The sequence below is a fragment of the Typopeltis vanoorti genome, chromosome 6, assembly GCF_054136105.1.
Source record: "Typopeltis vanoorti isolate ZY-2024b chromosome 6, IOZ_Tvanoo_1.0, whole genome shotgun sequence".
NCBI classification, from domain to species: domain Eukaryota; kingdom Metazoa; phylum Arthropoda; class Arachnida; order Uropygi; family Thelyphonidae; genus Typopeltis; species Typopeltis vanoorti.
In genome coordinates this window covers 116,045,691-116,295,802 of record NC_143554.1, presented here as the reverse complement: position 1 = coordinate 116,295,802, position 250,112 = coordinate 116,045,691, and the positions used below count along the sequence as shown (strand labels likewise).

Genomic DNA, 250,112 nt, shown 5'->3' with positions numbered 1-250,112 from the left:
CCATTAAAGTTACTTTTGTGAAATTTCCAAGCAAGGATTGCATGTACATATAGTTTACGCTCTTTAAGTATAAAGAGCACCTTAATCACCGCCTATTGGGATAACCTTCCCATCTGGTCGTACACTATTTTTTTTTCTTTTTTTAACCTGCATCTGTAGAAATTTAGAAATTCAGTCTACAGAACAACTTGTGTCCTCCATCAACCCCGACATGCATGACGATCGACTTGACATTGTGCGTGCTACTAAAGGAGCACATGTGGAACTGTACTGATTTTTTTTACAAAAACTTGGTCAGCATTCCTTCTCGTTTCTACAAAAGTAGTAGTAACACATTGAAACTAGGGAAGTCCAATGTGGACACACTGTACTTTTGAGCGCTGAAAACTTCTTCGAATAGATTCTTTTGAATGAAACGAATCTCATAGAACTACTATCAGAATTGAAGAGGAGATGTTTCAGGAGTTACCAATCTATCCGTTTATAAATTGATTAACAGATAATGCTATATAGCTTCAATGATTGTTACACAAACGGAGTCTCCAATAAATGTCTCAGTTTGCAATGCGTTTTAGATCGCTAACGATGTTGAAAGAATGAGCAATGGTATTATATATATTAGCTATTGTTTACCAAAGAAGAATGTCCTCATACTCATGAGAAATGACCAGCAGAGTTTTCATTTTGTGGTTCTCCTGACCAGCCTGCTTGTCAGCATACCCCAGACCAATAAGTTGCTATATCAACCATCTAAATGCTGCAATGGTTTGGTAACAATCATCATCATCTTCTTCTTCTTCCTAACATGGAGTTTAGGCCATGTGGCCTGTTCCGGTCTCGTGCCATCTCTTTCTTGGTCTTTCAATTCTTCTTTTTCCACTTATTTTGTATCTGTATAATATTTTTGGTAGTCTGCTGTTGTCCATTCGATTTAAATGTTCTAGCCATTTTTGTTTATACTGTCTTATATAGTAATTAATTGGTTTTAACAATCATAAATGTGCATATATAGAATGTACTGATGCAGACCATACCGCTGCTGCAATCTACACATAGACAGTTTCAGATTGTCATCACTGGCAGTTTATAGTGGTTCTGGTGTTCCGTTTTTTTCGACCTTTGTATCGTAATGAAAATAATTACTCTGTCAATCAACAAGTTTATTCTTTCCTTTGGCATTAGTAACATACGCTAACCATTACCAAATATCTGATAACCCATAGAGTACATGAAAATGAATGTGGATGTGCAATACCTAAATTTTATGGCCTAAAACAATCACCTGCTCGTTCAGAAATATTTCAGTCGAACAAATGAATATACAAACAGAGTTAACAGTTTCATGAAGAAATTATATTTGGATTACATTTTAAAGAAATATTTCTACAGGGTATTGCATAATAATTAAGCGTTCTCAAGTCCACAGTCGGCAATGCACTAAAGAAATGGGCATCCGCAGCAGACACTGGTTTTTCCCTTTCAGTCGTTTCTGACGGTAGGTGACTTTGTAGGCAATGCCCAGAGGGTATTCCTGTTTAGATTTTTACAGAGTGGTTCACCATTGCTTTCTCCACCCCAACGCTCAATTTGTATCTGGGCTCGGGACCGGCATATGGCTGGGACGTATTCATGCCTGTAATCCATGTGTGTTCACGGGGCCGGTTTGCCTGTTCTGGGGACGAAATATCCGAGTTTCCAGATGAAAAAACCCCTACCAGCTAACTCACCTTTAGTCGAAAGAGAACAGATAAATTTCCTCACGTCACTGACGGGAATCGATCCCAGGTCTTTCCTACCAGAGGGCTTCGTCTATACTGACTGAGCTACAGAGGCTCTCAGCAAACACTGAGCTTATGATATGACTAGACAGGCCAGAGATACTGACTGCCCGAATGAAACTAATAACCCTCCACTGAGCTAATTACCTATTTTGCCATTATATCTCAGAGAGAATTTGTGCTTAGAGATGCAAACAAAGAAAGTTTTCTTAACAATAACAAATACACCGATATAAATACAAATATGTTATATATATATATATATATATATATATATATATATAGTTCACAAGGTTATCCACACCCACAATCTAAATAAGTGGAAATTAAACAGGTGAGCAAAATCAATAAAATAAGGAATGGATAGGGTAAAAAAATTATAAAATGAATTTCGAGAGAAGCATTTGAGCATAGCCATACATGGTGCCGGAATTATAGAATTGTAATTCTCCGGTTTTTATTATATTAGTTGAATACGAAAATTTTCCCAGTTGAGTCTTTAAAAGTTTTCACAGGAAACTTTAAAACAACCAGTATAAAGAGGTCAGTAATATATAAATTATACTTTCGTTATGAGGCCTGTGTAGCTCAGTGGAAGTGGCACTTGCGTCCTCTGGGCTTAGTCGCTCGAAGTCAGACTTAAGTTCAAGTCTAGTCGTCGACTGGAGGAACTTTTTCCAAACCTTTCTTCTACCGATTCCGAGTTAGTCGATCTATAGCACGGGACAGCGGGGTTTTTCCTCCAAGAAACTCGGGTTTTTCGTCACGTAAACTCAAGAAATCGACCGTGGTACCAACATTATTTCACACAGTAACATATCTTGTTAGTGTTAGGTACCAAGAGATGGAAGTACTTGTTTGCCAGCCTCTTCATCGGTGGCTGCTATAATTAGTGATAGACATGGGCCAGCTATCTCTGATTGGCTACTGGTGGAGATTGAACTGCCCACTCAGTCTCCAAAAGCTAGATAGGGTATAAAGGTCTCGCCTACTCCCTATATGGGAATAAAAGGCATTAGCTGATTTATTTTTAATTTCGTTATAATTACAAGCTATAGTTTGTATAAATTCTAAGTTGGTTGTTTTGGTGCTTTGGCACTCCAACATTTTCTGTTTTATAAACGTTTCTGTAACATATGCGTCCGTTTTTACTAATTGCACACTTTGCATTTTAGCGTAGGTATCACATTGAAATTGGTTTAAAACTTCTACAAAATTGAAAATATTCAGAGGAGATGAATAAAATGAGTTGTTAAGCCTGGCATGGAAAGGCTCGCAGATATTTGTACCATATCAGAGCATATCAGTGCTTTACACTAAAAATGCAGCCCATATTTCTGGGGGGGAAGAGTTGCTGCACTTTCTATGTAAGTTTTGACAATGCAGTCTTTATATTTTTGTGCGACTTTGCATATCCTCATTAGATTAAAGCAAAAACATTCTTCTATTTCTTGAGGACTCAGCAACGGAACACCAAACAAAGTCTCAAACGTTTCTCCCACTTCACTGTCTTTATTTTTATAATATTAGAATAAACTAAGTTGTTTAGTGTTTTGCCATCAACTTTGCCTTAAATGAAATCAGCATCATTTTATAAAAATAGAAGGCGAAGCAATATATACAGCTGAATGCATGGCAATCTTGAAAGCTGAATACACATTTCAGGGAGATAACTGAAGGTTGTTTATTTGACAAACGACAGTTAGTTCCAGAAATGCATTTGTGTATGTGTCACTTTCCTTGAATGGTAATAATAAATAAATAAATAAATCGTGTAACACATTTAATGCCAGTATAGGAAATTGGTGAGACCTTTACCATAGCTAGCTTTTCGAAGACTAAGTGGGCAGTTGAATTGTAACTGGCAGCCAATCAGAGATAGCTTGCCCAAGACTATCACTTATAAGCGGCTGCCGATGAAGAGACAGGCAAATAAGTATTGCCATCTCTTGGTACCTAACACTAAAAGGATATGTTTTTGTCTGAAATATTGTGGATTATAGTGACCAGTGGTGGCGAACCTTTTCATATGAGCATGCCAAAAATTTACAAATTGAGTTGCTGATGTGCCGGGCAGTTTTTAATAGGGGAAAAATTAATTAATAGAATAAAACTGGTCTGGGTAGTGACCTCCCACCATAATGTATAACATCATACATCTCCTAGGAGATGGGTTTTACATTGTGGAAAATACTAAGAATAGCGATCTGAACTTTCCCCATCTTTGCTACGAGTTGCCCTTTGTACTACATACTTGGGCTACGTGCTTTACTTACGCTAGTAGTCGCCGATACTTTTATAGTTACTATATTCGGCATGAAACTCTGATTCCGATCTTTAGCGTCTTATTCGGTTTTGAAACAATGTGGGATTTAATATCCCCTTAATTTAAATAATGTTTACATTGCCGAAATGAAGACTATTGGCTCTTTACTTTAAATAATTTATGGGTGCACGTTTTTGACAACTCATATAGCAGAGTATATAAGTTCTATTCGCTATATCTTTAGTATTAGAGTTTCGAGTTTACAAACTATTTTAAAGGAAGCATGAGAGTTTTGCGGTAAACAACATGATGGTCGTTGCTGCAAAGAATGTTTTTGATTTCAGTGGTGATTAGTGAGTTTTAGATTCTGTGAATCTTCTTTGAAATCGGAGTACAAGGTAAGACTTTGATTTTTGATGCAATTTTCCGGCCCTTGCCCTTTCTTTTTGCCATTATATAAATTTCTCAGGTAAGCATATTTGAATACTTTTAAATATGAATATTTGGCGCTCGACCTCCTCAAAAAACTGTTGAAGAAATTTGAGGTAGAGTGGCCAGGGTTTCCAAACCTATATTCAGCGACACATGACTCCACAGAAGGGGACAACTCAACACCAGGGGAAGAAGGGAAGATGAACCTGATAATCTCTGCTCCCACACCAAAAGACCATACAGAAACCCATGCTTGAAAAAAGCGTAAAACAGTGGAGACTCAGGTAAACGAGGGGGATGGAAGAAGATGCCTCAACACTGACCTCTCCACGCCTAACAATCCCGCCATTTGTGCGACGGGAAAAAGAACGATGGACGGCCCTCAGACCTATTATGCAAAACCACCAAATTGCCTATTCATGGGCAAAAAAAAGTACATTGACGGAGTTAAAATCCAGCCTGCCACAGTAGGTGACTACAGACACCTCACAAAAACCATGGATGAGTTAGATATTAAATAGCATACTTATTCACTGAAGTCAGAGAAAAACCTAAACGTTGTACTCAGGAGAGTAACAGAAAACATCTGCACAGATGAAATAACTGAAGACCTCCGCCTCCACGATCTCCCACCTGTCAAGGTCAGCAGAATGTTACAGGCCGACAAGAGTCCAATACCCATAGTACTCGTAGTGATACCTAACAAACACACAAGAACATATACAACATACAAACGATCTGTGGTCTGAAAATCACAACTGAACCACTAAGGAAAAGAGCCTCGTCTGGCCAGTGCCACAGATGTCAGAAATACGGACACGCACAGAAACTCTGCAGAGCAAACTACAAATGCCTCAAATGTGGACAAAACCACCCCACAGCAACCTGCTCAAAACCCAGGACCTCACCAGCCAAATGCGAGAACTGCGGGAGCCCTCACCCGGCAAACTACAGAGGCTGTAGTCACTACCCTAAGAACAAAACAGATAACAAAAGGAAAGAGATCTCTCAGCCCTCCCAACAGGCACCAGAGTCGACGGCTCCCCAGTTGCCTGAAACCCAACAAAAGACAACAAAACACCAGCTCTCACAAATGGAAAATACCAACAGTCTGCGAAAGCCACCGTCGAAGCAGAACATACGCCGAAGTAGCCTGCCCATCCAAAGATATCCAGCAGGACCAAATTCTTTCAAACATGACAACAGTCATCACAGCCTCATTGGCAAACGTGCTTCAAGACGTCAGTAAGTCAAACACTTCACCAAACTCCACAAAAAGATTTATAAAAGAATCTCAAACCATCTTATCAATGCTTGTTAATGAACAAAATTAGATTACTCCCAGACTCACTACAGATCGTCGCTTGGAACGCTAATGGCCTAAAAAACAAGACACTGGAGCTTCAAGAATTCTCTCACAGATACAACCCCAACATCATCCTAATTAATGAAACTCATCTAAGACCTGTACAATCCAAAACTGAGAGGCTACACACTGTATAGAAATGACCGACTGGACTACAGAGGTGGTGGTGGTACAGCCATATTTATCGGGAACTGCATCAGGCACAATGGAATACTCAACCCCCACAAACCTCCAACCTAGAACTCACCGATGTTGAAGTCTACACAAACTCAACTGGAAGACTTAAAATCTACGCCGCTACAAGTCCCCCACTAAGACCCTGCTATTTTCTGACTTGGATGCTGTACTGGGCATAAATGAATCTATCATCGTCGCTGGGGACTTAAACTCCAAACATACCTCCTGGAACAGCAGAACAACAAATAAAAATGGCCGTATCCTCTTCAGCTACACAGATATCCAGGGTTTCTAAAACTAGCACAACTAGCACAGCTGACATCCTAGACATCACCATCCTACACAACATCAAATACCAGTACAGCATTCAAGCAATGAACGAATTATCATCAGATAACAACCCAATCCTAATTCACTTAGGGAACAATGACCAGTCACCCCCCCCTAAAACCTCCATTGTCTGGGAGAAACTTAGAAAAGTGCTACCAGAACACATTGGTCCAGTTCCCCATATAAAAGCCAAGGAAGAAATAGAGACGACAATAAAGAACCTCACCAATCAAATCAATAAAGCCATAAAGGCAGCCACAGTATCCACGATTACCCACAAAAAACCGTTTCCCAGAAGAAATCATGGACCTAATAAGGGAAAAAACTGACAAAGAAAAAGATACCACAACACAAAAGTCCAGGTATCTTTTGGACAAAAGATACCTGGACAAAACAGCCCTCAACAGACTAAACAAATCTGTCTGAGCTCTTCAGAACCACAGGAATCAACAATGGGATAACGAGCTCACCTCCATCTCCACAGCAGATCATTCCATATGGAAATTCCTAAACAACCTCAGGAACAAGCGCAAATCCCTCCCCCCTCTGCAAGCAGAACAGCACCTTGTATACACAGATGCTGACAAAGCTGAAACCATAGCAAGAAACCTAGAGAAACAATGCAGTCATGCATATGAGAACCTAAACATCAGCCATGTATACAAGATCCATCTTAAAGTCAGGTTCACAGTAAATCGTCCCGATGTCAATCCAAGCCCTATAATGCCTACCTCACCTACCGAAATAATCGGCATCATCAACCATCTCAAGATCAAAAAAAGCCCCAAGTCCTGATGGCATCACTAACAAAATCATCAAGGTACTACCACGCAAAGCCATAGCACATCTGGCAAACATCATAAACTTCATCCTCAAATGGCAGCACTTCCCCCAGTCATGGAAAATAGCGACATCATCCCAATTCACAAACCAGGCAAAGACCCACACCTCCCATCAGCCTGCTATCCAACTTAGGGAAATTAGCAGAGAAAATCATCTTCATCAGACTCCAAAATAATGTCAACCAACTAAATATCATTCCACAAGAACAATTTGGCTTCCGTCAAAATCATGGCACCACCCAACAGATCCATAGACTGGTAGAATACATCACCACAGGATTTAATTGGAATCAGCACACTGGAGCTGTCTTCCTAGACATCTCAAAGGCCTTCAATAAGATCTAGCACCAAGGCCTCCTCTACAAACTTATCATAGCAAACCTTCCAGTAAACATGATACACCTCATTAAATCATACCTCTCAAACAGGAGGATGCAAATCAAAATCAATGAAACAGTATCAACCCAACGGAAAATCCTTGCTGGAATTCCTCAAGGATCACTGCTAGCCCCAATCCTGTTCAACATCTATATGGCAGACATCCCTCAAAATCATCCACTATTGCCCTTTATGCAGATAACATGGCTGTACTAGCCAGATCCCATCAAACACATCTCGTAACCAAAAAACTACAAGACACCATCCTGAATCCAGAAAAATTGTTTACAGACTGGCGACTACAATTAAATCCCCAGAAAAGCACAACGATGCTCTTCACAAGAAGACGAGCATCCCCCAAAGGAGACATCACCCTGTTCAACTCTAAAATTCCCTGGAAAACTGAAGCAAAGTACCTCGGAATACTTCTCGATAAGCGATTATGCTTCAACAGCCACATCAAGAGCACATGCACCAAAGCTTCAAAAGTTATCGCCCAGCTATACCCCTTGATCAACAGACACAGCAAACCAAGCTCAAGAAATAAAATACTACTGCACAAGACAGTGATCCGTCCCACAATTATATACGCCTCCCCAGCCTGGAGTCATACCTCCAAGACAAACATCCTCAAGCTACAAAGACTACAGAACAAATGCCTGCGAATGATACTGGACGCCCCGTGGTTCATCAGGAAAGCCCAGATCCACCAGAACATAACTATCCCTTACATCTCTCCACTACTACGCTCCCTAGCAGAAAAATTCTTTATGAAGACATCTACGCATCCAAACCAACTAATACAGCAAGCCGGAAACTATGACGGTAATGACACCATATGTCCTGCGTCTCTTAGTATTATTTTTGGTCTAGCTACTCACTGATGAGACGGCTTCCCTTTCCCCCGGAAGTGTAGGAGCAGGATATCGTTTCTACTAGTGTTTTTTTATTTTTGCTGTTATACTGATAATATTGTTATATACTAACTTGTTGAATTTTGATTCTAACTTTACTAACCTGCTGGTAGCACTTTTTAAGCGCTACGGGATTTTTCCAGAGTAGTAAGACTCTTAATTTTTTTTTTCAGACGCAGAGACCAATAATGAGCCGAGTTATCCCCCCCCCCCAAAACCCGGACATTAAGAGTGGAGATTCCAGGGCTGGAGGATCCCAGGGTCTTAGCGAAAGTCCTTAAGGAGCAAATATGAGTTCAAAACATCTACTCCTTCACCCCTTAAGGTGGAGGACAATTCCTAATTGTAGCAAAAAATCTAGTTTCAAGAGATAAACATCTAGAGGGGGTTTCCCTGTTCAGGGCAAGCAGGTGACCCATGCCATGGTGGGGTCGCAAGTGCGTCAACATAAGATCGACCGCTTCCCTATGGGGTATTTAGAAGCCGGAGACGACGTGCTCGTCTAAACCTTCAGCAAATGGGGTAAGGTGAGCAACATAAAGTAGAGCGTCTCCAACGAGGACCCCGCGTGGTACTCCGGCGAAGTCACGTTCACCATGGACATGAAAACACCTGTGTCAAATCTTGAACATCGGTACATCACGCGTCATGATGAACTATCCCAGGGTACAAAGACAGTGTCTGCGATGTGGCTCGGTAGAACGTCTGGGAAGTGACTGCTCCCGAGCCAAGTGTTTCAACTGCGTCGGCGTCGGGCACATCTCCAGCCAGTGCCCACACCCGAAAGTGCTCCAATACAGAGCACAAAATAACATCATGTCCTCTGCGCACATTCGCAGAACGGCCAGGGGCGCCGATGACCTTTGAACTCGCAGCTTGCTGGAGACGCTGGTGAATTTCCGGTGCTCCCCAACACCAGCGGGGAGAAAACATTCGCACAGACGGTCTTGGGAAAAATCAAGAAGCGTCCTACAACAACAACAGCATAAGAAACTGTCCCCCTCCTAGCAACGACATCCACTGAGGAAACAGTCTTCTCCTCGGTTGCTTCCACCGTACCACTACCAGCGACGGAAGAACAACGAACAACCGAGGGTACAGATGAAGCTAAGGAGGATAGCGTTCCACCAGCTACCACCCCCCCTCAAAAACATCTGAGGAGGCTTCATCTGTAGACGCTTTCAAGACCTTCCCTGCAGTAGTCATCATCCCCCCCCAAAAAAAAAACACCTGAGAAGAGGAAGGAGCAGGCTTCCCCTAAAATGGAGAAAAAACATCAGCCACTCCAGAAGAAGTACGGACTCAACAACATCTGAGTCCGAAATGAAGGTGGAAACCCCTTCTTATCGTCAGGAGAGTATAAACTCCAAAATAAGTAAATACACCGGCTCCCAGTTCGACAGCTACGACTACAAAATAATTGACAACAAACTTACCAGCTTTAAAATCAAAAATAGTCGTCACGAGTTCGAGGTACTCTCGAGCTCGTGTTCAAAACTAGAAGCCGGTCTGCAGGTTGCTAGATATTCTGCCTCTCCCCCACGAATTGAGTCCTTGATTAATTATGTCAAGCAACTGCGAATCAAGTACCTAGGCCCGGAATAACTTCGTAAAACATCATAATGCCGCCACCCCCTTCTGTGTTGCCTCACTCAAAATTAGATGGCTCCGTTCACCATCTAAACAGGAGGAGGTGTGGAAGCCAATGCTAGGGTTCAACATGCGGCTTTTGTTCCTGCAGGAAACACACTTTTTCTATTACAAAGACATGCAGGAACTAAGCCATAAGTACCCCATAACATCGTTCTTGAACTTCGGCAACAGAAACAGCGCCGGGATGAGTCGGAAGTAATAGCGTATGCGGACGACGAGGTAGGCACCCTCAGGGACAACGACTTCATACGGAATTTCTTCAACATCTTAGAGAAGTTCAAAGTGTCAGGGTTAACATCCAACACCGACAAAACTAAGATCACGATGTATGGAGTCTGAGACCTAAACAATATCCTTATGGGTCTCGTCCCTACAGTAGACACGCTCACCATCTTAGGGGGTCCCATTTGCAGCAGAGGCCGTCCTCGACGTTCAACAACTTATCAACACCACAATCGAGAGTCTCAAGTACTGGACAAATGGACAACTGTCACTCTCCTCCAGGGCTACTGTCATCAAGACTATCTTGTGCCCTATGTACCAGCACATCGTAAATATAACAAACATCAGCGAGGATCAAGAAATCCGGCTTTACAGGAAACCCTTGAAGTTCTTCTGGTGCAGTCTATGCCAGGAAGTTGACATCAATATTCTTCAACTTCCAGAGAAGATGGGAGCTTCTGCCTCCCCATCCTTAACATCAAATACCTAAGCAATACCGCTTTTCATCTTAGCAGGATATTGCAGACCAACCATCCCTGCAGCTATCCTGGGCGGTATATCTTAGGTTTTAAGCTTCCCCTTTTTGGGATCCCAGCCTACCAGGGTCCCAAGGTAGATATTGTTCCAGAGGATTACAACAGTCTTTGCAGCTAGTACAACAACTCTGCTTGTCAGGTGTCAACACTGCCGGGATCCGGAACAGCAAGATGTGGTACAACCATCTCTTTAACATCCTTTGTACCAACGTTCCAGATCTAGGAATCAACAACAACGACATCCTCTTCGGCCACCTCTCTAAACATAGAGGTTACCCATCGAGAAAGGACCTGGCATAGAGGACAGCCTACGGACACCTTCTAGTCAACTTGAATAGGTGGTGGTTCAATAACAACTGGAACCCCCTATGTGACTTCTGCCAGAGACCGGACACCATAGGACACGCTTTCTACGCATGTCATATTTCCATTTTCATCTGGAGGAGGCTAAGCGAGGTGTTCCGCATCCCGCTCCTGCTGCAGGAACAAATCATCTTCCTGCAGTTCACTCCACCAACCAACAACTGGCAGAAGTTACTAATATTCATCATCAATGAACTTAAGCTTCACATCCGGAAGATAAGAAAAAATTTTTCAGCTTTGCTAATCCTCCGCGTCTGTTGGATCTCTCTCGAATCGTCCTCTATATGTTCTACGGTTCCTTGAAGAGGTTTCTACATCTCGAGAGAGAGCCTTTGGGTGACACCAGATTTAAGAACAAGTGATGTTCACCTTCAATCCTATGTAATGTCAGAAATAGCACGATCAAATTCTGTCTGCTGCTGCTTTGAGATCTACATCTGCAGCAGCATCTCCACTTCTAGCCATTTCCTTGGTCTCTGCGTCCCCTATGAGGTCTGTTTTGTTCCTTGGTATCCCACGGAGGTAGTCTAGATGAAGAACCCAGACAGAACAGGCCTTCTCGAGGTGGGCTGCCCTGAAGGGGTGGGTCACCTGAGCACTGGTTACCTCCGTGGTCCTTTCGATCTTTTGAAGCAGACCTTCGAGACAGGTGAAAAGATATCATCTGATAGCTTTAAGCTAGCAAGATGCGAATAATGAGCTGAGGCCTTCTCTTCGGGAGCACTCTGACCCCTTTTTTTCCCAATAGGCCGATGATGGGCTTTTTCTTTACTCTCACCAGTCTCAATAAAGATCGAAACCGGTCTGGGTAGTGACCTCCCACCATAATGTATAACATCATACATCTCATAGGAGATGGGTTTTACATTGTGGAAGATACTAAAAATAGCGATCAGAACTTTCCCCACATTTGCTACGAGTTGCCCTAGTTTGGACTACATGCTTTAGCTTACGCTAGTAGTCGCCGATACGTTTATAGTTACTATATTCGGCATGAAACTCTTTGATTCCGATCTTTGAGTTTCTTATTCGATTTTGAAACAATGTGGGATTTAATATCCCCTTAATTTAAATAATTATTTTTAATATTTATTTATAGTATTTTATAAAAAATATTTATAATTTTATAAAGTATATATCTTATTTTATTTATTTATGTATAAATTTATAATATTATTCAGTGTAAAATTGATTATTATATTATTAAATTGATTTTAATGATGTTGGTTTGAAAAAAAAAAACGGTAGTGAGAAATATATTTATGTAACTCATCTTCTTCTGCTTCCACTGCTCAGCTGTGGAAGCAGCAGAAGATGTCAACTTGTCGGCGAAACGCTTGCCGTATTTACTCGAATATAACTTGCCCTCGCGTATTACTCGCACCCCTGATTTTACTTTACGAAAGAAGACATTAAAAAGTTTTGCATATACCTCACACACGAAAAATGTTTAAACATGTTCACATCCAGGCGATAGTAACTCGCTCCCTGCTGTTAACAACATGCCCTCCCAAACAACCATTATACTGTAGATGCAAGAAAAGCAAGTAGTTTTATTATATCCCTGAATATTTACAGAGCCTTTTGCAGTCTGTGTAATATGTTTCTCAATAAATAGTGCAATTACGGACAGCTGGAATAAAAATGGCACTAACTATTGAATCACATGTCCCTCTCCACAGAAACTATGCTGTATAGTTTCTGTGGCTCAATCAAAACCATATGTTGCACTTGAAACACAGTATCTAACTAAAAACTATTATCCAATTTTTCAATTACATGAAATAAGTGTTTGTTTTATTACATTTGAAATTCTCGATGTCATTATGACAGATCACAAAGCGTAACTTCAAATAAATTTCTACAACGAATTGAAACATGCCGAATAATGCGTGTGCAAGTTCGTCTGCTAGCTTAACGCAAACAAGCATCGATGTGAGTTGCACCCGCCGGTAATGAGAAGTTCCATCGAAACAATAAACGACATCCTGTCGTGAATGTGTTTAAACTAAGAAATATATAGCGAATGTTGTTATGACAGTTTCAGATGTTATGGAATTCGGTTGAAGAGAATTAGCATTTCAACTCAACAAATGTCGGTTGAGTTTGTCTTTGGGTCGCGCGATCTTTTGTTAATACTGCACCAATCATATGAGCGTCTTCATAGCTGCTTTCTCGTGTAAAACAAAATTTAAGTTGTACATATTGTAACAATTAAAAAAAAAAAGGTTGAATAATTTATAAGCGTATAAAAGGATAGCACCTGTAAATCGTTCATATGCCAGCAAAATTCTCGGACATGTCGCCTCTGGCACGCTCGCCACAGATTCGCCATCTACGAAGATATACGGTTGATTTTCTTGAGTTTAATTAATAGTTGATTAATAGTCTTGGGCTATTCTGTGATCAGCTAAAGATCGAGATTGAGTCTGCATAGCAGTCTTCAAAAATTCAGGAGACATGACCTCGCCTACACCCTTTGGAGAATAAAAGGCGTTGGCAGATATTTATTTATGCTGGGAGTATTAAAATATTACAAAGCTTGATGACAATACAGCAATGGGGTTAGATGAAATATTTAACCCCAATCAACAAAGGTAGTGCATGATATGATATGATACAGCTGATTAGATGTTCTCTAGTATATCTGAAACAGGCCGTGGTCAAGGTCATGGAGAAGCTCGGGACTTGTACAGAAATGGAAATGGGAATATAATCCTATAGAGAATTATACAGAAGAAGAAGGCTTGTTGCTGATTAGAAGATGACAGCCAATAATGTCTGGAGCAAGAAGTTTAAGAATATGAAGGTAGATGATAGCATACATATCTCAGCTCTCTCTCTCTCTCTTTCTCTCTGCATGTCTTTCTCTCTCACTGTGAACTCGTAATGGACAGAAGAGATATGTATCCAAATCTTTGCAAGTAAAGTGGATCTTAGAAGGTCGATAAGAAATGTTTCTAGTATACACATTCCCTACAGAATGGCTTGAGTAATATGGAGTAATAATAATGAGGGTCGGTCAATGTTTCAAAAATCGAAAACCTTCCAGTTCAATGTTTTAGGGTTAGGACACTTGAAAATACATGCTGAGCAATAACCACTAAATCGTTTGTTTGTTTGTTTGTTTGTTTTTACTCCTAAGGGAGCAGGCAAGGTAGTTTAATCTTAGGTGACTTCTGGAAAGTGTAACAACCAAATTCCACCCTTAGACAATCATAGGTAGCTATCATAAGACTAGCAATGATTTTATTTAACATCTAAAGAAGAGAGTATGGCAAAAAACAGTAGCCATCCCATGCTTCCTATCCTTAACACTATATATTACCGTCTAAAATAGTATACATTCTACAGTTGATTTTCTTGAGTTGCGAGATTCAAAACCTGAGTTTCTGAGATAACTCTACTTGTCTATTTCAGAGATCGACTAACTTGGGAATCCGTGGAAGAAAGGCTTAGAAAAAGTTTCCCCAGTCGGTGACTTGAATTAAACTTAGAGCTTGAGAGATCTCCCTTCAGGCGCCTAGGGCTCTTGATGCAAACACGATGTTTGCAAACATAATGAAAGGATAGCAAAGGTCAATACTGCACTATATTAAAGGTTATAGTAGCAGAACACAAGATAAGACAATCACAAACATCCATCTCCCCAGCGGGATTCGAACCGGAGACCTGTTGGTTGGAAAGCAGGTTCGCTCACCACTCTGCCAACCAGGTTGGCTGATATAAAGGATGGAGGATCACTTTACTATGCTGGTAAATTCATCACAGTAGATAAACGCCGTGTTAATTAGAACAATCACTCGCAAGGACTTCGAAGTAATTCTTTTTATTTATATGAATGATCCATGTGCCTACGAGTTATTATTATTGATTAGACCACATATGGTCGCCCATTTTTCAGATTGGTGGGGAGCAAGAGCAAAGGTGGATCACCAAGCTAATAGCACATCTGTGTTATGCCAATTAGAGAAATAGATTGAAGAGATTCTGGTCTCCAAAAATCGTTAGTCTGATAAATCAGGGGTTTAATAGAAACAGAAAAAGCACATCGGTCAAGGAGCTCTGTAGCAGAGATACAAAGGAAAAGTTTTCAATATATATATATATATATATATATATATATATATATATGGCAAGGTATTAGGGAGAGAAGAGGGACTTGCTGCTGGTTGAAATTATGACCAAAGTAATTATGTCCATAAGGCCAGTGTATTGTGTATGCTAAAAGACGCGAAGAAAAAGAAAATCATCCCTAGATAAAGTACTGTCAGTATATGAGATCGAGAGTTTTTTCATGGTCTCTCTCTCTCTCTCTCTCTCTCTCTCTCTCTCTGTGTGTGTGTGTGTGTGTGTGTGTGTGTGTGTGTGTGTGCGTGCGCGCGTGGGTGCAGTGGTGTAGCTAGAGCTTTTGCCGCCAGGGGTGGTCCCTGAGTTTGCCGTCCCACATAATACACATCAAAATTACTACAAAGAGTTAAAACGACGTTTAGGGAAATAAATTAAAACACTATGTTCATTTTCGAAGTAAAACTCTAATTTCAACATTCTAAAATGTTAGTTTTCGTGCTTTTCTGTTAACATAATCGTCGATGACATTGGCGAAGTTTATTTCATAGTAATGTAGGTAATTCTTAATCATTTTTTTTTAGAAATCCTCTCACAACTAGCAACACTCACAGCAATTGTAAGGAAAATTCGCAGTAGCATTCGAATATTTGGTACTGAGTTCTCGAGACTGTATTTTAGAATTAACTGCAAAATTTCAAAGAGGTTCAAAGTGCGCGGGCCGCCCCCGCCATCTAGCTACGCCTCTGTGTGGGGGAGGAGGAGAATGCATTTTACATTGAGAGTCGTAACTGCATCCTATTTTAGAATTACTGCAAAATTTTAAAGAGGTTCAAAGTGCTCGGGTGGGGCAGTTCACCCGGGGAGGTCCGCCCCCTCCCCCTAGCTACGCCTCCGTGTGGGGGGAGGAGAATGGGTTTATATTCAGAGTCGTAACTGCATCTTCAATGAATGAGTTCAAGAAATACTATAATATCTAGTACGTAAACAGATTACTCCCTGAATGAGTATCCAACTGCTGCACGCATCTTTTTTTTTTCAGATTTTTTTAATTAATAAACTCTGCAAAATGATGGACAACCTTTTTGACATTTCTAAATTTATATAATATAATTCTCACTGTTAACTGTTCCTCTGTTCAATAATGCTCAGAAGTTATTTTTACTGGGAGATCTTCCCAAGCATAAATAAATAGCATAATGATACGTAGGCAGTAGTTACGCAGGCACATACACTATGAGGGGATGTATGTGCCTGCGTGTATGTGCCTGTGTATGTGTACCGCATTGTGAAACTTCACAACATTACAGTGTATCGTGCAGTCGCAGTCTGAATCCATTTAAATTAAAAAATCAAAACGATCTGCTACCCGCTTTTATTTACTATAGAGTTAAGCGAGACCGTTTTGTAGACTGAGGGGGGGGGTAGTTCTACCTCAACCAGAAGCCAATCAGGGATAGCTGGCCTAAGAGTATCGCTAATTATAAATGGCATCCTGAGAAGAGAGGCAGATAAGTGCCGCCATCTCGTATACCCTAATTACAGCAATTGTGAGGAAAATTCCTATCAAGACTGTATATATTGTACTGTTGATTTTCTGAGCTTACGGTTCGAAAGCCTTCAGTTTTAGGGAGGAAAAAAAATTGTTTTTTCCTCCCTAAAATTTTTTCCTCGATTTCCTCCCACGTTTGTCGTGGCAGATATCGAGTAACACTAGAACCGGTCGAAGAAAGGCTTAAAAAACTAAAAACATGGAACATAATTAGAAAGGATCTTCTTGGGAAAGTCTAGTGATCAAACCTCAGTGGATGCAAACCTCAATTTCACAGGGTTCCACAGGCTGTAGATAAACTATTTTTGCAATCAAAATAAAAAATAAATTCAAATGATATAACTCAAATTATTATCAAATGCATCATTAAACATCCTCATAGAGCTGCAAAAGTCATTGTGAATATCCCTTCTGGGATATTTTTCCGATCACCGCATAACTCAAACTCTTGACCACGAACAATCATCGAAACTTTGGCGAAATATCAGGAGTGCATTTCGGATTCGAAATGCACTCCGTATATATCGTGTGTCAAAACAAATTCTACAAGCAAACAGAAGGGACTGCCATGGGAAGTCCACTTTCCCCTGCTCTAGCCAACTTTTATTTGAAGCATTTAGAAGACATCCTTTTTTTCATCTATATACCCACAACCTTCATTTTGGGTTAGACATATAGACGACTTTTTTGCAGTGTGGCCTCACAACAGAGATTCCTTACCTTCCGTTTTAGCCAAAATCAATACTTTACACCCTAGTACCAAGTTCGCCATGGAAACTGAAAAAGATAACAAATTATCCTTTTTAGATATCCTGCTCACCATCAGGTAATTTAACATCTGTTTAAAGAAAACCCACTTTTACTGGACGTTACATTCTCAAACAATCTGCTCATCATCTTTCACAAAAGACAGGAATCATTAAATGTTTAATTCGACGAGCTAGAACTAATTGTCCAATTCCCCATCAGTTACAGAATGTCTACTATCAAATATTACATGAAATTAAATGGTTTCTCTGAAAATACCACATAACATCTGTTCGAATCCTACAAACCAAATCAAAACAACAAAGAATCTATAAGTCGAGTTCCAATCCCATACATCTCCGGGATTTCGGAACCAATTTCAAGAATTCTGAAGAAATATGATCTAACAGCTTTATATTCCTATCAGTAAAATATCCACCTATTTCCCATCGTATCAAGATAAACACTCAACTATGTCTCTTCCTGGTGTACACTAAGTTCCATGTGACTGCCATCTTTCTTACTTTGGATAAACCGGCCGCTCTATTGAAAAAAGAATAAAAGAACATCAATCTTATATTCTCCACAACAAATTCGATAAGTCTGGATTGGGAAACACGGAATAGAGACAAACCACAACGTTCTCTGGTCTAAAACTCGCCTTCTACATAGATGTCGATATAAATTCGAACGCCTATTCAAAGAGAGTGAAGAGGCCTTACTTCAACGCCCTAACTTGAACCGAAATGACTGCATATCCTTGTCGAAAATATGGGAAAGTTTGATTCGAATTACACATTAATTTTTTTAATACCTTCTAGATACCACATCTGTCTAATGATATTTTTTATATAATTTTATAAATTGTTTTTTCTATGACATTGTGAACTTATACATGTAATTTAATTCTGCACACTTATGTTTACATATCTTCAGTGAAATGATATCGTGATTAGCGATTTAACATCACGCAGCTCGTTCTAATTTTGAATGATCAATTGTTTGTATTCTACCTTGTAAAAAACTGTTTCCTATCAAGCCACTGATGATACTTAGTTATTTTCAAACTGAAATATCTGGCAATACATTAAGTATAATCTTCTTTTGCTAACGTTTTGGTAATTCTTAATTTCATGTCACATGTTTCTCTCAAAAGTTGATTTCTAGCACTCTAACTTTCCCAATAGTGAAGTCATTTTCTATTGAGATTTTAAAGTTTAACTGGATTTCCTTTTCAAAACTGCACAGATTCAAGCAGGTAGTAATGCTGAGATATTGCTATCACTAGTAGCCATAGAGAAAGTATTCACATGTCTACCAAAATAAAAGATAATTACATAAACATCATAACAACAGTAGATGTTGTTATGATGTTTGGTAATTATGTTTGGCTCTAGGAAATGCGGACTACAAGTTGTTGATTTATTCTTCCATTGAGCAATCTACACAGTCACTCTCATTCATGCGTTGTTTACCATTATATGAGTGCCAAATGAAATGATTTTCCTGGTAGTGATGATGATCTCATATTCTCAAAAAAAAATCAGCTAATGCCTTTTATTCTCGTATAGGGAATAGAAGAGGCCGGTTTAGCCCTAACTAACTTTTGGAGACTGAGTGGGTTCAATCTCCACTGGTAGCCAATCAAAGAGAACTAGTCCAAGGTTATCACTAATTTAAGCAGCCCGCAGTGAAGAGACAGCACAAGTGCCGCCTTGTGATCCCTGACCCGAACACAATATTTTTAATGTCTGAAATAGTGTGGGCTCTACGGTCGATTTTCTCGAGTTTACGGGACGAAAAACCCGAGTTTTCCACAGAAAAAACCGGCTTACCCGTGCCACAGATGGACTAACTCGGGAACCGGTCGAAAAACGGCTTAGAAAAAGTTCCTCTAGTGGGTGACTATACTTGAACTTAATCTCACCAAGAAAATGAGATTGTAGCTTGTGCAGCTCAGTGGAAGTGATTTTTGCATTCCTCAGCGTTAAACTTCCCAAAGATAGATGAGATTACTTTTTTATTATTCTGATCAAAACATTCGTTTTGAAAGCATCATTGAAAGAATTTTCATTAACACGGAAGCATTAATCCCACTTTACAACTCTCAGTCCTTATCTAAGCCTTGGCTTTCAGAGAAGTGTGCCCAGGCTGTGTCAAAAATATCGCAATTGACCCTCATTGATATCTCTATCTTCCTTTTCTTTTTATAACAACGCTCGAAATATTTGCATGGAAACTACAAGCTCATCCAAAACTGATTTTAAAAGGGCCGAACGTAAGACTCTTGCATCATATCTCCAAACGCAGTCATACTTTCCAGTCTCTTGCCAAAGCTACTAGCAGTAACTCTTTTGTCGTATTATTTCTTTTTTTTTTTTTTTTTTACATACTTGGAATGGTTCCATTACACTGTTATCCACAGAAAAGGTCAATATCTTGGTTTCTCATTTTCCCCTCTAACACTTGCATTGAGGAACTTGATACTTATCAAGAGGAACTTGATAATTATCAAGTTCCTCAATGCAAGTGTTAGAGAACCTTTTTTTTTTTTTTAAGCTATGTGAATAGAATGATGAATCCACCGATATTCGAATATGTTGAGGAAGCATATCTCGGTTTACGATTAGCAGGTTGTGAGTTCGAATTCAACCGTTGGCATGGATGTTTGCGACTTCAAAAATATTCTTGTAAATTGATAAAAAAGAAAAAAAAACGGGGGGGGGGGGGTAAGCAGCGTTCGTTCAGAGCTATTAATATTTAGTGATTCATAATACCGACTCATTTTATTATATTATTATATTTATTATTATATTCGTTTGGCGCTTATCTATAGTGCTGCCATCTAGGAGATATTAAAAAGCACCCACAATATCATGCAAACTAATGAAACACAATATATTCGTTCAGGCTTCCAGTTCAGCGACGCATCAATACATTCCAAGTTATTGTGTGTGTGTGTGTGTGTGTGTGTGTGTGTGTGTGTGTGTGTGTGTGTGTGTGTGTGTGTGTGTGTGTGTGTGTGTGTGTGTGTGTGTGTGTGTGTGTGTGTGTGTGTGTGTGTGTGTGTGTTTTAAAGGTAAACTGATGCGACGCATCAATACATTCCAAGTTATTGTGTGTGTGTGTGTGTGTGTGTGTGTGTGTGTGTGTGTGTGTGTGTGTGTGTGTGTGTGTGTGTGTGTGTGTGTGTGTGTGTGTGTGTGTGTGTGTGTGTGTGTGTGTGTGTGTGTGTGTGTGTGTGTGTGTGTGTTTTAAAGGTAAACTACAAAATATCGAACAAGAAATAGAAGAAATAAACCTCAACATCCTTCAATGAGTGATTAGGTGGACCGGAACGGAAGAATTTAAGACCGTTGTCTACACTTTAGTTTACTAAGGTGGAAACAACATGAAAACTAAACAAGAATTTTAATAGACAGTTACGTTTCAAAATCATTAAATGTCTTTTTGGCCCATCTACAAAAATGTTATGATTAAGCTGAGTGCACACCATTCCATGTATGCATGTTATAGATTATGTTCCTATCTTACAGCATCCAGATGAAGAGATTGAAATGTTGCATGAAAAGATACAGGAAGGACTGTGAGAACGAAATAACTGAGGTGAAAAATTGACTTTTGTAAGGAAAACTTATTAACAATTAGTAATAATTTGTTCCAAAATCATCCAAGACTACTCTATACAGTCATCCCTCGATTTACGTCCATTCGAGTTACGTCCTTTCGAAGATTCGTCCGTGATCCCATATGAAAATAAATAACATTTTCAACGATACTTTCGAACAAGACGCAAGCGAGCGTAAGGTAAAGCATGCACAATGGCAACAGCGCTTTCAGCGACGACCTCCCTCGGCAGTCGGCACGTGTCTTCAGCAGTTCCTCTGTTGATTTTGTGTTTGAAAAATTTTAATTTGTGTATGAATCGTCAAACATTTCGCGGTGTTTTGCGCAACATGGCCTCTACACGCACAATCAAAAAACCTAGTGAAGAATCACAGAAAAAGACGTGAGCAATTGATCTTGAAACGAAGTTGCAAGTTATAAAGTAACATGAAGCTGGTAAGTCCGTCAATGTGATCGCACATGACTTCGGATGGTCTCATTCTACAGTGACGACCATTTTGAAAAATAAGGATTAAATCGTAGAGGCTGTGAAAGGATCTGCTTCCATTAAATCGACGACAAGGTCCTGTTGGTGATATGGAAAAGCTACTTGCATCATGGATAGGGGACCTGAACCAAAAACGCATACCCCCTTAGCACTATGACCATAACCGCTAAGGCACTAAGTCTCTTCAACATGTTGATGGAGAAGAAAGTAGGACCCGATTACAACTACAAATTCAACGCTTCTTCCGGTTGGTTCATATGATTCAAGCAACGTTTTGCCCTGCATAATGTGAAAATGAATGGAATCTGCAAGTGCTGAGAAGGCTGCCAAGGAGTTTGTGGAAAAATTGGATAAAATTATTACGCAGGAAAATTATTTGCCACAGCAAATATTTAATATGGATGAGACGTCCTTCTTTCGGGAAAAAATGTCCGTACGGACATTCATCTACAAAAAGCTAAAATCTATACCTAGTTTCAAACTTTTAATGGATGTATTACGATTCTGTTACGGATAATGTGGCTGGATATAAACTGAAACGATTTTTGATATGGCACAGTGAGAATCCACGAATCTTCAAAAATATTAGGAACTTAGGAAGCATAATTCCAGTTCATTATCGGAGCAATAAGAAGTCGTGGATAACTTAAAAATTGTTTGAGGATGCCTTAATCAATTGTTATGCGAGTGAAATAAAAAGCAATTGTGTGAAAAAAATGTAGAATTTAAAATTGTATTAATTCTAGTTACTGCTCCAGGTCATCCGTCTTATACTTCTTATTGCGGTGATCTTCATCAAGTTCAAGGTCACGTGTCTCCTTCCAAACACTATTTCATTGATCCAACCGATGAATCAGGGAGTTCTTTCAGTGTGTAAGGTTTATTGTCTACGGAGAGGTTTTTTACAAGCTATTTCTGCTACTTAAGGAAATGACCAGGCTCTCATGCAATTCTGGAAAACATTCAATATTTATCATGCTATTAAAAATATTGCTATGGCTTGGGACGAAGTGACTTCTCAATGTATGAGTGGCATATGGAAAAAAGACATTAAAAAGATTTGTGCACGATTTTGGAAGTTTGCAATAGTAGGCCCAGCAAACAATCTGAATCTTGAAATGAATGATGACGACATAATTCAACTCATAGAAGGTTCCCCTGAAGAGTTGACCAACGAAGAATTGGTCGAACTGGAGAGAACTTTGTTGCAGAAGAGGAAAAACTAGAAAAGGAAGAGGGAAGAGAGAAAACTGGAAGAGGTAGTTAAACAATTTACAGTGAAGGTTCTTTGCAGTTAGCGATGTTCTCAAAATGACTGAAGACATGGACCCCAATGTTGAACGCTACTTAATAATAAACACGAAAGTACATGATGCGTTTGCTTGCTATGAACAAATCTATGATGAAGAAAAGGAATAAACAAAGCACATTGGACATTTTCATTAAAAAAAAAAGAAAAAAGGTTATACCACAAGAATCACAGCCTGATCGTTCACAAAGGTAAGATAATGAAGATGTGATTGTAGAGGAAGATTTGGGTGATTATTCTTCTGTTTTAGAGTGGCAGTAACACACAGTACAGTGGTTTAAAAATTAAAATGACAGTATAATTATTACGGTTAAGTCCCTAACCTCTGTTGATTTAATGTACCCCCGTATTTAATGTACCCACGTACCCCCTAACGACCTTTCGCGTACCCCTCCAGGGGGGTACGCGAAAGGTCGTTAGGGGGTACGTGGCAATTTTCGGCTATACATAATTAAAGGAGTTATTATATTTTTCAACAAACAGTGCAGTTAGCGACAATCGAGATAAAACGCACTAACTAATAAATCACATTCCTTCTCCAACAGAAACTGCTGTATAGACCAAGCAAAACCACATATTGCCGGTGGAACGCATGGTTTTGCTTGACACCACCCCCGTCGTTAACGTGTTAAAACTAAGAAATATATAGTGAATGTGTTTCAGATATTATGGAATTCGGTTGAAGGGAATTAGCATTTCAACTCAACTGTTGAAATGCTAATTTGTCTTTGGTTTGCGCGATCTTTTGTTAATACCGCACCAAGCATATGCAGTTCTTCGCTGCTCTAGTATCTCAAGTCTTGTAAATTACTGATAATTTTTGCTTGAAATAATGGGAAAGAAGATGACGCTATTTCGGTAGATGACTTTGACGTTGCACACAAAGAAGCTGTTCTCGATGCCAAAAGTAGTGATAGCAAGTAGGAGCTTCTTGGTAAGTTGCAGCATTTTCAGTTTTTTTCTGAAAACTTTAGTTTCCGAAAATTCCCGCACGTATCTCGCCACACGATTTTTTAGCTTTAATTTTGGGAAAAAAGTTAGAGTTATATTCGAGTAAATATAGCATTTTTTTTTTTTTAGCTTTCAAATTCTTACGTATGGATCATTAGTTAAAGATTGGATTTATAAAACCCCAAAAGAGAGCAATATAGCAAATACAAGTAGCTGTAAGCAACAAGAAAACATTGATATTGCATCTGGATCAAATGAAATTGATGAGTGTGTCGTCTGACATCTCTAGAGAACCAAAATTTAAAAATAAATCAAATTTTTTGTTTACATGAACATATAAATTCAAATAAAATAGCTATTTAATTTTAATTAATATTTTGAATTAATTTGTTAATTTTAATTAATAAATGGATTTATTTTTTAATTAATTAATTAGGGGGTACTTGGTAATAATGAAAATTTAAGAAGGGGTACGCGGATATCTGAAGTTTGAGAAACACTGATTTAATGTATCGACTTACGTCCGGTTCGACTTACGTCCTGCCGGATGGAACGGAACCCGGATGTAAGTCGACGGATGACTGTACATGGAAGGACTGGAGATTTGATAAGGAGTCTTGGATGGTGTTGGAACCAAGTATTACTAATTATTAATAGTTAGTAATACTTGGTTCCAATTTCTTACAAGTTTAGAAACATGTAAGATAAGTTGAAACTTGTAAAATAATGCAATAATGAAACAGGTAATCATGAAGATTTGAAATGATTTCAAGGAAATAATGTTCGAGCTTCCTTGTTAATACCTCTAACGAACAAGGAAGAAAAAGGAAAAAAATGGAAGGCTGATGAAATTATGGATTTCATTTTTTTTTTTTTTAAAAAAGAGGAAGGAAAAAATCTAATTAAATGTAGAAAATTAAATAAAGAAATAAAACCACTTATGATGTCGCATATTCCACATCATGCCGGTCCCAAGTCCTGATAAATGGCTGAGGATTAAGCGAAGGGCTAGCAACTCATCATCGTAAGAAAGTGTTTTGTAATGGAAACTACATCACAGAAAAATCTGAACAAAAAGTACGACCGGTACGTTACGCCCTTCGATTTGAAAAGGCCTAAGTTCGATTCTCGTCATGACGGGAGGAATTTTTATATGGACTCTTTCAATCGAAGGTGAGTTAGCCGATCTCATACGGAGGTAGCAGAGTTTTTTCTCCCGGAAACTCGGGTTTTTCATCCCGCATACAGACAAATCGGCCCTTCAGAACACACACGAAATTTACAGACAAAATATACTAGCTGTGGTGGTGGTTGTGGACAGTAGATGGCGGTGATGTAGGTGATTGGTAGTAGTAGAGGTTCTGTGTAGTAGTGGATGGCGGAGAGTTGTACAGTAGGTGTCCTCCCGTGATGAGTCTTCGGACTCCTTGGAGGTGTCACGAATAATGATAATAATAATAATAATAATAATAATAAGTAATCCTAAATGAAGATAAATTATTGAAAATGACATCCTCTAGCGAAAGCTATTATGGAGAAACTAGGCAATTAAGGAATACGACAGAAAACTCAGACACGACTCAAAAAAATTAAAAGAGACCGCATACAAATTATTTGAAGCTAAAAAAAAAAGAAAGAAAAGAATTGCCTATTGAAATGTGAGGACGATGTATGAAAGCAGCTGATATAGCCAAAGAAATGAAAGACTACAAAACTGAAATATTGGGAATAAATGAGACAATATGGAATGGACAGAGATTGATTCACTTGAGTTCAGAAGGAAACAATAGTGTACTCTGGAAACAAAGATGAAGACAGTGAACACGCCAAAGGAGTAGCAATAATGATGTCCAGTAAAACAAGAACAGTTATGACAGAATGGGAACCAATTACAGAAACGATCCACAAAAGCAAGATTTGATTCCAGGTTCTATAAAGTGACAGTTATAAATGTATATGCCCTAACTAATAATGCAAATGAAAATATAACCGTTATGATATATTACAAAAAAATAACGTGGAGAGAACCAGATGGGAAAACGTATAACCAAATTGATCACATAATGTTTAAAGAAAATCGAGAGGATCTCTTTTAATGTGAGATCAATGAGAGGAGCAGATGCTTCTGCAGATGAGTTTTTAGCAATAGGGAGAAATTAAAATAAGATTAATGACCACAAAGAAAGTAACGGATGAAAACAGAATGTATAACATAAACGAACTAAAATGGAAACTAAAAGAAAATCGTCAATAGAGATTTAAAATAGAATCTGAAGTTCTTCCTCAGATCAGACAGGAGGAGCATCGAGAATCCAGAAGCAATAAAAAATATGGACAGATATTACAAACGTATACCATGAAGAGGCAGGGGGGGGGATATTAGGGACGCATAGAAAAAAGACAAAGAATGGAAGAATGGCCAAATGAATGGAATATTGGATTACTAATAAAAAAAAAGGAGATTTAACTGATTGCAGCAATTGGAGAAGAGATATCGTTGTTAAATACATGAAAAATACTAGAACTAATAATAGAACAATCAATAGAATGACAGTCAAATCTTTATATATCAATTTTGTTCACTTTTGAGAACATTGATAAAGAAGATCTATCGAAATTAATGTCGTAATATGGCAGTAAAATTATCAATATAGTTAAGAAACTTTATGAAAAACATAAAAATACAAATTATACATAGAGAACTTTTAGAAAAGTTTGAAATTAAAACAGAAGTTAGACAGGGCTGCATTCTTTTCCCAAATATTTCTTATTGTTGTAGACTGGGTTATGAGAAATGCAATGAAAAGCCGTACAGTGAAATTTAACAGAACAGCTACATGACCTGGATTTTGAAGATGATATATGTTTACTGGCACATACACAACAACGACATATGGAGGAAAAAACAGTAAAACGAAATGAAGAAGCCTTTAGCGTTCGGATTCAGAATAAGCAAAATGAAAACGAAAATCATGAAAATGATACTTCTTTTTGTTTATGGCAATTTTAGAAACAGTGGAGAACTTTGGTTACCCTAAGATCAATAATAATAAAGAGGGAGAAGCAGAGGAAGATATAAAAGCTAAGATACAAGAGAGCACGGAGAATTTTTAGCATGTTAGAGAAAATGTAAAGATCAAAAGCAATAGGTTTAAAAATATCAGATTATTTAATACAAATATTAAGTCATTGCTACTGTATGCATCAGAAACATGGACAACAACAAAAGCCATTAGGAAAAAAAAAAAAATCTGCAAAGCTTTGTAAATAAATGTTTCAGAAGAATTCTACAAATAAAATGGTTCACAAAATATATCCAATAAAGAGTTGTGGTATAAAACTAAACAAAAACCAATAATGTATGACATCAATGAAAGAAAATCTGGAAAACACAAAACCAAAGCAGTAGAATGGAGTCTGTAAGAGAGGTAGACCAAAGATGAGCTGGCGGAGATGAATAGAGTAAGTGCTTGAAAGGATTGGGAAGAACTGGACACAGATGAAGAGAGAGGCACAAATAGAGTCGGATGGAGATCCGTGGTCGAGGCCTTATGCTCCCCATGGAGTGAAGAGGAATAAGTAAGTAAGCAAATAAAGAAATAACTGGGAAATATAAGGAGTCAGAGGAAATATAGTGAAAGGCAGGTGTCAAGAAACTAAACACTAGACAGTAGCCATGCTTTCACAAAATACAAGAAGATAAAAGAATTTACAGGAGAGAAAAGGAAGAAACAGATTATAAAAAATGAAAAGGGGGATGTACTGTTTGAAGAGCCAGCTATCCTAGAATATTTATTCAGATAATGGGAAAGCACTAAGAACTGTGGAATAAAATAAAATATTTGCTAATGCCTTTAATTCCCTTACAGGGAGTAGGCGAGGCCTTTTAACCCTATCTAGCTTTGGGAGACTGAGTGGGCAGTTCAATCTCCACCGTGAACTGTAAAGAAGAATGAAGTAGATGACCCTTCAATTTTAACTGGAATGTTAAGAAAAGCACTTAATATAAAAGAAAAACTAAATCAGCAAGTACAAATTAAATTACTAATGAAATGCTAAAAGCTTTAGATGAAGGAATCATCCAGTTAACAAAAAAAAAAAAAAAAAATAATATATAATTATGGTATCTTGCCTAAAACTGTGGAAACTCAATAATGAAATAAATAAGAAAACTGATTTTTTAAATCAATTTTAATAATCGAATTACCATTTACACTTCTAGTAGTAACATTTATGTTTAATGACATTCTTGACTGAGGAAATGACTCATTGCACTGTGTGTGTGTGTGTGTGTGTGTGTGTGTGTGTGTGTGTGTGTGTGTGTGTGTGTGTGTGTGTGTGTGTGTGTGTGTGTGTGTGTGTGTGCGTGCGTGCGTGCGTGCGTGTGTGTGTGTGTGTGTGTGTGTGTGTGTGTGTGTGTGTGTGTGCGTGCGTGCGTGCGTGCGTGCGTGCGTGTGTGTGTGTGTGTGTGTGTGTGTGTGTGTGTGTGTGTGTGTGTGTGTGTGTGTGTGTGTGTGTGTGTGTGTGTGTGTGTGTGTGTGTGTGTGATAACACCATCTGGTTACCTGGAGATGAGGAAGTTATGGAGAAGATCCAGAGACAAGTGACCAAGATGGTGAGTGATGTCATTCAGGTACGATAAATATGGGATGGTTTATGAGAGTGACTTCTATACATGGTCTGGTTAGCTAAGAGGGATCTTAAGTTCTACCGAACATCATTGGGATGTAATAGAACGAAATATTTGAAAAGCGACTTTGTGGATCGATGCCCCAACGTATCGAAGTTATTCTCTATCAGTGTTGTTATTTGGAATTACAGCCGAAGTAGCAAAAGCTACGAAACCAATGTCTCGTTTATGTGTGTTTTTCTGGAGAGTCTGTCCGTTGTGTGGGATAAAAGAGTTGAGCTTCTAGGAGGAAAAACTTTTATCCTCGTATAAGGATTTCACATTTTCAAGTTGAAAATTCTGAATTCCTTAAATCTCCCTTTAACTTCAGTTGTTCCAATGAATACAAGAAAACATAAAGATTTTAAAGGGACTATGACGTCACATCTCCTACCAATACTAAATGGCAAGACTTTTTTTTTATATTACATTTTTTTTTCTGTGTGAGCCATGTTTGGATCATGCTTTATTATTGCTTTACTTCACTTTTTGTTTGCATTTCATGAACCATTATCAGCGATTGTTTGCACATTAAAAATATATATATATATATATATCAACGAAATATTTATACACGAATACTGATTTTTTAAATCAATTTTTATCAATCGAATTACCATTTATACTTCAAGGAACAAGTAATAACTATGATCATTGCATTTCACCGAAATCTTTGTAGCCAAGATCTTAAAGTTACTTACTGCGCACGCGCAACAGTTCTGTTCATTGACAGACTAGGAAGTGGAGATAGAGAATAGATACGAATATATATATCAACGAAATATTTATACACGAATACTGATTTTTTAAATCAATTTTTATCAATCGAATTACCATTTATACTTCAAGGAACAAGTAATAACTATGATCATTGCATTTCACCGAAATCTTTGTAGCCAAGATCTTAAAGTTACTTACTGCGCACGCGCAACAGTTCTGTTCATTGACAGACTAGGAAGTGGAGATAGAGAAAGATACGAACGTCAAGAGTTCGTGTTCGCCTTCCCCCCCCCCCCCCGACTGTTTGTATAGTGCTGAAACACTTTTGTCTGGATAAGGAAACAACTCTTCACGCATGCATTCCCTCGACAGGCATTAGAAGTTGAGTCTTTCGAACCAAGTGTATTCTTCTGGAGGCATCCTATTAGATGAATTAGCGCCAGTGGTTGCTTAGTAAATAGATGAGTCGATATATCCAAATATTCGTAGGAACCTCTTTTTTTCCGATTCTCCCATACTCAAAGGTTTATAACCTTCTCCAATTTGTCTGTTAAATACATCCTTAACAGATCGCAAATAATATAAATAAATCTTTTCATGATCTTTCCTTTACCCCAAAGGGGGGATCATTCTGATAAGCTGAGTGCATTTAGGCGGAGGGAATAGAGACGAAAGTAACTAGAGAATAAACTCTCCATATTGTGTTCCTAATTCGAATTGGTAGTATCATGTGTTCTGTGTCGATATCTTTTTTTTAGACCCAAAAGATCAGTTAAATTAACTGGAAAATAAAAAAAAGACCCATAAAAAATTATCTACTTAATAAGTCAATTTGAACTAGTAAAATCTTTTTCCTTCCGATCATGGAAGTTACCACGAGCTACGCAGGCACCTTTAGATTAGGATGAAACATTTGCAAATGTAAAGGCTTTTATTAATGGGAAAGAAAATCTTTAATTTTTTTTTAAAAAAATTTTTATTTATTACAACGGTTCTACAAAAAAAAAAAAAAAAAAAAAGCAGAAAATCTTTAACAAATTGTATCATGGATGAGCCAACTATATAAGCTAGAAACTCCATTCTTTAATCGAAACATATCTTTTTGGAGGCGTAAAAAATAAGAGTAAAAAAAAAAGAAATGTTTCATCCATACACGCACTCCTGACTTCCAATAACCAAAGTAATGGTGTTACATCGCGAATTGAAAATCATCTAGCATATTTATTGCTATTACTCATTGTAGAGGTGAAGGATTACCATGCATGAGTTTTGCAAATATCAATACCAAGAAAAAATTCGAACCGTTACCATGTCGATAATAAAGCAAATGCTTTTATTAACCTTTTTAACCTTTTATTAAACTTTTAATGACCACCGAGGTCCAGCTAATAAAAAAAAAAAAAATGACGCAACATCTGATAACTGCTATACCCTACGTAGTCGTGCAAGTTTTGGCAAATCTAAAAATACGAAATACATATAAAGCATGCTGTCTTAACGATTGTAAAAAAAAAAAAAAAATAATAATTAAATAAATAAATAAAATAAAATAATAATAAAATAAATTATTAATTAAAAATACTTGAAATTGAAAAAAAAAAACATTTTAAATAAAAGGATCCCATTCGCCTCTTTTGTACGCTATATTGTCATAAAATTACACGTTACTTTGATATGTCATGTTAATAATAAGTGCTTGACTTCTTATAACGTTTGGGTTGGCCAACTTCCTCGCACTGACAGATGTACTGAAGCTTCTTAGTTATTATCAAATTATTACATGCGAAAAATACAACTTCATGTTATACATGACATCGTAATTTCTGTTAAATATAAATCTATACTCTCCCCTTCTGTAATTCATTATAAGTAAATAACATCATAATAGTATGTTATAATGAAGAAGAGCTTGTAAAATAACTTACCTTCATTCTTCATCATGATCGATATCTGATTCACTTAAGCTCTTGCTATCCAAAGGACAAAATAAGGTCAATGGTGCAGATCATTTCTTGATACATAAATGCATGTAACCTTTTTCCTTTAGAACATCTAGGTTAAATGTCCGAGTTCACATGGTAACTGATTTTATACATTCGAGATACCAAATAGGTTTGAAATTATTATGATAGTTATATCCACTATTAATAAATGTAAGACGTATGTTATATGAACATATGAAGAAAATATTGCAAATATGAAAGCATATAATATTCAAAAAATTTAAAGAATATTCCGAAGATTACCTGCAAATTTATTTCTGATATATTTATTTAGAATAATTAGATTATTCACATTAGGATTTTGCTTCCAAGTGCTTCGTCTGCTATTAATTGTCGATTATTATTATTGCTGTTTGCAAGACACAAAATGTTAAAACATTTTGAAATTATATATTGCAATGTTTATTCTCCGGCTGGACAGAAATTGATAAAAATTTCTGATTGACGTAGACACAGGAGATGTTCGTTTGATTGCTTTAATTATAACCAGTGCATTTTGATAGGCAAATGATCCGAACTAATAATAATAAAGACTTCATACCTGTTATACGGAATTGAATAAAATTTGGTATTTAAGATCTTTATTAAAATATGTCAAATTGTTTCAGTTTGGGTTTCAAAACGGAATCATGTTTAGTAGTAAAATTAAACAAAATGAAATATATGCCTTGAGTGTATAAACTCAAAAGGGATCGAATTTAATAAAGTTCGAAGAATTTTTAATAGAGTTCAATGATTGTTTTTCTCAATACTTGTCATTTTATCTTTCTTTCTTTTTTTTTTTTCTGTTGTTGTTGTTGCAAAATACGAAGGTAGTATAAAATTCATAAATGGAATACCAATAACAAAAATCAAAAATATTTAATACAATATTAAGATAAGTGTCAAAGTGGTTTATCACTCCCAGCATGCATTAGTCCCCAAATGGATGCCTATCTGGTTTGGCATAATAAAATCAGAGATTTTCTTCGCCAAGAGACAAATCTCGCCTTGAAAAGGGGTTTTAGAACATTACAAGAAAAAAGAAGAATGTATAAGAATAAACACATTGCTAAGTATATATATATATATATATATATATATCAGAGCTTATTCTACTTTTACCATGAGTTGCTTGGTCTTGCACTACGTGCAGGGTCAGCTAGACTTGCAACACTTGCAGGCGCAAACTTGACTTGCTTGTCTGTTTGCTTACTTGGGAAATGGAGTAAAACCAGGTTTAAAATAGCTTGGTATCTTTAACATATATATATATATATATATATATATATATATATATATATATATATATATATATATATATATATATATGTGTGTGTGTGTGTGCGTGTGTGTATGACGATTCATTGACTCGGTTGAAATACGTATTGTAAAATAGAGTTGAATGACTTAAACCGAGAGTTAGATAAAAAGGGGGTTTAATAGTAAAATATAATATATTTAATATAAGCCGAAACTAGTGGTGTTTTACTATAAACCCCCCCCTTTTTTTTTTACCTAACTCTAGGTTTAAGTCATTCAACTCTATTTTACAATATATATATATATATATATATATATATATATATATATATATATATGTTAAAGATACCAAGCAATTTTATAACCTAGGTTTTAATCCTTTTTCCCCAAGTAAGCAAACAGACAAGGAAGTCAAGTTTGTGTGCCTGCACGTAGTGCAAGTCTGAGGCAACTCGTGGTAAAGGTGGAGTAAGTTCCCATTACTTTCCTTAGTATTTTCCCCTAATGCAAATACCATCCCCTTGCGGATATGTTTGATGCTATACATTAAAGGCAAGGGCCACTCACTACCCAGACCGGTTTCGACCTTTTTGAGATCTCATCAGTGGGAGCCAGCTTAGCTTATAAAATTGCTTGGTATCTTTAACATAGTATCCTATCCCAATGGCTTTAACAGGCCTTTAAAGCCCACAACCTTCCAAGCATGCTTGGATATCGTAACCGAAGTACGAGGATAGGATGGTCACCCCCCCCCCCTCCATGCCTGTAAGTATTCTTGGCTGTATCTCTGTGTGTTCACGGGGCCGGTTTTTGCTTGCTTGCGGGATGAAAAACCCTGCTGTCCACGCCCAAGACCGGCTAACTTGGCTATGGCTGAGGAAGATCCTTAAGCTCCTCACGTCGGCGACGGGAATCGAACCTAGGACATTCCTTCCCCAGGCATATGGTTGCGAAGCGCAAAGCCACTAGGCTAACCGCGCGGACTTTAACATAGTATGCCCAAGTTAAAAAACTTTCTGCATCTCACTCTCATCCAGAGATTTTTATTTAATAAGGTCAAAGCACCTTGTGGTAACTTGTTTAGGTTGCCACTAGGTTGCCACAAGGTCCACCTTTACCACGAGTTATCTCATACTTGCACTACATGCAGACGCAAACTTGACTTACTTGTCTGTTTTGCTTACTTGAGAAAAAGGATTAAAACCTAGCTTATAAAATTGCTTGGTATCTTTAACATAGTATACCCAAGTTAAAAAACTTTCTACATATATATACTTAGCAACATATATTCTCGCCTACTCCCGTATACGGGAGTAGGCGAGGCCATTTAGCCCTATCTAACTTTTGGAGACTGAGTGGGCAGTTCAATCTCCACTGGTACCCAATCAGAGACAGATGGCCCAAAGCTATCACTAATTAAGCGGTACGCAGTGAAGAGAGACGGCTCAAATATGCCGCCATCTCGTGGTCCCTAACCCTAACACAATATATTTAATGTCTGAAATAATGTGGGTTCTACGGTCGATTTTCTTGAGTTTACAGGACGAAAAACCCGAGTTTCCGGAGGAAAAACCTGCTTGCCCGTGCCAGAGATCGACTAACTCGGGAACCGGTCGAAAAAAGGCTTAGAAAAATTTCCTCTAGTCGCCGACTAGACTCGAAATGAAGTCTTCCTTCGTGCGGCCAAGCGGGGTGGTGTGCAAACGCCACATCCACTGAGCTACACAGGCTCCTCATATATTATTTAAATTCCAAATAATAATAATAATAATAATAATATATATATAAAATATAAAATCATATATATATATATATATATATATATATATATATATATATATAATTGACCAGAAGATTTATAGCAGTAGTAATTTTCATCATGACTAAAACACGTCGGAAACAGTTCCGGTGGCTGGGTCACATAACTAGATCAGATAACTTATCTAAATTAGCATTAGAGGGCTTGACTTCTGGTAAAAGACACCTGGGGCGACCTAGAATCACCTGGATAAATAATATTAGAAAATGAATCAATTCTTCGTTCTCCACTTTTGTTAAGGAAATCCCAAGACAGAAACATCTGGAGAGAGTATGTTAGGACTATCACCTTTGTAGTGTTCCAATGGTCTACAAAGACACTATGGGTGAAAAAGAAGTAATTTTCATACCGGAAATATTGAGTTTCTCCTTGTTTTATTGTTCGTTTTTTTATTTCTTATTTTTAAAATTTTTGTTTTGTTTCATTTATTATTTTATATATTCGTCTTCTCTCTCTCTCTCTCTCTTCTATATATACACACTGCTTGGAAAAAATTTAACGGACACTCCCATGGGCAAAGTGCACCGCACCATAAAACGAGTCAGGTGTTTGTAGCCCTTATAAATTGAAGGAATACGATGCTCCCAAGTCAATGCCACTGTGTCTGGGTGAAATGGCTGCCAGAAGGGAACTGACAGAGTTTGAAATAGGCGTTATGATGGAATGCTACATTGCAGGTCTATAAATTCGGCAAACTGTTGACAAAATGAACCATTCCAGGTCATCAATCGGTGATATCATACTGAGAAGGAAATGCAGGAAGCCCACTGCAAATGCTGCCGGCAGTGGTGAGATGGTCCTGGTTTTCCTGGTCTAGTTTCATACCTCTGTTTGCAGCGCCACAAAAATTGAACTCAGAGAGGTATCTGAACATTCTGGGATATGCAATATCCCAGAATGTTCAGATACCTCTCAGAGTTCAATGTTCTTCGTATTTTGTTGCGAAAAAGACACTCAGAACTAACCATTGCCTTTCAACAAGATAATGCACTGTGTCATAAAACTGCTCCTGTAACTGCGAGGTTTGTGGACATGAACGTCACCACAACTGACTGGCCTGCACAGATCCCTGATCTCAGCCCTATTGAACATCTGTAAGATCAACCGCAGCGTCAGGTCAGGTGAGGTCAAGGAACTTCTGCCTCACAATAGCCCAGGACCTCATTACATACCTACAGGAAGAATAGTCCAAAATTCCCATTGATCACTATCATACACTTTGTGGAAAGCATGCTCCATAGGATTGCTGCAGTCATTGCAGTGAAAGGAGGTCCTACATCTTATTAAGGTGAGCGCCATGGATGTTTGTTCCTCACACTATGGTGTCTGTTGACTTCTTCCAAACAGTGTGTGTGTGTGTGTGTGTGTGTGACGAATATATATATATATATATATATATATATATATATATGTTAAAGATACCAAGTTATTTTAAATATAAACCTGGTTTTACTCCATTTCCCAAGTAAGCAAACAGACAAACAAGTCAAGTTTGCGCCTGAAAGTGTTGTTAGTCTAGTTGACCCTGAACGTAGTGCAAGACCAAGGCAACTCATGGTAAAGGTAGAATAAGCTCTGATCACTATTCTTAATATTTACCCTTAATGCAAAGGTCTTGCACTACGTGCAGGGTCAGCTAGACTTGCAACACTTGCAGGCGCAAACTTGACTGACTTGTCTGCTTGCTTACTTGGGAAATGGAGTAAAAAAACCAGGTTTATATCTTTAACATATATTATACCCAAGGTAAAAAACGTTCTACATATATATATATACAGGGTGTTCGGGATAAATTTGACATATTTATAATTAATTATATTTTTCCGTAAGTTACATGTATTAACACACACTTCTCTTCATTTAAAAGTTTGGACCCTTCTTCATTCATATACAAGATGTCAGAAAGGATGGATAGCTGGAACCCACCTGAATCATGGAAGAGAATAACTTGTATCATGATGATTCGTGCCCGCCATCAAAATAAGGATATTACGACTGCTGCCCAATGCTCCCTGAATACAGTAAAAACAATCAGGCATGAACTAGAGACTTGCAATGGTGACTACGAGGATGTAGCAAGAAGAAAGATCCCTAGCAGACGATCTGATTGCGTTCGTACAGCAGAATTCCTCGCAAATCTGCAGGAACAGGTGTTGAAGAACCCTGGCATTGGAATTCGGGCTTTGTTCGTGGAGTTGCTAACTGTAGTCAAGCCCTGGATAACAAGGGTAGCCAATGGTAGGCCGTATGTATGGCAGCAGGATTCGGCCCCTTGCCACACCTCTGGGAAAAGTCAAAAATGGTTGTCTGAAAATTTCTACGACTTCACCAGTCCAAATGTTTGGCCTCCAAACTCCCCAGACCTTAACCCCATGGATTATTTTGTATGGGGCGCAGTTGAAAAAGACACCAATCGCACTTCCAGTAATACAAAAGCCCAGTTAATGGATAAAATTAAAACAGTTTTTGCGGCCCTTCCCAGGGAGACTGTAGCATCAGCTTGTTCGAGGTTCCGAGAAGCAGAATTGAAGCTGTGATCGATGCTAATGGTGGTTATTTTGAGTAAATCTTGTTGATAGTATTGTAATTAACTCTGCCTGTAATGTTTTTTTGTCAATTCATTAAATTTAATAGATACAAAGAAGATTTTCTTTTTCCTTACGAAACTGTCAAATTTATCCCGAACACCCTGTATATATATATACACACACACACACACACACACACACAGAGAGAGAGAGAAAGAGAAAGAGAGAGAGAGAAAGAGAGAGAGAGAGAGAGAGAAATAAGCTAGATAATAATAAAATAACGGGTAGCTGGACCAAGAAATTAAATACTCCGCAGCACGCTAATTTCATTTATTTATTTATTTTTCTCTATAAGTATTAAATTCGTTTCCAATAAAGTTATGGTTAAATTTAAATCCAAAATACAGATATTAGTGATAATTAGGTCATGGGTATCTAATCTACGCCAGCTAACGACTTTACTGCAGCTGTTGAAAATACGTCTTAAATTTCGTTTCAAAATATACGCATAAAGCTAAACCATGAAAGCGATAAGCGAGAATGCCTTCAAGTTTTACATTATCGTTATTATTACGTGACACCTCCAAGGAGTCCAAGGATTCACCGCCACACACACACACACAATGGCACTATTTACCACCACTATACACAACGCCATCTACCGTCCACCGATGATGTTATTGTCCGTAAACGACATGTGTTCTTTGACCGATTTGCCCGTATATCACTGCTGGCTGCTGAGCTGTTTCTTCACTTTATCTCACACCCCACTCTCTCTCAAATTTTGAATGTGATATGGGTTTAACCCCCCCCCCCCCTCGTAATCTCTTATCACGTTTCAGTGGTAGTCCAGTCAAGACAGAAAAAGCTCCCCGCTCTGACTTAAATAAAGACATTATGTCATCATCCTCATAAAAGCCTTAAAGGTATTATGGAGTTAACTGATATTGAACCTAAACTTAATATCATAAAGTGTCGAATATATACATACTCAGGACAGGAGCAGTTTGCTTGTCTTCTAGAATTAAAATCAAGTAGACAGAAAATCTCATCCTTATCAGCATAATAAAAGTCCAATACTCAGAGATGGGATTTCAACTCCGATATTTTTTTTATTTTTTTTTTTTTATTTTTTTTTAAGCACGCGACACATGATGCAGCTATCCAGAAACTTTAACGCCAAAATGACAATCACTCACATAAAATGTATTTTTGTTACAGATACGAGCTATATACTGAGTAAAAATTACAGATACGCGCCATATACTCAGTAGAAATTATAGTGCGCCCGGCTTATGGAAAAGCTATGCACAGGTCAGCAGTTTAATAGTTAAGATAATAGATAAATATACTAAAATAAAATAAAATAAAATACTAAAATTATTAGAAAAAATACTGAACTTGTAATCAAGATTCTCTGCACAGCTACGTGCATGTCAGCGAATCCAGATTAAAAGAGGGGGAGTAAATAACAAAAATGCAATATATATATATATATATATATATAATCCAAAAAAATTGTCACTTTATTAAAGCATTGCATTCATTCTGGTTACTTCAGATATCAGGACTCCATTTACCAACAAAAACAAGGCCTGGCAATGGGCAATCCTTTGTCCCCAGTGCTAGCTAACATCTTCCTTGAAGATTTTGAAAAGAAAGCCATATCTTCCTTCTCATTTAAACCAAAAGTTTGGAAAAGATATGTTGATGATATATTCATTATTTGGAATCACGGGCACACATCTCTCACAGATTTTTTTCGTCATCTAAACATCCAACATCCTAATATAAAATTTACTGCTGATCGAAAATAATAACTCCTTACCTTTCTTGGATGTTATGCTTACACGATGCTCTGAAAGATTAAAAATCTCTATGTACAGAAAACCTACGCATATCAATAGATATCTGCATAATCTTTCTCCTCATTTTCCACCACAAAAACTTGGAACTATATCTACCTTAGGACACAGAGCACGTTCTCTCTTAAATGAACAAGATGAACTACAAAACGAAATGAATCACCTCACTCTTATTTTTAAACAAAATGGATACTCTGAAAAAACAATTAAGAAATTTCTTCTGGATCCTCCTAGGCAGTGCACAACAGAGACTATTAATTTTAAAGGTAGCATCTCCATTCCATGCATTAGCACAGTCTCCAAAAAAATAGCTAAAGTCCTTAAAAAATATAATATCAGGACCTTCTTCACCACACTTCCTAAAATCCGTTCTCTAATCAGCCATCCAAAACCTACTCATCACAACCTTAAGTACCCTGGAGTATATAAATTGTGGTGCGATTGCGATATCCCATACTTTGGACAAACAAACAAATCTATTGAACAGCGGATAGAAGAGCATAAGAGTAACATCTCTTACAAAAGATCTCATGCAACTGCGTTATCCAGTCATGTTCTTTTTTCAAATAATCCTAATGATGACCAACAAAGCCACTCCGTTTGCTGGGATAGATCAGAAAATATCTTTCGCTGTGATGATGAGTTTGAGAGGAAAATTGTAGAATCAAGGGAAATCCTGCTGAACCCGGTCCACTTAAACAACAGTTTAAGCTATAACATCCCAGATGTTATAACTTAAATACAACGTTTTTATATATCGATTATGTGAGGCAATTTGTACCTGTAATTTGTACCTGTAATTGTACCTGTAATTTTCCAGTTTATTTAGATAATTCAGTGTTTATTAGTATTCCTTTATAAATACCTGAAGAAGGCTGCTATATGCCGAAACTAGTAGTATTTATCATTAAAATCTTTATATGTTATCTCGGTTTTATAGTCATTAAATCTGTATTTTTTTTCACATATATATATATATATATTATAATTTGGATTAGGAGTTAAAATAACTAAGTTTATAAAATAACTTGGTTATCCTAATATACAATCTCCCCAAGTTTAAAAATTTATTACATCTATATCTCCTCCAGAGATTTTTATTAAAAATAAAAACACCTTATTGCAACTTCTATAGATAAAGTTGATAATGCTCTGTATTACTAAAACCTATTATATTATATTATATATATATTATATTTTTTCTGGACAATAGATAGATAGTAAACGGAGATCTTTTGATCTCCTACACGCCTTTGGTTTTAATTCTGCAATGGGACACTTGAAAAATCAAGTGTACAGTCGCAAACCTTTGAACAGTGGATAAAATGGAGGGCAATACAGCAAGAAGCAGATTACATTTCACTTGACTTGTGCTTAACAATTTGACACGGTTGAAGAAAGATGTTGCTCATGTATCTGTTGACGGTGACAGTTTTAGTATTATTATCATTACTGTATTACCCAAGACTTCATGAAGTCAAAGACTCATCTTGTATCTGCACTAAGGTTGATTTATTATTAAAATGATTGACGGGGTTCAAGAAATACAAATTTTTCAAGTCTGTATACATGATTTTGAAAACTTCCTTTATACGTATCTGTGTGTGTGTGTGTGTGTGTGTGTGTGTGTGTGTGTGTGTGTGTGTGTGTGTGTGTGTGTGTGTGTGTGTGTGTGTGTGTGTGTGTGTGTGTGTGTGTGTGTGTGTGTGTGTGTGTGTGTTTCGGCAGCTGTTTGGCTAAACGGATAACGCTTCTGGTTTCCAAATAATAAATGAATATTTTAAAATAATTAATAAAGTTTATTAAATTAATAGCGTAAATTAAATATTGCCAAGAAATTATATTCTTGTTTAATCCTTTATCCAAGTGTAAATTGGTCGATTGGTAGAGCCTCGGCTACTAATGGCTCAGCAAAGAGTTAAGCAAGTTTGAGCGCGGTTAGTAGTTGGAAGGGTTCAATCGGTCGATGCTGTTGGCACATTCTTCCTCGATGAGTCGTTGGACTCCCTGGAGGTGTCACATAATAATAATAATAATAATAATAATAATAATAATAATAATAAACAAACTTTGCGTGTGAAGTATATTCACGACTAGGCTACTAGCACACACGTAGAGACTGATGACGTCACATCAATTGGCTCAGTATCCCATAATGTAACCCCCTCCATGTGGGGCACCTGTTCGTGGTGGAGGCGACCTCCCAGTGATGGTACTGGCCCTTTTCATTCTTCCTCTTTTTCTTTGCTTTTCTTTCCGTATTCTTTGCCCTACTTCTCCTGAGTCTTTTTCACTATCCTTTTTCCAGACCACTATCATCGGGATCCAACACCCTGCTTCCGTGTTTGCCGTGCTGTGGGACCCGTGGACATCCGGAAAGGGAGATCCTGGTAGTCTTGCACTACTTTGGCCCCTGCTTCGGCAAGACGGGCGGTCCTAGATGGCCCAGCCAGGATCAATCGGCTAGCGGGCTTCCTTCAAGGGTCAACGGTATTGCAGCAAGTCTCTCACCCCATGGTCCGGGGGTGGTCGGGATCCTAGATCTGCTGTAGTGCCGATATAGCGTCCAGGGTAGCCCTGGCGTTCCACTCTTGAGCGCAGTCTTTGCTTGCCGGGTAGTGGGCCGCCATATGTGGCTCCGTGGTGGGTGGGGAGCTCTGACGCCGAACTAAAAACTCCTTAAATATGAATCCTTCATCCTCAGATGTTTCAGGGACCCTAATAAAGCCAACCAAGTACTGATATCGTAGATACAGCATATGGAAACAGAAGCAAGAAACAAAAGATATCGGATACTAACATAACCTTTTTAATCATTCATGCAACAGGTGAAAAACTAATTCGGAAAATGCCACCCTTCTTTATCCAAAAAGGTTTAGAAGGACTAGCAGGACCTTCCAAAAGTTTCAAGACATTGCATTCTGGTGATATCATCGTGAAAACAATGTGTAAACAACATTCCGAGAAACTATTGAGAGCAACGACAATGGGTGGAATACAAATTGCAGTAACACCTCACAGAACACTCAATTCCAGTAGAGGAGTGATATCAGAATGGGATCTCCTTGATGTTCCTGATGAGGAGATATGTTCAGAGCTTAAAGACGAAGGAGTGACGGGTGTGAGGCGCATCCTGATGCGTAGGGATGGTCGCCTTGTCTCAACCAAGAACACCATCCTTACTTTTGATACACCTAGGCCTCCGACTTCTGTAAAAGCAGGGTATCTCAGCTGTCCTGTTAGAATGTACATCTCTAACCCGCTGAGATGCTTTAAATGTCAAAGATATGGAAATATCCAAACTGCCTGTCGTGGTTCTACTACCTGTGACCGATGTGGTAGTAAAGAACATGATAATAAATCTTGCTGTGAAAAAAAAGCTAAGTATGTCAACTGTCAGGGAGATCATCCAGCTTACGCTCTTGCATGTCAGAAATGGAAAGATGAAAAAGAGATACAAAAAATTAAAACAGAACAAAACATAACATATCAGGATGCAAAAAGAAAGCTGGCTACCATTACATCTGTTCTACGATCCTCTTATGCTGAAAAAGTAACAATTAAAAAAGTGCCAACAGCGACTCAAACGTGTATGTCTATTCCACCATCTGATAATTTCACCATACTTGAACTTTACGATCCCAAGTGCTTCTCTGTTGAGTGCATTAATTACAAGACCTATGGCCTTACCCCAGAGACAACTTACAAAATGGTCCCATTCGATGAAAGCTCCCCTGTAAAAAAAATTATGGTGGAGACATCACTGAAAGATAAACCACCAGACACTCGCACAGAAAAAATGGATACCTCGGCACCCACTGAAAGCAACCAAAACATACCAACTGACCCTAACACATTTGATGTTTTGAACACTCTACCAGAGGAAGAGATGGACGCTGGCCGTCCATACTTCCCTAAAATAGTGGATAAATATAAATCTGACAAAGGTAAGCCCTCAACCTCTCGAAAACCAGACAAGTCAATAAAATCAAGACAATAGGAAAATTTTTACGATGGAACTGTCATGGGATTTGCCAGAATATTGATGATATCAAGATGTTGTTGCAAAAACACAAACCTTTCTGTTTCTGCCTACAGGAAACATACTAAGATACAACGAGGACCGTACCTTTAGGAATTTCACTGTTGTACGTAAGGACAGAACTGGAGGTGGTCCTGCTCATGGAAGAGTAGCTATCCTAGTGAGCAGTCATATTCCTTTCCATCAGGTCCAACTTAATACTTCTCTGGAAGCAGTAGCGATTCGCTTCTCTGTGGGATTTCTTATTACAGTATGTTCAATTTATTTACCACCAAATATCGAGTTAAATGAAATTGACCTTGAATACCTTATCTCGCAACTGCCTGAACCGATACATTTGATGAGTGACTTTAATGGTCATAATACTCTATGGGATAGTGCCAACACTAATAGACGAGGTCGAATCATTGAAAGAATTCTTGATAATAATAACCTCTCCCTTTTAAATAATAAACTCAATACTTTCTGCCATATGCCTACCCGTTCATATTCTGCAATTGATCTTACAATCTGCTCCCCTTCCATTCTTCCACTACTCGCATGGGACGTTGAAGATAACATATATGGAGTGATCACTTTCCTGTTCTCTGCACAATGTCTTCACAGGAACCATGTTCACCCACACGGATACCTATATGGAAAATTGACCAGGCTGAATGGAACACTTTCTCTCATCTTGCAAAATTTAATGCTGGTGCAATCAGCCAAACACCTATCAATGAAGCGGTAAAATATATAACAGAATGCATTGTCCAGGCAGCAACAGCCTCCATCCCAAAAACATCATCTCGGTTCCAAACTGTCAAAAACAATCATGGATCCAATTTACTATATCAATTAATCAAATGACCAGTCCAAAAATTGTAAGGGATAAAATCCGGAAAATGAAAGGCAGATATAGAACACTGTTTGTCTACCTTAGACCATAATGGAAGTGCTATTGCTGATCCCAAAGCTATTGCAGATACTTTGGGAGAAACTTTTGCATATTCTCCTGAATTTTTAATATTGAAAGAGCAGTAAGTGAAACCAAGGCTTAAATTTTCTACCAACATTCTTCAGCTATATAATTAGCCATTTGTTAAGGAAGAACTAAAAAGAGCACTCCTACAATCTCACCCTAGTGCAGTAGGACCTGATGACATCCATTATGAAATGATAAAACATCTACCATCATCATCTATGGATCTTCTTCTCTTATTATACATGCAGAGGAAGGGTTTCCAAATTCTTGGCATAAGTCAATTGTCATTGCTATCCCAAAACCAGGAAAAGAACCAACACAAGCAAATAATTACCGACCCATTGCTCTCACCAGCTGTCTTTGTAAGATACTAGAGAAAATGGTTAATGCCAGACTTCTCTGGTATTTAGAAAGCAACAATCTTCTCTCCAGTACACAATGTGGTTTCCGTAGAATTGATCAACTTTAGACCATTTGGTTCGTTTAGAAACTTGTATAAGAGATGCAGTTCCGAAGCAAGAACATCTTGTCTAAGTTTTTTTTTTTTGACATGGAAAAAGCTTATGACACAGCCTGGAGATATGGCATATTAAAAGACCTCTATAACCTAGATCTCAAAGGACACCTCCCTATATTTATTAAAAACTTTCTGTCTAGGCGAACTTTCCAAGTCAGAGTGGGAAATACGCTATCTCATCCATATCATCAAGAACAGGGTGTTCCCCAAGGCTCTGTTTTAAGTGTGACCCTTTTTGCTATTAAAATTAACTCGATCGTTGAACAGCTTCCTCCAACTGTAAACAATGCACTATATGTTGATGACTTCACAATTTACTGTCCCTCACGTAACATGAGGGTAATTGAAAGGTAACTTCAGCAAGCAATCGATCATGTCTCTCTGTGGGCTCTTAATAATGGATTTAGGTTTTCAACAGAAAAAAGTGTCTGTGTATGTACACTTCTGTCGAAAACGCACTCATAGGCCTTAATCTTGTATATTTGTATCACCCTGCTGTAATTTCGTTAATATGTAAATACCATAATGTTAAATTTAAATTCTATGCATATATGCTGTATAATAATTCCTTTCTGACCCTTTAAGTATTAATATAATAATGTTTGTTGTAATCTTAGTATATGTAGATACTGCTTTCCTTGACTTGTTTTGTATATACAAATGTTAAACTTATAGTTATCTATTTATGTACTGCTGAAACCTCTGCAGTAATTTTGTTTATATGCAGATACTGCATCACTGAACATACATTTTGTGTATGCATCTTATTTACTACTTTATTTTTAGAATAATCATGTAGTGCTGTAGGACAGCTTACCTACCTATGTACTTTCTAGTAATTCTGTTTATATGTATTGCTAAATTCTGTTTATACTGCATTGCTAAATTTTATTTTCATCCATGAATATTATATAATAATCCCTTTTTGCTTATTTTTGTACTGCTATAAAGCGTTTATTATAATTTTACATATATATAGATACTGCATTCCTTGGCTTAGTGTTTCGTATTTTGTGTATTAACTTATTATTAACTATTTTTGCACTACTGTAATAACCTCTGACCTCGTGTGTTGCTGTGCCCTCTGCAGCAGTTCTGTTTATCTATAGATGCTGCTTTATGGAACTAGATTCTTGTACAGACGTATTGTTTACAATTTTCTGTAAATGCTAATGTTGTAACCTTTAGCATGGCACAGTATGACCTTTGTAGTTTTTGTGCCAAATAAACTATAAACCAACCAACCATAATGTAATCGGACCCAATATTATAAATGAATAATATTTATTTCTGAACTGTAACGTTACACTTCAGAAATAAACACTTTTCCTCATCCCATTCTGTATTCTTACTTAGAATATTAGTTAGGGAAACCAAACTAGCGAACACATGATTTAAAAATAAAAAAAACACAGAACTTTCACTTTGCTTCTTCCAAACAAACAAAAACTTAATACTATATTAAACCATGACATAACTCTCGCTTCTGTCATACGTACTCGCCTTTATTTTTTCGAACCTCGTTATGTGCTCATATACATAAAAATAATTTAATCAGCCTTGGTGAATGACGTTAGCCATTTTTGTAGTACACTTATCGTCTTTCAGTGGGAGAGACCGTTGACTTTCATACACTAACAACGGTTGGATGACTAACCAGATTTCGCAATTATTCTTTTACTTCGTGTATATACCCTCCTCCAAGCTCTTTGGATGTTGAATCACGTTTTAAAATTGCGTATGGGAAGGAGAGGAGGGGGGAGGTATAATAAAACGGTAAGTGGCTAACAACTTAAAGGTATTAATTACCGTAAATCTACAAAATCAAAATTAATTGTCTACTAATTTGTAGTAAGTGTGGCTGAGAATAATAAAAGATGTTGGCGACAAGACTAAAATGCATTTTTACGATAAATTAATAAAATGTACACTTAATTGAAGACGGAAAAAATATAAAAAGTAAAAAACTATAAATACTGTTATCGGTATCTTTTTATTTAGTCATAAAACAAATTCAATTTATGTGAAATTTTCAAGTAAACATTAAATAACAAGATTAAAGCAGTATAAATTCACGTCTAGTCCATTTCCACTCAGAATGTATTAACTGCATTCTAAAAAAAAAAAAAAAAAAACTTATAAAAAAATATTTTTAACAATTCTGTAGTTTCAACGTGTGGGAGGTACCCTTGTTCAAAGGGTTATTAAACTGTAGAAGCTGCAAAACTAAAACTATTACATAATAGGCAATAATTGATGATTAATTTCCCAATCTTGTTTTGGATAAGCGCCACAATCAAAATCATTACGGAGGTAACATTGTAGCAAATTCTTTGAACATGACGTAGTGATATATGGTATTCGGAGCATCGAGAGAACAAAGATCAATCTCCAGCGTAATCTAAACTTCAATCATCGGCCAAGCTAATTCAGTTTTCCTTTATTGCCTTGTAACCACAAACAGGGCTCTAGTGAATGGCTGTATAAAATCCTCGTCCACTGAGTTATCAATGCATCGTTATCGGGAAGCCTGAATTAATGTTATTATATTTGAATTACAGAGTAGAAGCTCAGGTTTTCCTCGACACTTTCAAGAGCATGTTAAACATGTAATCCTATTCGAAGCACGGCAGTACGAGTTCCTCAAGCTGGTAATACGACAATGGTAGATATCACACGAGACATCGTGTGATATCTACCATTATCGATCAGCAAGCGAATAATCTTGCTGTCACTCACTCTAAAAAAAATCATAATAAGGCGAATCTTCTACATTATCAACGAGCATCGGTAGCTGATTCGATAACGACGATGCCCTCTGGCTGAAAAGACTTGGGTTCGAACCCCATCTAGGACAGAAAGAACCTTTCTAAGGGTTTTTCAACTGAAGGTGAATTAGTTTCATTGGAGATGGACAGGGTTTCTCATTCCTAAACTCGGGTTTTTCAGACTGCAAGACTTGTTAGCACGTTGTTTAAAAAACACTTACTGTGTGTGTGTGTGTGTGTGTGTGTGTAAGAAACACACACAGAAGTAAGACATGATACAGTGGCCTCATAGCTGTAGTTTCTTTAGCAGCAACCCATTAATTAAGTTATTTTAAAGTTGGATTCAATTGTTTCTAATTGCTGAAGGAGACCACAAGGCGTCAGTATTTTATGTTGTATTGGTTGTACGGGAGAGGGTGGAGGCGGGGGGGGGGGGGATCGTGAATAGGCTCTGCAGAACTGCAGCACCTCAATTCTCTTATTTTGTATAAAAAATAATAAAAATCCATCTTGTAGCACTTCGGAGAGCGAAGGACGCTAGCAGCACTGTGTTTACCACAGTGCCATATTGCTACGCGTGCAATCCTATGCACGTCATAGTGAGATGCATGTTATTAGCGTAATGCGGCACTGTCCGTCGCTCAGTTCCACTGTTGTTTACAGTATATGTAGTGTGCGCCAGTAGTAGAGTGTTTCGTAGTGCTTATCGTGTTTACTCCGTCTCTATAAATATTTGGACATTACAATTAAAGACATAACATTTGTTATAATTTTTATTTTTGAACATTATTGGGGTTATGATAATGGTTTTATTTTTAAGTAATTCTGAATTATACCAAACTGTATAACTTTATCGATAATAAACAATATTTTTTTCACGTTTAATTTTTTTTATTTTAAATTTTTACCATAATTTTGATATTTTATCCTTACAGTGTGTATGTATATTTCGAAAGTTGCAGCACCCTCACGATTTCAAGCCACGAGCTGCCTCTGGGTTGTACAAAATTCTGTTATACTAGAATTTTGGTAACAGATTTTTTTTTTTTTTTTCCTCGTTCCCCAAACTGTTTTTCTATATTTGGATAGAGTAAATGGTTCCGGTTATACAGACATCTGTTATAACGGCTCTCGGATAAAACGAATATTTGCGCCATTTCCCAACAAAAAAAAAAAAATGAAATAAAATAATAATAATAAAATTAAAACAGAAACAGATTAAACCAGATTGAAACATTCAAATGAAAATAGATTAAAAACAGGAAAAAAAATACTTCTGTTGTATGAGAGAATTTATAACTGGTAATTTATAATAATTAAGAAATGTCTGCATCCATATGTCATCCTAATATTAGGATGACATATGGAGCATATGATAACAAATCGAACCCAGTGGAAAGAATCTAGATTGGGATGATTTCCCTTTCTCTAAGAAATAAGTCAAAATAATATTGTGAATTTTTGTTAAATAAAACAAAAAAGAGAATATCTATATGGTTTTTCATTATTATTCATTTATTAAATTTGAAATAAAATTTTGAGTGCAAAAATCGAAATAAATAACATTAAAAACAAAACAAAATAAAATAAAATAAAATAAACACAATAAGTATTTTTAATCTCTCTCTCTCACTGATTAGTCGTCATCCGTCAATATCCATAAGAATACAGCAATCCCTCGATTAATGCGTTCTTTAAAACAGGCGTATTAATCGAAAACGCACTAATCGAATATAATAACCTATGGAAAGAAGTATAATTCGTTATTATTCTACTTCTTAACAATGAAATGAGCTAACGTAGTTTGACTAGCATTATGTTTCTTTTTTTCATGCAACTGCCTCTTCTGCAAATGTTCCTGCTTCTCTCTACACCAGGGTCAGCCTCTAAGTATTGCTGCTTAAAAACTTCGGTTGCACGAAAAATATTTTCAAATTGTTTCTGTGAAACCTTTTTGGGCTTGTCATTGATTAAATTTTCTTCATATTCTTCAAGATCTTCCCGCTGTGTATCTAAATTTAGCAGGTCGGAATCACTCAACTTCTCAGAATGAGATTTAATTGAAACGCTCTTTTTGAAATCTTTTTGAAACGCTCAAACCATCCTGCACTAGCGTGGAATTCATATTTTCCACAGTTGATAACCCTTTCTTTCAAGGTTGCAAAGAGACTTAATGCTTTTGATTTAATAAGGCCAGTAGCGGGATCCAATTTTGGTTACAATCTTCGATCCGTGTAGAGAGAAGTCTCTCTAATTCAGTGATTATAATACTTTGATTTCGAGCGCATGCATGATGAACTTGAAGCAGTCTTACCTTTCTCTTTGTATTCAGCAGCTTTGCTTAAAATTGCTCTTATAGTTGGTTCACCCGTTTTTGTGTTCTTGTCTTATCTTTGCTCTGGACTTGTTCATTTTTCTTTATTATTTCAAGTTTTTCTTCCAATGAGATTACTTTTCGAATCATTTTCACGCTTTTTTTGCTCACTAATTCTTTTACAATTGAAGGAGGCACGTGATATGATCAGCAAAGTGTTATGTAATTAGCAGACGACATAAATTTTGGCTGTCAATTTGGATCATAGTGTACATGGAAATAGTGTAGTATGCCATTAAAAAATACCTTTGTAAAATATTTTAAACCGGTAACTAAATTATTTCATCCTAGCGAGTGATTTTTTAAAATAGCCATAAAAATGTTACAGATAGAAAATTTTTAAAATCTGTAACATTTATTTTTAAGATGTATATAGGCGCACTGATCGAATTTTAGAGGCCCACTAATCGAATATGGGTATAGAAAAAAATGACGCACTAATCGGGGGCGCATTAATCGAGGGATTCCTGTATTAATCAAGTTGGATTGAATTGTTGGGAATTGGCGAACAGTGGAGGAGAAGGTAACAGCTTCAAATTCTGAAAGCAATTCCAATCATACTAGGACTTTGGGTATAGAAATCATTCCAAATTTTTCTACTAAACTATTATTAATAATTGTTGTGGGTCTTGTTATACGATATGTGTTTCTGTTGTTTCGATAGGTGATGATGAAGTAATTCCTTAGGTATTATGTAGTGTTTTCAGATTTTTAATGCTCAGGATGCTATCTGCTGGTCGGATATTAGCTATAAGGTGTCCAAGTCACTGTTGACACAATTTTTCTATGTGATATTTCTAATTTTGTTAGGTGGCTGTTTGATGTGTTTGCATTGACTGTTATACCGTATCTGAGCAGGGATTCGTAGATACCATGATATAGGAGTTTTTTATGATAGACAGAATAATGTCTTTTACTTGGATGAGTTTCGCTGCGATGATACGGAGTTTGGTATGTAGGTATTCTATATGTTTTGTCCATTTAAGGTGGCAATCTATTTAAAGACCAAGGTATTTTGTATGTGTAACAGGTTTTATTTCAGGACATTGGCAGTTTTTTTTGTTGTTAATGCAGCGGTATGTGTGACAGTGTATCGATAGTGGTGCTGGGCGCATGATTCTCGGGTCGTGTATTATTAACATCTGTGTTTTGGTGCCGTTGATTACAATTGCTTTTTGGTAGAAGTATGTTGTGATTTCATTTAGATTCTTGTTGTGCTTTAGAGAGCGGTGTTTGTACTGCGTACTGAACTATTTGACTTCTTATGGCATCGTTATGAACATCGTTAATGTGTATGTTGAACAAAGTGGGTGATAATATGGCACCTTGAGGGACTTCGTGTTTTATTTGTATACCCTGGCTGTGACATGTACCTATTTTTGTTACTTGTGTTCTGTTTGAGAGATAGTTCCTGAACCAGGAACTGCATACCTGGTTCAGGAATCGAAGGTTCCTCTTATATATACCCATTGAGTATAGTTTGTTGAGTAGTATGTTATGTTCAAGTGTATCAAATGCTTTAGTTAAGTCAAGCAGTATAAGGACTGCGTACTTGTTTTTGTGGAGGGCTTTGTTTATTGCGTCGTCGATGTCTTCAAATAAAGTAATGGTGCTTTTTGTTTACTGAAAGCCGTATTGGTTTTGTGAGATGATGTTGTACTTCTGTAAATAGATCTGTAGTCTGGTGTGTGTTAATTTTTCTAGAATTTTTGAAATGACTGGTATGGTAGCTATTGGTCTATAGTTCTAAGTATCGTTTCATGTTTGTAAATTGGCGTAATTATTGCAATTTTAAGTTGTTGTGGAATAATGCCAGCGTCGAATTTTGTGTTCACGAGTTTCAAAAGTATTGGATTAATTTGTTCAAAATAATAAAAGGTTTGTGAGTATTATTTTGTCTATTCCTAGAGTGATCTTTGGTTTTAACTGTAAGAGTGCTTCTTTCAGTTCCTGTTTTGTTACAGGTGGAAAATACATAGTTTGGTGTTGACTTTGTGTCGGTAGTTTTTTGTTGATCGTTGGTAGTTTGTCTTTTTTGAGTTGTGTGATGTTGTTTGTGAAGGCATGGTTGAATGAGTCTGCTAGTTCCTCTTGCTTTGTATTCTGACCGAAACGTTTTGCAATAAACTCTTGTGCTGAAGTTTTCTTTTTTCGAGTTACTAATTTGTTGAGTGTAGCCCCTGTTTGCTTCATGTTGTCGTTATATTCCCTGAATTTTTGGAAGTAGTAGTGTCTTTTTGCTATACGAATTTTTGCTGTTAGTTGATTTCTTGTGTTTTTGTATAATGTTTGTAAATGTGTGTTACTGGGTGACTTTTTTTTTTAGTTTTTTCCATAGATTTTCTTTTACAGTAATACTATTTAGTATATTGCCATTTATCCATGGATTATTGTTGCCTTTTGTATATTTCTGTGAAATTTAGTTGAAAATTCTCATATAATGTTACAGGATCATTTATTTTAAGTAGGCAATTCCAGTGTATATTTTTTACAAGGTTGTCGACAATACTCTTTAATATGATCGAATTTTGCTGACTTTTGTGGTCGTGAGAGGGGGAGGGGGCAGGTAACGTAATAAAACGAAGTTGAGACAAACTTCGCAATTTTGACGTTAATTACTGATGATGTATATATGGGAGCCCGTATGTTGATATGATCAATGCATGATTGATTGTGAATTATTGAATATTTCTTCTCTTGTTGGTGAGATAATGGTAGGGTTTATGTTGTACTGACTTAGTATATCAAGGTATTTGTCAGTGGTTGAAGAAGCATGGTCAAGAGTATTTATATTAATGTCTCCTCTTAGGATGAGCCTATGTATTGTACGGGGTTCGATGCTGCCCGCTTAGCCGTGCTTATAACTCATGCAGAAATCTGAGTGGATTATTATCTGGGGTTCTGTATATTATGTTTATTATGTATTTGGTACTATGTTTTTCACTATTTGTGATTTCCAAAATGAGTCCTTCCGCATGTTCGAAATGAGTTTGTTTTTCAGTCACATTGTATTTTCTTTGATAAATGTCATGATGCCACCTCCTCTTTTGTTTGGTCTACATAAGTTGTAGGTTTGCTAATTATTAATGGTGTATGCGTAAATTTCTGTGTCGTTTATTGCAACTTCGGTCAGTATTAGCTCATCTATGTTTGTCAAAGTGTAGTTGAGCAGTGTTATCAGTGTAAGCCAGTGTTTTTTTTATACTTCTTATGTTTGTGCGTATGATAGTGAAGTTAGTGTTGGTGGAAATGTTGATCTGACCATTTCTTCAAAGAGTCAAAGACCTTGAAGTTTATCTTGTCTGACTGGATATGTTCGCCTACATTTGAGGTCTCCATTATGTAGTTTTTAAGTGATTGCTAATCTTGTTCTTAAGGATGTGAAGAGTTAGTGTTTTATATTGGTAGGCTGTGTAGGTCGAATTCTTTTGCAATTATATAAATTCGATTGTTTTCATTCTTTCTCGTAAACATTTGTGAATCCTTAGTCCACAGGAACTTGTAGTTTTTCTCCGTTTTTGTCTTCCTTGCTTGGTATAAAAGATTTTTAAAGTATAAAGTATGGAGTCCAGTGTTGAGATATATAGATTAGTGTTGGGTGTTTTTTATCAGATAGGATCGATGTTGTCGGCCTTGTTTTCTTGCTTGCAGCAAGAATGGAGTCTCTCAGACTCCTGCTAGTAAAACGAGCGATGATTTGTAGCGGTCTCTCTCTTTTTTTTTTTTTTTTTTTTTGTGGGCCTCGGCTAATAGAGGCAATGTCTGTTATTGCGACTTGAATGCCAATTTTGCTGTGTTGCACTATATTGCTTAAATCTTCTGTCTTTTCTTTGGAGATTCCCTCCGTTTGACACTTGAGTGTGTTTGCCTCTTTCCGCAATTCTTCGTTTTCACGCTTGAGTGTTTCTTGTGTTTCTATCGTTACCGTTAATTTTGTCTTTATTTTTCGCACGGTTATTAACATGTCTTCAACAGTCATGTTATTGTATTGTATGTACTTTTCATACCCCTCGAATTTTTTGTTAATTTGTTCTATGTGTGTATTTAGCAAATCTTTAACCATAAATTTGAAAGATTCTAAGTTGTCTGTAATTTTAGAATCAGGAAGGGACTTATTTTGATGTGAGTCGTTGCTTTTCTTTGGTGTCTGTTCTTTGTTCTTCATTTTCTCACGCCATTGTAGACAGCGCCATTCGGTCCTTTTGGCGGTTCCTTTTGCTTTCCACGTGCTTTCTGAGATCCCAGAACATTGGAAGTGTTGTCTTCGGCCACATCCAGAACAATGCAGGTCCCCTTCGTCGCTTAATGGCTTATTTCAGTTGTTACAGCTCATTCTGTTTGACCTTCGCTGTCTCAGTGACCTTTGGACTTTCGTTCCTTTAGCGACTGTAGTGCGACTTTTAAAATGGCGACGTCCTTTAATCTTTCTTGGTTGGTGACAACAGTTCACTCTGTGACTTTCAGCACAGAAAATTTGGATATTACTTAGCCGATTTTGATTATTTAAATGTCACTGTCTTCAGCGTGACTAGTGGAATTAAATAGCAGCACTTTCAAATTAAAAATATGAATTAAAACCACTTCAAACCTACATAAACAGGAGTAGCGATAACATCGTGCATGCTCCGTCTGCCTACATAGCGCCCTCACCAATAATAATAATAATAATAAGTAATAATTTAATATAAATATATATATATATATATATTTATTTATCTCAGATAAACTACATACATAGGTACAGTAATAATTATATATATATACGATTAGCAATTATATAACAGATACTTGTAAGTTAATAATATTCTTAAATAATTTTTTTATGTCTCAGATAAATTGCATACATAGATACTGTAATAATTATATATATATATAATATTTATAACACATTACAATTGTGAATAACAGATACTTTGCAAGTTAATAATTTTCTTCCTCGAAGCTTAGCAGAGCTTATCTGAGGAAGATAATAGATGATAGATGGTGGTGGTTTCATGGTTATGTTTCTATACTGGTCGCGAGCCAGGTGTTGATTTTACTGTTTGTTGGTACGTGCTTGGAAGACTTCAGCTGCTATTACAGTTTAACTTTTTTTTTTTTTTTTGCAATTGGGGTTAGATTTAGACATGGTGTGTTTGTTTCTTTGTGTTCTTGTAGTGATGGTTTTTGAGAAGGGGTTTGTCATAGGTTTGTGTGTGGGGGGGGGGCGCCACTGATCTCTAATCATATTGCAATTGATGACGAAATCAGAAAGTATGAAAAGCAATCCCCTTCAAAATATATTAAATGTAATTCGTTTTAAAAGAAGAGTCCTTTTAAAACAACGCAGGAAGCCGTGAAATATTTCTAAATGTAATGAAGTCTTATGACTTCAGATACACCTTGATTAGAATTATGCAAGGGAAGACTACAGCCATAACTTCAATTGCATGTTAAGTGCGTTCTTCAGATACTTTGTTGATTTTACAGGGAGATGAAGAACCAAGACAGTCCCGAAGAAAAATTGGCCCACCTCGGTATGAGATGGTTCATTCACCCATTTTTCAGCTAAAAAAACTCTCATGAATGATTAGAATAAATAAATAAATCGAATAAAATGAATAAAAGTAAGTAAAAATTAATTTTAAAAAAAAAGGCTTTGCATTACTGCATAATATAATGTTTGATAAATGTGAAATTTCATTTGCTGTTTACGTTACTTTTATTCTATAATTTATTTGCTCCATATCGTCGTTTATAAACGATTTATTGATATCTCAATCAATTCAGTGTAACAGACGTAACGTGAGCAAAAGTTGGTTTTTTTAATTTTTTTATTACAAATTTAAAATTTCTATTCCTTGACTAGCAGGCATTTTTAAGCATTTCAATCACAGAATTACATCCATAACTCAGCAGCCCATAAAATTCCAGACCTATATCATCAAATAAAATATAAAACATTGTATGTATGAATTTTCCAAACAGGATACTGTATAAATACCACCAGCAATTAATCAACTCCATATTTTAGTCTTTTTTTTATTTATTTTTTATGGCATACATATATTTAGTTCTCTACCGAATAGATAACAGTAATAATAATAATCCATTTATAAAAGTAACACAGAGAAACATGTTTTTCCAATATCAGACACGCTGTTTACAGTGATTTAGTGAAAATACTTCAGACTGGGATTGATAACATATGACCGATAAGGACCTAAATTAAAAATAAACAACAATATCCACATTATATTATGCGTTCGGTGAATGCCTGTCAAATCCAAACCTAGGCGATAAGCTCTATCTCAGTCTTCTGACAGAGATAGAGGTTATTGCCTATAACAACATCCAAATCACTTTATCTCTTGCTAACAAAACAATGTAAATGGTATGTAAAGAGACCAAAGTGATTTGGATGTTGTTAAATATACTGGGAATTTATAAACTGGGAGAGAAAGAATTGAATGCTTCAGGATCTCGGAAAGTATGTATTATACAGTGGAGGTTCTTGATTTACGACGGTTTGATATATATAGATTTGAATATCTGCCGAGTTAGGAATTTTTCAGAATTTCTTTAGTTTTCCTCAAAGAGTCTGGAAAATTCTATTCCCTCACTGAGGGAAAAAAAAAAAAAGTCACTGCACTAAATGATTCTGTGACTCAGATTACTATGTTGCTTTCGGTAGTAATTCTTTACTTACCCGATAAAAAATAAAATAAAAAAATAAAATCGTCTGCTAACGTCGTTTATTTTTCAAAGCGAGTAGTCAAGATCGGTTAGCCCTCACAGACTCTTTTGAAAAAAACTGCAGGATAGCCAGATCAATGATTTTGATTAGATCAAAAAACTGCCGCCATTTCATGGATGGATCCTAATACTGTATTTTATTGTCTGAAATAGTGTGAAATAGGTTTTCTTAAAGAGTCTACTGACTGCCTAGAGATTACTGTACTTATTATATAGTTATTATTATTATTATACTGTTACTGTTATTATTATATAGGCCTCTGTAGCTCAGTGGAAGTGGCGCTTGGATCCTCCGCACCAGGTCACCCGAAGATAGACTTAAGTTCAAGTCTAGTCACCCACTGGAGGAACTTTTTCTGAGCCTTTCTTCGACCGGTTCCCGAGTTGGTCGATATCTGGCACAGGCAAGAGGATTTTTCTCAGAGAAACTCGAATTTTCTAGAAGAAAGTCGACCATAGAACCGACATTATTTCAGACATATCCTGTTAGGTTAGATACCTATATAACTCGAGTATTTTCATCGGTTGCGCTTATAATTAGTGATAATCTTGAACCAGCTATCTCTGATTGCTACTGGTGGAGATTGAACTTCGCACTCAGTCTCCAACAAAAGCTACATAGGTTAAAAGGCCTTGCCTACTCCCTATAAGAGAATAAAAGGCGTTAGCTTATTATTATTATTAAACTTCCATGGGGGATCAAAAGACTCATCGCAGGAGTCCCACTGTCGCATACACAGTTTACCATACCGAGCATAAATATTCACTGTCTCCACACTCTGTGGTAATGCATTCAAATTACTCACCACTCTCCATGCAAAAAATCTACTCCTCACTGCTTGCTCTCCTAATACAGCTTCCAGGGATGATCTCTAGTTCTCTCCCTGTATTCATCCATTCTATACAAAAACCTCCTCTACGTTAATATGGTAATGACTTCTTAACAAATCTGTGCATAGTAATCCATATATGCTCTGATTAATGCCTTATACAATAGAACTTCTATAAATCAGTACCCTCTATCGTCCGTATCATTCTCGTCATCCTGTGTGCTGTCCTTACAATTTTAGTAATATATGCCTGAAATTTAAATTTTAGATCCTTGTTAACAATCACTTCCAGATGTCCCATTTCCTCTACCTCCTCCAAGATATTTTCGCCAATTTTGTACTATACATTCCATCTTTGCTTCCCAAATTTTAAAACCTTACACTGCTCAACATTGAACTGAATACATCATTCACTTTGCCCATTATAGTGCATTCGCATCCTCTTGCACAGCCACAGCAACCGCTCTACTCCTCACAGTTCTCCCCAACTTTACGTCATCTGCAAACAACTGCATACGACCATTCAGACCTCCCCATATAATTAACATACAAGTTGAACAGCAACAGTTCCAAAACATACTTAGGGTACACTACTAGTAACTTTCCTCTTTTAAAATATTTCTCCTCCATAGACAACTCTATGACGCCTAACAGACAGCCAATCTCCAAAGCGCACTAATCTACCATCTAACACCATCCGTTACAGTTTAATTAACAGATTATCATGTGGTAATTTATCAAAGACCTTTACAAAATCTAAATATGGCAGTGTAGGCATCACACTTATCCAATGCATGTGTCACTTTATTATAATAAGTAAGCAGATTGCGAAAACACGATCTTGGAGGAGGTAGAATTCTGAATGTTGTCCTAACTAACCTCTCTAGCACTTTAACTACAACTACAGACACACACAGACTGCCAATTTCTCATATACCTTCTGCTCAATTTTTTTTATTGACAGTTTCTCCTCCCTTCCCACAGCATTCAAGTTCTGAATGATGTCACATTCACAAGAATAAAATATCTTTGTTGAATTACTCATTAAATACCTCAACTATATCCTCTGCAGCGGCTATCATTCCACTATTTTCACCAATCAATGTCATCCTTCCAGAATCACTTTTTTGTCTTCTACTGGCGACATATTCGAAAAACACTATGTAAGACTATTTCTTACACTTTGCACTTTTCCTACCCTTATCAAGCGAGTCACCCTCCTCGCCTGCTCTTTGTACTTGTACAAATGGTTGTTACCATTCACCTTGTGCTTCTTCAAATTGCGTACCTTACCTCTCGATTCATCCATTTCACACATACTCTATTTAACCTCTTGACCTTTGGAATACATTCTGATTGCCTCCACTAGTTTTCTCTAAGTTTATTTCTAGTACTATCTCTTTACTTTTCTATATTAGTTTCCGAATTCTGTTCCAGCTTTCGACATATATTTCAATGAAATATTTTTTGAAAAAAATTCCACTCCATTTTCTTTATATTGTGACATTTATATATTAATTTCATTTCAATAATATGAAATTATAATCTAAACAACCTTTTGGTCAAAACTATAATACTAATAAGAAATTATATTCGACTATTTTTAGCAGCGACAACCTTCTTTGTTTGGCAAGAGTTGAATTCGAAGGAGGACCACAAGATTTTTCTCTTGCACAGTTGGGTTTGTTCTGTAGTCAGCTTATGTGAAAAATAAGCAAACCATCCCGTCAAAAAATACGCTCAGACAGAAATGAAATAAAGAGATAGGATTTACCACCTTCATTACGAAAATTAGGTTTACTTACTGCTCGTAACACTAGACTAATACGTAAATAAAAATGGGATAAATGAATGGCACCTCGAGAAAATTTATGCAAAGACTTTTATCTTAAGATCTTCTAATTTAACACACTACTGTTTAAGATTGTCTAAGTTAAGAATACTTTAATCATAGAAACAATTATCAAATTATCTAACGCTTGGAAAAATAATCAGTTAAAAAAATACATAATATTCGATGGACCTGGTCGTGAACTGAATGTTTACTAAAAATCGTGTATTATGTTACATAATACACGATTTTTGTACTAGAAACTGACGTGGAGTACTGTGAATGAGTTTCAGTATTAAGAATTGAAATCTGCATTTTAATGGAAGTCAACATCTCGCCCAGTAACGTACTTCATAAGAAACTACGAGACTTATCATCATAAATAATTATGCTTTGCGATTCTCACATAGAACGTAAGAAAAAAAAAAAAAGTAGAACATCACATATCGACTGAAAGAGACTGCTACGTACTTAATTCTGAATTCTGTCACTAAAATATTACTTCCGATGTGAGTAGCATGGAACAGAATTCCAGTCAAGGCCTTATGGTGCTAACTGTATCAGGACAAACTATTTTTATACTTGACTGGAAGGCGGTCAGATTATCACGAAGCCAGTCTGAACACAAAAGTTTCTAATCATATGAATAATCAATAATTATAAATAATATCACTCAAGCACTAAGGACAGAGAAACTAGTAAAAGAAACCAACCTGCAAAACATTTTTAAGCGCTATTGTAAGACGGATTATTTTAATAAAATGCATAAAAATGATTAAATTAAAATAATTTTGAGAAAGTGATTAATTTAGAACGTCTATTATTTTGATAAAAGTATAATATGAGAATTTTTTGTGGGTGAATTATCCTAGAGTCATTTCGAAACCGCTTTCTCAGATAGACGAAGACAGCATCTGACGTTTAAATACACAGCAGATATGCGAAACCATCAGTATTCAGTATAACAAAATACACGATATATTATTATTATTATTATTATTATTATTATTATTATTATTATTATTATTATTATTATTATTATTATTATTATTTAAATGTCATGAAAATAATAAACTTTGTCATTGTCAAAAATTATTATTAATATTACATTAACTTTCTGGAGTCAAAGACTCATTGAGAGAGAGAGAGAGAGAGAGAGAGAGAGAGGTTTATACCATTAACAATTATATACATCATAAAAAAGAAGTTTACATTATGTTACATTGCATTGTGTGGAATAGATGTATACTATAAAAGTCCACAGACTTATCATAGAAAATCTCTCCTGCCCACTATATAACCATTATACTGAAGCATAAACTCATTCATAACAATCAGACAATGCATTCCACTCTCCATATAATAATAATAATAATAATAAAAATACTAGCTGTGGTGGTAGTGGCCAGTAGATGGCGCTGATGTTGATGATTGGTAGTAGAGGTCCGATTGTGGTGAAGATGAAGAGTTGTAGAGCGGGTGTCCTCCCGCGATGAGTCTTCGGACTCCTTGGAGGTGTCACGAATAATAATAATAATAATAATAAAAAATCAGCTAACGCCTTTTTATTCCCGTATACGGGAGTAGGCGAGGCCATTTAGCCCTATCTAACTTTTGGAGACTGAGCGGGCAGTTCAATCTCCACTGGTACCCAATCAGAGACAGATGGCCCAAGGCTATCACTAATTAAGCGGTATACAGTGAAGAGAGACGACTCAAATGTGCCGCCATCTCGTGGTCCCTAACCCTAACACAAATATATTTAATGTCTGAAATAATGTGGGTTCTACGGTCGATTTTCTTGAGTTTACAGGACGAAAAACCTGCTTGCCCGTGCCAGAGATCGACTAACTCGGGAACCGGTCGAAAAAAGGCTTAGAAAAATTTCCTCTAGTCGCCGACTAGACTCGAAACCAAGACTTCCTTCGTGCGGCCAAGCACGGTGGTGTGCAAACGCCACATCCACTGAGCTACACAGGCTCTACTACTACTACTACTACTAATAAAAAAAATAATAATAATAATACTTTGTTTTATTATTATTATTATTATTATTATTATTATTATTATTATTATTATTATTATTATTATTATTATTATTATTATTATTATTATTATTATTATTATATTTTTAGTTTTTTTTTAAATCAGTTTTTTTTAAACCACCACAGCTAGTCATAATCATAAACTATGATTATGACTAGCTGTGGTGGTGGTGGTAGTGGCCAGTAGATGGCACTGATGTTGATGATTGGTAGTAGAGGTCCGATTGTGGTGAAGATGAAGAGTTGTAGAGCGGGTGTCCTCCCGTGATGAGTCTTCGGACTCCTTGGAGGTGTCACGAATAATAATAATAATAATAATAATACTTTGTTTAAATCAGTTTTTTTAAACCAGTTTATTATCTTTTAAAGAAATTACATGAGTGTAGGGTACATATTGTTACATGTTATTAAACTATTATGATTAGGACAATGTAATACTATAATTACTGTTAAATTTAATAGTAATCCTAACAAAAACAATTTTACAGTTACAGTTTTACATTAACACAGTTAAACAGCTATTTTTGCGTTTTGTTATTTACATTTTAATTTTACAATTTATTTTTTTATTCACAACTCACATTTGTAATTACTTTTTTTTTGTTAATATGCAACAGATAATGCTAAATGCATCCATTTCACTTTTCATGATAATAATAATTTTTTTTTCACTTTATTATGTCTTGCATACATATAATAATTACATTATAAAATTATAGAAATTGCAAAATTTAAAAATTACATACATATAATAATAATAATTGTATTTTTTTTAATTCAATGATTTTTTATTACAGTTATGATTACATTGTGCATTTACAAAACAGGTTGTTCTACTTTTTTTTTTTAACAGTGAGTTTCATACAATTTTTTCCGTTTTTTGTATAATGCGTTAATAATAGTTACTGTACATGGTAATTTATAGTTGCAATTGGATAAAATAAATTTTTGGCATTTATAGGATAACAATAAGTTATATATATTTTACAATTTTTGCTTTTAATGTGTTTAAGCACTGTAACTACAGCACTTCAATGTAATAATTTTTTTTTTCTTTCTCTCTCTCTCTCTGTGTTGATCTTGGTTGACATGTAATGATCTGCTTGCATCCTCGAAGCTTTTTAATAAGCTTATCTGAGGATGACACCGGTTATATATATATATATATATATATATATATATATATATATATATATATATATATATATATATATATATATATATATATATATATATATAGGCTGATGTTTGGGCGGACAAATGAATGATCTCAAAAGTCTGATCAAAGTGAAATTGCCGATATATTCTGGTGTTATTTCATCTGTCTTGATGGTTCACATTCATTTTTATTGTGGTCTTCTTTTTGAACTAATTAGGAGACTTTTTTTCACTGTGGCAGCCTTTCTATCCTCTGTGCTTTATCGGCTTTGAAGTTTGTGACTTCGTCAAGAATATCTTGGCATCTCTGATCCACAAAAATTGGTAATTTTTTTCTGTTTTTGCTTTTCTTGCTTGGTACAACAGATTCTGGTTGAATAGTGTTAAATATTTGGATAGGAAGATTGGTGTATTGTCTTGCAATGCATTCAAGTCCTTGGCAACTGTTTTTTTCTGTCTAGTGGCTTTTATGAGATTGCCTCTTGTGGACTTGCTTGTAAGACGAACTATGACTGGTGCAGGTCGTGTCAAGCCTTGTTTTTTGCTCTTCCTAGGAATCCGATTAACTGAATATCATTAAGCTGTAGGGGATATCAATTGCATGGCCTAATCTTAAAACTACATCTCTGAGGTTTTCTGTAGGTGCAGTTTCATGAAGATCATTTATGACAAGATCTCTATGTTGTTGCTGATTTAAACGCTCGTATTGTAGTTTTAGAGAATCAAGTTCTTGATGGAGTTCGGATGTCTCTTTCATCAAATTGTGTTGCCTGTCAGTTAGTGCGTTAATGCTGATTTTAATGTATTTTACCATTTGCAACACTTCTATCACTGCTAATAATAATAATAATAATAATAATAATAATAATAATAATAATAATAATAATAATGGGTGCTTAAGGATCAAAGTAGCATGAGTGCATGACTGGGAGGAGGCCTCCACGTAGACTTTTAAGGAATGCAAAGAACTGACTGGGGCTTCCGACCTAATGTCCAATCCTCACTTTCTCGCAGTGCACCTTGTTAGATCCCTGGACAGTCTATTTCGACCCTGATCATCAATGGCGTGTGGTTGGCACCACTTGGTCTGTGGGTGCTACTACGTCCGTTGATGGTATGCTCGTGGTAGACTCTTGATATGGTTGCCCTCGAGAATCCTAGGGTTCTTACCAGTTGGACGATAGAATGACCATCTTTCTTTCGCCGATAACACATCCATGATCAAAGTAGCTAAGATCACCATTTAACATGTTCGTCAATTGCGATACATTGTTGGGAAGCCCCTGATGTCTGCATATTTACCGTCTGTGGTTTGGGTACATTTCACTCTGTGCGGGGGGGGGGGGGGAAGTGTGCCACTGTCAACTTTCCATCACCTCCTATTTCTAATGTTTTGTCCATTGAGTGTATATCGCGTTCAGTAAATATATTTTCCATACATCCCTGTTTTCATTTTCAAAGATAATAATAATTAAATTAAAAAGAAAATCAGCTAACGCTTTTTTATTCCCGTATAGGGAGTAGGTGAGGCCGTTTTAGCCATATGTAACTTTTGGAGACTGAGAGAAGTTTAATCTCCACTGGTAGCCAATCAGAGATTACTGGCCCAAGACTATCACTTTGTTGGTATATTTTCCAGAGTTCGTGTTTTAATGTTCTGTAGTTGTCCATGCGTTTTAAATTTCTTGGTAGGTTGTAGAGTTGTGTCGGTATCTGATGTGATCTCACAAAAGAACCATATGAGTTGTTGAAGGGTGTAGGGATGTACAGTGAAGAGACAGCTGATCACTTCTCAAAAATTGGGTATTGTCATACACTCTGATCGGTTCAGGTTTGCACGATTTCTTAGCTAACAAGTGCGCCATCAAATGGTACCTAACCTTAACTCAATATTTTTAATGTCTGAAAATAGTATGGGGTCTACAGTCGATTTTCGAGAATGATGTAATGATTACACGATGCTCTGAAAGATTAAAAATCTCTATGCACAGGAAATCTACTCATACTAATAGATATCTGCATAGTCATTCTCATCATTTCCCACCACAGAAACTTGGAACTATATCTACCTTAGGACACAAAGCACGCTCTCTTTTGAATGAACTCCAAAAAGAAATAAATCACCTATCTCTTATCTTTAAACAAAATGGATACTCCGAAAAAACGATTAAGAAATTTCTTCTGGATCCTCCTAGACAGTGCACTACAGAAACTAATAATAATTTTAAAGGTAGCATCTCCATCCCATACATTAGCACAGTCTTTAACCAATTGGCTAAGGTCCTTAAAAAATACAACATCAGGACGTTCTTCACCACCCTTCCAAAAATCCGTTCTCTTATCAGCCATCCAAAACCCCTATTCATCACAACCTAAAATATCCAGGTGTATATAAATTATGGTGTGATTGCAATATCCCTTATTTTGGACAAACCAACAAATCTATTGAACAACGTATCGAGGAGCATAAGAGAGACATCTCCTATAAAAGATCACGTGCAACTGCGTTGTCAAGTCATGTTCTTTTCTCAAACAATCCTAATGATAATCTCCAAAGTCACTCCGTTTGCTGGGATAAATCAGAAAATATTTTTCGCTGTGGTGATGAGTTCGAAAGAAAAATCGTGGAATCCAGGGAAATCATCTTGAATTCTGAACACTTAAACAGCAATTTGAGTTATAACATCTCAGATAGCCATATTGCAGTTATTCAATATTGGCGTTCACGAGAACCTGCACGCACACACGCAATAAACAATAGCGCGCCAGTTAGAACAACTTAAAAAATACAACGTTTTTCGTTTCAATTATGTGTTGCAATTTTTACCTGTAATTTTCAGTTTTTTAGATGCTTCGATGTTTATTACTATTCTCTTCCTTTAATGAATACCTGATGAAGACTGTTATAAGCTGAAACTAGTTGTATTATTCTCATAAAAAACTTTATAAGTTACCTCGGTTTATAAGTCATTAAATATATTTTTTAAAATAAAAATAAAAAATATATATATATGTTAAAGATACCAAGCAATTTTATAAACTTGGTTTTAATCCTTTTTCCCAAGTAATCAAACAGACAAGTAAGTCAAGTTTGCACCTGAACTATGTTCAGGGCTGAGGCAACTCGTTTTAAAGGTGGAGTTAGCTCTGATCACTTTCCCTTAGTATCTCCCCTAATGCAAAGCACATCCCCTTTGGGAGATGTATGATGTTATGCATTAAAGGAAAGTGCCACTACCCAGACCAGTTTCGATCTTTATTGAGGTCTCGTCAGTGGGAGCCAGACCCAGAGATGCCAAGGTTGAAGTAATGCAGAGCCTATGAATTTAACTATACAAGTTGCCACAAGATGTTTTGACCAAAGTTCGAAACAACACTAATAAAGGTTGCCGCTTTTGACAACTAAAAGATACAACAGGTGGCTCCACTAGTTTCTTCTCTTTTCATAAAGTTCGGTTTCTTTTTGGACAGAAGGTGTATATAATTGTTGTTATATATGTGAGCCGTGAGAGTTATTTAAATATGTCCATTAGAGGTATTATTCGGCAATATCACTTATGAAAATGTAGTAATGGAAATATAATAAATAAAATAATAAAATATAATAATTCAGAATTGTTATTCGATTTCAGAGAATATGTCTTAGTGGTTTGTGATAAAAGTAAAGGGTTTGTGAAAAAAAAAAAAAGTTGGGTATATGTGCCCTTTTATTCCAGAAAGAGTAGCTGGCAGAACTGATTCACTTAACTTTTGCAAAACGTTTTGTGAAATCATGTCCAACGGTATGAGTTAATTTTTCGCTCTGTAGGTGAAAATCATCTGACAAACATAAATAAATAAAAATAATATACCTAATCCAGAATTTAATGATATTATGAAACAGCAACAACAACAACAACAACAAAAAGGACTTGAAATTCTTTAACGAATAAATGGAATCAAACTTCTATGAAGTTTCCTAGAACTATGTAAGCAATTGTATTTTTTAAAAAATTAATCATAATAAATTATTAACGACAATTACCAACTGTATTATTATAATTTATAATAATATTTAATAACAATATTTTAATAATCAAAATTTTGTTTAGATGTTTATTTTAAAATAGTTAGTTTAAGAAAATTAATAATACGTTTTATAATTTCAATAAAATTAATTATTAAAAGTAATCTGCGTTGTCATGTGGAAATGACGTTTGCCTCCATAGTACTTGGCCACCCAAGGAATGACAGTTTTATGTTCGATTGTAGTGACCAACTTTTTTCTATGCTTTTCTTCGACCTGTTCTCTCGCACGTAACGGGCAAAGTAACATATTGCCCCAATAACTCGATTTTAATCTCACAACGCAAGAAAATCGAGAGAAGATACAGTGTTTCAGAAAGTAAACTATTTCAGACAAGAATGATGAGTCCATGACTTCCTGGAGGACTTACTTAATAGTAATAAATTATTGTGTTAGAGTTACGTACCACAAGATTGTTTCAATTGTCTGCCTTACTCTCTTCACCAAATACTGTTCAAAATGATTGATGGTTTGGGCCAGCCACCTCTGACTGACTATGGGTAGAGATTGACTGCAGCTCTGTCTCGAAAAGTTAGGATTAAACGGCCTCGCCCCCATGATTTAGGGAATAAATGGCACTAGCCGATTTTTTTCTAATAATTAAAATAAGACTTTAGGTGCCCTAGCTACTTCATTTCTTGTACCAAGATGCTAGACCACCAAAAAAAAAAAAAACTTACAAGTTTGATTCTGGTTGATGACTGGAGGAACTTTTCCTGTTTTTCCTTCTACCTGTTCCCGAGTTTCCCCTCCAGAAAACTTTGGCTTTTAACCTATGCCTTTCAGAAAAATAGATTAGGATCACGTGAATGCAGCAGTTGTCCTCTATATTAGATGCTGTCTAAAATCACTGATAGCCTTGAACTGGTGACACTTTGCTGGTGCAGGAGGCCATTTCTAGATTATTCGGTGAATGTAGTAGGAAGAATGGGAAAACAATTAAATTAAAACATCAGGTATAGATTTTTATTCCTGTCTTGGTAATCATCAGGTATTCATGTGTCAAATCTCTTTCCTGATCCCCACTAGTGAAGCCCTAATAAACACAGAATGTCTTCTTTGTTTATTTGCTTGCTCTCTTCTTATGCCAATCCTACATATGAACACTTTGATATTATGGTTTATGGTTATCTGGAAATCCTGCTCTAGAAAAAGAAAGAAAACAGTAATTTTTTCATTGTTTGGGATTTTTCCAGGTAATGCGAAATATATTGTAATTACTTATTAAGTTAAAACGGCCTCGCCTACTCCCCATACGGGAACAAAAAAGGCATTAGCTGATTTTTTTTCTGATTAATAAGGTATGGCGCAAAAAAAAGAGCAGTATTGAATAACTACAGCGATATAATATTATAGAGTAAACAGGTTTATTAACAAAGAAATATATGTTTACACATGATGATATTTACATCCACAACTGTCGGTGGAATCTTGATCGAATAAAGCATTAACGATAGATTACATGCTCGAAATGGACCTTGTCTTTCAAGACTAGGGTTGCCAGATATTGGAAAACCAAATACGGGACATGAGTGACCGAAAGAATTATGATACTTTATGCTGTGAAATGCTATAGTCATTTCGGCAGCAATAACTTTTCTTTCATTGCTGGTATTTGGTTTTACAAAATAAGTATCAATACTCTTCGAACTGGAACTCGAAATGCTCAATTTGTGTTTTTGAGTGTTAATGTATTGTGTAATATTCCATCGTCCTCCATGAACCCAAAACGAAACGTTCGCCTACAGATTTTGAATTGAACTTCGTCGTTATGTTTTCCTTTTGCAATAAAATTCCATTCTTTTGAATAATCATCGTTAATAACGTCCTTTCGTTTTGGCATTGTTAAGGGCTTAAGACAAGAAACAAAATTTAATTTAATTTACCTTTGTATATAAAAAAAAATTCAGCTAACGCTTTTTTGTTTCTGTATAGGGAGTAGGCGAGGTCGTTTAGCCTATCTAACTTTTGGAGACTAAGTGGGCGGTTCAATCTCCACTGGTACCCAATCAGAGATAGCTGGCCCAAGGCTATCACTAATTAAACGGCACTCAGTGAAGAGGCAGCTCAACAAGTGCCGCCATCTCGTGGTCCCGAACCCTAACAAAATATCTTTAATGTCTGAAAATAGTGTGGGTTCTACGGTTTTTCTTGAGTTTCCAGAACGAAAAATCCGCTTACCCGTGGCAGAGATCGACTAACTCGGGAACCGGTCGACAAAAGGCTTATGACTAAATTCGAAAGCAAGTCTTCCTTCATGCAGTCAAGCGCCGTGGAGTGAAACGACACATCCACTGATATGGAGAAAATGTATAATTAATAAAGAAAATTTATTTTCTTTGTTAATGCCAAGGCCTTTGACAGGATACCACATGGAACCCTAATCAGTAAACTGGAGCAGATGGGGATAGATATAGGGTTGGTGAGATGGATAGGAGGGTGGTTGAAGGAGAGATACCAGAGAGTGGTTTATTCGGGAGTGGAGTCAAAAAGACGTCTTGTGACTAGTGGAGTGCCGCAGGGTTCTGTTCTTGGACCACTGCTTTTCAATTTGTTCATCAATGATATTGGAAAGGATTTGAGAGGAAGTGTTCACTTGTTTGCTGATGATGCAAAGTTGGGTAGAGCAATTGTGAGTGCACAGGATGTCAAAATTTTACAGGATGATTTGGATAGTTTGGAGGACTGGGCTAGGAAAAATGGATGTCAGTTTAATGTGGCAAAGTGTAAGGTTATGCACTTTGGGGTAAAAAGAATAGCAGCAGTATATCACATTGGTGGAACCGTGTTGGTGGATAGGGAATTGAAGTTTAGGGGACACATTGCAAAAGTAACTAAATCAGCTCATCAAATCACTTGGCTTCTGAAAAATACTTTAACATGCAGAGACAAACAAGTTGTTGTTCCTCTGTATCAAGCCTTGATAAGACCCCATCTGGACTACTGTGCCCAGTTATCGGCACCAGGGTTTCTTCGTGATGGGGAGGAAGTGGAGAGGATCCAGAGACGAGTGACCAAGATGATAGCAGGTCTGTGGAATGAACCTTATGAGAATAGGTTGAAGATTTGTGGGTTGCAGAGATTGGACGATAGGCGAAGGAGGGGTGATATGATTGAGACATTCAAATTACTGAAGGGTTTCTATAAGATTGATCCAGAAGATATTTTTGAAAATATGACTGGTGGTGGGAGGACTAGGGGCCAGAATGGAAACTGGGCAAGAGCATGGTTGACAAGGGTGTTAGAATTAGGTTATTTTACTTGGAGAGTGGTGAATGAGTGTAATAAGCTTCCAGAGTCTGTTGTGGGTGCTACGACCGTGAATGAGTTCAAGGCAAAGTGTGATAGATACCGTGTCAATGTCGAATATTTGTTCTTGACAAGATGTTAGGGCCTCCCTCGATGAGCCTGTCTACTCCTTGGAGTTGCCCGGAACAACAATAATAATAATAATAATAATAAATAATAATAAAATTAATTTACCTTTAATGATATATTTTATGTATTAACCAAATATGGCACATTCGAAAAAGCGAGATATTATTTTTTAATAATTATTGATATAACATCCCAGCTGCACTGCACAATGTCCAAATAGGAACTGTTTGAAAATAAACAAATGCAATATATCTGTAGAGAATTATAAATAAAATGCTTATTCTAAATAAAAAGCGACTAATGAAAGGGACCTTCGCCGCCATGCCGCCGCCGTAAACTGTAAACACAATTAATTTCCTCGAATTGGCAGAGCTCATTAAAAATTCTCTGTAGTTACCACTTCGGTATCCTAAGGTTTAAGGCTGTTCAGCATTGACTGCGGTTCGAAGATTGTGTCACTTGCTTCAGCATAAGCCCGTGATTCTAATTTCTGTTAACAGTTCATAGTTTCCCCGAACACCTTCTGCATTGCGGCAGAACACTCCCGGTACGTCGAAACCTTTCGATTAAGGCAATGATGACAATGTTGCTTGGGTGGGCATAATTACAGAAACGACGAACAAACTGCTCACAAACATGTTGTAGGCTTGGACCATTTGCTCTACCAACTCCATATGAACGAAAATAATGGTAATCAATAAATGTCTTTTCTTCCAACGTCAACACCATTGATACAGCTAAATGTAATGGGATAGACTCTACGCGTGCTCTTCTATTAATGTGCATGCAGTCGAACGGCATATCTCATAGCGCGTGCACTGAAGCAGTATCGAAGTCAGTACTGTTTTTTTTTTTTTTTTTTTTTGCGCCATACCGTAGATGGGAGGTGAATTTTATTACCCGGTGTCAGACAATCTACCCTGGCTTACTGGAGACCTGAAGTGGTTTAAAAAGTTCCATGTTTAGCTGAGAGAGAGAGAGAGAGAGAGAGAGAGAGAGAGAGAGCAGTGTTTCCTGCCTATTTAAAAATAAATTAAAAACACAAAAAATATAATATTGATAAAAATAGCAAAAAAAAACATCCTTAGTTCTCCCGGACAAAATTGTACTATAGGTTTGCAAATAACCTTTGTTGAAGAAACAAAAGAAAAAATATAAAAAAATACATGCCACAAAATATATAACAGAATACTTAATGAAAAACTAAAAATATACAGTGAAAAATTATTATTAGAATGTCAAAATGGATTTAGAAAAGGACACTTTACAATGGATGCAACTTTCTGTTTAAAACTACTTATAGAAAAAAAAAAAGAGCATTTAATTTGGAAACTCATCTTTTGTTTATAGATTACGAAAAAGCATTTGACAAAGTAAAAAGATATATATACTGTTTGATATATTACAAAAAATAAATATACGTAATATTTTACTACAGGCAATATTGAATATATACGAAGATAATGAAATAAAAATAAAAATAAATGAAAAGTTGTCTGAAAAACAATCTATAAACCAAGGAGTAAGACAGGGATGCCCTCTGTCTCCAACAATTTTCAATATTTACGTCAATGAAATATTAATACAGTGGAACACCTTAAACAATCACGGTATAGAAATTTCCAAGAAGAACAAAATAATACACTATTATTTGTAGATGATCAGGTAATATTATCAGATATGGAAGACAATTTACAAAGAGCAATATATAATTTAAACATTACAGTAGAACAGTTTGGAATGAAAATTTCCATAGATAAAACTAAAGCAATGGCATTTTGTGGACAAACTCCAGTTAGAAGCAAAATAGTTATTAATAATAAAATAATAGAATAGATAAATACTTTCAGTTATCTTGGATGTGAAATATCATATGATGGAGAAAAAGACATAAAATTAAAAACTTCAAAATTTTTACAGATTATAGGCCTGATAAATAGAACACTTAGCCCAAAAATAATACAAAAAGAAACACGCTTGAAAATATACAATACTTTGGCAGTGCCCATATTATTATATGGCAGTGAAATTTGGGCAATAAACAAACAAGATAAACAAAGAATAAAAACAAGTGAAATGAGATTTATGAGAAGAACTGCAAAACACACATTATTAGATCAAAAAGGGAACGAAGACATTTTAAAAGAACTAAAAACAAAATCAATAGATAATGCTAGACAGGCTAGTGAAACTGGGTGGCAATTTGTATTTTATCATTAGAATATCATTAGAATATATTAGACCAAATATGAACAAATTAACTTCACAGGTGAAACATAAAGTACGGTGCTTTGAAAAGGACAAATGCAAAAAAGCTAAGTTACTAAATCACCTTACATTTCTGAAGAGATGCAGAGATTTTTCTATCATCTCGAATTTCTTAGTTATTTAAGGACATATCAAATCTGCAACTGCCAAAAGAATTTACTACAAGACTTCGTTAGCACTTATCAGAGAAAGGATATAACACAACAGGTATGAACTTAAAAATCAATAGAATTAAAACTAAACAATTATGAACAAAAATGGATTGAACATGTAAACCGAATGGCCAACATCCAGCATCCTAAACAAATACTAAAATATAAGCCAATTGGAATGAGAAGGCAGGGTAGACCTCAAAAAAGGATATTGGAGGATAATGAGACTGGAACAGACCAATATGGTCTATACTCCTAATTAGTGTTATGATGATGATGTTGTTTCATTGTGAGAAAGGATTAATGCTTTGTTTCAAATATGAACTTCAGCCAATATAATAATAATAATCTGTGGTATTCACATGCCTTATGGAACACAACCTGAGAAGTACTCTTGGTATTCATAATCATATAATTATGATTAGGAGAAGGTATATCATTAGGATAAGGGAAAAGTCTTATGTCTAAACACAAATTTTATATGTTAACTGGGTGAGATCTCTCTCGGCCGGTTGCCGGTGGAAATAAAACCACAGTCTGAAAGAGAAAAATCCCTCCGTCTTTGTATGAGATCGGATAACTTACCTTCCCAACCAAAGGGCATCGTCAAATCAACTAGGCTACGAAGGTTCACTGCGAAGATCTGACACCTGACCGAGATTATTATTCCTGCGAAAAATATGTTCAGGAAAACAGCATATTTTAATCTCGACTAGGTAACGAACACGAAATAAAGGCGTGCCTAAGTACTGGTAATCATAACAGTATACAATGCCAATAGCTGATTATTAGTTTACATATCATTCACATATGTAAACAAAGCATATAATTCTAACATTCGTATGCATTACCAAGATCTCCAGTAATTTAACGAGTAATGTGACTTTATTTTATGGACAGAAACCAAACTTAAAAATCATTTCCTGTTAGTTAGAACTAGAAAATTCTCATTCTTCATTTTAGTTAGCTTTGGCTGGAAGAACGTGTATATTCCTCTGTATATATGTTATTTTCCATCGCAATCGGTGGTTACATCGTACACACTTTTTGCCAATTATAGCACGTGTGAATCTGTCAGGCTGAATTTCTAGTGTTCGGCTGTTTTTCTAGCCATGTGTTCACCAGTGGCCTGAAGTTTTCAGTTATCACATCATTCTCCGTATATTCTAGACGCTGTGCACGCAGCCATCCTACCAGAGCAGGTATCAATTGCTGATACACTGTTATTGAACCGTGTGGTCCCGTTGTCATCCACACGCTCAGCCTTAAGCTAGATGTCAATAGCGGCTAAGAATGAAGATTGTTTGCAAGCATCCTTCATAAAATTAGTTTTGGCTAAATGATCTCACTTACTTCCCTTGGGGAATAAAAGACGTTAGCGGATTTGTTTATTCAGAAGTGACCTAATCTTTATCTCGCTGTTCAGCAAAATCGACTGTAGGACACCCACAGTATATAAGGTATATAATTCAGTGGTGTTCAACCTTTTTTACTACGCGAGCTACTTTTCTATAAAAAGTTATTCGGGGATCTACTCTCTTATATATAAGTTATTTTGCGATCTACTCTCTTATATAGATCACGTTCCCCCAACCTGATATCTGATTACTCACAAATAAACAACTAAAAAATACACAACTAAAAACTTTATTTGTGTATTTAAAAATTTATTTATCACTTTTAATTATTTTAATACAACAAACAATATATATATATATATATATATATATATATATATATATATATATATATATATATATATATATATATATATTAGAATAAAATATTTATTTCTCTATTTTGGAAAACTAAAGTTAGAAAAAAACAACAGATTGATTACAAACTCACAAGTTACAGGAAATGCTGGTGATTATAAAAAAAAAAAAAAAAGTTAATGTGAAATTTGGCATTGTTTGGACCTCGCAATATTTTCATAGGCAAGTTGATAAGAAGAATTGGCCAATCAGCCAAATGATCATTTGTAATTTGGCTTCTTAATTGATTTTTTATGACGGTCATATTTGAAAAAGCGGATTCTGACAAGTATGTCGATCGAAACACAACAGAATTTTTCGCGCAATATCATTATTTATTATTGGGAATTTTTCATGTGCATACTTCCAAATGACTTCACTGTTTATTGATTTTAAATGTAAACTATTCTGAATGTTTATTATCACAAGTTCTACTTCAGCTTGGTTTATATCAAACAGCCCACTAATTTTATTTGACATTTCTGTAATGTTCAAGTTTTCTTGAAATGGATTATTGATAAAAGATACAATCATTTCAGTTTTATTAAAATCTTTAAATCTTGAATTTATTTCTTCCTCAACTAATTCTATTTCACGAATAAATTCTTTTAAATCATAGAGAAGCATTTTTTTGATTTTGTTAAAAATATTTTAATAAATATGGGAGATGTCTAAATTTGCGGTCATTTATATTTTTCTTTAATAAAAGTAAGTATTGTTGGAAAGTTTTTATTGAACTTAAATGTCAATTAAATTTTTATCTCTACCTTGCAACTCTAAATTTAAATTGCTTAATTTCGTACAGAAATCTACTAAAAAGGATAAGTGTGACAATCATCTTTTATCACTGAATTGTGGATAAATATCTTCTTTTTCATCAAGAAAAAATTTTATATCGTTAATTAATACAAGAAATCTTTCTAAAAATTGATTTCTGCTGAGCCAGCAAACATTATTGTACAACAGAAGTTCCCTATCATCATCTGCCTGTAATTTAAATAACCGCCGTTGCAGGGCTTTTCCTCGAACAGAATTGACAATTTTAAATGTAATATGCAAAACATCTTTTGTGTTTAATCTTTTACTACATAGTACTTGTTGGTGAATAATACAGTGGTACGTTAAAAAATCTGGATATTTGTCATCGTTTTTACATAATGAAATGAAGCCTGATTTATTACCTATCATGGCAGGAGCACCATCAGTAGTAATAGACAAACGTTTAAAAAGCGGAAGTTTGTGTTGTTTCGCAAATTCATCAAATGCCGAAAAAATGTCTTCTCCCATAGTCCTTCCCAATAATGGTATAATTTTCAAAAGTTCTTCTTTACTCGAATAATCTTGAAATACCATGCGAATAAATACCATTAACTGAGCAATATCAGTGAAGTCGTTTGATTCATCAAATTGTAATGAAAACGCAACACACTGGTGAATGTTTGACATTAACCTGGCTTGGAAACTTTTCTCCGGCAATTGGAACTCTTCCTTTCGGCAATTTGAAACATTGTCTGCGGTCTAGAAGTAGTCTCTCTCTAGCGACGTCTCGAACCGTGAAGCTCCTTTCTGGAAGCGGGAAACTCCTCTTTCAAGCAACGTGGATCCGGGAAGTCTCTCTGATGGCTACTCTGGACCGGGAAGTCTCCTCTCTTACAGCAATTCTGAAACCAGGACCCCTTCTGCTTGCTTCAGTCCCTTTTTGTTAGGCCTCCTCCGAGACCTCGCATAAAGTTTGGCAACCCCCAAAGAATCGGTATGAGTCTTTCATCTTAAGTTTCAAGTTCGGCACACATCTTGTTCTCCTCCGCTGTCAGTAGTATGGGAGGCGGTTTGAACCAAATGCTTCCGGTGGGCGTGGCTTTTCCCTGAGGGTATATGTGTCAATGGCTTCAGCTTGGAGTTTCTGACCAAATGCTTCCGGTGGGCGTGGCTTCCTGACGTCATTGTGAGTGACGTCATGAGTTTGGAATGTTAGGAATTTCCATGTGGGCAAGTGTGTGAATGGCTTCAGTTCTTGTGTTTTGGTTCGCGTATGGGATTATGGGGTATTTTTTTGGTTCGCCTATGGAATTATGGGTGATGATAGAGATAAGGATTCGTGTTGTGATTGGTGGGACACTTTAAACCAAATGCTTCCGGTGTGCGTGGCTTCCTGAGTCAGGAATTTCCCTGGGAGCATATGTGGTCACTGGCTTCAGTTCTTGTGTTTTGGTTCGCGTATGGAATTATGGGTGATGGTAGAGATAAGGATTCGTGTTGTGGGTGTGTGTTGTTTTCAGGTGTAGATAAGTGACGTCATTTGTTATTTGTAAATAAATAAATGTCGTCATTTGTTATTTGTAAATAAATGTCGTCATTTGTTATTTGTAAATAAGTGACGTTGTTGTTTTGAATGGAAAGGATGATATTAGTGGATAAGAAATCGTGTCGTGATTGGTGCTCACTTCTGACCAGATCAAGATCAAGATAAGATAAGGAATCGTGACGCGAATGTTTGTTGTTATTGAGTTTGGAATTTCGCTGGGCCCCTTCTGTCAGAAATATCACGTGGTGTGATGGGTGATATTTAGAGATAAGAATCGTGACGTTATGTCTTTGTGCGGTATTTTGGTTTGGGTATGGAATTGTGGGCTATGTTTTGAGATAAGATATCTTTGAATTTTCCCAGGGTGGCACACATCTGTCATTGTCGTCTATGGGAATTCTCAGAGTATGTCGTGATGGCGGGTGTGATTAGATTTTTCTGAATAATTAATTATATACTAGTGTCACTCAAACATACGGTTTTTTTTTTTATTATTATTTTATTTTATATAGATGTTTGTACTAATTTTCCAATACATTTGGGGTATTTGTTTCCTGTTAAAGGGTGGGAATTCTTAGAGTAAGTCGTGATGGCGGCAGCCTTTCGAGCTTTTCAGAATAATTAATTGTATACTGATGTCACTCAACACACATACTTTTTTTTTTTTTTCCATACCTCATCTGTATTTTCTTCTATATACATATTCTAATCAAGTTCATATTTGTCTAAAAGTAAGATAAGGAATCGTGACGCGAATGTTTGTTATGAGATGTAGATAAGTGACGTCATTTGTTAGTTGTAAATAAGTGACGTTATTGTTTTGAATGGAAAGGGAAATATATTAGTGTATAAGAAATCGTGACAAACATACAGTTTTTTTTTTCTTCTCTAGATGGTTGTACTAATTTTCCAATACATTTTGGGTATTTCTTTCCTGTTAAAGTGTGGGAATTCTTAGAGAAAGTCGTGATGGCTCTCGTGTTTCGATCTTTTCTGAATAATTAATTATATACTTAAAGTACCTGTCCTTAAACACACACACACACACACACACACACACACACACACACACACACACACACACACACACACACACATACACATTAGACATAAAAAAATCGCTAATGTGTCCATGTTGATACTCTAATATATAACCTATGATTATTCTTATGGAAAAAAAAAACTATTCAGTATTAGAATTACGCTTACCAAACAACATGCGATCAGTTATGTTTAAGTTAAAAAAGTACTTACAGCTTTCCAGATGACTCTTCGAAATTCGATTATTCCAAAATAGTTCAATTTTATATCCACAACACAACACAAACACAAAAACCACAAAGAATGAAATTTCTGTAAATACTGTAACCTGAACTAGTTACTTCGTCCTTTAGATTACGGAGCGTAGATGGTGAGGTTTCGTCATTGCAATATCCCCCAGCGAGCGCTTTTCTTCAAAGGGGATGACATGAGTCACATCCGTAAATTGGGAATTTATTTTCCAACACTGAATATTTCTCATTAAGTCTTTTACACTAGGTTTTCTGAATATTCCAATTGTTGATTAACATGTATTCACAGAACACAAACACAAATCTGAAAAGAACATTTCACTTTTTCATTATAGCTTACTGTGGCTAACTTATATTCACACCACAAAACACACAAAACATAGGAGTTGATAGATATTTCTGTAAATAACCAGAAAAGCTAGTGGACTACTTAATTTACTTTAGTATCCGTTTGGTTCTCTGTATTAATCTTTCCCACGGGTGTCCATCCTCGGTAGGAAGCTCTATGCGCTGTTTTGTTTAGGGTAAGTGTTATTTCCGGTTTCGAATTCCGATTGCTGTTAGAGTATGGAATTCAGACAAGTGAAATTTTTATTTATTTATTTTTTTTTCAAATTGATTGGTTATTTTCTGTATTTTACTTTTACATGTCATATTCTAACAGAATAACTGAGCAGAATTAACAAATATATAAAGTATATGAGAATTTATTTTCCAACACTGTATATTTCTCATTAAGCCTTATCCGGTCGCCTTTTGTTGTACGTAGGTGAGAAAGCGTGTGTTTTGTTTCGAACTTTTGGTTTCCGCTGGGAAATTACAAATATAACTATTAATTTACCTTCGATTCCTTGTGCTCTTAACCTATTTCTGTAAGTAGAATTTATTTATGAATTATTTTCCCACACTGTTAGTTTTCATTCATTAATCTTGTTTGTAGATAACGAACAAATAAGACTTTTAATTCAATGAATCAAAAAAAAAAAATTCTCTGGTTACTTTGTGGTAGGAAATTTCACAAGGAAAAAAAAAAATGTTATCTTCCTTCTTAAATTTGTATAACACATCTACGACACCCAATTTGTTCATTTAATTTACACATTTTATTGAACAAAATATTATTTACAAATTGTATTTACTGAATCTAACAATACAGAAAATAAATAAATTGAAAAATACATCAAAGGTTCTTCCATGGTTGTAGAATTGCCATCGTATGGTTTTGACAATGTGATTCTCATCTGAAAGTTAATTTTCATTTGGTGTTTGTTTGTTGGGAATTTATTACTGTAGTAGTAAAATTAAGGGTTGCATATTTATATTTTCGAATCCAATACGTATACTTCAGAGAATTATTAAAAGCACAGAATCTTTCGTTATGTTTCCAAAAGCATTTAAAAGTACACATTATGTTTTCACGTTTTGGGCATCCAATTTCATTTAAATCAAGAACTTCGTTAATGTTTTTGATTTTTCTCTTCCTTTGGCAAGTAATATATGATATTTGCATGTTGATTCTATCATCCAATCTCTTAGTTTGTCCAAAGCTAGTGAACCAATTTCCCACTTCAGCTGATGGTTATATTTTATTAACCAAGAATTCTGTTTTTTAACTCTTTCAGGTAATTCTTTCCAACTACAAGGTGATTTTGTCACTGCATATCTTACACGAAATCCATCAGAAATACAAATTTCTTTAGGAAATAAATTTTAACTCTTATTCAACAAAAATTGTACATCAATTATCCCAATGATAAGTGAAAATTCGTATTTTTCACCCACTGTCGATTTTTCATAATCGTTTTCCTTCATTCTTCTTCTTCGATTACTTCATATGGCACCACAAATAAATAGTTATTTATTATTATTTCACTGATTATTACCTCTGATCGTATACTTTATGGTAACTTTCGTTTACAAAATTCTAAACAATTAGAACTTTTCACAAAGAAACTTTCAATGAATTTGTGGCTCACCCGTTATTTTTGCATTACCAAACACAAATCACAAAACAGCAGCTGCAGTGAATGAACGATTACTTTAACTCCAAACTCACTCAACTCTCTGGTATTTTCTTTCTTATAGTACTGTTTACACTTACCATCCCCTACCCTGACTGTTCCTTCAAAAATGAACCTTTGCGCAGATGACTCAACGACATGTTTTCACATGCTGTTGGATATACTGTTGGTGTGTTTTTATCTTACTTTGTGTAGGGAAAGGTAAAATTTGTATATGTGTTATCTGTAGAGTACAAACATTTTCTCTATGCCAAACTTTAAAGAAGTGTTAAAGTCACGTTTTGTTGGTTTAATTAGATGCTTCTCTCTCTCTCTCTGTAAAATAACCAAATTCTAACAGTTCGGATTTTCGATTATGTGAACGATTTGTTTTCAGATAACTCAAATAATGTCAATAGATAGCATTAGACAATTTCTAAAATAATCAATACATGGATTTTCGTTTTCAACACTTTTTTTTCCTGTCCTGGCATTAATTTCACAGTTGTGATTTTTTTAAAAATAATTAAGCAGAATTGCATTAAGATATAAAGTTGTGGATTTAAATATCAAGATCTAATCAGAATAACTGAGTAAAAATTCACAGTGGAAAAACACAACAACAAAAACACACATCTTTGTTCATTTAAGTTTACAAATGCACATTTTATTTTGCTGAAATACTATTTACAAGTATATTCACTGAGAAAAATTCGAAACATGTAATTACCTAAAAATATTTCACAATATTTAGTTTAGACTCTTAACATTTTCAAAAGAGTTCAATGAATAAAATTTTTGTTACTCACTGTTTCTTGGTTACATTACATCAAAATAGCTGGTCACGCAAAAGAATTTTTAAATCAGATACCATGGTAACCACACTTCCATACGCTTGATATTGTGTCAGTCTGGAAATGACACCATGCCTCGCTAAACATTCTGTGTATTCTTTTGTCAGCAAATATACACAAACAGTTTTTGTAAAATGTTCGTAAATGTCCCAAAATAAAGAATCTTTATCGAATTGGATAAAATCTTGAAAGTCTAATTTTACCATTGATGAATTTAAATGTTGAGCGATGATTTTTCCCATTAATCGGACAGATGGTAATTCAGTTTCCAAAAATAGTAAATGATTATCAATGTCGTACATTTTTGTTGAAAATCTCTCAGCTTCTTCACAACTAATAGAAAAAACCTTACTTCCATCAGCTCCTGTATCATCAAGTATTAGTTCCCCATCTTGGCATTTCAGAATATAACAATCACCGAGGTCCATTTCGTAGTCAACTCTTCTTTGCAAGTAGCTGAGGATATCAGACCACTTCCTGCGTAATTTTTCCCAAGTGGTCCGTGATAAATACATCACAATGTACGTGTCTTGTAAAATAATAATCGGTTTCCATCCTTTTAGAGCTAGGTGAAGAGTTTTGTCTCGTGCTATTTTCCTGAAGAAAGAAAATTTCAATGACTTTTGTGGCTCACCCATTATTTTACTTTACTTTACTTTCCTGGATACCAATCACCACAACACAATACGATAACTTCACAGGATGAACGAATTGTCGTAACTGCAAAGACACTTGACTCGTTTATTTTTCCTTATAGTACTGTTTACCTGACCCTTAACCCTGACCGTTCCTTCCAAAATGAAACTTTTGCGCAGATGATTCACAGACATGTTTCTACATGGTGTTGGATAAACCATGACGACAATGACGGATGTGTGTCACCCTGGGAAAATTCCAAGATATCTTATCTCAAAAACATCACCCACAATTCCATAGCCAAACAAAACATGACAACAATGTCGTTATGTGTTTGGATATTTCTGGGGAACATATGTCTCTCATACTGTGATATCACAGAGGGTGACAAATTCCAAGATATCTTATCTCAAAAACATCACCCACAATTCCATAGCCAAACAACACATGACAACAATGTCGTTATGTGTTTGGATATTTCTGGGGATAAGAATCTCTCGAAAATGTTAAGAGTCTAAACTAAATATTGTGAAATATTTTTAGGTAATTACATGTTTCGAATTTTTCTCAGTGAATATACTTGTAAATAGTATTTCAGCAAAATAAAATGTGCATTTGTAAACTTAAATGAACAAAGATGTGTGTTTTTGTTGTTGTGTTTTTCCACTTGAATTTTTACTCAGTTATTCTGATTAGATCTTGATATTTAAATCCACAACTTTATATCTTAATGCAATTCTGCTTAATTATTTTTAAAAAAATCACAACTGTGAAATTAATGCCAGGACAGAAAAAAAAAAGTGTTGAAAACGAAAATCCATGTATTGATTATTTTAGAAATTGTCTAATGCTATCTATTGACATTATTTGAGTTATCTGAAAACAAATCGTTCACATAATCGAAAATCCGAACTGTTAGAATTTGGTTATTTTACAGAGAGAGAGAGAGAGAAGCATCTAATTAAACCAACAAAACGTGACTTTAATACTTCTTTAAAGTTTGGCATAGAGAAAATGTTTGTACTCTACAGATAACACATATACAAATTTTACCTTTCCCTACACAAAGTAAGATAAAAACACACCAACAGTATATCCAACAGCATGTGAAAACATGTCGTTGAGTCATCTGCGCAAAGGTTCATTTTTGAAGGAACAGTCAGGGTAGGGGATGGTAAGTGTAAACAGTACTATAAGAAAGAAAATACCAGAGAGTTGAGTGAGTTTGGAGTTAAAGTAATCGTTCATTCACTGCAGCTGCTGTTTTGTGATTTGTGTTTGGTAATGCAAAAATAACGGGTGAGCCACAAATTCATTGAAAGTTTCTTTGTGAAAAGTTCTAATTGTTTAGAATTTTGTAAACGAAAGTTACCATAAAGTATACGATCAGAGGTAATAATCAGTGAAATAATAATAAATAACTATTTATTTGTGGTGCCATATGAAGTAATCGAAGAAGAAGAATGAAGGAAAACGATTATGAAAAATCGACAGTGGGTGAAAAATACGAATTTTCACTTATCATTGGGATAATTGATGTACAATTTTTGTTGAATAAGAGTTAAAATTTATTTCCTAAAGAAATTTGTATTTCTGATGGATTTCGTGTAAGATATGCAGTGACAAAATCACCTTGTAGTTGGAAAGAATTACCTGAAAGAGTTAAAAAACAGAATTCTTGGTTAATAAAATATAACCATCAGCTGAAGTGGGAAATTGGTTCACTAGCTTTGGACAAACTAAGAGATTGGATGATAGAATCAACATGCAAATATCATATATTACTTGCCAAAGGAAGAGAAAAATCAAAAACATTAACGAAGTTCTTGATTTAAATGAAATTGGATGCCCAAAACGTGAAAACATAATGTGTACTTTTAAATGCTTTTGGAAACATAACGAAAGATTCTGTGCTTTTAATAATTCTCTGAAGTATACGTATTGGATTCGAAAATATAAATATGCAACCCTTAATTTTACTACTACAGTAATAAATTCCCAACAAACAAACACCAAATGAAAATTAACTTTCAGATGAGAATCACATTGTCAAAACCATACGATGGCAATTCTACAACCATGGAAGAACCTTTGATGTATTTTTCAATTTATTTATTTTCTGTATTGTTAGATTCAGTAAATACAATTTGTAAATAATATTTTGTTCAATAAAATGTGTAAATTAAATGAACAAATTGGGTGTCGTAGATGTGTTATACAAATTTAAGAAGGAAGATAACATTTTTTTTTTTTCCTTGTGAAATTTCCTACCACAAAGTAACCAGAGAATTTTTTTTTTTTGATTCATTGAATTAAAAGTCTTATTTGTTCGTTATCTACAAACAAGATTAATGAATGAAAACTAACAGTGTGGGAAAATAATTCATAAATAAATTCTACTTACAGAAATAGGTTAAGAGCACAAGGAATCGAAGGTAAATTAATAGTTATATTTGTAATTTCCCAGCGGAAACCAAAAGTTCGAAACAAAACACACGCTTTCTCACCTACGTACAACAAAAGGCGACCGGATAAGGCTTAATGAGAAATATACAGTGTTGGAAAATAAATTCTCATATACTTTATATATTTATTAATTCTGCTCAGTTATTCTGTTAGAATATGACATGTAAAAGTAAAATACAGAAAATAACCAATCAATTTGAAAAAAAAATAAATAAATAAAAATTTCACTTGTCTGAATTCCATACTCTAACAGCAATCGGAATTCGAAACCGGAAATAACACTTACCCTAAACAAAACAGCGCATAGAGCTTCCTACCGAGGATGGACACCCGTGGGAAAGATTAATACAGAGAACCAAACGGATACTAAAGTAAATTAAGTAGTCCACTAGCTTTTCTGGTTATTTACAGAAATATCTATCAACTCCTATGTTTTGTGTGTTTTGTGGTGTGAATATAAGTTAGCCACAGTAAGCTATAATGAAAAAGTGAAATGTTCTTTTCAGATTTGTGTTTGTGTTCTGTGAATACATGTTAATCAACAATTGGAATATTCAGAAAACCTAGTGTAAAAGACTTAATGAGAAATATTCAGTGTTGGAAAATAAATTCCCAATTTACGGATGTGACTCATGTCATCCCCTTTGAAGAAAAGCGCTCGCTGGGGGATATTGCAATGACGAAACCTCACCATCTACGCTCCGTAATCTAAAGGACGAAGTAACTAGTTCAGGTTACAGTATTTACAGAAATTTCATTCTTTGTGGTTTTTGTGTTTGTGTTGTGTTGTGGATATAAAATTGAACTATTTTGGAATAATCGAATTTCGAAGAGTCATCTGGAAAGCTGTAAGTACTTTTTTAACTTAAACATAACTGATCGCATGTTGTTTGGTAAGCGTAATTCTAATACTGAATAGTTTTTTTTTTTTTCCATAAGAATAATCATAGGTTATATATTAGAGTATCAACATGGACACATTAGCGATTTTTTTATGTCTAATGTGTATGTGTGTGTGTGTGTGTGTGTGTGTGTGTGTGTGTTTAAGGACAGGTACTTTAAGTATATAATTAATTATTCAGAAAAGATCGAAACACGAGAGCCATCACGACTTTCTCTAAGAATTCCCACACTTTAACAGGAAAGAAATACCCAAAATGTATTGGAAAATTAGTACAACCATCTAGAGAAGAAAAAAAAAACTGTATGTTTGTCACGATTTCTTATACACTAATATATTTCCCTTTCCATTCAAAACAATAACGTCACTTATTTACAACTAACAAATGACGTCACTTATCTACATCTCATAACAAACATTCGCGTCACGATTCCTTATCTTACTTTTAGACAAATATGAACTTGATTAGAATATGTATATAGAAGAAAATACAGATGAGGTATGGAAAAAAAAAAAAAAGTATGTGTGTTGAGTGACATCAGTATACAATTAATTATTCTGAAAAGCTCGAAAGGCTGCCGCCATCACGACTTACTCTAAGAATTCCCACCCTTTAACAGGAAACAAATACCCCAAATGTATTGGAAAATTAGTACAAACATCTATATAAAATAAAATAATAATAAAAAAAAAAACCGTATGTTTGAGTGACACTAGTATATAATTAATTATTCAGAAAAATCTAATCACACCCGCCATCACGACATACTCTGAGAATTCCCATAGACGACAATGACAGATGTGTGCCACCCTGGGAAAATTCAAAGATATCTTATCTCAAAACATAGCCCACAATTCCATACCCAAACCAAAATACCGCACAAAGACATAACGTCACGATTCTTATCTCTAAATATCACCCATCACACCACGTGATATTTCTGACAGAAGGGGCCCAGCGAAATTCCAAACTCAATAACAACAAACATTCGCGTCACGATTCGTTATCTTATCTTGATCTTGATCTGGTCAGAAGTGAGCACCAATCACGACACGATTTCTTATCCACTAATATCATCCTTTCCATTCAAAACAACAACGTCACTTATTTACAAATAACAAATGACGACATTTATTTACAAATAACAAATGACGACATTTATTTATTTACAAATAACAAATGACGTCACTTATCTACACCTGAAAACAACACACACCCACAACACGAATCCTTATCTCTACCATCACCCATAATTCCATACGCGAACCAAAACACAAGAACTGAAGCCAGTGACCACATATGCTCCCAGGGAAATTCCTGACTCAGGAAGCCACGCACACCGGAAGCATTTGGTTTAAAGTGTCCCACCAATCACAACACGAATCCTTATCTCTATCATCACCCATAATTCCATAGGCGAACCAAAAAAATACCCCATAATCCCATACGCGAACCAAAACACAAGAACTGAAGCCATTCACACACTTGCCCACATGGAAATTCCTAACATTCCAAACTCATGACGTCACTCACAATGACGTCAGGAAGCCACGCCCACCGGAAGCATTTGGTCAGAAACTCCAAGCTGAAGCCATTGACACATATACCCTCAGGGAAAAGCCACGCCCACCGGAAGCATTTGGTTCAAACCGCCTCCCATACTACTGCTGTCTTTTGATTGTAAGTTGCCGGCCATCAGAAAGTTGTTTGATCTCTTTCTGACTGACTTCGGAGATGTTTACACTTTGAGCCTGCAAGCCTTTCTCATACATATAAGTTTCAATAACAATCTTTCTAATGCCGCCATGTACAGCTTCTGCGACAAAAACATTGCGTTTGTTTTTAACACTCTAACATATTCTTATTAAAAGCAGTATATACAGTTATCTTCAAAAGAATTATTTACAAAAACATCTAATACAAACTATACCGAGACAAACAAAGTTTATTTTTTTACAGTATTCACATGGAACTCAACCTAAGTAAAAAATCGATGTAATGTGCTTTGGAATATTTAATATTTAAGCTACAATCGTGTTTTTACACTTTGCTTATAATCGTATTCAGTTGGCTCCATGTTTGACTTCTATTGATCCAAATTAATTCATTTACCAGGACTTATACGAAAATTACTGATTTGACAATTTTAATGAAAAATAAATAAACAGTAGCAATACACATAAAGCGAATTAAAAATAATGCAAAATAATGATAAATAAAATATTATTGAAAGCCAAACGGCTATTTTTCTGGCATCCTTAATAATAATTAAGGGGATACAAATCCCTTGTTGTTTAACTGCTTGTTGTATCCCCTTAATTATTATTTTAAGGATGCCAGAAAAATAGCCTTTTGGCTTTCAATTTATGTTATAATATACAAGCACACCTTTATGGCATTCGTATACTAAAGATACTAAAGGTATGTAAGTTCTTTTCACTTAAACCTTGTTATCTTCCAGGTCTACCTATTCACTGATGAGATCTCAAAAAAGGTTGAAACCGGTCTTTGTAGTGACCTCTCCTCATAATGTAATTACAGTATTACAACCCCTAGGGGCTGTGTTTTTACATTATGAGAAAATATCAAGGATAGTGAGGGGAGCTTTCTCCACCTTTGCTTCGAGTTGCCTTGGTGTTGTACTACCAAGTGGTCATTTACACTTGGATTCGCCGATAGTTTTTTGTATATATATATATGAAACTCGTAGATTCGTAGTTCTCAATCTTAGAGTTTTGCTTACTTGCAGTTGAACAACAAGGGATTTGTATCCCCTTAATTATTAAATAAAATATTATGTTTTCAGTTTTAATTAAATTTGTAAGGAGGAATACACAAGAGATCGACCAAAATCGCTCCGCGATCGACGGGTTGAATATCAATTAATACTTGGTATATATCAATTAATACTTGGAAAGATTAAAAACATATCAATAAATTAATTTATAATTTATAAATTTTTATTAATATTAAAATATTTATTAATTTATAATTTATAAATTAATAAATATATTAAATAAAAAAAATATGAAAATGAAACGTTTTGAACAAATAAAATTAGCAAGTAAGAGTGGTTGATTCTTATTGGTGATTTTTAATTATAATAATATAGATTGGTAACAGTCTATGCCACTTAGAACTAAAAAAAACTAGTCTCTTCAATTACTTGGAGAGTGTTATTTAACGCACCATGAGGTCAGGAGAACGTAGGGATCCCGTGTGATAGTTATGGTTATACATCACAGAATGTGATGGTGAATTAAGTTTCTTTGCAGCTTCCAGTTGTTGAAAGTGATCACATGGTATTACCATGGGAGGTAATTAGGCATATGCCCGTTTCATTTAAAGCAGGGGATATGGAAGACTCAAAAAATAGCTCATGAGGAACTTGTTAGGAAAGAAATAAATGCTTGGAAAGCAGACTGTATTCCGAGTGAAGAAGGAGAAAAACTAGAATGGATGTAAAGTGGATGAATAATGAAATTCGAAGAGAAATGCATAACACGAAAATGCTTTGAAGAAGGTATAAACAGAAAAGTGGTGAACAATTGTATGAGAAATATAAAACACAGGCTAGGAAATGACAAGTGTGATAAGGAGGAAACTTGAATATGAAGGATGACTACCACAACAAGCTAAGAAAAATCTTGAAGACTTCTTTAGTTATGTAGTTAGTAAAAAGAAAAGTCAACTATGAAAGAATTATAATTGTTGCCAAGGGTGGTAGCATGGTATCATATATCATTATAATGGATATATGCTGGGATTGGCTGCAGTGGCAGAAAACAGCATCAAAGTAGAATAATGTGAGGTGTTTGCTATACTGAACAAACTTTATGTCAATAAGGGAATAGAATTGGATGCAGTATCACTACACATTTTAAGAGAATGTGCAAATGAATTAACTGTACTTCTGATTTGGTTGCTTAAAACCACGCTACCGGCCAAGACGTCTATAGATCAAGGTTTTCATGGATGCGAAGTGCATATTAAAATTGTAATATCATTGATATTACATTTAAATATTTGATGGATACGAAGCGTATGAGGATGCATATTTGATCCATAATAGCCGGTAAAGTGGTTAATGAAAGACTTGCAACAGGAAAGGTCCTGATGAAGTGAAAATAGAATAAAGCACGGCTATATAAATAAATTAAGGCAACTCCAAAAACAGAGGTATCAAATTACCTACTACTGTGATTCTTAGTGAAGGTCTTAGAGAAGTTGCTGAAGTATGGAATACAACATTGGATTGACGAGAGAAAGAATGTCTTAGTGAAGATGAATTTGTTAAAGTAAAATCCTGCTTGATTTTATTATTATTATTATTATTATTATTACGTGACACCTCCAGGGAGTCCAAAGACTCATCGAGGGAGGAAACCTTCTCTACATCTCTCTGTCTCCACCACTCAATCCACCAACTACAACTAACCGCGATTACACCAACGCCATCCACTGTCCGCCACCACCACTAGTATTTCCACAGACAATCACAAACATCCATGCCCATGGCGGGATTCGAACCCACAGCCTTTTGGCTGGAGAGTGGATAAGCTAACCACTCTACCAACCAGGCCTGTTGAAGCAGGATTGAAGCACTGCAAGAGATTAAGAAAGCAAAGGATTTGAGAGTGTTGTGTGCAGAAATTCAGACTTCAGTGGACACTTAGGGAAAATATTCGAGACGACACAGAGGATTCTGGAATAATAAAAAGGATAGCAAGTCGTGACAAAGAAGTAGTTGTGTCATTATATAAGACATTGATTCGATCTTTTGGAGTATTGTGAATTGATTTGATTCACTGGCTTTAAGGGGAATTAAGAAACATTAGAAAGTGTTCAGAAGAGAATAACTAAGATAATTTCTTGGAATGTTGACTATGAGAGAGGATCGCGTAACTGTGGGTTACATCAGTTGTCAGATAGGAGGAGGGGGTGATATGATAGAGACACATGTCAATTGGTGAAGGGATTTTATAAGATAGATACAGGAAAAAATTTTCAAAATAAAGTAGGAAGGAGGGGAAGAAAAATAGATCATTCATGGAAACTAAACAAAGGTTTCGGTAAAAAGGGGAGTGAGTAGCAGTTTTCTCATGGCGATCAATGAGCGAGTGGATATGTTGCCAGAGAAAATTGTGTGTGTCATCAGTGAATGACTTTAAGGAATTTATGACCAATATTATGTGATTGTAACTGATTATTCCTGAGATTTTTTTTGATTTAGGTTTAAGCTTAAATATGTTATTATTATTGTTAGTATGTGACACCTCCAAGGACTCATCGTGGGAGGGCACTCTACTCTACTTTGCTACGGACATCCGACCGTCTCCCTTACTACTAATTCTTCAACATTAACGACGCTAACACCATCAACGCCATTTCTGTCTGTAAATTTCGTGTGTTCTCATGAATGATATGCTATATGTGGAATGAAGAACCTGAATTTCCTGGAGGGAAAAACCTTGCTATCTTTCTGTATGAGATCAGCTAACTCACATTCAGTTAAAAAGCCCATGTAAAGATTCCTCTCATCACAACGAGAAGAACCGAACGTAGGTCTTTTCCAATCGAAGAGCGCAATGTTTCGTTGTTCTTCCCATTGCATTACGGAGGTGTTATTATTATTATTATTATTATGCAAGCACCTCCTAGACTCACGACTCATCAAGGGAGGCTATAGTAAGATGCATTCTAACAGAGATAATGTTTATCATACCGCATCTTAAATTGGTTCAATGTTTCCGCGCTCACCGTCTCATTTGGCAATAATAAATTCCACTCACGTACCACTCTTCATGCAAAAAAGTCATGCCCCACTCTCTTACGCACCACATCTTTATACAATTTCCAACAATGACGTCTTGTGTCTATCCCCTTCCCTCCTTCAACCTTTCGAAAAATATCCTCGGTATCTATTTGATAAGTACCCCTTAGCCATTTATACAGCAGTATAAGTGATAACAGCAGTTACTGTTCTACGTTAACTGCTGCTATCTTGAGGGGGCATTGAACGATGTCTTGGACTCCATGGTGCTAGTGTAGTAATAATACTAACTCTTCTTGAAATAGCTTTCGATTATCTCTTCGAAAATGATTAAGAGCATCTAATATATGTTTATGACTGTATATTATCAAGTGATAAATAAGTGCAAGTGATTTTATGTAATCTCTTTTTTTTTTCATATCAAATAAAAGCGAAAATTTTTCCGTTTCCACAAAGTGGAAATAAAGTTTCACGTTTTGAACACTTTGAAAGGCTTACGAAAGTTGCAGTAATGTAAAATTTGATTGGTCATTATTCAGTAATTCTTGTGTATGACCAATTACGCGATTGGATCTTGTCTGCAGCCCGCCATTTCTCCTCGTGGTAAGGAACGCATTCTTTGCTGTACAGCACAGGAGCAGGCAACAGAAGTTGTGGAAACAAAGGTCTTCGGGTTTTGCCAAAATTTCGTATTTCGTTTAGTTTTGGTGAGTTTAGATGTATAGCTGACAAACGTCGTATTTGCTAATCACGTTAACAAAAATTTTAAGCTCTTGCCGGTTTTTTCTTTATTGATTTTATTGTTATTACATAAGTTAAAGTGTATTTGCTTATGAATTAAAAGGAACATTTCCCTCCAGTTTTTCTTAGTGCCTTTGTTTCGAAAAAAATTCTTCAGTTACGTAATGAATGGCGTATTATCATGATGTCTTTATTTGTATTTTAACATGTTGACTAATTCACATCATTCAACTCCATGAGGTTAACACGCGGTGTTTCTGAGTACTGATGTATTTTCGAAGTCCATTCTTGTGATCGAGTATATTGATTGGTTATTCAGTAATTCACATGCATATATACCAAGAATTATCCGGCGTCCACAGAAATTTTGGATGTTATATTCTCCGTAAAAATTCCCCTTCACACTCATTTATGAATGTTGTCATGCATTAATATTCCCTCATGATCTGAACTATTGTGCCTGTGCATGTAACTAATTTATATTTTGAACCATAACATAATACTAATTCCATATATTTCGCATGAGTGTGTAATAATAGCATGCATGCCATAGATTCACGCAGACAAGCAAGCTTGACCTTGATACCTATTTTACTTCATAATGGTACCACAGACCGCAGTCACTAGAAGACCACTGGTAGTGTTTCGTTTAAAACAAACGAAAGATTTTCCTGGGTTGTTTCGTCGTGGATGAAGGTTTTCAATGGATATATATAATTTAAAGCAAACGTGAAAAACTGACACTCAGAGTTTTTCAGGGACGTTTTATTAAAAATTCGCCTCTCTCCACCCATTGAAAAATATTTTTGACTGAATAAATAATCATCCCTGAAATCATATTTGGATGAACATTTTAAAAGTTCAGAACAATCCTGATTTAGGATTGAATTTAATAGTTGTATTAAATTTCAATCATACCTTTTTATTTTTAAAAAAGTTAAACTGATGAAAATAAACAGTAAATGAATGTTCATTTCATCATTTCAGTTTTTACTAATTGAAATCAAATTAGATTACCATCTGATATTTTGATGTATCAATATGATGCACTTTAAAATTTTTATGAAAATATTGATTGATTTTTTTTTTTGTTGTATTTGGAAAGATGCAAGAAGTTAAAGTATTTTGGCACTGCTGTAGATGGAGGTTGAACTGTAATACTTCAACCTCCATCTACAGCAGTGCCAATATCTAAACACTGCTAATTTAGAATGCTATTAATGCACCTTAATGCAAAAGAGCTCATGCTCAGAAAATTATCAAAATTTTGATATGTAATTCCTTACCTTCTGAATATTTCAGAATAATAATAAAAAAAAAAACTTGTTTTTCAGTGGTTTTTGAAATATTGGACTATGAAAATGCATTTAATTCTTTATACAACTCCAACCCAAGAAATCTTGTAAGCTTTATAGTATATTGCTACAACTGGCAGGCTAATGATTTTTTTTTCTTCTGTTTGTTAATTTTATGTATTTTTTATTCATTCCATAATAAGTAGGAGTCACTTTGATTTCAATTCATCTTGCATTATGCCTTACGTTACTTTCACTCCCCCCCCCCATTTCTACATTTTATAATATTAATCTTTACTGACTTGGCTTTGGTATTATACAGGCGATGGCATAAAGAAAGTTAAATCTTTATAATGTATATACTTCAAGAAAATCCATTTGCCCATTCATCATACCTAATATTTTTTAATATTAGGTATGTTTTTTTAATATTTTTTGTGTTGGTTGGATTCACAAAACAGATTATGAACCTGTCTGCTGTAGATTGAAAGTTAGAATCCCGAAACTATTTTAGAGATCAATTATAATGCTGAATATAGTACTAGGATCTTGTCTGATCATCAAAGTTTAGCAGGATTTGGCCAGTCTACTTGGAATGGTGGTCCTGGAAACTCTTGGTGTAGATTGCTTTGTTTACATGAAGCATGAATTTGCCATATATAGTGAAACCTCTTCTGTGCAAGTGATATTAAGAAAATGAACTGTGAACCTTTCAGCATCCAGTTATAGGATGATGGTGATTTCACATAGGGCAATAAAATGCATCTATTATCTGAAAGGTAGTTGTGGGAAGTTTTCTCACTTGGTTATAAAGTATATTATAATGACAAGAAATTATATTGTTTTAATCCTTACCCAAGTCTAAGCAAACAAAGTTTGTATATGAAGTATCACAACTAGTATACTTATATATGAAGGCTTACTTCACATTGATTTTCTTAGCATCCTCTAATGTAAATCATACTTCCTTTTGGGCATGTATGTTGCTATGGGAGGGATTGCTATCCAGATTAGTTTGATCCTTATGCCGTCTCAAAACAAGGATGAAATCAGTCTTTCCCAATAATAATGCTTACCAACATACACATCTGAAAGGAAGTGTGACATTATGGGATGATAAGGAATTGATAAGTCACCATATACAATTAAACTGGTAGTGAAGATATTTAATGTGCAAACTTTGATTATCCTTGGATAAGGATATAAAATAAGAATATAATTTCTTGTTATATATAATATATTTAAAGTTAAAAAAAAAAAAAAAAAAAAAAGCCTCCTCTGATCCAAAGTAATTTAATATGGTTATGTACCATTTTACTACTTGCATACGGATATGACTCCTGCATTCAAACTTAATGTCCTTCCTGGATTGTTCCCACTGATGAAACCTCAGTAAACGTTGAAACTGGTTGAGGTGGTGAGTACTCCTGCAATGCACAGGTGCTTACGTTTCTGAAAGGAAGTATGTTTTACGTTAAGGAGTGCTAAGGCAATTGATGTGAAGTCAACAGCCTCTTTATTTCAAGTGCAGACTTTGTTGATTACACTGGTAAGAATTGAAACTAGAATATTTCTTGGTTCAATCCTTAAGTTGTCAAGAAATTGTATTCATGTTTAATCTTCTATCCAGGTTTAAGCAATGCAAAGTTTGTATGTAAAGTGATCTGACATTAATTGCCTTAGTATCCCATAATGCAAAGCAGCTTGAAGTCAGCTTCTATATATATGTGTGTGTGTGTGTATACACAGACACACACATAGTTTTTTCACTTTGTTATAAATTAAACTTGCCAAGAAATTATAATATAATAATATAAACATATGTATTTAAAACATACAGAATATTTATATATATGAATGTAAGTCGAAGTTGAACGAATTTGGCAAAAGAAAACAAAAGTTCTTCCCATAATTTTAGGCACCAACCCCAAAACGCTGAAAAAACATCTAGAAGCACTCGAGTTAGATGGATTAAAAATCAGGCAGTTGCAAAAGGCCTCTTTGTATGGCACAGCATATTCAGAAGATATTTCCACAATTCATAGGCCCTGGGTAGGGCTTGAATTAGTGGAATATAACCAACCTTTTATTTAAGGTTGGTTATATTCCACTATAACCTTTGATGGAATATAATCAACCTTTTAAGGTTGAGGAAGCAAATCATGCTTGGATGAATATTTTATGTGTGTGTGTGTATGTATATGTGTGTGTATATATATATATATATATATATATATATATATATAGTTTTTCCTTTTTTGCTTTGCAGAATTCAGATTTAATTTTTGTTTAATAAAATATTTTTAGATGTATAATATTCAGTAATCTTTATAAATGGAAAAGGTTGATAACTAAATGCGAAATTTTGTAATGCCTTCTATCGGGATATTTTACTTTAACTCCTGAGCTGACTACAGACAACTTTTAGCCATACTAAACAAATTTCTGTTAAAAACATTGATTACTTTAAGGTATCTAAAATGCATTGAGATAAGCATCAACCATTATTCCTTTGTTCATGATGATTTGTTTACTTCATATGTGGCAGTTTCTATGACAGCAGGCTCTGATTTAAATGTCTAACTGGTAAACATGCATGTGTAATTTACTTCTATACATTGTGTTTTGAGTGTAGTTTGACTTCTTGAATTTGAGGGAAACAAAAATGAAGGAGGCAGTATTTAATATATGTTCCAATGACAATGGTTAATATCTTATTTTAAATAGCCAACTCAGTTGACTCGATAGAAAGACCTGGTTTTTAACCTATGGATTTGAATCTCACCATGATATGAATGGTTTTTAGAATATCTAAGTCAATTGCGGATTTTCATGGTAGGATTGACATAAAAATAATCTAAAGCAAGACATGTTCATTGAATGTTTCTGATAAAGCCATCGATCTGCTATCCATACTTTCTTTTTGGAAGCTGTTTTGTCAGTTATGGTTTTTGGTATCTGATACAGTTTGCGTGCATAGAAAGTTCACTTATTGAAGTTTTCTTGCTCTTTTCCCCCTTTCCCAAACTTGATGCTTGCTTTTGCTTTTCAGTACAATATTGTCACTAGAAAAATGTTTGCATCATAGAAAGGATTGAGTGAAAATGATTTTTTTTTTGTCAGTATCCTGTGTGTGTGTGTGTGTGTGTGTGTGTGTGTTCAATCTTATAATATAATGTGAATGTGCATAAAAATTGCAGAAAGAATCATGTTAACATTGGATTTGAAAGGCTTACAAATATTTTTTAGGATCAGGGGGAAGACTTTCAAATGACAGCATCAAAGGAATTAAAATGTTCTGTTTCTTTGCAAGCAGCAGATACTATATTAATCCCACATACAAAAGCAGTAGGATCGATAAGTACAACAGTGTTGTGTGGGTTACAGGTGAGAGGGATGGGAAAGTTTGTTTTTCTTGAAAGAGTTCGTTGTAATTTTGGAATATTTTATAAAAAAAAAGGCTGTTTTAGAGGATAAATGTGGATGGAATAAAAGAAGTAGGTTTGGTGTTTGCAATTGCACTGAGAAAGCGTGCTAGGCATCAATTGCTGTTTTAACAGACCGAAGAAAGTAGAGGAATGATGGTTGCCCATTTGCTGGAGCAGTGACCATAGAAAGTACCTGTAGAATGGACACCGAGCAAAATCTATCTATAAGATAGAGGTTGAAATTGTGCAAGGGAGGAAACATTTGAGTTAAATTTCTCTTCACTTTTAGGGAGGATTTGGGTTGCACCATCATGTGAGCAGTATTCTAAGGATTAGATATTTCTGATTTGTATCAGAAATGGACCGGTTAGTGGGAGCCTCTGTAGCTTAGTTGGTGTAGATGAGCCCTTTTAGTTGGAAGGACCTTGGTTCTAATTCCTGTATGATGTGAGGAACCATTCCCGATGGTGAGGTATCCAGTCTCATGGTGGTGCAGGATTTTTTCCTCTCTCAAAACAGGTAAACTGGCCTTAATGCGTATTCCCAAATGTCACATGCAACACATGACATTTGGGAATAAGGATTAACCAACCTATTCCATTAAATATGGTTTTGAACAATTATGCATTGAAGTGTGGGGTATGTGTAAGCATAAATCAGGCAGGCTAAGAATAGCATTAGGAAGAGATTGATGCGATGTATTTATGCTAGGACATAAATGTTGCTCTAAGCAGCGATCTCATCCTGTCTTCTGATTTGGGCATATTACTGGGGTGTGTGTGGGGGGGGAGAGTTAAGAATAAGTGAGATCCCTTTTGCAAGAAAAATGGTGAGACTGTTTTGGTGGTATTGAAGGTGACTAGATTCTATTTATAAACAGTTTTCAGAAATTAACACCTAGAATAAAAGTGGTGGCTTCTGACAATTTAAATTTAATTTATGATTGAGTGAAATAAGAGATGATTGAAGTTGTGATTTACTGGAATTTAGAACAAGAAGTGATAGTCACTGTGAAAGAATTAAAAAGGAGAGCAGCTATGGAGAAAAGCTGTTAAATTTTACAAATTATGGAGCTGCAAAATTTAGAAATGTTAAAAAATGATATTTTCAGTAAAGATGTATGGATGCGAAAACTGAATCATTTAAGACAAGTGGTTCATTATTAAGACATCTGATTCTAAACAGAAGTTAATGTTTTGAACACGTGAGCAAATCAATCTGGAAAAGGAAATTGTCAGAAGATTGAGGGATTAAGGAGAGGAAGATGGTGAAAGAGTTGGATGACATGCAGCTACAAAATGAATTTAACTGCTGAAAGAAGTGAGAGCCTTTTGTTCATAAGGTTACCAAGAGTCAAAAACAGCTAGATGGTAAACAACTCAGTTAAAACAGTTGAGAGATGAAGTAATACTTTGAGTGGATGTTAAGGTGGTAATATTTGTAATGTTTATGCCAAGAAAGATTGGGGATTACTTCTTAAAAAGGAGATTCTACTTTGTCCATAGATTTGAGTGTTGTCTTAATTTCCATTTTAAATTTCAAGATGGAGATTCTGTTTTGAAAGAAATACAAGTGAGTTTTGCTAAGATTGAAATTGATAAGGTTGTCAGTACCCCCATTGAAAAATGGTTTGGAGTTAAGAATTTACATTTGCAAAAGTTTGATATTCTGGAAGGTTTTTTTGTAGTGTACATTTTTTTTTTCTTAATGAACAGTATACTGTCATCAGTAAAGTATGAATTGGATATGCAGTCCGTTGGAAAAGGCTGTTGATATATACATCTGTAAAAGTACATGAAAGAACAATCCTGTGGAATCCTTGCATTAGTTAAGTAAGAGAGCTGACAACCAAGTTGAAGTCTGTCTGCATGCTGACTGTATGATGAGAGCTTCCTTCATAAGACTGCATGAAACATGACCAAAATGCTTTGGAGATTATTATTATATAGGTCCCTCCATGGAGTCCGAAGGCTGATTGCAGGAGACACAATCTATCATAACTCAAACCCATTAACAGAAAAAGTCACTCATAACTGACTCTGGCAACCCATTCCACTCATTTGCCATCTCCAAGCAAAAAGTCTTAATCCTCACACCCTTACTGACCACATCTTTATTCAACTTCCAGGGATGATCCCTTGTTCTTGTCCCTCTAGCCAAATGCTAAAATGTTTCTCCTGCATCTATCCTATAAAAAATCCTCTCTTTTTCTCCTATCCTACTTCTACAATCCACACACCTTCAATCTATCCTCATAGGGCACATTCCACAGGTCATTCTCCTGTGAATCCTCTCCACTTCTACATCCCCAAGAAATCTAGGGGACCAGACTTGAGCACAGTAATCCAGATGTGGGTGTATCAATGTCTTATAAAGAGGAATTACAACTTCCTTAACTCTTCTTCTTAATGTGTTCATTAGCCAATTATGTGCTACCTTAGCAGTCTATCCTCTAAACTTTAATTCTGTCTACCACCACCCTTAAATCTCTAGCTTCATCTGTTTCCTGGAGTACAGTGCCATCAGTGTGATAAACAGCTTGTAATTATTTATCCCAAAGTACATAACTTTACATTTCTCAACATTAAACTGACATCCATTAACTTTTGTCCATACTGACAGCCTATTTAAATTGTCCTGCAAGCAATCCATGTCATGTCAAAAAATTGCTGTGAATTAATCCTCACTTTCTCTAATTCAGCTAATAAATGCTTTGCTGATCGTATTCTATATTTGTAGCCAGTGAAATTTCATTGCACTCTGGAGAAAAGTTAAGGAAAATAATTCTTCCTTTCATGAAGAGACTGATTTGGTCAGTGCACTAAATATCAAAATGTCTTTAAGACAGAAACATTGCTTCCCTTCATGCATTAGAAAGAGGTTGAGACCAATAACCTCAAGATATCAAGAATAATCACTTATCATTTAACACATTTTTTTCATGCCATTTTGTTCTTAATAACTTCTGTTAATCAACAGTGGCTGAATCTACTGGCAGTTATTTATTAGGGATTATTTTGGTAAAGATATTTTGCCTTTCTTATAGGATAAATATCGATTGCAGTAGCACAGTTTTTTTTTCCTTATCATTTAGGGTATTTTTCCTAAATATGCTAGATTTATTTGGTAATTTAATTCATTGATTTTAATGAAAATAATTATTAGAGATATTTTGTCTCCAAGACCCTGAATGTAATTTAATTTTTTTTTTGAAATTTTATCTTTTTTCAGCACTGAATCTCTGCCAATTATACAATAAACACTAGTCGAATTACTACAGGTAATTTAAGACTACATAAATCAGATTTAACCCAAGCTGCCCATAATCACAACATATTGCTTACATGTATATATACAGGTAGTACATTAATGTGTTTTGCAGGTTATGTCTATTAGTTTCACTTCAGAGTGTACGCACAAATTGGATTTAAATATGTAATTAATGAAAAATAATATTACAGTATGAATACAGAAGAAAAAATGTTTAATTTGGATGTTTGACCTTTGGTTGAAGAGTGGATCAACTATTACTTGTCCCGAAGGAGCAGGAACATTGGGATATTTTGATTTTTCTTCCAAATGACTTGCCATATTATTTTTTTTCATCTGTAGTCCAGTTTTAGTGCAATTTTCACAGGTTCACTTTTTGAAATTTTCAGAGGTTCACTTTTTTCCATCACGATTGTACTCTCTCTCTCTCTCTCACACATGCACACTAAAAATTATTAGTGTATAAATACACACTAAGTCAGTGTTCAACAGAAAATGAAATGTTTAGTTGTGGGAAAGATGCATGCATGAACCATGTGGGCTATCTTTTCTGCCTTGCAGATGATCATTGTTAGGTAGCATGTAAGTAATATAGATGTGTTAAGCATAATCATTTCAGGTCAATGTTATTGATATGCCTATATTTAAAAAAAAAATTAATTTCATTTGAAATACATCTTTAGAAGATATAACAGTATCAGAATCCTAATTGAAGACAATAGTTGGATGGAAACTACTAATGTAAAAAAAAACTCACTGGACTATCATAGCAAGGATTACTGTTTATCCCTTTAGGATATATCAATGTTTTAAAATGGGATTGTTACAATTTTTTTTTTTTTAGTGTGTGTAAACAAGTTGTTACATCAGATCTGATTAAAACAACTAGAAAATGTAGTTTGTATACAAAAATGCATACTAGGTTTAATAAGATGGTGCCTTAACTTTTGCCTGTATGGGCATAAGGACTGTTATATCATGATACAGTAGTTGAGTTTTTATTTATTTAAAATTTTTTTTTATACTGAATTAAGTGATTGTTCAGCATAGCTCATTTTAGGGGACATATTGAAGTGTAGATATAGTGAGCCAACTTACTTTTATTTTGAGCTTTTTAAATATGGGTAGAAAGATTGAAAGAATTCAGGGTAGTTGTTTTGAAGAAACACTGAGGTTTTGACATAAATGTTGAAATTGACATCAATTTCAGTATTTCTTTTATGTGGAGAAGAATTTCAAACTGGTTGTCTGATAAACATGATGTGCTTTGAAATTAAGGGTGAGGATGTTTATTGAAGCAGAATCAGTTTCAATTGGGAAGATATGAAATTTTCCTGGAAGGTTTCAATCTCAGTAATACTGAATTAGTAAATGAAATAACAGTAAATAAATTAAAAAAAAAAAAATTTTGTAAATTCTTTTTGTTGTTGTTGTTAGTTGTTTGACTGCTGCTATTCAACATAGTGATCTGTCAAATATCCATCCTTCAAGTAAATGAAGCCTACAATCATAATGTTTCATAATATGAAATGTCACATTTTAATATACATTATCAGAACCGGCGCTAGGATCTTTGGCACCCGCATGCAATTTTTTTCTAAGTGCCCCTGTAACGATCCGGGCGTGTGTGGTTCTTTTACGATAATAAAAATTTAAATTATTTGAAATTTCTTAAATAAATTTTGATAGAACAGCCACACGTTGGTTCGCTAAATGTAACGAACCGGGGGTGTTGACTAGGAAGATTTTACTAATGATACAGGGATTATAGCCTTCTCACCGACCTGAATCGCTAACAAAATTAAAATGAATTTTAATTAAAGTTAAAATTTATTTGAACTAAAGTTTAAAAATTCTTTCATTTTACAAGTTAGTAAATTCTTAGTAACTTGTAAAAAAATTTTTAATAATTTTTATAAGTGGAACTATCTTTTAGGAAAATAAAAGAAATTCAAGATAGATGAGAAAATGAGAAAAGAATTCAGAAATAATTAGAACATTTAATATAAGTATTCAAAAATTTACATTTTTACAGAATAACAGAAAATAAATTAAATTACATAAATATACTTGAAATTTTTTAAATTAAAATTTTAGGGTTTTTGATTTAATATTCACAAAATTAGAAATAATGTTCTTAAAGTCTAATTCCGCACATATATCATTTTCAGTAGCTATTAACACCAAACTAACAAGCCTTTTTTGTGACATACTTGTTCTTAAGTAGGTTCTAATCAATTTCAACTTGGAAAAGGAACGTTCACTGCTCGCTACACTAACAGGTAAGGTTAATAGTATTCTTAAAGCAATTGAAAAGTTAGGGAAAGATAAATTATTGGACACAATAAAATTAAGAATATCGGAAAGGGATTTGAATATTTAAATTATCCTTCCGAAAAATATCCCAGAAAGCACATAACTCGTCATATAGTTCTATTGCATTTACGTCTTTATTGTCGCCATCCTTCAAGAGAATCTCTAAATCATCACAATCTTTTCGTAAATCTTCGTTATTAATTTGTAGTAATCTAGTAATATATAAAATATAATATATCTCTTGGATATATTATATTTTTCTTTTGAACAGGCCCCATTTCAATTAAAACAACTTGTAATTTTTCATCAGTATTTCCCCATTCACCTGGATCTTCTAAATTTACAGAGACTAACAATGTGTTATTTCGTGGTCAACCAACTAAATCTTCTCCTAACTGTTTTTCACTTAAATCATGTGTCTTGTTATCTTGTTCAATAGTTGCAATAGTACTTTCATCCAAACTGGATGATATACACGGTTTTACAACTCTGATTTCTGATGTATCGAGTTGGTTACAATCTGCATCAGAATATTTTAACAAATTTATTAAGAGCCTCAGTTTGTTTCTTCATAACTGCTTCTTTCGCAGCATGACACTTACGATTTTGTGCACCGGATAACTTTTTTTTTTTTTTTTTTTAATTTTTGATTCCATTTCTATTTTATACCCACAAGAAATTATTACACTACACGATACAGAGACGAAATAATAGTCTGCACTGCACTGCTGTCAGTAGCTTACTGAGATGCGTACCATATGACTGGCTAACTAGGAACAAATATTTTGTTCGAAAATTCGTTTCTGTTCATAAAAACGTTGACTGTTTCACATTAGATAGACTGTAGTAGACTCACTATTCTGCAGGCAAGTTTAGTCTGCACTCGCTGGAAAATTGTAAACAGCCGGCTAATCAAAGAGCCGGAAATATACAATTGTTTTAAAATTTTTATTTAGTGTATCCAGTCTTATTTATCTTAATATTGATCATTCTAAGAATTTTTTGTTTCTTAAAAATGAACTTATGAACCTTTCCTCGGTGGCGGTGCCCCCTTCGTAGCGATGCCCGCATGGTCTGCATGCCCACTTCTGCTGGCCCTGTACATTATTTCCTGAAAAATAATAGTTATTCATAATCAATATAAGTCTGTCTACCTCAATCTTAAATTCAACCAGCAAACTGATTTCCTGCAGAAGTTGGATAATTGAGAATTGCTGTAATTATCAGAAAGACAAATTTTCTCCTTATTGACGTTAATTTTGGTACAGCAGTTAGTTGTCCAGATGACTTCTAGTCTAAGTGTAGAAAGGAAAGTGGGAGAATTAAAATTCATTGTGGAGAAATGTTAAATATATTTGATTTGGTGATTAAGTAGAATTGAATGAGAAGCATTTGGAAACAGTTACTGAATGGTACGATTTTGGCTATTGTTGGTGGTTAAGAAATTTAAGTTAAGGAATTAGATTGGTTGGCTGAATTAGAAACAAACTGACTCAAAATCTAGAAGAATAGCTCCAACATCAAAACTGAAGATAGGAACCGTCAATATAAGAAGTATTAACTGAAAGGAAATGGAACTTGTAGAAGAATTAGAAAAGTACCATATAGACATAATTGACATTACTGAGAGAAAGAAGACAAACATCTTACTAAATAAGTATAGGATGTTATTTTCAGGCAATGATCAAGGAAAGAGTAGTGTTAGCATGCAACAACAATACACGTAAAGTTATGCAGGCAAACTTCAAAATGGACAATGAAATTTATTTGTGGTTGTGGTTCTACAGAAGATTCTTCTAATCAAGAAGTGGAGGAATTTTTAAATAATTAGAACAGATAGCTGACATAAAGCAAATTGGTGGTGGTGGGGGGGGGATGCTCCTTGTTGGAGATCTGAACAGCCGAGTAGGAAATGAATCCCACCAAGCCTAGGAACATTTTGAGAAAATGTGGAGAAAAGGGCAAAGCTAATAATGTAATTCATTACTAACCATCTTTCAATATAAAGATCTGCGGTAGTTCACATGTAGAGAAGACCCAAAAATAAGAAAAACCTCATGTTGACTATCAACAATAACTGTCATTGTTGATAGTGATATCATCATGCTGATTCAGGATGCAAGAGTGTACAGAGGATTTGAAATTGAAGTTACCATTACTTAGCGCCAGCAGGATATAAATGGATATAACATTGAAAAGAACAATATATAAGAATGTTTTAAAGAGAATTAAAGTTGAGCAGCTTTTATAGATAAATTGTATACTCATCATCAAATTCCTGACATGTACCCTGAAGGGGTGTACAGGATATGATAGTACTGCATGAAAAATTTACATCATTACTAACTTCCTATCTACAATTTTCCTCCAAATCAGTCTGTTACTTGTCAAGACTCTCTCACTGTGCTGCCAACCCCAAAACTGCTGATTTTCTGTGTTGCGAAACGTCTGAGGTACTTCGTACTGTATCAGTCCACCTATATCTTGGTCTTCCTGTGGGTTGTTTTCCTGCCAACCTGACAGAGAACACTTGTTTTGCTAATCTTTCCTCGCCCATTCTGTTTAAGTGACCATACCACCTGAGATTAGCTCTGCTAATGCATTCCTGGATGCTGACAACATCAAGTTCTTTCCTAATATCCTCGTTTTTAATATGATATTGCCATTGATGCCATATGTTCACGCCTCTAATCTTTCTCAGGACTCTCATATCTGCGGTCTCTAGTCTTTGGTCAAGTGTTTTACTTCTGACCCAGCTCTCAGATCCATAAGTTAAAACTGGCTTGAACACCACTGTCTTGTATAGCTAATTTAGTGTTCCGACTAATTTCTCTCTTATTCCATATGAATATATTCAGTTGAATTCCTACCATACCAGCTTTGTTGATTCTGTTGTCTATTTCCATATTTAATTTACCATCTTCAGTAAAAATCATGCCTAAGTAGCTGAAATGTTTTACTTGTTCCACAGGTTCCCTGATCACAACACAATTGACATTTTTCAACAATTCTACTTATTTTCATTGTCTTTGTCTTTTTAATGCTGACCTTCATACCATATCTATTACAACAGTTATTCAATTTAGTCAGGGACTCTTGCAAACTTGTAGTGGATTTATTTAGAAGTAACATCGTCCACATAAAGCAGAGAGCTGACATTAACATCTCCAATTCTATCATGTTTAATACCACTTCATAATGTGATCCATATAGATAATGAATAACAGAGGGGATAATGTACATCCTTGTCTCACACCAGATTTAACGTTAAAGCATCTTCCTGTACTTCCTTCAATTCTAACTGCCGACTTATAACTCAAATACAGACTAAGTATTGCTTGATATAATGCCCCATTGACACCATATAACTGTAGTGTATTGAATAGCTTCTTTCTTGGCACCTTATCATATGCCTTTTCCAGATTGACAAAAGTTAAATACAGATCTTTGTTATATTCCCATGCTTTCTCGAATATATATCCATACTTAAAGTAGAAAAAGCCATCAAAGGCTTGAAATGTGGAAAGGAAGCAGGAGTAGATGATATTCAACCAGAAATGCTGAAATATGGTGGTATAAAAGTCTTACAGTGGCTGCACTGCATAGTTCAGAAAGCCTGGACACAGAGGAACGAATTTCCGATGATTGGAGTAGAGCTCTAATAGTACCCATCTATAAAAAGGGAAATAAAACTGAATGTGAGAATTACAGAGGTATTTCCCTACTGAGTGTTCCTGGCAAGATCTATGCAAGCATACTTCAGAAATGGTTGAGAAGAATTGTGGAAGAAAAGCTTGGTTAAGAACAAGCTGGATTCAGACCAAATAGAAGCTGTCAGGATCAGATCTTCTTATAGATAATGAATAACAGAGGGGATAATGTACATCCTTGTCTCACACCAGATTTAACGTTAAAGCATCTTCCTGTACTTCCTTCAATTCTAACTGCCGACTTATAACTCAAATACAGACTAAGTATTGCTTGATATAATGCCCCATTGACACCATATAACTGTAGTGTATTGAATAGCTTCTTTCTTGGCACCTTATCATATGCCTTTTCCAGATTGACAAAAGTTAAATACAGATCTTTGTTATATTCCCATGCTTTCTCGACTATTTGTCGTAAAGTGAAGATCTGATCCTGACAGCTTCTATTTGGTCTGAATCCAGCTTGTTCTTAACCAAGCTTTTCTTCCACAATTCTTCTCAACCATTTCTGAAGTATGCTTGCATAGATCTTGCCAGGAACACTCAGTAGGGAAATACCTCTGTAATTCTCACATTCAGTTTTATTTCCCTTTTTATAGATGGGTACTATTAGAGCTCTACTCCAATCATCGGAAATTCGTTCCTCTGTGTCCAGGCTTTCTGAACTATGCAGTGCAGCCACTGTAAGACTTTTATACCACCATATTTCAGCATTTCTGGTTGAATATCATCTACTCCTGCTTCCTTTCCACATTTCAAGCCTTTGATGGCTTTTTCTACTTTAAGTATGGATATATATTCCTGACTGTATGCCTGTTGAATGTTTTTTACCACTGTGCTATCACTGCTTGTTTCATTTAGCAGTTTTTCGAAGTAATTACTCCATACTTCAAGGATATCTTTTCATGTCACCTTTATCATCTCTAACTCCTTTTACAGCACTCTTTCCTCCATTTCTAAGCTTCTTCAACAACCACCAGAATATCTTACCAGCTTCTTGATATTTATTTTTTATGTTCTTCCCAAAGTCTTCCCATGACTTTTGTTTAGCTAGTTTTACAGTGTTTAGCATTCTTGCATTTGTCTCTATATTCTCTAAGAGTACAAACTGACTTATTTGCCAGGAACTTTTGATATGCTTTCTTCTTTTCCTTCACTGCCTCTTTAACTTCCTGTGTCCACCATGGAGTTCTAATTTTTCTATCCTTGCAGACAACCTCACCACATACCTCTCTGGCTGAATCAATCACAGTTTTCTTCACAATCAAGGCTTGCCACTGAATTTCCAAGGTTTGGTTCCTGTTCTCAAACTCTTTCATTTTTTCTTCAATAATCTTTGTGTATTTTATTCTTTTCAGTATGAAATTCAATTTTATCCTGCTCAAGACTAAATAGTGATCACTTCCAATTTCAAATCCTCTGTACACTCTGGTGTCCTGCACCAGGGAGAAAACATCACTATCAACAATAACATAGTCAATGAGACTTTTTTTATTCCTTGTCTCTTCTCTCCATGTGAATTTGTACACATTTTTATGTTGGAACATGATGTTAGTAATAACCAGTCCATGTCATGAGCAGAAATCCAACAGGTATTTGCCATTATTATTGGCTTTGCTCTTTTCTCCAAATTTTCCCAAAATATTTTTATATGTCTGACAATTAAACAAATTGAGAACAAGAACCAAATCAGTCCCAGTGGCAAACTCTAAAGACGTGGATTTAGCTAGGGAGTTATGTGGTAGAGTTGTCTGCAAGGATAGAAAAATAACACCATGGTAGACACAAGAAGTTAAAGAAGCAGCCTAGGAAAAGAAGAAAGATACCAAAAGTTCTTAGCAAGTAAGTTGGCAGATTCCCTAAAAGAATACAGAGAAAAATGTCAGAGAACTAAGCTATGTGCAAAAGTAAGTCAACAAAATTCTTGGTAAGAGCATGAAAAATATCAGGAACGTGGCAGAATGTTCTGGAGGTATTCAAGTTTTGCATTGGCTACACTGCATAATTCAAAGGGCCTGGTCAGAAGATTGAATTCCCAATGATTGGAGTAGAGCTCTCATAGTACCCATCTATAGAAAGAGAATAAAGCTGAATGTGAGAATTACAGATGTTGTCAAGATCAGATTTTCACTTATTAGGACAAAGTTGAGAAATCGTGGCCTGTACTTAAGTTTTGTAGATCTGGAAAAGGCATATAACAAATGCCCAGAGAAAAGCTTTTTAAATCACTTCAATTGTATGGGGTGAATGTAACATTATGCAGAGCAATACATAGTCCATATTTAAGTTGTTAGTCAGCAGTTAGAATTGAAGGAAATACAGGAAGATGGTTTGATGTAAAATTAGGGGTAAGATAAGGATGCACATCATCTCCACTCTTCATCATCTATATGGATCACAGAAATTGACATTAGGCCTGATATTAGAATTGGAGGTGTCAAACTTTGCTTTTTGTTTTATGCAGATGATGTACTCCTAAACATTTAGTAGAAGTTTTCAGGATTTTCTAACTGAATTGAATAACAGCTGTAACAAATTTGGCATGAAAAGCAGTAATAAAATGACCAAAACTATGAAAATAGGCAGCAGCATAGAAAACTTCAGCTGCATTCTGAACGGAGAACCTTAGAACAAGTAAGATATTTCAGCTATTTTGGTAGTTTTTAGTGAAGATTTCAGACTTAATTTGGAAATAAACAGAATAAGCAAAGCTGTTAATTTTAGCTGGTAGCCAGCTGAATAAATTTATATGGAGTAAGAGAGAAATTAGCCAAAACACCAAACTAGCAGTGGTGTTCAAACCAGTTTTAAGTTATTGATCTGAATGCTGGGGTAGAATTAAAGCACTTGACCACAGATATGAGAGTTGTGAGAAAAATTATGAGTGAACCGATGGTATCAATGGCAGAATCATATTAAAATGAAGATATTAAGAAAGGAACTTTAACGTTATTAACATTCAAGAATGTGTCAGCAGTAGTGTTGCCAAATGAAAATTACTAAAAACAGCTAAATCTTAAAAAAAAAAAAAAAAAAAAAAAAAAAAAAAAAAGCTAGAAAGGAGTTAAAAAATAAAAATTTGAAGCTAAAATTTTAAAAGTAGTAGCTGATACTTTGAAGTTACTTTATTCAAGTTGAAGTGATACTTGCATATAAGTGGCTAAATACATCTTCCATGTGGTCTTCTGTGCTTAATTCACCCACGTTTTCACTTAGATTTTCAGCTTTATTATATGTGGCAATTGTTCCAATATTACTCAGTGTAGATGCTGGTAAATGATAGTCTACACAGCACTTGTTGTTATGCCTGAGGCTATACTTGACTGACAAAATAGCTGTCAGCATTAACAATTCCATCTTGTTTCTTAATTTAGTTTTAAGTACATTCATGGAACTAAAAATTCGTTCAATTTCCGCATTAGAATTTGGCAGCATTAATAAATTTATTGCACACTGAGCAATTTCTTTAAATGGATTAATTCCAGATGCATCTTTATATTCTCGTACTTCAGTCCAGAATAGCTTAGTGTTTTCTGTATTTGTCCATTTATTTAAGTGGATAGTATTGTACTGGTATTCAGCAGCAGCAACATATTTTTCTATTTTCAGCATTATTCTAAGATGGGAATAATAGGTTCTTTTATATGTTTTAGGGTATTGTCAACAGAAAAAGAAGAGATCATTCTTAAAATATTCAAGTTTTCAGGCAACCTTTGCTTAAGCTGTTTGAAGAGACCAAAAAGAAACTCTTGCTCTACTTCTAAGATTTCGCTCATCATTTTGCATTATTTTATTTTGTATCATCAACTCTGAAATTTTTCTTTCAAATCTGTAACCAAGATTTGGATTGGGATTCAAATAGTCATCAATCTCTGACTAGAGGGTCGACTGTGGATGATGGTAGCACTAACATATTAGCAATAGAACGAATCAAACGAGAAAGGTCTTCAAATAATCTCATCTTATCTGCACTGTTAGATTTGAAAATTTTGTTAACTTGCTAAACTTGAACTAGAACAGGATGTAAAAATAAAAGGTACAACAGATTCCTTTCATCTTTGTACATCTCCCACAAAATTTGAGCTTTATAACATTTCTCAGTCATACTCAGGACTTTGAAGTGAGTTTTTAATTCCAACCACTGGGTGAGAATTCTGTCTACTGCAGGTTCAATGGAGAGCCACCTTGTTGCACAATTGCTTATAATTTTCAGAGGAGCATCATTTTCATTAATAGTTTGATACAGCTCTTTGTATGCTGCTTTTCTTGAAGAAAAATGTGAAAACCACTTATACGTTTCAGCAACTTAAAATTCTAATTTTCTTGGGAGAGATTCTGCACAAGTGAGAGACATTGGCAGGTTGTAATGAATGGCATACACATCTAATTAAAATGAAGGAGGGAATATATGCCTTCAGTATTCATTATTGACACCAACCATAACACTGGCATTATCTGTACCAATTGCAATGAGATTTTTAATGTCCAGTTTCTTGGTCAAGAGCTCTTTTTTCAGTGCAGCCACATTACCACACTTTTCTAGAACCACCTTGCTCAGAAATGTATGCATAATTTTGTTGAATTTCTTACTGTAATAAATGGCCATTTCTAAAATCTTATTCACTGTGATATCATTTGATTCGTCTATTAGCAAGCTCAAATTTTCATCTCCAATGTCCACAATTAGATCTTCTTCAAAATGCTCACTTAGAATATTCTTTACAATTGCAGAGCACTTAGTTCAGTGCATTTTTACCTTTGGCATAATTTGACTGTCTGGGATAATATTTTGCAAAGATCTACTAGATGATTGCAACTGTTGAATGATGAGTGACAACAAAGAAATAATGCTAACCTACCTTCAAAGTTTGCGGTCTCATCAGACTTTTTCACAAGCATATTTGTAATAGGAACAGCCTCATATGGAACTGCAGCAGGATGTTTCTTAGTTTAATGTTACAAAAGGCCACTTGGAAGTTTTGCAGCTGTTTCATATCTGCAAAACTTACAGCAGCCTTTAGTAGCATCACCAGGAACTTCACACAACCACTTACTAAATATTCCTATTTGCAGCCACTCCCTAAATTTTTGCTTGTAAGCTTTATTTTTCTCTTTGTCATTTTTGAAGAAGGGTATACAACTTTACTGCAACGAATTACGATCAGTCTTTAAAAATTTCCCACTCGCTATCATAACTACCAACCAGAACACTGTGCAAAGACTAACTTTTAGCGGTGCTATCAATTTTAAGGTGACAAAATGGTAGGCTGTTTGGGCCACGTGACTGACTGACATCATCATGCATTTGAAACGTGTACGATGCTCGCACCAAATGGACAATACAATTCCTTATCAAATGTGAACATCTGGAAAACTTTCAAAACAATTTATAATAAATTTAGTTTAATCCTTTATCCAAGTGTGAGCAAACAAAGTTTGCACCTGAAAGTATCTTCAAGACTGGGGTAAGGTGGTACAACACCAGGGCACTCCTTGCAAAGGTGGAGCAAGCTACCAACACTCCTATCTCAGTATCTCCCATAATGCAAAACACATCTCCTTGCGGATGTGTCTAATGTTATGCATTAAGGGAAGGGCCACAATTTATTATACTCTAACCAAGTGAAAAATAAACTTTCAACATCTTTCTCTAAATCCAGAGTAATTTATTAAAAAAAGGTGGCACACCATTTGGCAACTCCTATAGGTAGAGATGACCTGCTAATGCTTCTGCCTGGTATCTCCACTTGGGCCTGGCTCCCACTGAAGAGACCTCAATAAAGGTTGAAACTAGTCTGGGTTTTGGCCCTTTCCTTAATGCATAACATTAGACACATCCGCAAGGAGATGTGTTTTGCATTATGGGAGATACTGAGATAGGAGTGTTGGTAGCTTGCTCCACCTTTGCAAGGAGTGCCCTGGTGTTGTACCACCTTACCCCAGTCCTGAAGATACTTTCAGATGCAAACTTTGTTTGCTCACACTTGGATAAAGGATTAAACTAAATTTATTATACTCTAACCAAGTGAAAAATAAACTTTCAACTTCAAAACAATTTCTTTAACAGTAAGTTATAAAAACAACTAAAAAGAGCTGAAACTAGTTCTGAAAGAGCTAGATTTGGAGCTAGGTGCTAGATTAAACTTTTTGGAGCTAGGGAAGGAAAAAAAGAGCTAAATTGGCAACACTAGTCAGCAGAGCACTTAAATAGAATGGGTAAAGAAAGGTTAGCAAAACAGGTGCGTGATGACAAGATGGCAGGAAAGATACCAAGAGGAAGACCAAAGTCTAGGTGGATTGATTTTGTTCAGAAGTGCCTTAAAAGCACAAAATATTATAGGAGAATGTTGGAGTGCTCACAAGTAATAGACTGATTTGGAGGAAAATTGTTGATAGATTAATAATAATGTAAACTTAATCAGGTAGTGCTGTCATAGTAGTCTAAACATCCCTTGGGGATACATATCAGGAAATTGATGATGAATTAGATTGGTAAGACAGTTAGTGAAGCACAAGCCTAAAAGATTGCTTGTCTAATTAAAAAGAAGCTTCACTCTCAGGAGGAAGTTATAAATACCCTTATGGCTCATAGCTTTTTTCATCTAGATTTCATAATAGGTGTATGGAGAAGATTCAATAAGAGATATATATCATGAAGGTTAACTTGCTTGCTTCATTGCCATTTGTTGATCTTAACAGAAGAAAGACAATCGATGTTTATAAATTATCATTTATAATGGTTATGTTACACAGGATTTCTTTTTGTTGTTGCACTGTTTCATAGGTTATAGGCAGACTGATTTTCATTTTGTTGCATTTCTCATGTTGAACCAAATTTTAAATGTGATTTAAATCTAATAATTGAATGCCTGATATGCATCCTCAGGGGGTGTACAAAATATATGATAGTACTAGATGAAAAGCATCCTTACTTTCTGTTGACAATTTCTCCAAATTAGGAGAAATGAAATGTACAGAACCTCAGGTACTCCTAGATTGGTGGAGAAATTTGAGGAGAGGAAACTATCCATCATGACATAATGAGCAATCAGTAAGAAAGTTGGCAATCCAGTTACAGAATGTGGGTAATGAGTTTTCAGTATTTGGCCCTTTCAAAATCTGATTGGATTTTTTTTGATTCTTTTACAGGAGGTGTGAGTTTCAGTATAGGCTGAATGAAGAGCTTGAATTTTGGTTTTGAACTACTCGTGTGTAGTTTTTTTCTCTTTTACTGCATTGGCACACTTTTGAGAACAGAGGTGTGGATTTGGGGTGGAATAAGGGATGGAAGCTTTCATTCCTATAAAGATCTGTTATTTGTTCTGAGCAGGTGTTTGGATCAAATAACTGAAGATGTAATCAGACCATAGAAAAGAGGAATGGAAGTTATGGAGGTCATCTTGTTTGGTACTCTTATAGTGCCAAAGGACACAAGATAACTGGTGGGGGGAAGGATCTTCTTTGTCGAAGGAGATGTATGAAGTTGTGATCTGAGTTAACATGACATCCATAGTATATCTGGAAGGAGAGCATGTTAGTAGAACAAGTGTTGTCAGATTGGAAAGGTTATTCTCTGGGAGGGAGGTTGATAATCTGTTAGGTTGTTGCTTATGGTACACCTTAGCATCCATACCGGTTTGATCATTGAAACTGGAGAAGGGAATCCAATTTGAGAAAAGTAAGCATTTAAGAGCCAACTACATCAATAGCTAAGTTTTCAGTAGCAGTTTTGCAGCTATTTTATTCTCATCCACTGTCATTTGTTTTAACCACATTCGTAGCTCTAGTTATAGATACTTCTTCACTCATGGGTTCTGCAGCATTTCCCTCTAAAAGGTTTTACTGTAAGTATCAGGTCTTGATCTCTAAATATTGTTAAGCATATTCTTGCCAGTTGTGCCCATGCATCTTGTTACATAAGACACAGTCAGCATGAATGTGTTAAATTCCTAAACAATTGCTTTCTCAGTTAATTGTCTCTTTGGTTTTGTGGTTTATATACTCTTAAATGTCTCATTACATTTGAAATACTTTTGTATTTTCTTCACTTTTGACAGCTTTTCTCACCTGATAATATTTTACTAGTTAAATTTCTGAGGATCTCAGTTCTCTGAAAGGTCCTATAGAATTTTTATCCCTTGTTCCATTGTTTTCCTTTTAGCCTCTTTACATATATCATAATTTTTTTTCCTTTGTGAATGATCTCTTCTTTACAATGGTAAATATTTTCAATGTTTTTTTGCGCTTCTCACTTACAAGAAGTAAATATTGTATCTCCTGCTCCTTTTTGCATGGTCATATGCTTACCTCATACTTTACGGTGTTATATCGTTATATTTTGATTTTATAGTAAATTTCTCCATTTAAAAAAGATAATGTCATCAGATAATAGGTCAGTATTTGCATCAGCTCTTTTAGTATGGATATTTGCTATAGATGCCTCGTCAGTTTATTGTTATAGTCTGTTTGGTTACTGACTGATCTGGAGCAGTTTATGGATATTTTTTCTTTTGGGAAAATATGTGCTACATATATTAAGTCCTCCAGAAGATAGCTTATCAGCTCCATTCCCATTGTTGGTATTGATCCCATGCAGATTCTAGTCAATCATTGGTCTTATCCCTTTACTAATTTCAGCATTAGTCATTCATAATTTTATGCACTTCACAGGTAAAGAATTGTATATCCATTCCAATTTTTCAAAACTTATATTTGACACCTTCCGTATCTCTGTTAATGCATGACTGTTCAGTTATGTTAAACAACCAGTAATATGGATATAAAATCTTTCATACCAGTATAAGCATACATGGCAAGATTTTATTATCTACCATTAAAGCCTTGCTATTTTCATGCCTTATTTTTCATGTTAAATGCTTCTTGCATAAGTATATTCTGCTAAATATAGCATGAACTTTTCTAACTAAATATTTATTTGCATTTTGAAGCATTTTTCAGGGTTTGAAAATTTTGCCTGGTTCTGCCAAGTATCACTAGTCAGATATCAACATACATCATAGATTTGGTAATTTTTATAAGCTTTTGTTAATGCTATGGTTAGTGTTTACCTTCTATAACTACCAGTTTGAAGCATATATGTTAACTATTTATTTGCTAGTGTATTTCAGTTGAGACAATGTGAAGATACTCATTTTATCAGTGACAGCCATTTATTTATGAATGATACATGATTTTCACCCATTTCCACTTCTGAAGAGTTTTGAGTGTCTTGAATCACTTCTATTTAAAGTATTTTTGTGCCATTATAAACAAATGTTAAAAGTAAAAAAAAAACGCATTTAATGATGCTGGGAAGTTTTTGGAATTTTGTTTTTCCCAAAACATTGGTGGAGACAGATGTTAATGTCATGATGTAACTGAAAAAAAAAACATTTGAAAAACATTTAGGTTGCATTTTTAGAATCAGCATAAAGAAATTATATTTTCTTGGGAGGGATATAATACTATATCATCTTCCCAGGTTTCAATGTTCACTGTTAATGGTTCGTATTTTGCATATTCCATCACTTGATATGAAATAAGCCAATTACTGTAAGTAACAAGCTTGTTTTTGTTTATGACTCCCACCCACGAAAAGTTTTTATAGACCTATAATATTTGTAATGTGGGTGGAGTGATTTTATTTTTGTATTTTTGATTATTTTTTACATGGTTTAGAACAGCTCCAGAGACCAAATGTGGAACTTTCTTAAGCCACTTCAGGTACTCTAATAAGTGGGATACAGGGATCTCGCATTGGGTAATGAAATGCATTTCATACCTAAGGACTTGCAACCAGTAGCAGGATTTGAACCTGCTACCTGCTGTTGATTGGAAGCAGATATGCTTACCATTACTAACTATTATAATAACGGAATTAACTCACGTACATTATTCTTTATTCACAGAATTTTCACCTGAGTATCACAGGCACCATCAGTACAGGTACAAGACTAATTAAACAATAACTGTTATTATTTAAATTAAGGGGATATTAAATCCCACATTGTGTTAAAGCCAAATAAACTCAAAGATTGGAATCAGAGAGTTACATGCCGAATATAGTATAATAAACTATATAAGTATCGGCGATTACTAGCGTGAGCTAATGCAAGTAGTCCTAGCAAAAGTTCTGATCACTATTCTTGGTATTTTTCATAATGTAAAAGCATAATGCAAGTAGTCCTAGTACTACATACTAGGACTACTTGCATTAGCTCACGCTAGTAATTGCCGATACTTTTATAGTTTATTCTACTATATTCGGCACGAAACTCTGATTCCAATCTTTGAGTTTCTTATTCGGGTTTTAAAACAATGTGTGATATAACATCCCCTTAATTTAAATAATGTTTATATCGCCGAAATGAAGCCTGTTAACTCTTTATATTTAAATAACTTATATTCACAAAGTGCTATCTAAGTAGCTAAGGTTAAATTTCCTAAATTTATTTAATTATTATTTATTTATTTTATTTAATTATTATTTATTTATTTTATTCAATTATAATAATTTTTTAATTTTTTTTTATAAATATATATGTGTATACAATTATATGTTAGGAAAGATTTGCTGCTTTATAAAGTACTATCTCCCACAAGGCATAAAGACTTAGACCATCGGATCTGTTTAGGTTAGGGGAGTGAAGTAATGTTTCACATGTTTCTTTGTATAGCTGTTCCATTAGGAACCGACTTTTGTGAATGACTTTTGTCTTGTTCCACTTAACTATGTCTGGTGTTGATGGCATGTTCTGCAATTCCAGACTGTTCGGGTTCAAGGTACTGGATGTATGACTGGTGTTCTTCTAACTGGACCAATCATACATCCAGTACCTTGAATCCTAACAGTCAGGAATTGCAGAACATGCCATCAACACCAGAGTTAAGTAGAACAAGACAAAAGTCATTCACAAAAGTCTGTTCCTAATGGAACGGCTATACAAAGAAACATGTGAAACATTACTTCAGATCTGATGGTCTACGTCTTTCCCCCTTGTGGGAGATAGTATTTTATAAAGCAGCAAATCTTTCCTAACGTATAATTGTATACACATATATATTTATAAAAAAAAAAATTATTATTATAATTGAATAATTAAATAGATTTAGGAAATTTAACCTTAGCTACTTAGGTGGCGCTTTGTGAATATAACAGTTATTGTTTAATTAGCCTTGTGCCTGTGCTGATGATGCCTGTGATACTCGGGTGAAAATTCTACAAATAAAGAATAATTTACGTGAGTTAATTCTGTTATTAGAATAGTTAGTAATGTCTACTCACGGTATTTCCATACTGAAACTTGTATGCTTACCACTTGGCCAACCAGGTCAGCAAATTTGTTTCATTTACTGTAAAAAAAAAAAAAATTCAGGATGGATTTGATTCAGTAATACTGGCCTAGTTCAATGAGAGACCACATTTGCTCACTAACCAGGTTGCAGGTTCGAATCTTGCCCTGAGCTTGGATGTTTGTGATTGTCTTTAGCTGGAAGATGAATTTTTATTGCCCAGTGTGAGACCACTACCCTGCTTTATTTGGAGACGTGAGGTGGCTTGGAAAATTCCATGTTTGGTTTCTAGGCTGTAAAAAAAAAAAATAAATAAAAATAATACCGTATTTTTCTATAGATAATGCACAAGTTAACTATACAAAAAAGTCTAAATTCGTTAAAAATGAACATGTGTGGTATACGTTTTGAAAGGTTTGAGAGGAAAATCAAATGTCATCATCATCAAATTCCTCATGTACCCTCAAGGGGGGGGGGTGTACAGGATATGATAGTACTACGTGAAAAATTTACATCATTACTAACTTCCTATCTACAATTTTCCTCCAAATCAGTCTGTTACTTGTCAAGACTCCAACATTATCAGATCTTATATTTCTATCGTCTGAGGTACTTTGTACTGTATCAGTCCACCTATATCTTCGTCTTCCTGTGGGTTGTTTTCCTGCCAACCCTGGCAGAGAACACTTGTTTTGCTAATCTTTCCTCGCCCATTCTGTTTAAGTGACCATACCACCTGAGATTAGCTCTGCTAATGCATTCCTGGATGCTGACAACATCAAGTTCTTTCCTAATATCCTCGTTTTTAATATGATATTGCCATTGATGCCATATGTTCACGCCTCTAATCTTTCTCAGGACTCTCATATCTGCGGTCTCTAGTCTTTGGTCAAGTGTTTTACTTCTGACCCAGCTCTCAGATCCATAACTTAAAACTGGTTTGGACACTGTCTTGTATACAGTTAGCTAATTTAGTGTTCCGACTAATTTCTCTCTTATTCCATATGAATATATTCAGTTGAATTCCTACCATACCAGCTTTATTGATTCTGTTGCCTATTTCCATATTTAATTTACCATCTTCACTAAAAATTTGTCATGTTATACCATCATTTTTTATTTTGGTTTGTTTTTTTATCAAGAAGGTGGCAAAATATTCTGGGGATTGTTGAAGAAGCTTAGGAATGGAGGAAAGAGTGCTGTAAAAGGAGTTAGAGATGATAAAGGTGACATGAAAACGGGAGAAAAAGATATCCTTGAAGTATGGAGTAATTACTTTGAAAAACTGCTAAATGAAACAAGCAGTGATGACAGCACAGTGGTAAAAAAACACTGACCAGGCATGCAGTCAGGAATACATATCCATACTTGAAGTAGAAAAGACCATTAAAGGCTTGAAATGTGGAAAGGCAGCAGGAGTAGATGATATTCGACCAGAAATGCTGAAGTATGATGGTATAAGAGTCTTACAGTGGCTGCACTGCATAGTTCAGAAAGCCTGGACAGAGGGACGAATTCTCGATGATTGGAGTAGAGCTCTAATAGTACCCATATATAAAAAGGGAAATAAAACTGGATGCGAGAATTACAGAGGTATTTCCCTACTGAGTGTTCCTGGCAAGATCTATGCAAGTATACTTGAGAAACTGTTGAGAAGAATTATGGAAGAAAAGCTTGGTGAAGAACAAGCTAGATTCAGGCCAAATAGAGGCTGTCAGGATCAGATCTTCACTTTACGACAAATAGTGGAGAAATCATAGGAATATAACGGAGATCTGTATTTAAGTTTTGTCGATTTGGAAAAGGCATATGACAAGGTGCCAAGAAAGAAGCTATTCAGTATGCTGCAGTTATATGGTGTCAATGGGGCATTATATCAAGCAATACTTAGTCTTTATTTGAGTTGTAAGTCAGCAGTTAGAATTGAAGGAAGTACAGGAAGATGGTTTAATGTTAAATCTCGTGTGAAACAAGGATGTACATTCTCCCCTCTGTTATTCATTATATATGTGGATCACATTATGAAGGAAAGTGGTATTAAACATGATATCAAAATTGGAGATGTTAATGTCAGCTCTTTGCTTTATGTGGATGATGTTATACTTCTAAATAAATCTGCTACAAGTCTGCAAGATTCTCTGACTAAATTGAATAGCTGTTGTAATAGATATGGTATGAAGGTCAGCAATAAAAAGACAAAGACAATGAAAATAGGTAGAATACTTGAAAATTTCAACTATGTTGTGAATGGAGAACCTGTGGAACAAGTCAAACATTTCAGCTACTTAGGCACGATTTTTACTGAAGATGGTAAATTAAATATAGAAATAGACAACAGAATCAGCAAAGCTGGTATGGTGGGAAGTCAATTGAATAAATTCGTATGGAATAAGAGAGATTTTAGTCTGAACATTAAATTAGCTGTATACAAGACAGTGTTCAAACCAGTTTTAACTTATGGATCTGAGAGTTGGGTTAGAAGTAAAACACTTGACCAAAGAATAGATACCACAGATATGAGAGTCCTGAGAAACATTATAGACATGAACAGATGGCATCAATTGCAATATCATATTAAAAACGACGATATTAGGAAAGAACTTGACATTGTCAGCATCCAGGAATGTGTTAGCAGAGCTAATCTCAGGTGGTATGGTCACTTAAACAGAATGGGTGAGGAAAGATTAGCAAAATAAGTGTTCTCTGCCAGGAAGTTAGTAATGTTGTAAATTTTTCATGTATTACAATCATATTCTGTACACTCCCCCCCCCTTGAGGGTACATGAGGAATTTGATGATGATGACATTTGATTTTCCTCTCATACCTTTCAACGGTATACCACACAAATACAGTACAAAGAGCATTTCTGGTCAAATATCATATTCTCCTAATGCCTTTCCACATTTCAAGCCTTTTATAGCTTTTCCATACATGAAGTATGGATATATATTCCTGTTGAGTGTTTTTTACCACTGTGCTATCACTGCTTGTTTCATTTAGCAATTTTTTGAAGTATTTACTCCATACTTCAAGGATATCTTTTTCTCCCGTTTTCATGTCACCTTTATCATCTCTAACTCCTTTTACAGCACTCTTTCCTCCATTTCTAAGCTTCTTAACAACCTCCAGAATATCGTAACACCTTCTTGATATTTATTTTCTATATTCTTGCCAAAGTCCTCCAATGACTTTTGTTTAGCTAGTTTTACCCAGTGTTTAGCATTCTTACATTTGTCTTTGTATTCTCTAAGAGCAGAAGCTGACCTATTTGCCAGGAACTTTTGATATGCTTTCTTCTTTTCCTTCACTGCCTGTTTAACTTCCTGTGTCCCTCATGGAGTTCTGATTTTTCTATCCTTGCAGACAACTTCACCACATTCCTCTCTGGCTTGAATCAATCAGGGTTTTCTTCAAGGTTTGCCACTGAATCTCCAAAGTTTGGTCCTTATTCTGAAACTCTTTCATTTTTTCTTCAATAATCTTTGTGTATTTTAATCTACAGTTCACATCTGAGAGCTGCTCAACTTTTATTCGCTTTAAAACTTTCTTACATGTTATTCTTTTGAATACGAAATTCAATTTTATCCTGCTCAATACTAAATAGTGATCGCTTCCAATTTCAAATCCTCCATGCATTCTGGTGTCCTGCACCAGGGAGAAAACATCACTATCAACAATAACATTATTATTATTATTTGTGGCACCTCCAAGGAGTCCGTAGAATCCTTGCGGGAGGACACCTACTATTATACAACTGTCTCAACCACTACATGGAACGTCTACTCTCAATCAATGCCATCTACTGCCCACCTCCACCACCATTAGTATATTTTTGTCTGCAAATTGCGTGTGTTCTGAAGTGCCGATTTGTCTGTATGTGGGATGAAAAACCAGACTTTCCGGGAGAAAAAATCCTGCTACCTCCATATGAGATCAGCTAACTCACCTTCGATTGCAAATCGTACACATAAAGATTCCTCCCGTTGTGACGAGAATCGTACTTAGGCCTGTTGCAATGAAAGGGTGCAATGTACTGCCATTCTTCCAATTGCGCTATGGAGGCGCTCATAACATAGTCAATGAGACCTCTCTTTTTCCTTGCCTCTTCTCTCTATGTGAATTTGTGCACATTTTTATCTTGGAACATGGTGTTAGTAATAACCAGCCCATGTCCTGAGCAGAAATCCAACAGGTATTTGCCATTATTATTAACTTTGCTCTTTTCTCCAAATTTTTCCAAAATATTTTTGTATGTCTGACAATCATTTCCTATTCTGCTATTTAGATCCCCAACAAGGATCAACTTTTCCTTTTTCATTGTGTCAGTGGCTTTCTCTAGAGCCTCAAAAAATTCCTCCACTTCAACCTTAGTAGAGCCTTCTGTGGGACTGGGACCATAGACACAAATAAGTCTGATTGTCCAGTTCCCCATTCTCATATTTGCGCACATCACTCTACTTGACACTGCCTACCATTCAAGAAGATTAGCCTCATATTTTGTGTTGAATACTATGGCTACTCCTTCTTTTCCTTGATTGTCATTGCCTGAATATAACATTTTGTATTTATTGCTCAGAAAGATCTCACCAGTTTTGGTCTTTTTTGTTTCAGTCACCCCTATTATGTCTTTCTGGTACTTATCTAATTCCTCAGCTAGCTCCATTTCTTTGCCATTCAGGATTCTTATGCTGATAGCACTGATCGTTAACTCTGGTGATCTTGAGTTTGGGTTTGTTTTCAGATCTGTTCCAGTAGCTGACTTTTTGCTGTTTGCCCTGGTTCTCTGGTGAAAACAACGGGGCCTTGTTTAACCAGGCGACGCCCCAGCCAGCATTAAATTTTTTCATGTTGTACCATCATTTTGTATTTTGTTTTAACCAATAAGAATACAATTTGGTCGGCTAAATCCAAAATTGCCAGCCCATCCTCGTTCGTTCAGTATCCAGGTAGATACCCAACATTGTGCACCACGAGAAGGCAAGGATTGGACATTAGGTTAGAAGCCCTGCTCTTCCTTTAAAGGCTATGTGGAGGTCTCCTCTCAGTTATACAGCTTTGAACCTTAAGCACTCCTAAATCAAATGTAATAACAAAAACTAAGGTAGAAGTATTTCTTAATATTTATCGAACATTACACTATTCAAATCCAAAAAAATTCATCAGATGCAATATTGAAAGAATCACTTGTGTTAAAAATTTTGTTTTTAATGTATTTCTTCAGCTTCATAATGATTGCTACCGGACACCACTGCATTCCCTTGTGCTTTAATGAAGCCTTTTCTAACAGTTTTCACTTAGAGCAGACCAACTTTCTACAATCCACTTAACTATATCTTTATATGACGTTCTTTTCATCTGCCCTGTTTTGTTATATTCATGCATAGCATTCATCATCTAGTCTTTCCACTTAGCCTGCAAATTGTCTTTGAATGGTTTATTTACTGCAAGATCAAGAGGTTGGAGTTTTGTACACCTACCTTTCAATTGTTGATGCAACTAGTTACAAGAGAACTATGAGGCCCACACACGCATTTTTCAGGCCCAATGGTCACAAAAAGTCGTAGTGATGTCGCAGTGCTCCCCAATAATGCGAAAATTGTAAAATTTGGAATTAAAAAAATCGACCACTTCTAGCAATGCACATCCTTTTAAAGGATTCCTCCATCCTCTGTACTTCCTACTCTACTACTAGTTAGTGCATGCACGTTATCTGTACATTAAAAGGAGTGATGAAAACATTGGTGTGTGCATGTTATCTATCGAAAAATATGGTAAAATAGAAAACATTCTTAGCCTACTCGTGGTATAATGTACTAAAGTTTGCAAAACCTTTTCATGGGTGAAAAGGTTTTGAGCCCTATGTCTAAAAGCGATAGGGAGCCATATATCTAAAAATGCCCTTATGCAATTGTATTCCATTACAACAATCAGTAATCAACAAACCAATTGCATAGAACAAAGTAGTTCGTAATGACCGGCATGCTGTAATAGATAAACATTGAGTTAAATATCCCACATGAATAGAGAATACATGATACATCATAGAATTGACGTAAATAAAACCAACATTCTTGATTTTTTTTTAACTCTTCAACTAAAAATTTTCACTAATTACAGACAAGTGCATTTTTCAAGCTTGTTTTTGTGATGTGTATACACTACCTGCCAACAGTCATTTGGATATCCCTGTTATTTGAATTATGGAACATTCCAGGTTTGTTAATAATAAAAAACTGGAGTACAAATAGTAGGAAGCAGTATTTCATCGTAGCATTTGAATTCAAGTGTTATGGCAACACAACGTGAACTCACAGACTTCGAGAGAGGTGTTATCATGGGCTGTCACTTTGGTGGCATGTCTGTACGTGCCATGGCTGCTCAAATGGAGACATTCTGGCATCACTTGTGCAGGAAAACACCAGGCTGGCTGACATATATGACTGGCAGGGACAGGAAAGTGTTAAAATGAGTGGCACACAAAAAACTGGCTGCATTCGGCACAGATCATCCATGATGAGTTCTAGAACACCAGTAACACCATGGTGAGCACTAATACTTTACGAAAAGAACTCCATTTACTGGGTTTCCCACAGAAGAGCAGCGGCACACAAGCTGAATATCACAGCAATGAACAAGGCAGCTCATCTGGCATGGTGCAGAGAGCATGTGAACTGTATGGTTGACCAGTGGAAAACAGTACTCTGTAGCAATGAATCAAGGACCTGTTTCCAGTCTAATGACAAGGTGTGGAGGCAGCCTGGTTGAAAGCTTGTTACTACAGTGTGTATTCAGCTGGTTTGGAGTGGGACCACTGGTTGTTGTCATTGGTTCCATCAGGGCAGCTCAGCCTTGATATTTGGGATAATTGGGTGCTGCCTACACTGGGGTTTTTATGTAACGGACCCATCTTACTATCAAGAGGACAATGCCCTATGCCACAAAGCTGCACCTGTTATGGAATGATATGAACAGATGGCCGTTAAACGACTGCCCTGACCTGTGCAGAGTCCTGACTTCAGCCCCCATCGAACATCTATGGGACTAATTGGAGCAGCCATTGAAGTTCGGAGCAGTACATCCTTGATCTGTTGCTGAATTCAGTGCTGCTTTGATGGAGGAATGGAGACATATTCCACATGATGTCTACTGCACATTAGTGGAAAGCCTCCCTCAAAGTGTGCAGGATTTGATCAAAGCCAAAGGTGCAGGCATATACAATTTTAGGGTTTGCCTGCTGGTATCAATTGTAAATTGCTGAAGTGTCTGGACAATCATTGGTGTGTGTGTGTGTGTGTGTTTTGAATTATTTTATTTATTTCTATACATATAGATAAGCTTAGGTTTTGGTTATTCAAAACATTGCTCTGACATAGCTGCCAGTATCATCAGTAACTGTACCCAAGAATCATTCTTTTATTTCTAGTCCTAGCCACTTTGTTTTATTTATTTCTGTTTTAAACTTCGTGATTACTTCACTCAGCTGCATATTATTATGCAACTCATTCAAGGATATTGTAATGTTGTATTCCAGGCTTCTTTAAAAAAAAAAAAAAAAAAAAAAAAAAAAAAAAAGCCCCCCCCCCCCCTAAGTCCTTTTTTTTTTTTTTTTTAAGCTCTTTGGTATAAAGATGATTCAGGAATTTTTCGATGTATTCAGTATGGCTTGCTCTTTTGCTGTCATGGCCCTTGCCTGTAACCCAAGTTTTAGAGCTGTCTGCTAGAGGATCTTGTGGACAGCTCTAAAAACTTGGTCTTGAATAAAAAATTGTGATGTTCTCTACTTTGTTAGCCATCCCAATGTACCCTGTGTCATATCTGCAGTTTTTGCTTGAACTGCTTTAGCTTTTTTTTTTTTTTAATAGTATCTGGTGAAATTCAATAATATTTTAATAGGGCAGTGATCAATTTGCTCAATGTATTGAGAACCTTTAATTGCTTTCAATTTATGTGCTACACAATCTGGTTTTTGTTCCCATACCATTAACACTCCAGTCAAAAGGTACGCCATCTGTTTCTGGTTGGATATTTTGCATTTCTCCTTTCCAAATCTGTCTTTAATTTCTTTGTCGTACTGTTTTCTAAGGTAGTAGTAGTAGTCCTGAATGAAGTTAATACTGCATCCAAATTCTTATGTTCTGACCTTGTTCAGCCATCTAACAAAATGGAAATAAATCCTGATGCTTTATGAGTGAAAGTACTTTCCTTTGTCATATGTATGAATTTTTTTATGCTGTGAAGCATTCGTGAGTAATTCTTAGCATAAAATGTATTCACTACATGTAATCAAATATCAATATATGTGTGTGTGTGTGAGAGGTGCTTTGCATGTGGGTGAATATGATATCAATTACTGCAGTAAAATTGCATATTTGTATGCATAAATATAAAACTATACAACATCCCTTGATTAACACAATTAATCAAGGGATTAACATTAACACTCCAGTCAAGAAGGTACGCCATTTCAGATAATCATAGTAATATTTACTATGATTATTTTATTTTATATTTTATTTTATTATAATTAAAATATAGTATTGTTTACCATTGATTATTTGATATAATTTTTGCCATTGATTATAATGTAATAATAATCAATAGTAGAAATTACAATTCGTCCATGATCAATTACTGTATTAATTTGTTTTATACAGTACTCATTTAGGAAAGGTAAAAAATGAATGCAAAGTAAATGTGTAAATAAATGCTTGTACCCACATTAGTCGCTGCAATTTTTTATCAAAAAAAAATTGTCGAGAGTCATTTGAACAGTTAGTTTTTGTTCTTATCAGTATAAATGCTACGATAACAATTACTGCTTAAGCAATTGTAAACTGTGAAATATTCCATCCAGTTATTTGTTATCTTCTTTGGAATCTCATCTTCACATTCCATTTGTTCGTTGTCTTCATATGCAATTTTAAGAAGATAGTTGTCACTGAAATCTTTTGAATTTGAATCCAATAATTCTTCAACATCTTCTGCATTAACACCATCAAAACCAAGGTCTTCACCAATTGCAACAATTTTTTCAACACATTGTTCACAGAATTTTGAAAACTACCTAAATCACTAGTGCATTCTGGCAAAAAAGTTTCCAAACAGCATGTAGCTAGAAGACACTTGCTCCCAAGAATGATGAATGTTTTCAATTGCGTGCTTAATATTAACATTTTTCCAAAATTCTTGGAACGTAATCGCATTTTCTCCCATTGTTGTTGTTTCTACTGCATTTGAGAATGTCTCTTTAAGAAAATAGGCTTTGAAAGTTGCAATGACTCCCATGGGTTGTAGCAATGATGTATTTGGTGGAAAAAATAAAACTTTCACATTCTCCCAAAGATCATTAAGAGAATTTGGATGATCATGTGTGTTAGCTAAAAGCAAAATAGCTTTGAAAGCCAAGTTATTTTTCTTGAAATAAGCTTCAACTGCCAGACAAAGATAAGACAAACCAGTCTTCAAATAGGCTTTGGGTAACCCAAGCTTTCAGATTCACCTACCAAATTAGAGGTAAAGAGTTCTTTTTACATTTTCTTAAAGCCCTTGGGTTCTGAGTTCAATTTAAAATCTCCATTAGCATTCCCTCCAAGCATAACAGTTAAGCGATCTTCTGATACTTTATAGCCAGATTGTGCTGCTTCTTTTTTTTTTTTATATATTAAAGTTCTAGGTGGCATTTTTTTTTCTGTTACGAAGAATGTAATTTGTAAATACAGCAGAACATTTGGAGCTTATAATACACCCACTATTAATGCTTAATGGGAGGAATGAGTCATGCTCACAGCTTTCTTTCTCTCGTCCAGGAAACACTCCTTGAGGCTTGCATATTTTTTACATGGTAAATTTCAAAGTGCGTTAATTTGAAACTCTTGCCACGTATTACGGATTGTCGCAGTTAATTTTGCTGCGTTAAGCAAAATCACATTAAGCAAGGGATAACCGTATTTTAATTCACGTGTTTTCTCTTTTTAACAAAGAATAATGCATATTTATTGTCGGTAATGTGATAATTGGCATTTTTTTTTTCTTCATCAGGAGATTGAAATTCAGCATGGAATTAGATAGCATGCATCATAGGTTACCTCCATATTTTATGTGAGGTACAGAAATTTAATTTTTTAAGCACAATTTAAATGTTTTATATGTATTTATAGAAGTAAATGCAAATTAGAAGTACTAATTCACAACACAAACTCTTGGCTTGTTTTAACATGTAGCTAGTGGTGATGGGATTCAGCACTACAGCTGAAAAAAAAAGTCATGTTGTATATTTATTTAATAGCTCAGCCTTGAGCTGCATGCTAATTCAGCAAGTCTTTTCATGTCAGTGAAAGGCTGGTTTTGGTATAGTAAAAAGCAGTTAACGCCTTTTATTCCCTTATAGGGAATAGGTCATCATCATGCGTATCAAGGATTTAGGCCTAGCATGGCCTGTTCCGGTCTTAGAAGTCATTGTTGAATCGTTTAAGAGGACGTCCTGGTTTTCTTTTTCCTAATGGCTTGTACTTTAAGGCTTGTTTTTGTAATCTTCATTGCTTGAACGTGTTCCATCCATTTATATTTATATTTTTTAATTTTTTCTATTACTGGTTCTTGGTTTAATTCTTTCATAATTTCTTCATTTCTTTTGTGAACAAACAGGGTATACTTCGCAGTTTTTCTCATAAACTTCATTTCTGCTGTTTGGCTTTTTGTTTTATTGTCCAGATTTCACTTCCATACATTAAGACTGGTAGGGCTAATGTATTGTATACTTTTAGTCTGGTTTGTTTTTGAACTAGGTTTGATTTAAATATAGAGTTAATTACACTTGTTATTTTTAAATATTTTGCAGTTTTTACGTTTATCTTTTTTATTTTCATATGTAATCATGCATCCTAGGTAGTTGATGAATTCACCTATTCTAACTTCTTGTTATCTATTACTATTTTAGTTTTTGTTGGATCTTGTCCTTTAAAGGCCATAGTTTTTGATTTTTCTGTTGATATTATCATACCATAATCTTTGGCTATCTTATTTAAATCTAAAAGAGCTTTCTGTAAGTTATCTTCAGAATTTGTAATTATTTGGTTATCGGCAAAGAGGAGAGTGTTTAAGTTTACTGTAGGAAAAAGTTTAATTCCTTGATGTAAATTTTTATTCCATTTTATTGTTATTTCATTTAAGTAGATATTAAAAAGAGTTGCTGAGAGGGGACATCCCTGTCGGACCCCTTGGCTTACCTCTCTCATATATGATAGCTCATGATTTAATCTTATTTGTATTTGATATATATACTTGTGATGGCTTTTAGGATATTATTTGGTATTTGTCTTTCTTTTAATATATTAAATAATGTTTCTTTTAACTTTGTCAAATGCTTTTTCAAAGTCAATAAATGCAATATGTGTTTCTAAATTGTATTTTCTTCTTTTCTCTATTATTAATTTTAGGCAAAAGGCCGGGTCTATACATGATCGTCCTTTTCTAAATCCATTCTGTACTTCTAAAATAAAGTTTTCGGAATATTTCACTAGTTTGCTATTTAAGATTCTGCTATATATTTTGTAACAGGAATTTAGTATACTGATACCTCTATGGTTTTTAGGGTCATCTCTATTACCTTTTTTAAAGATAGGAATCACAATTGCTTTTTTTCCATTCTATTGGGGGGGATACCAGTTGAATAAATTTTATTTAAAAATAATAAGTCTTTCTTTGAATCTTGTTCCTGTGTATTTATATAGTTTTAAACCTAGCTTATCTTCTCCAATTGATTTTCAGTTTCTTATTTCTTTTCGGCTGATTTCTCCATGGAGAAATCAGCCTGAAAATTCTCCATAATGAATACATCATAGAGTATGTTCTCCATGTATTCCTATATTATTATTAATTTTTGTGTTTCAAATTCTTCCATTTAAGTCTCCTGCTAAAATTGTAATTTTTATTTATTTTATTATATATGTTTTGTAGCTGATTATAAAAATCAATATTATCCTGTTCTCTTCCTCCTTCTGGGGCATATAAACCAATTATTGTTTCAGTTCTTTATTTTCTTTATTTAAAACAATTTTTAATTATTGTTTTATTCCAGCTTCTATTCTTTCATTCCATAATTTATAATGTTTTGAAAGGGGGTTATGAATCCAAATCATGACTCCTGCTTGTGCTCTTTGATCTCTGTCGACTCCACTGTATATCACAGGTAAGGCCTTTTAACCTGATCTAGCTTTTGGAGTCTGGGTGGACAGTTCAGTCTCTACTGGTAGTCAATCAGAGATAGCTGGCCCATGACTGTCACTAATTATAAGCAGTCACTGATGAAGAGATGGGCAAACAATGCTGCCCTAATAGGATGTGTTACTTTCTAAAATAATCTGGATTCTATAGACTTGAACTTGGAGGATGCAAATGCCATTTCCACAGCTACATAGGCCTGGTGGTAAAACATTTTCTCATCCATCTTTTTACAATATCACACTTTTTCGAATGTTCTTGAGTATGCAAATCTTCTATGAATGTAATATGTGGATCCTGACATTGTGAAAAATAAGTTTTTAAGGTCTTTGAAGCAGTGGTGTAGCTAGAGCTTTTGCTGCCTGGGGCAATCCCTGAGTTTTCCACCCCTCTCAATACATGCCAAAAATACTACAAAAAGTCAAAATGACCTATAGGGAAATAAATTAAAACACTTTTGAGGTAAAACTGTATAATTTCAACATTCTAAAATAATATTTTTCTTGCTTTTCTGTTAGCAAAATCGTCGATGGCATTGGCGAAGTCTATTTCATAGTAATTTAGGTAATTCTTAATCAATTTTATTTAGAAAAACTCCTCTCACAACTAGCAACACTTACAAGAATTGAGGAAAATTCGCAGTAGTATTACAATATTTGGAACTGAGTTCTCGAGACTGTATTTTAGAATTAACTGCAAAAGTTTCAGTGCCCCCTGGGGTTGACCACCCCCCCTCTGCTCCACCCTAGCTATGCCTCTGCTTTGAAGCCAACAGCTACATGCATAAACTGTCACTCAAGCCTTGAATTGTGGAACAGAATACTGCCTGACCTTTCATACTGAAGCCATTGGAATTTTTCTTTGACTTTAGTGGAATTAAGATGACCATGACGTAGCTGCATTGCATTCCACCATATTTGCATGTTTTCAGTATTAACACAGTATGTCTCATATCACTCAAGAAAAATGTAGATAGTCATCATGAAAACTGAGTGAAATAAAATCCTACTTGAGGTTTTATTTCTTTGATTTGGCAGGAACTCTTGAATATCTTGTCCTTCAGCGTTGAGCAGGTGCATGTTTTAGATATTTATGAATCTTTATGGAATGGTCTATTGTTTTTACTAGAATTTTGTATAAAACTTATTTGTCAACTGCTCAGTGAAATGGAAAATTTCAAAAAGTGATTATCTCATTTCAAATCATAAACATTTTTTGGATTTAATTTCTTTAAAATATCTTATAGAAATTGATTGGATTTTAATCTTGGTACATAGGTATGCATAGTGAAATTTCATTTCAGACAAATTATGGCGACTACAACCGTGTTAAAAATAATTATTTTAATTTCTCATTTCTAACAAGGTTGTAGTCTCCATAATTAGTCTGAAATGAATGCTGATCATCATGTAACACAAACGGAAAGGATAGTGAAATTTCATTTTTCATGATTATAGAAGTTTTAGTCTCTTCACAGTACTGATGTACTGTGGGCAGGTAAAGAATTTTTTTTATTGCGTAGTCTGGAAACCCTGTTCTAGAGACCAGACATTGAACTTTTGCTAGTCACTTCAGGCTTCCAGTAAGCAGGACAGTGGTATTTCTGGCTAGTGTAATTCATCTCCCACAATTGCAGCATCCATACCGAAGGTGGGATTTGAGCCCTCTGCCTGTTGGGTTTTGAACAGGTATCTTAACCACTTGACAAACTGCAGAAGTAACAAAGAGAAAAAAGGCAATTGTTACAATTGTGATCAGTATTATTTATTGTTATTTATTTTTAATTAAGTTTAGCAGTTTGAATTTGTACTCCTAATCATTTTAAGTGTTTTTTTCCATCCTCAACATCAAATGAAAGTGCAACAATAGTTCTCTTGAAAGCAGGAAAGTTCTCTTGCCTGCTTTCAAGAGAACTATTGTTGCACTTTCATTTGATGTTGAGGATGGAAAGCAGTTTCCTTCATATGTCAATCAGTTTGATTGCCATATTATTACTACTACTACGGGCTACTCCAGGAGTCCTTAGACTCATCGAGGGAGGCCCTAAACATCATGTTCATGCAACTGTTCAACATTCTCACAGTATCTATCATACTTTGCCTTGAACTTGCTCACTGTCATAGCAGCCACAACAGACTCTGGCAGCTTATTCCACTCATTTACCACTCTAAAAGTAAAGAACCCAGTTCTAACACCCCTGCTAACCACGCTCTTGCCCAGCTTCCGTGGGTGTCCCCTAGTTCTCCCACCACCAGTCCTGATCTCAAAAATATCATCTGAATTAATCCTATAGAATCCTTTTAGCAATTTGAATGTCTCAATCATATCTCCCCTTTTCTGCCTATCAACTAGTTTCTGCAACCCACAAATCTTCAACCTGTTCTCATATGGTTCATTCCATAGACCTGCTGTCATCTTAGTCACTTGCCTCTGGATCCTCTCCACCTCCTCCCCATCAAGAAGAAACTGAGGTGACCAAATCTGGGCACAGTAGTCGAGATGAGGTCTTATCAAGGCTCGGTACAGAGGTACAATAACTTGTTTTTCTCTGCTCGTCAAGGTATTTTTCAACAACCAAGTGAGTTGATGAGCTGATTTAGCTACTTTCGTAATGTGCCCCCTAAACTTCATCTCCCTATCCACCAACACTCCCAAGTCCCTGGCCTCATCAATCTCTTGGAGTACAGTTCCACCAATGTGGTATACTGCTGCTAATCTTTTTACTCCGAAATGCATAACCTTACATTTTGTCACATTAAATTGACATCCATTCTCCTTAGTCCAGAACTCCAATCTATCTAAGTCATCTTGCAAGACTTTGACATCTTCTGCATTCACTATCGCCCTACCCAACTTTGCATCATCAGCGAACAAATGAACTGTCCCACTTAGACCCTTCCTTATATCGTTAATGAACAGATTAAACAGCAGTGGTCCAAGAACAGAACCCTGTGGCACACCACTAATCACAGGCCGTCTTTTGGACTCTACTCCTGAATAAACTACTCTTTGATATCTCTCCATCAACCACCCAGCTATCCATCTCACCAACCCTATATCCATTCCCATATGTTGTAGTTTACAGATTAGAATTCCATGTGGTATCCTGTCAAACGCCTTTGCCAGGTCCAGCAGTATCACTGTAAACCCATTTGCCTTATCCAGTTCAGCCGTCACCTTGTTATAAAACTTGAGCAAGTTACTGAGGCATGATCTACCCTTCACAAAGCCATGCTGTCCTCTGTACAGTATCTCATTTTCATCAATCCATTCCTGTATTTTTCCCTTGACTACTTTCTCCAAGACCTTGACAACGACTCCTGATATGCTGATCGGTCGGTAATTTGCAACCATAGTCTTGGATCCTCCTTTATGCAGTGAAACTATTTTCCCCTCTTTTCACGCCTTCGGGACTAAGCCAGACCCGAGACTCAGATTAAACAACATGGTCAAGGGCACTGATAATTCATTAGCTGCTTCATGCAAGACCCGTGCCGGTATACCATCCAATCCCACAGATGTATTCACATTAATGTTCTGTAATAGACTATTCACCTCCACTTCATTCATCACAATTCCCATATAAACTAATGGTTCCTTCATTTTTTCAACGTCACCACCTGGATGATATACTTTTGCAAATTGCGCGCTCAGTAACTCCACTATATCGACTGGTTCAGTGAACTCTTTACCATCGTCATTCCTTAAAATCATTTTCCCATGTACAGTTTTTTTCTTGCTTGCAGCATATTGAAAGAACTGTTTGGGATTCTCTTTTGCTTGCATAGCTATATGAAATGCTATTGTTTCAGACACAACTATCTCTGATGTATTGTGTGTGATTTCTGCCAGTGAATGCATGCCATCTCTCCATGACAGACAAAATATTGGAAGAATTGGTGTTTAACCTTTCCCAGTGCTGTTTTGCTCCATTAAGCCTCCAACACGAGGTAAGGTGGCAGTAATTGGGTAGTTGTTTGCTAGCTGGTTGGTTGGAGATGCATGTACTCCAACCAGCAGGCTGCTGATCCAAATCCTGGCATGGTCATATATGTTTTGAGGAGAGACATTAATTTCATCACCTAGTGTGATGGAATTTGGTTTTATGAACTATTTTAAAATATAAAATTAATAAAAAAATAAATAAAATAAAAAAAAGGTGGAGGGGAAATCTTTAATCCACCCATAGTACTTATGTGCTATATATTATTAAAAAAAAAGTATGGATTGGGAGTCATAAAAAGTATGATTACACTTTTCTAAAATGCTTAATCATATCACTTACATTTTTCTGATTTATGTATTAATTTTTATGTAGTATTTCATTTATTTTATTCTTATTCAGTGTTCATTTTTTTAAAATCAGTATTTTATCTTCAGAAAAATTCATATAAAATTATCATGGTTAGCCAAAAGCCAGGCCACACCTTGAATTAAGCATGGCTTGATTATTGGCACTCAGAGTTTTTTTTCAGCGTATATTTTGATATCTATAAAAGTAGTTTTGGTTATTGTTTTGATATTCTTAGTTCAGATCTTAATATATTACAGAAACTTTTGAAATTCATATAATATTTGATATATGAACATATTTTGCTTCTAGGTTTTAAACTGAAATGGCAGATCCAGAAAAGTAAGTTTTACATGTTGAAACTACTGTATCTCATATTCTTTACTTTACTGAAAAAGTAGCAATCATGCATGTATGCAAATATTCTAAGGCACAATTTAGTATCATTACCTGGAGTTGGAAAAGCCTATTTCTTAATCATGTGTAAAATTAAAAAGGAGATTCAATTTGCCCTATCCAAATATGACTTGGAAATGTACTTACTGAGTTGGATTATTAATACATCACTCATATTTTTTTTTGTCATGTTGTACCATTTTATTTTTTTTAATGATGTTTTTCATTGTAGTACTATCATCAACTATGATTTCCTCCAAATCCTATACATCCCTTGCAGGTACATGCCAGTAGTTTGATGTGATCATTTCTTTTTAATGGAATGAAAATGCCTGGTGTAATTAAATCCATTTATTTAAGCTAATGGTTACCTTGGTTGTTTCAATTTAGTAACACGGAACCATTTTTTCATTTTAATTAAACATGCTTTGTACCCTTACGATAAATAAAAATTTTTGTTGAAAGTTTTTTTTTACTTGGTTATACTATAAATTAGATGCCAAGATATTTCATTTTGTCCTTGATTTCATACTTTATCCAAGTGTAAGCAAACAAGGTTTGTGTGTAAAGTCACTTCACTACTGGGCTACTTGTACATAGAGGCTAATGACAAGACTCATCGAGGAAGGACACCCATTCCACATCTATCTCTGTCTCCACCATTCAATCCACCAACCACAACTACACCAACACTATCTACTGCCTGCTACCACCATTGGTATTTCCACAGACAATTGCAAATTTCCATTCCCATGGTGGGATTCGAACCCGTAGCCATTTGGCTGGAGAGTGAATACACTAACCACTTGGTCAACCAGGCTGGCGATATAGCCCAGTCACGGAGTGACTTCATGTCCAAACACTGCTTACACTTGGATAAAGGATGAAACCAAGAATATGATTTTTCATCATCAAATTCCTGATATATATATCCTCAAGGGGGTGTATAGGATATGATAGTACTACATGAAACTTTCTATCTACAATTTTCCTCCAAATCAGTGTTAAATGTCAAGACTCCAGTATTATCAGATCTTATATTTCTGTCTTTCTCTGGGTCTTTTTTCTTGCCAAAATGGCAGAGAACACTTGTTTTGCTAAGCTTTCCTCTCCCATTCTGCTTAAGTGATCATCCACCTGAGATTAGCACTGCTAATGCATTCCTGGATGCTGACAATGTCAATTTTTTTTCTAATATCCTCATTTTTAATATGATATTGCAATTGACGTCATTTGTTCACACCTATAATCTTTCTCAGGACTCTCATATCTGCGGTCTCTAGTCTTTGGTCAAGTATTTTACTTCTGATCCAGATCTCAGATCTATAAGTTAAAACAGGTTTGAACACTGTCTTGTATACAGCTAATTTAGTGTTCCGACTAATTTCTCTCTTATTCCATATGAATTTATTCAATTGACTTCCTACCATACCAGCTTTGCTGATTCTGTTGTCTATTTCTATATTTAATTTACCATCTGTAGTAAAAATCGTGCCTAAGTAGCTGAAATGTTTTACTTGTTCCACAGGTTCTCCATTCACAACACAGTTGATATTTTTCAATGATTCTGCCTATTTTCATTGTCTTGTCTTTTTATTGCTGACCTTCATACCACATCTATTATAACAGTTATTCAATTTAGTCAGAGAATCTTGCAAACTTGTAGCAGATTTATTTAGAAGTATAACATTGTCTGCATAAAGCAAAGAGCTGACATTAACATCTCCAATTCTGATATTATGTTTAATACCACTTTCCACCATAACGTGATCCATATAGATAATGAATAACAGAGGGGATAATGTACGTCCTTGTGTCACACCAGATTTAACATTAAACCATCTTCCTGTACTTCCTTCAATTCTAACTGCTGACTTACAACTCAAATAAAGACTAAGTATTGCTTGGTATAATGTCCCATTAGCACCATATAACTAGTGTATTGAATAGCTTCTCTCTTGACACCTTGTCATATGCCTTTTCCAAATGGACAACTTAAATACAGATCTTTGTTATATTCCTATGATTTCTCCGTTATTTGTTGTAAAGTAAAGATCTGATCCTCAATTTAAATAAAAATTAGTTTATGCCAGCCTTGCATTTGAAATTTCTCAACTCAGACTTTTTTTGCTGAACATGAAAAAAAAAAATGAAATTCTTTTCTGGGTTGCCTTGGATAAATTATAATTTCTTAAAATATCCAGACTTGCAAGCATTGCCAAAAATGTGTGATTATCAACATTCCGAAAGAACACTCCATGTGGTATCTACAGAATCTTTACTTGCAAATTAGCCTCATTTTTAAACTAGGGGGGAAAAAAAGTGCCATCTATCTAGAACATGAAACATGCATCCAGTATGTATTCTGCTTCATTCTGTCATTCTGGAAAGTTTGTCATTGGCTCAGATCATATTCATGAAGAGGGATGAGGAATTTCTTTATATAGATGCAGGTATAAATTTCATACAACTAAGCAATACTTTCTCAACCTAAATAAATGCAGTTGTTTTATTTGACTAAAAATTGGATTATTGGATAGTTAACCAAACAATGAATATCATCTTGTGCTAGTAGATAGCACCAGTTAAGACTAGTGTAAAATCGTGTATTCAAGGAGCTTTATTCAAAAACCTGTTGTATACAGATTTTACTGGTAAGCAAAATTCACTAAAAATACTTGTGGGTAAATAGAGAAATTTTCATATTTTTAATTTGGAAACAATATTTTTTGTATATTACTGAATATTGTCACCTCAAAGGGTTTTGTAAAAGAACAGAAAAATAAGTGTAAGATTAATTGTCTGAAGAAACCTCTTAGTCACCAGTAATTCCAGATGGATTGAGGTATTAACAAATGACCTGGGGCAACTGCAACCTGGAGGGGTCAACAGTGTGCCAGGGGTTTCGCGTCTGAACGCAACAACCCGAGAAGGGTGGTGGGTGCAGACCACTGAAGTACCAAGGGGCGATGACGTAAGCGAACCCCAAGGTCATTGGAGCCAGATAAATAGCGGGTTGCAATGGTGAGAAAGAGAGTTCAGTGCGGCTATTCGGTTTGGTTCCTCGCAGGGCAGTTTGAGTTCGTCCGGTCTCGTTCCTGGGTCAACGAGAAGTTTCGAGGTCACATGGGGTTCTGAGCTGAAGTTACAATGCATGCTATGGCAGCAGAGTTTTGCTAACATTGTGGGAGATAATTTGTAATTACCATCTGAGACCTACGTTCCAGATAGAAAATTGCTGAGGGATAGACATGACTAAGATAAGCTGTTTTAGAAGAAATTAGATGCCGAGTTTTCATGCCGCCAAGATCCAAATGTTCGCCGATATTAAGAGGAGATCTCACGTCCAGAGATGATATCCAAGTGCAGTACTAAAGTCAGATGGTAATAGAAGGAAGTGATTTCAGGGATCATTCAGAAAAGACCAGACATCTGTAAAGTAAGATCTTTCCTTTGTTTAACTACAAATAAGAAGATTGTGATGGTGATTTAATTAAGGGACTTGTTTTATAGTGACACTTGAGGACTTTAGGCCTTATGCTGATATTTGAAGTATTTTGTTATATGTGAGAGAAGGTCTGGCTAAAATTTAAGGTGAAACATTGTATATTTAATGTTATAGCTATTGCCTAAACCTCCAGAATGTTATGTAAAAATTGATCTGAGTATTACCAAGTTTAACAAGAGAAAATTATAGACATGTGGTCTTGCTAGAATTGATTATGATAAGGGACTAAATTGTAAAGTAGTCATTAGTTGTGATTTGAAGCATAGAAGCTAATTTACTTAGTATTTAAAATTGACCCATTGTGCATTTCATTGATGTTAAATAAATTGTTTTCTTGTTTAAATAACTTGCCTGATTTCTATTTCCAATGCATTGCTCATTAATTTGAATCTGTGAGCCTTAAGGTAGATATTGTCGTGACTGCATAACAGAAAATTAAGTTGCTAGATTTACTTAGAATTAAGAGAGAAAAGTTCCGTGTGGTGTACTGTGGTATTTTTGGAGGGAGATTCAGCTCCCACCCACAAATTTGGTAGCGCAGCTGGAAACTAAATAAATTTTCCAAATTCAGTTGAGAATAAACACCAGTAGGTCAGACAATGAGATTGGCTCCAGCCAGAGGCGATTTCTTTGTTCTGTAAGTTTTGCACATGTGAGATTTATTATTTGTGGCCATAAGTCAGATCTATAACAAGGTAAAGAAGGAAAGTTTAAGTGAGATAAAGTAGGATTTAAAGGGAGATTTTAATAAGAGAAAATAAGATATAATAAAAGATTTTAATAAGAGAAAATAAGATATAATAAAAGATTTTAATAAGTTTTAATTAAAATAATGATATTTTGACACTAGCATTATGCTATTCTTTGCACACCTTCTGTATCATGCACTTACATATTCTCTTTCTTTTATGCCTATGAGGATGATTTCGGATTAAGACAAAATTTTGGTTCATTGAAAAATTTTTATCCCCTAGTGTCACTTTTCATGCCAAGCAAAGACTATATTTTTTGCTTAGGGGTTGCAAATGCAAGAAAATCTTACTTTTAGTTTGTGTATCAGGCTGACACATCACAAACATTTACATTGCAGCAAAACTATATAATGAATAACTAAAACTTCCATATTTTGGATAGTGGTTTAAAAAATTTAGTTTAAATAAATTATGCTGGAATAAACTCACACAAATTATTTCTTTATTAGTCATTTTCACCTAGGTATCAAAGGCACCTTCAGTACAAGAATGTCAAAAGCTAATCAAACAGTAACTGACAATTCCAAAAGGTGCCACCTAAGTAACTAATGACCTTTTTTAGTTATGTTACATTACTAGGTAAAAATTCTAACATTAGAACTTATTACAGTTCTTCCTTTCACGCTGTTATGCACCGAGGTAAGTTTGCTTAATTATTTTCACAATGTGGATAATAATAACTTTCACTTCCTTCATCAATGACAACATATTTTGTAGATATTTGTCTACATGCAAACACCAACATTATAAAACTTTTGACAGCTCAGAGAATTACAATTAATCTCTTATAACTAATTTTAACAAAGTAGCTAAAGACAAAAATGTAAACGCCTTGCTATGCAATGTACAAAAAACATTTTGGTAGCTTGCATATTTAGATGGTGCATACTTTCACAAGCATATGATAGCAATCGATGGAAATTTTGGACCATTCTTCCTGTAGGCATATATTGAGATCCTGGACTGTTGTGGGCCCTGTGAAGGCCAGTCAAGTGTAGTGACATTCGTGTCCATAAACCATGCAATTACGGCTTGGTAAAAGCCATAGTGATGGTGAACACAAGTAGTTAAAGAAGCAGTACTAAAAGAATACAAAGTAAGAGAGCTAAGCTGTGTGTAAAAGTAGCTAAACAAACATCATGGGAAGACTAGTAAAAATATAGACAATAAATATCAGGAATGTGGCAAAATGTTCTGGAGGCTATTAAAGAAGCTTAGAAATTGAGGAAAGAGTACTGTAAAGGTGACATGGAAACTGAAGATAAGGATATCTAAGCTTTTCTTCCACAATTCTTCTCAACCGTTTCTCAAGTATACTTGCATAGATCTTGCCAGGAACACTCAGTAGGGAAATACCTCTGTAATTCTCGCATTCAGTTTTATTTCCCTTTTTATATATGGGTACTATGAGAGCTCTACTCCAATCATCGGGAATTCGTTCCTCTGTCCAGGTTTTCTGAACTATGCAGTGCAGCCACTGTAAGACTCTTATACCACCATACTTTAGCATACAGCTTTCCATGCTTCCACATCCCACTGTACACACTTTTTGCACTACCGAAGATGACTCTGCATGTTGGTTTGGATAATGTGGGTATTGCATATTGTGGTCCATCCATGTTATGAGCCTTGGTCCTGAATGTTTTGTGCAGATTTGTGTTCCAGTCGATGTCCAGAACTCTGCATTCAATGTGTTGGACATGCATAGCAGTTTTTACATATCCTTCGTAGCACTTGCAGTTGAACTCCCCGACTTCTATCTCAGTATGGTATCATTGATTATTGACCTGGGATGGCCCAATTTGTCAACAATTTGCCGAAAAAATAGGCCTGCAACATGGCATCCTATCAGCTACAAACACTAGCTTGTTAAATGGCACAATCCACCTTGCTGATTGGAGTGTTTCTTTGGAAGCAATTATTTCTCTGTAAGAATTTTTTTCCCTGTTAATTTAAGGTTATGGTGTTTCTATTGACTAATAAAAAATCAATTTGGGATTTTTAAATGTCGCTTCCTTCGTTTTGTTATGGGGAAAAAAAAAATCAAAGCAGTAAATATTTCTCATCCTGCAGTTAATGCTTTCTATATATCAGAAATTATTATATTTAGAGCAACAAAACAAAATACAGATCATCCTTTCTACACAATTCTATTCATAAAAATAAGCTTGTCTCTTACAAAAATTTTGTATTATTGTTTTAAAAATAAGTTTAAACATGACTCAATCTTCCTTAAAAAATGGGACTTCCTATTTAAAAATAATGGAATTGCTCATATATATATATATATATATATATTGTTTTTGTGTGACATGATTCCACAGAAATGTCAACATCTCTAAAAAAAACATCTCGATGGTCTAATTTTATAGTGTTTTAGTATAACTTGTTTCTAAACCATTCCCTTCTGGTTTGGGATTAATATTAAGAGAAGCAAAAAAAAAAAAAAAAAAAAAAAGCCAATGTTTTATTTATTTTATTCAGATTATTCCTCTTGCATATTTCATATATGCAGGAGAGAGGAGGACACATCTCATTAATATGTTTATTATAATTTTGCATTTAAACTGTACAAGTTGATGTACTTAATTACAAACATATTTATAACTATCTCCTTATGTTCATAGATTCATATAAACCTTAGCTGCATACAAAAAGGAGTAGCTTTCACTTGGTTTTACATATCAGTTGGAATTTTTCTTTTTGTAGGCCAACACCAGTTGAACAAAATGAAACCACTGAAGAAATAGGGGAGGATGATGCTAAAACAAGTAAGCTGAACTTTTATTTTTTTGACACTGAGAATTTTTTTGATCGTTAGAAAATATCCTTATAAGAGAGCTATATAGTTGAATAAATGACATTTGAATTCTTTTAGTTTTCTGGAAATACTTTCATTCATTATCAAATTAATGAACTAACTTAATTGCTGCTAATTTCTTTAATTTGACATCTTTCATCTATACTAAATCCGATGAAATGCTAAGATGTGTGGGTGGAGGGAAATCATTGGAAGTTAGCAAAGATGGAAATTGTTGCCGATACTTGCCACCGGGTGTATGGCATAGTTAGCAGTTATAGATTAATTTTGCATTTTTTGAGTAATCTTTATAACTACAATATATTAAATTGTTTTTGTACATATTAGAAATTTTTTTACTTTTTTTTTTACTACTTCAATGTTAATATTCTATATCACTTCTCCATTATCAAATTAATGAATTACTAACTTAATTGTTGCTTTTATTCAGTGATTTTTTTGCTGTCCACCAAGGATATGTATGTTTACAATCAAATATTACAGATAATTCTGACCATTTGCCGTATTAAATAATAAATGGAATCAAAAAATTAAAAAATATATAAGATTTTGTCCAAATAGTGAGGTTAAAATGTTTCCTTGCCTTTAAGGATAAAGTGAACTTTTTGAAAGGATTGCATCAAGTGTTTTGTAGTGCAGCCATTGTTGTGGGGGGGGGGGCAATTTTTAAAGCAAAACTGGCAATTTCTATATTGTCATTCATAAGTATGATCATGCTAATCTTGGTTTGCAAGCAGATATTTTTGTGATAGCAATCACTGATTTGAACAAGATAAGCACCATTAATGTATTTATCAAAAAAAAAAAAAAAAAAAAAAAACATGTATTTAGTATGTTTTATTTTTTCCCTCACACAGTGAGTTGTTTTGAACTCTTACATTCAAAACAAAAAGAAAACACCGAACCTAACTTGCATATAGGTTTGTATCTCCTAGGATATCTTATGTAACTTAGCCTGTTAAATAACCTTAATATCCCGTTAAATCTGTAAGCGATTGAGTCTTTACATTTTTTAAAATAAAAATCTTTAATTTACAAATAACAGAAATATATATAACATCAAATAAGCACAACTTATTTACACAAGCGACAATGCATTCTTCACATTACAATTCCAAATAACATGAAAAACAAAAGCTACATAGTTTCTTCAATCCTCATAAGCCAACATTTTTTTTATCCTATATGGAGAAAACTCCAGGAAACTCTTTGTTCTGCCTCTTACAGGACTTTTATTCTTTGAGTTTTATTCTTTTCACACAGGAGAAAGACTAATGTGAAATAGAAATGCTTTCTCTATGATGGCAACAGAAGTGAAAACTCTTAAAATCGCAGAACACTGAATAAAAATATCTTGTCTTCATCCAAGACACTTCTGTTCTCTTTCTATATGAAAGTAGCAGCAGACTCCATTTGAATAAATTACTAAAAACATCTCGCTTTAGAATGAATTAACTTTCTATCTGAAAGTCATAGCATTATTCTCAAAACCTCAACAGCTTTGTCCTTTCAGAACAACCTTTGCCTTCTATATGAAAGTGTGCGAAGAAATTGCTAAGAAACACATCAGCTGTTAGAAATCTCATCAGACCAAGAATATAAACTTTGCTGGGCCAATTTCATATTAATTGGAAATCGATAACCCTTTTCAGCTTCAACTGAAACAATAATTAATGACTACAATAAACTTCACATTGACCTCTTCATAAAAGGATATCCTCTTTCATTTCTAATTTTTCTGTCCAGTCTTCATGTATCAAAGGTACAAAAACTCCACAACTCTTCTGTTGTGTTCCTTTTGTGCCACGTGAGAATGAGAAATTAAAGGAAAGAAGTTGAGTAGAAATACTTTCATTATTGGAAAATGAATTATTAATACATAACATTTGTTATGTCCTTCGTTGCTGGGTAGAGCAAATAGCATATTTTTCTATAAATTCTAGGCATTTATGAAAGCATAATTAAAAAACCTTATGAGGAGAGGGAAAATATTTGTTTGCAAAGTATAAATAATTAACCAGTAATAAACAACTACCGAATACATTTGAGAGTTCAGTAAATAATATAGGAAGGAGCTAATTCAGTGTTGATCAGATGATTCATTTGGGCATGGCAGATATGTGTGTGGTTGGATGGAGCAAAAATTACTTTGTAAAATTTGCTGTGTGTTTGTTATATGTATTCTGTTTTATTTATATTTCAACAGTTGAAAACAAGAAGGGTTATGAAGAAAAACTCAATCTAAAACTAGGCTTAAATATATTTGAAGAAGACATAAATAAGCAAAAACCTAATGAAAGTAATAATCTCAGCAGCCAATGAATTCAAAAGCAACAAAAAGACAAACTTTAAGAGGAACCCTTACAACTATAAAAGAGATGAAATATTAAATAAGACAAAACTTCTAAAATAGAATATGCAAAACAGTGCAAAACAATAAGGAAAAAGATGAGAAATGAAATATGATCTTATAACACTACAAAAATAAACAATGAAAATACTAATATATTAATAAGAAAACATTTATCACTTGGTAAAAGCCAAACTGCAATAAGATAAGAATGCCACTATAATAAGGGACCAAGAGAAAATCTTAACCAGACTAGAAGAATTTCATAAGGAAAAAGATTGATCCTTCAATAGATAAATCAAATATAAATAACTCTTTTCCCATCACATGGAATTCATCCCCCCCCCCCCCCCATTCACCTCAAATGAAATAAAACAAGCATTAAAACAAATGGAAAAGGTCCTGGTGAAGACCTAATTCACATAGAATCAATTAAATGGGGAGAAAGCAACATAATTCACCAATGTCACAAACTTATTAATCTATGCCTAGAAGAGGGGAAGATAACAGAAAACTGGAAAAATGTTACTCTGATACTGTTATTCAATAATCCTATTTAAATAACATTCTTTGTCTCCTATTTAAAAAGGAGGCAAAGAACTATAGACTAATTAGTATTCTCTCTAATCTGTACAAACTTCTCACAAAAGTAATAATAACAAACAGGTTAACCCCCTCTTCTAGACTCGACTCAATCAGCAGAACAAGCAGGATTTTGTGAAGGCTTCAACACAATTGATCATATTCATGCAGTATAACAAAAAAATAGAAAAAGCAGAAGAAAACCAATTGTCTCTCTGTTTAGCCTTTATTGATTATGAAAAAGCATTTGATTCCATCAAAATTAAAGCAATAATAAAAGCACCACAGAATCACGGAGTACCTGGAGAATATATGGACCTCCTCCAGAAAATATACCACACTGCAACATAACAATCCAACTTCACACAAGTAACAATAAAATAACATCATCATCAAATTCCTGCCATGTACCTTCAAGGGGTGTACAGGATATGATAGTACTACATGAAAAAAAATTACATCATTACTAACTTCCTATCTCTACAATTTTCCTCCAAATCAGTCTGTTACTTGACAAGACTCCAACATTATCAGATCTTATATTTCTATTGTCTAAGGCACTTTGTACCGTATCAATCCACCTATATCTTGGTCTTCCTCTGGGTCGTTTTGCTGCCAACCTGGCAGAGAACACTTGTTTTGCTAATCTTCGCCCATTCTGTTTAAGTGACCATACCACCTGAGATTAGCCCTGCTAATGCATTCCTGGATGCTGACAATGTCAAGTTCTTTCCTAATATCCTCGTTTTTAATATGATATTGCCATTGATGCCATCTGTTCATTCCTATAATCTTTCTCAGTACTCTCATATCTGTGGTCAAGTGTTTTACTTCTGACCCAGCTCTCAGATCCACAAGTTAAAACTGGTTTGAACACTGTCTTGTATATATCTAATTCAGTGTTCCGACTAATTTCTCTCTTATTCCATATGAGTTTATTCAATTGACTTCCTACCATACCAGCTTTGCTAATTCTATTGTCTATTTCTATATTTAATTTACCATCTTCAGTAAAAATCGTGCCTAAGTAGCTGAAATGTTTCACTTGTTCCACAGGTTCTCCATTCACAACACAGTTGACATTTTCAATGATTCTGCCTATTTTCATTGTCTTTGTCTTTTTATTGCTGACCTTCATACCATATCTATTACAACAGTTATTCAATTTAGTCAGAGAATCTTGCAGACTTGTAGTGGATTTATTTAGAAGTGTAACATCATCCACATAAAGCAAAGAGCTGACATTAACATCTCCAATTTTGATATGTTTAATACCACTTTCCTTCATAATATGATCCATATAGATAATGAATAACAGAGGGGATAACGTACATCCTTGTCTCACACCAGATTTAACATTAAACCATCTTCCTGTACTTCCTTCAATTCTAACTGCTGACTTACAACTCAAATAAAGACTAAGTATTGCTTGATATAATGCACCAACGATACCATATAACTGCAGTGTATTGAATAGCTTCTCTCTTGGCACCTTGTCATATGCCTTTTCCAAATCAACAAAACTTAAATACAGATCTTTGTTATATTCCCATGCTTTCTTGACTATTTGTCGTAAAGTGAAGATCTGATCCTGACAGCCTCTATTTGGCCTGAATCCAGCTTGTTCTTCAAGCTTTTCTTCCACAATTCTTCTCAACCGTTTCTCAAATATACTTGCATAGATCTTGCCAGGAACACTCAGTAGGGAAATACCTCTGTAATTCTCACATTCAGTTTTATTTCCCTTTTTATATATAGGTACTATTAGAGCTCTACCCCAATCATCGGCCAATTCGTCCCTCTGTACAGGCTGTCTGAACTATGCACTGTAGCCACTGTAAGACTTTTACAGTGGCTTCACTTCATACCATACTTCAGTATTTCTGGTCGAATATCATCTCCTGCCTTTCCACATTTCAAGCCTTCGATTGCTTTTTCTACTTCAAGTATGGATATGTATTCCTGTCTGCATGCCTGGTCAGTGCTTTTTTACCACTGTGATGTCATCACTGCTTGTTTCATTTAGCAGCTTTTCAAAGTAATTACTCCATACTTCAAGGATATCTTTTTCTCCCGTTTTCATGTCACCTTTATCTTCTCTAACTCCTTTTACAGCACTCTTTCCTCCATTCCTAAGCTTCTTCAACAACCTCCAGAATATTTTGCCACCTTCTTGACATTTATTTTCTATATTATTGCCAAAGTCCTCCCATGACTTTTGTTTAGCTAGTTTTACCCAGTGTTTAGCATTCTTGCATTTGTCTCTATATTCTCTAAGAGCATAAGCTGACTTATTTGCCAGGAACTTTTGATATGCTTTCTTCTTTTCCTTCACTGTCTCTTTAACTTCCTGTGTCCACCAGGGAGTTCTGATTTTTCTATCCTTTCAGACAACTTCACCACATGCTTCTCTGGCAGAATCAAAGTTTGATTCCTGTTCTCAAATGCTTTCATTTTTTCTTCAATAATCTTTGTGTATTTTAGTCTACAGTTCACATCTGAGAGCAGCTCAACTTTTATTCGCTGTAAAACTTTCTTACATGTTATTCTTTTCAATATGAAATTCAATTTTATCCTGCTCAAGACTAAATAGTGATCACTTCCAATTTCAAATCCTCTGTGCACTCTGGTGTCCTGCACCAGGGAGAAAACATCACTATCAATAATAACATAGTCAATGAGACTTTTCTTATTCCTAGCCTCTTCTCTCCATGTGAATTTGTGCACATTTTTATGTTGGAACATTGTGTTAGTAATAACCAGTCCATGTCCTGAGCAGAAATCCAACAGACATTTGCCATTATGATTAGTTTTGCTCTTTTCTCCAAATTTTCCCAAATTATTTTTATATGTCTCACAATCATTTCCTACTCTGCTATTTAGATCCCCAACAAGGATCAATTTTTCATTGTGTCAGTTGCTTTTTCTAAAGCCTCAAAAAATTCCTGCACTTCTACTTTAGTAGAACCTTCTGTGGGACCATAGGCACAAATAAGTCTCATTGTCCAGTTCCCCGTTCTCATATTTGCCCACATTACTCTACTTGAGACTGACTGCCATTCAAGAAGATTGGCCTTGTATTTTGTGTTGAATACTATGGCTACTCCTTTTCCTTGATTGTCATTGCCTGAATATAACATTTTGTATTTATTGCTCAGAAAGATCTCACTAGTTTTGGTCTTTTCTGTTTCAGTCACCCCTATTATGTCGATCTGGTACTTATCTAATTCCTCGGCTAGCTCCATTTCTTTGCCATTCGAGCTTCTTACGTTGATAGTACCGATCTTTAACTCTGATGTTTAGTTGGGGTTTGTTTTCAGATATGTTCCAGTAGCTGACTTTTCGCTGTTCGCCATGGTTCCCTGCCGAAAACAACGGGGCCTTGTTTAACTGGGCGATGCCCCAGCTGGCATGAAATTTTGTCATGTTGTACCATCATTTTTTTTATTTTGGTTTAACCAATAAGAATACAATTTGGTCGACCAAATCCCAAATTGCCAGCCCTTCCTCGTTCGTTCAGTATCCAAGTAGATTCCCAACAGGGTGCACCACGAGAAGGTGAGGATTGGACATTAGGTCAGAAGCCCTGGTCGGTTCTCCGCATTCCTTTAAAGGCTATGTGGAGGTCTCCTCTCAGTTATACAGCTTTGACCCTTAAGCACCCCTTAGACCAGTAAAATAACAATTGAAAAAAAGTGTCTGACAAGGATACTATCACTCAATATCTTTACAGCAGTCCTTCAAGAAATATTTAATAATATAAACTGGACAAACCTTGGTATTAAAATTAATAACAGAAACTTAACACACCTAAGATATGTAGATATCATAATTTTTGCAAACACCCCAGAAGACCTGAAGAACTAAAAGCAGAAAAGTTGGTCTAAAAATAAAAGAAAAATCGTGTTTAATCATTTTGTAATGGTAAAAAACATAATAGGAAAACAATTTCTTGGAAAGAGTCTTCATATGCATATTCAGATCATCTCATTGATCTAAACTGTGGACTTCAAAAAGAAATAAATAGAAGAGTTCAACTTTGCCTTGAGCACATTCAGAAAATTGAAAAATATTTTTCAAAACAATGACATCCCACTCTGTTTAAAAAAGGAAGACATTTAACTAGCGTACACCTCCAGTCATGTATGGTTGTGGAATTTGTCTCTAACAAAAGCACTGACACTGAACTATCAAAAAACGCTCAAAGAGAAATGGAGAGGCTGATGCTAAGCATCACATTAAAAGATAAGCAAAACACCTGGATAAGAAGCCGGACTTGTATCACTGACATTATTCTTTACCACAAGCGACTAAAATGGGCCTGACATCTACCAGGAAGAAAAGATATAATGAACTGAATTTTAAAAGAAGGTGGAGTGATGAATTGACCAATTTTTTCCAACAGTATTTAACAACCATTGCCAAGAACAGAGAAAGGTGGAAGGAACTGGAGGTGGCCTTTGTCCAGCAGTGGACAGAAAATTCTTGAAAAGAAGAAGAATGTGAAAAAAAAAAATTGTAATGCATTTAGAACAAGGCTAAAAATTTACTCCCATATGGTTGAGTAGGCGATTGCATTTCTGGATTCTTAGTCATAACCTTGATGTTACTGATATCTGTTAGATCATATGGTTTTGGGCCTTTCATCATACCTGATGAAAGGCCCAAAATCTTCAGCACTGAGACTTCACTGTTAATATAGCTTTGTGGAGATCAGAAAGGATCAAAAGTTTGTGCCTTCACTTATTCTGAGATGCATGAGATTAAAACATTTTTTAATCTTAAACCTGGATTTAAGTTACTGTTAATAGATTATTAATTCAAGCTTTTCTGCATGCTATTCACTTCTGTTGGAATATTTCTTTTAAAGATACAACTTTTATTATTTTTTATTATTAAAAATAGAAACACATAATTAAAAGAAATATTAAATATTAAAAGAAATAATAAAAAGAAACACATAATTATTATTTTTTATAGGACAGCTTACAACAGAAATGATGAAAAATCCTGAATTATTGGCTGTTCTACAATCAAGACTTGGGTCTATGATGAATTCTCCACAAGCTTATATTGCTAGGTAAGTTTAAAATTGGTTTATTTTCATTCATTTTTATTTTTCGACATAATTATTTTGAAATAATTGAAATTGTTAAATGAGAAGTTCATAGAATTGAGTAGAAAATATTGAAGAAAAATGTCACAAGAAAACAAATGTGGAAAGGCAAATATTTGAAGTAATGATATCTGATTTAGAAAATTTCAAAACATGGAGATGTGAAAGGTTTACATTAATTTACATGCATGTTCAGAAAGGCCAGATAATTGTATTCCTGAGGGAATCGCATAGAATTCTACATCTCTGAATCAAAAAATTAGAATAATCAAAGAAAATGTGCTGAATGATTTAGAATTCTTATTTATTGCATAGAAAATAATTACCAAATATGAATTAGCATCATCTAAATCTACATACTTTGTAGATTATATAACCATGTAAACACATAAAAATGTAATATAAATGATAAGAAAACTTAATTGAAAACATTCATAAAATTAGAATAATTTTTAACATGGTTCAAAATATTAGAATGCAAAAATAAATGTACAAAAATCAGTCGAAGGGAAACATGATAATTAGTACTTCGTTACATCCTCCTTAGCTTTTATGACCATTCATAAATGGTTGGACATATTATTTACTAGTGGTTCAGTCTGCTTTTTTTTTTTTTTTTTAATCAAAACATGCCCGTATGGTCTGCAGACTAGAAACAAGTTCATTTTTGTCTCTTGGGGCAACTTCTTGAAGACATTTCTTCATAATTCCTTACAAATTCTCAATGGGATTTAAATCTGGTGAGTTTTCCGGCCAAGGAAGTACATTGATTTGCCTTTCTTTGAGCCATCTAGTAGTGGTCGTGGAAGTGTGACAAGAAGCTGAATCTGGCTGAAAAAGGAAATCGCCATCACATAAATCTTCCGATGCCGATAAAAGTGCTGAAGAATTTCTTGGTACACTTTGGAATTGACTTTTTTGGAACCTCTGCAGTGACACAAGCCTATATCATAACAGAGGTTGCAAATATCACCAAACGTTTCATGCATTCTTTATCAAATGCTTCTTAAGATGCCAAACACGTATCCCTTGATGACCATGTGACAAAAAAAACATACTTCCAATGCTAAAAAGAATATTTTTCCAGCCCTCTTACCCCCCCCCCCCCACACACACAATAGAATTTGCTTACAACATTGTATTCTAGCTGCCTTTTGCTTGGAAGTTATAAATGGCTTCATTTTTGGCACACATAATTTAAAACTCAATTTGCAAAGTTGTCTCAATGTCATAGATTTAGACACATTCACACCTAGTGCTTTCAATTTCCTGTGAAAATACCTTGCGCATTGAAAGTAGTTTTTCTTCACAATATTCTTCGGTCTCTTCTGATTTCTAGATATAGTTATAAACCTTCGACCTCTATTGCAGCGATTATTTTGAAAATTCTGGTTATTAGAATACTGTCTCACTACTACTTATGCTTGAGAACATTTCAATTCCTTAGCTATAAACTGTTGAGTTTGGCCTTGTTTGTGTAGTGACACCATACAAAACCTAGCTTCCGATATGTCACTCGTTCGACCCATATTTAGCAAATGGTTAACTGAAATCCATGCATAAATGCTATTTCTATACTCTCCCCAAAACCAGTTGGGAAAAATTTGGAATAGTCTAATATTTTGCACGTTACAAAATTATTTCTAATTTTTTGAATGTTTTCAAATAAGCTTTCTTATAATCTATATTACATTTTTGTGTTTACATGGTTATATAATCTACAAAGTACATAGATTTAGATGATAAATTTTCGGTAATTATTTTCTATTTTCATGCAATAAATTACAATTGCAAATCATTCAACACATTTTCTTTGATTATTCTAATTTTTTTATTTGGAATTTGGGTGTTCGGGATAAATTTGACAGTTTCGTAAGGAAAAAGAAAATCTTCTTTGTATCTATTAAATTTAATGAATTGACAAAAAAACATTACAGGCAGAGTTAATTACAATACTATCAACAAGATTTACTCAAAATAACCACCATTAGCATCGATCACAGCTTCAATTCTGCTTCGGAACCTCGAACAAGCTGATGCTACAGTCTCCCTGGGAAGGGCCGCAAAAACTGTTTTAATTTTATCCATTAACTGGGCTTTTGTATTACTGGAAGTGCGATTGGTGTCTTTTTCAACTGCGCCCCATACAAAATAATCCATGGGGTTAAGGTCTGGGGAGTTTGGAGGCCAAACATTTGGACTGGTGAAGTCGTAGAAATTTTCAGACAACCATTTTTGACTTTCCCAGAGGTGTGGCAAGGGGCCGAATCCTGCTGCCATACATACGGCCTACCATTGGCTACCCTTGTTATCCAGGGCTTGACTACAGTTAGCAACTCCACGAACAAAGCCCGAATTCCAATGCCAGGGTTCTTCAACACCTGTTCCTGCAGATTTGCGAGGAATTCTGCTGTACGAACGCAATCAGATCGTCTGCTAGGGATCTTTCTTCTTGCTACATCCTCGTAGTCACCATTGCAAGTCTCTAGTTCATGCCTGATTGTTTTTACTGTATTCAGGGAGCATTGGGCAGCAGTCGTAATATCCTTATTTTGATGGCGGGCACGAATCATCATGATACAAGTTATTCTCTTCCATGATTCAGGTGGGTTCCAGCTATCCATCCTTTCTGACATCTTGTATATGAATGAAGAAGGGTCCAAACTTTTAAATGAAGAGAAGTGTGTGTTAATACATGTAACTTACGGAAAAATATAATTAATTATAAATATGTCAAATTTATCCCGAACACCCTGTATATATTATCATGTGTTTATGTATGTTCCTATGCCATATGGTATTATAAAGTGTCCTATAATGCATCTAGAATGTCACTAGTTTTGAATGTCAGTAATGGACACGAGTGTTAGGAGTTTTTAGAATAGCTGTTGGTGGCTAATGAGAAAGCCAGTGGGTGAGTAGTCAAGCAATTAAGGAGAACCAGAAAGGTGGAATAACTACAGAGTTAAATTCTGTTGTCTTCGAAAAACATTTTTTATGTGCGTCTTTAACTACTCTCCAGTGAGAAACTGAAGTAATTAATTTTGAATCACAGTATCAAGCCTTCGTAATTAGTGAGAATGTTTGTACTTATTGAGAAGCAAGTGGTATATGTTCCATGAAGCAAGATGGAATCTGTAGAAAAGTGCTTTAGAATTGCTTAATTAAATGCACACCTACTGCCAGAATGATTACCTTCATGCCTAATTCAGCAACATTTCCTTAAGGAAACATGCTTAGCAGAAGTCAAATATAAGTACAGTCATACCCCGACTTACGCAAATCCGGAGTTGCGCGGTTTCTTATATGTACGTATTCCCTTCACGCCTCACCACTAGTTGTATCTTTCAGCCGCCGGCCACATTCGCCAGTGTCGCACATGCCGTGAACAAGCACTGGCGTGTTTCATGCTGTCTCCATTCATACACGATTTTTATAGTGTATAAACCTTGCGATTGTTTAATGTTATGTTCTTGATAAAAAATTTTATCACATAAAAAATAATAATGTCATCCAAAAGAGCAAGTCCGATTCTTCTACAGCTAGCAAGAAAAGAAAAATATTGACTTTGGAAACAACTCAACATTATTAAGGGTTTTGAAGGCGGAATGAAAATTTGTGAGCTCGCAAAGAAGTTCGATCTACAGGAATCCACAGTAAGAACAATCAAAAAGAAAGGTTTACAGATTTTGGAGCACATGGATTCTAACAAGGAACGAATTGTAGCCACAAGGCAAGGAATAAAAAAATCATTAGCTTGCTATGAAGAAATTTTGCGTGACAAGAAAAAGACATTATGCCATCAGACGAATCTATTAGATTTTATGAAACCATCTTCATCGAAATAACTTTCTCTTTTTTATGTATGAAAAACTACAATCATGATTATATTTCTTAAAAAATAGTTGTTTTTGTAAACCTTTGGTCCCAATTGTATGTTTGTATATATAAATTACATGCAAAATTATACCCTGAGTGATGCGAATTCGACTTGTGCGCTTTTTGTTGGTCCCATCTACCGTGTAACTTCAGGGTTTTACTGTACACTGCTTGGAAATAAGTCAACGGACCCCCATGGGCAAAGTGCATTGTGCCATGTAATGAGTTGCAAGATTGTATAAATTGGAGGAATATGATGCTCCCAAGTGAGTACAACTGTGTCTGGGAGAAATGGCTGTGAGAAGGAGGTGGTGAAGTTTGACAACCTATCACACTCACTGAATGCAACTGTAGGATGGTACCAAGGATATGTAAAGACTGCCATTCATTGACTGACATGCTGAATGCAAAGTGCAGCATCAAATGAAACATGAATCTGCACAAAAACATTCAGAAGCAAGGCTTACAACATGGATTTTCATGGTAGGGTTATAATGTGCAAGCACCACATTACCTGAAGCAACATAGTGTTGTCTTCAGTGGTGCAAAGAGCATGTATAGTGAGACATAGAAAGCTCAAAGCTGTGTTATGGAGTGACAAATCGTGCTACATCCTCTTCCAGGCAGATGGACTTGTGTGGGTGTGGCAGATGCCCAGTAAACATCTTTTACCAGAGTGCGTAACCCCAACTATGAAATTTCGAGGTGATGATATGGTCTTGTTTTTCCTGGATTCGTCTTGGACCTCTGTTTTTAGCCACAAATATTGAACTCTGAACATTTTTGGACAGTGCAATGCTTCCTACTTTATGACGTTTCTATGGAACTGACCACTCTCTTTCTCTTTTATCAACACAGTGCACCATGTCATAAGCAATCATTGTTGACACATCTACAGAAGCTTAAACTAGATATTGAAATTGACTGTGTTACTCAGATCTTCACTTTTTACAGATGCTATATTGTAATAAATCCATTAAGTCTTAGGACTAATTAAACTGAGTACCTGCTCAGTGGTATGAAAGCCAGTAATAAAAACACTGACAATAGACAGACATGAAAACCTAACTGAAAATGTCAACTGAACTGAACAAATGAAATGCTTCTGCTTTATAGGCATCATCATCAAATTCCTGCCATGTACCCTCAAGGGGTGTACAGGATATGACAGTACTACATGAAAAAATTACATCATTACTAACTTCCTATCTACAATTTTCCACCACATCAGTCTGTTACTTGTCAAGACTCCAGCATTATCAGATCTTATATTTCTATTGTCTAAGGCACTTTGTGCCGTATCAATCCACCTATATCTTGGTCTTCCTCTGGGTCGTTTTCCTGCCAACCTGGCAGAGAACACTTGTTTTGCTAATCTTTCCTCTCCCATTCTATTTCAGTGACCATACCATCTGAGATTAGCTCTGCTAACGCATTCCTGGACGCTGACAATGTCAAGTTCTTTCCTAATATCCTCATTTTTAATATGATATTGCCATTGATGCCATCTGTTCACTCCTCTAATCTTTCTCAGGACTCTCATATCTGCGGTCTCTAGTCTTTGGTCAAGTGTTTTACTTCTGACCCAGCTCTCAGATCCATAAGTTAAAATTGGTTTGAACACAGTCTTGTATACAGCTAATTTAGTGTTCCGACTAATTTCTTTCTTATTCCATATGAATTTATTCAATTGACTTCCCACGATACCAGCTTTGCTGATTCTGTTGTCTATTTCGATATTTAGTTTACCATCTTCAGTAAAAATTGTGCCTAAGTAGCTGAAATGTTTTACTTGTTCCACAGGTTCTCCATTCACAACACAGTTGACATTTTCAATGATTCTACCTATTTTCATTGTCTTTGTCTTTTTATTGCTGACCTTCATACCATATCTATTACAACAGCTATTCAATTTAGTCAGAGAATCTTGCAGACTTGTAGCGGATTTATTTAGAAGTATAACATCATCCGCATAAAGCAAAGAGCTGACATTAACATCTCCAATTTTGATATCAGGTTTAATACCACATTCCTTCATAATGTGATCCATATAGATAATGAATAACAGAGGGGATAATGTACATTCTTGTCTCACACCAGATTTAACATTAAACCATCTTCCTGTACTTCCTTCAATTCTAACTGCTGACTCACAACTCCAATAAAGACTAAGTATTGCTTGATATAATGCCCCATTGACACCATATAACTGCAGCGTATTGAATAGCTTCTCTCTTGGCACCTTGTCATATGCCTTTTCCAAATCGACAAAACTTAATACAGATCTTTGTTATATTCCCATGCTTTCTCGACTATTGTCGTAAAGTGAAGATCTGATCCTGACAGCCTCTATTTGGCCTGAATCCAGCTTGTTCTTCACCAAGCTTTTCTTCCACAATTCTTCTCAACCGTTTCTCAAGTATACTTGCATAGATCTTGCCAGGAACACTCAGTAGGGAAATACCTCTGTAATTTATAGGCACAAATTGTTATTAACAGGTGATACATGTACACACACACACACACACACACACACACACACACACACACACACACACACACACACACACACACACACACACACACACAAAAGAATTTATCAATTCATTGTAATTCACTAAGCTTACTGCACAATACTAGTTGATTTTCTGGCCTGTGCTTCATATATTTCATAATTCCTCTCATTCTCAAGATATTCTTTCCACATTATCTTATGGATCTCTTGCTTAATGTGGTTGTACACATGCAATTTCACTCCCACCCTATTTATTCTTCAAGCTCTAGGGATACATTCACCATCACATAAATCTTGCATCACATAATACCATGCGACCAAAGATAGTATTCTCCTAAATTGCTCATAATTTTCTACATTATAATTCATCTTGTAAAACATCAATATAATTAAATACCTTCCAAGAAAGCATGGAATAATCACTATCACCAACTGGTTGTAAAATAGTCATATTCTTATGACTCTTTGATATGCTGCTTGATTAAGTTGTCTCGCAACAATTCAAGAAATTCCTCTTTATTCTCATCATGAGATTTCTCTTCTACCCAATCGATGCTTGGATAATTAAAGTCACCCATAACGATCCCTCTTTATCCATGAGGCTAAATTGGTGATGCATTTCACCATCCCTGCAACTGTACCAACAGGTTTGTAGAAACACCTCACCATATATTTCATTCTGTTACCTCTCTACCTTCACACCACTAATAGTGTCAAACTCATTGCTACATGGGAGATCATTATTACCATTTTTTTTTGTGTGTGTGTGTGTGTTTCTACCCTAACTGGACTTAAAACATCTAATATCATTAGATGTTTTATACACGTTACGCTCAATCCCAGTTAAATCTGATTCTGATACCCAGGTTTCACTAACTGCAACAATCTTGGGCCCACAAGGTATTCAGATAAGCAATGAACTCAACCCCTTTGTTTTTGATGCTCAATTTTGTATATAGTTGTAAAAAAAAAAAAATTACCACATGGTTTATTCATATAATTAGATATGCGATCTGTTTAAATGCCTTGTTGAACTTCCTCTTTTCTCTCCCCAGATATACTCAAAAGATCCAAACCCAAAGCATAGATTTCCACTCCTTTGCTACTTTGCATAACCTTGTTTTCCTCAGTAGTAGCTACTTTAACTTGAGCTTTTGACACTGCTCCGTTGTAATGAATTTTCAGTACTACTATTCTTAAGATTATTAAAACTAATATTTCTGCAATTATGTTATTAAATGCTGTAATTAAATTCACCCATAACTAAACTACAATAATATACTTATAGTATATTATTGTAACTACACAAATTAATGAAAGAAAACACTCAACTAAGTAGTCAAGAATAAATCATAAAGTGGAGATGTAAAAATTTTGTTAGTACATAATTACCACAATTGATATTTTCCGAAGCTAATTTTTATATCAGCATGCAGTCTCAAATCTCATTATGGTCATGAATGTTGACCTTGGTAGATGATTTTCATTGGCACTACTCTTCTTATTGGAAGCTCTTTTGATTTCTGGAGCAGAGTAGAGTATGCATGTAATAAAAAAAAAAAAAAAAAAAAAAAAAAAAAAAAAAATCCTTAGTTTACATTGGTTACTAATAGTAGGTTTCCAATTTTGTGAATGGGAATCACATTTGAAGAAATGCACTTTTTGATGCCAAACAGTTACCATAGCTGAAATTCATAATTGACACTTATTTCGTTAGATGCTATTAAACATTCATTCCAAAAATCTTTATCTAATGAAGCAAGGCAAGCACTAAAATTTTTCATGTTGGTATTAAGATAATTTTCAATAGGATTCCTATGGAATATCATCTTTTAAGTTTGAAAACTAGAAAAGGTTTGCCATTTTTACTTTCAATGTTATGACTTTCACACTGTGCTTGTTAACTATTTGAGAAATCAGCAGAGTATAATTGGATTGCTGTTTTTAAATTTATATGTTGAGAAAAAAAGAATTCATAAATTGCCAGAAGAAAAACTTTCTGAAACTGTTAAACTATATGGAATGTTAACATCATGCCCATATGTAAATAAAAATTGTTGTCGGAATGATTGTGTGTGAGAATTGCATGTGTTTCTTTAGAGTGTACTATCATGTATTTTTGTGGGTAAGAGTTAGATAAGAAGGAAATTGTGTTCCAGAGACTAAACATGAAACTTTCCAGCCTTTCATCAAGCAGGGTGGTGGTATCACACTGGGCAGTGAACTTCATGTACCACCTCTTTGTTAAGAATAACAAAAATAAAAAACATGCCTCTAGTGAGATTTGAACCAACAGCTTATTTGTTGAAAAGTAGACTGATGTTGAATTTGGCTTTAGCATGGCTAAACACATTCTCTACTATTGCTTATAATTCGTAATCATATTTTTAAGGAAAATGGTATTTAACCCGATGTTAAAAATAAGGGATATTACTGTTTCTTATGTGCACATGTCACTTCTTTAATAAATACTAGTAATAACATCTAGTAACAGTTGTTTTGAGTGAAATTATTAGCCAAAGTTAAAGTGGCATACACTTGACTTCCACTATAGCAAAGCCATTTGCTATAACAAATTGAACAGTACTGTGCTAAAAGAAATCCACTGTAGCAAACTGTTCACTATAACAAACTTCCTGTTGTTCCTACATGTTAGTTATAGTGAGTGGTCTGTCATATTAAAATAAATTTTAATACGGATGCGGGAGATGGTATTAGAAACCAAATAGTTGTTAGGGAAGGGATAAGGAAACTTGATAGCATATCTGCTCTCTGACCAACTGGCTACAGCTTAATCTTGACATCAGCATGGATGTTTGTAGTTGATTTTACATGGATGAATTTCACTACTTGGGAGACCGATGCTACTACTTACTAGGAGGCCTGAAAATAGTTCCATGTTAGGTCTCTAGGGGATGGTTTCTGCATTATATCCAAAATAATAAAAGCAAGAGGAAAAAACGAGCCTTAACCTTACCCACAATACTAATGTGCTATGGGTTTACATTCCTTCATGGGTGGGACTCATGTTTAAAAAAAAAATAATAATGCTTTCATTATTATTTCAGGGTAGTGTTCTCTACTGTAGAACTTGATTAACCCAAGTTACGATAATCGTGAGTCTTAACAAGTAATTGGGTAAATTTGGGAAAAGGAAATTGCGAAATAATAGGATAAACCATTTAATGCTAATAGAAAACTTGTGAAATTAATGTTGTACTAATATTCCTAGAACTCATTCTAGAAAATGAAATAAACTGTTACTATCTAATTAGATTTATAGAATAGTTTATTTTTCACTTTATGCATTCTACCTCTCTATAGCATTAAAAGAATATTCTCCCCCAACACACATCTTTTTCTCTTCTGTTTGGTTATTTCAGGAAATATTGTCTTGCTTAATGTATTTTTAGTTATTGCCTTTTTTTTTTTTGAAAGGCAGTTAAGATACTAAGGAATTAGCTATGAGAAGTTTGAATTGCATAGTAAGCAGTCTGTTCTGTAGTGTTGGGTGAAATACTTATACTAGTGCTTTTTCTTGTTATGGTACAGTATACTAGTGCCTTCATTATCAGTGAGGTGCGACATACAGATGTGGTACATTTCGGAATTTATAATATTCAGTAATTTTTTATATTTACCTAGCACGTAAATAAACTTCTTTATGGTGAAATATGTTCATTAAATGTTAAGATATAGTCATCAAATTCATGACATGTATCCTCATGGGAGTGTTCAGGAAGTTACATAAATAAAGTTACATCATTACTAACTTCTAATTAAAAATTTTTCTCTAAATTAATCTTCTCTCTCTCAAGAATACAAATCTTATATTTTTGTCTTTTAATGCACTTTTTATTCTGGTCTTCCTGTCTTTTTTTTCTCCCATTCTGTTTAAGTGATCATCTAAGATTAGCTCTGTTGACACATGCCTCAAAACCTAACAATGGAAGGTTCTTGCCTAATATCCATGTTTTTAATATACTGGCACTGATGCCATTTGTTCACTCATTAATCTTTCTCAGAACTCTCATACCAGTGGTCTCCAATCTTTGATCAAGTGTTTTATTTCTAACCTAGCTCTCAGATCCATAAGTTAAAACTAGTTTGAAGACAGTCTTTTAGAAACGTTAGTGTTTTGACTAATCTCTCTCTTATTTAAGCTGAATTTCTACTATATGAGCTTTAATTCTGTTTATTTCCATATTTAATTTGCCATCTTTTCTAAATGTTGTGACTAAAGAGCTGAAATGTTTTACCAATCAGGATGTTTTCAATGTTTCTGTCTATTTTCATTGTCGTTTTATTGCTGATTTATAACATCGTCTGCATAAAGTAAAGAGCTAAGATTGACCACCAATTTTGATATCAAGTTTAATACCACTTTCCTTCATAATGTGATCCATATAAATAACGAATAACAGATGTGCACCCTTGTTGCACACCTGATTTAACTTCAAACTGTCTTGTTCCTCCTGCAATTCTAACCGCTGACTTACAGCTTAAATAGCTTGATATAATGTCCCATTTACATCATAAAACAATTTTGAATAGATTTCCTCTTGTCACCTTCTCATATGCCTTTTCCACATCTATACAGATCCTTGTTATATTCTCATGATTTTTCAATTATTTGTCTTAAAGTGAAAATCTGATCCTGATGACCTCAATTTTGCCTGAATCCACCTTCTTCATGTTTCTGTTCCACCCTTTTTCTTAGTTCTCAGATATGCTTGCATGAATCTTACCAGGAACACTCAGTGGAGAAATATCTCTGTAATTTTCATTCTTTTATTTCCCTTTTTTAGATGGGTATTATGAGAGTTCCATTCCAATCATTTGGAATTCAAGCCTATAACCAAACCTGAGTTATGCAGTGTGGCCACTGTAAAACTTATGTGGAGCATTTCTGGTTGAATATCATCTTTGCCAGTTGCCTTTCCACATTTCAAATTTTTGATGTTTTCTATTTCAAGTATGGATATATAGTTCCTGATTGCATTCCTGTTGAGTGTTTTCTACAATCATGCTGACACTTTCATTTAGTGAGCTTTCAAAGTAATTATTCTAGACATCAGTTTTCGTGTCACCTTTGTCATCTGATTCTGTTTAACAGTGCCCTTTTCTCCATTTCTAAGCTTTTCCAGTAGCCTCCAGAATATTTTGTTATTTTCCTGATTTATTTTATGCACTCTTACTCAGTCTTCCCATGACCTTTGTTCAACTAGTTTTACAGAGTGCTTTGCTTACTTTAGATATTCTTTCTTTTCCTTGACTGCCTCTTTAAATTTTTGAGGTGGGGGGGGGGGATATTTGCTATATAAAAGTTAAGAATTACTAAAAATCTTCATTAAAAATTATTGTATGCATTTTACTCATTTTTTTGATATAATTGTAAAATAAATTTATTGTACAAGTAATCTTAATAATCTCTGTGTTTATGCTTTTTATTTCAAAAACATTATCAAGTAAAAATATCAGTAAATAGTTTTGTTTTCTGTTCATATCCTTTTCATTTTGAATTGCTACTAGAAAAAAACTGCCTGCATTATGTCTGAAAAATAGTAATATTTTAAGTTTTCTTAGTTATTTAACTGCTACAGCTTGCATTTTGTTTTCCAGCTTACCAAAACCAGTTAAGAGGAGAGTCAAAGCATTAAAAAAACTTCAGCAGGAGTATTCATTTCTGGAAGCTAAATTTTATGAAGAAATTCATGAGCTAGAATGCAAATATGCACAACTTTATGCACCTCTGTTTGAGAAGGTAATATAATTTTATTTATAAATACAAACAAAATTTAAGTTGCTTGAAAGACTAGTCATGCCATATATCATGTTAGCCATGATATTTTTTACACCATAAATGCAAGACTGCTCCCCCCTTTTTTTAATAGCCCTAACCTGGTCGCTCAGTTTTTAGTGATTTTCATTTGTGTTGGTGTTCTTATTAATAAGAAATAGAAAAAGATAAACTTGAAGGAAGTAAAAATGTATATAGATGCTAATTAAAATTTTTATAAACCGTCTTCCTTTGGGATTATTTGTGGAAAGGTTGAAAAGTATATTCTTCTTCCCTCTTTTTACGTTGCGGTGTCGAGGGTTTTTCTATTCATTTAACTCCAACTGTACACAAGGATAAGGCGATTAGCCTTATGTCTAGAAGCTTTAAGTTCTCAAGGCCGATTTGCCTACTTGCGGGATGAAAACCCCCAGATAAATTGGGGAGAAAAACCCTAGAGTCCATGCTCAAGATCGGCTAACTTGCTATGTCTGAGAAAGCTCCTAACGTCAGACGGGAATTGAACCCAGGACACTTCTTTCCCAAGCATGTGGTTTCAAAGTGCATAGCCACTTGGCTAACCGGGATGTTGAAAAGTACTTAATTATATAAATTAAGTGTTTTGAATTAGGATCAACTAAGATAAATGGCTGATGAAATAAAGTACAAGCAAGCAAGGAAATATTAGAAGAATTTTACAAGGGTGGTCTGAAAAGTTCTTGGCTTAACAATGAAAAAAAGAATTTATAATTTCAAAATTATTTTAATTTTTCAACATAATCTTTCTTAAGACTATTCATTTATTCCAGCAATGCTCCAGTGCCATTATCCTATCCCTGTAGTGGTACTCGGTAAGATCTGCAAAATACCCCTATACAGCTGCAATCACCTCTTGATTTGAAGAAAAATTCTGACCAGTGAGGAAGAGTTATTTTTGGGAAGAGATAGAAGTCCGAGGTAGCCAAATCCTGGGAATAGAGTGGATGTTTCAACAATTCATAGTGCAGATCCCTTAATTTTCCCATTGCCAAAACACGCATGGGTAGGTGCATTGTCCTGATGAAAGATAATTTTTTCTTCTGCGAAACTGGGTTTTTTTATCTAGTCTGGTTAAATGATCGGAATAATATTCCCAGTTATTGTTTTACCCTTTTCAAGATAATTAATAAACAAAATGCCTGTAGCATCCCAAAACACTAATGCCATGGCCTTTCCTGAACCAACTTTGTCTTCTTTGGCACTGAACAATCTGCTTTTGTTCATTGTTTTGACTGCTGTTTGGATTCTGGTGTGTAATTGTGAATCCAAATCTCATCCATAGTAATAAATCGACCCACAAAATTAGTTTTATTCTTGTTAAAACACTCCAAGCACTGTTCAGAGATTTTCATGCAAGTGCATTTTTGATCTGCTGTGAGCAATTGCAGCACCCATCTTGTGCAAAGCTTTTTCATTTGCAATTCTTCATGCAAAATATATCCTACACGTTGTTTAGAAATGCCTATAGTCTCAGCAATTTCATGCACTTTGACTCACCAGTCATCCAATACCATATCGCGCACCCGATCAATGATTTCTGATGTTGTTACACCTTTTGGACGTCCTTCACGTGGATCATCTTCCAAGCTGGTATGGCCATGTTTAAACTCGACAGCCCATTTCTTAATTGTCAAAAATGAAGAAGAGTGCCCATATACTTTTATGAACTTCGAGTGAATTTCTTTTGCAGTTAAATCTTCTTTTACAAAGAATTTTATAACCCCATGATACTCCCTTTTATCCATTTCAAGTGATATAGACAACACTTTTGCTTGAGACAGCTGTATAAAACAAACTACTTGATAGAATGATTTGCAATATCACATGGATGCTTATGACAGATGTACCAACTTAGAAAAAAAAATGTGTCAATAGTGTTGCAATCTATGGTTGAGGCCAAGAACTTTTCAGACTGCTCTCGTATAGTAGAAGAAAGGAATATAATGGTAAAAGATATTAAGAACACACTTTCCAAAAAGAAAGGGATTGTTCTGGTCTTCTGTCTTCTGGTCATGAGAATTAAACTCAAGGTCTTTTCTAGTTGGTGGGTTAAGGGTGTCAGTAACAGACATAGGTTGTATAGATAAAATTAATTGCTCTGTCAGAGCATTAATTTCTAAAGTCAACTTACTTGATACTGTCTGGTCATTTAAGCATAACATTAAGAGGAATGCAAAATGAAGTTTAATCTCTGATTAAATTCAGTGGGTTGTGCTAACAGCTTATGCTGTTGGCCAACTGTTTGAAAAGAGTGAAGAATGATGGGCAATGAGACAGTTTTCGGCATATTTGCCCTCAAATTGAGTTCCATGCTGTCATGACAGTCTTCCATTCTGGAAGGCTGTCATGTTTCAGGGATAGAAAAATTACAATCTGACTCCATGGAGTCCTTAGACTTAAAGGAAGGCCATAAACATTATTCCAACACTATGCAACATTTGTGTAATGTCATACTTCACTTTGAACTCATTGACAGTCAAGGCACCCAAACACTTGTCAACCTATTCACCCATTTTCCACTCTCCAAGCAGAAATTCTAGTCCTCACACCTCATTCACTTTGTTTTACGTCTCTTAACACTACTTTTATTCGATCATGAAATGTTTGATACACACTCCACTTTCATTCTCTTACTACAAACCGTTCCCTCTCAGCAATCGTTAAACATACATTGTATTGTACTAAATCATGCATATCAATATCATTTAAATATCAAATAAGTCTTGACTGCCATTTTTCTCAAATGCATCTCTGCCATGAACGTAGAATGCTTTTGAAACTATTACGTAATAATAATTATCATAATTATACAAACACTTTTAAAGTCAAAAATAAAATACCACCAATAATGACTAGCTATTTTCATCTACCAGAAGTTCTACTTACATATACTTGAAATACATTATGTAGAGTGTAAAAGTTTTCGACCCGAGGAAAAATAGCTTGTCTGTGAATCTCCATTCACAGACAAGCTATTTTTGATAAAATAGCTTGTCTTTGGTAAAATAACTTGATGGATTGGGCCTTGGGGGGGGATAAAGTTTTAACGGTAGTCTTTAAAACATTAAGGATTCTTGAACCCTGTCAGCAGGGTTTAAGAATTTTTCATGTACAGAAAATGAACCTTAAACCTAAATCTGTCAAATGTTATCAAGTGGCCACATGTAACCAGTTACTAAACTGCATGACTAGCTGAGTAAATATCGTACATGCCCCAGTTTGAATTCCTCTGTGTCACAGATGCTTGTTAATGTTTTTAGGTGATTTTGCTGCTTTATATGAGAACATCACTCCTCTTTGGAGATTGAAGTGGCTTGGAAATAAAAGTACCATGTCTAGCCTTTTAAAATAGAAATGTAAATATCCATTTCTAAAATGGATGACTGAAATTAACAACTTCCATTTATCATATTCATCAACACAAAAAATTGAACAGAATAACATTTTAAATTCATCAAAGCTTTAGAAAAAAAGTAGTAGTAATTTTTCATTCCATTTTTTTTATACTGACCATTTACATGACTTATTTACATGGGTAAAAATTTTACTATTAAATAATTTCACATAAATTATCTGTTTGGTTATAAGCATTACATTGTTTAGACTGTTTAGACACCAGATCTAGGACCCATGGTACTAATGTGTAATATGTTTACAATCTTCTATTTGAGCGACTGACTTTACCTGTCATGCATGAGTAAACACTTTGGTAGAATTACTTGTGAAAGTGTTCGATTTGGGAGAAAATCAGTATAAAATTTTTTTTGGTCATGTTTCTAGAATTTTTTATAACAATTTATTATTGTCTTAAGATAAACTAAAATACACATGTTGCAATCTTTTACTTTTTGTTGTTGCAGAGGCATTTAATAACTTCATCAAAAGTTGAACCAACAGATGAAGAATGCGATTTTCCTTCAGATGATGAAAAAGATGAAGCTGATGAAGTAATCGTGAGTATTTTTATTTTGGGTAGTTTTCATCTTTCAGTAGATTTGATATAACATTTTTGCACATTTTCTGTTATGTCAAATGAATGTTGGGTATAAAAAAAAGGGAAGGAGTATAAAAGGTAGAATTTGACATTATGAATTTTTTTGATTGGTTATTTTATTTTGAGTTATTTTTTTATAAATAACTTACAAAATAAAAAAAAAAATGGTTTTGTCTGATTCGTAGCTACTTGCCATAGGTGAGCATATTTTTGTTGACCTGATTATTATTATGACTATCATTTGCATGTATTCTGACCAGTTTGTCTGACTTGTGGAAAGGGGAGAAAAACACTTTTGGAAAAACCTATGCCACTTCCATATGCAATCAGCTAACTTATTTTTCTTTCCTTCAACTTCACTGCACCTCTGGCTGATTCATTTACTTCAGTCTGCCACTTAGTCTAAAACGGTTCCTGTTTTCAAACATTCATTTTTTTTTCTTGAGTAGTATTTGTATATTTGAGCATACAGCTTGCTGAATTCTTTTTAAAAGTTGGTACTTAATTTCCTTTTCAATATGAAGTTCATTTTTATTCTGCTTCACAATAAATTGTGATCACTTCCTATTTCAAGTTCCCTTTATAGTTTTTTTCCTGAGTCAACAGGGGTGCTTAAGGGTCAAAACTGAACGGAGAAGACCTCCACATAGCCTTTAAAGGAATGCGGAGAACTGACCAGGGCTTCTGACCTAATGTCCAATCCTCACCTTCTCGTGGCGCACCCCGTTGGGTATCTACCTGGATACTGAACGAACGAGGATGGGCTGGCAATTTGGTATTTAGCCGACCAAATTGTATTCTTATTGGTTAAACCAAAATAAAAATGATGGCACGACATGACAAAATTTCATGCCAGCTGGGGCATCGTCCGGTTAAATAAGACCCCCGTTGGTTTCACCAGGGCAAACAGCGAAAAGTCAGCTACTGGAACAGATCTGAAAACAAACCCAAACTCAAGATCACCAGAGTTAAAGATCGGTACTATCAACGTAAGAAGCCTGAATGGCAAAGAAATGGAGCTAGCTGAGGAATTAGATAAGTACCATATCGACATAATAGGGGTGACTGAAACAAAAAAAAGACCAAAACTGGTGGAAACTTTCTGAGCAATAAATTGAAAATGTTATATTCAGGAAATGACAATCAAGGAAAAGGAGTAGCCATAGTATTCAACACAAAATACGAGGCTAATATTCTTGAATGGCAATCAGTCTCAAGTAGAGTAATGTGGGCAAATATGAGAATGGGGAAATGGACAATGAGACTTATTTGTGCCTGTGGTCCCACAGAAGGTTCTACTAAGGTAGAAGTGGAGTAATTTTTTGAGGCTTTAGAAAAAGCAACTGACACAATGAAAAAGGAAAAGTTTGTCCTTGTTGGGGATCTAATCAAGAGAGTAGGAAATGATTGTGAGACATATAAAAATATTTTGGGAAAATTTGGAGAAAAGAGCAAAGCTAATAATAATGGCAAATATCTGTTGGATTTCTGCTCAGAACATGGACTGGTTATTACTAACACCATGTTCCAACATAAAAATGTGCACAAATTCACATGGAGAGAAGAGGCTAGGAGAAAAGTCTCATTGATTATGTTATTGTTGATAGTGATGTTCTCTCCCTGGTGCAGGACACCAGAGTGTACAGAGGATTTGAAATTGGAAGCGCTCACCATTTAGTCTTGTGCAGGATAAAATTGAATTTCATATTGAAAAGAATAACATGTAAGAAAGTTTTAAAGCGAATAAAAGTTGAGCAGCTCTCAGATGTGAACTGTAGACTAAAATACACAAAGATTATTGAAGAAAAAATGAAAGAGTTTGACAACAGGAATCAAACCGTGGAGATTCAGTGGCAAACTCTGAAAAAAACATTGATTGACTCTGCCAAAGAGGAATGTGGTGAGGTTGTCTGCAAGGATAAAAAAAATCAGAACTCCCTGGTGGACACAGGAAATTAAAGAGACAGTGAAGGAAAAGAAGAAAGCATATCAAAAGTTCCTGCCAAATAAGTCAGCTTGTGCTCTTAGAGAATACAGAGACAAATGCAAGAATGCTAAACGGCGTGTAAAACTGGCTAAGCAAAAGTCATGGAAGGACTTTGGCAAGAATATAGAAAATAAATATCAAGAAGGTGGCAAAATATTCTGGAGGTTGTTGAAGAAGCTTAGGAATGGAGGAAAGAGTGCTGTAAAAAGAGTTAAAGATGATAAAGGTGACATGAAAATAGGAGAAAAAGATATCCTTGAAGTATGGAGTAATTACTTTGAAAAACTGATGAATGAAACAAGCAGTGATGATAGCACAGTGGTAAAAAAACACTGATCAAGCATGCAGTCAGGAATACATATCCATACTTGAAGTAGAAAAAGCCATCAAAAGCTTGAAATGTGAAAGGCAGCAGGAGTAGATGATATTCGACCAGAAATGCTGAAGTATGGTGATATAAAAGTCATACAGAGGCTGCACTGCATAGTTCAGAAAGCCTGGACAGAGGGACGAATTCCTGATGATTGGAGTAGAGCTCTCATTGTACCCATATATAAAAAGGGAAATAAAACTGAATGTGAGAATTACAGAGGTATTTCCCTACTGAGTGTTCCTGGCAAGATCTATGCAAGTATATTTGAGAAACGGTTGAGAAGAATTGTGGAAGAAAAGCTTGGTGAAGAACAAGCTGGATTCAGGCCAAATAGAGGCTGTCAGGATCAGATCTTCACTTTACGACAAATAGTCGAGAAAGCATGGGAATATAACAGAGATCTGTATTTAAGTTTTGTCGATTTGGAAAAGGCATATGACAAGGTGCCATGAGAGAAGCTATTCAATACGCTACAGTTATATGGTGTCAATGAGGCATTATATCAAGCAATACTTAGTCTTTATTTGAGTTGTAAGTCAGCAGTTAGAATTGAAGGAAGTACAGGAAGATGGTTTAATGTTAAATCTGGTGTGAGACAAGGATGTACATTATACCCTCTGTTATTCATTATATATATGGATCACATTATGAAGGAAAGTGGTATTAAACATGATATCGAATTTGGAGATGTTAATGTCAGCTCCTTGCTTTATGCAGATGATGTTATACTTCTAAATAAATCCGCTACAAGTCTGCAAGATTCTCTGACTAAATTGTATAGCTGTTGTAATAGATATAGTATGAAGGTCAGCAATAAAAAGACAAAGACAATGAAAATAGGCAGAATGATTGAAAATGTCAACTGTCTTGTGAATGGAGAACCTGTGGAACAAGTGAAATATTTCAGCTACTTTGGCACGATTTTTACTGAAGATGGTAAATTAAATATAGAAATAGACAACAGAATAAGCAAAGCTGGTATGGTAGGAAGTCAATTTAATAAATTCATATGGAATAAGAGAGAAATTAACCAGAACACTAAATTAGATATATACAAGACAGTGTTCAAACCAGTTTTAACTTACGGATCTGAGAGCTGGGTTAGAAGTAAACACTTGATCAAAGACTAGAGACCACAGATATGAAAGGCCTGAGAAAGATTATAGGCGTGAACAGATGACATCAATGGCAATATCATATTATAAATGAGGATATTAGGAAAGAACTTGACATTGTCAACATCCAGGAATGCGTTAGCAGAGCTGATCTCAGGTGGTATTATCACTTAAACAGAATGGGCGAAGAAATATTAGCAAAACAAGTGTTCTCTGCCAGGTTGGCAGGAAAACGACCCAGAGGAAGGCCAAGATATAGGTGGATTGATACGGTACAAAGTGCCTTAGACGATAGAAATATAAGATCTGATAATGTTGGAGTTTTGACAAGTAACAGAGTGATTTGGAGGAAAATTGTAGATAGGAAGTTAGTAATTATGTAATTTTTTCATGTATTACTATCATATCCTGTACACCCCTTGAGGGTACATGGCAGGAATTTGATGTCTTTTTGTTTTATTGTTCAGATTTTGCTTCCATACATTAAGGCTGGTAGGGCTAATGTATTGTATACTTTTAGTCTGGTTTGTTTCTGAACTAGGTTTGATTTAAATATAGATTTAATTACACCTGTTATTTTTAAATATTTTGCAATTTTTACGTTTATATCTTTTTCATATTCATATATGATCATACATCCTAGGTAGTTAAATGAATTCACCTGTTCTAAGATCTTGTTATCTATTACTGTTTTAGTTCTTGTTGGATCCTTTAAAGGCCTCTTCTGTAATGGGTCTTAATAATTATATTTTTTTGGTATTATTATTACTTTGAGATTAAAAACCAAAGTAATTACTGTTGACCTTGATTGTTTAATAAGGCCTTTAATAATAAACACTTCTTATCTTTTTAAGAAATATGTTCATTTTCTGATATGATTCATCTTGTATTTCTCTATTTTAGTGTTAAAGGAACTAAATTCATGTTTTGTTTTCATAAGTTTTGAATATTTGTCATTTCTAGGAAGGTGTAAAAAAAATTAAGGTAGAATCTAATGAATATGAAGAGAATGAAAATAAAGACATGTCCCCAGAAGGTAATTTTGAAATTTTCTTCTTAAATGTAATGTATCGGAATACTTTTGACTTAATTTCTTTTAACATTTAGTGGAAATAAGGAATGCATGATTGTCAAATTTCTGATATGTACTCTCAGAGCACATGGCAGATACTGTGGTAGTACTTAATGTTGAAAGTTTTTTCCCCACTTGGTTAGATGATAAATTATATATTTAGTTTAATCCTTTATCCAAGTGTAAGTAACAGTTCGCACATGAAGTATCTTCAGGACTGAGCAACTCTTGGCAAAGGTGGACTAAGTTCTCATCACTTTCCTTAGTATCCCATAATGCAAAGCACATCTCCTTGTGGACATGTATGATGTTGTGCATTATGGGAAGGGTCACTACCCACACTAGTTTCAACCTTTATTAGGGTCTCTTCAGTTGGAGCCAAACCCAGAGGTGATACCAAGGTTGAAGCAATGCAGAATTCATATTTCCACCTGCCAGTTGCCAAAAAGGTGTCACACCTTATTATTAAATTATTCTGGATTAGAGAAAGATGTTGGAAGTTTTTTCCACTTGGTTAGACTATAAATTATAATAACTAATACCACTTTCCAAACATGAAAATGTGTACAAATTCATGTGGAAAGAAGAAGATTCAAGAAATAGCCTCATTAATTGTTTTGCCACTGTTTGAAGACAAAGTATGCAGAGAATTTGAAATAAGAAGTGATCACCATTTAGTGTTGAGCAGGATAAAATGAATTTTATTGAAAAGAAGAGTGTAAAAAAGTTTTAAACAAATCAAAAGTTAGCAGCTTTCAGAGGTGAACTGCAGACCCAAATACATAAATATTAAAAAAAAAAAAAAAAGTTTGAACAAGAAGAAAACCTTGCGGATTCAGTAGCCAACTGAAGAAAACATTGATTCAGGTAGAGAGGCATGTAGTAAAGTTGTCTGCAAGGATAGAATCAGAATTCCATGGTGGACTCATGAAGTTAGAGGCAGTTAAGAAAAATGTATCAGCTCTTGGCAAGTAAGTCAGCTTGTGGTCCTAGAGAATACAGAGAAAAATGTAAGAAAGTGAAGCACTGTAAAAGTAGCTAAGCAAATCATGGGAAGACTTTGATAAGAACATAGAAAATAAATATCAGTAATATAAAATATTTTCGAGGCTGTTGAAAAAGCTTAGAAATGGAGAAAAGAATACTATAAAAGATTAGATGATAAAGGTGACATGCAAACTGAAAATATTCTAGATATGTGAAGAAATTACATTGAATGATTGCTAAATGAAATGAGCAATGACAGCATGATGGTAAAAAACACTTAACAGGGATGAAATCAGGAATACATATCAATACTTGAAGTAGAAAAAGTCCATCAAACAAAGAAACAGCTGGAATAGATATCTGACCAGAAATGCTCAAATATAGGGGTATAAAAGTTTTGCATTGTCTGTATTGCATTATTCAGAAAGCCTGGTTAGAGGGTTGGATTCAAGATGATTGGAGTAGATCTCTCACAGTACCATCTATAAAAAGTAAATAAAACTCGATGTAAGAATTAGAGGAATTTCCTTGCTGAGTGTTCCTGGTAAGATTTATGCAAGTTTACTTGAAGAACTAAGAAAAATTGTGGAAGAGAAGCTAGAAGAACAATTTGGATTTGGGCCAAATAGAGGTTGTCAGTTTTGAACTTTAAGGCATACTTGAGAAATCATGGGAATATTACAAAGATTTATATTTAAATTTTGTACATTTTGGAAAAGGCATATGACAGAGAAAAGCTGTCTTTTCAAAGCATTACAATTATATGATATAAATGGAATTATATCAAGCAATACTTAATGTATATTTGGTAAATACTTAATCTATATTGTAAGTCAGCAGTTAGAATTGAAGGAGATATAGCAAGATAGTTTGGTTTTAAATCAGTTGAGACAAGGGAGTACATAATCTCCACTTTTTCATCTATATCACGTTATGAAAGAAAGTGGTGTTAATCTAGAGTCTTTACTTGATGCACATGTTATACTTGAAATATTATATGACTAAATTGAATATCTGTTGTAATAAATTTTGTATGAAAATAGGCAGAAACATTGAAAATATCAACTGCATCTTGAATGGAGAACCCATAGCACAAGCAAAACATTTCAAATATTTAGGCTACAATTTTTAGTGAAAATGGCAAAGTAAATTTGAAAATAGTCGGCAGACTCAGTAAAGCTGGTATGGTAGGAAGTCAACTGAATAAATTTTATATGGAATAAGAGAAAAATTAGCCAAAACACTAAACTAACTGTGCACAAAACAGTTGAAACTAATTTTAACTTGTGAATACCAAGAGCTGGGTTAGAAATAAACACTTAATAAACAACTAAGGAAATAAACAACTAAAGATCAGACACGGGAGTTTTGAAATATTAGGGAAATGAACAGATGGCATCAGTGACAGTGTTATGTTAAAAATGAGGATATTAAGAAAGAACTTGACACTGTTAGCATTCAGGAAAATGTTAGCAGATCTCAGAGCTAATCTCAGGAAATTGGGGAGAGGAAAGGTTAGTAAAACAAATGTTCTTTGCAGGGATGGCAGGAAAAAGACCCAGAGGAAGAGTGCAATCTAGGCAGATTGATACAGTAAAAAGTGCCTTAGAAGACAAAAGATAAGATTTAATGTTAGTCTTGACAACTAATAGATTAATTTGGAGAAAAATTGTCAGTAGGAAGTTAGTAATGATGTAACGTTTTCACGTGGTACCATCATACCTGCAGATACCTTAAGGGTACATGACAGTGATGAGGATAAAAAATTAATCATAATTAAAATTCTGAATAATTTTTACATGTTGTTTATGTTAGTATGTTTATTAGTTTTGTTTTCATAACATGCATTGTTGGCACTTGCGATGTGCCCGTTATGGAAGTTGTTTTGTTACTTTAAACAACTTTATTATGGTTTGAAATATTAAGTTTTGTGTTTTATGAGGACATTCTCTTGTCGCTAACAGAGACAACGTATCAGCCATTATACAGTACTTAGTTGCTCGCTTGCCAAGGAGTGCGCATGCTCGCGGAGAAGGTTGATGAGTGATTGACAGCTGACAAGAAAGTGTTCGGTATCTGAGTAACGGCTGTAAACAAGAGAGCGTTCGGAAGGAATTTAGAACACATGCTGGCAGACATTTAGGTTCGGAAGGAACTTAAGTTTTTTAAGTGACATTCGGAGGAAAATTAATAGTATATTCCGAAAAAGGAATCGTGGAACTATTAAGTTTTAATGTGGAATAAGTATGTGGATAAATAAAAGGGAAATATTGCTATAAATAGTTTTAAAAGGAATACTGGAGGAAACACTAATTGAAAGATTTATAGTAGATTCTGAAAAGGGAATCGTAGAGCTGTAAGTTTTTTAATTGGAACAGTTAAGACTGTCAATAAGCATTTAGTGAATAAAAGAAGAATTTGCTATTTATGTTCTAAAGGAATGTTCGAGAAAACTGATTAGGAAGTTTCATCTGTATTAAGGACGCCAGATCTGACTACTATTTCTACTGAAGAAAAGAGAAAGAATTAAGTCAGGAAGAATTAATGTGTGTTACATAAATGATGAGAAAGGATCCTGTAAAAATGAAGAATAGTCATATCTATTGAAAAGGGCCTTGACAGAGAAAGAAACTGGCTATGAACATTTTGTGATTGTGCAAACAAAGTGTTTAGTCTAGTCTTAAGTGTAAGTTTATTTTTAAAAGGCCTTGGATCTAATTAATTTGTAGTTATGTAATATTTGTTTGAAGTGTATATATATATTGTTTTTGTTATATTAAATGTGTTTATTTTGGTCTTGAGTCAGTGATTATTTGGATTCTGAAAGAAAGAGTTAAGATTGCACCAATTGGAGTGAACCCTTGTGCATATAATAACATATGTACACTTGGAATTTTAAAAAAATAATTGTTAGAAACAGAGATCATTCTCTATGGAAGGATAAATATTAAGATAATATATATGTATATCTCCTCAATATAAAAATCCACCAATTATTAACAGTACCATCATACCTGCAGATACCTTAAGGGTACATGTCAGAAATGACATGACAGTGATGAGGATAAAAAATTAATATATTGGAAAGTAAGCAAGGAATCAAATGAGCAGCTTTCAGAGGTTTTTTTTTTATATTGTGCCCATAGACAAGCAATTGATCAACCTATAGTACCTTGTATGGGTAGTAGGTTGTGAGATGAGGAACTTGTTTACATTTGATTTAAATTAATGTAAATTGTATTCCTTGGAAAACACAGCAGGGGGGGAGACTGTTCCACAGTGCAGCAGTTGCAGGGATAAAGGAGAAGGAAAACAAACTGTTCTGTTTGTTTCTAGGTGTACTGTGAAGGGATGTTGAGCAGCAGCTGCATGTGTTCCAATGACCTTAGTACTGAGTGGAGTAATTATTGATATTTCAGATGAGCATTTCCCATGGAAATATTTGTAGAATATACATGTTGCAGACACCAAACATTTGTGTGAAAGTGTGTGTGTGGGGGGGGGGGGGGTAAGAGTTGGTAAGAGATGGGTCATTAATAAGTAATTGCTGTCCTTTGTATCGAGTCAAACATTTTGAAGGAGCTTTTAGGGGTCCCCACCCCATATGTGGGAGCAGTATTCAATAGCTGGGCAGATTTGTGATTTGTATAATATAATGTTAATAGCTGTTCGGGGTGAAGTAACATCTTGAGCGAAAGAGAGAGATCCTAGATTTTTTGAGGCTGAGGATGCAATGGTTGTGATGTGTTTATGCCAGTAGAGGTTTGATGAGGGTAATTCCAAAAAGAGAGATCTCAAACTGTCTGGAAATTTAGGTATTGTCAAAAAGGATTCTGGGAAAAAATGGTTCCTTTTTATGGGAAATAGGGCAGAACTGGATTTTATTAGCATTGAAATTGATGAGGTTATCCGTGCCTCATTGTAGGATGGCTCTGAGATCGGAATTGAGGGTGGTGGCAGTTGAGGTGAGTTGTGTAGGGTAAGATTTATCAAATGAAAAGCGAGGAGCGTAATGTGCTGTTGTCTGCACAACTGTATTGGGTTGGAGGTCAACTGAAGTAGGTTCATTGATATATAGCAGGAAGAGAGTTGGTGAGAGGACAGAACCTTGTGGAACCCCAGCATTAATTGAATGGTGAGGAAATGGAGCCATCCACCATCACACAGTATGCATCCAGACAAAGTTGGCAATCCAACTACAGAAGTCCTGGTCAGAACAAATGATGGTAGCTTGTTTGGTAAACCTTTGTGCCAGACCTGGTTAAAGGCTTTAGAGATATCAAGTGCAACCAGTTGAGATTCACCAAACTTCTCCATGGCATTTGTCCAGAGATGGATGACATATGTGAGCAGATCTCCTGTTGATCAGCAGTGACAGAATCCATACTAGTGGTCGTATATTAAGTGAATGTCTTCAAGGTAGTGTAGGAGTTGGGAATTGATGATTTTTTCCATTACTTTTGATGGAACTGAGGTAAGCAAGATAGGGCAGTAGCTGGACAGCAGTAACTTGTCCCCCTTCTTGGGAATGGGTTTGAATATAGGCCAATTTCCAGTTTGTGGGATAGATTCCAGTGGAGTGTGTGTGTGTGTGTGTGTGTGTGTGTGTGTGTGTGTGTGTGTGTGTGTGTGTGTGTGTGTGTGTGTAGGCGACATAGGGTAGGAGTCGGTTCTGTTGTGCAAAATTTGGTCGGCTGCAAACTAAAATTTTCAAGAAAAATGAGTTTAAAGACATGGAACACGTCTTGGATTGGAGACTCATTGGCAAGCTGAAGAAAATATTGATACAGCAAGGATAACAAATCAGAACATGGTAGGTTCAAGAAATTAGATGCAGTTATGGAAAAGAAGAAAGTATCCCAAAAGTTCTTAATAGATGCATCTTGATAGATGCTCTACCAATTCAGAGAGAGATAAAAGAGCTAAGCTATGTGTAAATAGTTAAACTAGTCATAGTAAGACTCATAAGAATATAGAAAATAAAGTATTGGGAAAATGGCAAAATGTGCTGGAGGTAATTCAAAAAGGAAATGAAGGAAAGAGTTGATTGATAAAGATGGCATAAAACTGAATATACCTAGATATTTTTTATTAATTACTTCAAAAGATTATTAAATGAAATAGGTAAGCAACAGCATGGTGATAAAAGTATTCAAGAGGAATGCAGTTGTGGAAAGGCAACTAGAATAGATGTTTTTCCAGATAGATATATTTGATCAGAAAAGCTGAAATGTGGAAGTTTTATAGTTGCTCAGTGTTTAGTAAGATGGCAAGTTAAATCCTGAAATAACCAGAATAAGCAAAGCTGGTATGGTGGATAGCCAGCAGAATAAATTTTTATGGAATAAGAGAAATTAGCCAAATCACCAAACTAGCAGTATACACAAGTGCTCAAACCAGTTTTAAGTTATGGATCAGAGAATTGAGTTAGAAATAAAGCACTTGATCAAAGACAAGACTAACTGATATGAGGGTTTGATAAAAATTAGGTTACTGAACTGATGGCATCAGTATCAGAATCCTGTTAAAAATGAAGATATAAGTAATCAACTTAACATTATTAGCATTCAAGAATGTGTGAGCAGAGCTAATCTAAGGTAGCATGGCCTCTTAAATACAATGGGTTAGGAAAGGTTAACAAAACAGGTGTTTGATGCCAAGATGGCAGAGAAGGTCTATGTGGATTGATTCATTCAGAAGCACCTTAGAAGTGCGAAATGTTACACATGGCAATATTGGAGTATTCAGAAGTAATCAACTAATTTGGAGAAAAATTGATTGATGATAGGAGATCAATAATACTGTGAACTTAATCATGTAGTGCTGTCATAGTAACCTGAATGCCCCTTGGAGATACATAGCAGGAAATTGATCACACAATTGCTATTGCATAATCCAGAAGGACTAACATCTCATTCAAGTACAACTCTCATGATATCCATCTGTAAAAAGGAAAACAAAGCAATGTGAAAATAAGAAATTTCCTTACTGAGTTTCTGGTAAGATTTATGCAAGCCTTCTTATTGAGAGACAAGAATTGTGGAAGGGAAATTTGAGCAGAACAAGGGATTTAGGCCAAATAGTCATTGTGAAGTACAAGGATACGTTTTGTAGGTGTAGATAAGGCACGTGAGAAGATGCCAAAAAAATCTTTTCAAAACACTACAATTATGTAAAGAGAACATATCAAGCAGTAGATATTCTATGAGTATTAAGTCACAAATTAGAATTGAAACAGGTACTGGAAGATAGCTTTATGAAAAATCAGGTTTACTGTTATTCATTTATTGTAGATCACTATGAAGAAAGTGCATTAAGAATACCAATTTTTTGTATGTATACAGACAGCTGAAACTTGTTCTCTAGCGAAATTCATCAGTCTTTCCAGACAGCATATGTGATTAGATCCGATGAGAATGTGACATCTATACTGCTGAGCTGCATGCAGTAGAATTTGCATTAAATTATGCAAAATTGAAACTGCTAAAGGTGCGTTATTTATACAGAGACTTCTTGTATTCAAGATGCTCTCTTTAGATCTGGTATGCCAACTACATGCTCTCCTCACTCCAATGTATACTTAATCAGATAAAGAAGTTCTATCTGTATGTTGGATTCTGAGTCATTGGGATGAAGGGAAGCAAGGTTGTCAATCACTGTAGCCTAAGTTAGCTTTTTATTTAAGATATCAATATATCCCATTTGCAAACACAGAATAGAGAGAGAGAGAGAGAATAAACCATACAAGATTTATACTGAATGTACAGTGGCAGTCTAGTTTGCACATAGCGCTTGGAGAGGAAGTTCTTGCTCTGCTTTGCATAGGTCATAATTGCCTTGCGCAATATTCTTTCTGTTGAGGGAGGATTGATAGCCTGCATGGAAGTGATACTGTATTAAACGTCATATGTATGTTAATTGACGGTTCCTATTATATTAATTAGCAGTCTACCTGAGCTACACATTCAGCAGATTATCTCTCTCTCTCTCTCTCTCTCTCACAAACAAACATTATTCAAGAAAAAATGAAAGTTTGAGAAAAGGAACCAAAACCTTGGAGATTCATTGGCAAGCATTGAAAAAAACATTGATTCAGCCAGAGAGGCATGTGGTGAGGTTGTCTGCAAGGATAGAAAAATCAGATCCCCATTGTGGCCACAGGAAGTTAAAGCGGCAGTTAAGGAAAAGAAGAATGCATATTGAAAGTTTCTGGCATACGGCAGCTTGTGTTCATAGACAATACAGAGCCAAATGTAAGAAAGCTAAACATTGTGTAAAACTAGCTAAACAAAAGCCATGGGAAAACTTTCGTAAGAACATGGAAAATAAATATCAGGAAGGTGGCAAAATATTCTGGAGGCTGTTCAAAAAGCTCAGAAATGGAGGAAAGAGTGTTGAAAGGAATTAGCGATGATAAAGGTTACAAAACTGGAGAAAAAGATATCCTTAATGTGTGGAGTAATTACTTTGAAAAATTGCTAAACGAAATAAGCAGTGACTGCACAGTGGTAACAAAAAAAAAAAAAAAAAAAAAAAAAAAACACTCAACAGACATGCAATCAGGAATACACATTTATATTTGAAATAGAAAAAGCCATCAAAAGCCTGAAATGTAGAAAGGCAGCAGGAGTAGATGATATTTGACCAGAAATGCTGAAGTATGGAGGTATAAAAGTCTTACAGTGGCTGTACTGCATAGTTCAGAAGCCCTGGACACAGGGCGAATTCCAGATGATTGGAGTAGAGCTCTCATAGTACCCATATATAAAAAGGGAAATAAAACTGAATGTGAGAATTACAGAGAATTATTTCCCTACTGAGTGTTCCTGGCAGGATCTATGCGAGTATACTTTAGAAACGGTTGAGAAGAATTGTGGAAGAAAAGCTTGGTGAAGAACAAAATTGGATTCAGGCAAAATAGAGGCTATCAGGATCAGATCTTCACTTCACTTTATGACAGATAGTTGAGAAATATCATGGGAATATAACAAAGATTTGTATTTAAGTTTTGTACATCTGGAAAAGGCATACGAGAAGGTGCCAAGAGAGAAGCTATTTAAAATGCTACAGTTGTGTGGTGTCTATGGGGAATTATATCAAGCGATACTTAGTCTTTATTTGAATTGTTAGTCAGCAGTTAGAATCGAAGGAAGTACAGGAAGATGGTTTGATATTAAATCTGGTGTCAAACACGGGCGTTCATTATCCCCTCTGTTATTCACTATCTATATGAATCATGTTATGATGAAAAATCAGTGTTAAGCCTGATATCAAAATTGGAGATGTTAATACCTGCTCTTTACTTTATGCAGATGATGTTATACTTTTAAATAAATCCGCTACAAGCCGGCAAGATCCCCTGACTACAAGGTTGGTCTGAAAAGTTTTCGGCCTCGACCATAGATGGAAACGCTATTGGCACTCTTTTTTCCATAAGTTGGTACATGTGTCATACGCATTCATGTGAAATTGCAAGTCCATTCTATCATATAATTTGATTTATACAGCTGCCTCAAGCAAAAGTGATCTCTGTATCCCTTGGAATGGATAAAATTGAGTATCATGCAGTTATAAAATTCTTTGTAAAAGAAGATTTAAGCCAAAAGAAATTCATTCCAAGTTCATAAAAGTTTACGGACACTCTTCTCCTTCATTTTCAACAGTTAAGAAATGGGTTGCCGAGTTTAAACATGGCTGCACCAGCTTGGAAGATGATCCACGTGAAGGACGTCCAAAAATGAATAACACCAGAAATCATTGATCAAGTGCACAGTATGGTATTGGATGACTGGCAAGTCAAAGTGCATGAAATTTAATAATGTGTAGGATATATTTTGCATGAAGAATTGCAAATGAAAAAGCTTTGCACAAGATTGTTCACAGCAGATCAAAAACTCACTTGCATGAAAATTTCTTAACAGTGCTAGGAGCATTTTAACAAGAATAAAACTGATTTTGTGGGTCGATTTATTACTATGGATGAGATTTGGATTCGCCATTACACAGCAGTCAAAGCAGTGGACAAAAGCCGATTGTTCAGTCCCAAAGAAGACAAAGTCGGTTCAATCAGGAAGGGTCATGGCATTGGTGTTTTGGGGGTGCTAAAGGCAATTTGTTTATTAATTATCTCGAAAAGGGTAAAACAATAACCGGGATATATTATTCCGATCTTTTAACCAGACTTGACGAAAAAATTCATGAAAAAAGACCCAATTCGCAGAAGAAGAAAAAAAATCATCTTTCACGGATAATGCATCTGACCACAAACGTGTTTTGGCGATGGGAAAATTAGGGATCTGCGCTATGAATTGTTGGAACATCCACCTTATTCCCCAGATTTGGCTCCCTCTGACTTCTGTCTCTTCCCCAAACTAACTCTTTCTCATTGGTCTGTGTTTTTCTTCAAATCAAGGGGTAATTGCAGCTGGCGCTGGAGCATAGATAGAATAAATGTATTAAGGGAAATTATGTTGAAAATAAAAATAATTTTGAAATTATAAATGTTTTCATTGTTAGGCCAAGAACTTTTCAGACCACCCACATAAATTGAATAATTGTTGTGATAAATTTGGTATGTAAATTGGCAATCCAAAGACAATGAAAATAGGCAGAAGAATTGAAAATATCAACTGCATTGTGAATGGAGAACCTATGGAACAAGTGAACATTTCAGCTACTTGATGGAATTTTTAGTGACGATAGTAAACTAAATATAGAAATAGACAATAGAATCAGCAACACTGTGGTAGGAAATCAACTGAAGAAATTGATATGGAATAAGAGAAATTAATCAAAACACTAACGTAGCTGTTTACAAGGCAATGTTCAAACCAATTTTAACTTATTCATCTGAGAGCTGGGTTAGAAATAAAACACTTGACCAAAGACCACAGGGAGTCCTGAGAAAGATTAGGGGTGTGAACAGATGACATCAATGGCAATATCCTATTAATGAGGATATTAGGAAAGAACTTAACATGGTTAGAATCCAGGAATGTGTTAGCTGAGCTAATCTCACCTAACACATTCATAGGGAGAGGAAAGATTAGGAAAACAAAAGCCTAGTTGACAGTAAAAAGACCCAGAGGAAGACCAAGTTGTAGGTGGATTGATTACATTAAAATTGCCTTAGAAGACCAATATAAAATCTGATTTGTGTCTCGACAGATTGATTTGGAGGAAAATTGTTGATGGGAAGTTAGTAATGATGTCATGCTACCATATCGTGTACACCCATTGAGGGTACATGTCAGAAATTTGATGATATCCTGTTTTATTTTTACACATTAATTTTTACAAGAATTAATCTTTATACAAATATATAACATCTTAGAACTGCATTTAATGCACTATTGTTAACTTTTAAACCAGGTATCAATTTTAGATTGTTTCCTTATATATAGATATTAGTTGTTTTTTTTTTTTACCTTTTAACATGTTATAGTCATGACACATTATAGCCATAGATGTTAATGCACCACAAAGCAAATGAGCATGAATTTTATAAGTCTTAATGACTTATTTTGAAGATAATAGTAATAAAAATTTCATAATTCATCATTGAATTTATATAAAATATGATGTACAGTATGAAGTTAATTTCAACTAAATACTATAGTACTTTAATAAGGATAATGGTAATGCATTAAGTTAAGCTGATTATGTTGATGCTTTTTGTACAACATTTTATGTATTTGTGTTCATTGTGTGCTTTATTTTTATAGATGTTAAAGGTATTCCAAATTTTTGGCTAATAGCATTAAAGAATGTTGATATGATGGCTGAAATGATCCAGGTAAGTTGTTCATTATTCAGGTATTTTTAATGGTTACAGAATGACATAAATGATATGACTAAATTCTCAACTTCCAGATCATTTGAAAAATTGTCTACTGTATGTAACTCTCCCGCCAGAACAATCAGATATTTGAGTTATCAGTATTTAAAGGATGTTTTAAAGATTTTATTTCTGGTAATCATATTTCCAAATGTTTTATTGCTCATATGATATATTTGACACTTAACTTGTTGACTCTGCCATTCTCCAAACTACAAAATCAATTAACTTGCACATTTATTTCTATTCTTTTTCTTTTTTTAAAGCTGCTCCATGAGCAAGTTCTTTCTTGGTGACTGAAGTCTTTTAAGGATTCTCATCTCTCCAGAATGAGAACAGGATGTTTGCAACAATGTACCCTGAATTGACTCACCAAAGTCAAACCTTGATTTATATCAGGCATGGGCAACCTTTCCTAGTTCGGAGACCAAATTATTAACTAAAATAAATTAATATTAAATGAATTAAAACAAGTTGCTACTTCATATTTCATTTATTTATAATATAATGCTTTGGTATAAAGCTCTACATAAATTTTATAATATAATGAACGACATAACAATTTAATGTGAAGATTGGCCTTGTACTTCAACTACGAGACTATCAATATTGACGTTAATATTACTTAAGGATAATCGCATAGAATTTTTGATTTATTGTATTTCATCCTCGAAAAAAACTGTTCACACATATACGTGCTGCCGAAAAGACAAATGATTTCTCTTGAAAAGATGCATAAATTTGTATATTTTTCTTCCACCAAATAACATTTATAAAAATCTGTCAAAGCAATGTTGTTAAATTGCAATTTTTGCACTAAATCCACCTGAAGCTCAATAAGTTCCATCTGGCACATTTTTTACATCAGCATCCATCGAATGAGCGAATGTGGAGCCTTTGTTTTTGAAGTTGGCAAACCTTGTATCAAATTGTTCTATTAGTGCCTTCAGTTCATCTCCATAACAATTATAAGGGATATTTTTATGAGTTGCTAGAGTAGGAAAAGGATAACAATTTTCAGCTCTTATCTGACTTTCCAACAATCTTAGTTTATTACAAAAAAGTTTACATATCCATGCAGTTCATGAACCAATTGTCATTGTTTTTGCAATTTAAGGTATCTGATGACATCTACATGGAATGCTAAATCACACACCCACTCATCTTTTACTTTGTTAATCGTGTTTCCTTTTATGTCCATATGATCTACAATGTCTTGTCTTAGATCATAAAATTGTTTTAACATTTTACCTTTACTCAACCACCTCACTTCACAATAAGACACATCTTCATAATCTGAAAATAGGTCTGCCAAATACTCCTTAAATTGGCGGTGATTAAGTGCACATGACTTAATAAAGTTAATACTGGCTACTACAACTTTCATAACATTTGAATTTAATCGATTTTGCAACAGATTTTGTTGGTGGATAATGCAGTGAAAATTTGTTAAATTTTCTGGATGGATCTGTAGTTCTATTGCTCTTTCATGAACTATTCCAATAAATCCCTTCTGTGCACCAACCATTGCAGGGGCTGCATCAGTGCATATGCCAGATAGTGAACTCCATTTATGCCCAAATTTCTCGAAGACTGTGTTGACCGTTTCAAATATATCTTCACCGGTAGTTGTTCCTTTTAACGGCCGAAGCGCCAATAATTCTTCTGTGATGTTGAAATCCACAATGACTCCTCGAATAAATATTGCTAGTTGTGCTGTATCGGAGGCATCGGTGCTGTCATCCAAAGCAATTGAAAATGCTTTCAATCTAACAATCTTCTCTTTTAAACTTTTTTTGATATCATCAACCATAATTTCTATCTGTCGGACAACAGTACATCTCGATAAACGAATATTCTAGAAGTCTTTTTTCTTTTCAGGACATGTTATACTTGCAACATCCAGCAGACATTCTTTGATAAATTCTCCTTCACCAAATGACTTAGAATGCTTAGCGATTTTTTTGCTTACCACAAAGCTGGCTTTGATAATGCTGTGGTGCTGCGTTCTTTGCTTGTTGAACATTTGCTGCTGGGTATCCAAGTTCTTCAACTTCAACATACAGGCTTTATTCAGAATAAAATAATAATCCTTCATCCAATTCTCTTGAAATCAAAGATTCTCTGCATCTACTTTTTTTTTTTTTTTTTTTTGCAATAACCCCTGACATTGTCCCAAATTTATAAGTGATACTCAGAACTGTCAACAAAACTGTCTTCTACGCTGCAGGCACTGAACACAACATCAACGCAGGCACCGAACAGAACATAACGTCAATGCAGACACTGAACAAAGCACAACACCAACACAAGTACCGAACTGACACATTGTAACATATTCACACACGCCACTAGTCAAAGTGAGAAAGAGACCTTGGTTGTTGAAAACATGGTGTGTTTTGTGCAAGTCATATGGCGTCAGCTTAATGTGAGTTAGTAGACCACCATGTTTTCTCCCACCATGAATCAGACAAACTTCGTTGAAATAGATGCACAATATTATAATAGCACTACAGAAAATTTTTAATTCGTTTATGAACTTATTAACTTCTAGTTAACAATTTTCATTCAAATTCTTATGTTTCAAATGTCCAGTATGGTCATACCTTACATTTTTGTTCTTTGATAGTGAGATCTCATTATTGCTGACTTATAAGTCTTACTGGAATGTTATTATATCTATAGGACTCTGGGATGAAAACTACCTTTTTAAGGGCTTTCATTTGAAAGTGAGTTAGCCAGGGTTGTATGGAGGTTGCAAGAATTTCTACCTGGAAACTCGGATACTTAATTTTTAAAATTCACTATACATGATACATAGATTTAGTTGCTTTCATTCTATAATTCCAAACATCAACCCATGGGATTCTTGGTGGTTTATTACAAATAAAACTACCAATAGCAACTTTGTAATAATGAGCTGGGGTGCTTAAGGGTCAAAGCTGTATAACTGAGAGGAGACCTCCACAATAGCCTTTAAAGGAATGCGGAGAACCGAACAGGGCTTCTGACCTAATGTCCAATTCTCACCTTCTTGTGGTACACCATGTCGGGTATCTACTTGGATACAGAACGAACGACAATGGGCTGGCAATTTGGGATTTTAGCTGACCAAATTGTATTCTTATTGGTTAAACCAAAATAAAAAATGATGGTAACATGACAAAATTACATGCTGGCTGGGGCGTCACCCGGTTAAACAACCCCCCCCCCCCAATTGTTTTCCATGGGCAAACAGTAGAAAGTCAGTTACTGGAACAAATCTGAAAACACACCCCAACTCAACATCACTTGAGTTAAAGATCAGTACTATTAACATTAGAAGCATGAATGGCAAAGAAATGGAGCTAGCTGAGGAATTAGATAAGTACCAGATCGACATTATAGGGGTGACTGAAACAAAAAAGACAAACTGGTGAGATCTTTCTGAGCAATAAATACAAAATGTTATAATCAGGCAATGACAATCAAGGAAAAGGGGTAGCCATAGTATTCAACACAAAATACGAGGCTAATCGTCTTGAATGGCAGTCAGTCTCAAGAAGAGTAATGTGGGCAAATATGAGAATGGGGAACTGGACAGTGAGACTTATTTGTTCCTATGGTCCCACAGAAGGTTCTACTAAGGTAGAAGTGGAGGATTTTTTTGAAGCTTTAGAAAAAGCAGCTAACACAGTGAAAAAGGAAAAGTTGGTCCCTGTTGGGGATCTAAATAGCAGAGTAGGAAATGATTGTGAGACATACAAAAATATTTTGGGAAAATTTGGAGAAAAGAGCAAAGCTAATAATAATGGCAAATATCTGTTGGATTTCTGCTCAGGACATGGTTATTACTAAAACTATGTTCCAACATAAAATTGTGCACAAATTCACATGGAGAGAAGAGGCAAGGAATAAGAAAAGTCTTATTGACTATGTTATTGTTGATACTGATGAATCCTCTGTACACCCTGGTGCAGGACACGAGAGTGTACAGAGGATTTGAAATTGGAAGCGATCATTATTTAGTCTTGAGCAGCATAAAATTGAATTTCATATTGAAAAGAATAACATATAAGAAAGTTTTAAAGTGAATGAAAGTTGAGAAGCTCTCAGATGTGAACTGTAGACTAAAATACACAAAGATTATCAAAGAAAAAATGAAAGAGTTTGAGAACAGGAATCAAACCTTGGAGATTCAGTGGCAAACTCTGAAGAAAACATTGATTGATTCTGCCAGAGAGGCGTGTGGTTGTCTGCAAGGATAAAAAAAATCAGAACTCCATAGTGGACAGAGGAAGTTAGAGGCACTGAAGGAAAAGAAGAAAGCATATCAAAAGTTCCTGTCAAATAAGTCAGCTTGTGCTCTTAGAGAATACAGAGACAAATGCAAGAATGCTAAACACTGTGTAAAACTAGCTAAACAAAAGTCAATGGAGGACTTTGGCAAGAATATAGAAAATAAATATCAAGGAGGTGGCAAAATATTCTTGAGGTTGTTGAAGAAGCTTAGGAATGAAGGAAAGAGTGCTGTAGAAGGAGTTAGAGATGATAAAGGTGACACGAAAACGGGAGAAAAAGATATCCTTGAAGTATGGAGTAATTACTTTGAAAAACTGCTAAATGAAACAAGCAGTGATGACAGCACAGTGGTAAAAAAACACTGACCAGGCATGCAGTCAGGAATACATATCCATACTTGAAGTAGAAAATGCCATCAAAAGCTTGAAATGTGGAAAGACAGCACCAGTAGATGATATTCGACCAGAAATACTGAAGTATGGTGGTAGAAAAGTCTTAACAGTGGCTGCACTGCATAGTTCAGAAGGCCTGGACAGAGGGACAAATTTCTGCTGATTGTAGTAGAGCTCTAATATTACCCATTTATAAAAAGGGAAATAAAACTGAATGTGAGAATAAGAGGTATTTCCTTACTGATTGTTCCAGGCAAGATTTATGCTAGTATACTTGAGAAACGGTTGAGAAGAATTGTGGAAGAAAAGCTTGGTGAAGAACAAGCTGGATTCAGGCCAGATAGAGGCTGTCAGAATCAGATCTTCAATTTATAACAAATAGTTGAGAAAGCATGGGAATATAACAAAGATCTGTATTTAAGTTTTGTTGATCTGGAAAATGCATACCACAAGATGCCAAGAGAGAAGCTATTCAATACGCTACAGTTATATGGTGTCAATGGGGCAGTATATCAAGCAATACTTTGTCTTTATTTGAGTTGCAAGTCGGCAGTTAGAATTGAAGGAAGTACAGGCAGATGGTTTAATGTTAAATCTGGTGTGAGACAAGGACATACGTTATCCCCTCTGTTATTCATTCTTTATATCCTTCACATTATGAAGGAAAGTGGTATTAAACATGATATCAAAATTGGAGATGTTAATGTCAGCTCTTTCCTTTATGCAGATGACGTTATACTTCTAAATAAATCTGCTACAATCAGGGATGATTGGTTCCCTGCCTGGGAACCCATGATCTAGATCAGTGGTGGCAAACCTTTTTATGTGTGCATGCCAAAACTTTACAAATTGAATTGCTGTTGTTCCGGACAGTTTTTAGTCGGGGGAAAATGAATAATGTTATTATATAATATTTTATTTTATTTATAATATTTAGATATAAATTTATAATATTATTCAGTGTAAAATTGATCTGAGTTAAAATTCAGCTGAGCAGGGGAAACAGCAGAAAGATGTCAACTTGGCAGCGAAATGCTTGCCATATTTATTCCAATATAACATGCTCTTGCATATAACTCGCACCCCTGATTTTACTTCTGGGAAAAAGGACAGGAAAAAATTTTGCATATTACCTCGCACATGTAAAACGTTTAAACATGTTTATGTCTAGGCTAACTCGCTCGCTGTGGTAACAACATGCCCTCTCCGACAGCCATTATAATGCAGATACAAGAAAAACAAGTGTAGTTCTGTTGTATCCCATGAATAAGGTACAGAGGCTTTTGCAGTCTGTGTAATATTGTGATAAAATGTGATAAAGCTGGAATAAAAACTGCTCTAATTCATTAATTAGAGCAGTTTTTATTCCAGCTGTCTCTAATTGCACTATGATTGTCCCCTCCCACAGAAACTGTGCTGTATAGACTCAAGAAAAACCATATGTTGCACCGGAAACACAGTATCTAACAAAAAAAACTATTGCCTAATGTTTCAATTACATGAAATAAGTGTTTGTTTTGTTGCATTTGAAATTCTGGATATCATTATAGCAGATCACAAAGGCTAACTTCAAATAAAATTCTACCACGAATTGAAGCATGTGATATGATTACGGAGACCATGCGTCCTTTATTTCATTGCTCTGTTCTTTATATTTTTTTTTTTTTTTTTTATTAAATGACCAGTTTGTCCTTTATTTTGTGAGTTGAAATAGTAAATTGAATATTGATGTCAACATATTTAAAGATGCAATTCATAAATTTTACCAAACCTGCATTGATTATTTAAATAACTGGGGCAGCTGTTTTCGTGGAAATGGAAGTATTTAAATGCTACTTAGAGAAATCCCTCTGCAGGCGAAGAACAAGGAAAGTGTTTTGTTCACTTCCAGTCACTTGAACTTAAACATAAATGACTGTGAACTATTTGATGAAGTTTCGTGTATTAAAAGTTATATCACCAGTGAATAGATCGAAGAATGGCGTCAAAATGACGAGTCCTGCTGACGTAGATGGGTTGAAATATTTAAATATTTTGCAGATAAAAACGTATCTTTTAAAAACATTTTAAAAATCGTTGAATTTTCTTATCTCCCTGGATCTAATGTCCCCACTGACCGAGTATTTTCATTAGTGAACAATATGTGGACCAGTGGAAAAAACCAATTAAAAATCTAAACATTGAAAGGATGCATTTATACAAGATAGAACTTTGACATGAATTGTATACAATTTTATGAATTTTTAAAACACGAACATAGTTTAATTAAAAAAAAAGTTCATTTGTGCGAAAAGTATTAAAATTAAATTTTTTTAAGTAATATTGTTTGTTTAAAATGCTATGTATATGCTTATATTTTACAATAAACGTTATAAAGCTTTTTAGTTTTAGTGAAACAAATAAATGCAACCTGTTTTTTTTTTTTTAAATTTTATTTATCATGAAATAATTTCTGATATGTCCTTTATTTTCTCCAAAAAAAATATTGTCACTATACATATAATGCATATGCGAGTTCACCTGCCAGCTCAAAAGCAAAGAAGCAAGAATAAAATTCAACCAAGGGTTGAAACTTTGTTTGAGTTGAGCCCGCTGCTAATGAGAAGTTCCGTCGGAACGATAAATGACATTCAGTCATGAATATGTTAAAACTAAGAAATATATAGTGAGTGTTGTTATGACAGTTTCAGATGTTATGGAATTCTGTTGAAGAGAATTAGCATTTCAACTCGTCAATTGTCAGTTGTCTTTGTCTCTGGGTTGCGTGATCTTTTGTTAATACCGCACCAATCATATGCGCATCTTCATAGCTGCTCTCTCGTGCAAAACAAAATTTAACTTGTACGTATTGTAATAATTTAAAATTATTATGATGTATAGGATATTATGATAATCATGTAGTATAGGATATTATCATAATATCCTATACACCCCCTGAGGGTACATGTCAGGAATTTGATGATAAAATTACTACAGACAACCAGGATGAGAATATCTTCTGATTGTGTCATGTTTATCACCTTTACAAAATTTTCATTTGTAATTTTTCATTCTTCATTTGCAATAACTTAGAAGTTGTTGCAAATGAAGAAATATAGTTTCTCAAGTTGAATATTTGAATTAAGGCAAAATAAGATTGCTATTTGCTTTTTTTTTTTTTTTTTTAAGGAGCATGATGAACCTATTCTAAAATATCTCAATGATGTCAAAGTCAGGCAGCTGGATAATCCTAAAGTATGTATTTTTTTTTTTTCAGTATCTAATTTTTTTGAATGTTTTAGCTTTATTTGAACTTCAATTTACAGCAATAAATTGTGAATTTTTTGGAGATTTGCATTTTATTAACTTAATATGCCCATTTCCAAATCTCTTGACTCATTCAAGGATTTTTCACCTAGAAAAAATATAGACTTATTTTAACCTAAATGACTATGCATTATTTAAAAAAAAAAAAAAAAAAAATATGAAAAGAAATTGTAAGAATTTCTATATAAAAGTAAATGTGTATTTGCAAGTTTCTTAATATTTACATATAAACAACTTGGAGAGAGACCTTTTACATAGGCTTGCATGAAATTGTTGCACCCTGTTAATAGGTGTATGCATGTTGATACCTTTTGGATGGCTACAATTTGAGATTTAGCCAACCAGATTGTATTCCATATTGGCTTAAAGCGAAACAAAATGGAGATACAACATGATGAAAGTTCATTTTGGGGTATTGGCCCATTTAAACAGTCTTTCCACTGTTTTCATTAAGAAACTAAGGTAAACAGTGGAAAGTCAGCTATCAGAACAAACTCGGCAGAATTCAAGAGAGGCACCATCAAAGAAATAGAAGTGAAACTGGCAAAAGTACCATGTTGACATAATTGGTATTATGGAAACAAAGAAGATGGTTGTAAATACAAGATGTTCAGGCAATAATGATCAGGGAAAGGAAGGACTTGCAACTGTTGAAGGACATTCAGTAGTAAACATAAGAATTATCTTCTAGCAGTAAGTATTAAGTATGATTGTGGGCAAACAGCAAAATAGCAAATTAGAGAGGTGTAAGGAATAAATGAAGGCATTTTTTGACTAAATAGAGAAAACAGCTTACAAAATATCAGGCACAGAGAAATATTTTGGGAAAAGAGCATAACTATTAATAATGGCAAGTGCCTGACAGTTTTCTGTTCAGGATGCAGGCTAGTCATTAATATGTCCAACATAAAGATCTCCATGAATTTACACAAAGAGAAGACATTTCATTAAGATAAGAAAATTCATTAACTGTATTATTGATCATATGTTCACACCAGCTAATACCAAGCATTAACTGGCATGAACATAAGTGACTATAGCAAATGTTTACAGGTGATTATAGGAAATGTGTACTGCTTTTGAGAAAGATGACATTGGATGTCGTATAGAAAATTGTAAGAAAGTTTTAAAAAAGAATCAGTTAAGCAGCTTGAACTGTAGACAATTAAAAAAATGAGTTTTAAAACATGTATTTAGGTTTAGATACTGATTTACTCAATAAAATTTAAAGAAATGAATACAGCACAGAAATAGTTAAACACTGGGTTTGTTCATTATAGTATATGTAATGTATACAGTATAGGGATGGAGATCTTTGTAAATAAGGAGATGACATCAAAGTTCACTATGATATTATCCCAAACTGCAATTTCGGTTTAAAGATTTGAAATGAGTGGAATTTTTTTTATATTTTTATTCGCTTTAAAACTTTCTTACATGTTATTCTTTCCAATATGAAATTAAAATTTTATCCTGCTCAAGACTAAATAGTGATCGCTTCCAATTTCAAATCCTCTGTACACTCTTGGTGTCCTGCACCAGGGAGAAAAGATCACTATCAACAATAACATAGTCAATGAGAGTTTTCTTATTCCTTGCCTCTTCTCTCCATGTGAATTTGTGCACATTTTTATGTTGGAACATGGTGTTAGTAATAACCAGTCCATGTCCTGAGCTGAAATCCAACAGGTATTTGCCATTATTATTAGCTTTGCTCTTTTCTCCAAATATTCCCAAAATGTTTTTGTATGTCTGACAATCATTTCCTGCTCTGCTATTTAGATCCCAACAAGGACCAACTTTTCCTTATTCATTGTGTCAGTTACTTTTTCTAAAGCATCAAAAAATTCCTCCGCTTCTACCTTGGTAGACCCTTCTGTGACACCATAGGACAAATAAGTCATTGTCCAGTTCCCCATTCTCATATTTGCTCACATCACTCTACTTGAGTCTGCCTGCCATTCAAGAAGATTAGCTTCGTATTTTGTGTTGAATACTATGGCTTCTCCTTCTTTTCCTTGATTGTCATTTCCTGAATATAAAATTTTGTATTTATTGCTCAGAAAGATCTCACAAGTTTTTGTCTTTTTTGTACCAGTCACCCCCATTATGTTGATCTGGTACTTATCTAATTCCTCAGCTAGCTCCATTTCTTTGCCATTCAGGCTTCTTACGTTGATAGTACCGATCTTTAACTCTGGTGATGTTGAGTTGGGGTTTGTTTTCATATTTGTTCCAGTAGCTGACTTTTCGCTGTTTGTCCTGGTTCCCTGGCAAAAACAACGGGGGCCTTGTTTAACTGGGAGATGCTCCAGCCGGCATTGGGTCGGCTAAATCCCAAATTGCCAGCCCATCCTCGTTCGTTCAGTATCCAGGTAGATACCCAACAGGGTGCACCACGAGAAGGTGAGGATTGGGCATTAGTTTAGAAGCCCTGGTCGGTTCTCTGCATTCGTTTAAAGGCTCTGTGGAGGTCTCCTTTCAGTTGTACAGCTTTGATCCTTAAGCATCTTTAGTATAAATTAGAACCTTTTTTACTGTAACACTAATTAATTTCTTTAACCCACGATCTTATTTACTCTCCGCCTACAAATTCAACTCATTAAACTTCAAGTTTACTTGCAAAGAGGTTAGCTAACGCTCTGTTAAGTTATCTTTACAATTTTTATATCTTCCAATATGCCAATCGATTCTCTTAATGACACTTCTTACTGCTATTAACCAAATTCATAAAAATCTTTCTATAATATACTATAAGATTAATTGTACAAAAGTATGGAACTTACAAATGCTCAGTATCGCACATTCAGTCAAACGTCTTGCACAAAAAAGTTCTAAGGCAATATTTCATCTCAGATCTTGAGCTTCCTTAGGAGTGTTTGGCTTCAGTAATATCTCATCGGGAAAGTAGTGGGCTGTGAACTGCTGTGTTAAATATCTCTTTTCTTTGTCTTTTCGTTTATCAGTTTATTTATACGTGTACTTACTTAAGCTTATTCTCTCCCCCTCCCTTTCTCTGTTAGTTAGACCTCGTGTTGCAAGGCTATCTAACGTAACAGTCCCTGAGCCATCACACAGTGTCAATTAAGAAATTTATTTATTCGTAACGACTGCAACACTTAATTGATCTTTTTATGTTTGAAAGTCAGGGTGAGACGATGACAAGTTAAGTTAATACCTCTGTATAGTATCTTTATATGCAAGTTGTGGCTCATTACTATATTCTATTCCTGCAGGCTTGTTAATATTTTCGGGACAGTGCATTGGCTAATGAATGAGAACCAAGTCGTTACAAAACAAAAAAAACATTTATTATCAAACTAAAAGATGTGATACTGAGCACATAAAAGTTAATTGAAGATTAACTTAATCAAAAACACTTGAATACACAAATTTACTTGCTATCTGAGCAACAGAAACTATAGTGCTTTCACTATCAGAAAAACCCTGGTTTGCCTTGATATAAAAGTGTCTTCTACGACACAACTTGGCTTACAAGCATGCGTAAGTATTCCAGGACGGATTACATTCAACTTTCTTCCAGTATATTCAAAACTTAAATGACACTAATTCAGACTATCACAATCAACCTGTGAATTAGACATACTTAACACTACATAATTTTCCGTTATTTGACATTCACTTTTCCCTCGAGTCAACCTCTTCTCAATCCTTGACGATTTCCAGTTACATACACATAACATACTACTACAAATTAATGGCTTACTTGCTAACAATCTCAAGAGGAAATTTCGACATGCATTCTGTTATACACATTGGATCTGGAACGTCCTTTGTCCGGTCGATCATTGAGAACTTTTCTTTGTTGGACGCGCTGGGATCTTGCTGTAGCTACTGGGAGCCTAGAAAGAGCTGGCAGCGGTGAACATCGGGTGACAATGGAGGGGAAACGAACCTCCTGGATTTCGGGAAGGAACCCCGTAGAACAGTAGGTGAAGAGCCAATGACCAAAAAGCCCCAAATCACGTGCTGTATTGCCTTTTATTCCATTTTCAGTCCTTTATTCGTACTTAGGAGTATTCCAGGATTAGCCAGAAGCAATGAAAAACTGACGTCATCTCTGGCCGCTTGACCATACGATTTCGGTGGTATTCGGTGCTAATCTGGCTTAATTCTTATTAAGCTCTTAACAACAAGTCTCAAGTGCAGATGCATTCCAACAGCAAATTATTCTTTTACATTTTTATATCTTACTAAGTACATTTTTTCTTAAGAAATTCAGACAAAAACAACTGCAAAATCTTTAGTGAAACTTTCCTAAAAAATTAATTTCTTGTGAGATTTTACAGCAGTACTCATTCAGCTTCGGCAAAAGGTTGTTCTCCCACGGCGAAAAGAAAAACTTCTGAGCGAACCTGCCTCGGGTAATTTACATTGCCTTTTCTCCTCTGCTCTGGCTTGCTGAAAATGCTTGGACACTGCCGTCTCCAATAGCTCGAATTGTCGCCTTCAAGAAACTCAAACTCCTGCCAACTCTCAACTGGGACCCCTCTCTCTGGCCTGGAAGCTCCTCTTTGGTGGCGACTGGAACTGGGAAGCCCCTTATGCTTGGCTCAGTCGCTTTTATTTTGTGATCTCGTGACCTTGCATTAAGGGTAGTAAACCCCGAAGAATCCGGCATGACTCTTTTATCTTCTTTTAAGTTTAACCCGCTCTTTGTTCTCCTTCGTGCAATCTTTTGATCGTATTTTGCCTGGCGTGGAAACTTGTCTCTAAAACTAGTGGACCTCTTTGATACTTTGCTTTTCCTTTCAGGGCCACGGAAACTTCTCTAAACCTAGTGGTACTCTTAGATACTATCTTTAAAGGTGTTAGCGCAGTATGCAACTCTTATATACAAAACTAGTAAACAACTTTTCATGTGCTCTTACACATAACTATATACATATACAAAGTTCCCCTGGAAAAGTTGTTTTTGACGTTAAAACAGTAAATTCATTCACTTCCCACAGGGTTAATTACATTAATATTTTGCAAAATATACATAGAAACAAACAAGGTTATTTACAGTTCTCAATGGGACTTGACCTATGTAAAAAATCGATGTAAAGCGCTTTGGAATTTTTTAAGCTGCATAGAGTTTTTACACCATTGTTAAGGCAAAGTCTATGCATCTCTTAATCCCAAGGCTATATGAAGTCTCTAAAATCCACAAGGCAAGTAGAGTGATCAAAATTAAAGTATCCCTGTTTAAGGCCTTTGATTGCCATCCAGGTGATCCAAATGCTGCAAAACTTTGCATGTATTCTGCAAAGTTCTGCAGAATACATTGTGCATCATGCAAAGCAATATCTGATGGGGGGAAGGGGGGGGGGTAGTTCCCAAATTCACCACAGGGGCATTGTAAATACCAAATGCATGGAATTTGCATATCACAACACTCAACAGGTGCCAGGAGGATTTAGAGATGGAAATGGGATTTTACCCTTCATTCTGGGTAATACCGTCCACAATGATGGTGCTAACCTTGCCCGCAGCATTCTTTGCCTGTGAAGCTGTACTACCTAAACACTTGCAATCTGTGAATCTTGTCCCCCTGAACAGATGCCAATGAGATCCACTATCTCCATGTACACAGGTTGTAAGCTAATCAGTTTACAAGTGAATGAAGTTGCTATTACTGTGTGGAGCAGACCATAAATAAGTGTTGGTTCCTGCAGTGCATGTGCTCTTTCAAGCCACATAGCCTCGCACAAGTGTCTAGAAGATTCTGCATTTCCAACAAATACTTTGCACTCATCTAAAGTTACTCTCTGGTGCAGGTTTATGGCTTTGTTTATCATTGGGTGGTTTCTTCTTTGAAGACATTTGCTAGTCGGATCCTGTGACCTGCTGAGTTACTGCTGAGAGGTATAGTGATATGATAAAAAGTTAACAAAATGGTTTATCGTATCATGATCAGTTTTCTTAATCTTGTTGTGCCACAGCTATAGCAGTGTCTGTGCATGGATTGTCATTTTCATGCAGGATGGGACTCCTTGCACACAGGCACTCCCCATAGGTGGTTCTTCGAGAATGTTTCTTTCTTAGAAGCCCAAGAAATGGGAAGGGCAGTGCACTGAACAGTGCAGCTCACGAATGCATAATGGAAGTGACTAAATATGTGTTATTTATGCTTCTGTTGCTTTTCTCCTCACGTGCACACAGAGAAATTTACATTTGGTGCAATTCCCCTGGTAGTGGTGAAGTTTGGAAACTCCCCATCCCCTCAGATATTGCATCTGCATGATGCATAACGTATTCCTGCCAAATTTAACAGCATTTGGGTCACACTCCACAAGGTCTTAAACAGGGACACTGATTTTGATCACCCTATATATTGGAGATGGCATGGGAAGAAATAATCTGTGTAGGGAAGCATGCTTCATGGATGTTTAAAAGCTCACAGTTTCTATATTTTTTTATAATTGTTTTTGTATTTATTTCCCCCTCAGTTATGTTATTTTCCAGTGTCATTATATAGACATTTCTATTCTTTCACAGTGTTGATACTGTTGAAGAGGACAAAGAAAACTTTTGAACTGGGGTTGCTTTCTTTTAGTAGAATGTGTTTCAGACAGGATTCATCTTTAATAGATTTTATAGTCATGGCAGTGTTTGGGTAAAATGAAGGAGAAAGACTAGAGATGTGGTTACTTGAGGATATGCTCCTCAAGGACAATAATTGGTTATAAACTGGCCCATAATCTGATGCTGATAGGCATAAAAGCTGTCACTTCTTTCATTTTTATCTATTGCAAGAATTACTTGAGCAGTAAATGTTAGCACAGTTACCAAAATTTATTCGGTATATCTGTGTAGTACGCTCATAAAATTGAGCAGTTTTATGTATTCAAGATACCAAGTGATTTTATATAAACTTGGTTTAATCCTATTTCCCAAGTAAGCAAACAGACTAGAAAGTCAAGTTTGCGCCTGCAAGTAGTACAAATCCAAGGCAACTCTTGGAGATGCCAGTTGAGGCAACTCATGATAAAGGTGGATAAAGCTCTGATCACTTTTCTTAGTATTTTTCCTCCTTAATGTAGAGCATATCCCCTCAAGGGGATGTATGATGCTAAACATTAAAGGCAATGGTCACCACCCATACCGGTTTCAACCTTTATTGAGGTCTCGTCAGTGGGAGCCAGATCTGAAAATGCTAAGGATGAAGTAATGCAGAGCTCATGTATTTTACCAAAACAAATTGCCACAAGGTGCTTTGACCTTATAAATATAAAATCTCAGGATGAGAGATAGATGTAGAAAGTTTTTTAACTTGGGTATATTATGTATTCAAGATACCAAGTAATTTTATATAAACTTGGTTTTAATCCTATTTCACATGTATACAAACAGACAAGAAAGTCAAGTTTGCACCTGCAAGTCCAAGGCAACTCATGGTTGTGCCAGTCGAGGCAATTCGTGGTAAAGGTGGGTAAAGCTCTTATCACTTTTCTTAGTATTTTCCCCTTTAATGTAAAGCATATTGGCATCATACATCCCCTTGCAGAGATGTATGATGCTAAACATTAAAGGCAATGGTAGCTACCCATACCGGTTTCGACCTTTATTGAGGGCTCGTCAGTGGGAGCCAGACCTGAAAATGCTAAGGATGAAGTAATGCAGAGCTCATATGTATTTTACCAAAACAAGTTACCACAAGGTGCTTTGACCTTATAAATATAAAATCTCAGGATGAGAGCAGTTTTATGGGAATATGTATAAAGTAAAATCATTTTGTTTGCTCATTACAACAAAATTCAACTGGATTTGTCAGGGCTGCCTTATGCTATTCATGAACAATTAAATCAAATTAAACATTTATCACAACATTAATTGAAGATAGTGGCTAAACTAAAAAAACGTTCGTGATAAATTGAACCTTTTTTTATTGTTATTCCAAATGAAATAATTGATACAAGATGTTTGGAAGGTACTTTTAACTTTCTGTAGAGCTTTGCAGATATAGGAAACAGTCTGCTTATTGAAAAATTATAGTATAACTTTGCCTACAAGCATATCCGAACCTCAGTTGTATTGAATGATTGATATGGCCATTTATGCATTTTTAAATGCTAAGTGAGAATTAACTTAAATATGAAAGATTAAGTTTGTTTGTCATTGTTTATATTGTTTTGGAAATTGCCTTTTCTAATTCTGTCATGAGGTTTTATAATTGCTGACAGATTGTAGAAGTAAAAATAGCATGGATAGCTATTTCTGTTCTCGTATATCATTCTTGTATTTTCTTATGAAGTAATAATTGTGAGCCTGTTTTTGTTTATTATTATTGTGACTTGTCAGCAAAATTTTAATTAAATTAATTACTATTTAGCCTGTCTAATCATAGTTTGCCCACCCACACAGGTTCTGTTATAGCAGATATCTTTTGTTATAGTGAATTGTACTGCATTTCATATTTCTTTTATTGGCAGAAAAAGGATGGAAAATATCTATAATTTCATATTCATTTTTCAGGGTTTTGTTCTAGAATTCCACTTTGATTCAAATCCATATTTCTCAAATCAAGTGCTCACAAAAGAATATGAACTAAAATTTACTCCTGATGATGATGATCCATTCTCATATGAAGGTCCAGAAATTCAGAAATGCAAAGGGTAAGTGTAACTTTGAATACCTTTCTACATAGTTTTTAGTTTTCAAGTTAGTTGAAGTGCACTGAAATTGCACCTGGTTTCTGTTGTGAAACTCTAGTATTGCAACATAATTGCTTGTAACAATAATTTTGTTTACATCTGTTTCTAAACTTTTGCAAGTCTTGTATTTTATTATCCTTTGAATGTAAAGCATTGGTTATCTTAGCAAACAGCCTAAATTTTTTTTTTACCTGATAACCAAAGAGAAATGTAAGTTTATGTAAAAAAACATTCCTGATAAATTGAACCATTTTTTATTAAAACATTTCCATTCAAAGATCTTTAAAAAAATGTATTTGTCCCCAGATATTTCCACAAAACCTCTTCAGTATTGCCATATGACTCTTGGAGATCCTGTTGATATAGTGAGACCATTGGTATAGTTAATTTCTACTTTTGCTGTTTATCACTATATTGTTGTATATCTGTTACTAGGACTTCTGTGGGAGGCCACCTTATACAATTCATTCCACAAATGTATGTCTTAATTGTGTGGTTTGTGGAATAGAATACCCTCTGAGACTGGCTAACCTGCTTTCATTTGACAAACCCCACATAAAGATTCCCTGTGACATGACAAGAATCAAATCTCCATGTCTTTTTGAGATGGTCCTAATATATCCTGCTATGTAAAGCATAGATTCCTGAACTTTGATATTATATCAAAAATTTATGACCTCCCATTCTCTTGAGAAATAAGTCAATAATTCTGAACCCTCGGCAACCAGTGTGTGAATATGGTTTCTCTGTTATTGCAGTGAATCTTAGTACTGGAAATTCATAAAAATTGAAGGATTAATTTACTGCACTGATGATTTCATTTCATCTTTCCTTTAATCTGTTAGGCTCAATAACCTGTGACAGCCAACTTATTTTGCATTATATAAACCTAATGTTCTTGAGAGCATTTAGTACTACAAGAATCCTTCAGTTATTAAAGCAGTGAAATCAGTTTGTTGGTTGGATAATTGAAAGGTCAGTTAACTGAAGATGAACTTAACATGTATTTAGGCTTATTAGGAACCTCAAATAATTTTTAATAAGTTAATTTAGAAAAACCGCACTCCGCACTTGCAACTGTAGGTTGGGATTGTTGAAAGAATTTGTAATAATGTGTACACATTAGGAAAGAGACTTATGCAGTTATTGCACAAATATAATTTAATACTTCTTTGGGAGAATAATTATTTGATATCCTCAGAGACAATATCTTTAATTCATCTAATAAATCCATTGCTGAAATATCTTTTTTGATCACCATCAGACAGAACAGTTTCTAAGTCGAAACGAGCTTTTTTTACTGTATCATTATCAAATTTTAAGTTACCAATGTTAAAGAGAAACCCAAAAATTGATCCATATTTATTTAGCTGTTCAAATCTCTCAGTAATTGATGTTATTGCTGAATCAAGAATTACATTTAAAAAATTAATTTGAAACTGTTGCTCAAAATTAGTAATTGATTCGTCAGGACATTCATAATCGAATCGAGTTTTTACATGTTGAGTTCGCGTGCTGTCGTTAGTTGGGAAATCAGCATTTAACCCAATATTTAGAGCAAAGTTATGGGCTTGGTGCTTAACTTTCAAAAAATTATTTTCGCTTCTGTATGATGTCAAGAATTTTTCGTGACATCTAATGATTTCGAAGCTTCCATAATATTGCAAGAGATATTTTGCAATTGTTTGCTAGATGCATTGACTTCAGTTAGAATGTCGTACCAAACGAATGTGCCAAATAAACGTGAAAGAATTAATTTTTTTTTGCTAACAAACTAGCTTCCAATTTTGTTTTAATGCCTTGTTGCCCAATTAAGCTGTCATCTTCTGTGATGAAAATTAAAGCTTCATGTATTTCTTTTACTTGATTTCGTATTGCTTTTACAGCTTCAACGCGACTTTCCCATCTCGTTGTGCATAAAGGTTTTAAAGTAAAATTTTGGATGTGGTTTAGAAGAACTTCCCATCGATGACTTGATGAAGAAAAGAAATTATAGATTGACTGAATAATGTCAAAAAATAAAACCATATCTACATTGCAGCTTGCATCGCTCAATACCAAGTTCAAGGAATGCGTACAACATGGAACAAAAAATGCTCTAGGATTTTTGTTCCTTAAAAGTGCTTGTACCCCTGCATTCTTCCCCTTCATATTTGACCCGTTGTCATATCCCTGACCATGGATAATTTGAATATTTAAGTTTTTTCTTCTAATAATTTTAAAATTACTTCAGTCATACCACTTCCTGTTGTATTATTAATTTTAATAAAATCTAGAAATCTTTCCTCTATTTGTATAATATCTTGGGTTTCTTCATTTATTTCTTTTATAGAAACATATCTTGCAATTAAGGACATTTACTCCTGCCGCGAAATATCAGTGGTGCAATCAATAATTATTGAAAAATACTTAGCATTCATTATTTTAGGTACAGTTTTTTTTAAAATTTCATTACTCAATATATTAATCATTTCGTTTTGTATACATTTCCATAAATAATGAACGTGAATTTCATTGATTTTTATGCGTTCTACATGTTTTTGTAATATGCTGTCAAATGCGGCAAATAATTCAATCAGGTTAAAAAATTTTCCATTATTATTTGTATATAGAGTATCTGAACTTCCTCTGAACACAATGTTTTCTTTTGCAAGAAGTTTAATAACCGATATTATGCATTTTAAAGCATGCATCCAGTGTTCTTGTTCTTTTTGGAGTAATTTTAGCTGATGGTGATCAATTTGTAGTTTCATTTTTTAAACGCTTTTCCAAATCGATCCATTTTTCAAAATTATTAAAATGTTCTCGAGATTTTTCGTGGCACTGAAGAACTTGGGATATATGTTTCCAATCGTTATTTCCTTCCGAAATTAAGTTCATAGTTCGAATATTAGAAAATAATTTGCAGCAGAAACAAAATACTACATTTTTTTGAACTTGAGTAAATTAACCAAGATCTTTTAATGGTTTCTCCATTATTCAAAATCCTATTATAATGCGATACATGAAAACTTCTATTATGTTCATCGCGTGGAAAAAAGTCTCTCTTGATTCAGCAGGAGGACCTCGTTTTATTAATATATCAATTATTGAATTGAACAAGTTTGGCTATAAAGCTGGATCGTCAAAAAGCTCGTAATTTAGTTTTGAGGTATTTGAAGTCGAAGCTGTTGGTTCCTCAAGAGCCTGATTATCATCTAAACACAAATTCGAATTTTCAGTCTTGTCAGTGGGGGATTCCACAGGAACGTTGCTTTCACTGAATCTTGTTTCTGATAATTTTAAAAATTTCCACAATTGATTTTCTTGCCGAGCTCGAATAACTTCTCATTCTGCTCGTCTTTTTCTGTATTGATGACCAGAAAGGATTTTCATTTTGTTTCTCTGGTCTGCCATTTTTGTCTATTCTGAAATCATAAAAAAAAACTTTTTTTTTTTTTTTTTCCATAAAGTATGGACCCAAAGCAAAGTAAAAAATTTAGAATTGAATCGTCATTTGCCAAGTCTAACCCCTTTACCAAATAATTTTTATCCAATTTTACTGCATTAAGAAAACAAATAAATTAGCAAAATAAAATTAAAAATTACCTTGTTTAATATTAACATACAACTCGATATAGTAGTCAATGGGCACAATTTTAATATGCAAGAGTTCGTAAAATAACAAGTTACAAACAACATGGCTATAGCTACAAAGAAAATGAAATGAATAATTTATTTAAAAAATCATTACTAAGATAAATCACATTTAACTACAAACTTACCTTCATAAATACAAGGTAACAAAATTCATTCAGCAAGCTAATAATATAATACACATTAATACAGGGAGAGCAAACTGGCATGTAAGAAAACTTTGCAGATATGTGAAAGATTTATAATAATAATTATTATTATAAAAACCTTGATGGAGTCAAAGACTCATTGTGGGAGGTCTACTATTATACACGTAGCTTATCATACTGGGCCTTAAATATATTTACTGTCTCTGTACTCACCACGCTCGAGCAATGTATTCCAATCACTCGCCACTCTCCATGCAAAAAACCTGCTCCTGACTCCCTTTATATGAGCAAGGTGAGCACACCTTGCTCACACAAATTCCAAATCTCTTTATATTGCATGTTGCTTTCTTTACTTGCTCTTCCTTTTCTCTTTTCTTTTTGAGAAAAGTAGCTCCCTATAACTTTTTCTCTTTCAAATTACTGATCTAAATGACAATAAATTTCCTATTGATAAATTATTCTATTTCTATTAATTATTAATTTTGAGTTAATTTATTATTTTTAAGAGTGTTAAAACAATTAAATCTTATTTTAAAAAATCGATTTAAAACAGTTCCTTCTACAGATTTTTACTATAAATAATTAATTTATACAATAATTTGATAATTAAAGGTTAACTATAATTATTGAAGGCAATGTAAGATGTAAAGTTTGCTGCCACGAGCAATTTTGGCATTTTAACAAAATGCGCCTCTGATTAATATGTTTATAATTTATAAACTATCTTTAAAATTTTATTTGTCAATCAAAAATAAGTACACAATTAAAAACAGTCAAAAATTATCCAAAGTCACTTAAACACAAAATACACAATGCACTCAATATGTTTCACATTTAAAATTGAAATGATGCTGAAAAAAACGTAAGTGCATATCACGCTGTTTCGTCTATCCAAATTTGAAGCAGAATTTACGAAAACGAACAGCGTAATATACACCTATGTTTCAGACTAAATATTTTAATAGATCAGTGTTTCTGAAACTTCAGATATCTGTGTACCCGTTCTTTAATTTTCATTATTACCAAGTACCTTATGAAAATAATAATAATAAATAAAAATACATTTCATTGTAAATGTCTGTTTTATTTGAATTTAGATGTACATTTAAAAAAAAAATTATTTTTAATAAAACAAAATTTATAAAGATCCTATACATTTTTACTTAATATAAATAATTTATCAATGAGAGAAGTGAAATTGCTTATTTCTATATCTGCTATATTGCTCTCTTTTGTGCATTTTATAAATCCAGTATTTAACGAATGATCCATAACGTGAGAATTTGAAAGCTAAAAAAATTGCCGTATTTACTCGAATATAACTCGCACTTTTTCCCCAGAAATTAAAGCTAAAAAATCGTGGTGTGAGATATATGTGGGCATTTTCAAAAACTAAAGTTTTCAGGGAAAAAAAACAACTCAAAATGGGTATGACTTATCATCATCAAATTCCTGCCATGTACCCTCATGGGGTGTACAGGATATGATAGTACTACATGAAAAAAATTACATCATTACTAACTTCTTATCTACAATTTTCCTCCAAATCAGTCTGTTACTTGTCAAGACTCCAACATTATCAGATCTTATATTTCTATCATCTAAGGCACTTTGTACCGTATCAAACCACCTATATCTTGGTCTTCTTCTGGGTCGTTTTCCTGCCAACCTGGCAGAGAACACGTGTTTTGCTAATCTTTTCTCTCCCATTCTATTTAAGTGACCATACCACCTGAGATTAGCTCTGCTAATGCATTCCTGGATGCTGATAATGTCAAATTATTTGAATATCTTCGTTTTTAATATGATATTGCCATTGATGCCATCTGTTCACGCCTCTAATCTTTCTCAGAACTCATATTTGCGGTCTCTAGTCTTTGGTCAAGTGTTTTACTTCTGACCCAGCTCTCAGATCTATAAGTTAAAACTGGTTTGAACACTGTCTTGTATACAGCTAATTTAGTGTTCTGACTAATTTCTTTCTTATTCCATATGAATTTATTCAATTGACTTCCCACCATACCAGCTTTGCTGATTCTGATGTCTATTTCCATATTTAAATTACGATCTTCACTAAAAATCGTGCCCAAGTAGCTGAAATGCTTTACTTGTTCCTCAGTTTCTCCATTCACAACACAGTTGACATTTTCAATGATTCTGCCTATTTTCATTGTCTTTGTCTTTTTATTGCTGACCTTCATACCATATCTATTACAACAGCTATTCAATTTAGTCAGAGAATCTTGCAGACTTGTAGCGGATTTATTTAGAAGTATAACATCATCCGCATAAAGCAAAGAGCTGACATTAACATCTCCAAATTCGATATCATGTTTAATACCACTTTCCTTCATAATGTGATCCATATAGATAATGAATAACAGGGGGGATAATGTACATCCTTGTCTCACACCAAATTTAATATTAAACCATCTTCCTGTACTTCCTTAAATTCTACAACTCAAATAAAGACTAAGTATTGCTTGATGTAATGCCTCATTGACACCATATAACTGCAGCGTATTGAATAGCTTCTCTGTTGGCACCTTGTCATATGCATTTTCCAAATCGACAAAACTTAAATACAGATCTTTGTTATATTCCCATGCTTTCTCGACTATTTGTCGTAAAGTGAAGATTTGATCCTGACAGCCTCTATTTGGCCTGAATCCAGCTTGTTCTTCACCAAGCTTTTCTTCCACAATTCTTCTCAACCATTTCTCAAATATACTTAATAGATCAGGAACACTCAGTAGGGAAATACCTCTGTAATTCTCACATTGAGTTTTATTTCCCTTTTTATATATGGGTACTATGAGAGCTCTACTCCAATCATTGGGAATTCATCCCTCTGTCCAGGCTTTCTGAACTATGCAGTGCAGCCACTGTATGACTTTTATATCACCATACTTCAGCATTTCTGGTCGAATATCATCTACTCCTGCTGCCTTTCCACATTTCAAGCTTTTGATGGCTTTTTCTACATCAAGTATGGATATGCATTTCTGACTGCATGCCTGGTCAGTGCTTTTTACCACTGTGCTGTCATCACTGCTTGTTTCATTTAGTAGTTTTTCAAAGTAATTACTCCATACTTCAAGGATATCTTTTCTCCTGTTTTCATGTCACCTTTATCATCTCTAACTCCTTTTACAGCACTTTCCTCCTTTCCTAAGCTTCTTCAACAACCTCCAGATTATTTTGCCACCTTCTTGATATTTATTTTCTATATTCTTGCCAAAGTCCTCCCATGACTTTTGTTTAGCTAGTTTTACACAGTGTTTAGCATTCTTGCATTTGTCTCTGTATTCTCTAAGAGCACAAGCTGACTTATTTGACAGGAACTTTTGATATGCTTTCTTCTTTTCCTTCACTGCCTCTTTAACTTCCTGTGTCCACCAGGGAGTTCTGATTTTTTTTTTTATCATTGCAGACAACCTCACCACATGCCTCTCTGACAGAATCAATCAATATTTTCTTCAGAGTTTGCCACTGAATCTCCAAGGTTTGATTCCTGTCCTCAAACTCTTTCATTTTTTTTTCAATAATCTTTCTGTAGTTTAGTCTACAGTTCACATCTGAGAGCTGCTCAACCTTTATTCGCTTTAAAACTTTCTTATGTTATTCTTTTCAATATGAAATTCAATTTTATCCTGCTCAAGACTAAATAGTGATCACTTCCAATTTCAAATCCTCTGTACACTCTGGTGTCCTGCAACAGGGAGAAAACATCACTATCAACAATAACATAGTCAATGAGACGTTTCTTATTTCTTGCCTCTTCTCTCCATGTGAATTTGTGCACATTTTTAAGTTTGAATATGGTGTTAGTAATAACCAGTCCATGTCCTGAGCAGAAATCCAACAGATATTTGCCATTATTATTAGCTTTTGCTCTTTTCTCCAAAATATTTTTGTATGTCTCACAATCATTTCCTACTCTGCTGTTTAGATCCCTAACAAGGACCAACTTTTTCATTTTCATTGTGTCAGTTGCTTTTTCTAAAGCATCAAAAAATTCCTGCACTTTTACCTTAGTAGAACCTTCTTTGGGACCATAGGCACAAATAAATGTCATTGTCCAGTTCCCCACCATTCTAATATTTGCCCACATTACTCTACTCGAGACTGACTGCCATTCAAAAAGATTAGCCTCGTATTTTGTGTTGAATACTATGGCTACTCCTTCTTTTCCTTGATTGTCATTGCCTGAATATAACATTTTGTATTTATTCCTCAGAAAGATCTCACCAGTTTTGGTCTTTTCTGTTTCAGTCACCCTTATTATGTCGATCTGGTACTTATCTAATTCCTCAGCTAGCTCCATTTCTTTGCTATTCAGGCTTTTTACGTTGATAGTATCTTTAACTCTGGTGATGTTGAGTTGGGGCTTGTTTTCAGATTTGTTCCAGTAGCTGACTTTTCGCTGTTCGCCCTGGTTCCCTGGCGAAAACAACGGGGGCCTTGTTTAACCGATCACGCCCCAGACGGCATGAAATTTTGTCATGTTGTACCATCATTTTTTATTTTGGTTTAACCAATAAGAATACAATTTGGTCAGCTATATCCCACATTGCCAGCCCATCCTCGTTCGTTCAATATCCAAGTAGATACCCAACAGGGTGCACCACGAGAAGGTGAGGATTGGACATTAGGTCAGAAGCCCTGGTCGGTTCTCTGCATTCCTTTAAAGGCTATGTGGAGGTCTCCTCTCAGTTATACAGCTTTGACCCTTAAGCACCCCTTAAGGGTCAAAGGGGTATGACTTACCAAGAAGCTTCTATTCTTCATCACTTCTTCTTTCCTTGAGAGCAGTTCCTTGTGCGTAACGTCAAAATTATCTACCCAAATAGAAACATCTTCTTTCCCATTATATCAAGCAAAAATTACAAGTAATTTAAGACTTGCGATACATATCGAACAATCCTTAACAAATTACTAATGAGAAGTGAAAGATGTGGGCCATTGTAGGCCAATAGAGAAAAGGCAGCTATTAAGCAGTACGTATGATTGGTGTAGTATTAACCAAAGATCGCACGATCCAAACAAAAAGCAACAATTGAATGGAAATGCTAATTCTCTTAAACTGATTTCCATAATATCTGAAATATATTCACTATATATTTCTTAGTTTTAACACTTTGTGTCGGCGTAGTGTCAAGCAAAACCTTATGTTGCATCAGCAGCGTGGTGTTGCTTGTGTCTATATAGCAGTTGCTTTTGGAGGGGAGATGTAATTCATTAGTTAGTGTTTATTTTCCCAGTTGTCTGTAATTGCACTATTTGTTGAGAAATATATTACACAGTCTGCAGATATTTGTGAACCTTATTCAGTGACATAATAAAAGTAATTGTTTTTCGTGTTTCTGCAATATAGTTGCTGTTGTGGAGGGCATATTGTTTACTGCAGTGAGCGAAGAGAATTCATGCATAATATAATTTAATATATAGACTATAAAAGTTTATATATATATATACAGCGTACGACGCGGTATATCTGAGAGATACATTCATTAGTAGTATGTGCTAAAATGCAAAAAATAAAGAAAACACTGCAAATATAATACATGATGGTACAAATTAAGTGAATATTGAATCCAATATTATTTCATAGCTGAATATAGAAACTACAAGAGTTTCGTGCCGAATATATAGAAACTAAAAGTTTCGGCAGATGCAAGCATAAGTAGTGCCTTATGGGCAACTCATAGTAAAGTTTGAGCAAGCACCAGACCACCTTCCTTAGTATTTTCCATAAATGTAAAGCACATCTAGCGCAGTGCTTCCCAAACTTATGGATGTAGAGGCCCTCCCCCTCATCGGGGAAAAAAATCGTAATACATACATTATTATAATATTTATTGTATTTATATTCAGTACAGTTTACATTCAAGATTTTGCATTTGTAAGCTTCTTTTTTTGTGCTTCTTATCAATACCTTTGAAATGAAACTTATATGAATAAGCATATATTTACTAATATTCATTCAGCGCTGAAATACACAGGAAGCAAAATTTGCGAATGAACACCAATGTGTGATTTTTTTCCATTAAAATATAAAAAAATAACATAAAGGAAATAATAAAAATTAAATGCATTTCTTTTAAGATTAAAAAAAAAACTGCTTAGTCTTAAAACATTTAAAATTTGTTTTCATTATTTTACGGATCCCTCAACAAAACTTGCGGCCCCCAAGGGGACCGCGGCCCACAGTTTGTGAAGCGCTGTTCTAGAGGACATGTATGATAAATAAGCCTTTGGCTGTCTATTTCAGTAATACACGATGGTTTATTTATTTTCAGTTACAGTCTAGAAATTATTGAAACAGAGAAATATAAAGAATAAAAATTTTTGTTACAAAATAATGCCAACATCGATATTGAAAGAAAATAAAACTAAACAAATGCATTTAACAATAATTAATCAGAATCTTTAATAGTTGGATTTACAAAACTGTCATAACAGTCATCGCAGACCTTGCGATGACTATTATGACAGTTTTGTAAATCCATTCGATGACTGTTATGACAGTTTTGTAAATCCATTCGATGACTGTTATGACAGTTTTGTAAATCCATTCGATGACTGTTATGACAGTTTTGTAAATCCATGCGATGACTGTTATGACAGTTTTGTAAATCCACAATATTGCTATGCTGAAAGCATAATACTTTTGCAATGCTTGCAAAAATATTTTGATAAGCGACTCGTTTTGGATACATAGCACATAAAACATCTTTTTGTTTGTCGAGGGAGCTATATCTATGTTATCATTAGAATTTCCTTCAAATTGTGTCTGAAATTGAGGTTTCAGGTGTAAAGGCCTATTCACACCTGTAGAGATTTCTGAACGCCTTTTATTTGTTCTGACGCTAACTGCATTACGAGATTTCTAATAAATATTTTGCGCTGTATTTTCACATTGTTGTTCAGCATATGAATAATCTGACCATTTATATTTATGAGCTATACTGACATCAGAGATTGCAAAAAAAAAAAAAAAAAAAAGTGCGCAGTATTGCTCGTAACAATATCTGTCAATTAGCAAGTATCTGCCGGGACCTCCATGGGGTCAAATATCACAAATCTTTGCATAACACGTGTTAAACCAAACTGACAGCAACAAAAGTGCAAATTAGCACTCATAATATACTCATGACCTTCAACCTATACAATAGATAGTTTAAAGAATATTCATATGAACAATTAGCACGTATCTGTCAGATCAGATGCGAGCACCCGAGTGTTAAGCAGAGACATGAGGCAGACTGCCTCTATACTACACCCTGTCGATGGTACTGGTCCCAGGAATTATCAAAATAAAAATAATTATTTGGAGCTTATATAATTAGTATAAAATATACATATTTTTATAAATATGTATATATAAATTTATTATTTTTTTAAAATTTTTCTGCCTCCAGTATAATTGTAACACAAACTCTTAAGTTTTCTGCCATTTTACTTTTCAGCCTGCTGCATTCGCCCATTCTGCTCCTGCCTCGCACCAGGCCTGTGAACAGACTAGTGTTTTTTGATAATCATAATTTCCATGACAATGTGCATTCCTCTCGTTATTAAAGTTGTGTAATATGTCACTCTTTCACTCAGGTTTTCACCATTTTCTCCCATCTAGTTTCCCTGAATACCAGGTTTTCTACCAGTTAATTTTTCAAGACTGCTGATAGCAAACATATTAAAGTAAGCCATCTCACTCTGCACATCCACACCCTTAACTATTCTCTTTATGCGGTATACACATCAGAACTTGCCACCGTGGCCTTTATTAATTTACACTAATATGTCTTTTCATATCCTTTCTCATGCTGTATTTATTATTAGGCAAATCATTTTTGTTCCCATCAAAACTACCATCTTTTCTTTTCTTTTTTTAAATTACATTCATCAAATTTTTGATTTTAGCATGTGAGAAACTTGAAGTAATCATACAGTTGCCAATCACTTTTATGATTGAATTGCTGTACCATGTAATATCCTTCTTTTGGCAACTGATTTTACCTTCCTAATTATCTTTACATCTTGCATAATTCACTTTTTTGTCCTTCTAATGCCTCTCTTTAATTCCCTTATCATCCATCTAATAATTTCCTTTACTCTAAATATTTCAAAAGTCAATTCATATTATTCTGGGGCAAGCCAACTTGTAACAATTTCACTAGCATTCCTCTTTGTTGCTGCGCTGTTGCTTATGCAAGGTTTTGGCCCCTATACAACTTTAATAATTGTATTCCAATAAAATAACAGGAAATATGTTAAATACTATCAAAACACAAATCGGCAGTAATACTGGTATAAAAATGAATTCCATGAAAATAACACAAAATTGCTAATTTCACAGGACCTTCCACTAGACTGGATACAGCATGGAAAACTTGCATAAATTGGAGAATATGGGGTTGGATTATAAAATATTAGCGTGGATAAGAGGATGGATAATTAAACAGGTTTAATAGTTCTGTTTTGTGCTGGACATGGTCAGGTAAAAAAATAGCCATGTGTAGTGGAAGATCTTAAACTAGAAGCCTAAGGTCCTAATGAAGATGTGTGCTGGTAGCTAGCTTTTGGCAAGAAGGTCCAAGAATTTTTGCCAAAAAAAAAAAAAAAAACCATTTTTTATTTATTTTCCTGAAAACTGCTGACAATTCCAAAAAGTCAAGTTTGTCTCTGCAGTGAAGCAGTCATTTTTTTCCATTTGATTCTGTTATGTGTCCAAGGCATGAGTGAACATAGTAGTGACAATGGATGTTGGCAGATCCTCCCAGTTTGTGTATAATATGAGCAGTTGCAACTTGTATGTACCATTAGTACTAATGCCCTCATTTCACCTTTGCATCTTTTCTCAATTGCAACTATTGTGGAGAAAATAACTTAAGATTTTCAATTGAAAAAATCCTTTTATCAAGTTTGTACATCTTAATTTGATGTTAAGAAATAAAGGCTTTAAATTCCTTTATAAAATTAATTCTTTTATGAAGAATTGTAAGGCAATTTTACACTTTATCATACGTTTTTGTGATATGTATTATGAAATAAAATGCTGAAATGCCTCATTGTGAAATACAGCACACATTTCAATCCTTTGCTTTGTGTTACTGAAAGTGTTTTTGTATTACCGATAATTATTTAAAACTTAACAGCAATATCTGTGTATTGAGCAACTACTGTTTTATATACTAATAGGAGGCACATCACAGAGGTGAGGACTAGATTTTGGATGAAAATCAGTACCCTGTTACTTTATGCTCTCATTTGACATCCTCAGTGCACTCCATTACATATGTATTGTATTTTAAATATTGTTAAATTGGAGTAATTTCTTTTGGTACATCTGTTATAATATTCATGTTTGTTTTCAGTTGTTCTATTGACTGGAGGAAGGGGAAAAATGTAACAGTAAAAACAGTTAAGAAGCGACAGAAGCACAAAGCCAGGGGTGCTGTTCGTACAGTCACAAAGACGGTCCAAAATGATTCTTTCTTTAATTTTTTCAATCCTCCTACAGGTATAGTATATTGGAAATATGTTCTGTATGAAGAATATCATCTTAAAATGCATTTTTTTAAATGGCTTGCAGTTAATTGTGAGCAGACTTTAGGTTTAGCAACTGAAATTGTATTTTGCTCTGTAAATGCAGAAACTTTCTTGTATACAAAATCCATTAGACACAGTAAGTAATGATTAAGTAAAAATTAGGAAAGATGTCTCATAGTGCAAATAGCAGTACAGTGATTTAATTAAGACAAAATATGGAGTAAAAACAACAGCTAACTTGAATATAATGCTGTCAACTAGAATGGTGATATCAAGCAGGTGATCATTTTTGATAATTGCTAAAGATGAAAACATCTTGCACTTGACCTGAACTGTCCTTTGAACAGTTTTTCATATTTAAAACTGCTGTGAATTAGGCCAGTATCATTTCACCGAAGAAGGAAGAAGTGGAGGAATTTTTTTGAATCATTGAAGGCAGCTGACAGAAAAAGTAAAACTGGTCCTTGTTGGAGATGGTTTCAACACTTATGCAAGATCTGATTTAAGGTGTGAAATGCTGGGTGATTTCACTAATCCCTTTTTCCAAAATATGCTGTGTTATTCACAAGGAAGCTGTTAAACTCTGGTTAGAGATAGATCAGCCTTTCATGGTTGACAAATTCTAAATTTGCTTGATTGGAAAATATGTATCAAGTGAACTTCAGAATTCTGCTGATAGGTTCCAGAATGTATATAGGATATGAATTCTGTTCTGTTTTAGTATCTTTCATTAAGGATTTGAGAAGCTGTTGCTGTAAAAATGAACAACTGTTCTGCTTCGTTTGTTAGTTTAACAACTCTGTTCTGGGAGAAAGGGGAAAGCAGAACTTCAATTTATATATCTGCCAGTAAAGATGGGTGTATGATAAATTCTGATGGATAAGTTCAGGTAAACAGGAAAGTCGGAACTCTTTTTTTTCCCTCCCAGGTTGAATTGAATTTGCAGATGCATTCTGTTGAGTTGTAAGAAGATGGTTAGTTAATTTTTAGAATGAAAAAATAAAGCCAAAGTTCTAATTTTTTCAGTAGCAAATATATTAATTCAGAGGAGAATTGAGGCTGAATGGAAAGTATCCTCTAGGTGGTTTATCAGTAGTCTCTGGTACCTTGAGTTTAGTTTCACTGGCAGATATATCCTCCATGAACATGTTTAGGGATTTGAATTTGAATGAGAAAACATTGTTTGAGGTACAGAGACTTTATAGCTCAACCTCAGTTCTGTTCTGAATTTGCTACTGGAATGAAGTTTGGCTTTATTCTAAAAATCAACTAACCATCCTCTTATAACAAATCAGTAGAATACTTTTGACATGCATGTTTGCATTTATCATTAGCAATTTTCTGATACCCTCATGGGTGTATTCAGTTGTTTGCATTGTACGCTAACCACTCGGCCAGCCTGGCTGGCCGAGTGGTTAGTGTATCTGCTCTCCAGCCAAAAGCCTGCGGGTTAGAGTCCCGCCATGGGCATAGATGTTTGTGATTGTCTTTGGAAAATACTAGTGGTGGTGATCGGCAATAGATGGCATTGGCATAGTTGCGGTCAGTTGGTTGGTGGATTGAGTGGCAGAGACAGAGCTGTAGAGCAGGTGCCCTCCCTGGAGGTGTCTAATAACAACAATAATAATAATAATAATACATCTGTAAAAATTTGTTGGCAGAACAAATTGCACGTATCCTATAATCTTTTGACATGCATGTTTGCATTTATCATTATCAATTTCCTGATACCCTCAGGATGTATTCAGTTTGCATTTATAAGCATAAATATTAAAAATAAAAATAAAACAGATTTGTTGCAAAATATAACTATCCAATGATAAACAGAGGATGTGTATATTGGCAACTTAAAGGATGACAGGAAAGGACTTATCCATTGAACTTGTGTATGATCAGGTAATTCATCTGTGTGTTACATGAATTATGTATGCTAATAGAATACTGAGCAAGCAAATCTGTCACTAATTTTTTTTAATGTTTCATTGGAAATTCCCAGAAACTGCATAAACATGAGATTTAGAAGATTGGAATGAAAATGATTCTGCATTGTGAAAACCTCCCCCATGCTGACACCATTCTGCACTATCTCAATCAAAATGAAGTTTCATTGTAGCACTGCAATTCTATACTATGTATAGTGATTAGAGTATTTAGTGTGTAAACAACTGGAATGAAAATCGTCCTTGTATAGTGGGATGCATCTCCATCCAGTAGACACCATACTGAATAAATGCAAACAAGGCAAAGAAGTGTTATTGTAGCACTAAATACATCAGTGTCCTAACAATCTTATTTCAAAATAACTGATTGTTGAAAATTCTTAGAATAAATTTCCTCTATCTCAAATCCTGTCATATTCTTTATCCCAAGAAAATCTAATAATGTGTTGGACCAGTGAGAAAGGAACATAACAAAGGGTCATGCAAGTTTCTGCCTGTCATGCAGAAACATGAGATGCATCCTGGTGTGCAGATATTAATAAAATCTGATTACCATAATCACCCAACATATTTATCCATATTGGACTCTTACAATCCTATATCAGCCAAACAGAGTTCTTAACCCATACATTTTGGGCATCATGAAACCTACTGACAGAATCTTGAACTTACTTGTACACTCAATAGCATGTCATTCTAGCACAAATAACAGCCTGTACTCCCCAGGGCATTGACTCCACCAGATGATGGAGGGTTGCCAGAGATAATTCTAGCCATGCCTGTTGCAGCATTGTCTACAACTGTGCCTTTAGACATTGGTTTCAGATACATGGATCTGATGTCTCACTCTTTGGCATCACAGAGAGATTCCACTGGATTTTTTCTTGGGACCTTAGGGTCACTGGATGATCCCAAACTCGGATCATCATTCCTTGAGCATGCCAGGTGGTTGTGGCCCAGTGGGGTGGAGCATTGTCCTACAGAAACAGACCATCAGTTGCAGAAGGTGTGTAGGTGATCAGCCAGCACATTCTGGTAGCTTGCAGCGTTTAAGGACAGACACACTAAAGGACCTTATGTGTCACGTGAGGTGACTCGCCAAACCATCAGTCTACTTATGACAGAGCCATTGTCCCATGCTGTTGATGCTGTGCCCCCCCCATCAACTCAGTACCAACTAATAATGGGATTCATCTGACTACATGACTCTGGTCCACTATGCAGAGGTCCAGATTTGATAGTCCCCCTACACCAGGTGAGGTACAATTCCTGAAGATGAGCTTTCAGCAGTGATAAGTGATTAGGGATTTGGCTCCCATAATTTTGGATGTTCCTGAATGTTAACAATGTCAAGATCCTTCCTAATATCCTAATTTTTAATAGATTCTGCCAATGATGCCATCTGTTCAGGCTCCTGATTTTTCTCAGATCTCGCATGTGTTGTCTAATTTTTGATCAAGTGCTTTATTTCTAATCCAACTCTCAGATCCATGTCTTAAAACTGGTTTGAACACTGTCTTGTATATTGCCAGTTTAGTATTTTGGCTAATTTCTCTTATTCCAGAAAATTATAAATTTTTTGATATTAATTATAATATAGGATGTATTCGTTTTTAAACTAGGCTTCCATGTTATCTTGGGCTGGTCCTCTCTCACTTCATTTTTGTCCTTCCACTATTACTTCTTAGTATTGTTCTCGAAGAAATCTCATTTTCAGCTAATTAAATCCTGAAGGGCATTCAAAATTTTTGATTTTTTCCCCTCCACTTTCAGCCTCAGATATTAACCATTTTAACTCCAGTTGAACCTGGAACAACGGAGGGGGGGGGGTAGGGATGTTGACCTGCCCAGTCAAAAATCTGTGTATAAATTTTGATTCCTGGAAAACTTGACTAATAGTCTACTGTTAACTTTGGAAGCCTTACTAATAACATAACAGCTGATCAATACATATTAAGTGTGTGTGTAAGTTTTGATCAAGTTTAACTGTTTATAATAGATTTGTGTATATTTTATGCATTCATGACATACCTAATAATTTCTAGGCCATGTCATTTGTAAGTTTTTTCAAATTGTTGCAAATCTAAAAAAATTTTCAAATAAATACATTTATTGGAAAAAAATCAGCGTTTAAGTGGGCCCACATAGTTCAAACCAGTGTTGTTCAAGGGTCAACTGTGCCACCATTTCTTTCAATACTGCTAACTGTTCTGCTTCCCTCTCATTTAAGACAGTAGAACTCTTGCTGAATCCATTAACTGTTAATTAATGGATTCAGATGTTAAATGGGAAATGATTCCCATTAACATCTAAAATGAGGATCATTTCCACCACAGAAGCAAAGTTTACTTCAGCTTTCACACAGACATTTGGTCTCTGCGGTAAGTATATTCTACAAATATTTCCATGGGAAATGCTCATCCGAAATAACATCAATAATTCCTCTGCTCAGTACTAAGCTCATTGGAACACGTGCAGCTGCTGCACAACATCCCTTCACAGTACACCTAGAAACAAACGGAACAAATTTCTTTTCCTCTTCCTTCATCCCTGCAACTGCTGCACTGTGGAACAGTTTCCCAACGAATACAATTTAAAGTCATTCAAATCAAATGTAAACAAATTCCTCCTTTCCCAACCCACCACCCATAGGTTGACCAATCAACTTCCTGTGTATGTGGTGCAACATAAAAAAAAAGCTCTGATCTCTCTTCCCAACCCCAATTTCAGAACATATCAAGATATGCATTTGATTTTTTAGCCTTGTCTCCACAAATCCTAATTAATACCTATATTTCAGTTTTGTTGAGAATTTGATAACTATGTAATCCAAAGCATCATCCGTGTCTTTCAAAAATTCAATTTACAATATTTTTTTTACAGGATAAGTGACTAAGAATACACATAATTAAATGCAAATGACAATCAGTTGGTCACTTCTAAATAAACAAAAGCAGCTATGAGAGTTAAAATTAATACTCCAGAAGTTTAACTGTTCTGGTGGAAATTGGTTGAATGCTTTTATCATTAAGTAAACCACATTACTATCAACAGAAAGGCTTTCAAAAGAAGCTAAACATTACTATAACAACTTTCAAAACACACATACACAAGTATTAAGCAAAGATAGTTTTTTAATATAAAAATTTATAATACAAAACATCTTACCCTATTAAATAAATCCAGTATGGCCATCTATAATTGCTTTTTTATTCTAGTTTTCTGCATATTATAGCATACTTCCTCAGAAATATAATGCTAAAATTTAATACATATCAAAACAAATCAAATGACCTGTCCAACGTTTATGTCACATGAGCAGAAAATTTTACATGTGAAGGCACCAAAAGCAGGAAACATTCAAACAGCAATCATGCTTTTTGATCTCCTGAATTAATCTGTTATTGCTCGATAATTCTATACAAACATTCATTGTCCTTTAAGCTTTCTCACCAATTCAGCATGCCAAGTGCTTTTATTTTATTATTTTTTTTAACCTTCCATACTAAGGTGATACGATGGCAGATTTTTTTTAACTATCACACTATCTCCATTTTTAAATGCATGCTGATTCCAGTATTGATGTGCTTTTGAAGTTCCTGACCAAATCTCCCCCTTCATGTCCAAACTACGAAAGTCTTTTCCCACACATAAAAATAGCATCAAATGTTATCATTAATGTATATAAAATTGCTTTGTTTTTGTTATCCCACTCAAGTAAGGTTGCTGTTCTTAGTCTCCTCCATGTTTGTGTTGTAACCACATTTAAGTTCTTCATTCTCAGGTCCTCTTCCACCAGCTCCAAAGAAGAGATCTCCATCTCTTCTTTGACTGCCCGTGCTTTCTCCTTCAAATCAAATCCTCCTTCCTCCCTGCACATCCATCTATATGACTGTTCTTCTCACATACTCATCCTCCCGCCTCGTCACATGAACAAACCATCTCAACCTTGCCTCCTGTATCTTTGCTCCTAAGTTCATAACTTTCACCGTTCCCCTTACTTAGTCATTTCTCAGACAATCCTTTCTGGTTACACTGCACATCCGTCTAATCTATTTCCACCAGCCTGTCAGTCTTACAGCTCAGATTTTCAGTGTCTACACTTGTATTATCTATAATGCAAATCATTAGTTCTTGTAGTTTTAGTGAAATAATAGTAAGATACCAGGAATGCTATTACAGGCATACATCATATGTTCCAGATTACTGTCATATACCGAATCTTTTCCCCACCTTGTGTAGATGCATGTAATGGTGTTGTTAAACTGTGAATGAAACTATGTTGTGTATTTTGTTTTTTATCATTCACATTTAACATTGCTTATTATATATTAATCATAACTTGTATAAAAGTTATTCATTACTCCTTATTTAAGAATTGTTATTTAAGTATTTATCTTGAACTTAATCTACTATTAATTTATTAAACAATAATATGTGTATAAATTATTATAACTTATATATATATTGTAACGTGAATATTATTATAGTTATCTGTATATGAAATGAAAGAGTTGATTAAGTAGCTCTAATATTCTATTTATTGTGTTTTTATTAACTCAATGTAGTGGTATAGCCTTAGGTAATATTAACGAAAATGTTTACGTTTATTTGTTGTCATGGAAACGCCTGAAATAAACGAGCACGAGTGGAACAGAGCGTGAGCTGGAGAAAGAATAATAAAAAAGAAAAAGGTAACAAGAAGGGGAGTAGAGACGGAAATTTTGAAGTGAAAGGAAGCAAGGGTATAAACTAGAGAAGTAGAAGTAAATGAAAGGTTGTTAAGGGCAGAAGTTAAAAAGGATAATATTTGAAAGCGAGCAAAGACGAAGCGAATCTTATAGTTAGCTGAAGGTGAAGTCAGCAGTAATAATAAAAGGAAATTAATGCCGTAATCGGATAATATAAAATACTGGATGTTCGGTGAAGAATTCTGAATAAACCCAGTTGGTCTAGAATTGCGACTTATTTCTAATTTGCCCTAAGGAGAGCCGCACAGTGTTTAATTCATTAATGAGAGTGTAGCAAGGATGGTTAAAGTACCCTGCAGTTGATGCCTAGAGTTCTGAAGTGCAATTAATAGTGTTTTAATTATAACTGTGGATAAGTCTTATAGATGTGTTCTTAAGTGAAATAAATATATTTTAAAAGTATGCTCATAGCGTAATTGATGTACTAGGAACTAATTCTGGTAAGGAATATCATACTGAAATATTTCAATGCATGGAGAATTGAGTGTTAATTACGCTACGTTTAACCTATCTTTAACTGTGGAAATTCTTCGTAATTGAGAATTGAAAATAAGAATTGCTTGAGAGATATTTACAGCTATTAGTGCCTGCGATATTTTTGGACCTATAGCATGACTGAGAAATATGTGGAAACTGATTAGATAGGAAGTTCTATTATAATTGTTTAAGTGGAGGAACTTTGTGACTCAGAAGCTGAGAAAGTGTATGTGAAGGTTTGGAAGATTGAACTAATGTGATTGACTTGACTTAATATTTAACTTGATTCAATTGTTTAAAATTAGAAGTAGAATTTATGTATGTGTTATATAGCTTATATTAAATGTTTAATTTTGTTAATCTAATTATTGTGTTTGCCTGAATTCCTTTTTATTGCACCATTCACAAAAATTCGAATCTTGTGGGAATCCCAAGTAGAAAATAAATACTTCGGCCAGAATGAATGAGGAGACTGCTAACTAACTTTGAATTGATCCTGCTATTTTATATAGACTTATCTAAGGATAGAGTGGCGCAGTATAATAGAAATTTCTCTACCCTTGGATTGGTGATCAGTTTGCAATTAGTTGTGTTTTATTTTATGAAAGTGACTTATAACAAGATGGCGGATTCGAACATGAAGAGAACACGTCATGACAGTGTAATGCTTTTTATGCAGCCATATGGCTTTATTTATTTATTTATTAAGTCAGATATGCAGAAAAAAATAGAATAATTTTCACCACCTGTTCACTAGAGGAACAAACAGCACCCTTTGAATTTTATCTGCCATTATTGACAACAATAGTTATAAACAGTTCATAATTCACAGTAAAACAACAAATATTAATATTTTTATTTAGCAATACAGATCTAGTGAACAATGTAAACAAACTGTTCTCAAAAGCTGAGCATCAGTTGATTCATGTTAATGCCATGTCTCTAAAGTATCATATGAATGAATGTGGCATCGTATAAACAGGTATTCATCAAAATTGAAAAGCTTTGTATAATCAGATCATCATCATAATGCAGGGTATTACTGTATTAGGAATATTTTCACTTAAGAACACTAAAGCACATGACAACTTGTGGCAATTACTGTAATATTCATTATCAGGATGATTGTGTGCAATAACTAGAAAATGAATTAAAATCCACAGACGTGCATAAATTTGTTTAAAACAGGGGTGTGGGGAAGCTGAATCCAAACATACAGGTGTAATATCTAATGTATTGGTCATGGCAGCTCACTGTTTTGCATAGCTTGTGGCAATTGGTGATATAGGAATGATGACCCATGATCCCTCGTCTGTGTAGTGCAGATGAACAACTTTACTAGATCCTTTGAAGAAACATGAGCAGTGAGGCCTCACTTATCCTTTTATCTGTGGGCAATATTGCGATGGCATTTAACTACCTGAATTTTGTAATTTTTGAAACAGCAATTTTGTATTTCTAGAAAATTAATTCGCACTTATTGCTTTTATTTTTTTGCAACATGGCATGAAATTGAATTGGCCATTGGTTTAAGGCAGGGATCGGCAATCTGCGGTTCTTTGAATGAATAGTTGTGGCTCTTTTCATTATTAAACAATCTATTTTTGAATAATGCATAATGAATGTTATTTATTAAATTAGAAACTAAAAACCTTAAATTTAGCATTTGCAATAAATTAAGGATATTTTACAATTGAAAATAGTACATGCGATGCTGAAAAATTTAATACTTTCATGTTTGAACTCTTGGAAATCATATGTGATAATCCTTCTTTACATTCTATTTACATTTTACGAAAATTCTACTTTATGGTGAATATGACTTCCCGTTTAAACGCACTAAATAAGAAACTACAGGGAAATGGAAATACAGCAGTTTTGCTTTTAGAAGTGATTTCGTTTGAACAAAAATTATATTTGTTTGCGACAGACTTAGAGGAAGGCACATTGTTACATTTTCCTACATTGAAGAAATATCAACAATAACAAGGTGATAATAGTTCCATAAATTTACCCCTTTTCAAGGAAATTGTGGTAAATATGCAATCTGCATTTAATGGGAGATTTGAGGAATTTAGAAAGAACAAGGCAACTATGTCGTTTTTATTGCGACCACTTGAAATTAATCCTGCCGAATTAAATTTTTCATCTTTTGCTGAAATCGATGAGGCTGCATTTCAACTTCAGTTAGAGGACCTGAAAACCCAGGATTTGTGGAATTCAAAATTTAGAAATCTTAAAGCTGACCTGGAAAGACAAAAAAATCTACCCTTGAAATACAAAAAAAATGGTCTGAAATAGAAGATCTTAAAAAGCAAGATTAGATTGTATATGACACGTGGAATTGTTTACCGGACGCTTATATTCGGTGATTTCAAACATACACATTTGGACATATCGATTTTTGGATCGACATATTTCTGTGAGTAAATATTTTCTAATATGAATTATATTAAAAGTAAGTTGAGAAACCTACTAAACAACATGAGTCTTTCGTCATGTTTGAAAATGAAAATTACGGCATATTCGCCGCATATTGCGAAACTATCCCAAGAAGTTCAACAGCAAAAGTCTTACTAAGAAGATAATTTAAATTAAAAAAATTATAAAGAAATAGGTATGTTATTGGATTTTATACATGTTTTTGTAAGGAGGAGCAAATCTTTGTTTTAATATTTAAAAATATCATATAATTTCGTGTGACATGCCACCCCTTTGTTTTACAAGTATGATAATATGTTACTGCAGCAAAAAAAAAAAAAAAAACTAATTCTGCCGTACAAAATGAACGCCGTGGACCACAAAAAACTGAGAGTGCCACATGCAACCCGCAGACCATTGGTTGCTCATCACTGCATGCGACTCCCTAAATTTTTTTAACAGATAATTTTTAAAATGGCTCTTCAATCCAATAAGGTTGTTGATCCCTGGTTTAAGGTAAGGCACTGCACCTTCTGTGGTGTCCAGAGGGCTCCTGTTGGCTCTTGAAAATCTGAGGGAGAGTGATTTTTATGCAGGACCATGCCCATATCCATGCAGGTCTCCAAGGTGAACAGTCTCTAGTTGACAGAGGAATGTAGGTAAGGGAAGTCGGTAAGACAGATCTGTAACCTCAGGACAAGGATTTGTCCTGGGGAATGGCCCATTCAGGTTGGGGTGCAAAACGGGTATGGCACTGCACCGTGACTGGTTGAAACTGTCCATTGATGGAATGGTTGAGCCTGGAAGTGTTAGGCATTCTTGTAGAATGCCTCAGCTGCACGGCATGTCTCTGATCTGATCGACTGTCTTGCACGACCATTTTGGCTGGTAACTTAAAGCCAACTCAGAACTGGTGCAGACTAGGGAAATTTGACTGTCTAATCAAAACAAAGCAATTTGATGGGGTGTTGCTGCCAATATGATTTCTGGCCAGTGATCTGAATGTTTAAGTGAAAGAATATCAATCAAGGTCAGGTATACAGCAGGAGTTGACATGGTTCTCCTTGAGGTGGATGCAACCCAGATGCATCATTTATAGCCTTGGTTCAGTCTGTTCTTTAAACCCATGTTTGGAAACCCTGTTGGAAGGCCAAGTCTGAACCACCTCATTGAGGGGGGGGGTTCCATAAAGAGAATGCAGAGTGTTACGCTTGGAAACATAGTTGCTGCCCACCCAGGTGTATCTGCATGCCCATCACAGGAAATGCAGATCCATTTGATTGCATCGCTATAGAAGGGAAGAGGTGGGAGTGCCCCATAAAGGTTTCCACTGTGCCTCTATGCATGCAATAATAGAGATTTACTTTCTGACTCTCTAGCGATGATGAACTCATTGGATTGTATTGGTGGTCTTGATGGGATGATCCTGCCACAAATTAATTACTCTGAAAATTATATTCATAATATGAAAATAGCATTCTCAAATGGTTAGGGATATAGCAACTAGAAATAAGATAGATGAAGGCAGTATATAAATTAGATTAAGATGGGAATGAAAATCATGTGCTTGGAAAACAATAAATGAAACAGAAAGATCCAAGTTCAACTGGCCTAATCTGTGGTTTGCCCTGGCCTGATGTTAGCAAAGTGTTGGACTCCATCATTGCCCTCATGACTGAAAATACTAGAGGCCATCGTTGGCATGGCATGCTTCCATACATCTTGAACTTGAATGCCTTTAGGTTTTTGATGTGGGATGATGACTGAACGCCTCTAAGTCAGAATCCCATCTAGCCACTGCAATGATACTGTTCGTGCCTCCTGTGTTGAAAGGCAGTGCTAGCCAGAGTTGCTTTTGTATTGCTACAGTGCGATCGCTCTGGCGATGAGGCCACTAGAATGGAAGCATCGAGGCAGCCACTGCTTCCTACGCGACACCATTCAGGTGTGATGTGCAGGCACTAAATTATCCACAGATAACCTAGGTACTGGTCTGGATGTCATGCTTGGAAGAGCAGCAACGATACTGCAATCTATCGAGTCTCATCCTCTGACCTTAAACCCTCTGTTAAATTCTTTACATTAAACTCTCTTCTTCTTCTTTCAAGGATCCTAACAAAGTTTCTTACTAGAATTCAATAATCTGAACAAATCAGGATTTCATTCTGCATATTTGAAGTTCTCATTTCTTGTAGAACATTTGATCCAACAATCAAGAATTGTGAAATGGTGAACTGTATGTGATAAATGTATTAGATGTATCATCTGAATGAGTTTACTGTCAACTTGAAGTAAGCACTTGTTTTCTAATTGTGCCTTCGTCCTGACTGTCATCAGGCAATTGCAAACATATTCTTATTTAAATTTAAAAACAATTTTTAGTATTACCAGTATCCCACTGTTTTATGATCTGTCCTTCAAATTTGTAGTTTTGTTGACAATACAAAAAAACCTTTTCATATACATTCTTAATGTGTAGCAAATGTTGTTGAATTCATCAGTATCAAATCCTATCGCCTGCCTGTTTCAAAAGAAGAAATTTTGTTCCTGTACACTACTGAATTTTATCAACTATGTACATGCTTTCACAAAGTCACTTCAAGAGTAAACAATGAAGTCAACCCTACTTTTTTTAAAAATCAATGTATGGGTGCACTTTTCTGAGTTGGGTTATAGGTATGTACCAGTAAACATGGATATCATGAATTCCATTATAACTAGCATATCTAACCGAACTTTGTTTTGCCTCAAAAATGGGGATCATTTTGAGTTTTCTTCTTTATGTATTTTTGAAAGTTTTGAGCTTAACTTTTTTTTTATCTCTAGAATCAAAACTACATGTTGAGGTATTACTTGAATTTCACGTGAACCTATTCACTGTTCTCTTTTCAGATAAAATTGGTAGTCAACTCTCACTGTGAATTTACAGACTAGGAATGATTATAGCGAAAAGGTTGCTGTAATGATTTTATTTAAGGATTGCAAGCTTTACACTATAATAAATCATTCTTATTCTGTAAATTCATGGTGAGAGTTGACTGAGTTTTACCTGAAAAGAGCTGCCATGATGTTTTTAATAGGACTTTTAAGTAATCGACTTTAATAGCTTGTTATGAGAGTTGATTGCAAATCTGAGATATAGCCTCATGTTTATGTATTTATTCATTTATTTTCAGTTCCTGAATATCAAGAAGAGTTGGTAAGAGTTTTTATATATATACTTTTATATATGCACTGGTGCCTTTTCAAATAGTTATTTTTTCTGTTATAATTCAGATATTTTCATTTAATCAAATTGTATTTTATTTACATGCTAAAGAAAATAACATGGCCAATGAATTAAATTTTTATTTGAAGAAAAAAAAGTGAATGATTTAATTTCAGAATACTGAATTTAGATATGAGCTTAACTTTTTTTAATCTCTAGAATCAAAACTACATGTTGAGGTATTACTTGAATTTCACGTGAACCTATAGCATGCATATAAATGAATTTACCTTTAAAAGATCTGTCAAATTTTCTGACATCAGTTATTAAAATTAAGCAAAAATCATGCTGTGATGAAATCAATCACTGTGTTACCACTTATAGCACCTATTAAGATATCTTCCTCAAGGATTAAGTTTATGTAACTCCTATACTTTTTATGGGTGACTCTAATGGGCACAACACAAATGTTTCAGGTCATATCATTGAACGAATCCTTGACAATAAGGACCTCTCTGTGGCAATTTTTTTAAAATTAGTCGAACTGTTTGCGAAGTTTGATCCCGTTATGGAAAACCCATGTTGAAAGGGCCCTACATCGAAATAATAGGGTACACTATTTGAGTAAAGACAGTCAAAATGAAATATTGGAAACTTTAAGTAACGCAATCAGGGATACAATTTTATTATCAATTTGAAAATCTAAATATTATTTCATAATTTTAGACTGCACACCTGATGCAAGTAAAACAGAACAAATGACCATTATTAATCACTTTGTTTCCTGTGACAATGGAATTGTCAAGATCAGGGAAAACGTTTTAGGTTTTGCAGATGTATCAGATTCCACAGGACCTGGTTTGTGTACAACAATAATGGAACAACTGGAAAAATGGAACATTCCCATTGAAGACGTGAGGTCAGGTGTATGACAATGGGGCAAATATGAAAGGGAAAAAATATTGCTCCAAAATTTGCTTTTGAACAAAAATTATTAGCTTTTTACGTGCCATGTGCTGCTCATACTCTAAATTTAACCATTAACGATGCAGCCAAAGTGGATGCACATACAATTAGTTTCTTTACAGTTATTCAAGAAATATACATTTCTTTTCATTCTCTTACAAATGTTCGCCAATCCTTTTAAAGTTCGTAAAAAATTTAACATTGAAACATCTATCAGAAACGCGATGGGAAAGTAAAATTAATGCAATCTGCCCTCTACGATATCAGTTTTTTGGAGAAATTTATGATGCACTTTTTGAAATTTTAAATAATAAAAATTTTAATAAAGAAACTCAGCATGAAGCACATACATTATGTGCTAAAATGAAGGACTATAAATTTATTTGTGCTCCTTTACTTTGGCATGATTTACTTAACAGAATAAAGCCTGTGAGTAAAATGCTTCAAGGCAAAAATATGAATATTACGCTTGCTTTAGAATCTATCGAAAACTTAAAAATATTCTTACAAGAGTATCGATCAGATACAAATTTTAAAGTTCTAAAAATGAGAAAAGAACTGAGTAAAGAGGTGGATGGAGTCATAAGAATGCTCCTTCGACAGCCTTATTAAATTGAGTTATTTAGTTAACAGCACTCTACTGTTTACTCATAATAAAACCATGCAATAAAGAGTAAGTGTAGTTTAAATCGCACTGCACGGAGAACAAGAAGTTAAAACTGGTACAGAAGTTCGGTGATGAAAGAAGACATGACAATTTGACTACGAGCATCATGACAAAACGCCACAATCTCCAGAAGATAAATTTAGAGTGAATGTGTTTTGTTCACTTCTAGACATGCAATGTGTTCATTAATAGAATGTTTTGAACAACTAAAAACATTATTATAATTTCAATTTATTGTATAGATTACTACAAATTAATAACGAAGATTTGTAAAAAAATTGTGACGATTTAGAGATTCTCTTGAAGGACAGTGACAATAAAGACGTAAATGTAATAGAACTATATGCCGTTATGTGCTTTCTGGGATATTTTTTGGAAAGTTAATTTAAATATTCAAAATCCTTTCGATATTCTTGATCTTATTGTGTCCAATAATTTATCTTTCCCTAACTTTTCAGTTGCTTTAAGAATACTATTAACCTTACCTGTTAGTGTAGCAAGCGGTGAATGTTCCTTTTCCAAGTTGAAATTGATTAAAACCTACTTAAGAACAAGTATGTCCCAAAAAAGGCTTGTTAGTTTGGCCTTAATAGGAAAATGATATATGTGCGGAATTGGATGTTGAGACCATTATTTCTAATTTTGTGAATATGAAATCAAGAACCCTAAAATTTTAATTAAAAAATTTCAAGTATATTTATGTAAATTAATTTTTTTTCTGTTATTTTGTAAAGATTTTATTTTTTGAATACTTATATTAAATGTTCTAATTATTTCTGAATTCTTCTCTTATTTTCTCATCTATCTTGAGTTTCTTTTATATATTTTTCTAAAAGATAGTTCCACTTGTAAAATATTTTTAATAATTTTTATAAGTCACTAAGAATTTAGTAAAATGGAAGAATTTTTTAAAGTTTAGTTCAAAGAAATTTTAACTTTAATTAAAATTCATTTTAATTTTCTTGGCGATTCGGGTCGGTGAGAAGGCTATAATCCCCCTATCATTATATTCAATGATTAAAGTGAAGTGGCTTTATCAAAATTTGCTTTAAATTTGAGAATTTTTTGAATATTTGGGTTTTTAATGATTATCCTGCCTAGTCAACACCCCCGGTTCGTTACATTTAGCAAACCAACGTGTGGCTGTTCTATCAAAATTTATTTAAGAAATTTCAAATAATTTAAATTTTTATTATCGTAGAAGAACTACACACGCCCGGATCGTTACAGGGGTGCTTAGATAGAAATTGCATGCGGGCAGCGAAGACCCTAGCGCTGGCACTGACTATAATGTATTAGTACTGCAAGTAAGCAAGCTAAAGATTTTTTTTTTTTTTTAAATCCATTGTTTTTAAAATTTAATTTAAAAGTTTAATCCATTGCTAGATCTTTACAGCAATCCTGCTGAAAAGATCTAGCAATGGATTAAACTTTTCAAGCTACTTCAGGCTTTTATTGGAGTGGTAGTCTTCCACCTGACATTCACTAACCTTTGTGTTCATAGTAAGATTCAAACCTCCCCTCCCCACCTTGTATCTCCTTCATTTCTAACAATTCTCTATAGCTTAGTTTATAAATATTGTTCTTGAATCAAGTCTTTCTAAAAACATACTTAGTGCTTGAATAATAGTTGACCTGCTTAATTTTGCTGCAGTACAATAAGCCAAAAACCATATGAATGTACCATTAATGCACTTACCAGATTTTTACAACATACTACCACCCATTTGTTTGAATAATGTGAATTTGTTGCATATATAGTTCTTACAAAAAAAATGGAAAATTCAACTGAATAATTTCATACATATATTGTATGTATGGGGTGGGTGCATTTAAGGGTCAAAGCTGTATAACTGAGAGGAGACCTCCACGTAGCCTTTAAAGGAATTTGTAGAACCAATCAGGACGTCTGACTTAATGTCCACCTTCTCATGGTGCAACCTGTTGCGTATCTACCTGGATACTGAACGAACGAGAATGGGTTGGCAATTTGAGATTTAGCTGACCAAATTTTTTGTCTTCTTATTGGCTTCAACCACAATATAAAATGATGGTCCAACATGCCAGAATTTCATTTGGGTGTCGCCTGGTTAAACAGGGCCCCATTGTTTTTTTGTCAGGGAACCAGGATGAACAGCAAGAAGTCAGCTACTGTAACCTGAAACACATCCCAACTCGACATCACCAGAGTTCAAGATCAGTACTATCAACATAAAAAGCCTGAATGGCAAAGAAATGGAGCTAGCAGAGGAATTGGATAAGTATCAGATCGACATAGGAGTGACTGAAACAAAAAAGACAAACTGATGAGATCTTTCTGAGCAATAAATACAAAATGCTATATTCAAGCAATAACAATCAGGGAAAAAGACTGGCTATAGTATTCACTGGCTATAGTATAGCTAATCTTCTTAAATCAGGCAATATCACTAGAGTTGCGTGGGAAAATATCAGAATGGGGAATTGGACAATGAGACTTATTTGTGCCTATGGTCCCACAGAAGGGTTCTACTAAGATAGAAGTGGAAGGATTTTTTGAGGCTTTAGAGAAAGCAACTGACACAGTGATAAATTGGTTCTTGTTGGGAATCTAAATAGAAACATAAAAAGGTACATAAATTTATTTACATATTTGAGAAATGGCAAGGAATAAGACAAGTCTCATTGACTGTTATTGCTGATAGTGTTGTTTTCTCACTGGTGCAGGACACTAGGTGTACAGAGGATTTGAAATTGGAAGCGATCACTATTTAGTCTTGAGCAGGATAAAATTGAATTTCATATTGAAAAGAACATGTAAAATCATTTTAAAGCGAATAAAAGTAGAGTAGCTCGCAGATGTGAACTGTAGACTAAAATACATGAACATTATTCAAAAAAAAAATGAAAGAGTTTGAGAATAGGAGCCAAACCTTGCAGATTCAGTGGCATGTGGTGAAGTTGTCTGCAAGGATAGAAAAATTAGAACTCCATGGTGGACGCAGGAATTAGAGGCAGTGAAGGGAAAGAAGAAAGCATATCAAAATTCCTGGCAAATAAGTTAGCTTTTACTCTTTGAGAATACAGAGCCAAATGTAGATTCTCGTAGACAGGCTTATACGTTGGTTATGCATTATTTATAATAATGCATAACCATATTATGATTAATAAATAATAAGAGCCAAATGTAAGAAAGCTAAACAGGGTGTAAACACTAAACCTAGGTTTGAATCCAATCTAGGCTTAAAGAAAGAACTTCTTTTTATAATGGCTTAGCTAGTCTTGTGTGGAAGTTGCAGGGTTTTTTTATTCAGCAAAACAGGCAAACATATGCAGTTAACAGATAGGAGTGCTTAAGGGTCAAAGCTGTATAACTGAGAGGAGACCTCCACATAGCCTTTAAAGGAACGAGGATGGGCTGGAAATTAGGGATTTAGCCGACCAAATAATATTCTTATTGGTCTAAACCAATATAGAAAAATGATGGTACAACATGACAAAATTTCATGCTGGCTGGGGCATCGCCCAGTTAAACAAGGCCCCCGTTGTTTTTGCCAAGGAACCAGGGCGAACAGCGAAAAGTCAACTACTGGAACAAATCTGAAAGCACACCCCAACTCAACATCACCAGAGTTAAAGATCGGTACTATCAACATAAGAAGCCTGAATGGCAAAGAAATGGAGCTAGCTGAGGAATTAGATAAGTACCAGATCAATATAATAGGGGTGACTGAAACAAAAATGGTGAGGTCTTTCTGAACAATAAATACAAAATGTTATATTCAGGAAATGACAATCAAGGAAAAGGAGTAGCCATAGTATTCAACACAAAATACGAGGCTAATCTTCTTGAATGGCAGTCAGTCTCGAGTAGAGTAATGTGGGCAAATATCAGAATGGGGAATTGGACAATGAGACTTATTTGTGCCTATGGTCCCACAGAAGGTTCTACTGAGGTAGAAGTGAAGAATTTTCAGATGCTTTAGAAAAAGCCGCTGACACAATGAAAAAGGAAAAGTTGGTTCTTGTTGGGGATCTAAATAGCAGAGTAGGAAATGATTGTCAGACATACAAAAATATTTTGGGAAAATTTGGAGAAAAGAGCAAGGCCAATAATAATAGCAAATACCTGTTTGATTTCTGCTCAGGACATGGACTGGTTATTACTAATACCATGTTCCAACATTAAAATGTGCACAAATTCACATGGAGAGAAGAGGCTAGGAATAAGAAAAGTCTCATTGACTATGTTATTGTTGATAGTGATGTTTTCTCCCTGGTGCAGGACACCAGAGTGTACAGAGGATTTGAAATTGGAAGTGATCACTATTTAGTCTTGAGTTGGATAAAATTGAATTTCATATTGAAAAGAATAACATATAAGAAAGTTTTAAAGCAAATAAAAGTTGAGCAGCACTCAGATGTGAGATGTCTCAGATACACAGATTATTGAAGAAAAAATGAGAGTTTGAAAACAGGAACCAAATCTTGGAGATTCAGTGGCAAACTCTGAAGAAAACATTGATTGATTCTGCCAGAGAGGCATGTGGTTGTCTGCAAGGATAGAAAAATCAGAACTCCATGGTGAACACAGGAAGTTAAAGAGGCAGTGAAGGAAAAGAAGAAATCATATGAAACGTTCCTGGCAAATAAGTCAGCTTTTGGTCCTAGAGAATACAGAGATAAATGTAAGAAAGCGAAACACTGTGTAAAACTAGCTGAACAAAAGTCATGGGAAGACTTTGGCAAAAACATAGAAAATAAATATCAAGAAGGTGGTAAGATATTCGGGAGGTTGTTGGAGAAGCTTCGAAATGGAGGAAAGTGCTGTAAAAGGAGTTAGAGATGATAAAGGTGATATGAAAACAGGAGAAAAAGATATCATTGAAGTCTGGAGTAATCACTTCGAAAAATTGCTAAATGAAACAAGCAGTGATGACAGCACAGTGGTAAAAAGCACTGACCAGGCATGCAGTCAGGAATACATATCCATACTTGAATTAGAAAATGCCATCAAAGGCTTGAAATGTGGAAAGGCAGCAGGAGTAGATGATATTCGACCAGAAATGCTGAAGTATGGTGGTATAAAAGTCTTAGTGGCTGCACTGCATAGTTCAGAAACCCTCGAGAGAGAGAGAGAGAGGGACGAATTCCCGATGATTGGAGTACTACTCCAATCATCGGGAATACATTACATTTAATATTCAATATGCTACAGTTATATGGTGTCAATGGGGCATTATTTCAAGCAATACTTACTCTGTATTTGGGTTGTAAGTCGGCAGTTAGAATTGAAAGAAGTACAGGAAGATGGTTTAATGTTAAATCTGCTGTGAGACAAGGATGTACATTATCGCCTCTGTTATTCATTATCTATATGGATCACATTATGAAGGAAAGTGGTATTGAACAGGATATCAGAATTATAGATGTTAATGTTATCTCTTTACTTTATGCAGACGATGTTATACTTCTAAATAAATCCACTACAAGTCTGCAAGATTCACTAACCAAATTGAATAACTGTTGTAATAGATATGGTATGAAGGTCAGCATTAAAAAGAAAAGACAATGAAAATAGGTAGAATTCTTGAAAATGTCAACTGTGTTGTGAACGGGGAACCTGTGGATCAAGTAAACCATTTCAGCTACTCAGGCACAATTTTTAGTGAGGATGGTAAATTAAATATGAAAATAGTCAACAGAATTAACAAAGCTGGTATGGTAGGAAGTCAATTGAATAAATTCATAAGAGAAAAATTAGCTGGAACACTAAATTAGCTGTATACAAGACAGTGTTCTAACCAGTTTTAACTTATGGATCTGAGAGCTGGGTTAGAAGTAAAACACTTGACCAAAGACTAGAGATTGCAGATATGAGAGTCCTGAGAAAGATTAGAGGCGTGAACAGATGAAATCAATAGCAATATCATATTAAAAATGGGGATATTAGGAAAGAACTTGACATTGTCGGCATGCAGGAATGCGTTAGCAGAACTAATCTTAGGTGGTATGGTCACTTAAACAGAATGGGCTAGGAAAGATTAGCAAAACAAATGTTTTCTACCAGGTTGGCAGGAAGACCAAGATATAGGTGGATTGATACAGTACAGTGTGCCTTAGACGATAAAAATATAAGATCTGATAATGAAAATATTAGAGTCTTGACAAGTAACAGACTGATTTGGAATTAAATTGTAGATAGGAAGTTACTAATGGTGTAAATTTTTCATGTAGTACTATCATATCCTGTACACCCTTGAGGGTACGTGTCAGGAATTTGATGATGATGAGATACATGCATTGCTCTTTTTTAAAATTAGGTTGTAATTCAGAACAGTGCAACTAACCAGCACTTTTGATAGAATTGTGGTAGTTTTCAAAAATATCCTGTTAGACACAATACTGTGTTTTCTCAAATTTAGTTGTTTTCTTTTTTTGTTCCCCATCCTCAAAAGATGACAATTTCATGCTGTATATTTGGCATGAAATTGTTCTTCCAACTCTTGTTAGACCTCATACATGATGGCTAACAAGAGATACAGATCTAAAATCTTAAGATAGATTTTATGCTTACAAAACTCAAAATGAACAATACATTTACTGATTTTGTCTTTCTGTTATTTTGACACCTGCAGCTTTTCAGCATTCGTTACCATTAGAAATGTTATAGCTGTTACAGAAAATTTAATCTGTACTCTAAGGAGCAAATACTAGATTGAAATTTATACTCAGTAGCTCATTTAATTAAATTATTCAGCAGAGAAAAGATAGAATACTTGTAACATCCTTTATGGGACATATAAATATGAGAAAAGTGTGTGTGAGTGAGAGAGAATCGGGTGTAATGTTATTACATAAAACTGTCAGCCTTCAGGCACGAAGGAATGAATGGATTGGAAGCAGCACATAGCATATGTGGATGGTCTTATATCTGTATGGGTTTCGTGCATCCTTATCTATTGAAAACTTCACTGTATACTTGCCTAACTTGACATCATAATTTAAAATTTTTTTTTTTTTTAGGATGAAGAAAGCCAAGCATTGCTTGCTGCAGATTATGATATAGGGCATTTTATTAAAGAGAGAATTGTACCTAAAGCTGTTCTTTTCTTCACTGGTGAAGCAATAATGGATGAAGAAGTATGTATTGATATTTAGACAGTCTGTTGTTAATTTAAGTGGAATGATCTGTAGTATACTGATCTTTTTAAGAGAGAGTATCTTAGTAGCGTGAATGTAGAAAGGAAGTCTGAATTCTTATTTCCACTTTTTCCTTTAAGTTTTTGTAGTACAAAATTGTAATTTTCCTTGAACTAGTTTGCAGTCAGGCTTGTAAAGATTATTTTTGCAGAGTGGCTGGGCATCTTTTAATCCATCTCTTAGGTTTTTGCCTGGAAGGTGATGAATTTGAATTCATAAGCATTTTTAATTCTTACAATGCAAATAGTGAATTATAAAAGGATGTTTATTGATTAGCTTATATTTGGATTTCAAATCATCTTTAGATCAACAACTTCTTAGTTTAAATTGTTAATGGACAATTTGGCACCCCTGACTGTTGTATAAAAGAAATTTCTTTTATACAACACTATAGAAGAAACTTTCTATACGACATTGAAGGATGCCAAATTTAGATCTTTTGTCTGTAACAATTTAAAATAATTTCACTTACTCATCATGCATAAACCAACAAGTTGTGCTTAGAAGATGCTGGTTTGAAATCTAGTGAAATATAAGTCAACTTCTTATTAGAAATTAGTGTTTGCGTGTTGTAAGACTATTAAAAATAGTAAGAACGATGTCCAACACCTAAGCCTTTCGGCAAGATGAAGTTTGAAATCTTTGCATTTATCAGTTTCCATTTTGCGTATGATGCTTTGTATATTACAAGTGTAGTTTTTACAGCAATAAAAAGTAATATACACCTTGTGTCCAAAAAGAAACAGAAATTTTCAAAAATATAAAAACCTAGTGGTGGCACCTGTTGTATCTTTTTGTTGTTGAAAGCGGCAACCTTCATTAGTGTTGTGTCAACTGTATTATTTCACTGGAAGCAGAGTTACAGTGCTAAGAGTGACTGTTTTGACAAATGGTCAGAAAATAAGTTTCAGAAAGCTGCGATTGACTTTTGTGTTAAACTTGGTAAAAGTTTTACCAAAACACATCAAATGCTTCAAAAAGCATACAGTGATGGATACTTATCCCATACTCAAGTTTATGAGTGGTTTAAGCTATTTCAAAGTGGTCATGAGATGCTTGATGGCAATGAAAAGCCAGACCATCCAAAAACTGGACTGAGCGGAGTTAACACCCAAAAAGTGTGATTTCATCAAAGAACACCAGAAATCGTCCATGAGATTGATTGAAGATGTAAAATTGGCGATTTGTTCCCCACAAGTTGACTGACAACCAAAAAATGTATCGAATTGAACATTGCAAGGACCTCATTGAAAACTCCGTAAGCACTCAGACTTCTTTGAAATGATAGTTACTGGTAACGAAACTTGGTATTTTGAGTATGAGCCCGAAACAAAGCGCCAGAGTACTGAGTGGAGACCACCAGAAGAGGGGCATACGAAAAAAATTGCTTGGAGAAGTCAAGACAATGCTGATTAGTAAGAGAATCTCCAGTGGCTTCATATTTGAGGTATGAGGGATGAAATTCTTTTAACAAAAATTGTTAGTAGTTTGGGAAGACATGGTTCTTTGTTAGTGGTAAAGAATCTTTTTTTGGCCTATCAAAGAATTTTCTCTGCATATCTTTGACGTTGTGCACTTCTGCACAACTTCAAAGTTGAAATTAATCTGAATTCAGTAACTACTTTTTACATTTCTGATATGTTGAACTGAAAACCATCTTAAGTAGCAAAGAAGTTTCATCTGTTTAAACTCATTCTTAAAGAGATGCAGAGGCATTTACCTTTCCACAAAGACACAGTGAAAGTCATGGATGATGTGGAATAAGAATTAAAAATGTGAACATTTGTAATCATTTCAATGTGCTTTGGTTTTAAATTTGACCAAAATCTCCATTCAGAGGTGAGTGGAGGATATGAAAATCCAGGATTCTTGCAACTAATAGTTTGCAGTGGGGCATTTAGGTGTTTTTTTATTGGTTTGCAGTGTAAGTGGGACTTAGAAATGCAGCTATAAATCCTAAGTACTACATTTTTATGTACTCTGGAATTTGAATCTGATGGATTCAAATTCCAGCTGCTCTAACTACACCAGCGAGTTGTTTCACTTTGTTATAGAAGACCCATTAAAAATAAATCACTTATTCCTTTTGATTGCCTTACATGTACACTTCTGGTTAAAAAAATGTTTTTATAGTTTAAGAGGGAATTTTCTTCACCATTATAAATTAAGCTTTCAAAACTTTTGAAAAGGAGTTTTCTAGCTTTTTCTTTGTTGTTTGTTTTTGTTTTGCTATAAAATATGGTTCTTGTATATTCATCTTGATATGCTAAGTGAGTAAATCTAAATACAATGTACCACAAAAAATTCATCAAATTAAAATTTACATCATTACTAACTTCAATTTTTACTAACTTCAATATCTACAATTTTCCTCCAAATCAGTCTGTTACCTGTCAAGACTCCAATATTATCAGGTCTTATATTTCTTTCTTCTAAGGCACTTTTTACTGTATCAATCCACCTATATCTTGGTCTTCCTCTGGGTATTTTTTCTGCCAATCTGGCAGAGAACACTTGTTTTGCTAATCTTTCCTCTCCCATTCTGCTTAAGTGACCATACCACCTGAGATTAACTCTGCTAATGCATTCCTAGATGCTGATAATATCAAGTTCTTTTCTAATATCCTTGTTTTTAATATGATATTGCAATTGATGTCATCTGTTCATTTCCCCTAATCTTTCTCAGGACTCAATTTTGCAGTCTCCAGTCTTTGGTCAAATGATTTACTTCTAACCAAGCTCTCAGATCCATAAGTTAAAATGAGTTTGAACAGTGTCTTGTATACAGCTAATTTAGTGTTTTGGCTAATTTCTCTCGTATTCCATATAAATTTATTCAGTTGACTTCCTACCATACAGGCTTTGTTGATTCTGTTGTCTATTTCCATATTTAATTTACCATCTTCATTAAAAATCATGCCTAAGTAGCTGTAGTAGATTTATTTAGAAGTATAACATCATCTGAAAACAAACCCCAACTCAACATTGCCAGAGTTAAAGATCGGTACTATCAACGTAAGAAGCCTGAATGGCAAAGAAATGGAGCAAGCTGAGGAATTAGATAAGTACCATATCGACATAATAGGGGTGACTGAAACAAAAAAAAGACCAAAACTGGTGGAAACTTTCTGAGCAATAAATACAAAATGTTATATTCAGGCAATGACAATCAAGGAAAAGAAGATAGTATTCAACACAAAATATGAGGACTAAATCTTCTTGAATGGCAGTCAGTTTCAAGTAGAGTAATGTGAGCAAATATGAGACTGGGAAACCGGACAATGAGACTTATTAGTGCCTATGGTCCCACAGAAGGTTCTACTAAGGTAGAAGTGGAGGAATTTTTTGAGGCTTTAGAAAAAGCAACTGACACAACGAAAAAGGAAAAGTTGGTCCTTGTTATGGATCTAAATAGCAGAGTAGGAAATGACTGTGAGACATAAAAATATTTTGGAAAAATTTGGAGAAAAGAGCAAAGCTAATAATAATGGCAAATATCTGTTGGATTTCTGCTCAGGATATGGAATGGTTATTACTAACACCATGTTCCAACATAAAAATGTGCACAAATTCACATGGAGAGAGGAGGCTAGGAATAAGAAAAGTCTCATTGACTATGCTATTGTTGATAGTGATGTTTTCTCCCTGGTGCGGGACACCAGAGTGTACAGAGGATTTGAAATTGGAAGTGATCACTATTTAGTCTTGAGCAGGATAAAGTTGAATTTCATATTGAAAAGAATAACATGTAAGAAAGTTTTAAAGCGAATAAAAGTTGAACAGCTCTCAGATGTGAGATGTCTCAGATACACAAAGATTATTGAAGAAAAAATGAAAGAGTTTGAGAACAGGAATCAAACCTTGGAGATTCAGTGGCAAACTCTGAAGAAAACATTGATTCTGCCAGAGAGGCATGTGGTGAGGTTGTCTGCAAGGATAAAAAAAATTAGAACTCCCTGGTGGACACAGGAAGTTAAAGAGGTGAAGGAAAAGAAGAAAGCACATCAAAAGTTCCTGTCAAATAAGTCAGCTTGTGCTCTTAGAGAATACAGAGACAAATGCAAGAATGCTAAACACTGTGTAAAACTAGCTAAACAAAAGTCATGGGAGGACTTTGGCAAAAATATAGAAAATAAATATCAAGAAGGTGGCAAAATATTCTGGAGGTTGTTGAAGAAGTTTAGGAATGGAGGAAAGAGTGCTGTAAAAGGAGTTAGAGATGATAAAGGTGACATGAAAACGGGAGAAAAAGATATCTTGAAGTATGGATAAATGAAACAAGCAGTGATGACAGCACAGTGGTAAAAAGCACTGACCAGGCATGCAGTCAGGAATACATATCCATACTTGAAGTAGAAAAGACCATTAAACGCTTGAAATGTGGAAAGGCAGCAGGAGTAGATGATATTCGACCAGAAATGCTGAAGTATAGTGGTATAAACTTCTTAAAGTGGCTGCACTGCATACTTCAGAAAGCCTGGATAGAGGGACAAATTCTCGATGATTGGAGTAGAGCTCTCATAGTACCCATATATAAAAAGGGAAATAAAACTGAATGTGAGAATTACAGAGATATTTCCCTACTGAGTGTTCCTGGCAAGATCTATGCAAGTATACTTGAGAAACGGTTGAGAAGAATTGTGGAAGAGAAGCTTGGTGAAGAACAAGCTGGATTCAGGCTAAATAGAGGCTGTCAGGATCAGATCTTCACTTTCCGACAAATAGTCGAGAAAGCATGCGAATATAACAAAGATCTGTATTTAAGTTTTGTCGATTTGGAGAAGGCTTATGACAAGGTGCCAAGAGAGAAGCTATTCAATACGCTGCTGTTATATGGGGCATTATATCAAGCAATACTTAGTCTTTATTTGAGTTGTAAGTCAGCAGTTAGAATTGAAGGAAGTACAGGAAGATGGTTTAATGTTAAATCTGGTGTGAGACAAGGATGTACATTATCCCCTCTGTTATTCATTATCTATATGGATCACATTATGAAGGAAAGTGGTATTAAACATGATATCAAAATTGGAGATGTTAATGTCAGCTCTTTGCTTTATGCGGATGATGTTATACTTCTAAATAAATCCACTATAAGTCTACAAGATTCTCTGACTAAATTGAATAGCTGTTGTAATAGATATGGTATGAAGGTCAGCAATAAAAAGACAAATACAATGAAAATAGGTAGAATCATTGAAAATGTCAACTGTGTTGTGAATGGAGAACCTGTGGAACAAGTAAAACATTTCAGCTACTTAGGCACGATTTTTACTGAAGATGGTAAATTAAATATAGAAATAGACAACAGAATCAGCAAAGCTGGTATGGTAGGAAGTCAATTGAATAAACTCATATGGAATAAGAGAGAAATTAGTCGGAACACTAAATTAGATATATACAAGACAGTGTTCAAACCAGTTTTAACTTATGGATCTGAGAGCTGGGTCAGAAGTAAAACACTTGACCACAGATATGAGAGTCCTGAGAAAGATTATAGGAATGAACAGATGGCATCAATGGCAATATCATATTAAAAACGAGGATATTAGGAAAGAACTTGACATTGTCAGCATCCAGGAATACATTAGCAGAGCTAATCCAGTAATATGGTCACTTAAACAGAATGGGCAAGGAAAGAGGAGCAAAACAAGTGTTCTCTGCCAGGTTGGCAGCAAAACGACCCAGAGGAAGACCAAGGTATAGGTGAATTGATACAGTAAAAAGTGCCTTAGACGACAGAAATGTAAGATCTGATAATGTTGGAGTCTAGACAAGTAACAGACTGATTTGGAGGAAAATTGTAGATAGGAAGTTAGTATAATGTAATTTTTTTCATGTAGTACTATCATATCCCGTACACCCCTTGAGGGTACATGGCAGGAATTTGATGATGATGATATAACATCATCCACATAAATCAAAGAGCTGACATTAACATCTCCAATTGTGATATCAGGTTTAATACCACTTTCCTTCATAATGTAATCCACATTACATACATCCTTGTCAGACACCAGATATAATATCTAAACATCTTCCTGTACTTCCTTTGAATCTAACTGCTGACTAACAACTCAAATAAAGACTAAATATTTCTTGATATAATGCCCCATTGAAACCATATAACTGTAGCGTTTTCAATAGCTTCTCTTTTGTCACCTTGTCATATGCCTTCTGTTATATTCCCATGATTTCTCAACTATATGTCGTAAATTGAAAATCTGATCCTTACGGCCTCTGTTTGGCCTGAATTCAGCTTGTTCTTCAGCAAGCCTCTCTTGCACAATCCTTCTCAGCTGTTTCTCAAGAATACTTGCATATATATCTTACCAAAGTCCCTATATATATAATCCTCATTAGGTGCACATACTATTCTGATATAGTACTATATTAAGTGTGTAATATTGCTAGCTTCCTATCAAGTTTTCGTCCAAATTTGTTACAGGTCTCTAACAGTCATGCATAGCATTTTTCAGTTTTCTAAAATGTACTCCTCTCTGCATTATTCTGCAACTTCTGAGTTTTCCTATCATCAGAAGAAAAATAGCCTTTATTCTCACATTCTGTTTAAATACCCAGTACCTCCTTAGATAGCCCTGAATCCTTAAATGCTAAAAATATTGTTTGGCATCTAATATCTGTTTGCTCGGTTAACATGTGGTTTTTCTAGTTCTCAGTCGGTTGTTTTATTTCTAATGTGACCCTCATGTCAACAAGCTGAAGTTGGTTTATATGCTCCGTTTACTGTTTAGACTATTTTCTTTTGCTCCATAGATTTATTCATCTGGCTCCTCATTATACTAACTTTCTTTTTTATTGTATATTTACATACATAGCTGAAATATTTTTATTCATTCTGTATACCTTTGCCATTGAGAATACAGTTGTTTTCCATGTTCTTCTTGCCTATAATAGGCAAGAAGAACATGGAAATACTATTATAGTTTATTTTTATTGTTTATTTTTATAGATTTGGTAAATTTAGATCAATTTTTCAGTTAAACTCCTGAAGATTTCTATTAGATTTACTTTGAAATATGACATTCGCTCATCACTGTTGATTGGAAGCCTTATCAATAAACAGTCAATTAACACATATTTTGTATGTTTATATGTATTATATACTGTATATTCTTACAACAAAGTAAGCTAAAGAAAAGAATCTTATTAAGAAAATTATAGAGAAAATACATTGACAGTACTGTATTTATCAATACCGTAAGTTTACCTCATCTGTTTACAAGATGAATCGTCTGTTAGTACCTACATCAATGTTGTCTTATATCATACCAAATACTATACATGTTACTAACACTAGACATAAAAAATGAAAAGATAATGGAGAGAAAAAAAATTCTTATTTATTTACATGTGTAAACAATTCATGTATTGATAATGGAGCAGTAACATGATAGCTTTATGGTAGCCTAGCCTATACACTAATGAATGAATCGTTAGAAAATTTTTATTTTATGTTAATTAAATTAATAACAGTTAATATTATGTAGTTATGATTCAGTACTGCATCTTTACATTTGTTAACAATTCTCTCAATTGCAAATGCTGCTTTGTGCATAAGTTTTGATAAAGTTTAACTTTTTATAATAGATTGTGCATATTTTATGCATTCATGACATACCTAACTTCTTTATTTATTTACCCCCCCCCCCCCCCCCGGCTATGAAGTTCATTTAAGTTTTTTTCAAATCGTCGCAAATCTCGAAAAAAATTTTCCAATATATTTATTGAAAAAAATCCATGTATGAGTGGACCTGTGCAGTTCAAATCAGTGTTATTCAAGAGTCAGCTGTATTTCTGTCATTTTTAGTTTATCTTAAAAGTAAATTTTTAATCCTGAGAACTTGTATGGCCTGAATCTAGCTTATTTCTTAAGTTTCTCTTTACAAATTTTTGTAGCTTCTTCAAGCTTGAATGACTATTTTTTAGCTTGTGTTGCTATGTACTTCAGGTTGCATGTTCTTGAATATTTTCTACCACTGATCTTCTACTGCTAGTTTGTCTTTTAAAGTAATTACTCCATATCCAGAATATCTAAGGCATTCTTATCTATACTGCAGTGAGATTTACATGTTGGTTGGAGACAGAAATGCTATCCATTGACCGGGCCAGTGTTAGTGTAAGCATGTATATAAGATTAAAACTAAAATATTATTAATAACCACTGCATTATAAATACATTTGAGTGTATGTATCGCCTATTTTGAACAAATATTACAATTTGAAATTATAATTTTTCCTGCCAGCCATTGAAGGACTGTAAACCTCCAGTACATTGTTACCATATTTTTAGTTTTTGTATTTTATTTTTTCATATAAATGCAAACTTGGGTCATTGTAATAATGCATTGATGCAGTAATAAATCAGAAGCAGTCTTAATCAGAGAAGCAAATCTTTGGATCTCAACATTTGGTTTGATTGTATGAAATAACTTGCATCAACATGGGACTTGAAAAACATCAGGATGCTGAGTACAATCCTTATATTTATTTTAATAAATAATCATTAAGTAATCAAGCTGCACAAAAAAAGTAGGTTTTTTTAAATAGTTTTTTTTTTGCAGTTAGTATTGCAAAGGATTTAACTCTCCTTTCAAATTTTTGTTGGGAATCAAAAAGTTACTGATATACATATAGTAATGAGATTTGTTTTGCTTTCTCTTCTGTTAAGTATGATGAAGAGGATGAAGATGAAGAGGACGATGAAGAAGATGAGGAGGTAGAAGATGAAGACGATGACAGTGATGCTAATCCTCAGGTAAAATAGGTAATTAGCACCACACCCATATTTTAGGTGTGATAAGTTTTGGTATCAAATCTGTTTCTTATAGCAACTTAAATTTTAGAATTAAGTTTTCAGAATAATAGAAATGTGAAATATAGGCAACCCACATACTCAGGAGAAGGGAAGGAGGAAATCCACGTGTGTGTGTGTGTGTGCGTGTGCGCTTTTATTGGTAAGCAAGCAAGGGTTGCTTAATTCATACGCTCCGGACTATATCCTACATCCACATAGGATGAGTGGATTTTTAGATGTTCATCAGTATTTATGGAATGTCAGTTTTTATTTTTGTGTAAAACAGCATTTGCTTTTAAAAATATATTCTTGGTTCCTATAGTTAGCATATATGTATGCTTTATTAAGTATAGATTTCATGACTATTGAGCTTTCAAAGCATACTAGTTGTCCAAATTGCTGGGAGAATGTTTTCTACAAGTGAAGAGTATTAATTAAAAAAAATTATTTCAAGAAAGAGGTATGAGTGTTTTTCTCATTGAAGAATTGCATGTTGAAAGTTTTTCATTTGGTTATATTATAAATTAAAGATGCCAAGAAATTTATATTCTTGGCATCTTTAATCCTTGGTTTAATCCTTTATCCAAGTGTAGGCAAACAAATATATATAGAGGCTAATGCATGGAAAGGCTTTTGTGTTCATCGTACATGTTAATTTATTTTTAACAGTATTAATGAGAACACAGACTGATAGAAAATAGCAATCAACTTATTGCTGGTATTATATCCATTGTCTTCAGAGCACAAAAACAGTTTGTTCATAGTATGTGAAACAACAATCTGGTATAATAGTGGGACTAGTTTAAATAATTGCAACGGACAACACAAAGACTAAAGTCCTGATTGGATGCCATCTATGCTGGAAAAAAAAAAGAGAGAGAGAGAAAGAGAGTATTAATTAGGTCTTAAAATGACAGTCTTCCAAATTTTTGGTAAATTTAAACAGCCATATTTGTTGTGGTTTGGAGTATGCTTCCAAAAACAATCTGATTTAGTGAGCACTTTTGTTTTTTTTTCCCCAGTTGATCCTGTATGCAGGGGTATCTAAGTCATGGTCTGCTAGACTCAACTTGCTGTAACAATAGCACCGGATGTATTATTTTCTATATTCGCTGAGGCAGATATCCGCAGTTTTTCCTGTCTGTCCATTAATAAGCTCAATCACATGAACAGGGTACTTCATAGACTCCTGGATGAACAGATGAGAATTGCCAATTTGACATAAGATTTAAATACAGTACATAGCTGATGTTTATTAAGCACTGTAGATATCTAGATATCTTTTCAGATGTGCCTTGAATGTATTGGATGGTGACAATTTTGCTGTAGTCTTCTTGGGAGGTGGGATTTCTAAGGAGCATTTAGTATTTTTTCTATCCTATGAGGATTATAGCCATTGGCTGAGAAGGTCTGACATGTGAGTGAGAGCATTGTCATTGGAACAAATCGCTCTATCCCTGTGGGTTATTTTGTTAAAATAACATATAATTATTTATTTATTATAGATACAAGGCTGAATTATGACGAGTGTCACTTTTGAAAATATGAAAAGAATTATATTTTTTCAGTTATCGTTACACGAAACAAATGCACTGCGATCTAACACCGATATTCGTTTGCGCATGTCATTGCTATTGATACGAAACTTTTATTATTGGTGTTTGTTTGTGGTGAGGATGAAATATTTTTAATAAAGCAATTTTTTAATATGTAAATTCTTTTATTAATAAATTTTGTTACTGATTAAGAAAAAAAGTTTTTTTTTTGTGTGTATGCATCACCCCCACTTAAAATTTTAACTGGCTGCCACTAGTTTTCAGGATACCATACTGTTGAGATGGGTGATGGTGTGATTGTTTGTGCAAATATTTGTATGTGTGGGTTTTCTATAAACCAAAAAGGATAGGGTACCATCTTGAAGAGGGCAGACAGTCATTAGCTTCCAATTTCATTGTAAAGTGGATTTTTGGGTGGTGGCTATTTAAATGCACTAAGAATGTATCTAATGTGTCTGGACCGTGTGGCCAAAGAGTAAACACATCAACATAGTGTAGCCAAAGCTACGCTATGATGGTGACTAATGACTAGTGATAGAGGCTGGCTTCACATCAATTGCCTTAGTATCTCATAATGCAAAGCACATACCATTTCAGATGTGTATAACAGTGCATTATGTTTAGGGCCATTACCCTGACCAGTTTTAACATTTATTAAGGTCTCATCATCGAGAGCTAGACTCAGATGAGATACCAAGACTGAAGTAATGCAGGAGTAATTATTTTATGGAGATGTTAGGAAACTGCACTGTAATATTAGGGTGGTGAGACATTCATCTTCTGAAAGTGTAGCTGCCTTATTGACTTTGTTGGGAAGTGGATACACATGTATCTATTTTCAAGAAAAGGAGTATTCCTAGAAATTATTTTAACCAATAATTACTTTAAAAACAAATGTTTTTAATGTAATTTGGTTTCAATAGTAAGCATGTTGTCTAGGGTATGTCTTCATTGGTCCTCCTACTTTCACAGAACAGTAAGAAATCAAAATATGGAAATAAAGTTTGGGTTGTTCAAACGTTCCAGAGACAAGTTTCATCGAGATTTTTTTTCATAAAAACTTGGTGAGTGTTCCTTCTCATTTGTACGATTTCGACACCATGGTCTATACACTTAGTATTAGTAGTAACACATTGAAACTAGGGAGGTAACAGATTATGGTGGTTGATTCATGAATGATACTTATTGTCATTACCTTAGCTGCTTTGGCATAATCCATGAAATATCACAAAAGTTATGCTATTTCATCAGGTATACATATAAGGTAGTCAGTTTTTGTGACTAAAGAAAAAAATCCTGAGCAGCCTCTTTCCTTTAAAGATTTTTCAACCTCTAATATAGAAGCAGGCAGCCTCTCTCTAGCTTATTTGGTAATAAACTATGCTCTTTGGTTGAAAACACTTAGGTTTGAAGTCCCAGATAGGTTGCAATGAATCTTTGGGAACTTTTTCAAATGAAGGTAAGTTAGCCATTCTCATATAGAGTGGGTGAGTTCATATGATGGATGTTCAAAAAAAGACCGAACTTTTTAAATAGTCTACCAAATAGCACAGAGCATGCGTTATGGCTACTGATAATTGCAGTTTTTGACAACAAACTGCCATTTGCTCCATTCTGCCATGAGCATTAGTTGTCTGCTGAAGCGAGAATGTGCACAAGCTGTTCATCGGATTGGTAACAATGAAAGAGCATGAAGAGTGTGTGTGTGTAAAATTTTGCTGCAAACTTGGTAAAAAAATTTTGATACATTTCAATTGCTTAACCAAGCATATGGGGAGGACTATATGAGTCTGTCAAAGATCAAGGTGATATTAGTTGTGTTTTTGGATTGGAAAGGCATGTCCATTATGAATTTGTGCCACATGGTCAGATGGTAAACAGAATTGTACTAGGAAGTTTTAGGGATGCTGTGTGTAGGAAGAGGCCTGAATTGTGGGGAAAACCAAACTTGGATGCACCAGCTCATATGTCATTCCTCATCTGCAGTTATATGGCAAAACATCAGCCATCTATTGTGCTCCATCCACCTTATTCTCCAGACTTTTTTCTGTTTTTCCCAAACTTAAAACCACTTTGAAAGGAAGTTGCTCGAAACCATAGAGGAGATTCTGGAAAATGCAATAGGAGAAATGCATTCCAACAATTGAAGAAACATTGGGAAGAACAGTGATTGCCAGCAGAGGGGGAGACTACTTTGAAGGAGGAGGACAGTGCTTAAAATGCTATAAAATTGAGTTAATAAAGTCTTTATAAGCAAAAGTTCAGTCTTTTTTTGAACACCTTGTATTTTTTCATAGGATTTACCACCTTATCATAGTTTAAGTTTCTGTGAAGCAGTTATTTAGCCATGACAGATTGTTAAGCTTAGCAAATATAGGGAGGATGGGGGAAGTATGTGTAATTTAAATTACCTGTTGTAGTGAACAAATAAACTACTAAAACTTCATATCATTCCCATAGTATAGTTTTTGGGTGGGGAAAATTGCCATATCAAACTCTCCTTTGTGTGCGGTGGGAGTCAACATTCACTAGGTTTCTTCAAGCACCTACATTTTAAATGTCATTCTTTCATGTTCATCTTAATCCAGAAGTGCCTGAGGTGTCTGTTCAAGATGAGGATGCACAGTATCTCCACTGTTATTCTTGATATTTATTGATCAGATATCATTATAGCTAATATCAGAAATATTCATCTTTGCTTTTATACTCCATGAAGATGATATTAAACCTCATCTAAATAAATCCATTTAAATATATCCAGTAACAATTTTGATATGAAGATCAGCAGGAAAATCGAAAAATTTCATCTGCGTTTTCACTTTCCTCCTTGTTCTCTAGCGCAAGTAGAATATTTTGGTTATTTAGGCATTTCTTAATAAGATGGCAAATTAAATTTGGAAGTAAATAATAGATAGTAATCTATTATTTGTAATTGGGAGCAAGTTAACATACCAGATAGTGTTGAAACTAATTTTAGCTTGCAGATCTGAGAGGGAAAGAGAGGAGCGAAGAGACGACAGAATCAGGTTTGAAATGAAGATATTACTTTCTAAGAAAGAAGCTTGACATTGCTAACATTCAAGTGTGTGAGCAGACCTAAAGTGATTAAACAAATTGAGAAATATAGGCCATCTCAATCATTTAACCATACAATATGTTATGTGGATTGGTGCTCTCTTTTCTGACAACTCATTTCTTTGCAGTTAATTTACATTGCATATGTGAGATTCAGCTGTATATCACTATGTAGTTACATTCATATTATTATTTACTTGGGTCTTATGCCATTGATCTCTACAGATCTTACCTTGATTAGATTTATATATTTTGATCACTTAAATATTTAGCAGGCCTGTTTAGCCTAAGCATATGACTATATTCTTCTGGGTATATTTCTGCCATTGTTTTATTTCTGGATGAACATTTTGCCATCCTCACGATCTTGATCTATTGTAATCTTTCCATTCTTCTCTGATAGACTATAAAAGTCTAAATAATAGGCTTTACTTTTTAAATTTTTTCTTGCATTTGTCTTCTCAATATACTGAGACATTTGCTTAATTCTATATAAAACAATATGATAACCACTTGGCCAGCCAGGCCAACATATAATCATCACTTGCTTTTGAAAGCATCCGTACATTCTTTTATTTTAGGTGTCCTTAAAGATTTTGGTGTTTTGACATTTTATGCTATCAGCAGTTGAGATTTTTGTCTCGAAAGATTCCTGCCAAGGGCAGGAGTCTTTGATTGTTTTTTTTTTTTTTTCATATAGACTACTGTTACTTATGTCCTGGTGCAGTATGATCTTTGATGTGTTTGCACCATAAAAATCAAATAAATAAAAACTTCAGGCTTTGTTCTGATAGACTTTGCAGCAGTCATAGCATTGCCTGTGATGAGCACAATGTGGATTCCTTTAGGCGTGCAGCATCACACGTTCTCTCATTTCTTTCAAATCATTTTATTCTTTGAAGTTTGAAGGCTTTCCTTTTTTGTTCGTACTTGGATTCTTGCAATCAGGCAGGGTGATGTTTGGGATGTATTATTAAATATTTATTTCTATCAAGAAGAGTACACAAACTTGGGACAACAGTGTGATATGCACTTATACATGTTTATACTGGAGATAGAGAGATTGGGTATATGTGAAGTGTGTATTCCTCTTCAGATTACTACACTCAGCCAGGTGATGTTTTCCATGTTTGCCTGGTTTTTCTTGGTAGCACAAAATATAGCCACCTCGTGAAAAATCACAATTTTGCATTTTATTCCCTTGTTTTTCATATAAAAACAACATATACATATTGCTTTATATTTTTTCTGGCATCTGAATTGCTTTGTGCAACAGTTTAAGTAAGACCACCTCCTTTTGTAGAATGCTGTACATTCACTGTAGTTGAATTCAGATTGGCATTGGTGACATTTATCTTTCTGGAATTGGCTCAGTGTACTGTCCTAAAAATTTCAATTAATGCACACAACTGTGTTAAAGTAACAGTTCAATATTTGTCTTATGCGACATAAACAATGAACATATTGGTGCCAATCTTGACTGCTTCATCTTAAACATCACATGATTTCCCTTGGAGTATGGAATTCATTTAATAGTTTATAGATGGATTGGCTTCAACTGCTTTACATCCAGATAAAGATTGAGCTTGCTGCCATCTGCAACAAGCTTGATCTTAGTGATGGCACTGACCCTTTAATATTGAAATTTTGCAGTACTTTGGCTGTCAGCTTGAAATGAAAGTTTTCCAACTGGATGATTTTGATGAGCCATTCTAAATTGGTAATAATTTAAGAATTTTAAATTATTAGATTTTTACTCATCAGAACAAGGCAGTTTGACACAAAATATATCAAATGCTTGTCACCCTCTTAATTGCTGTAATAGAAATCCCTCGTGTCCAGTTTTTTTAGCAAAGAATTCCTCTGTTTGTTATTGGTCTAGTGAGATCCTAGAAAATGCTTTCATTTATCATACTGAATGCTATTTTAAATAGCAGAACTACTCGTTTTACTTGATCATTATTGCACGAATCTTAAAATTTGTATTTAAAGCATTTTGCTTGGTGGAATTTTTTTTAATGTAGCATTTTCTAATAAATTCTCATTGACTCTCAGTGCAATTATTGCAGGAAGTTGATAAATACATTAAAGGTAAGTAGTCCTCGTTATCTGTAGAAGTTTATATTTATAATTTTTAACTTAGTTGGAAATAATGGAAATCAATAGTGTTATGAACTGATTGAAGAGAAGTAATTAGGGAAAATTTTGCAGTAAGAATATTGAGTTCAATTATTTTTGAGGTTCTTTCAGAATTCTGTCTTAAATTACCCATAAATATTTCAGCTTCATGTAATGATTTGTAGAATTCAAAGGTTTTGCTTCACTATCTTTTCTCACAGTGAATAATTTAATGATTTTTTTTTCTTTCTTTCTTTCCAGTCAAAACGAGCAGCTAAGAAAGACCAGCAACAGCAACCACCAGAGTGTAAACAACAGTGACTATAGTGCCAAGGCAGCTGAGAGTGAACTCGACACTTCATAGGGGGGACCTTTTTTTGTAACAGTCTGCTCCTGTTCTGTAAGAAAAGAAGAAGAAAAAGGAGACATTGGAGCATTGTAAAAAAAAATACACACACTGGTGTCTGCAATTGCCTTTCTTGAGACTGATGCCAATTTGTTTTATAGGAATTATTTTCCTTCCAAATTTCTTCAAAAATACATGCATTTTATTTGCTGTATGAAATGCAGTTAGAAAAATGCTCCAAGGATAAGATCTGTTTGTATTGAACTGTTATTCTATTCCCTCCTGTTTGTAAATTTAAATCGTATTTTTCAGATTTCTTCCCCAACCTCGCCTGTGTTTTGTATGCAGTTTTTAAAACCTTTGATGCTTAGATCTGCTACAAGTGTTAATAAATTGGTTCTTGTACAAGTCGTCTGCGGTGCTATATATTTTTTATATAATGGGAACATGTAATTTTTTTCAAAGTCAGAGGTTAAAACATTACACTGTGATCAAGCGCATAATCAGCTCAAATAGAAATGACTATATTGTTCCTGTTATAATTCAAACTGTTATTGTAGCATTCACTTAAATAACATAATAAATCTTTAAATGTTTCAATAATAAAGGACTGATGGTACTTCAATAAATTAGTTTACATCGAGCATCACTTCAAAATTAATATTTCAAAAAAAAACGTGCATGTTAGTTTCATTGTATAGTAAGTGCTATGAATAAATACTGGCTTTAACCTTGGAAGAAATAGTGTATAAATTTGATGTTACCAGAGATTTACTAAAATAAACAGGAATGTATATATATTTGAATTGCACTTTCAAGAACTATATGGTTCCTAGTATAACATTAAAATATTTATTCATAAAAATTTTAAAAAATCAGTTGTCTTTGCAGTCCAGTGCTTTGATGTTGGCCATTGCCTATGCCATGCCAGATTGTTCTATATGCATCAGATTTTTTTCTCCCTCTGCTTTCTACTTCCTAGAAATGAAGTTTTTCACTTCAGGGAGTCACTGATAAATGCTATACATAAGTAAATTCTTCTATTATGCTTTTTTTTTTTTTTAAATGTGAATACCACCCATGTGCTGAGGCAATGCTAGAATGCCAAAAAAAAAAAAAGGGAGGGGGGGGGGGGGGTTAGCAGAGATAAGATATACTGGATGAAAAATGTGTAACTCTCTTATTGTAAGTTATATATGGAGAACTCTTGCATTGCCATCTGTAGACAGCATTGGAAAATGTATGATCATAAACTGCCATATAATCATCTGTGTGCAGTATGAATGGAGCAAGCCATTATGGGATGTTCCTGAGCTCCATAGGATCACATCATTAAAAAGATATAAATAGCTAAGAGAGAAGGTTTGCCATTTGAAATTACATGACACCTCCACTCAGGTCCGAAATTAAGCCACATGCTATTAATAAAAGAAAGCATGGAATCTGGACCATTCCTTTACAAAAAAGGTGCATTGTTTATCTATTATAGTCAGGTGATATGCTTTCACTTAAAAAATATCTGCTCATCTAGTATTTGGGGATACAAACCAAGTAGGATTATAGTGTAACACGTAAAAATGTGATATTTAATTTGGCTGCTCTTGTGTCAAATGATGGGACAGCTTTCTGCGTAACATATACTTAAATTCAGTGCTGCCTTGTTACATTTTCTTATTAACCAGAAACAAATTCATTGATAGATAATAATGATCAGTAGCTGGTTTTCAGGAACCAATACCAAAACTTTTGCTTTATGTGCAGTATGAACAACCTAAGCTTGATTTGTTTCAATACATTCAGATGACAGTAAATTAGTCCTAAATAATAAATTGCTGTGAAATTCAGAAGTTAAGCCCATATGTTAACAGCAATCTGAAGTGTTTTTCTGTCATTCCCAGCATTGAAGGGTTTTGGAAGCCTGTGTGATTTAGTACAATGAATGGGTATGATCTGGCAGTCCTTCCAAGTCACTTTTGATCTCCAATAACCTGCTGG

General features: G+C 34.8%; 1 protein-coding gene across 2 annotated transcripts; it reads left to right on the top strand.

Annotated features, from left to right (window-relative positions):
• Nucleotides 1-90,534: 90,534 nt before the first annotated feature.
• Nucleotides 90,535-248,525, top strand: LOC150105844 (nucleosome assembly protein 1-like 1). Of its 2 annotated transcripts, none has more exons than XM_090394373.1 (15): nt 90,535-90,661; nt 132,830-132,859; nt 139,883-139,944; nt 147,907-148,006; nt 160,059-160,200; nt 164,115-164,207; nt 168,687-168,759; nt 180,507-180,577; nt 188,461-188,526; nt 197,080-197,219; nt 210,421-210,566; nt 223,361-223,383; nt 232,031-232,147; nt 240,897-240,983; nt 248,033-248,525. In XM_090394373.1, the coding sequence occupies exons 2-15, from the start codon at nt 132,843-132,845 to the stop codon at nt 248,090-248,092; spliced, it is 1,197 nt and encodes a 398-aa protein (XP_090250499.1). In that variant the 5' UTR covers nt 90,535-90,661; nt 132,830-132,842; the 3' UTR covers nt 248,093-248,525. The 2 variants fall into 2 exon arrangements, with proteins under 2 accessions (XP_090250499.1, XP_090250501.1); XM_090394375.1 differs by having other exon boundaries at nt 240,897-240,992.
• Nucleotides 248,526-250,112: the final 1,587 nt, after the last annotated feature.

Coding starts and splice junctions, on each gene's coding strand:
- LOC150105844 (XM_090394373.1), top strand. Junction 148,007..160,058: donor CCACAAGCTTATATTGCTAG/GTAAGTTTAAAA, acceptor TTTGTTTTCCAG/CTTACCAAAACCAGTTAAGA. Junction 223,384..232,030: donor CTGAATATCAAGAAGAGTTG/GTAAGAGTTTTT, acceptor TTTTTTTTTTAG/GATGAAGAAAGCCAAGCATT.